At 51.3% G+C, this 235453-nt stretch overlaps 5 protein-coding genes, 1 long non-coding RNA gene and 1 other non-coding gene across 11 annotated transcripts; 6 read left to right on the top strand and 1 right to left on the bottom strand.

Annotated features, from left to right (window-relative positions):
* The first annotated feature begins 34151 nt into the window (after positions 1 to 34151).
* LOC128560959 (uncharacterized protein C10orf95-like) lies at positions 34152 to 37854 on the top strand. The gene is made up of 3 exons (XM_053554651.1): positions 34152 to 36308; positions 36683 to 36791; positions 37028 to 37854. The coding sequence occupies exons 1-3, from the start codon at positions 36231 to 36233 to the stop codon at positions 37270 to 37272; spliced, it is 432 nt and encodes a 143-aa protein (XP_053410626.1). The 5' UTR covers positions 34152 to 36230; the 3' UTR covers positions 37273 to 37854.
* A 10505-nt stretch (positions 37855 to 48359) lies between these two features.
* On the top strand, positions 48360 to 48466 carry LOC128580014 (U6 spliceosomal RNA). The gene has a single exon (XR_008378377.1). It is a non-coding gene; the product is annotated as a U6 spliceosomal RNA (small nuclear RNA).
* A 5640-nt stretch (positions 48467 to 54106) lies between these two features.
* ZCCHC14 (zinc finger CCHC-type containing 14) lies at positions 54107 to 133667 on the top strand. Of its 2 annotated transcripts, none has more exons than XM_053554394.1 (13): positions 54107 to 54700; positions 83152 to 83275; positions 106714 to 106787; positions 115689 to 115760; positions 119100 to 119209; positions 120136 to 120230; positions 120316 to 120370; positions 121594 to 121876; positions 124066 to 124157; positions 124426 to 124553; positions 125292 to 125432; positions 125503 to 126945; positions 129493 to 133667. In XM_053554394.1, exons 1-13 carry the CDS (start codon positions 54131 to 54133, stop codon positions 129546 to 129548), a joined length of 3243 nt encoding a protein of 1080 aa, XP_053410369.1. In that variant the 5' UTR covers positions 54107 to 54130; the 3' UTR covers positions 129549 to 133667. The 2 variants fall into 2 exon arrangements, with proteins under 2 accessions (XP_053410369.1, XP_053410362.1); XM_053554387.1 differs by having other exon boundaries at positions 124426 to 124571.
* A 1664-nt stretch (positions 133668 to 135331) lies between these two features.
* MAP1LC3B (microtubule associated protein 1 light chain 3 beta) lies at positions 135332 to 148563 on the bottom strand. Of its 2 annotated transcripts, XM_053554407.1 has the most exons (6): positions 148351 to 148563; positions 142505 to 142560; positions 138836 to 138942; positions 137261 to 137431; positions 136635 to 136754; positions 135332 to 135956 (listed from the first exon to the last, which is right to left on the bottom strand). In XM_053554407.1, exons 1-6 carry the CDS (start codon positions 148388 to 148390, stop codon positions 135914 to 135916), a joined length of 537 nt encoding a protein of 178 aa, XP_053410382.1. In that variant the 5' UTR covers positions 148391 to 148563; the 3' UTR covers positions 135332 to 135913. The 2 variants fall into 2 exon arrangements, with proteins under 2 accessions (XP_053410382.1, XP_053410393.1); XM_053554418.1 differs by having other exon boundaries at positions 135332 to 136754.
* Positions 148564 to 148668: 105 nt separating this feature from the next.
* LOC128560862 (uncharacterized) lies at positions 148669 to 149183 on the top strand. The gene is made up of 2 exons (XR_008373166.1): positions 148669 to 148820; positions 148915 to 149183. It is a non-coding gene; the product is annotated as an uncharacterized LOC128560862 (long non-coding RNA).
* Positions 149184 to 155658: 6475 nt separating this feature from the next.
* On the top strand, positions 155659 to 204021 carry FBXO31 (F-box protein 31). 3 transcript variants are annotated; one of them, XM_053554355.1, is made up of 10 exons: positions 155659 to 156492; positions 177742 to 177813; positions 179554 to 179640; positions 187032 to 187108; positions 192694 to 192861; positions 193443 to 193517; positions 197973 to 198082; positions 198417 to 198570; positions 199349 to 199722; positions 202461 to 204021. In XM_053554355.1, exons 1-10 carry the CDS (start codon positions 156141 to 156143, stop codon positions 202681 to 202683), a joined length of 1692 nt encoding a protein of 563 aa, XP_053410330.1. In that variant the 5' UTR covers positions 155659 to 156140; the 3' UTR covers positions 202684 to 204021. The 3 variants fall into 3 exon arrangements, with proteins under 3 accessions (XP_053410330.1, XP_053410339.1, XP_053410350.1); XM_053554364.1 differs by lacking the exon at positions 179554 to 179640 and having other exon boundaries at positions 155662 to 156492; XM_053554375.1 differs by lacking the exons at positions 155659 to 156492; positions 179554 to 179640; positions 187032 to 187108 and adding an exon at positions 159248 to 159313.
* Positions 204022 to 216810: 12789 nt separating this feature from the next.
* On the top strand, positions 216811 to 226432 carry C2H16orf95 (chromosome 2 C16orf95 homolog). The gene is made up of 7 exons (XM_053554329.1): positions 216811 to 216944; positions 218425 to 218476; positions 219196 to 219336; positions 221108 to 221254; positions 222430 to 222466; positions 224744 to 224954; positions 226181 to 226432. Exons 1-7 carry the CDS (start codon positions 216853 to 216855, stop codon positions 226197 to 226199), a joined length of 699 nt encoding a protein of 232 aa, XP_053410304.1. The 5' UTR covers positions 216811 to 216852; the 3' UTR covers positions 226200 to 226432.
* Positions 226433 to 235453: the final 9021 nt, after the last annotated feature.

Below are 235453 nucleotides of genomic sequence, written 5' to 3'. Positions count from 1 at the left end.
GAGGCTGAGGCAAGAGAATCGCGTAAGCCCAAGAGTTAGAGGTTGCTGTGAGCCGTGTGACGCCACGGCACTCTACCCAAGGGCGGTACAGGGAGACTCTGTCTCTACAAAAAAAAAAAATAAGAAAAAAAAGCAAATACTTTCATTTTCCATCTATGTGTTCTGGAATGTCTCTGACTGAGGGACAAGAAGAACCGTGCTTCTCGGGTCTCCCCATTCCTCTCCAGGGTGCCAGGCCAGTATCAGTGTCTTTCCTCTGAACTTGGTCAGCACCCTGCCATGTAACCATCCTTTAATTCATGGTTTCATTCACTCAAACGGGCAGAGGAGTAGTGCCAGGTAGGACCCTGTCAGATTCCTCTTCTCCCCCTGAGCACTCGATACGGTGTCTGGCACACAGCAGAGCTGCAATCATTGTATTTTGAGTAAATGGCAAACGGATTAACACATACATGAATGAGGAGTCATCCTTCCCTAAACATTTGTTGAATCAAAATTTGTCACATACAGGGTGGCACCTGTGGCTCAAAGGGGTAGGGTGCCCCACCACCAGCAGCCCACAAAGAGGGTTGTGGCAGCTCATGGGGAGGCTCAGAGGCTTTGCTCAAAGCCATAAAGCTCCCGACTCCCAGGCCTGTGCCCACCTGGTCCAACTGCCTTCTGCCTTCCCATATTCTGTTCCCTCTGCCTGGTGTGTTTGTTTAGGCCCCATATGCCAGAGGTGGCGGATTCAAACCCAACCCTGGCCAAAAACTACAAAAAAAAAAAAAAAAATTGTCACATACAGTGAAGGGTGCAGCCCAAAGGTGCTTTTGAGACACTTCCTTGGCCGTGGCTATTCTTAACCTTGTTTGACACCAGCTGATACCATCAACGTGGCACCTGGGGACCCAGCCTGTGGCTGTGGAGAGTTTCTGAGGTCTCTCTCACCCCTTCCCACTCAGCAGATGGCGTGTCACACACACAGAAGCGTCCAGAGAAACACTTCCCGGTTGGATTGCTTTTATTTATTCCTCCTCCTTGTGTGCCTCCCAGGGCTAATAAGCACGATTAGACCTCATTAGAACAAGGCAGCTAGTGGATTCCTCGTCCTTTTTCTTATCTACTGTGCATCCGGTTCATCCATGCCCATGGAAGATTACTGAACAGTGTGAGCAGAAGGAAGAGGCTCGTGAATCTTCTGCTTCCTCAAAAGAGGTGATGAAACTTGTTGAGTCCTCGGGAAGGGGCTTGAGCTGCGCCAGGCTGGTGGGTGTTTTCAAGGGTCAAAGCCAACGTGGAAAGGCTCAGAAGTTGAAAGATGAATCCAGAAGTCACGGTAGTGAACCGGAGCACTGGCCAGTCTAGACCAGTTTCATCCAGCGTGCAGGGTGCAGGCCAGGCAAGTTCACACCTGTCTCATCAACGAAGGTTTCCACCAGCACTCACTGGCCCCAGGATGAGGTCCAGCCTTCTTACGGCAGGTCACTTGACCTGGGGTTTGCTGAGCTCCTGTCTCCTCCCTCTAAACCTCCCACAGTCCCCGTAGCCCACCCTTCTGCTTACCATATTCTGTTCCCTCTGCCTAGTGTGTTTGTTTAGGCCTCAGCTTGTTAACCCCTCTTCCTGAACAGGTGCTGCTGCCCTTTGCTCCCACAGCCCCTGAGGCCATAAGAGTCACAGTGTTTGGCACACCCTATGGGCCAGGTGTGAGTGCAGGGTCCGGGTCTGCCGTGGTGATGTTCTTCCACACAATCAGCAGTGCTCGATAAATCTGTTTGGGTGACCAAGTGGATGAATAGGGGTGAAACACTGTCTGTCACAGGACCACAGGGCACCTGAGAGGTAATGAGGGGCGTGGCAGAGCTCAGTTTCTTCCCGACATATCCCCGGCCCTGCCTTCTGCCTGGACAGGCCAGGAAGGCGGCCCCCACCCAGGGCCTGCCTCCTGGGCCAGCTCACACCTGCAGTGGGCTCCAGCTGCCCACCACCCTTCCTCCTTCACTCAGGCAGGAGCCTTCCCATTGCTCCCCTGTCCTCAGCCTGTGTGTTTGATGACTTCAGCCACCTGCTGACAGCCTGTGTCAGACCCTGAATCTTGCAGTACCTGAAGCCAGACAACCCCCTGCAGTTACCCACTTACCAAAGCATAGACTCCAATGAATTCTCTTTTTGCCTAAATCACTTTGAGCTGGTTTTTCTGGCGTGTGAAAAGAATCTTTGTGGGAAAATAAAACCCTGACTTTTATATAATATAATTCATATACCATACAGTTCACCCATTTAAAGAATACAATTAAATGATTTTAGTAATTCATAATATTGCAAACCACTGCTACAATGTAACTTTATCTTTTCATCACCCCAGGAAGAAACTCCCCACCCATCAGCGGTTGTCCCCCACTTCCTGCCCTAGCCCTGGGCAATCATTCATGTATTTTCTGTTTCTGTGGATTTGCCAGTTCTGGACATTTATTTATTTATTTGTTTATTTTTGAGACAAAGTCTCACTCTGTTGTTCCGGCTAGAGTGCTGTGGTGTCACAGTTCACAGCAACCTCAGACTCCTGGGCTCAGATGCTTCTCTTGCCTCGGCCTCCCAAGTTGCTGGGACTACAGGTATGTGCTGCATCACTCTGCTAATTTTTCTATTTTTAGTAGAGATAGGGTTTCACTCTTGTTCAAGCTGGTCTCAAACTCCTGAGCTCAAGGGATCTTCTCACCTGGCCTCCCAGAGTGCTGGGGTTACAGTAGGCATAAATACATCCCTCCCGTTTATGGATAGCTGCGTGCTAGGGCAAAGCATCACCCCACTGAACCCGCATACCCCCAGGAAAGGTTACAGGGTCCCCAGGAGGTTTTAGGGGAAGAGAAAGGTGGCCTCTAGTTCCTCCCCTGACTCCTTCACCCTCCATGGGGTGCAGTTCTGGGGAGGCAAAAGTCCCCCCTACCTCCGAAAAGGGCTGGGAGCCCTTGGGTTACAGCATCCTGGTTTGCAGAGCTTTTTAAAATGTTCTTGGTCCGGGCTGTGCCTGTGGTTCAGTGAGCAGGGCGATGGCCCCATATACTGATGGTGGTGGGTTCAAACCCAGCCCCAGCCAAACTGCAACAAAAAAAATAGCTGGGTGTTGTGGCGGGCGCCTGTAGTCTTAGCTACTCGGGAGGCTGAGGCAAGAGAATCGCCTAAGCCCAGGAGTTGGAGGTTGCTGTGGGCTGTAATGCCACAGCACTCTACTGAGGGTGATAAAGTGAGACTCTGTCTCTAAAAAAAAAAAAGAAAGAAAAAAATGTTCTTGGTTGTTTTTATAGTGATTATGGTTATTGTAGAAATTTTACAAAATACAGAAAATGACAAAAAGTGAAAAATCACCATCCCACTATTCAGCAGTTGCAACAGTTAACAGTTGATTTATTTCCCTGCAGAGTTAACACAGATACATTTGACAAGATGCAGGTCATACTGAAAAAGGGTGTTTGGTGTTTACTTTTTTTTTCCCACAGTACGTCTGGGCCTTTCCCATTTCACCAACTCATCTTCTACGGCCTGGCTTGGTGGCTGCTGTATCCTTCTGTGACGGTTAGAAGTGGTGGTGTTTGCTGATCTGTGCTGGTGGTACGGTGCCGAAGAGCTTTGTAATGTTTATGTAGTGCTTATTTTTAACTCGATCCTACAATAGCTGTGTCAAATGAGTGTATGATTATGACTGTTTTATAGGGAGGAAGTGAAGCCGAGGAACAGAAAGGCAAAGCCATTTGCCCAGGGTCACGCCACTGTTAAGTGGCAATTGTAACCCAGGCAGCCTGGCTCCAGCATCCACACTGCCTCTGAAGCACCCACACTGTGGGCAGAAACCGGGCAGGGACGGCACTAGGGCACTAGGAGACCAGCGTGTAAGTGACATTAGGCCACGTGTGCCCCCAGCTGTGCATTTCTGGACTTGCAGGGGGAGGGAGCTGTGCCTGCCTGTGTAGACACTGGAGCCCGCCAGAAGCACTGGGAATCCACAGGACATGGCGTCCCATAGCTGCAGTTACAGTGACGTGGGAGCCAGAGCAGTCTTCTGCCCTCCACCCTTCCCTCTGGCCCCAAGCACCAAGCTCTGGAAGAACTGCCCTGGGTTGCCTGTGGCAGTGCCAGCCTGTGTCACTTGGACAGGAACTCCTCCACTGCCCAACAGAAGCCAGGACACCTGCAGTGAAGGCTGGGTTCCGGGCCTCAGCCTCAGCCTGCAGAATCGGCAGCTCCCTCTCCCTGCAGAGCCCCCGAGCACCCAGGGTCTGGGCCTGTCCACAGGGTAAGGGGAAAGGTCATTCCAGGGAGGGAGACGCAGACCCCAGGCCTGAGTGGAGAGTCCTGCTGGCATTGGTATCACAGCCCAGGTTAGAGAGCAGGAAGCCCAGTAATAGTGACAGGCCACATTCTGCGTGGTCTGCCACGGTGCTGGGACCGTGACCATTCCCACTCCCTCACTGTCGTAAATAGTACCATGGGGAGCATGCTCCCACGGAGGCCATGGGCACAGATGGTTGGGCCAGGTGGGGGCTGACTGCCTGAAGGAAACTGGGAATTCTACCATGTCCCGGTGGGGACCCAAGGCCTTAACTCCCCTGAGCCTCAGCTCTTTTATCAGGGCGGCAGCCTCGCTTTCCGGGGTTGCTGGGAAGATGACAGAGGGACATCAATGCCCTGCACCATGACACCCACAGCACGCGCTGAGTCCCTGTGCCAAGTGCCTCCAGAGTGCACCTCTGGTTGCTCCCTTAAATTAAATCCCAAAAGGTGGGCCAGCAAGGTCAAAGGGCGTGTGCAGTCTGCAAACCTGCAGTCTGACAGGCTACCTGTTGCAGGCTGCTCCCTCCTGCTCCCCCACACACACACACACCAGCCAAGTGCTTGAGAATCACCCAGGCTGGTGTTCAAGTGCAAATTCTGGGCCAGCAGGTCTGAGAGGGGCCACAGGGCATTTCCAAGCCAAGCTAGTCCCTCTGGTCTGGGACCACACTTTAAGCAGGGTCCTCCAGCCTGCACAAGCCCTCCAGCTCCCTCCTTTTACAAGAAGCCTGTGCAGACGACAGCCCAGGGCAATGTGTTCCTGGCCAGGCTGGACATGTGGTCGTCAGAGCTGGACAAGGCCCATTCTTGGGACGCTGCCTATGTCTGGGCATGGCTCCTGCCTTCCCCATGGCACCTGAATCTCTGCCATTAGCTGCCAGTGCGGCCGGGCTGTTTATGTGGCCAATCCCGAGAGCCTGATCCAAGTGGATGCAGGAAGCTCGGAGGCTAGGCAGTGCAAGGGCCGGCCCAGGAGCTTGGAGAAGGGCTGCAGACTCGTGCAGAGGGGACCGCTTCCCTGCAGTCATTACAGCCTGCGGGCCTCGGTCCAGGAGAGTGTGATGGACCGAGGGAGACCCCGTCTGGACAGCAGCGAGCATGCAGCATGGCAGTCTTGCTCAGTCCCTGGAAAATCCCTGCTGTGGGAACTCCACAGCTGCTGGTTCCAGTGCCCCCAAGAGGCTGCACGTGTTTGTGTGTCCCTCGATCTGGCGAGAAAACCCTCCTCTCCACCCAGGTGAGAGTTGAGGGAGGGTGCAAGATATTCAGTTTGTTTCATTTCCATGTGAACCACAGGGAATCATCCGCTTGGCTGTTGCACGCTGCCAAAAGGGTGATTTCCTATGGTTCAATGATAATCCTCCAACAAACTTCCAGGGGAGCTTTTCTAAGTGCCCCCCTCACAGGACACAGACACTGGTGTGTCTGCACAGCCACACAGCTCACACGTATCACTGAAGACCCCTGCCACTCATACTCGGCGGAACCTGAGATGCCGCCAGCGTGCAGGCTCTGAGCTCCTCAGTCCTGCTGGCAGCCCAGGTGCTGCTCTGACAATGATCCAGAGGATGTAGTGGGATTTTCTCTGCCCAGAGTCCTGGGGCTGCTGTGTGTGACCCTAACACAGGGGAAGGAGCCCCACGGCACGGCGTCTCTCCCGTGGGCATGAGCGGCCATCACTTTCTCTTCTCTCCTAACAGACTTCCCAGGTTCAGTCCCAGGAGAATCCAGGGTGTGGAGAGGAAGGCAGACAGAGATGGGCCCAAGAGGAGGTCAGCCCAGGGCCAGGGCCAGACAAAGACGCCCAGAGACGGACACCTGATTCCCTGCCTGACCTCCTAGAATTAGAAGGCGAGAGCTTCGCAGTGTGGATGGGCTGTGGCCACACTAAGAAAACAGGACGGACTCCAACCCGGAGTCGGGTTCAGATGTGGACAGTGATGGTTCTGTACACACAGAGGGCAGGGACAAGGATCATGGTCGCCTAGAGGCTTTCCATGGAGAATGGGGCAGGCGTCCCAAGATGCCCCCCAAATGGTGTGAGGGAGCCAGACAGAATAGCTGGGGGTTTCACTGTGGTCAGGATGTGGGTCGGGATGAGGTCTTCCGCATGGGGAAAGGAGCTTGGCTGGTCTGACTCTGGGTCTGGCAGCACAGCGGGAGGCCCTGGGCCTTCTCATGGGCTTGTGGGGACTGAGGCAGAGGGGGCTTCACAGAGTCAGCACAGAGCAGAAATGGAGTCAAGACTCTGACACGCCCACAAGCCCACTCCTGGTTCCAGATCAAAATGTTGGATGGTCACGTGTCTGCTGAGATGCTGGATGGCATGCTTGCCATGGGACGTGTCCCCGCGGCACGCGTCATTGGGAGAGCCTCCACCGTGAGCATCTGTGGGTGTGTCCAACCAAGACAACACCCCCAGCATCCTCCCAGCAGTCATATAGTCAAAACCACTCAAGGCTTTGGCTGATGAATAGTTCAGCGTGTACCAGACACGCACGTCCACCTCCCAGACTTAACACATGTTCATCTTTCACGTTTGCTTTGGAGTTTCTGAAGGAGATGGAAGTTAGAGAGAATTGAAGTTCCACACCCGCCCAGCCCACAGAGACAGCTTCATACTGACGTTCTTGTGCGCCATTCCTAGGCGTGAGGTTCCGTGTGTGTAAGTCCCCTGTGTGGGAGCCCACGTGTGTGCTTCCCATGTGTGTGCAGTTCCCATGTATGTGTGGTTCCATGTGTGTGGATCCCACGTGTGCCGTTCCTGTGTGTACAGTTCCTGTGTCTGTGGAGCCCATATGTGTGGTTCCCGTTCCCCCGGAATACCTAGCTCCCCCAGAATACCTGCTTCCCCAGAGTACCCAGTCCCTCAGAGTGGAGGACCCAGTCCCTCAGAGCAGAGTACCCAGTCCCTCAGAGTAGAGTACCCAGTCCCACAGAGTAGAGTACCCAGTCCCATAGAATAGAGTACCCAGTCCCACAGAGTAGAGTACCCAGTCCCTCAGAGTAGAGTACCCAGTCCCATAGAATAGAGTACCCAGTCCCTCAGAGTAGAGTACCCAGTCCCTCAGAGTGGAGGACCCAGTCCCTCAGAGTAGAGTACCCAGTCCCACAGAGTAGAGTACCCAGTCCCATAGAATAGAGTACCCAGTCCCTCAGAGTAGAGTACCCAGTCCCTCAGAGTAGAGTACCCAGTCCCATAGAATAGAGTACCCAGTCCCTCAGAGTAGAGTACCCAGTCCCTCAGAGTGGAGGACCCAGTCCCTCAGAGTAGAGTACCCAGTCCCACAGAGTAGAGTACCCAGTCCCATAGAATAGAGTACCCAGTCCCACAGAGTAGAGTACCCAGTCCCTCAGAGTAGAGTACCCAGTCCCATAGAATAGAGTACCCAGTCCCTCAGAGTTGTGTACCCAGTCCCTCAGAGTAGAGTACCCAGTCCCATAGAGTAGAGTACCCAGTCCCACAGAGTAGAGTACCCAGTCCCTCAGAGTAGAGTACCCAGTCCCATAGAATAGAGTACCCAGTCCCTCAGAGTAGAGTACCCAGTCCCTCAGAGTGGAGGACCCAGTCCCTCAGAGTAGAGTACCCAGTCCCACAGAGTAGAGTACCCAGTCCCATAGAATAGAGTACCCAGTCCCACAGAGTAGAGTACCCAGTCCCTCAGAGTAGAGTACCCAGTCCCATAGAATAGAGTACCCAGTCCCTCAGAGTAGAGTACCCAGTCCCACAGAGTAGAGTACCCAGTCCCTCAGAGTAGAGTACCCAGTCCCATAGAATAGAGTATCCAGTCCCTCAGAGTAGAGTACCCAGTCCCACAAAGTAGAGTACCCAGTCCCATAGAATAGAGTACCCAGTCCCTCAGAGTAGAGTACCCAGTCCCTCAGAGTAGAGTACCCAGTCCCACAGAGTAGAGTACTCAGTCCCTCAGAGTAGAGTACCCAGTCCCATAGAATAGAGTACCCAGTCCCTCAGAGTAGTGTACCCAGTCCCTCAGAGTACCCAGTCCCACAGAGTAGAGTACCCAGTCCCTCAGAGTAGAGTACCCAATCCCATAGAATAGAGTACCCAGTCCCTCAGAGTAGTGTACCCAGTCTCCCAGAGTAGAGTACCCAGTCCCATAGAATAGAGTACCCAGTCCCTCAGAGTAGTGTACCCAGTCCCTCAGAGTAGAGTACCCAGTCCCATAGAATAGAGTACCCAATCCCATAGAATAGAGTACCCAGTCCCTCAGAGTAGTGTACCCAGTCTCCCAGAGTAGAGTACCCAGTCCCATAGAATAGAGTACCCAGTCCCTCAGAGTAGAGTACCCAGTCCCACAGAGTAGAGTACCCAGTCCCTCAGAGTAGAGTACCCAATCTCATAGAATAGAGTACCCAGTCCCTCAGAGTAGTGTACCCAGTCTCCCAGAGTAGAGTACCCAGTCCCATAGAATAGAGTACCCAGTCCCTCAGAGTAGAGTACCCAGTCCCATAGAATAGAGTACCCAGTCCCTCAGAGTAGTGTACCCAGTCCCTCAGAGTAGAGTACCCAGTCCCGTAGAATAGAGTGCCCAGTCCCTCAGAGTAGTGTACCCAGTCTCCCAGAGGAGCCCTTTCTGTTTGTGTTAAAGTGCTGGAGGTCTGATTCCAAACAGCGCTGTCAATGTGCCTTCTCCAGTGGCCCTGGGGGCCTGCTCTTTGGTCTGGGGGAGCCCTGTCCTAGGCCACTCTCCCAAGTCCCCCTGCCACCCCAGGCCCTTGGCCAGTCTCTTCCGGAGGGCAGTTGCCTTTGTTTTCTGTTGCTGCAGCTTTGATGGGACAGAAAAAAGGAAGACTACAGGCTGGAAGCTGCCCCTAGAACGTACATTTAGCCTAAGATGGAGCCAGGCTGCCTCCTGCCTGGCTTTGGGCTCCATCCACCCACAGGTCAGATCCTGGAACCCACAGAGGAGCCGCCTGTGGTGACACTGCGGACAGACAGGCTGGCTCTGGCCAAAAATGATAGGTTTTGAAGCTCTTCTTCTAAACCTGGGATGGCACTTTTTTTTTTTTATTGTTTGAATTCTTGAAATCAACTTGCTTTTTAAAACTTCGTTTCTGTACATAAGTAATATATATTCAACTTTGAAAAATGAGAAAATTAAACAAGCATAGAGAAGACTTAAAATCATCCCTACTCCGGAGGGCAGGACATGTGGAAACCAGACACGATGGCCCCCTGCATGTTGTGCAGACTCCAGAACAGGAAGGACATGTTGCTCCCCTGTGGGAGGAGCTGGGTGGGGAGGACCAGAGTACTTGATCGCTAACTCAGGTGCCGTTTTCACTTGTGAAGTTACACTGAGCTCCGTGTTTATGGTTCATGCACTTTTCCATATGTATGCTGGATAAAATATTTACGATTTTACTAAAAGCTTCCCCATTCTATTCCCAAGAGATTGCCATTATTAACACTAGGAATGTTTCCTTCTAGACATTTTCCACGCATTGCCACGTACTTTTTTGTTCATGGAAAAATACAATTATACTCTATCTCCAGTGTTTTCACAGGAGGCCATCAATTCTGCAGACTGCGGGGGTCCTGCCCTGAACCCTCCAACCCAATGTCCCAGCCCCTGAGTTGCTGAGCACTCAGGAACTGTGAACTCTTACTCTTTAAGTTGCTTTTTCCACTTAGTCTAACGCAAACATCTTTCCAAATCAAAAAATTACACTTGTATCTACATGTTAGGGAACCCCCAATATAGGATAGCACCCAGCTGGATCCCCCAAAATGTTTTCTATCCATCTTAAATGTATAAATGTTTTGGATGTCAATGACAATGTCACAAGAATGCTTATAAAATTTAATTCATTAATTAAAATGCATTTTTGAAACCATAAGTGAGATAAAATAGTTTCTCATCCATAGCCAGGCGTTGTGGCAGGCGCTGGTAGTCCCAGCTGCTCTGGAGGCTGAGTCAATAGAATCGCCTAAGCCCAAGAGCTGGAGGTTGCTATGAGTTGTGAGGCCACGGCACTCTGCCGAGGGTGATAAAGTGAGACTCTATCTCTACAAAAAAGAAAAAATAAATAAATAAAAATAGTTTCTCATCCAAGCGTTTCTGTATTCATTTATTTATTTATTGAGACAGAGTATCTCTCCATCACCCTGGGTAGAGCACCATGGTGTCATCACAGCTGATGGCAACCTCAAACTCTTGGGTTGAAGCGATCTTCTTGCCTCAGCCTCCCAGTATCTGAGACTACAGGCACCCACCACAACGCCCAGCTAGTTTTTCTATTTTTATTTTTTTTGAGAGTCTTACTTTGTTACCCTCAGTACAGTGCACAGCTCACAGCAACCTCAAACTCATAGGTTTAAATGATTCTCTTACCTCAACCTCAGGCCACAATGCCTGGCTATGTATTTTTTTTTTTTCTTGTGGTTTTTGGCCGAGGCTGGGTTTGAACCCACCACTCCAGCATATGGGACTGGCACCCTATCCCTTTGAGCCACAGGCGCTGCCCGGCTATGTAGTTTTTTAGAGATGGGGTCTCACTCTTGCTCAGGCTGGTCTCTAACTCCTGAACTCAAGGTATCCTCCTGCCTCAGCCTCCCAGAGTGCTGAAATTATAGACAGGAGCCATTTCGCCTGGCCTGGAATTTGGTTTAAAATTTTTTTAGGGAAAAAAGGAGTTACACGTTGTTGAAACAAGATTGGCAAAATGACATGACTGCTGCTGAAGCCGTGGTGGCCCACGGGGGTGATATGCTCTCCCCCTGCCTTGATGTACTTTTGAAGTGTGCTATGATGGAAAGTTAAAAGCTACTTTTAAAAAATAATACCATTGGCTCGGCACTCATAGTGCAGTGGTTATGGCGCCAGCCACCTACACTGAGGCTGGCAGGTTCCATACCGGCCTGGGCCCGCTAAAACAACAATGACCATTGCAACAAAAAATAGCCGTGTCTTGTGGCAGGTGCCTGTAGTCCCAGCAACTTGGGAGGCTCAGGCAAAAGAATCACTTAAGCCCAAGAGTTGAAGGTTGCTGTGAGCTGTGATGCCACAGCACTTTACCAAGGGTGACATAGTGAGACCCAGTGTCAAATAAATAGATAGATAGATAAAATAAAATTAAAACAATATCATTGGACAATAAGTTCTGGAGACATAGTGTGTGGCGTGGTGCCTCTGGCTGATAGCACTGTCCAGTCAGTTAAAACTTTGAGGGCAGGTCCTACATCATGTGGTGAGTATCTTATCATGATGAAAGGGGGACAGGACCTGAGGGATGGCCAGTCACCTTGAGGGTGGCAATGGCACCACCGGTGTGTACCTCTGTCCAAACTCATCAAGTTATTCCCATTAAATATGTACAGTTCTTTTTATATCATTATACCTCAACGAAACTATTTTTTTTTTAAAAAGCCAGTGGCAGAGTTAGAAAGTTTTTTTTTAATTAAATCATAGCTGTGTACATTAATGCGATCACGGGGCACCATACACTAGTTTTATGCACAGTTTGACGCATTTTCATCACACTGGTTGACAAAGCCTTCCTGGCATTTTCTTAGTTATTGTGTTAAGACGTTTATATTCGGGCAGCGCCTGTGGCTCAAAGGGCTAGGGCGCTGGTCCCATATGCCAGAGGTGGTGGGTTCAAACCTAGCCCTGGCCAAAAACCACAAAAAAAAAAAAGATGTTTATATTCTACATTTACTAAGTTTCACATGTACCCTTGTAAGATGCACTGCAGGTGTAATCCCACCAATCACCCTCCCTCCACCCATCCTCCCCCTGTCCCCCCCTCTCCCCCTTCCCCATATTCTTAGGTTATAACTGGGTTATAGCTTTCATGTGAAAGCGATAAATTAGTTTCATAGTAGAGCTGAGTACATTGGATACTTTTTCTTCCATTCTTGAGATACTTTATTAAGAAGAATAGGGCAGCGCCTGTGGCTCAGTGAGTAGGGCGCCGGCCCCATATGCCGAGGGTGGCGGGTTCGAGCCCAGCCCCGGCCAAACTGCAACCAAAAATAGCTGGGCGTTGTGGCGGGCGCCTGTAGTCCCAGCTGCTTGGGAGGCTGAGGCAAGAGAATCGTGTAAGCCCAAGAGTTAGAGGTTGCTGTGAGCTGTGTCACACCACGGCACTCTACCGAGGGCGGTACAGTGAAACTCTGTCTCTACAAAAAAAAAAAAAAAAAAGAAGAATATGTTCCAGCTCCATCCATGTAAACACGAAAGAGGTAAAGTCTCCATCTTTCTTTAAGGCTGCATAATATTCCATGATGTACATGTACCACAATTTATTAATCCATTCATGGATCAATGGGCACTTGGGCTTTTTCCATGACTTAGCAATTATGAATTGGGCTGCAATAAACATTCTGGTACAAATATCTTTGTTATGATGTGATTTTTGGTCTTCTGGGTGCATACCTAGTAGAGGAATTATAGGATTGAATGGCAGATCTATTTTTAGATCTCTAAGTGTTCTCCAAACATCTTAAGCATTTGACCAACCTCAAGGGTGCGTCTGCTCAGCCAACAGTGCCAACGTCCTTCCTCACAGCAAATGACGTCACGCCCCACCACTATCCTGCAGCAAAACACACAGAAACCTACACAGACAATCTCTGCAGCTCCACATGATGCCTCCACTGCAACATGCAGCTGATGGAGAAGGAATGGACATCAGTGGGAAAGAGCAGGTTTTCGGAGCCTGCTGGGAGGAGAGGGCAGAGCAGTTTGCCCCTTGCTGTGGTGAGGGCAGCCCAGAGGGCAACAGATGGTGGAGTCCAGGTGTGGTGAGCAGGGAGCTACCCCCCCCACTTGGCTTTGCTGCTGCTAACCTGATTTTCCAAAGTGATGAAAACTTCTTGGTGAAGTTCCGAACACCAGACAACATGGTCTCCCCTCTATTTGCAAAATCTTTGCATGCCCGGCTGACAGGGTGGAGTGAAGCTGTGCACAGACAGGCTTCCCCCTTGGTCCTGGTCACGTGTAGCTGTACCCCTAGGAATGTCCTCTAGGATGTCCTAAAACCAAGTGGAATGCCCAGGATCCCTGCCTTGCAACCTCTAAGTGTGATCAGGGAGACAAACCATCTCCTTCCAGAACCTTCTGATGTAGACCCTTGTGTTGTACAATCCCTGGGGACTATAGGGGTGCTGGCAGGGTGCACCCATCCAAGCAGCATAGATCTGTGCCTTTTCCCAGAGAGGGGTGGGGGAGCGACAGAGGTTAGAGACAGCAGCAGGTGCCCAAGGACTGCAGAGAACCAGGTAACCTGGCCTCTCCGGGCTTCTTTCTGGGAGAGAGGCAGGTTGCAGCCGGAAGTGGCAGGTGGACCACACAGCCCAGGCAGGCAGGGCAAAGCGTCTTATCCCCTACCCACAGCAAGGGTGGATGGATCTCTGGAATGGGACTGCGGGTTCAAGGCCTGGCTTTCCCACCAGCACCTCTTCCAGCCTGTTTCTTCATCAGGAAAGTAAGACTCCCGAGAATTCTACCTGCAATCCTACCTCCCTGGGAAGCTTGAATGGGTGCCACACAGACAATGGAAGCTTCGATGGCTGGGAGGTGGGTGGACCAGGAGGCCCTGTGAGCTGGGTAGGAAACTGCTGGAGGGGAAGTTTCAGGGTGCAAGTGGGAGGAGTATGGAACCCAAGGAGTTCATATGGCTTTCAGGAGTCTCAGTGCATGGATTCAGCCTTCCCGGGAGGTTGCTGGCCCCAGCTCATCCGTCTTCTATCCTGTGTACCCTCCACTTCCTTTCCCCAGTGCTGGCTATCCCTGCCAGAGTCCACGGAGCAGCTCGAAGCTCCCTTAATAACCGATTGCAACTGAGGAGGAAACTTGGAAGAGAAATGAGACTGGAAGGGACGGGGCAGAGGATGGGAAGACCAGCCCTCACCCAGCCCTGCCTCCTGAGGGAGGAGGTGGGAGCCCCCTGCCTGGCCTGGCCCTGCCTCTGCCAGGTGCCCCTAGCATTTCTGTGATTCAGCAGGTGGAAGGCAAGTCGGAGGCAGGAGGGAGGAGGCAGGCGGCTTTTCTCTAATGGCTCCGGCTGTGAAATAGCTCAGGAAAGGTGCCCTGATGGGAGGAGGGGAGCCCGAACAGGAGGCGGGGGCCATGGGGTCCCCAGCATCACCCTCCTCAACTACCCTTGTCTCTATTGCCCATTCAGTGAGCAGAAAGGCAGGCTGCTGTGCCCACTTCACAGACAAAGCTCTGGAAGTCCTGGGGATGATGAGAAGTTCTAGAGGTCAATGTAACAGCTGCAACAACTCTGTGAGCAAACTAAATGACACTAAATCACACAGGTTAAAAATAGTAGGGCGGCACCTGTGGCTCAAGGAGTAGGACGCCAGTCCCATATGCCGGAGGTGGCAGGTTCAAACCTAGCCCCGGCCAAAAAACAAACAAACAAAAAAAATAGTAAAAATGGCATCTCAGTGCCTGTAGCTCAGTGGTTGGAGAGCCGGCCACATACACCTTGAGCTGGTGGGCTCAATCCCGGCCCGGGCCTGCTAAACAACAACTGCAACCAAAAAATAGCCGTGCATTGTGGCGGGCGCCTATAGTCCCAGCTGCTTGGGAGGCTGAGGCAAGAGAATCGCTTAAGCTGTGACGCCAAGGCACTTTACTGACAAAGTAAGACTCTGTCTCAAACAAAAAAAATGTAAAAATGGCTAATTTTATGTTTTTTTAAAAAGTGAGTGCAAATGTCGCAAGGGTGCCAGATATGAGAAGGGCTGGGCAGGCTCGTGCCCGGGGCCTGTCCTCGTCATGCCTCAATGTGCAATTTTGAGCGCTGACTCTGTGTCACCCCCAGGATGGGCCCTATCCCTGCAGTCTTAGTCTGTCTTCTGTCGACTATAACTGAATACCTGAAGGTGGGTGACTTATAAAGAAAAGGAATTTATGGACAGCACAGTGGCTCATGCCTGTAATCCCAGCACTCTGGTAGGCTGAGGAGGGTGGATTGCCAGAGTTCACAGTTTGAGACCAGCCTGAGCAAGAGTGAGATCCCGCCTGCAAAAAATAGCCGGGCATTGTGGTGGGCACCTGTAGTCCCAGCTACTTGGGAGACTAAGGCAAGGGAATTGCTTAAGCCCAAGAGTATGAGGTTGCTGTGAGCTGTGACGCCACAGCACTCTACTGAGGGTGACAAAGTGAGACTGTTTCTTTTTTTTTTTTTTGTGGGTTTTGGCCGGGGCTGGGTATGAACCTGCCACCTTTGGCATATGGGACCGGCGCCCTACCACTTTGAGCCACAGGCGCCGCCCAGTGAGACCGTTTCAAAAAAAAAAAAGAAAAGGAATTTATTTCTTGTGTAAGAAGACCAAGAAGTCGCAGGTGCCTCTGGAAGGTTTTCTTGTTGGTGGGGACCCTCTGCGGCAGACCATGGCAAGAGGGCTGAGTGTGCCCACACTGTCACCACCTCACTCCCAGGATAACATGTTAATCCATCAACCTGTTAACCCGTTAACCCACAAATGGACTAATTCATGAGGCAGAGCCCTCATGACCCTGCCACTTGAGGATGAAGTTTCCCCAGGACTTTCAGAGGGGACACTCAAACCACAGCTCCACCGCCTCTCACTCTGTTCTCAGCCTTATCTTGGGAGGCACCTGCTGTGCCCACCCCACCTGCAGAGAAGGAGTCAGAGGCCCAAGAGGCCGGGCTTCCCGTCCAGTCAGACGGGGCAGTTCTGTCCACGGCCACACTCGCAGCCAGGCTGCCACCTGCCCTGGTCTACGCAGATGACCTGTGGGACTGAGGGCTGAGGGTCCTTACCATGGTCTGCCTGGAGTGGCTGCAGGCACATGACCCGGGCAGACCACTCCCTTCCCAGCACCTCCCAGAGGGAGGCCTGCAGCAAGTCCAGGCAGCACTTCACCACAGCAAGTGGACTCCATGACAGGGTGATGACGCTGACGGTGGGCCGGCTGGTGTTCAGTTTAGGACATCCTCCCATGCACGTCCCCATGCCAGACGATTCATGGGTGCCCTTACTGAGTCTCACGACCTGGCACTAGGTCCCGTTGTAGGCCCAGCTCCACTCCACTCTCCAGGAGGCTGAGGCTGGCACGCGACACTCAGGCCTGCTCAACACCTGTGACAGGAGCCTGGGCCCTGAATATCTCCCTGTGACAGCAAAGTTGATTCACTGTGGCAAACATTTGGAACCCTTCCCCAGGTGGCAGGTTACATAAGAAGAGAGAGAAGCCAAGCTGCAGCCTCAAGGTCAATGTCCAAAACCAAAGAGCCTCATAATTCCCCAGGAGGTGATAGTAGGTGTTCAGAGGCAACAGAAGCTGGCAGGTTTCCTGGAGAGGCCACCACCATCCCGGCCAGAACTGGAGACACAGCCTGCAGGGCTGGGCACACCTGCTGTGGGAGGGCAGGTGGCCAAGTTGGCATAAGCCTACACCCATCTCCTTCCAGGACGGGGTCAGATAAGACCCCAAGGCTGAGGACGCTATAAGAGCAGGCCATAGGGGCTGCTGGCCTGGGCCACACAGAGCATCTTCATGTCTGTGCAGATGCCCATTTACAAGAATCTGCACTGACTTGCTGGTCTCAAGAGGGTTCATTTAGTCATTCAACAACTATATATTGGGCACTATGTTTAATTTTATATGTTAAACGAGCCATGGTACCTCCATATTGTCAAATATTATTCTGGATGTTTCTGTGATGGTGTTTTGGGATGAGATTAGCATTTTAGTCGGTGGACTTTGAAGAAGGCTGATGACCTCCATGTTGTGGTGGGCCTCGTTCAAGCCATTGATGGCATAATTAGAATACTGACTTCCCAAGGAAAAGAGAGCTCTGCCAGCCAACAGCCTTCCACCTCGAGCTCTGGCATTGATTCTTCTCTGTGGCTCCAGCCTATCAGCCCATCCAAAGCAGACTTTGGTCATAATAATGAGCCAATCCTTCAAAATAAATCTCTCTCCAAACACACACACGCACACGCACACACACAATTTTTTTTTTTTTTTTTTGTAGAGATAGAGTCTCACTGTACCGCCCTCGGGTAGAGTGCTGTGGCGTCACATGGCTCACAGCAACCTCTAACTCTCGGGCTTATGTGATTCTCTTGCCTCAGCCTCCCAAGCAGCTGGGACTACAGGCCCCCGCCACAACGCCCATTTTTTTTGTTGTTGCAGTTTGGCCGGGGCTGGGTTTGAACCCGCCACCCTCGGCATATGGGGCTGGGCGCCCTACTCACTGAGCCACAGGCGCCACCCATCACACACACAATTTTTGGTTCTGTGTCTCTGGGGGACCCTGACTGTTGCAGACACCTACTGTCTGAGGGGCTGGAACTCAGAGTGGTCACATGATCTGTCAAGGGAGTAAGAGTCTAGACCTTTGGGAATGTTGCAAGGCTGAAAAGACAAGCCAGATGCAAGGCTTCATCAGGCCACAGCCAGGGCTGCCTATCAGGGTGGCAGGCTCCTCCTGAATGGCTGTGTGACCCACACCAAGGGGCTTTACCTCTCTGGGCTTGAATTTCCTTGTCTGTCAAGTGGGGTACTGACAGTGGTACCCCGTGGGTAGTGATCCTAGAATCGTCCCAGCCCCCAGAAGCACTCAACAAACCACACTAGGTATGAATCTACAGTTGAGCCAGGGACTTCCTGTATCGCGATTGCCTGGGGCCTTGGTCAGAAAGGCAGCTGAGCTCCTTGACACCCAGGATCTGCACTGGAAACCCATCTCCAGGCTCCTGGAGGTGCAGGCAGGTTTGAAGGGGTCTTGGGGATGCTTTGCTTGCATGCAGATGGGAGTGGGGGGCTTCTCTGCTTAGGTGGCAGCAGGCCCTGAGCTGGGCTGAGTCCTCAGCCACAAGCACTGTTAGATCCGAGGGAGTGGAATAGAGAAATGTCAGCACACTGAGTCCAAATTAAACAAGAGTCCTTTATTGATCAGCCTGGCTGAGAGCAGACTCATGCCTCAAAGTCTCTGGACCCCCAGAAGCAGAGGTGGAAACCTTTTTATAAGGAGGTTTTGGTAGGGGAGGGGAAGTCCTTTACAAGAGCCAACACCTGGTAAGGGGAATGTTTACAAGATGGAGCTGGGGTTTCCCAAGTTTTTGCTAAACTCTGCAGCTGTCACCTGAGCTTCCTGATGCTGAAAGCCCTTAGCAAAGTCCTTAGCAAAATGGAATAAGTCTGGCTCTGTGAACAAAGTAGTTAGGGCATTACAACACAAATTGTCTGATAAGGAGCTACCTCATTACTTCTCAGACTGACACTCCCCTGGGCCACCATCTGTGGATTCCCGTTCCTGGCACACCCCTATCCTCCCACCAGAAGTGGCCACCCCCAACCCCAAACATCCACCCTGCAGGGTATGCTCCCATGGGGTCTCCGTGCCAGGCCCAGGCCATCGGACAGAGGGTTGAGGGGACAGCAGCCAGCTGTGCTGGGCACCTTCTCTAGCTATGGCTCCTGGGCTGGGTGGTGAGGCTGTTTGATTGTATCAGACGGATAGCTGAGTACAAAGCTCAAAAGGCGCCCAAGGGGCCAGCTCTGGCTCCAGGCTTCCCTTCTTCCAGGAAGGCTTCAGTTGTGACCAGCACACACCCACAGCTGGTCCTCAGCCCACAGAGCTGTGCGACCCAGCACTGCCAGTGAGGCCTGGAGTGGGCAAAAAGCCCCCACCCCAGCCACATTTGCACTGTACTTTGCGCTCCTTCCGGCGACCTTGCAGCCACTGGGCCCTGGATGCCAACGTGGAGCTGCTGCCCCAGCCAGGACTGCCTTCGTCTGAACGTCCCTGTGTCCTAACACTCTGTGTACCGGAGTCTGGTTCTGCTGGCCATGCAGCACCAGGGATAAGTGAAAATAAAGTGAGAAGTCTCCTCCGTCCTCAGCTCTGACCCGGCCCTGGTGCCCAGACGGAAGCAGTATGACTAATTTCTTGAGGTCTTTCCAGAAATTCTGGGTGCATCAATACCCATGTATGATCACATGTTGTTTTTATTTGGTGCCCAAATGGTCGTGCAGGGCTCACAGAGCACGGTCTGTCTTTGCGTTTCCTGCCCAGCTGCACACTCAGACTTTCTCCCAAACGGGGGCAGCGGTGGGACTCTCCTGCCTATGGCTATTTACAGTCCTTACAAACAAATGTTTTGCGAGGATGTTTAAAGGTACTGTTTGGCCAAATGGTTAAGGCTACTATGGAAGAACAGAGGTAGACCTGTGAATCAGGTTGTGAGACTCAGCAAGAAGGCCCAGACTTAGACCCTCACCAAGGGACTGGTTCACCCTCTGGTCCTGGCCCCGCCCCCAGAAATCTGACCCCGCCCCCGGAGGCCTGGCCCCGCCTCTAGAAATCTGACCCCGCCCCCGGAGGCCTGGCCGCGCTCCCGCCCCAGCTCTTTCTCGGTTACTCCTGCTCTGCTCAGTATCAGTCATTCGGGCCTGTGCCCAGCTCCTCCCCCTGGTACTCTCTGGGTCCGGCCTCACCCGCAAGCTGACAACAGCTCCCTGATGACGCTTCTGGGCTACAAACGCCCTGCTTCAAGCCCCGGCCCTCCCCTGCGCACGCGCTGCAGCTTGGAGCAACCCCAGGACCGGGACGCTCCGCTCGGCGCCCAGCAGGTGCGCGCCGGGTCTGCGCGCAGCCCCCTCCTCTGCCGCCTGGCTGTGCGCACGTTTTGCACAAGGCTTCCCCGCGTCCTGGCGCGGTCCTCAGTTTGAGGAGGTCAGACATGTCCTTGAGGGCTGCACCAGTGTCCCCTGGTTCCGGGCACCGGGTTTTGTCGGCTGAACGAAGGTATAAATAAGGTGGGCAAAGGACAAAAAAAGAGGCAGAGGAAATACCCAGTTTCCATGGCAACTGGAAAGATGCGGCACTATGAGCCCCGGTGACTCGAGGGGGGCACCCTGGCGCAGGGAACTTCTAGGTGGAAGGAACCTTGACCTCCTCCAGTTCAGAAGTCCCCCCCAGGGGATATTTCATAATTGGCTGGAGGCATCTGGGGTTGTCATTTTGGTCAAGTGGGGGATGCTACTCACAATTAGTGGGTTGAGACGAGAGACTTGCACGCCCCCCTGCAGTGCACAGGCCAGCCCCCACGACAGCGTGCTCCAGCTACCTTTGTGCCATGGGTCTTCTCAGCATTCCAGGGAATCCAAGCTTCTCTTCTCAGAGTATGTTTTAAATGCACAATACAATGCATGGGGCATAACCAGAACCATCTGTATCTATACGCGGGTTAGATTGAAATTTAGATTTAGTGACAGGTATTTCTTCATTAGCTCATTAAATAACCAGCTCTGACGCTCCTATCTCTCCCACTGGCGGTGGCCCTCGGGGGTGGTCAGCAGCTGCAGGGTCGTGTGTCTGGCTTAGTGCTTCAGCCCTGGACCAGACTGACGTGGGCTTGAATCCCAGATCCTTTGTCCATGAGCCAGGGGACCTTGGTTTTCTCACCTGTAAAGTGGGGGTGGTCACAGCACCTACCTGAAAGGCTGGAAGTGTTACTGTGTCACACCTGGCTGGACCCTGGTCCCCGTCTGAGAGTCTCTATGAGTGGCAAGGTCACAGCCAGCTCATTCCACAGAAGCTGGGGCCGTGTGCATTAGGTAAGGGTTGATGAAAACAGGATGTAGTTTTTTTCTTGCTAAGTTCACAGATCCCTGTGTCTATCCATGAACCTCATGGGATCCCTGCTCCTTTGGGACCTGACATCCACCTACTGTACTGGTGGGAACTCTTGGCCTGTCTTCATCATCCTTCGAGCAGTGGGAACTTTTAAACCCAAGAGGCTAGGAGAATGTTCAGGTTGTTGGAGGAACCTCCCTGCCCCCACAGGCTACAGGCCAGACATGGGGGGGACTGTGAACTCTGGAGGAAGGCCTGTTCTGTTTGGCTCACTATGGCAACCAGGCACTGAGAGTCCCAGAAACATGTGGGCTGCATGAATGAATTCCCTGGTGTGCAAGGGGAAGGAGAACTCCAGCCTCAGTTCCCCCACCTGGACAGAGGAGGTTGGTAGGGGGCCCCTGACATCCCCGTGCAAAGTGTCCTGGCTGCGCCACCTGCTGGACAGTGGCAGTAGCACACCAGAACATTCTGGAAAAAGCCGCCAGGGAGCACATCACTCACACCTGGCAAGGGGGGGGAAGACCCAGGCTTAGTATGTCCCTCAGAGGGGCGGGGCAAAAGGGGCTGGAACCTACTTACTCCCATGTCCACCCACACCTAGTTGGGATGGCACCAGAGGCCATAGGATCATAGTGGCCCAGAGAGGTCACATGCAACTGGGGAGCTGGTCAACGGGGCAAACAAGGACCCTGAAACCTGTCCTCAGTGCACACATGGTCAGACCCATTGTCACACACACCTCACACACTCACACACAATGTCACACTACATACAGTCACGTACTCCACACACCCTCACTCACGCTCACACATGTACACCCAGATGTGTTCCACATGCACATGTATGCACACGTGCTCACACCCACACGTGCACACACATGCTCCACACACACATGCACACACATGCTCCACACACACATGCACACACATGCTCACACCCACACGTGCACACACATGCTCCGCACACACATGCACACACATGCTCCACACACATGCACACACATGCATGCTCAAACACATGCACGCCGCACACACACACACACACACACCCATGTGTGCAGTGGCTCCTTCTTGCTGAGCAGGGGTGAGGAGGAAGGAGGAGGCACTTGCAGGCTCCTGTGGTAGCTCCTGGTAGCTCAAGGCACCTCTCAAGCCTCCCAAACTTCTGCACGCAGGGCTCCAGCTTTCTTGACTGGACATGTTTTGAAGACATATCAAGGAAGCTTTGGCTCATTCACCTCAATGGCTTCACTGTACAAATTTGCCATAATTTGTTTGTTCTGCTGATGGACATCCCAGGCTGCCTGCTACCATGGGCAGTGCTGCCGTGAAGGTGGGGAGTGCAGGGAGGGAAAGTGCACGCCTCCTGCTCCTCCTCCTCCTCGAGGTCACCAGGAGTGGCTAGGGTTCTACATGTTGCCAGTCGGCTGGGTATGGAAAGGTGCCAAACAACCGATTTGTGTATTCCTTTTCTCACTCTCTCTTTTTTTTTTTTTTTTGCAGTTTTTGGCTGGGGCCGGGTTTGAACCCTCCGCCTCCAGTATATGGAGCTGGCGCCCTACTCCTTGAGCCACAGACGCCACCCCGTGTATTCCTCTTGACCGGCAAAGGCGCGCATTTTTCATGCACCTGGCAATGGTCAAGACTTCTCTTCTCTGGCTTCCATTTGCTTACAGATCTCCAGAGCTTCACTACGTGCCCTACATGCTCATCTCTCCTGCAGCCGCTCCGCTCCCAGCCTCCGGCCCTCCCCCATACTCCCATCTGCTGTGGGAGAGCAGAACAACCCCACTTCCTCCAGAACCCTCTCCAGCAGCATGGGCAGCATGGGCAGCAGTGGCTAGACAGGGCCTCAGGCTTCGGGCTCCAGGTTCCAGCCAGGAAAAGATAGCTGTGGCTTCAGGTCAGAACCCAGCCCACCTGCTGGAGGGGGCCATGGCCTCCTCATGGGGTGATGTTGGCCACCAGTACCCGCCTGAGTGTGAAGCAGTGCACACTGCAAACGCCCTGCCCTGATACCTACCTGGAGCACAGGTGACCACTGCACAGCGTCCTGCCTGTCTCCTCCACTTCCCTCCCCATCCACATCTCCTGCCACCCTGCTCTCTACCCATAGCACTGACCCGTGCTTACTACGAAGACAGATACCACTGCCCTCTGCCCTCCCCCACCCCCCATGGGGCCCTGGCATGAGATCACATGAAGGAGCAGAGTGAGGGCCGGTGTTTACCTCCCTGGATCCCTTCCCACATCCCACGAGGTTGCCTCACCTGAAGGTCACAGCCTCCCAGCTGTGAGCTCCACATACCCTTCCATCCCAGCATTGTCCCTTTGTTGTCCCTGATCCCTGCCCGCCCACACCTGTAGCTCCCACTTCTGTAATAACCCCTTGGGGTGCCCAAAGTGAGTGCCAGAAGTTCCTGCCTGATGGGCTGAGGCCCCCCTTCCTCCCGATCCCCATCAACATGGCCAGAAATGCCCTGGGGAAAGTGAGGAAGGCCCAGTGAGCTGGCCTGGCATCCTGCAGTGGCTGTGGCTGTGTGTCTTGGCTGGGTCCTTGTTCTACTCAAGACAGTCTGGGGGTGCAGTGGAGGGGAGCCCCCTCGTCTTCCCTGAGTGAGGATGACAGTGGGGAGGGCGCAAGAGACGAGGGGTCCAGGGGTGTGTGGCATGTGAAGGTCCCTCTGCTCAAGGTCTTCCCAAATACTTCCTCAAGGTCAAAGGGGGCAACCTCCCCTGCCACACCCCGGCCTGCTGGAAAGTCACCTTCCATTAGGGAGTGGAGACTGTTGCTAGTAAGAGACAGAGGCATGGCCAGAAGTGCGGGTGCTGGGAGGTCTGACCCTCCCGGGCTGTGCCCCGGCCTTGCTGTCCTCTGCTTGGGTGTCTTGGGCAGGTCCCTCCACTCTCTGAGCTGGGCTGCTTGGTTCGTCATACGAGGATGATCCCACCCTTGCAGAATTGTTTAGAGAATCACATGCAGGCGTGTGTGAACATCGGGCTGGTGGCAACTTCCGGGTTGCAGCTGGGACTCAAAGCAAGGCATATTCTTTGAACACAGGAGAAAGTGTGTCTATTTCAGTGTCAAAACTACTGACCAGCGACCTCTACTGCTTTGCTGTGCACAGCAAGGTCCAGAGAAGGCTGGTGGCTTGCTCCTGGTCACCTGGTGGTAGCAGCACCAGGCCAGGAGCACAGACCTCCTGAATCTGCCATCACATGGGGTGTGGCAGACACATGCTAGGGTCCCCTTTGGGGAGGGCGCGTGGGGGCCTGGGACTGGGGGCCTGGGACTGGCTTCCTGCTCTGCAAGAGTCCTCACCAGTAAGAAGGCTTCTCTGCCAGGTGCAGCAGCTCACGCCCATAATCCCAGCACTCTGGGAGGCCCAGGCAGTTGAATCACCTGAGATCAGAAGTTCAAGACCAGCCTGAGCTACAGCGAGACCTGTTTCCACTAAAAATGGAAAAATCAGCCAGATGTGGTAGCAGGCACATATAATCCCAGCTACTCAGGAGGCTGAGGCAGGAGGCTCGCTTGAGCCCAAGAGTTTGTGGTTGCTGTGAGCTGTGATGACACCGTGACACTCTATCCAGGGTAACAGAGTAAGACTGTGTCTCATAAAAAAAAAAAAAAAAGAAGGCCTCAGATAACGGGACTTCTGCCTGTATTGTCAAGGATGCTGCTTATTTGAAAGACCTTAAACTTTGTAAATCAAATGTTGGGAACATATCACAAAGCTATTACAAATAAGCACATCTTATGCTGAATACATAAACAGTAAATGAAACTCATGGGCAGAGTGGTATCTGCAGAGGTTCTCTCTGCACATTGAGCCTGGGAGAGGGAAGAGGAGAGGATGTGTTATTTCTAAGGGATCCATATGTAGGGCCTGCGGGGAGGGAGCCTGCAGGAACAGCTGGGCCTGAGGGGAGGGCAGCCGGAAGGAAGAGCTGAGTGGGGCCACCTGGGCCCCTGCTGAGGCCTAGCAGGGCCTTGCTCCTGGAGGCCAGTGAATAGGTGGTAAGGTGGATTGTCTGCCCCTTAGCTGGGGCCAGCTGCCTTTGACAACTTGAGTCCCAGCTACTGGCTCCCTGTCAGATCTCCTGGCTTCCCTCTTGCTACTTTTGTGTACCCCAAAGCTTCAGAACACAGCTATCTGTTTAGAGGATTGCCCTTGGGTTCTCAGAAGCCACTTTGCCTTCACAAGTGGAAATGCCTGGGTATTTATTTATGACCCTCTAGGCAACTCTCAACCAAAGACAGGTGAGTTCAGGGTGAGAGGACGAGAGCTCCAGCTCACCGGCTCTGGCCACAGCTTACTCTCCTAGGTCTGTTGGGCTGCAGATGATCTTTGTCTGAAGGGTCCTTCCCCTTCCCTCAGGCCTCCCCCCACCTGTATCCAGGGTGACTCCCTACAAATCACTTGAAAACTCTTCTTCATATCATGGTCTGTCCGGGCAACTTCTGCTAGAAAAAAGATCTGAAGGCCAAGAGCGGTGGCTCGCATCGATAATCCCACCACTCTGGGAGGCCAAGGTGGGTAGATTGCTCGAGTCCAGCCTGAGCAAGAGCAAGATGCCATCTCTAAAAAATAGCTGGGCACTGTGGCAGGTGCCTATAGTTCCAGGTACTCGGCAGGCTGAGGCAAGGTGATAGCTTGACCCCAAGAGTCTGAGGTTGCTGTGAGCTGTGACACCAGGGCACTCTCCTGAGGGCAATAAAGTGAGCCTCTGTCTAAAAAAAAAAAGTCTGGTTAAGCAGCAGAGTCCTTGGCACCCCCCCCCCATACACACACAAGGGTGTCCAGAACTATGCAACTATAAAGAAGAAGCTACTAACTGAGAAGAGCTTTGAATATGGAGGTGAGTGAGAAAAGTAAGGTACAGAAGACTGGGCAGTGTCCACTTTTTGAAAAGGAGGAAGATAACAATGTCCGGTGTGTTGTACTTGCTGGCACCTCTATAGGGAAAACAAGAAGGGAATACAGCAGATGCTCAGGGTGCCGGGGTGAGGTGAGAGCTTCCAGCCTCTTGGTATGTTTGGATTATGGAGCATTGTGAATTTGTGGCAACTCAAAACTAAAACATAGATTCCCAGGCCCTGATGCCCCAGGAGTTTGATGTAGCTGGGCTGCAGAGAGGAGCTGGAATCCTTATTCCTAAGAGATTCCTCCTGTGACGGGGGCATAGCCAAGCTTGGGGACACTGTTCTAGAACCTGGATGATTTCATGGGGAGACTCTGGGCAGTGGTGCCGCTGTTCTCCAGGGCCGAGCCAGCCCTCTGGAAGCACAATGAAAAGCTAGTTTCCATTTCAGGCAGCCTCTGATGGCAAGGGCGAGTCAGGGGCCCCCTTACTGTCCTGGCCGGCCTCCATAGGCCCCCCACAGCCCGGCAGGCGCTCCACATTCCCCATTGCCATGGCAACAGCAGACACAATGGTTTCTGTGGAGTTCAGGTCTATAAATAATTTCTAGATCAGTCGTGGCAAGGTGAACGGGGTGGGCTCCGCAGGGCGGTTCATGGTGGCCAGCCTAGGGCAGGGAGTCTGACACTGCCCTGGCTGGCAGGGCTGGGGCGGCTCCAAGCTCTGCAGCAGTTTCTGCCCCAGAGAACGTAACCTGGGACAGTACCATCTCTCCTGTGAATTTCAGAGTCATGTGGACCTGAGTTGAGTACCCTCAGCTGGGGTGGCTGGGTGCAGAGGTACCATCCACACCACTCTGTTTATTACAGCAAAGACTAAGAACAGCATAGTGTCTGTCGGTTGGGAGGAGCAGACCACCTGTACCCACGTGCCAAGAATCATATGCAGTCAGCAAAACGGAGCAGTGGCTATCTGTGCTGATGGCAGGCAGCCGCCAAGGGAAACAGGACGGGAAGCATCAGCCGATGGACCACTGCCGTCTGCAGGAGGAACTGTGTGATGGATCACCCACACACACACGTATGTGCACTCAGGCACACGTGTACACACGTATGTGCACTCAGGTACACATGCATACATACAGCCAGTTAAGACATGGACTGGAAGGAAACTAACTTTTCATGACTTCCTTTTCTGTATTATTTGGTTGCTTTTTTTTGTTCATTTGTTTTGCCATTTGTATACATTCTTTTTTTAAATTAAAAATAAACAAGCCAGGTATGGTGGCTCATACTTATAATCCCAGCTAATTGGGAGGCTGAGATAAGAGGATCCCTTGGACTCAGGAGTTTGAGACCAGCCTGGGCAACATAGTGAGACCCCATCTCTAAAAAGTTTTAAAAAATGGGGGCAGCGCCTGTGGCTCAGTGAGTGGGGCGCCGGCCCCATATGCCGAGGGCGGAGGGTTCAAACCCAGCCCCGGCCAAACTGCAACAAAAAAAAAAAAAAAAAAAAAAAAGTTTTAAAAAATGGATGAACAGGCTTGGCGTCTACAGCTCAGTGGTTAGGGCACCAGGCAGATACACCGGGATAGTGGGATCAAACCCAGCCTGGGCCAGCTAAACAATGACAACTGCAAGAAAAAATAGCCGGGCATTGTGGTGGGCACCTGTAGTCCCAGCTACTTGGGAGGCTGAGGCAAGAGAATCACTTGGGCCCAGGAGTTTGAAGTTGCTGTGAGCTGTGACACCACAACACTCTACCAAGGGTGACATAAAGAGACTCTGTCTCAAAAAAAAAAAAAAAAAGGATGAACAGAAACTTGGAGAAAAAAGGAAAGAAAGGAGGAAGGAGGGAGATAGGGATGTCCCACACAGAGGAGGCAGCCGGTGCTCACCTGAGCCCACCTCACCATTTTGTAGCTACACTGCTGTGGGCAGGGCGCTTGGCCTCCCTGAGATGCCACTTTCCCGTCTGCCAAAAGGACTCAGTAATAAATGGATCTCAGGATCAAATAAATCACCAGCGAGAAGCCTTTGGGACTCTGCAGCAGGCATTCTCCCTTGAAAACAGCCTCTAGCTCATGCTTACCACCTGAGCAAAGCCGCAAAGCCAACAGCTTGGATAATGATTTTCCTTTATTTTAATCCTAAAGCTGCCCGGTGTTCAGGGCTTCGTGGCTGGAAGATCAGAGCACGCGTGGTTTAAATCAGGCCCAGCAAAGGCTAATAAAGCGCAGACCAAATATTCCTAGGGCTTCCCCTGGGAGTGTTTTTCTCTGATTCTGGGTCGGCTCTTTGGGAGCTAGAACATGTCTCCTAGGCCAGAGGGCAAGCGGCAAATGTGTGTTCCCCCGCTGGGCACAGGGCTGGGACATGGGGCTGTGACTATGGGTTACCTAAAAAGCAGCTGTCAGGGTACCGCCCTTGTACTCTGGGCCAGGCTGGAGCCCACCTCACTGGAGATGGAGGAAAGCGACTGGGAGATGTGCCCTTTGCATTGATGACATGGACACAGATCTGTCTCTGCCTTGGCAGGGCATGGCCGTGTTAACCCTGGAGGAGGTGAATTCACACCAGGGCTGAAGGTCAGCGTCAATATCAGAAGCCAAGGGCAGGGAAAGCATCACTCTTCAGATGGACGCACTGGCCGGGGCAGGATTCTCCCATCTCAACTTGCATCTTGCAGAAAGACAGCAGAAGCCTCAGCGCCAAGGCTGTAGGATTACCACTGCCATGCTTTGAGCACTGACTTCCCGACACTGCCCTTGTTGGTGTGAGGTTGTGGTGTTCATCAGCTGGAGACCCAGGCCAGTAGCTCCGACTTAGGAGTGTTCATGGCCAGGGGGTCTGAGTGAGTCTCAGGGTTTTTCTTGCAGTTGATAAAAACAGAATTTCTTGGAATTTTTTTTTTTTTTTTTTTTGCAGACATTGGGGCCGGGAACAGTGGCTCATGCCTATAATTCCAGCACTCTGGGAGGCCAAGGCGGGTGGATTGCTTGAACTCAGGAGTTGGAGACCAGCTTGAGCAAGAGTGAGACCCCATCTCTACTAAAAATAGAAAAACTAGCTAAGCGTGATGGTGGGTGCCTGTAGTCCCAGCTACTGAGGCAAGAAGATCACTTAAACCCAAGAGTTTGAGGTTGCTGTGAGCTGTGATGCCACTCTACCCAGGGCAACAAAGTGAGACTATCTCAAAAAAAAAATAATAAAATAAATACAGACATTGGGCTCCACCAGCAGAAGGGCTGACTTAACTGGTCTGGGGAAGGGCACAGAAGCTGCGTTTCCAGAGTGACATGAGGGCCTGGGGTGACACTGAACCACCCCCAGGCTAGAGCAGTGGGGCCCCCACACCCCAGTAGGGACACAAGATGATTCGCTGGAAGTGGGGGAAGAAACTATTGTCACTTCAATTTATCTGATTCTTTAAATTTTTCTCTTTTCATGTTTTATGGTGTGCTTGGAACGGCATCGGCAGAGTACCCACATACATTTTATAAATGACAATACCAATCCTGATACTCCTACGTACCACAGCGCTGGCCTAAGCTGTTAGAGATATTTACTCATTTACTTCTTTCAACTCTGTGAACATGGTGACCCCCTGCTGTGGACTCAGCTGTGTGCCCCTAAATTTCATATGTTAAAGCCGTCATCCCAGTGGGCAGCTTTTGGAGTAAGGAAGTAATTAAGGTTAGCTGAGGTCATGAGGGTAGGGGTTCTGAGGGGATTAGTATCCTCTTAGCAGGAGACACCAGAGCTGGCTCTCTCTTGCTCCACAGGATGTGAGGACATAATGAGAAGGCCGGCGTCTCGCAGCCAGGTAAGAAACCCACACCAGAACCTGACTGAGCCAGCAACTAACCTGGGACTTCAGGTCTCCAGGACTGTACTTTAAAGCTTAGACTGTACTTTAAACTACCCTGTCTATTATACTTACGGTAGCAGGATCTGATCAAGCCATCCCCTATAGAATCAACAAGGAAATGGAGGTTCAGAGAGGTTAAGCAGACCAGCCGAGGCAGCACAGCAGAGAAGTGTGGGGAATTGGGGTTTGAGTGAGGTAGATGGGCTGCAAAGGTCATGGCTAGCTGGGCTTGCTCCTCTTTTTAATGTTTTTTAACTCCTAAAGGAATATGCTTGAAAAATTCTGGAAACTTCTGAATTGGAAGAAAGAGTATGAGAAACATTGCAGGTGCCTTTGTAGGAGGGTGGGAGAAGCCAGAGAGGAGGAAGTTGCTGCTGAGGGGACCCCGAGCCACGGGCAGCTGGCACCTCCAGAAGCACCTCCCACAGGAAGCAGTCCTCTGGACACATGGTAGACTTCTGAGCCCCAGAACTTTAAGATAACAAATGTGTTGTGTTAAGCCACTCATCTGTGGTGATTTATTACAGCAGCCACAGGCAATTGTACAGAGAAAAAAACTGCAGATTGTTGGAGGTGGATTGCCTGGGGGTGATATGGGTGGGGGACAGTGATTCTGAGGCCACAGCCAGCTACATGCACTTCGGCCTGGGTGACAGGGAGAAACCCTGTCTCTATAAAACAAAACAAAACAAAAATTATTATCATTATTATTTATTTATTTCATTTTTTTTTGTAGAGACAGTCTCATTTTATCGCCCTGAGTAGAGTGCTGTGGTGTCACAACTCACAGCAACCTCCAACTCCTGGGCTTAGATGATTCTTTTGCCTCAGCCTCCTGAGTAGCTGGGACTACTCGGTGCCTGCCAATACTCGGCTATTTTTTTTTGTTGTTGCAGTTTGGCCAGGGTTTGAATCTGCCACCCTCAGTATATGGGGCTAGCGCCCTACCCACTAGGCCACAGGTGCCGCCCCAAAAAAATTATTTTTAAAATGGTGGCACCTGTAGCTCAGTGGATAGGGCATTGGCCACCTATACCCAGGCTGGAGGGTTCAAACCCAGCCCGGGCCAGCTAAACAACAATGACAACTGCAACAACAACAACAGGCAGGCGCCTGTAGTCCCCGCTACTTGGGAGGCTGAGGCAAGAGAATCACTTAAGTTTGAGGTTGCTGTGAGCTGTGACACCACAGCACTCTAGTGAGGGTGACATAATGAGACAATGTCTCCAAAAAAAAAATTGTTTAAAAATCTGGAAGGGATCTGCAGAAGTCACATAGCTCAATGCTTCCCAGAACCATATCAGCCTTAACTTCTTTTAAAAAAACAACAAATACTTTGTAATACTCCTTTTACTATTCCGAAATGAAATTCACAGAAAACATAACCCACCTTCACACCACTTGCAAAAAAATTAGTATAATGCCCTAACTATAACATAAAAAGTAAAAAAGTTAAGTCATTTATAATAAAATAATATGCATGTCAATAGGTAAACATTTGGGTCAACCATATTAGCTGACACAAAGTGTCCAGTGAATGTGATGCCTACAGGTGCAGGCAGACACAGGCGTGTTCTGTGAAGAGGTCACAGAGGTATCACTATTGCCAGTGTGACTTTCCAAAATGCTGACCAAAGCTTAGTGAAGTTCCAAACAAAAGACAGAACAATCTTTTTTTTTTTTCAAAAGACAGAACAATCTTAATCACAGGGTGACTGGATTCCTATAACCACGGAGGTGTATGACAGCCACCCAAACACACAGGCACATAGCAGAGTCAGATTCTAGACCCATCGTTTACAAGAGGATTTTTCATTTACAGGACAGTCTGGCAGGTGCCTTGAAAGCAGAGGGATGGAGGGGCGATTCCCTTCTGGGGACCATCTCCCTTCCAGTTCCCGGGAATGTTTCCAGAACATCCCACAGGACTGCCCCTGTGTAAGACTACTGGTCTCTGCTGTTTGGCCACTTTTGTTGTTTTTTGAGAATGTCTTGCTCTGCCTCCAGACTGGAGTGCAGGGGGTTTTGTTTTGTTTGTTTGTTTTACTGAAAGGAAAATAAAAAATAAGAATGAACAGAGCTCCAAGGAAGCGCTTGGTCATAAACTTTCGTGGGTTGAGTGAGTTCACGCCACGTGACACTCCATTCTATTAATTATTTCTCCTGGGCGCATCTTCCCCGCAATCCTCCTCCGACGGGTGATGTTCTAGCTGCAGCCGCGGGACATTCTGGTTGGGTGCTGCCTTTTCCATCTGTGCAAGAACAGACTGTTCACAATGGCTGGTGTTGAGGATGCCTTGCAACACTGAGAGATGTGCCAGGGAGGGAAGAAAACCAAAAAATGAGAGGAAGTGGGGGGCACAGTCAACCAAAGCCAGGCAGGAAGCGCAGCAGCTCAGTGGCCTTTGGCCTCGAGAAGTATCCCCCAAAATGCATGCCCTCCCCAAAGGCCAGAATGTGACCTCACTTAGAAAAAGAGTTCATACTTTTCTGGGGAGCAAAAAACCCCCAACCCAGAGCGTATGCAGATGTAATTAGTTACAGTGAGGTCACGCTGAGGTAGGATGGGTCCTGAACACAGTGAGAGTGTCTTTGCAAGAAGAGGAGACAGAAACCCAGAGGGGAAGGCGTGTGACACGGAGGCAGAGCCGAGGGCTCCCTGGAGCCATGGAACCTGGAAGAGGCAAAGGACTCTTGCCTGGAGTCTTCCGAGGGAGTGAGGCCCCACGGACACCCTGGCCTCACCTTCAGTGGCCTCTCCAGTGCTGTGAGAGAATAGTATTTTGTTTCAGCCCACTTAGGTCATGGTCATTTGTTTTAACAGCCACAGAAATTCATCTGAGGGTCCTGGGGCTAAACCTGGAAAGTAAGTGAGCCGGTCTCCATCCACCCCTCTGCTCCCCAGCCTTCCATCAGGCCGGCAGTTGCTACTTGCTTTTTAAAATCTGGACTGTGTGTGGCATGAGGGGAGGCCCTGCCTGTCTTTGTCTCTTGCTGTGAGGTAGGTGCCTTACAGATGGACTGAACCCTGGGTTTTCCCTTAACCCAGCTAAATGAGCCACCTCCTTCTCCCCACCAGGGCCCACGGTGATAGTGACAATAGCTGATGTTTGCTGAGTTCTCACTGTGATCCTGGAACTAGTTGAATGAATATATATGGATATGAACATTCTGCCTATTAGTAATAGGCTGATAATTAATGATGATTATTAATAATATAATAATTCATTAATAGAATATGTACCTTGCAATAATGATGTTACCAAAATAGCAGTCATATTTCATTGAATATTTGATACAACTAGTTGCAAGCTACACCACTGTCATGTACTATTGAGCATGATAAAACTATCAATTAAACATGTCATTACTTATAAACACATCCCAATTTTAGAAATGTTGAAATTTAAATCTTAGAATCAATAAAATATGGCATTATCATCATCCCTATTTTATGGATCAGGAAATTGAGACTCACACAGCTATTCAAGGCCAGAGCCAAGATTAAAGCCCTGACTCTAGGGCCTAGGCTCTTAACTCCTGCCTCTGTCACGGTGGTGTACTGCCAACCCTCCAACTGGGTGCCTTAGGCAGTGTCTACCAAGACTCATCCAACATCTCTTCTCCTAATCTTCAGCATTAGAAGCCTTGAGTTTCAGTGGGGCACATGATGGCTGCCAAACTGCACTTCCAGGCTCCCTTGCAGCCAGTCGTGGTCATGTGATGAAGTTCACACCAGTGGGATGTAAGCAGAAGAGAGAAATAAAACTTACAGGGAAGAGGGGACACCTACCCTGCAGTTCCTATACCTCCGTGGCCTGGCTGGAATATAGACCCACTGGCAGGACTTGGGGCCACCTTCTTAAATCTTAGATGGAAACCACATACGAGGGTGGGCAGACCAACAAGATAAATAAAAAAGAGCACCTAGTGTTGCTGTGCTCTATCTTGGGTGACAGCATGAGAAAGAAATAAACTATCTCGTTTAAGGTGCTGTTAATTTGGCCTCTGTTTTAGCAGCCAAAATGCAACCCTGATTAATACACACCTTTACGTGCCCTGGAGGCTGGAACCTTGCCCTGCAGGCTCAGTAGGTGGAATGTATATAAAACGCCCCATGCAACTCAGAGCATCAGGCAGGCTCTGGGGACAAACACGGGTAACCGTGGCATTCGTTGCTTGGAATTTTCACGTTCTGTAGCTTTCTCCAAAGCACAACTGTTATCTGATGTTCCCCTTCCAAGTCCCCTCCGCCTATGCCTGAACAATTCACGTTTTCCTAAAAGCCGGAGCAGTTCACAGGAAGCGGCTGCCTCCACATGCTGGACGCTGACCGTCGTCCTCTCCCCTCCATCTGATAGGCGCACCCCACATCTCCTCGAAGACTTCCCCGAGGCTCTCAGAGTCCCTACCCTTCCTCAGGCCCATGGAGGCTCGATTACCCAGCCTACCAGCTGGACCCCTCCTTCCCTCTGGCCATAGCAACTGGGATGTGACCCACACTTGGGTAATGGATGCTGACCGTCGTCCTCTCCCCTCCATCTGATAGGCGCACCCCACATCTCCTCGAAGACTTCCCCGAGGCTCTCAGAGTCCCTACCCTTCCTCAGGCCCATGGAGGCTCGATTACCTAGCCTACCAGCTGGACCCCTCCTTCCCTCTGGCCATAGCAACTGGGATGCGACCCACACCTGAGCTGGATCGATCTAATTCTTCAAGACTTGGTAAGTGGCTATTGGGAGAGTGACGGTCTCGTATTTCTCAGCTGCGACCTTGAGCTGTAAGGACCACAAAAGCTGCTGCAGTTAATGTGGCCGCATAGCAAATCACCCCAAAACTTAGTGGCATAAGACAAACATTGACCAAAGTCCGGCACGGTGGCTCATGTCTGTAAATCCCTCCTTCTGGGAGGCCAAGGTGGGTGGATCACTTCAGCTCAGGACCAGCCTGAGCAAGAGCAAGACCCTGTCTCTACTGAATAGAAAAACACCTGTAGTCCCACCTACTTGGGTGGCTGAAGCAGGAGGATGAGTTGAGCCCAGGAGTTTGAGGCTGCTGTGAGCTATGATGAGGCCACAGCATTTAGCCCAGGGTGACCAGGCAAGACACAGCATGGCTGTGGTTTCTAGGGACTAGCATCTCCAAAGAGGGTCACCAAGGTGGGGCTGTGTTGCCTTTCAACACCCAGCCTCAGAAGTCCAATAGAGACACTCTCACCATGTTCTGTTGGTTGGGACGATTACGAAGGATATTCAACGTCAAGAGGAGGGAACCTAAGTCTGCCTCTTGATGGAAGTTTGTCAGCATAAATTTTAGAGGGGCACGTGGGATGGGATACATGTTGGTGTGGCCAAATTTAGAATATATAACTTGCCAAGGAACCTCGAGCCACTGTCATCCTTCCTCAAATGGATGAGGCTATGTACAAAGTGACACCAACACACAGAAGAAAGCAGAGCAGGGAGAATGACAGACACTGTGTGAGTTCCTGGATCCAGTTGTACCTGAAGGTGGATCATCTGTAGCTTTTTTTTTTTTTTTTTAGTTAATTTTGTGGTCAGACAAGGTGACTCACACCTGTAATCTCCAGCTACTCAGGAGGCTAAGGTAGCAGGATCCCTTGAGCTCAGGAGTTTGAGACCAGTGTGAGCAACAGTGAGACCCCACTGCTACTAAAAATGGAAAAACTAGCTGGGCGTTGTGGCAAATGCCTGTAGTACCAGCTACTCTGGAGGCTGAAGCAGGATCTCTTGAGACCAAGAGTTTGATGTTGCTGTGAGCTATTACGTCACTGCACTCTACCCAGGGTGACAGAGTCAGACTCTGTCTCAAAAACTAAAAATAAAAAATAAACAAGTTTCCTCTGCTCTTGGCAGCTGGAATTGGCAGGCCAAGCGCCCCCAATATGAAATTTCCCTCTCCTTTTGGAAGGCAAGAATTGATGACAATCGGGTTTTGGTTTGGTTTGAAGTAGCCAGAACTTCCCCTTCCTGCCATGAAGGCACCACAGCGTCTATTTTTTACAGTGACAGGGAGGTGCTGTGATAAAGGCCTGGATCAAGATGCTGCTGGGACCAGGGAGAGAACCTAGGGGCCTGGAACATTGTCCCAGCTGGGCCTGGCGTTGTGGCTCTTGGAAGGACCAGCCGCCTCAGCTGCCACGATGACGCAGCGTGCACTGGCGTTTGCACCCCTGGCTCTTGAGCTTCGCTGCAACCCTTGCAGGGAAGTCTTATCCCTGTTACAAAGAAGGAAACTGAGGCACAGAGAAGCGAGGCCAACTCGCCTGAGATCCACGGCCAGGAAGTTTGGGCGCCAGACGTGTGGTTTAATGAGCGCGGAGCCGATTCTTTCCTGCCCAGCTGGGGAGTTGGGAAGAACCGGGGGCTGGAGAGCCCGGCATGGCCGCAGCACGCAGAGGACCGACGGGCAGCGAGTGGAAGTGTGGGCGGTGTGCTGGTGGTCACAGAAGTGAGGTCTGGCGTCGCCCCAGGCCCAGCCTTCAGTGGCCTCCCGCTGCTGGTTAGTGGTGGGGATGCCCTCCGGGCCGTCCTCTGCGTTTGGCGGCGCTGAGCTGGGCAGACAGGAATGAGTCACCCTGCCCAGTCTGCCCCAGCGCCCCTCCTTCCTTGCCTGGGGGGGCAGGCCGCCCACGTGAGCTGTAAAGTATGTCCCGAGGGGCTGAGGCGGGGGAGGCACGGGGCGCTCCTGTTGTGAAGACCTTGTCCCCCTCCAGGGAGGTCCCTTGTGGCTTTGGACTGGTCAGAAGTCTGAGTTCCAAGGCGGACCCCCACTGACTTTCAGTTTCTCCCTCTGTAACACGCGCCAAAAGGGGGACGCTCGTTAGACCCCCCCAACCTCAGCACTGCTTACTGTCACCCCTTGCAGGAGACCCCTCCTGCAGCCCGTACGGACCAGCTGGAGTGCGCGCCTGGGGCTTACACCCCAAAACTCTGGCGGGAGACCTCGCCCCGCCTAACTCCCCGTATCCCGAGGGGGCTGGGAGGGGCGGTGCCTGTTCCTAATCCCACCCCCTTCAGCCAGCGCCAGGAAGAAGGTGGCCATGTCCAGGGCGCAGATCCAGCGGGGGTGAGGGGTGTCGCCCGTACTGCGCAGCGGAGTCTGAACGCGGAGCTTTCCAGAAGCGAGGTGTGGCCACATGTGTCAGAGCTGCCGGGGCGCCGGGCAGGATGTGATTAATGTCGGCAGGGGGTGTGACAGCCAGCCAGCCCGCGGCTTCATTGTTCCAGCGGCCCCTTTCCGCTCCCGCCCGGCTCCTGCCCGCGGCCGCCCAACCCCGCTGTGTGGCCCGTCCCCTCTCCCTACTCGAGCGCACAGATTCACGGTGCCAGTCGCTTAAAAATAGCATCCTGCTTGAATCACAGGCATGAAACGGAACTCCGGGAGCGGAGACGCAGCTCTCGTGCGTCCTGGGCACGCAGATCCCGAGCAGCCCAGCAGCCGGTCCCCGCGCGGCGCGGGCCAGGAGGCCTCTCCCGGTGCCTTCTGCTCCGCCCGGGGACGGGCGCCCGCGTGTGAGTCCCCGGCGTCTCGGGCCCCCGGGGCCGGTGCACTGGGCGCCGCGTTCGCCCACCCAGGGCCTCTCCGACCCTGCCCGGGACTGACCTGAGAACTGTGTCCCTCTTCCTAACACTCTCGGGCTGGAGGGAGGCGGAGCGGAAGACATAGGCACCCCACATCTTCCTCCCTAAAGGTCACCACAGGCCGGCTGTGACCTTCCCCCAAGTCTCGGGTCCCTCTGTCCCCACATCTGGCAAGCGTCAGGGGGGTCCGGTGCCCTGGGTGATAGCGTTTCCTGCCAGACTCTTTCACGGCGTAACTGATAACTGAAAAACTGCAAGGGGCTGAAATGTCCAAAAATAGCCTTCGATGAAGTTGATCATGACAGCGGCACCAAAGCGTGATCCTGTGGGGTCTATAAGAGGTGGGGTCTGAGACGCCATCGTTTGTTGCTTGTGTTACCGATTCATAGCCCCCATTTTAGGGGAGAAAAGAGAAGAAATAGTTGGCACGTTTCTTTTGACATTGATTCTAAAACACATCTTTACTTCAGAGACATTAAAATGTGAAAAAATATGCAATATGGCCAAATGTAATGATTTGGAGAAAAATGTTCTCAATACATTTTTGAGCTTTAAAAAAGTAGGTTAAGAAATATCATGCCTGGTATGCAGAGAAACTTAATATGTACCTGACAGGAAGGGAGGGAGGGAGGATGGAAGGAAGGAGGGAGGGGGGATGGAGGGAGGGAGGCAGGCTAACCTGTATACACGTATGCAAACTCTACTCACACAGATACACACACAGGGGCACTTAATAAAAGGCTAGCAGGCCTACCTCCAGGTCGCAGAGTTGTGAGTACTTTTGATTTTCTTTGCATTTTTCTCTTTCACATTTTTTTAAATTTTAATTTTCTTTTTTAGAGAGAGGGTCTTGCCCTGTTGCTCAGGCTGGAGTGCAGGGGAATCATCACAGCTCACTGCAGCCTTGAACTCCTGGGCTCAAGCAATCCTCCTGCCTCAGCCTCCTGAGTAGCTGGGACTGCAGATGCCACCACTGGGCCCAGACAACTAAAACAACAACAGCTCCCACTTCTTATCTCCTTTTTAACCTCTGCTGAGCCCTTGTAAGGATGATCCCAGTCAAGGCTCACAATAACTTTTTGGGGTAGACATGCCCGTTTCTGCTATTTTACAGGTTGGAAAATGGAGACTCGGGAAGACTGAGTAACTTTCCCAAGGCCACGTGGTAGTGAGCAGAGGAGTGGGAACTCAAACCCTGGTCATTCGGAATCTACAGTGGAGGCCCTTAACTGTTATGTTACAGACATAAACATTACAAAGAGGGCTGTGTCTTTAAGACCATAGAAAAATTTAACTCGAGGGTGCAAGAGGGCACTGAGGAAAAGGTCACCTCTTTGCCAGTCAGGAAGGGACACTTGACCACAGAGAGTTTGCGTCACCTGCCAAAAGAAAGGGTCAGAGCTGGAACTCAGGATGTCCAGGTCTCTTTGTTCCTGAAGAACCAACATGTTTAGGGACATAAAAAGATGTCAGGGCTGAGATTGCCAATGAGTCCCTGGTACTCCAGCCCAGCTGACAGCTCTGAACCTCTCTCGGAGGTGGTGGAGGCACAGGCAGGAGAAAAGGATGTGGATATTCCCACAGCACCATGCTAGGATGCTCAGACCAGGCCCCTGCACCCCTTTTGTGGTTAGTTCTTGTTTTGCTGAAAGGAGCTCTCCAGCTTATTCAGAGATAAACATTCCTAACATCATTTCTTCTAAGTTGGGCAGCCAAGGAAACAGCTGGGAGCCCTCCAAGCACAGGGAGAGTGTGTTCATTTTCTGGAACTCAGCTCTGAATTTTTTTCTCTAGGAGACCCAAAGAAACCATTCCAAATAAATAAAAAGAGGCTGCTGAGGAAGCTGATAGCCAGGAGTTCAGGGAGGCTGGCACGGCCCTAGAGAAGGAAGAAGCTGCTGCTTCCAGGGTTGCTGGTGCCAGGCACTGTGCACCCACTGTATAGATGAGGAGAGCCGAGGCCTGGATGGCTAGAATCCAGCCTGAACACAGGATTAGACTTTTTTTTTAAACTCTGAGGCGTGAGACTTCTCTGGGAATCTGGTGAAAGTTACAAATTCTCCGCTTTAAAATTTTTTTAAAAATTGCAGGAATTTATGTGTACATAAAATGCTGTACATAAATTCACAGCAAGCCCTGCTGTCCCGGGAGGAGTAGCAGGAGATGCTTCTCTGCCTGGAGGGGATGGAATTTTTCTCTGTAGCTCTGTCCTATGCTTATCCCAGAATTCTATGTGTGGGTTGGAGGAGCCAGGGCTGCCCCCCAACATTTCTGACTATTGGAAGCTCTAGAAGCCTCTCTACAAAGCCTCACCCCCCAATTATGCCTCATACGTGCTGAGAAATGGGAAAACATAAAGAACAAAAGGGATTCCTTCTCCAGTTGTAATACATCTGCGAAAAAAAAAAAAGTGAGCAAGGGCGGCGCCTGTGGCTCAGTGGGTAAGGTGCCGGCCCCGTATACTGAGGGTGGTGGATTCAAACCCAGCCCCGGCCAAATTGCAACAAAAAAATGGCCGGGCGTCATGGCAGGCACCTGTAGTCCCAGCTACTCGGGAGGCTGAGGCAAGAATCGCCTAAGCCCAAGGATTTGGAGGTTGCTGTGAGCTGTGACACCACAGCACTCTACCCAGGGTTAATAAGTGAGACTCCGTCTCAAAAAAAAAAAAAAGAGCAAAACTCTATTCAACACCTTCTCTACCAACAGCCTTTCCCTACCCTTGGACGCTTGTCAGTATTTCCTAAGCTGTGAGCAACCTGCCTCCCCCCTTTCCTTCCTTCCTGTCTCCCTACCTTCTTTCTTTTTTTGACAGAGTCTCACTTTACCACCCTTTAGAGTGCTCTGGGGGCACAGCTCCCAACAGTGAGCCATTGTACCTAGTACTTTCTGAATTACACAAAACACGCATAGTCGTCATTTGATTTGGGGTTTTTCACAGCCAGTAGACATGAATTCTCCAGGATAGAAGTCTCTGAAGTTTTTTGATCATAAATCATAGCAGGCAAAAAAAGTCCCAGGATGTACCTGTAATGCCCTGTGTGTACACTTTGAAATTTACAAAGGCGGCTCATGCCTGTAATCCCTAAGGTGGGTGGATTGCTTGAGCTCACGTGTTTGAGACCAGCTCTGAGCAAGCGTGAGACCTCATTTCTAAAAAATGGCTGGGTGTTGTGGCGGGCGCCTGTAGTCCCAGTTCCTCGGGAGGCTGAGGCGAGAGAATTGCTTGAGCCCAAAAGTTTGAGGTTGCTGTGAGCTGTGACACCAAGGTACTCTACCTGGAACAAGAAAGTAGGATTCTGTCTCAAAAAAAAAAAACAAAAAAGAGAAATTTATCAACTATACAGAGGTGTCACTGTTCTCACAGATAACATTCTTTGTAATGTCTTTCTAATGGTGATGGTCGTTTCCATAGTATCTCAAAGCAAAGTATGCATTTGAGGTGAGGATTATTGTTAACGATGCTGGATTGTCTAGTCTGCATTTCAAGTAGGGTTTGTGAGCATTTGGGGTTTGTTTCTCCTTTTTGCAGTTCCGACTGGATGGCTGTCTTTGTCTTTCCCTTGGATGTGTCTGCTGGAGAACATGGGCCAGGAATGAAATGGCAGGTTCTGCTGTTTTCTGGCTTTTCACTTGGCTTATTGATATTTTCTTCATCCCAATTTCTTTGCAGGACTCTTTTAAGGCACATGTGTGGTTAGTTTAGTGAGGACCAGATGAGCAGGCGCTGCAGCCTGCAGACCCATTTTACTGAGCCAGTATGTGAAGGATAAGAGCTCTCAAACTGGCCAACAGGGCTTGGCTGGGAAACTCACACTCTTCCTGCAGGCTGCCCTGCGTGACAGGTGAGCATGGCCATCTGAGGGTGATAGCTGCCCCTCGTGTTACCGTGGACCCTCTTTATGCCCTCTGTCCCCCAACCAATACCCTCTATTAAATTCTCTCTGCTAAAATAACTGGTATGTTTCTATCTTTCTGGCTACACTTCCCTGGATACAGAGAGCCAGTGTCAATATCCATAAAGCCGGAGCCCTCTCATGTTCTCCTCCTGGTCCTCAGGAGGTCAGCTCACTGCTGCCCCGGCACGGGGGACACGTTGGACACTGACAGCAACCTCATCGCCTTCACCACAGGCTTGCTTTATGCCACCATGACTGACGGAACAACAGCCCTCAAAAGGTGTCCATATCCTAATCCCCCAGAAGCTGTGGATGTGACATTGTGCAGTAAAAGGGACTTTGTAGACACAGGGTCCTTGAAAAAGGGAAGGAAGAAGATCAGAGACAGAAAGAGTGACCATGTAGGCAGGGGAGAGAGGGACACACCTCCAAGAGGGAGGGAGGAGACGCCCTCCAGGTGGAGTGTGGTGTGTGTGATCTGTGCATGCGGTGTGTACGCGTGTGTGGTGTGTAAGCGTGCCTCGTGTGCACATGTGTTGGTGATCTCTCTGTGTGATGTGTACCGATCTGTGTGTATTTGCTGTGCATGTGATCTGTGTATTTTATGACACAAATGCTCCCATCTGATTGTGGCCTGAGCGAGTCCGCCAGGGATCAGTTATGCCAACATGCCATCATGGCTGCTCACTGTACCGTGTGGCCTCTGGGTAGTGCAGCCTAAGCCCCGCTGCCTGGGCAGCCTTGCTTGCGACGACAGCCAGCCTGAGAGGGACAGAAGAAGGACTCAGGCCAGCATCCTCTCTGTGCCTCTCGCTCGGCCTAGCCAGGCTCAGGTTTTTGGCACCAAAAGCAGGAAGGGCAGAAATGCCAGGGGACAAAGCACTTTCATGCCTCATTTAACCCTTGTGACATGCTTTGAAATCAATAGATCATTATCCTCACCTGGCCAGGAGGTTAGGCCTGAGGCAAACAGACGCTGGCAGAGAGAGGACCAGGACCAAAGTCTCCTGACCCTTGGGTCCATGGCTCTGTCCTCTCCAGAGTGGCTGCAGATCAAAGCTGGGTCAGCCAGGCCCCTCTGAGGACAAGGGGGGTCGCTATGCAGCTGGTCTCAAGTCCTGCGGGTGAGTCTGGGGGCTGGAAAGCAGGCACTCATGGAGACTGCTAGAAGCTGGGGCTTCCATGGCGTTCCACTTGGGCCTCCCAGCTATCCTGTGAGTAGATTATTTTACAGGTAAAGAAACGGAGGTTCCGAGAAGCCACTTGCCCAGTGTAGACAGCCAAGAAGGACAGATCCAGGTCTATTGGGTTATGAGATCTGTGTCCTCATCCCTGTATGATTAGGGTTTCTGAGCACATGGAGGGCTTTGCCTTACATGCTGGTGAAAGCAACTCTGATCAGTGTGTGTGTTACATGTGTCTGCAGCATAAGACTGTGGGATGTTCTTGGGGCTGTTTTATTTTTTATTGAGACAGAGTCTGACTGTTGCCCTGGGTACAGTGCCGTGGCATCATCATAGCTCACAGCAAACTAAAACTCCTGGGCTCACAACAAACTCAATCCTCCTGCCTCAGCCTCCCTAGGAGCTGGGACTACAGGCACCCACCCCCACACCTGGCTACTTTTTCTATTTTTAGTAGAGACAGGGTCTTGCTCTTGCTCAGCTGGTCTCAAACTCTTGAGCTCAAGCCATCCACCTCCCTTGACCTCCCAGAGTGATGGGATTATAGGTGTGAGCCACTGCGCCCGGCCCTTGGGGGCTGACTGTTTTTAAACCATTGGTCCACACGTCATACCTATGGGTCTTCGCCCGCATTGAAGTCTAGGTATTCCTACTTACTTTCTCTTTCATAGGAATGGCTTTGCTTTAGGACACCTGCAGGGGATACGTTGAAGCTGGCTGGGGTGCTCCCGGAGAAAGCCAGCAGCTTAATTAAAGCCTTACCTCCTCAGGAGCAGCGGCCAGGCCTGATATGTTCTGTCACTTTGGATCTCCAGCTCCAGAGGGCTGTGTGTCTGCCAGCGGTGCTTATTGAACACTCGCCAGTGTTCATTCTGACTTCATACATAAGGTTTTGCAATACTTCTCCCAAACAGAAATATTTTCTTCTGTAAAGATTACGGTACTAGGTTAATTTCTCCAAATAGTGGGCTATCTCATCTATCAATTATGATTCGTCGTGTATAACTATGGTTTTACCCAAATGCTTGTAAAATGGAATTTTCCCAAAATATTAATTTTTCTTGTACCCTGGCATGCATCCCAGAAGGGGAAGACTTTAGCTGGAGGAGACTGCAACAGTCATCTGGATTAACTCCCTAATTAGCACAGGAGGAAAGTCAAGTTCAAAGAGGTAGAGGAAATGGCCAGGGTCACCCAGGTAATCCATTTATTAACTCATATTTGGGAGCTGGTTTCTGGTGCAGAAAATAATTGATTTGATTCACAACATCTGTGTATTTTTTAAAAATCATTCATCAGTCTTCAGATTTTTGATGAATTATACATTTGGCTAATTTTTTTTTTTTTTTTAGACAGTTTCATTTTGACGCCCTCGGTAGAGTGCTGAGGCATCATAGCTCACAGCAACCTCAGACTCTCTGGCTCAAGTAATCCTCCTGCCTCAGCCTCCTGAGTAGCTGAGACTACAGGCGCCTGCCACAATACCTGGCTATTTTTACGGACGAGGTCTTACTCTGGCTCAGGCTGGTCTTGAACCCCTGAGCTCAGGCAATCCACCTGCCTTGGCCTCCCTAAGTGCTGGGATTATAGGTGTGAGCCACTGTGCCTGGTCCCCAGTTGTTTTATGTTGCAGGTGTAAGAACGTTTTCGAGCAGTGTGTTCTGACTTTATCCATGTGGCCGGCTAACTGGAAGCTCTCAGCGGGTGGAGGCTGGATCCCTTTGCTCTCCATGACCTGCTCATGTATCAGGTCATCACGAATACTTGTTGAATAAGTGATTGATGCAACTTGAACTGAAGTGCAGTCCGTATTTTCTCACAGTCCACTTAGCATGGAAGTTCTGTTTTAGTGCTTCTCTGGAGTTTAGTGGGAAGTGTCTTTCTTTGGCTGCAATTAATGACATAAACATGTGATGGTTCATATGATGAGAAATCCAAAGATGGGCAGTTGTTGACTTTGCTCCAGCAACAATGCTCAGTTATGTCCAGGACAGCATCTGTGATTCCATGGCCTTTTCTTATGGTAGCAATAATGCTGCCATATCTCTGATCATCACATCCAGCATTCCATATAGGGAAAGGGAAGGAAGGAATGAAACCAGCAGATGCAGAAAAACAAATGCTTATTTTCATCCCCTGAGAAACTTTCTAATACAATTCTGCTTAAGTCTCATTTGCTAACATTACATCAGTGGCCACCCATAGCTGCAAAGAAGATGAGGGAAGAAAGGCTGGATGTGACCAAGGAGTTTTGACAGGGCTAGTTCTCCTGTGTCGTGTGACTCCTTTAGGGCCACCTTCGGATCATGCAGGTGCTCCGTCACCCTCCCTTTCACAGCTGGGAAGGTGCATTGTGGCCCCAGGTCATCACGTGGGCTCACTTGGGCCTTGGTGTCTGCAGGCCAAGTCTGCCAGATTGATCAGCACCCTGAGGCTGTAGACACACTTTCTTCCTTCCTTCTCCCTCCCTCTGAGGCTGTTTCTCCAGGGTGAGGAACACACCAGGAGGAAGGAAGGAGGCTATTGAATCTTCATCACTCCTTCATATCTCTGGGGAAGTGAGACCCAGAGGCTTTAGGAGGCCATCCAGCCACGGCTGGCCTGCGATCAGGGTACCTGCAGACCTGGCACCATCCTCACCTTCGCTTGGCACTGGTGTTTTATCATCACCAGCATCAGAGGCGCCTCTGCCCTGCCCTGGGAAGACAGTGTGGGACACTCTGTTCTGACCGGGTTATCCACAGGTGGCAGCTGCTAATAGTGAGAGCGCTGGAATGGGCTGGGGCTCTGGAAACCTGGCTTCTGTGTTTCCTCTCCGATTCTCTGAGCTTCAGTGCTCTCACCTGGGAAACAGGTGCGGGTCACAACACCGCGACCATGGTATACCATGCGCTGCAGACACCGAGATCCTGATCGCCAGGTTTGGCCAATAAAATGGGGACGGAGCCAAGGCTGCCAAGTTTGCTTACGGGGCATGGAGTGTGGCCCGAGCTGGACTCGAAGTGAACTGGATCTCCCAGCAGCCACAGGCACCCCAGCCCTGAAGGGAGATACTATGTTTTCCTGTGAGGACAGGTTTCAAAGTCCTGTGAGCGTCCTTGCTTTGTCCAGGGAACTGGGGAAGAAAACCAGAAGAGAGTGAAGTTTCCTCTGGGTGGTGGATTAGTTTATGGTGGTACCTATAACACGGGACCACAAACTTAGCTGCAAACTGCCAGCTGAGGCTGAGGGGAATCTGGACACAGACACGCAGGGAGATGTGTGAACACGGAGGCAGAGATCAGAGCGAGGGGTCTGCCAGCCGAGGGGCACCTGCCAGCTGCTGGGGGAGGCCCAGCACCTCAGAAGGAACGGACCTGTTGACACCCTGACTTCCAGCCTCTGATCTCCAGAACTGTAGGAGAATAAATTTGTTGTCCTAAGCCACCCAGTTTGTGACCATTTGTTTACAGGACCTTTAGGAAACTGTGTGTGTGTGTTTTTTTTTTAATTAAAAGTTTTGGGGTTTTTTGTTTGTTTTGTTTTTGAGACAGAGTCTCACTTTGTTGCCCTCCGTAGAGTGCTGTGGCCTCACAGCTCACAGCAACCTCAAACTCTCAGGCTCAAGTGATTCCCTTGCCTTGGTCTCCCATGTAGCTGAGACTATAGGCCACAATTCCCGGCCTTCTTCATAGATGGGGGTCTCGCTTTGGCTCAGGCTGGTCTTGAGCTCCTAAACTCAGGTGATCTACCTGCTTTGGCCTCCTGGAGTGCTGGGAATATAGACGTGAGCCACCTTGCCCAACCTAATTAAAAAAGTTTTAACCTTTGATGACCGCAGGCCTCGCTGCTCCTGTTTTGTCAGACCATCCAGTGCTACGTCTGGCTCTCTCACGAATTTTAATTGACAACTTTTGGTCTAATTAACACAGTTAATTAAAATGCATTTCAAAAGCAAATACTTCATACTACATATAGGAATAAACTTCAAATGGACCAGGAATCTAAATGTAAAAAAATGAAATCATACAAATAATAGGAGAAATTATGGGTTAATTTCTTTACAACCTGGGTGTAGGGAAAGATTTTCTAACTTTCTGATGCAGAATTCAGATTCAAGGACAAGGTCAATAAATTTAACAGACTGGGCACAGTGGCTCACGCCCAGGTGGGAGGTGCACTTGAAGCCAGGAGTTTAAGACCAGCCTGGGTGACAGAGCAAGAACCCTTCTCTAAAAATAAATAAATTTAACAACATAAAGACAAAAGAAACTTTTTCACTGTAAAAACACCATGAATGACATTAGACGGCAATTGATTACCTGGGAGAGAATATTTTCAACATAAATCTCAGATAAAAGGCTAATATCCCTAATATTTGAGGAATTCTAAAACATTGAGTTAAATAAAGCCCCACAAACCTGATCTAAAAATGGGCAAAAAATGTGAACAGGCATCTTATAGAAAAAAGATACAAAAATGGTATCCCCACCTGGTTCCCTGATCCTGCTAGAGACTCTGAGATCCTGTTAATATTTAATACATCTGTTTCTGCTCAAACTAGACACAGTTGTCTGCAATTTATTTGGTGGGCACAGGCTATTTCCAGATATCAGTCCCTGATGAACCTTGAAGACTTTCCCAGCCTAGAGTACACACAAATGTTATTCGTACCAGATTCTGAGACAGCTTTAAAAGAGGAATTCACAGATTTATTTTAAAGCAATTTCAATTTCATCACAAAACGTGTAGTGCCTTCTGGAACGACTACTTTGAAGGAGGGAGTTTGTGGGTTGGGTGAGCTCTGGTATGTTTGTTTAAAAAGAAACCTTTGAGAGTTACACCTCATCACCCAAACAATATGTGATCTGCCTTTGGAATGTTTTGGGTCTGGGTGTGTCACATGTTTTGAGACTTCTTTTCAACCAAGATGGTGGGGGCAGCAGGAAGCCTCCAATCAGAGGTGGGGTGAGCTATGTGACTCCTGCACCTTCCCTGTGCTCCTCCAAAACTCCATACTTCTCTGAACCTGCGCAGGGTCAAGTGGAGGCGGACTGGGTTTCAGCCTGGTGCAAAGTCCAGGGTAAGCACAACTGCCTTCAGAAACTCTCGTTATAGAAACAACCTGAATGCCCAACAAGGGGTTTGTTTAATAAACCATGGTTCACCCAAATAATGAGGTTCTAAACTGTGATTAGAATAGTCAGTGACATGGAGAGACATTTGGGATATATAATTGAGTGAAAAGACAGATTGCAGAATACAGAGTATAACCTCATCCTGGTGTAGTGTGCCATTTTTGTAAAAGTATGTGTACATAAATATATATGAATATAAAAGTGTCTAGGAGAATGTATTTTAGAATTGGTCATGACTGAGAAGGAAGATTATCTGTGATTTTTTTTTTTTAGACAGTCTCACTTTGTTGCCCTTGGTAAAGTGCCATGGCATCACAGCTCACAGCAACCTCAAACTCTTGTGCTTAAGCCATTCTCTTGCCTCAGCCTCCCAAGTAGCTGGGACTACAAGTGTCCGCCACAATGCCCGACCATGTTTTTAGAGACAGGGTCTTGCTCTTGCTCAGGCTGGTCTTGAACCTGTGAGCTCAGGCAGACCACCCTCCTCAGCCTCCCACGTGCTGGGATTATAGGCATGAGGCACCAGGCCGAGCCTATTGGTAATGTTTTATATTATTTTTTAGTGAAGTATGATCACTTTGTAAGGAACACATATTACCTCATAATCACACAAAACAACACCATAATTTATGTTTTTAAGTCCTTAGTTTATTATGTTTTAAGTCCTCAGTTCTCCAGAAAGAAAAGAGTGGAGAGAGAAATAGATGAACTGCAAAATGTCATCTCTGCTGAAGCCACACCCAGGAGAGGTGTGAGGAATCAGCATCCTGTTCTCTTGACTTGTGGGTATGTTTGAAAATTTCCATAATAAAAAGTAAAAAACAAGCAAACAAAACCTACAAAACCAAGAGCAGCAACGAATTAATCACTAGCCTTCAGAGGATTCATTATTTTAGTATAAGAAACTTAGACCTAAGTGCTCGCTTCGGCAGCACAAATACTAAAATTGGAACGATACAGAGAAGATTGGCATGGCCCCTATGCAAGGATGACACGCAAATTTGTGAAGTGTTCCATATTTTAGGTCAAAAACATAAAATGTTTTGGAGAAAAAAACTTACAAAAGTGAGAAATAAATAAATAGACAACAGAAATAAGGCTTTGGAATAGAAATAAGGCCTCGGAACAGAAATAACACTGTTAAACCCAGGAACCACCCAGCCGTGTGACCTCAGGTCAGTAATTTATCCTTGTTAAGCCTCAGTTTCCTCACTTGTAGGATAGGATGAATCCATGCTGAATGGCATGCGGGATATTCACAGAAAACTCTAATCACTACCCCAGGTGCTGTTGTTCAATTCAGGGATGTACCGTAGAAGCCCAAAAGCAACAACCCCGCATCCCAACAGTCATTTTTAAGCTTTGGTGCTAGCAAAAATGCAGACTCCAAGGCAATGCCCCCAGGACTCAGTATCTGGGGATCTTAAGCCTCTCTAGTTTAAATAAGAGCCCAGGTAATTCCTACTGGGGAAATACCACATCTCATGCCACCAGAAGACACCCTGGTGAGCAGATCTGCCGTGGGCAAAAAGGGGTCACTGTACAGAAACTAGGGCAGGGCATCGTTTGGGGCTGATTGCCCATTTATGACTCCAGGTGGACTTTGTCCGCAGTCACAGCTAGGAAAAGCTGGCATGCAAGAAAGGCCTTTGCAAAAACAGGGAATAAACGATATGTCACATCTGTGGGTTTTTCCTGGGAGGGGCAGAGTCTGTGGGCAATTGGCTTTAGGTCAAGAATCCAATTCCAATATGAAACAACTACCATCATAGGCCGAAGCCCCGACCATTCCCCTTCTGCCAAACTGGAATTCTGACAGAGGTATCAGAACCAGCCCTGCTGGGGTATGGTGATCGCAGAATGCTTCCAGGAACAAGGCACAGAGCAAGGACCAACAGTAAGTTTAGGGATCCTTTTGATTCATGGCCTCCTCAGTAGGGGTGTTGGGTCCAGGAACCTTCTTGGACACAAAATGACCGAGCTTAGACCAAAGAAAAGAGGAAACTCAGTAGGTGTGTCCTAACTGCAGACCACTCAGCCATCTAACATGCCCCCAGGGAAAAATATGCAGTGAATCACCTCTGTGCACTCCCAGGCCCGACTGCCTGGGGAACTGCCTCCTGATCGGAGTTCCTTCTAATCAGAATTCCATGACTTCCTCCTCAGCCACTGGTCCCCAGACTCTTCCTTTGGGACAGAAAGAGGAGAACAGGAAGGAAGAACAAGATGGCCATGGTGGGGTGGGGACGAGGGTATATTTGGGGACTGGGGGCCTATTTCGAGGCCCGGCCTGGCACCTGCTGTGGTCCTCTGTGTCACCAGTTCAAACACGAGAAATAATACCAGGCATGCTATATCTTCAATGCAAAACTGAGGAATTTGTGGTGAACCTCCAGTCTTTGTCTGAAAAATAAAACTATTGGCTGGGTGCAGTGGCTCGTGCCTGTAATCCCAGCACTCTGGGAGGCTGAGGCAAGTGGATTGCCTGAGGTCAGGAGTTGAAGATCAGCCTGACCAAGAGTGACACCCCCAACTCTACTAAAAATAGAGAAACTAGCTGGGCACGGTGGCAGGCACCTGCAGTCCCAGCTACTTGAGAAGCTGAGGCAAGAGGATCACTTAGGCTTGGGAGTCTGAGGTTGCTGTGAGCTATGATGATGCCTTGGCACTGCAACCAGGGTGACAGAGTGAGACTCTGTCTCAAAAAACAAAAACGAAAACAAAAAAAAACCCCAAACACCCAATGATTAAAGTGATTTATTCCTGATTCCAGCCCTAAGGAAGGGACAGTCCCTGCTTCTCCCTGATCTTGCACCCAAAGGTAATCAATTTGGCATAAATAAAAATGCAGATAGATCTATCTTGGGACCCTGGATTGTGAGCTCCTGTGGGCCATCTCCCCTGCCCCAGGGTGGTGAGGCTTGGGCAGCTCTGGCCCGAATGATGAATGAGCTTGGCCCGCTCAGTGCAGTGTCTACACACATGGCCCCACTCCCCTCTTCCGTGGCCTGTGTTATGTAGCATTCACCTAGAGGCAGGCCCACCCTCTGATCCAGTGCCTCTCTCTGTCTCCTCCCTGAGACCCTCCACTCCCTCCAGGATTCCACAGAGGTCTGGGGCTTTCTTGAGGATGAACAGGTAGCAGCTGTCAAGGCAGAGGTGGAGAGAGACCTGCTTCCTGCCAGGTGTCACCCTGTGCCTCTGTCAAGATGGAGAAGGGGGAAGGAGAGCAGGTCCCTGGGGTGGAGAACCCAGATCCTCAGGGCCAGGTCCCAGAGAGCGTTGGTGGGATGACAGGTCAGCATCCACCCTCTCCCCAGCGTCCACCCTCTCCTCTCCTCAGATGGGCGACCTGCCACCTTCAGAGTGGGGAGTCTAGACTGTCAGCTTCTTCTTTATTTATTTATTTAAGACAGTATCTGACTCTGTTGTCTTGGGTAGAGTGCCATGGTATCATCACAGCATCCTCAAACTCCTGGGCTCAAGTGACCCTCCTGCCTCAGCCTCCCCAGTAGCTGGGACTACAAGTGCCCACCACATGCCTGGCTAGTTTTTCCTATTTTTATTAGGAACAGGGGGTCTCACTCTTGGCCAGGCTGATCTCTAACTCCTGAGCTAGAGAGGGATCCTCCTGCCTCGGCTTCCCAGAGTGCTGGGATTACAGGTGTGAGCCACCGTGCCCAGCCACCTGTTAGCCCCCACGTCTCATTCCCCGAGACCCTGCCTGAGGTCTGGCTTCATGGGGTAGGTTTTTACTATCTGTCCAAATTGAATTGTCCGGTCACATTAACGTTTAGTAGGAAATGACATTGAACTGGTTTCCTGAGGCTGCTATGACAAATAACCACAAAATGGGGGACTTAAAAACAATAGAAATTTATCCTCTCACAGTTCTGGGGGGTAGGAGTCCAAAGCAGGTGTCAGCAGGGCTGTGCTCCCTTTGAATGAATGCTCTGTGGGGAGAAGTCTCCCTGCCTCTTCCAGCTCCTGCGGTCCCTGGGGTGGGTGGCTCTGGTCTCTGCTTCTGTCTTCACGGGGCCTTTCCTCCCAGGTCTCAGGGTGTCCAGTCTCCTTGGATTTGGGGCCCACCCTTACTCAGTATGACTTCATCTTGTTACCTTAATCACATTTGAAAAGACCCACTTTTCACCTAAGGCCACATTCTGAGGTTCTGGATGAACATGGACTTTTAGGGGTCACAGAAAGGCATTAAATAACACAGCAAGAAGTACAATGAAGGAAGTTGGAGGCTGCAGGACTGAGATTCTGTGACTTCAGAGCTTAAGCTGCCCTTGTGCCTGCTAGTAAGAACTGTTAGCATCACTGGCTTCCACTGCCAGCAGGAAGGTGAGGTTCCTGGCTCCCTTTTATAGAGGAGAAGGCTAAGGCTCAGAGGGGCAAGTGAATGGCCAAGGTCATGAGGCTGCCAGAGCTAGGCCTGGAATCTGTTCAGGCTGGCTTGGGGGAGCCCCAGCGCTGATAAGGTTCCAAGATTTTTCCGTGACCTTTCTCTGAGAAATGTGCTTTATCAATAGGAAGCAAAGGTCTTGAATTGCCCTGCTCTTCAAATCCTTCACCTCCTCAGACCCTGGGTTTGGGAATGTGCCCCCTTGCCCACGTGAAAACGGTGATGTGCAAGCCGGCAAGGACTGACATAATTATTGATAGAAATTAGTCCGTGAAGGATCCACCTAGACCCAGCCTCATCCCATGCCTAGGCGGGAAGTCACCCTTTCACTCCCATTCCTGCTTCTTCTCACAGATTGAGAACACTGAGGTGGTTCCCCAAATGCGCTCAAGGGGTAGAGGGGATAGTGGGAGTAGGGAGCAGTCTTTTGGTTGTGACTCTCTGCAATGCCTGTTCACCCATGGAAGCCTCGAGTGTGGAGAATGTTTTGTTAGGAAGTTTTCAGCACCTTGGACCATATCCTGAAGGAATTCACTTATTTATTCAACAATCTCTACAGTGTGTCCTGCTCTCCGCTTCGTCGCTCCATCGGCGGGGAGGGCACTGCTGGCCTTAGGACACCGCTGGGCTGCATTGGCCAACCAGTGAACCTACAGACCCCAGTTCTGGACCCAAGACACCAAAGGAAGCCTCCTAGTATAAGAGCAGGGGAGGAGGAAAGCGTCTAGCCCCCAGGCCTCACTTCCCTCCCTGTCGATGGGATCGTGCAGTCGCAGGATTTCAGGGCGCTTGGGTGCGTCAGCTCCCTCCCCACAACCCAGTGCCAACGCAACGCCAGGTGTGCCCTCTGGCCCTGGCTCGTGTGTTCGCATTTTCTCGGCTCCACGAGTCTAGGCCAGAGCCCACTGAAGGAGGGCGGAATTAAAGGAGCCATTTGGTCAAGGGCTTTAGGAGAAACTTGCTCCTCCCATCACATCCCCACGTTAGGCCAGCCGCCTCAAAAATGCAGGCGCCCGCCCTCTGTGAGCTCACCACCTTCTCACAAGCCCACCGGGGCGGTTATTATTACCCTCGTTTTTCCAGGGCGGAGCCCAGGGCTCAGAGAGGCCAAGCGACTGGCCCAAGGTCACACAGCCGATCAGTGACAGGTCGGAGGGCTGGAACGGGTCTCCGGAGCCCCGCCCCAGCAGCTTTTCGGAACAGCCGCCACCTCCCTATTAAAACGCTCAGGAGTATAGCAGGAAGGCCGAGCGCCTCGCTTTCACTTAAAAACAATGCTCCACGCAAATTTGCGGGAACAAAAGCGAACAGAAATCCACCCCGGGTTTTCTGCCCCTCCGGTCTCGGCGGACCAATGGAGTCGCGCCGGCCGCCGAGGGGCAGGAGGAGGCGGTGCCAGCGTGATCGACAGCCGCTGCGGAGGAGGGGCCGCGGCGCGGGCGAATCGGATTGGGGACCTGGAACAATCACGGGCCGAGAACGGGCCTCCAGAGCCAATCAGCGCGCGGGGGCGGGCCCCGCCGGCCCGGGCTGTCGCGAGAGGCAGCCACCCCGCCCACTTCTGCTGGTCTGGCCGCCCGTCAGCGCCAGGCGCGATCCCTCCGCTGCTCGGACGCTTGTCGGCCGCGCTCGGGCCCAGATCCGTCCGCTGCGCGTCCCGCCGGATCCCTCCGCGCCCGCCGCGTGTCCCTCCCGCGCGAGGCGCCCGTTCTGCCGCGGCCTCAGGCGCTCCAGAGGCGGCGACGCCGCACCCGCGGCCCGGGGAAACGGCCGGCCTGGGCGGCGGCGCGGGCGGCGGCGGCGGCATGGCCGGGGCGGCTCCGTCGGGGGGCGGCCCGCAGTGACAGACCCTGCGGCGCGGGGGGAGATGGGGGCGGCCGCCTCCCGGGCGACGACGACGACGACGAGGAGCAGCCGCCGCCGCCGCCGCCGCGCACCGGCCGCCGCTGGGGACGGGCGCGGGGAAGGAGCCTCCCCGTGAGCGGGGGGCCCGAGGCCGCTCGCCGCCCCCGGACGCCCCGGCCGCCCCGGGCCCCCCCGGCGCCCCGCGCGCGCCCGCCCGCCGGCCCCTGGCGGGGGCGCTGCCCGGCCCGCGCGCGCCCGGCCCCGGCCCGCGCCCCCGCCCCCGCCCCGGCCCCGGCCCGGGCCCCGGCGCCCGCCCGCCCTCGCCCGGCCCCGGCCCGCGCGCCCCCGGCCCCGGCGCGCCCCGGCCCCCCGCGCCGCCCGGCCGCCCCCGCGCGGCCCCCGGCCCCGGGTCGCGGCGCGGCGCGGGCGGCAGCATGGTGGAGAAGCGCTGCCCGCTGCAGAGGGACGGCGTGTACCGCTGGTTCTCGGAGCTGCCGTCGCCGCAGCGCGTGGAGTTCCTGTGCGGCCTGCTGGACCTGTGCATCCCGCTCGAGCTGCGCTTCCTCGGCTCGTGCCTCGAGGACCTGGCCCGCAAGGACTACCACTCGCTGCGCGACTCGGAGATCAAGGCCAACAACCCGGCCGACCTGGGCAGCCTCACCAACCTGACGGACGAGGTGGTGCGCAGCAAGCTGCTGGTGTCGCTGGCGCTGCTGGGCTCGGAGCAGCGCGAGGCGGCGGGCGTGCTCTACCGCACGCTCACGCACATCGACTCCATCATCCACAACTACGGGCTGCAGCTCAACGAGGGCCGCACGGGCGATGAGTTCCTGCTGCTCTTCACCATGGCCTCCAACCACCCGGCCTTCAGCTTCCACCAGAAGCAGGTGCTGCGCCAGGAGCTCACGCAGATCCAGAGCAGCCTGAGCGGCGGCGGGGGCCCTGGGGGCAAGAGCGCGCCCGGGTCCGGCGGCGCGCTGCCCACCTGCCCGGCCTGCCATAAGGTGTGTGCGCGCGCCCCGAGTCCCCACACCCCGGGTCTGCCCTCCAGGCGTCCCATACCCAATTTGCCACCTAAGCCCCCACTGCTCGACCCTAATCCCCATCCCAAGACTGGACGCTGTGTCCCAATTTTATGTCTCGTGGCTTCACTGTCCTCCTCCCCAGTCTCCATTCCACGCCCCAGGCGATTATCCCTCACCCCAGGTCTGCAACCAAGCCCCGAGTGTATGCGTAGAGCCCCAATCCTCTGTCTTGAGTCTCCACCCCACACCTGAAATCCACTCGCCGCGCCCAAGCCTCCAGACCCCCACTCCAAGGCTGCTTGGCCTCCCCGGGCGCCCGGCCCGAGGCGGCATCAGCGGTCAGAGTTCGCGCCCCCTTGGTGCTCACTTTCCTCCACACTGGGCTGGAGAACGCGATAAGGGTTCTTGAGTGACAGCAGTTAAACATTGTGTCGCCTTGGTTTCTCCAAATCGCGTTTATTACCACAAAAGGAGAGAGCGGGGGGCCAGTGGCAGGAGTCGCTCGCGGGGTAGGGGTTGGACGGCGCGTGGGGCCGCCGCTCCGCACAGGTGTCTTGAGTCCCCGCGGGCGGGGGCGGCGCCGCGGACGTCTGTACACGTTAGTCTGTGTGTCTGGATGTGTGTGGACGTGGTGTGCTCAATTGATTATAAGACCCAGGCCGCTGTGACAGAGAAAGACTTGGAGAGCCTTGAATGCCCACTGACTGTGATGTGTCGGTGGCTGCCTTGGGTTCCAGGTCGGCAAGGAGTTAAGAGATCTCCGCAGTTCTTAGACAGTTCACACGTGTAAGTGGAGACCAGGAGGGGCGTCCTGGTCTCCACTTAGACATGTGAACTATCCTGAATGTTTCATCATCACAGCAGTGTCCTAACCGACCCCCTCCCCCCCCAAACCAGTGCCAACATTTTGCTCTAAGAGAAAAGATTTCTCTTTGACCTAGTGTGGTGTGTATTTGATTACAGACCATTTCTGTTTGGGAAGAGGAGGTTACAGCCAGGACCTGTCATGCTAACTGCTTCTTTGCAGTGTCTTTAGCTCCTGGAGTTAAAACTTTGCTGTGACTTTGCTGTCCTGAGCAGCTGAGAGGACCGCCTGGCTTGCTTGTGTTTTTTTTGAAAGCTGTCTTTCAGGCCTGGATGTGGCTTCTTTTTTTAATGTCTTCCTCTAAGAAGTGGTTATGGTACTTGCTTTGGTTTTTTATTGATGTGTTAATGTTTTTCAGTGACACTTATCTCTGAGACTGTGCTTTTCTTTTTATGAAGTTGGGTTCCCAGCCTGAATCACATATAATGTGCTAGGCAGGAAAGTTCTCCTCAAGGCCAGGTCCCAGGAAGGTGGGGTTGTTGTAGTAAGCGCTGTGTAAGCTTTGGGACTCCTGGAGCTGCTGCCTGTTCCTGGAATGTCAGTCCTTCCTGGTCAGTTTCGTGGGCTGTTGGTCCTGTCCCCCAGGCATTGATGGTGTCTGGCTGGGCTGCAGCTCCATCAGCTCTGCAGGGAGATTCTGGAGTGTGCCCATGAGCTGCTTATGTGGGAAGTGGTGGTTATTATTTTGGTGGGGCATTGAGCTAAATCTGAAATAAAAGTATCTCTTGTAAGAGAGCCTTTCTATCAAGCAAAAGTCTCTTTGATGACATGAAGGGGATCTGTCCCTTCCCACATCCCCACCACCTCTGAGGCCACCAGCTCTGAATCTCCCAGCCCAGTGACCCTGGCCAGAATCCTGTACCTCTGGAAGTTTCCTGTTGCAGATGGAGGGGATGTCACCACCACAGGACCTTGTTTTTAGGGTTATACGTAGGTAAAGTGTCCAGCAGGGGCACAGTAAATGCTGCTTTCTCCTTGTGGCCACTCTGGCGTTTTATCATTTTTATGGAGGTGTGCTAATTTAAAGCAAGGCACATTTTGTGGAATGAAATATTTTTACATCTTGGCCACGAGTGTTCATGTTTTTTTTATTTTTTGAGACAGAGTCTTACTATGTCACCCTTGGTAGAGTGCCGTGGCATCACAGCTCACACCAACCTTAAAGTCTTGGGCTTAAGTGATTCTCTTCCTTCAGCCTCCCGAGTACAGGCACCCGCCACAACACCCGGCTGTATTTTGGTTGTAGTTGTCATTGTTGTTTGGCAGGCCTAGGCTGGATTCAAATCCACCAGGTCCCGTGTATGTGGCTGGTGCCCTAGCTGCTGAGCTATAGGCACCAAAACTCATGTTTGATTTTTGAGTAGTTAATTGAAGCTTGCAATGAAAAAAAATTTTTTTTGGAAAAATCAGATAATTCTATGTGACCCTTCATGAGGATTACTCATTAAGGAGTAATTTTGGGGCCATTGTTTACATATTTGAAAACAAGTATGGTTTCTAGTTTTTCCAACATCCCATGTCGCTGCTCAGCTGGTTTCGGTCACATTTCTTTAACTTTCTGTCCCTTTGCTGCTTCAGAGCGAAGTCCTGATGTTAATAAGCCGTTTCTTGCCTGGTGTAGGCAGCTCAGGTGAAGTGCAGCCTTCACACGTTTTGACCTCTGGTTTTCCCACTTTCCCCAAATCTAATGTTTGATGTAAGCCTGGAAAGCCTTCCTTTTAAAGCTCCAGCTTACGTTTTTTTTTTTTGATAATGTTGTATTTTGTTTTGAGCTCTTTGAGCTTAGAGACTTTGTATTTTTCTTTGTTTTTTTTTTTTTTTTTTGGTAGAGACAGAGTCTCACTTTATGGCCTTAGGTAGAGTACTATGGCATCACACAGCTCACAGCAACCTCCAACTCCTGGGCTTAAGCAATTCTCTTGCCTCAGCTTCCCAAGTAGCTGGGACTACAGGCGCCCGCCACAACGCCCAGCTATTTTTTGGTTGCAGTTCAGCCGGGGCCGGGTTTGAACCCGCCACCCTCGGTATATGGGGCCGGCGCCTTACCGACTGAGCCACAGGCGCCGCCCTGTATTTTTCTTTTAAAGATGTTGATTGCTTTTTAAATTCTGTATCCTATTTAATTTTTTTTCTTACAACCGTATTTTCTTTTTTCCTTGCAACCACTTTATTGTTTAAATTTGTACAAATTTATGGGGTACATGGGACATTTTGTACATGGTATATAATATGTAGTGTGTACCTTTTAACCCACTTCTGTCCATCTTCCCTCTTCCACCTGATTCGCCCTTCCGTCCTGTTACCTATTTTTCCATTCTCTGTACCTCCCTGCTCGCATTTTTTTAGCTTCCATGTATAAGGGAGAAGAAGCAATATGTGTCTTTCTGTGCCTCGGTTATTTCCCTTAAGGTAATGCTCTCCAGTTTCATCACCTACTTTTTGATCTTTTCAAAAAACCAGCTTTTGGATTTATTGATCTGTTACATAATTCTTTTGTTTTCAATTTCATTTAATTCTTCTCTGATTTTGGTTGTTTTCTTCTGCTGCGTTTGGGGTTGAAGTGTTCTTCTTTCTCCAGTTGCTTGAGATGTTCCATTAATCTTATAACCGTATTTTCTGAAATATTCATTATTTATGATTGCATCTCCAAGCCCTCACTGTGTTTTTACTTTAAAATTTTGATTGTTTTGAGGACTTCTAGAAGTTTAAGTGTGGGGAGTGTAGGTAGAACAGATACACTTGTATTTTACTTTCACAAAGGAAAACATTCATGGTAGTCAAACCGATGGTAGCTGGAAGAAGTTGTACTCTGCTGAGGACTGAGCTGCTCAATGCTGTCAGCTCTCCTGTCCCTTAAAGACAGGCCATCCCCGACGTTGCCGTTGCTGAGGACTGGGTTTAGACTCACCACAGCCTGTCTTTTCATTCGTTTAAATTTGAAGCCATACTTTTGGAAACAAAAACAATCCTCTGCAGTTTCTTTGCGGCAGTGCTTATTCTTTCTTAATAACAGCCTCCTCGAGATGCAACTGACATGCGCACGGTTCACCTTCTGAAGTGTCTGAGTCAGAGGTTTTCAGTATAGTCACAGAGTTGTGCAACCAATATACCACTAATTTCAGAACTTTGTCATCATCCAGGAAAGAAATCTGGTACCGATTAGCAGTCTCTTCCCCCTGCTCCCAGCCCGACCGTCATCTGTGGATGACTTTTCTGGACGTGTCGTGAGTGGATCGTACACCGTGTGGCCTTTTGTGGCTGATTCCTAGACTTAGCATCACGCTGTCAAGGTCTGTCTCTGTTGTGTGAGCGTCAGCAGTTTGTTCTTTTTACAGCTAAATAATATTCCATCTATGGATCAGATCACTTTTGTTTATTCAGTCCTCCGGTAGATATTTGGGTGGTTTCATGTGCTTGTTTTTAGACAACTTTTTCTTCATGGATAATAGGCTATTTGTCTTAATGTCCCTGTATTGGACCTGCCACTAACTGTGGTCTTTGCGAAGTGTCAGCCCATGACTGTCCTGAGGAACCTCATTCTTGTGGTCACGTGCCGGCTGGCGAGGCCTTGTTCACGGAGCTGGGCATGTGTGCCCATTGCCTGTCTCAGGGGCTGCGCTGAAGCAGAGGCCACCACTGTATGTGCAGAGGTGCAAGCCTTGCAGGGGTTTCGTCGGTGAAGTTGTTCCTGGGGAGGGCGTGTGGAGCAGGGGCCACACCTGAGTGCCAACTGGCTGGCAGGTGGGCCTGAGAGCCCCCACCTCTGTGTTTCAGTGTCCTTGTGGCACAGAACTACGTGTTTGGTACTTTAAAGGGGGTGCTAAAATGGTGTTCTTAAAGTGCCTGGTGCAGGGGTGGTGGAGTGGAGGGGGAAGAGTGGTCTTCCTTTGGGTGCATGTGCCTGGGAACAGGCCTGGAGTGCCCAAGGGTGAAGTCCGTGCGCTGGTTCAGACTGCCACATCTCCTGCCCTCGGTAAGCTGTAACCTCACTTCACTGCTTCCCAGAGCTGCTAGGAATCCCTGCCGTGCAGAGGTGAAGTGCTGGTGGTCTGACCTGTGCTCGTCACGTGAGACATGGCTTCTTTGGGCTTCGCCGGTGCAGCTGGAGGCAGCCTCATACCCCGAGGAAGGCCTTTGTCTTTAGCAGCTGCTGTTGCTGACGGGTTAAGGGATAACAGTGACCCAAAGGCACTGTTTTGAATCCAGCTGTAACACTTGTTCTCTGGGCAGCAGCTGCCCAGTCTGTGAACTTGAGTCTGGATGAGTCTGGCTCTCTTGTTGTTACTTTATCACCCTTCAGGAGGAGCTGATGTCCTAGGGCGTGCTGGGTGTTTGGGGTTGGTTTTTGTGCCTTGTCTGTGCAGTGAAGCACAGCGTGAGGTGCAGGAGGGAGACCTGCAGACACAAGCCGCTTAACGGGGGGCTGGTCCTGGAGTGTGGGCCACAGAACTGCTCACCGGGACCTGTGCATTGGTGGCTGCAGTCTGCAGGGCGTGGCTTCTGGGCACTTGCCTGTGGTATTCAGTAGGTAATCGTAAGCACTTGGGCGTCAAAGCATACCTAAACATAGAAGAGGTACGGCAAGAGTACCATATGATCTTACAGGGCCGCCAGGTGGATGTGCTGGCGTTGTTGGTACTGAGTGCGGCCTGGAGGGCTTTCCTGGTGGGGTCACTGGCATCGCAGTGGTGCTCCACCCACTGCCCTGGCTGGGCTGGGTGGCATCTCAGTCACTGGCCTTTGCCCTTTCGTTAAATGAAGGCCGTTTTTTCACACAAGCCAGTTCACTTTTGATTTATTTGTGGGACTTTAAGTTTTATGTCCTCGTTGGGTGTGGTGTGTGTGATAGGACAGTGTGGTTCCTGGGAATTGGAGAACAGTCACAGCTGAACTTGAGTCTTGCTGTGGCTTTGAAACTCTTGTTTCTCAGGCTGTAGTCTGTCCATTTCTCAATAGTTCTGCATATTCACCTTCCTTTTGGATTGAGGACATTTTTGGATAACTATACGTTTTTCCAACAAATTCACATTTGAGTCTTACAGCTCAGCGGCCAGCAGAATGTCCTTGTGCTGGTTCTGTTCACCTCCCTTAGAGAATGTGAATTGGTCAAAAGACATTTTGGTTAAGCCTAGAAAAACTAATTCTCCCCACCCTCATCTTAGAGGTTTTAGTGGCTTTTTGTTTTTTTGTTTTGAGACAGAGTCTCACTCTGTCACCTCCCCTGGAGTGCAGGGGCAGCATCACAGCTCACAGCAACTTCAAACTCCTGGGCTTGAGTGATCCTCCTGCCTCAGCCTCCTGAGTAGCTGGGACTATAGGTGCCCACCACAGTATCCAACTAGTTTTTCTATTTTTAGTAGAGACGGTGTCTTACTTTTGGCTCAGGCTGGTCCTGAACTCCTGAGCTCAAAGAGTCCTCCCAGAGCACTAGGATTTTACAGGAGTGAGCCACTGTATCCAACTTGGTTTTGTTTCTTTTTGTTGTGGTGGTGGTTGTTTTAAGAGACAGGTTCTCACTCTGTTGCTCAGGCTGGAGTGCAGAGGTGGGATCACAGCTCACTATAGCCCCAGATTCCTGGGCTCCTAGGTAATTGGAACTATAGGCACCCACCACCAATTTTTATTTTTGTAAAAATGGGGTCTTACTATCTTGCCCAAGCTGGTATTAAACTCCTGGCTACAGGGACCCTCCAGCCTCCTTGTGACTTACATTGTAGATGTGTAGATAAGAGCCACTGCACAGCCCGCTTTCTGTGAGAAGCTCCCAGCTGGAGCAGTAGTTACCTTGTTAGTTAAGTAAGAGCTGTTAGTTTACATCATGTGAGGGTTTCTCATTTGCACCTCAGCTTTGATACGTACATGCAGCGTAGACATTATTTAAGCAAGGTGGTTTTCTGCAGTGATGTGTGGATGTTTTGATTGTGAAGAGACCGGACTACCTGTGGATGTGTTTCCTATCAAGAGTTAAAAGAGAGGGGCGGTGCCTGTGGCTCAGTGGGTAGGACGCCGGCCCCATATACTGAGAGTGGCAGGTTCAAACCTGGCCCCAGCCGAGCTGCAACAAAAAAAGCTGAGTGTTGTGGCGGCTCAGCTACTCAGGAGGCTGAGGCAAGAGAATTGTCTAAGCCCAGGACTTGGCGGTTGCTGTGAGCTGTGAGGCCACGAAACTCTACTGAGGGTGACAAGGTGAGGCTCTGCCTCTATAAAAAACAAAACAAAACAAAACATAATAATAAATAAAAATAAAAAAGAGTAAAAAGATAATCAGGGACTAATAAAATAGGTTAATTCTTAGCAATTTCTCTTCTGGCTTTTAAGGCCTGAAGTTATTTAAAGTGAAAAGAAGACAAATGCAAGAAAGTATCTTTCAAGTAATTGTTACTCTAACAGCACTTGAGTCTGCCAAGTCGGGGGGCAGGTGCCCGGGGTCCACCGCAGGCACCACGCACCACGCACCGCTGAGAGCCGGCCTGCCTTTGAGGGGGGAGCCCCGGGAAGGTCTTGCCTCGGCCCAGCAGCCTGGGTTCCTCCCCTCCTGCAGCTTTGGGCACATCTTTGCTTCCTCAGGACGTGGTTAGGTCAGTCGTCTGAACTTTGGCATTTCCTGTCCCGCCCCCGACTGTGACCTCCAGTGTTTTCCCACTTAGCTCCTAAACATGCTGGAGTCTCTGGTTTGACTGTAAACAAAGCCCAGCCCTTCCACATCTGCCTCTCTCACCCCTCTTCTCTCCATCCCTTGGTGGCCATGTCCCGTCCATGCCTGCTCCGGAGCTGGCCCATCCCTGACATTTCACCACCTCTCGTGTTCTCCACGCCTCGGTTACCTCTTTGTAAACTTCTGTAATTTTGAATATTGTGAATATTGTGCAAATAAAGGTATTTTTAGCTACAGTTTCTCTTCTTCCCTATGTATGGTGACTTTAAGGGCAACTTTTGGGATGCCCTGTGGATAACATGTCAGAGGTAAAAGTTGAAGAGGTGCAGAGGGTGTTGGGTGGAAGATTTCCCTGTCCCACGGCGGTCAGGGAGGGGCATCAGAACGTTTTAGGGTCAAACAGTGTTCAGTTCCTTTATCCACCTGAGAACTTTATTTGACATTTAAAGAATGAATTCATTACCTTCTTCTTAGCCATCTAATTCCCCTCATAGCAGGTGACACTGCTCCTCGTGGAACCTTCCAGAGAGACTGTGTATTTGCAGTGAGATAACTGGTGTCCTCCACACTCTGGTGTGTCCCGGATTCCCCTCTGGGCGTTCTTGCCCCACAAGCTGACTGGCTTTGCCCAGTGTGTGTGCTTTGCTGCCTGTTGACACTCTGTTACCATCTCACTGTATCCTACATGCTATGAACAGATGTGACCTTTCACACTTAGGTAAGTGTATCCGTAGAATAAGAATCTGGACCTGGGCGGCGCCTGTGGCTCAGTGAGTAGGGCGCCGGCCCCATATGCCGAGGGTGGCGAGTTCAGGCCCAGCCCCGGCCAAACTGCAACAAAAAAATAGCCGGGCGTTGTGGTTGCCTGTAGTCCCAGCTGCTCGGGAGGCTGAGACAAGAGAATCGTGTAAGCCCAAGAGTTAGAGGTTGCTGTGAGCCGTGTGACACCACGGCACTCTACCCGAGGGCGGTACAGTGAGACTCTGTCTCTACAAAAAAAAAAAAGAATCTGGACCTGGAGTGGCTCAGATGCCCTGGACTTTCCTTATTATTTTATGTGTTGCCCTGTTCTCCCTTTTAAAATTCCTGCAGCTGATCCAAGCGCCCATTTCCTGTATGTTTAAGGAGTGTGGTGGTGAGTCAGCGCACCTGCCGCTCCGCAGGATGAGACTTGTACCTCAGTGCACTGTGGCTCCATCCTGCAGTCCTCTTAGCAGGGAAGTGGGGCAGTTTCTCTAGTAAGCCGTTTTATTCCAGGCGAGTCATCCATTTATTTTCCCTGCACATCTCTGTTGGATTGTTGCTCTTTCCTTCAGTTCTTAGAAGCTCTTTAAGTTTCAAGGAAATTGTCTTTAGTAGGAGTCACAAGTATTTTTTTTCTTATTTTTTAACTTTGCCACACAGTTTTTTTTTTTTTTTTTTTGTGGTTTTTTTTTTGGCTGGGGCTGGATTTGAACCCGTCACCTCCGGCATATGGGACCGGCGCCCTACTCCTTGAGCCACAGGCGCCGCCCCACAGTTTTTTTTTTAATTGTCATGTTCATCAGTCTTTTTCGTGTGGTTCCTGGTTTCACACTGCACAGGGTGCTCACACAGCCCACGCTGCGTGTCCACGACAGGCCTCACTGCGGAGACTCCCCTGTGGTGGCGTCTGGGACGGACCTTGTGTGATTTCTCTCTGTGTATCAGACTGACCCGTCTGTAACTTACTTGTTGTGAGGTATGAGCTAGTCTTCTGTTGCTCAGCTGATGGCCTGTTGGTCCCGTGCCATCTGTTGGGAGGTCTCCCTTCCCCCCCCCAAATCTGGAACGTCTTCTGTGGCACACTCCATATCTGTGCAGGCTCACTGCTGCCCCTCGGTCCTGTTTCCTTGATGCTGTCATCTGGCTGACCTTCTATTGGCCAAATTCTTTGACAGCTTCTTAATCCTTACATTTCTTCCTTTTTCCTTCTGTGGGTTTTACACACATTTTGGTTTTAAACAAATATGGCTGTAGAGGTGCCAGCCCCGGTGTATGGCTGAGTGCAGCCTGGGGACTGGGCTGAGGGCCTGCTGCCCTGTGAGCCCCAGCGCTGTTGGGTCCCTCCTCTGCGTTCTTAGCTTCTCACTTGCTTCACCACGTTTAAATCATGGTGTTACTCAGGCTTCTTTTCTTTCCTTCTCTTCTTTCGCTTAATAATCTGTGATATTTTCAGCTGTGGTTTTTCTAGTGTCACTGATGAATCCAAAACTCTGTATGACTGACTGGACCTTGAGGTCCCATCGAAGTTTCCAGGAGCACAGTCTGTACAAAAGCAGGTTCTGTTCCCACCTGCCATGATTTGATTGTGTTCCTCAGAGTTGGTGTGTTGGGACCTTAATACCAGTGCAGTGGTGTTGGGAGGTGGGACCCAGTGAGAGGCAGCTAGGCCACCGCCTTCCAGAGGTGTCAGTGCTGCTACTGCCCTGAGTGTGGTTGTTGACAGAGCAAGTCTGCCCCTCCTTGGTCTCCTGCCCTCATGCCCCCAAGGCCATCACCAGGTGCAGCCCTTGACCTTGGACTTCCCAGACTCCTGGGTCAGAGCCCACCCTGCTGGACAGGGGCCTTTGACCCCTTCCGGCTGGCTGGGTTCCGAGCCCTGATGACTTTGCAGGCTTAACGTCTGGTGACGTGGTCACAGCTCCAGTGCCATGTGAATCAGGGGCGCCCTTCCCCCTTTGTCCTCCTCCATCCACACTTGCCATGGTGCTCACACACACGGCCACGTGCCATGGAGCCATGACAATAAATCAGAAAGTGCTCACACACACGGCCATGTGCCATGGAGTCATGACATCCATCAGAAAGTGCTCACACACACGGCCATGTGCCATGGAGCCACGACATCCATCAGAAAGTGCTCACACACACGGCCATGTGCCATGGAGCCACGACATCCATCAGAAAGTGCTCACACACACGGCCACGTGCCATGGAGCCACGACATCCATCAGAAAGTGCTCACACACATGGCCACGTGCCATGGAGCCACGACATCCATCGGAAAGTGCTCACACACACGGCCATGTGCCATGGAGCCACGACATCCATCGGAAAGTGCTCACACGGCCATGTGCCATGGAGCCACGACATCCATCAGAAAGTGCTCACACACACGGCCATGTGCCATGGAGCCATGACATCCATCGGAAATGAGACACAGGCAGGACCCTGGCCTAGCACGGTTGCACTTTCCCTCTGGTTCAGACCCACATGCTGGAATTTGGGGACTGTGTTCTCTTTATTATAGATCAAGCTGCTGTCCTATTTAAAGTCTACAAGAAGCACTCTCTAGCTGTTCTGTTTTATTTTTTGATTAGGTAGTTCAGAAGCATTGATCTTTAACTCTTCTTAGAAGTAACAGTGCCAGACCCAACTAGTGGACTTGGCCTGGGTCTCCTGACCCTATGTGTGCAGCCCTTCCTGCTCCGCACTCCCTGACCTGGGTCTCCTGACCCTGTCTGTCCCCTCCTGCTCCGAGCTCCCTGGCCCGGGTCTCCTGACCCTGTCTGTCCCCTCCTGCTCCGAGCTCCCTGGCCCGGGTCTCCTGACCCTGTCTGTCCCCTCCTGCTCCGAGCTCCCTGGCCTGGGTCTCCTGACCCTGTGTGTCCCTTCCTCTGCACTCCCTGGCCTGGGTCTCCTGACACTGCGCGTCCCTTCCTCTGCGCTCCCTGGCCTGGGTCTCCTGACACTGCGCGTCCCTTCCTCTGCGCTCCCTGGCCTGGGTCTCCTGACCCTGTGCGTCTCTTCCTCTGCGCTCCCTGGCCTGGGTCTCCTGACACTGCGCGTCCCTTCCTCTGCGCTCCCTGGCCTGGGTCTCCTGACACTGCGCGTCCCTTCCTCTGTGCTCCCTGGCCTGGGTCTCCTGAACCTGAGCGTCCCCTCCTGCTCCGAGCTCCCTGACCTGGGTCTCCTGACCCTGTGTGGGCAGCCCCTCCTGCTCCGCACTCCCTGGCTCCCCTGAGCCCTGTGGGTGCTCTTCTTACACAGGACCCTTGGCCCCTGCCATGCCTGTGTGCCTGGCTGCCAGACGCCACCCTTCTGTTGCTGCGTCCTTACCCTGGACCTTACATATTGTGTTGTTCTCAGTCTTCATTTTCTTTCGTGAGCCTTGCCTTGTGGGCGGGTAGAGACTGTGTCTATGATATTGGTTGGTGGAGCCCAGTGGTTCTGCCACTTGGCAGGGCTTGTCTGGGATTGTCTTTTAAGCAGGGCCTTGTGGGTGTGGGTGGACAGCCTTTGTCCTGGGGTGCTGCTTTTCCCTGGATGTAGAAGTGACTTGTGTTACCGACTAATGCTCCTTATCTTTTTATCTTTTGTCTTTGTCCATTGACTGTTTCTCTTAACATACTATGTAACTATAGATTCTAGTGAATTTTAGCTTCAATTTTACTGTCTGTATTCTATTTTCTTAGTTTTAACTTAAATGTATTTTTCAAAAGCTGGCATGCAAAAGCTTTCTTTTGGAGGAGTTGACATGATTGTTTGGCTTTTGTCACCTGGATTGTGAATACGTAGGTCACGAGCAGGTCAGCCACAAGTTAGGGAGCGAGGCCGTGGTGCTGAGGTGTGGGGCTCGTCCACACGGAGTTGTGCCTGTGGCGAGGTCCTTTCCCTGGAGGCATGTTTCAGTTCTAAAGGGAAATTCAGTGGTATAACATAGAAAAGGGTCCTTTAGTATAAAAGGATTATTTTCCTTTAAAGTTTAAAACTTAAGATCCTGGGAAGCCTCCATGTCCTGTTGGCTGCAGGGTGCCAAGTGCTGCCCTGCTGAGCAGCCCGGCTGAATCCCGGGTCACGTCCCTCTCATGCTCTCTGCGGTGAGGTCACATCAGCCTTGTAGAGTTCTGTCCTGATTATTCACGACTTTTATCTAAAAGCATCAGTGGAATTATTAGAAAGAAGTTGTTAGTATAGCCTCAGGTTTCTGCCTCATTCCAGTAAACCTAACTAAAACGTGTATGTGTAGGAATTAGTTCTAGAAACATAGTCTAGACTTGAGAAATTGTTTGAAATAGGAAGAGATTTAATTTCTAGAGTAGAGAAACCCCACCCCTAATCTCTTCTGGGCATTTTAACAGAATTTAAAAGTTTGGGAATAATGCTAACCTAGGAATAATAGTAAAATGAATAAGATACCTTGGAAGGACCAAGTCAGAGTGATGTGGGATGGCTGTGGCACCTGTCGTCCTCCTGGACGCAGTGAAACGTGGGAAGACGTCCACAAAGCCCTTTGCACCACCTGTGGGAAGCTCACATGGAGAGAAGGCTCGGTGTTTCTGAGAATATGTAGATGTGTGGATCTTTTGACTTTATTTTAGTGAACAGGCATGAGGCCTGTGAACCAGCGCACCGGGAATGTGCGGTTAGGGAGGATGCTGCGGCCGCGGTATCTCTGCCCGTGCTGCAGCCCTGCTCCAAATGCGTCCAAGAGTCCATTCAGTCCTCATAACAACGCCGTGAGGCAGGTTCTATTTTTGTTCCCGTTTTAGCTGTGAGAAAACAGACACAGAGGTTAAGTCCTATGTAATTTGCCAATGGTGAGATTAGTAAGTGGCTATTTTTATAATGTGAAGTCAAAACTGTTTTTTACTTCATCATTAAATGTGAGCGGAAAGACCTGAGGAACGTGAGCTGGAGTCAGCGGCCCAGCCAAGTCAGTGCAGCAGCAGGAGCTGCCACCTGCCCGGCCTGCTGCGACCGTGGTCTCCTTGGGCTCGCCCGACACAGGTCTGCAGCTGGGCCTTGATTCTGTATCCCGACATTTTGTTGGATTTTATTTCCTTTTCTTTCTTTTTTTTTTTTTTTTTGTGGTTTTTGGCCGGGGGTGGGTTTGAACCCACCACCTCCGGCATATGGGACCGGCGCCCTACTCCTTGAGCCACAGGTGCCGCCCCTATTTCCTTTTCATTGAAAGGCAAAACTCAATTTAGTGATATGCACAAATTTTAAGTGTGTCATTAGAGCGTTTTTACTTGTAGAGCTTTGATAGATGTGCAAGCCTGGACAGGGATTCCATCTCTGTCACCCCAGAAAACTCCCCCTGTGCCATTTCCACCCTCACCCTGCCCTGGACCAAACCTTGGGCCTGTTTTCTACCCTTTACTCACTGTTCCGCTTCCTTCCCACCATCGCATGGTTGGGCTGTTGTGAAGCTTCGCTTAAGCAGAATTGTGGTGTGTTCCTTCCATCTCAGTCTGCAGGCGTGCTTTGCCGTGATTCTCAGCGGCTGGTGTGGGGAAGATAGAGTCTGAGCCTTGTGCTTTGCAGAGAGTGAGACATGTGCTGTGTGCCGCAACCCCGCACTGCTCTGTCGCCACTGTGGTCAGTGTACTGGTGGCACCTGCTGTCGCAGACAGGAAGGACCCTTGTGTGCTTCAGCATGGACATGTTCTGTGTTAATCGGGAGGAAGGTGCTGGCTTTTCCATTTGTACACATCTGCCGTTTTGATCTTTTCTCTCCTGATGGAGGGTCCAGCCTGTTGACAGGTCCTTCCAGTCTGAAAAACTTTCTTCAGCATTTTTGGAGTGTGGGTATGCTGGCAGGAAATTCACTTAGTTTTCTTTTGTCGGAGAATATCTTGCTTTTACATGTTATTGAAGGATATTTTCACTGGATGTAGGATTCTTTGTTGAGAGTTTTTAACTTTAGCACTTGGAAAAACTCGGGGGGCCGTCCTCTGGCCTCTGCTGCCCGCTGGCTCTGTCCCTGCCCCCCGGGGTGCTCTGCTCTGGCCGGTTTCACGGTGGTGTCTATGTCTTTGGTATCTGAGCAGCTTGAGCATAATGTGTTCAAGTGAATTTATCTTATTTGGTGTCTGAATGTGACTACATTTGTACACTTACACCTTCCACTAAATGTGGGAATTTTTCTTCCTTGTTTTTTTTCTCAGTCTCTCTCCTGGAGCTCTGCTGGCAGGTGTCCGGCTGCTGACACTGCCTGGTCTCTGCGAGCCTTGCTCATTTGTGTTTTCACGTCTCTCTCTCTTCTTGGGTTGGGCACCATCTGTGGCTCCATCTTCAGGTCACTGAGCCTTCTGTGTCCTCAGCCTGCTGCTCAAGACCATCCACTGTATTTTTTTTTAAGTTTAGAAGTAGCATTATTTTAGTTCTGGAATTTCCGTTAAGAACTTTTTTTCTCTCTTGAGAGCTGTTTCCTTTCTGTTCTTGTTCATTGTGACGACGGCCACTGGACAGTCCAGCCTTCTGGTCCTGCATGCTGCTCCCCTCTCCACCTCTCGCCTTCCCCATTGTGTGGACTGAGTTTCTTTGCACGCCTGGTGGTCATGGATTGCTTCTGGGAATTTGTGAACAGCTCTCTGTAGAAACTCTGGGTTTTGTTCTGTGCTCCTGAAGAGTGTGATCCTGTCATTCTGCCTGTCAGCAGGCAGTGGATTTGGTGGATTGCCCCCGAGACTGTGCTCTTGTGCCTCCACAGCTGGGGTCTCTGTTCCTTGGCCTTTGCCTTCCTTGTGTCTTGGAGCCTGCCCATCACGTGTATTTCAGGGCGCACACAGATGTGGGCAGAGTTTATGTGCAGAATTTGGTGTCCCCTTCCAAGGCTGTGAGCCCCCTGGAATTTCTCCCTCATGCTTCCAGGTGGGTCGGGCCAGAAGGTGCTCCTGTCTCTAGGCACAGACCCCTCCCGCTCCAGGTCCCGCTCAGCTCAGACTGGCAGGCGCTCCTGTCTCTAGGCACAGACCCCTTCTGCTCCAGGTCCTGCTCAGCTCAGACTGGCAGGCGCTCCTGTCTCTAGGCACAGACCCCTTCTGCTCCAGGTCCTGCTCAGCTCAGACTGGCAGGAGCTCCTGTCTCTAGGCACAGACCCCTTCTGCTCCAGGTCCTGCTCAGCTCAGACTGGCAGGAGCTCCTGTCTCTAGACACAGACCCCTTCTGCTCCAGGTCCTGCTCAGCTCAGACTGGCAGGCGCTCCTGTCTCTAGGCACAGACCCCTTCTGCTCCAGGTCCTGCTCAGCTCAGACTGGCAGGCGCTCCTGTCTCTAGACACAGACCCTTCCTGCTCCAGGTCCTGCTCAGCTCAGACTGGCAGGAGCTCCTGTCTCTAGACACAGACCCCTCCTGCTCCAGGGCCAGCTCAGCTCAGACTGGCAGGCGCTCCTGTCTCTAGACACAGACCCCTTCTGCTCCAGGTCCTGCTCAGCTCAGACTGGCAGGCGCTCCTGTCTCTAGACACAGACCCCTCCTGCTCCAGGTCCTGCTCAGCTCAGACTGGCAGGCGCTCCTGTCTCTAGACACAGACCCCTTCTGCTCCAGGTCCTGCTCAGCTCAGACTGGCAGGCGCTCCTGTCTCTAGACACAGACCCCTCCTGCTCCAGGTCCTGCTCAGCTCAGACTGGCAGGCGCTCCTGTCTCTAGACACAGACCCCTTCTGCTCCAGGTCCTGCTCAGCTCAGACTGGCAGGCGCTCCTGTCTCTAGACACAGACCCCTCCTGCTCCAGGTCCTGCTCAGCTCAGACTGGCAGGCGCTCCTGTCTCTAGACACAGACCCCTCCTGCTCCAGGTCCTGCTCAGCTCAGACTGGCAGGCGCTCCTGTCTCTAGACACAGACCCCTCCTGCTCCAGGTCCTGCTCAGCTCAGACTGGCAGGCGCTCCTGTCTCTAGACACAGACCCCTCCTGCTCCAGGTCCTGCTCAGCTCAGACTGGCAGGCGCTCCTGTCTCTAGACACAGACCCCTCCTGCTCCAGGTCCTGCTCAGCTCAGACTGGCAGGCGCTCCTGTCTCTAGACACAGACCCCTTCTGCTCCAGGTCCTGCTCAGCTCAGACTGGCAGGCGCTCCTGTCTCTAGACACAGACCCCTCCTGCTCCAGGGCCAGCTCAGCTCAGACTGGCAGGCGCTCCTGTCTCTAGACACAGACCCCTCCTGCTCCAGGGCCAGCTCAGCTCAGACTGGCAGGCGCTCCTGTCTCTAGACACAGACCCCTCCTGCTCCAGGGCCAGCTCAGCTCAGACTGGCAGGCGCTCCTGTCTCTAGACACAGACCCCTTCTGCTCCAGGTCCTGCTCAGCTCAGACTGGCAGGCGCTCCTGTCTCTAGACACAGACCCCTCCTGCTCCAGGGCCAGCTCAGCTCAGACTGGCAGGCGCTCCTGTCTCTAGACACAGACCCCTCCTGCTCCAGGGCCAGCTCAGCTCAGACTGGCAGGCGCTCCTGTCTCTAGACACAGACCCCTCCTGCTCCAGGGCCAGCTCAGCTCAGACTGGCAGGCGCTCCTGTCTCTAGACACAGACCCCTTCCACTCCAGGTCCCGCTCAGCTTGGTTTTTACGCTTGGTCCAGAGTTGATAGTAGAAGAGGATTGGTCCAGCTACTCAGTCTTGTGGGAAGTAGAACCACCTTCTTTTCATGGGCAAGAGTTGTGGCAGATGCAAAGTGCACGTCCTGGGAGGGCTGGCCGTCCTTGAGGAAGGGCAGCTACCGTGGGTGTGTATTCCCGGAACACTTGCCGAGAGGAAGGATGAGGTCTGTGTGGAGAAGCAGCTGGACGGCCTCTGCCTCAAAACCCAAGGAGCCTTTGGGGAACGTCAGTGCAGTGGTTCTGACTGATGGGAAGGAGAGTGAGGCGTGTGGCGGGGCCAGGCTGGTTCTGGGTTTCACCGTAGCACAGAGTCATCTTGGCAGGTACCACATGCCTGTGGTGAGGGTCTGATTGCAGCTTCTGTCAAGAGTTAAAGCTTGTATTTCTTTTTTTCAGAGAAAAAAAATTTAAACTTTTGGGTTCAAGCGATCCTCCTGCCTCAGCCTCCTAAGTAGCTGGGACTATAGGGCACCCACCACCATGCCCAGCTAGTTTTTCTATTTTTAGTAGGGATAGGGTCTCACTGTTGTTCAGGTTGGTCTGGAATTCCTGAACTCAAGAGGTCCTCTACCCTTGAGGTGTGCTGGGATTACAGGCGTGAGCCGCCCTGCTCAGCTCGTCTTGAATCTCTTGACCTGACGGTCTCTGGTCCCGTCTTTCCCTGTGTGGCTGACTGTGAGAGACTTGGCTTCTGAGTCTCGGAAGCAGCTTTGCCTTGTTCTCAATAGGTCCTGAGAAGACTCCTGGAGGGAACCTGTGGCTCCCCTAGAAACCCACTGTTCTTCAGGGACTGACACTTTCTGGACTTCACATGTGCATTCATCCGCTTGGGTTCCTGTACGTTCTGGTCATGTCAAGTGACTGTTCTTCCCATCCCAGATGCTGATTGCTCTCACACTGAGCCTACATTCTGGCCAGTACCCCCAGCTGTCTTAAGGTATTAACTGCTGTGAAGGGTCCATCTCAGGCAGTTGAAAATTATACTGGGAACCCAAATGGTCATTATAGCATTTTTTATTTACTATGATTGGACGTGAGCCAGTTTTTCAAAGAAAACTCCAGTATTTAAACACACTTCTGGCCAAAATATTCATAATAGTACTATTTTGTGTAGGATTACTTAATGTTAAAAGTTCTGAAGATAAAGAGACCTACAGTGAAAGCTTTATTTGCACCCCACCCCACCCCCGTGGATGTGAGGCCCATGGCCTTAGACTCAGCTGAGATTGCAGTATGGAGGAAGGACCACAGTCCCTGTGTCTGAAGTTGTCTGTCTATTCTTGATGTTACAGGGGACACACAATCTGAGTTTTTCTGGGTGGGGGAGTGACCATGAAGACGAATGTGTTTTTCATGTCACAGTTGTCTCCAGCTTGCTGGGTTGTGGGTGGTTCCCACAGGGCGTGGCTTCTGTGCCCCTGTCACCTGTGCCTTCCTCAAGCAGCTGGCAGTGTTTTGACCCCTGCTCTGCCCCCACCCAAATGTGTCTGTGTTGTCGGGTTGGGTTGAGCACCAGTCTCCATGTGGGGTTGGTGGGCGGCTGCCGGAGAGCCCTTGAAGCTTCTGTCCTTGCTGTGTTACCGACCTGGGTCTTTGTGGGACAGGCTCCGTCCGTAAGAGCCACAGGCCAGAATGCACTGCTTCCACCGAGCAGCAGCCAGGGGAGCTGACCGCCTCACTGTTCTTGCTTTGTGGTTGAGGACATGGGTTTGGGGAGGTCAGATTGCTTTCTGAGTCTCATAGCTTGAGAATGGATGGCGGGTTCCCCCCTGAGGCTCTGACTCAGGCCAGCCCCTGGCATGCCTGTAGGAGGTCCACACTTTCCACTGTTACGTTCTCTCAGTTGTGTAAATTTCCTCCCCAGTTTTACAGGCACTTGGGCCTGTCTATGGGAGCATTTTATCCCCATTGCATAAGGGCGAGTTTTATCAATGGAGGGTGGTTGCACAGACTGTGGGGCACAGTGGTCAGGCTCCGGTTGGTAGTGAAGGTCAGTGTCATGTCCTTCAGACCACAGAGGGTGAGTGGGCAGCTGGGGCAGGAAGGGAGAGGAAAGGGCCAGGATAGTAGGAACAAAGGAGCTGTTACGTGGACGAAGGGGATGCTTGGTGTCAGCCACATTGCATAGGTTTCCAAGACTAGGGATCAGTCAGGGTACTGCACTTTTTGTATACTGGAGCGTCCAGAGCAGGATTCCAGGTGCATTCAAAGCTTCTGTACCTGTGCCCCTGCCCCCGGGGGTCTGTTGCCTTGGTCTGTGGTGGGCTGACCTGGTCTGAAAGCCTTGGGTGTGGGGTGGGGTTGCCCTGCCCCAAAGCTGCTTTGGGGAGAAGTCTCCGAGGCAGTGGCTTTGCAGGGGCTTATCTAGTTAAGTGCTGGATACCCTTTGCTGAGATTTTGAGCAGTGATTTTTCTCTTTTTAATGAATAGAGTTCTAGGGTAAGGAATATTAAAAAGAACGTTTGACGTGGAAAATGGGTTTCTGGTCAGTGTTGGCTTTCTCTTGGCCTAAGTCAGCAAATAGCTTTCACTATTAAACTATTCTTTTTTTCTGTTTTTTAGGGACACATAATGACTATTTTAGTAAAATGCTTACGAGTCACTTTTCTTTGTATGTTTTATGTTTTTTTTTTTTTTTAATTGACTTAAAAGCACTTAACAGATGTTACCTCTTCCTGTGTAGATGTGGGTTACTTGGAAAACAGGTTGAAAATACATGACTGTTTGTTTTCTGTAGACTTAGTTTGGGTGGTAGCTGCTTTGGACTTCCCACACGGCCCCTGCCCAGCCCCTGCCCACCCCTCCATGCCCACTCAGCCACAGCTGGGAGGGCCTCTGTCCAGCTGCCGCAGCCCCAGCCCCAGGGCTCCATGCTGGCTGGTCCCTCACCTCTGGCCCTCCCTGCCGTCCTCTGGGTGTCACACTGCGCCCACCTGATACTTGGTTTGAAGTTGTGTTATGCGTGTGCGTGTTTGCTCCCTTTGTGAGAACGGGGCTTCTCACGTCTCGTTCCGGGCTGTCTCCAGCGCCAGGAACAGCTCCTTGAGCAGCGCCAGCCCTGGAGGGTGGTGTGTGGTCTTAGGAGTTTATCTGTCATCCATGCCTTGTAGGAGGGTATTATATTTAGACTTAATATCTGTAACTTTGTTCTAATTATAGAAGTAGTCACTGTTCCTTGTAGAAAAATACAAAAATCACCCAGAGATAAATAGTACTCTGTTATGTTTTCTGTTGTCTTTTTTCAGTGTGTGTGTGTGTGTGTGTAGACATACGTAATCGACATACATGTTTTTCACGTATCCAAAAAAGGCATCCCTCATGCTTTTTATTTACTGAATTATTTAATCGTGTGGGTACAAATGTGTTTGAGTACGTCAGTGTTGCTCTGTTGCTACCTGTGTTGCTTGCTTTTGCTCTTTTAAGGTGACTCCTTGCTCACAGACCTTTGACTGCTTTGCTGACGATTCTGTTAGACTAAGTCCTCCTAGTGGGGTCAGGGGGCCAGAGGCACAGATGTCATAAAAGTTGATCATACCCTGTCCTGTTACTCTCCAGACAGCTGCCCCGTTCACACTTGCTAGCTGAGGATGACTGGCCAGCATCGACTCTTAAGAGCATTTTGTTTAGCTGTAGTTCAGATAATTCAATAATTTCAGTAATTTTTCAAGCTTTCATGCATTGGTTTTAGAAAAGGTGATTGTGGCCGTGTGCAGTGTCTCACTCCTGTGATCCCAGCACTCTGAGAGGCCGATGTGGGAGGAGTCCTTGAGCTCAGGAGTTCAAGACCAGCCTGAGCAAGAGTGAGACCCTGTCTTACAATTTTACTAAGGACAGGCAGACTAGCTGGGCATGGTGGCAGGAGCCTGTAGGCAGCAGGATCGCTTGAGCTCAGGAGCTTGAGGTTGCTGTGAACTATGACGACACCACTGTGCTCAGGGTAACAGAGTGAGACTCTCAAAGGCAAAAAAAAAAATAGGTGATCACTTGTCACGGTAGAGTCCAGTTTTTTAAAAAAATTGTTATGTACATACATACATGTATATATGTAGTGTGGTGGTGAAATCCAGGCTAGCGTACCCATCACCTGAATAGCTGAAAAGTTAGCCAGTCCCTCACCCCTCCTGCCTTTTGGTATCTCCAGGGCCTACCAGGGCCCAGGGCTCTGTGGTAGGGTCTGCATTTAGTGGTGTCTCCGTGGAAGGAGAGCCCGGCCCCAGACTGCAGTGAGGAGTGCACACGGGCGGGAGCCGCTGGGGGTGGATCTTGCCTGGCCTGCCTGTGCTGCCTGTGTGGGCCTTCCGTGGGCTTCTCTCTGCCACAGAACTTCACCTAATGAAATTGTCTTCCTAGCCACTCTGCACGTGCCACGGACACTCCATCCATCCATCCCTCCCTCCATCCCTCCATCCATCCATCCATTCCTCCCTCCATCCATCCATCCATCCCTCCCTCCATCCATCCATCCATCCATCCATCCATTCCTCCATCCATCCATCCACCCATCCACACACACATTCATCTACACACCCACCCACCCATCCACCCACCCATCCATCATCCATCCATCCACCCACCCATCCATACACACATACATCCATCTACACCTCCCTCCCATCCATCCACCCATCCACCTGCCCATCCATCTACACACACACATCCATCCATCCATCCATTCCTCCATCCATCCCTCCATCCATCCAACTCTCCATCCGTCCATCCCTCCCTCCCTCCATCCCTCCATCCATCCAACCCTCCATCTGTCCATCCCTCCCTCCATCCCTCCCTCCATCCATCTCCATCCATCCGTCCATCCCTCCCTCCCTCCATCCATCCATTCCTCCCTCCATCCATCTCTCCATCCATCCATCCATCCATCCCTCCATCCCTCCATCCCTCCATCATCCCTCCATCCCTCCCTCCCTCCCTCCATCCATCCCTCCATCCCTCCCTCCCTCCCTCCCTCCCTCCATCTATCCCTCCCTCCCTCCCTCCCTCCCTCCATCTATCCCTCCCTCCCTCCCTCCATCTATCCCTCCCTCCATCCATCCATCCCTCCCTCCATCCCTCCCTCCCTTCATCCATCCATCCATCCACCCATCCATCCATCCATCCACCCATCCCTCCCTCCCTCCCTCTCTCCCTCCCTCCCTCTCTCCCTCCCTCCATCCATCCCTCCATCCCTCCCTCCCTTCCTTCATCCCTCCATCCCTCCCTCCCTTCCTCCATCCCTCCCTCCCTCCCTTCCTCCATCCCTCCCTCCCTCCCTTCCTCCATCCCTCCATTCATCCATCCCTCCATCCCTCCCTCCATCCATCCCTCCCTCCATCCATCCCTCCATCCCTCCCTCCCTTCCTCCATCCCTCCCTCCATCCATCCATCATCCATCCATCCATCGATAGATATATCCATAGACTCTACCATGACAAGTGATCATCTATTTTTCTTTTTGCTTTTTATTGAGAGTCTCACTCTGTCACCCTGGGTAGAGTGCCATGGTGTCATCGTAGGTCACAGCAACTTCAAACTCCTGGACTCAAGTGATCCTTCTGTTTACAGGCTCCTGCTACCATGCCCAGCTACTAACAACAAGGGCGGCTGACATTTATTTTATCCCCTACTTGAGTTTTTGCAGTTCTTGGTACTGTAAATGCATTTTACTTAATTCTCACTGAGCCCTATGTGGCAGGTCCCATTGTCTCCACCTTGCCATGGAGCACCCTGAGTGGGTGAGGCCTCCGGTCAGCAGTGCACTGTGGACACAGGCTGCCTGGCTCTGGCGCTCTGTGTCCTGGGTCTCACCTGCCCAGACCCCTGAGGACCCAGCAGCTGCGGCCACTTCTGCTTCCTGTGGGCCTGGCAGCCCAGAAAAAGCATTTAGGAGCTGATGCTCAGCTTTTCTTGTTTTTAATGTGGATTATAACAGTTCCTGCATAGATGACGTGGTTGTGTAGTGTGGGCAGGCACAGATCAGTGTGCCACGTGCGCCTGTGAGTCCAGCGTTTTCCTTATTCTGTTCCCACAGCCCCTCACAGGTACCTTGGCATTCGGTTTGCACTTGGGTTTTTAAGCTCATTAAATCTTTTTTTTTTTTTTTTTTTGGCTAGGGCTGGGTTTGAACCCGCCACCTCCGGCATATGGGACCGGCGCCTTACTTCTTGAGCCACAGGCGCCGCCCAAGCTCATTAAATCTTAATCTTTTCATGCCAAACCCAGCATTCAGCCCCCTTTCAGTTTTCATGGCTCCCGGAGTCCAGCTGGGGTGAGCACTGGTGATGTCCAGCCTTTCCCCGTTGCACCTAGGGCTGGGCTGGTGACATCTTGAACATGTGTGGGAAGGCTGGCCACCACCTCTCTGTAGGCGTCGCCAAGGGGTTCCTGTAGTGGTCGTCTTGCTGGTGGCCGTGCCTGTCCGTGGCCGGCTGCACCGTCCTGTGCCTTGTTCTTCTGACAGGTGATTCCGTGGAGGCTTTGTTTTTTCCAGATAGTAGCCGCTGCTTTGACAGGTTTTTCTTAAGCCTCTTCCCTTCACTTGGGAGTTTATACCTGTGTGCCCACTGCCTGCCACCCCTTTCCAGGGGTTTGGGAGAGGTGACGTGCTCGGTCCGGGTCTGAGAGCTGTGGCTGTGTGGACGGGCTGTACGGTCTTAGGTGGGTTGAGCACCCCACTGAGGTGTGTGGGGCTGAGCTTCCTATAGACCAATGTTTCTCAACTGTGGGTCACGACCCACAGGAACTGTATTAAAGGGCTGCGGCATTAGGAAAGTTGAGAACCACTGCTGTAGACGCTCTTGGATTTGTGCTGGCTCTGGGGGCTGGAGTTAAAAGAGCTTACCCTGGCCCTACACTTCATGAGGTTTATACTGGGGCGGCAAGGTGGATGGGGGTGGGGCTTCTAAGCCTCAGCACTAATGTTTGGGGGTGCCCTGTGAACTGTAGGATGTTTGATAGCATCCCTGTGGCAAGGTGGGGAGAGGGGAGAATTGCTCCCAATTGAGAGCCCCTGGGTAAGGGAATAATAGAAAATAAGACTTTGTAAATAAAATTAGGATAAAAATGTGGAAGAGCTGTAGGAGTTAGAGAAAGGGATTTGAACCTGAGGCAGCAGGGCAGAAGGAGCTGTCAGTGCCCAGACAGATTTCCACCAGAACACCTGAACTCAGGCGTGTCCCTGGCAGGCTTGTTTTGTATGACAATGCCTGTGCTGATGCGTCCAGGACTTCAATGTTTGTGGAGAAGCAACAGACCTAGAAGGGCAGGGTGAGCGGCTGCCAGGCAGCCCTGTCCTGGTCCCTCAGCTCCGGCTGCAGCAGACGTGACTGTCCCCAAGAAGGGACTTGTAGCCGTGGAGGGTGGTGACCCCTCATAGCTTTATTTTCTCCACCCTCCCACTGGATGGAAACCTAGCACTTCCTGCCACTGGGAAGGTAGGTGGACAGCGTGGAGCGTTGTGCACCCCGTGACCTTTTCTCTGCCGGCCTCATCGCAGCACACGAAGTGCCTTCACACCCCTCCCTCCGTGCTCAACTGCCTCCAACCCACTGACTGTGTTTGAGAAACTCGTTTCTCTTTTAATACTTTGATGACTGGCATTGTTTGCAATCCTGTGTATTTTATACATTTGAAATATATTTCTGGGAAGGGCCCAGAAGCTGTCATCAAACTGCTGTAGAGGTTGCTGGCACCCAGCAAATTAACTGCAGGCTTGGGGAGCTCGTTGCAGTCTCCCAAGCAGTGTCCTGGTCTGTGGGGCGAGCACTGGAGCCCCATTTGGGCAGCTCCTCTGCTGCAGTTGGAATTTGGGGGTTTGGCCTGACTGCTTGTCAGCACATCCTCTTCAGAGGACATTAGATGATCTTTTATGAAATAATCTTAAAGATTAAATATCTTCTGAAAGTTGTCATATGGTCCATGAACATTAAAGTGAGTTTTACACACAAAGAAATGGTGTGTGATGTTAGATGTTTTCCCATCAGATGTCATGAACTGGAGAAAATCCCCCATAAGGGACAGTGGGGGGGTGTGAATTTAGCAGATCCCCTCCCCCACTCACCCTGCCAGTGCTGGGATTCCTGGCCCCTGTGCCACCTGAAGGAGACAGTGGGGTGCTGTGTGTGTGGGTCTCAGCAGCTGCTGTGTCTTGAACTCCTCTTGCAACACGGGTGTCACCTGGGAGCTAGTTAGAAACACAGTCTCAGGCCCACCCAGATCTTCAGGGTCAAAACCTGCCTTTTAACAAGATCTGGAAGCATTTTGCACATTATAGTTTGGAAGCAGTGGCCTCATCTCTAAATGGCTGTAATAGCTGGAAGGTCACCTGTCTTGAGAGCCAGGTGTGAGCTGCTGGAGCCCAGGTGCCTGCACTTGAGAGCTTCCTGTGGGTTGTGCCGTGAGTGAGGAATCAGAGCTGGCTTGTGCCCGTGACAGCCTGTCTTGGGTTGCAGCTTTGTTAGCCCTGGCTTGTGTCTGCGTTAGGGCTCTGGTGATGGTCTGCTGCATAGTTTAGATTGCGGAAGTTTTTCCTTGCATCTTTTAATTTTGAATTTTATTGTAATGTGGTGATACATATTTTATAGACACTCTTTAAGTGCCTACTTCCTGTTAGCAGCGAACAAAACAAACCAAATAAATCCCTGCCTTACTGAGCACTAAGAAGTCTTGTCTCTGGGATCTTTGAGTACAGGTGGGAAGAGAGGTGGGGGCAACCAGGCCAGTGAGTGGGTCGGTGGTGGGGGGTCTGCTTGCACGGCCGGGCTCGAAGTGGCTGACAGTGCAGGGTAAAGAGCTGAGAGCCGGGACAGGGGTGCTCTGGACTGCTCATTTGGGAAAAAGCAAGGTGCTTGTTCAGAAAGTGTTTTGATTGAACCAATGGGAGTAATCTGCAGGGCGAGTGGGCCTTTGTCTACAGAGAACTGGCCGCCTTCCTGGCAGAGCGGAAGGCACATGGCAGCTGGGCAGCTCTCTGCTCTCGCGCCCTGCCGGTGACACCCACGAATGAGCCTGAGTCAGAGCGTGAGTGGAGCCGGCGGTCACGTGGAGCAGGCTCACTTAACCAAAAATAGCCCCAAAACAGCATTTCTGGGAAACGCGAGTGAAGACAGCTCTCAGCGTAAACAGAGGAGCACAGAGTGAAGATAAAAGCTTGGTGGGAAAAAGTGAACATTTGGGAGACAAACTAAGAAGAAATGCTTTGGGAAAAAATACTGCGAACACGCATTTCTTTTCCAGGAGTTAGAATTTCAACATGTTTTCTTTCATGTGTTTGTCACATGTCACACACGTGTTCTGTGGGGCCGTCCTGTGTTTTCCCTTCCAGTGTAGCTTTTCCTGGTCACGTGCAGAGGGGACTTGTTTGCCTGGTCTCCTCTCTGTCTTTACTGGGAACTGACCACTGGATGGGCACAGGCGTTGGGGCCATGGCTTTCTCAGCTTGGCTGCAAATTAGAATCACCAGGGAGCTTCTTGCACAAAACAAAAGACAAAAAGCCCCACTTCCAGAAATTTTGATTTAATTGGGTGTGTGGACTATTTTCTCTGTCCTCTGATGGGCAGTGGGGGCCAAGCTCTGAGTCAGCACAACACCCTCCTCCCTTGAGGCCTCCTCCCTGCCTCCCCCGAAGGCTGAGTGTCTAAGGTCGGCTGGCCTGGTGGCTCCCTGGAGTGTTTTAGGGTGGATGGGTGGTTTCCTGATCACACACGTTTCTGTTTGGGCAGCAGGCTTGCCACTGGCCGCAGTCGGAAGCTCATGTCCGGCTGTCAGAGTAGCTCACTGTCTCCTTGGGACCAGGGCTTAGACTGTGTCCCGAAGTAGCCCAGACTGTGTGGTGGGTCATGCGTCAGGCCACACAGGACAGCATCTGCTGTGTCATGTTTGTTACGGAGTGAAAACATGTTAACCTCAGTTGTTTCCCAAAGTCATATTTACTATTTGGAACTCAGGATCTTCTTTTTTTTATAAATGTTATATCTTGTATCAGTTCTATTATTAAGAAACTTTGCTAAATCTAAGAGAAATCACAAAACAAACCAAGGTCCACTTCCAGAAATCCTGGTTTAATTTGGTGTGGGCCACTGCTCTGACCCCTCAGGGCCTTGGAAGTTCTGGTGGGACTTACAAATAATTCAGAAATACAACTTTCTTGATAATGTTCTGGTAATGTAATCCAAACAGTTGACTTTCTGGAGGAATACTGGGTGGCCAGGATTTATTTTCTTGTGTTACATAAATTTGCAAATTCACCAGCATTGTGTCTCTTTTCTTAGAAGGCATTTGTTGAGTCTTACGGTCTGTTTGTCCTCTACAGGACAGAGCAAGGATTTCGGGGAGTTCTTCCGCAGCTTGCTGTCTGATGAGATGCGGTGGTGCCCTCCCACCTCCATCTCTGCATCCAGGCCCTGCCTCCATGGGCCAGCCACTAGTTGTGGGATCTGTACTTGGGAGTGAACTTGTGGAACACCTGCTGTCAAGGTCACAGAGTGGGAGGACAAATGCAGACCAGAGAGGTCATCCCTGTCTCGAGGCGGAGGCTGTGTTTTCTGTAGTTGCACATGCAGCAGATTACTCAGAAACCCGAGCCTCTTTTGATAAACTTTTAAAAGTCTTATCATTTGAAATTTTGAAATATGTTAAAAGGAGACAGTATACAAGTTAAAGCATTGGTAAATTTCATTCTTCTGAATCCTGTGCAAGTTATATTTTGGTTGTAAAATGTTCAAATATTGATGAGAGAAAAATGAAAGAAAGTCACTGTTGCCCTCCCCACCATGCTCAAGCGAGCTCCCTGGTCTCCAGACGGTTGCTCATGAGGGCACAGACTCACTTCTCTGAGCTTGTGGAAGGGGCCGATCTGGCGGCCCTCACCACACGGTGTTGTGTCTCTGGACTTGTCCTGTGTTGGAGGTTCCCATAGTGGCAGAGACTGCCCCACGCACTGGGGTGTCACCATCCCTGGGGGGTGTCCTGTGATGCGCTCAGCCAGGTCTCTCGTGAAGCTGTTCTCAGGCTTTTATTCCTATAAACAACCTGCACTTGGATGTATACCCCTTCATCTCTTTCACTTGTAAGTATGTTGTATAATAACGAATTTCCAGAAATGGAGTGATAATCGTAGAATAATCTTTTCAGATTGTGCCCCAAGTGTATTCTGGTTGTATTCTGTTCTTTACTGTTGTTTTTAGAGCATTTTATTCTTTAAGAGTTATAGGAAGACAGCATGAAATCCTGCCATGTAATTAGTTTTATGGAGAATGATTTGATGTGAAGAAATACAAAAATAAAGTGTTGACTCAAGTAAAAGTATATAATTTGTGCCAAGTTGGCTCACATAGTTTACATCCCAGCGTGGACACAGAAGTGCCCATGCTTGGTTCGTTATCTGGGCTCTTTTCAGAGTTTAGTGGAGTAGTAGGTAGGTGGAATTTTAACCCTTTTTTAGGAAATGCTGCTTATTATACTAATAAACATGTTTTATAGAAAAATTTGAAAGCAAGGTAAATGTGACTTGCAAATAACAGCATCGTTCTTGGTTAATTCAGTGGGAGAAAATACAATGATTATGTTTTTGTTCCCTCAGATCCCTCCTAGAACTGAGACCCCCATTGGCAGTGTCAGTAACAGTCTGGAGAATGCACTGCACACACCAGCACATTCCACGGAGGAGCCGCTGTCCAAGAGGCCTCTAGGGAAACACAGTAAAGGTGAGTGTGCCGATGGGTTAGAGGAGGTCAGCAGGTCATCCTGGAAGGTGATGCCCGGGCGTGGGCTGAGACCTCGCCACGCTTTGTTAGGTGCACTCCGACCTTCCTCATCAGTAAGCTGTGTTGTTTTTCTAATTCTACCATTAGGCCAGGCACAGTGGCTCACACCTGTAATCCCAGCACTCTGGGAGGCTGACATGGGAGGATCCCTTGAGCTCAGGAGTTCAAGACCAGCCTGAGCAAGAGGAGACCCCGTCTCTACAAAAAAGCAGAAAAACTAGCTGTGTGTCATGGCAGGCGCCTGTGGTCCCAGCTACTTGGGAGGCTGAGACAAGAGGATCGCTTGAGCCCAAGAGTTTGAGGTTGCTGTGAGCTGTGATGATGCCAGGGTGACAAGAGTGAGACTCTGTCTCAAAAGAAAAAAGTTAATTCTGCCATAAGTGCATGAAAACTTTTTAGCTGTAAAAATCTTAAATACTGCTATTAAGGGGGAAAACAATGAAAGTCACCGTACCCTCCTTGCCATCCCACAGCAGAGTAAGCCCTGGTTGTCCCTGGAGCGTCTGTGGTGGTGGTGGCTGTGATGCTTCTGTAGACTCGAGTGCTGCTGGCCACACATGCCTTCCAGGTCCTTGAAAGATGGCCAGTGCAACTGAGGAACTGAGTGTCTTTTCTTAATTGAAGTGCAGGCAGTGGCTGCCACACAGGACAGGGAGGCTCTGGAGGGAGCTGTGACCACAGGGCTGGGAGTGGGGGGTGGTTCTGCAGCCTTGAGATGGTCTGGGGCTCACCTGAGAGCTGAGCAGCTGTCAGCTGGTGTAGCTGCTCAGGAGGCACACGGTGGTGACTCGTAGGGCTGGAGGGAGGCCGTGGTCATGGGGTCATGTGTCTCTCTCCTGTTCACAGATGTGTCCCTCTTCTGAACTGGAGCAGTGTGAGGTCGGCACCTGCCCGGTGTCTGCCCTCCTGTTTTCCTCTGTCTTGGGCATGGTGGTTTATACCCTACGGGTGCTTCACAACAACTTTGTTTTTAAAGTGACTTCCCCTTCTGAGAATATGACCCAGAGCTACCTGTCTGGGATCATTTCCTTCGCGGCAGCCTGTGTATGTGTGGAAATAGTGACAGTGAGAAATTAGCGGGTCCTGCGACAGCCCTGGGAGGGTCACTGTCCCCATTAACCCTCGTAACTGTCCTGGGAGGTCACAGTGATCTTTGTGTACCCCTGTCTTAATCTCGGTCAGCCATGAAGAGCGGTAGTGCTCTGACCCCACGTGGACGGTGGGCGTCTGGACTGCAGGTGCTGTGTGCTCCGAGGGCGGCATCTCCCTTCCTCCTCGGACAGTACAGCCCAGGACCAGGTCCTGCCCATCCGCCTGCCCCCACACTAGACTTGTTCACCACAGTTTTCCTCAAGACACAATTACTAAGATCCCTGTTCATTTTTTATCTCTGCCTGTCATGTTCTTGTCTGTACACTTTTGGGCCCTGAGCGCCACTTCTCAGTGACCTGTGGTGAAACTCCAGCAGAAGGCAAAAGTGAGGCGGTGGCTGTCTGGTCTCAGACCCCCACAGGGCCCCACAGGGCCCAGTGAGTAGAGGCTGTGTGCCCCGCGAGTGCTCTCCACTCACTGCCCTTAGAGTTGGTGCCTTCTGTCTGGACACTGGCGAGCGGGTTGACCTGGTTTTATCAGTTGCATGTCTTGTCCTTGAGTGTCCCGTGGGGCCTGGTCACGGAACGTCCCAGGTCACTCTGGGCTGTGTGGCTGCATCACTGCAGAGTCCTAGTCCGTCGTTTCTGGCCGCATGCTGTTGTGGTTTTCCTCCGCTTCCTTAGAAGTCTTACAGCCATGCAGTTTCACTCACACCGTGGTCAGACTTTCTGGTTTCTTGGGGAACAGTTAGGACGACGGTCTCTGTGCTTCTCTGGTCAGACACTGACCTACCGCATCATAACCCCGTGAGAGTTCGGCCCTGTTGAGTTGTAACGGTGACCGTGGGAGGAGGTTCTTACCCCATGGCACAGAAGGGGAGCCTGAGTTGCAGAGAAGTAACGTTCCTGAGGTGTGCCGGGCTTCCAGCCCAGAGGTGATGCTCTGACCCTCTGTTGACGGCTGAGAACACCTAAGGGAGGTGAAGGTGGCGGGCAGCGCGCACAGTGCAAGGACTGGGGCAAGATGGGTAGTGTGCCCGGGGCCTGGGAGGGGTTGGGGCAGCGCGCACGGGGTGCAGGAGGGGCGGGAGCACAGCTGCCTCTCGGGCGGTTTGTTCTGTGGGAGTTGAGTGGCGAGCGGGAGTGACCCGGCCATCCTTGTGGCTTTCAGGTCCTGTGTTATCTGTACGTGTAGCCAAGGACTGGTGTAGACTCACGGGGCTCAGTGTTTTCCCAAATCCACCCGTTTGTGAGGAAAACAGTTACAGTGATGCACAAATTGGTGGAAATTACTTTTAGTGACACTCCCAAAGAAGTGCTGTAGCTTTGTTCTTTGGACTTTGAGTGATTATAATTTTTTTAAGTTATCTTTTTGTGAGATGGTAAAAGAGGGTTTGATACGGTTTATTTACCATCAGTTCTGAAACTTTGTGGTCTCAGGATCCCTTTGCACTCTTAAAATTGTAGGTTCAAAAGAGTTCACATTTGTGTACATTATATTTGTACATATTTATCATGCTATAAATTAAAAGTTTTTATTTTATTTAATAAACGTTTTCTATTGTATACAACTGGGGTTTGTATGTTTGTTACACAGCATTACTAGGGTTGGAAGACCAAACCCCATTGTCTTATGCTTTTGATAAAACAAAATCCAACCCAACAAATTAGAACATGAATTCTAGGGCCCAGTGCGGTGGCTCAGGCCTGTAATCCTAACACTCTGGGAGGTCGAGGCAGGTGAATCACCTGAGCTCAGGAGTTCCAGACCAGCCTGAAGAACAGCGGGACCCCGTCTTTAAAAATAGCTGGGCGTTGTTTCAGGTGCTACTTGGGAGGCTGAGGTGAGATGATCTCTTGAGCCCAAGAGTTTGAGGTTGCTGTGAGCTGTGATGCCAGGGAACCCTACTGAGACTCAGTCCTCCCCACCTCCCCCCAATTTTTTTTTTTTTTTGATAAGACAAGAATTACAATAAAATCTAAAATTTCAAATACCATTAGTATATTATGTTTCCTGAGTGGTGCTGGGATTCAGTGTGGGGCTGGAATTGAGGAGCCTTTGGTAATTTTGCCTTCCCTACTGGGTCTTTATTCAGCATTCTGTTATAAGGACTTTCAAACATACATTAAAGTTTGAAGAATTTTAGAGTGGGTACCTGCCACATAGATGCCACACTTTTATTATACGGATGCTTTTTGACAATGGGGTTATGTTTTGATAAACCTATTGTGAGTTGAGAATACCATTAAGAAAATGTATATAATACACGTGGCCTGTGAAGCATTATAAAACATCTTCAGCACACTTAGTTAGCCTGCAGTTGGGCAAAATCATCTAACACAAAGCATATTTTATAGTAAAGTGAATATTTCATATGATTTATTGAGTACTGTACTGAAAAGTGAAAACAGAATGATTGTGTGGGTATGTGAGATGCAGTTTATACCAAGTCACTTTTTTTTTTTTTTTATTGTTGGGGATTCATTGAGGGTACAATAAGCCAGGTTACACTGATTGCAATTGTTAGGTAAAGTCCCTCTTGCAATCACCAAGTCACTTTTGTATCATTGCAAAGTCAAAACAAATCTTAAGCGTAACCGTGTCAAATGGCAGAGCTTGAGTGCTTGTTTCGAACTGATGGTTTGCAGCCTCCCAACTAGGCCTTCTCATTTAAACTGCAGGATACAGGGAGTGGTGTGAAAGACCAGTGAAGCTGCTGTCCCAGGACCACAGGCTTCCTTCTCCCTGGGCGCCCCGGGCTGCAGGGCCACCTCACAGTCCTCACTCTGGGGCTCCACTCAGAGCTGGACCATCTCCTGTGAGGGCGGGATCCTGCAGCCCACTTTCACTGCCTCCTGAGCATTATTTTTGCTGCCTGATGTGGCCTTTGGTAGGATGGTCAGCGTAGTGGGGAAGTTGGCAGGTGCTGCAGGTCGGGGGCTCCCTCCCCTGCGGGGGTTAGGCCCTTAACTACAGGCTTCAGCTGTATATACTTGTCCACTCTGTTGGGGTTGCATTTATATTTTATATAAGTTTAAGGGATGATAGTGTTTCATATTATTTATATTTTTCTATTTCCACTGCTCTTAACTCTTTCCTGAAAATTTGAGCTTCCCCTGTCTCATTTCCCTAAAGAACTAGCTTTCTCATTTCCTTTAGTCCAGTTCTGCTGAGCGTGGATTTTCTTAGTTTTCATTCATCTGAAGGCACCTGTGCTTCACCTTCTCTCTTGCCGGCTGGTCGTGGCGCTCAGGGTCTGTTCAGCTCAGTGGTGCCATCTCACGGCCTCTGGTGAGAGTCTGTGCCGTGTCTGCTGGGCGCTGCTCCCCTGGCCACCCGGAGACGCCCTGTCCTTGGTCTGGAGTGGTCTGTCTGTGATGCGCTTTTCTAGTATTTTGCTGCTGCTTTGCTGAGCTGCTGCTGTTTTTTAAAAAACTTTTCTTTGATTTGTACCAAATATGGGGATTTTCTCAGCCATTATTAAAATACTGTTTCTTCCTCCTCCCTTCTGCGCGTCTGAGACCACAGTTTGTATGTGTGATAAACATTAGGTCTCAGCCCACAGATAACCAAGCTCTGGTAATTCTTTTCATCTTTTTCCTTTCTTCAGATTGGACACTTTCTTTCCATCTGTCCTCAAGATTGTTCATTCTCTCTCATGTCCAGTTCCCTGTGCAGCCTGCCCAGTGGGCGTTTTGTGCGTTATACTGTATTTTTAAGTTTTAGGATTCCTATTTGACTCCTGTTTATAGTTTCTCTGCTGAGATGCTATCACTCGTTTATTATGAGCACGATTTTTATATCCACGAATACAGACACAGCAATGGCTTTCAAATCTGGTGTGTGAATTCCAACATGTGGGTCATTTAGGGCTGGTGTCTTGTTTCTCTTGAGTATTCCTCAGGTTTTCCTGTTTCTATGAATGTCTGATTTTAAACGGTGTCGTACCTGATGAACATGCGGTTTCATTTTTTTTTTTTTTTTTTTGTGGCATGTAGTATTGCCTGGGCAGAGTCACAGCGCCTGCTCCTGTGTGGTCCGCTGAGTGCAGTCGACGCCCTGAGTCTGCCCAAGCACATGCAGCTCTGGGCTCAGCCAAGCGTGTGGCACAGTTTGCATGCAGAGTCTGAGGGTCTGTGCGTAGCTGCTGTGGGCTGCTGAGCCCAGCCCTGCCCCAGAGCACCCAGCGCTCCTCCCAGTTCTCCTGCTCCCTTATTCTCTGTGTAATTTAGATGGGTATTTGTTTTGTAAATGTTTTTTTCCAGATTTTTTCTTTGTTGTTTGTGGAAGGGTGGGACCAGTGTGAGCTGCTATAATGCTGGGCACAGCTGTACTGGGTCATTTTGATGGCTACTGCCCCCTTCCCTCTGACAGGTGGCTTTGCTCAGGCTGTCTCAGACCAGCGATCCTCCCAGCTCAGTCCTTTTCACTCTTCCTTCTAGCTTCGGGGAAGACTGTAGCCGCTCTCCTCCCCAGGGAGATTGGTCTTGCTGTCACCCTCGCAGCCTCCTTCCCTTCCCCAGGGGCCGCCGGAGGCGCCTCCTCATGTCTGCAGGTGCAGAGGTGTCCTGTGGTCCTGAGCCTCTGTCCCTGGCTGGCGTGCTGCTTCCCCACCCTGGCAGGCCCCCCTGTATCCTGACTGCAGGACCCACTCCTCTGAATCTGCTCTCGCGGATGCTGACGGGGGACCCCGAGGCTGACAGACTGGGGTGGGCTGGTGCGTCTCAGGGTTCACTGACGGGGGACCCTGAGGCTGACAGACTGGGGTGGGCTGGTGCGTCTCAGGGTTCACTGACGGGAGACCCCGAGGCTGACAGACTGGGGTGGGCTGGTGCGTCTCAGGGTTCACTGACGGGGGACCCCGAGGCTGACAGACTGGGGTGGGGTGGTGCGTCTCAGGGTTCACTGACGGGGGACCCCGAGGCTGACAGACTGGGGTGGGGTGGTGCGTCTCAGGGTTCACTGACGGGGGACCCCGAGGCTGACAGACGGGGGTGGGATGGTGCCTCTCAGGGCTCACTGACGGGGGACCCCGAGGCTGACAGACTGGGGTGAGGTGGTGCGTCTCAGGGTTCACTGACGGGGGACCCCGAGGCTGACAGACTGGGGTGGGCTGGTGCGTCTCAGGGTTCTCTGTCATTCGTGATCACCCACTCCCCACTCTCCCTCCCTTGTTTCTTTCATTTTCTTTAAGTACAGGGTCCAGTTAAGGCCCTTGCTGGGTTTTCCTCTTGCCTCTCTGCTTCCTTGGGACACCCCCATCCTGTCTGCCCCTCAGGTATCAGTGGCCCGAAAGCTCTCCCATCCCCCACTCAACACTTCTCTGGTGCTCTGCTGATGTTCGAGTCTGCAAGTCCAGTTGGGATTTGCTCACCTGCTGGTGACCAGTGGTCAGCAGGCCTGGCTAGAAGCTTGCCTGGTCACTGCCTGGGAAGGTGCCTCCAGCGTTTGTGATGGGTCCCAATCCTGCACTCGGCTCTGCAGACCCTGGGAATCTCAGAGTCTGGCCCTGCAGGGTGCTCGCTCTTGCTACCGCCTCTCTGATCTCTATCCTGCCCAAGGCCTCTGTGGTCTTGTTCCTCTCTGGCTGGTCCTCAGGCAGGGACCAGTCCAGTGTATGTGAACCACCACAGTCCCCTCCCCCCAAAAGCTTTTCAGCCCTGACTGAGGAGAAGAATGAGGTCACACAGCACTTCCTGTCCCCCTGCACTGTCCATTCAGTGGGAACCATGGTTCTGTTCCTTTTGTTCAGGTGAGGACCTGAGGCTTAGAAGGATTGAGTGATTTTGCTCACGATCACAAGCTCGAAGGGCCACATTTCAAACCCAGATGTTTGGACACACAACCCCTGGTTCACTGGCACCTGCAGGAGACACCTGGCTGCCTTCCGGCATGACCTTTCCCTGGTCTTGTCTCCGACAGCTCCTGGACCTGACCGCGGAGCCCTCCAGGTCCAGCACCATGTCACTTTGAGCCTTTTTGAATCCCATTGGATCCCACTGCACCTTGTACCCGGGTTGCTGAGGAAACATTTGTCTTCACACACAGAGAACATCACACAGGCTGCTAAGAGTTTTCTCTTTATTTTTTCTTCTCTTTATCTTGATCCCATCTTCTGTAGGAGGCCCCTAAATTTAAGTCCATTGTCACTAATCATTCAAGGTGGAAAATGTGTTCATTTCCTGCTTTTGCTACTTCAAAGATATCTTTTATCAACTTTGTTTTTCAGATCATGTTACTTTTGTTTCTCTTTCTGGAGAACAAATCAAATTAATATAATGTAGTTAGATCATAAGAAATCAAAGAGGGCGGCACCTGTGGCTCAGTGAGTAGGGAGCTGGCCCCATATGCTGAGGGTGGTGGGTTTGAACCTGGCCCCGGCCAAACTGCAACAACAACAAAATAGCCCGCCATTGTGTTAGGCACCTATAGTCCCAGCTACTTGGGAGGCTGAGGCAAGAGAATGGCCTAAGCCTAAGAGCTGGAGGTTGCTGTGAGCTGTGGTGCCATGGTACTCTACTGAGGGCAACAAAGTGAAACTCTGTCTCTTAAAAAAAAAAAAATTTATATATATATATATATATATAAAAGAAAGATAAATTACAGCATTCTTAAGTATAATGTGGTAGCATGTCCTGAAAAGATGTGGACAGTGTAGTGGGATGTCCCCTGGGGCAGGCTGGGCAGAAGCAGCTAAAATAGTCAGGAGAGTGAGAGGATTGTTGATATTTTAGGGATATTATTATTTTTTTTTTTTTTTGCGTGTGTGTGTGTGTGTGTGTGTGTGGTTTTTGGCCAAGGCTGGGTTTGAACCCACCACCTCCAGCATATGGGACTGGCACCCTATCCCTTTGAGCCACAGGCGCTGCCCAGGGATATTATTATTTAATTGGTACTTTTAAGAACATGGTTGTTCATTTTTTTTTTTTCCAAGTCTTTGTGTGGGGATGAACATTTTTTTTTTTTTTTTTATTTTTGGCCAGGGCTGGGCTTGAACCCGCCACCTCCGGCATATGGGACCGGCGCCCTACCCGTTGAGCCACAGGCGCCGCCCATGGGATGAACATTTTTGTTGGAGTTGAGTTCCACCTTTATTGCCTTGTGGTCTGAGAAGATAAAAGAAGATAAAAGCTATAATTTCTAATCTTTTAATTTTGCTGAGGTTTGATTTGTATCCTGGGATGTGGTCGATTTTGGAGTACGTACCATGGGCTGACAAGAAAAATGTATATTCCTTAGCTTTGGGAGGTGTGTCCTGTATATATGTCTGTTAATCCCATTTGTTCTAGGATCATGTTTAAGTCCTTTGTATCTTTGTTTAGTTTCTGTTTAGAGGACCTGTCCAGTTCTGTCAGAGGGGTGTTAAAGTTCCTGACTATTATGGTGTTACAGGGTATCATATTGCTCAGACTCATCAGGTCTGTTTCATGTATCTAGGAGCATTTAAGTTAAGTGCACAAATATTTAAAATTGAAATGTCTTCTTCTTGTACTATTCCTTTGACCAGTCTAAAGTGTCCATCTTTGTCCTTAACTAAAGTTGTTTTGAATCTGGTTGTATCTGAGAATAAGATTGCAATTCCTCCTTTCTTCTGATTTTCATTTGCTTGAAGTACTGTTTTCCATCCCATAACCCTGAGTCTTGATTTGTCCTTCTAGGCTAGGTGTGTCCTTGGAGACGGCATATGGGTTGTTTGTGCTTTTTTATCCAGGGAGCCAGCCTGTGCCTCTTCAATGGTGAATTCAGTCCATTGACTTTTATTGAGAAAATTGATAAGTGGTGGAATTCTATTCATCTTATCTTGTGAAAGTCTGTTGTGTAGTTTTATCTTTTGCACCACTGTGGAAGCTAAGTTTTGACGTTTAGCTTCTGGGTGTTTATTTTGTTGATGGTCCATTGTGGTGGTGGTCAGTGTTGCAAATAGGTCTAAGTATTTCCTGTAGAGCTGGTCTTGTTGTGAATGTTCCTCAGTGCTTGTATATCTGCAAAAGATTTGATTTCTCCATCAGTTTTGAAGCTTAGTTTAGCAGGACGCAGAATTCTGGACTGAAAAGTGTTTATAAGAGTGTCGAAGGTGGGCTTGGTGCCTGTAGCACAGTGGTTATGGCAGCAGCTACATACACCTAGGGTGGCAGGTTTGAATTCTGCCTGGGCCAGCTAAACCACAATGGCAGCTATAACAAAAAAAAAAATAGCCAGGTGTTGTGGCCAGTGCCTGTAGTCCCAGCTACTTGGGAGGCTGAGGCAAGAGAATCGCTTAAGCCCAAGAGTTTGAGGTTGCTGTGAGCTGTGAGACCACTGCACTCTACTGAGGGTGACATAGTGAGACTCTGTCTCCAAAAAAAAAAAAAAAGAATGTCGGGCGGCGCCTGTGGCTCAGTGAGTAGGGCGCCAGCCCCATATGCCGAGGGTGGCGGGTTCAAACCCAGCCCCGGCCAAACTGCAACCAAAAAATAGCCGGGTGTTGTGGCAGGCACCTGTAGTCCCAGCTGCTTGGGAGGCTGAGGCAAGAGAATCGCGTAAGCCCAAGAGTTAAGAGGTTGCTGTGAGCTGTGTGACGCCGTGGCACTCTACCCGAGGGCGGTACAGTGAGACTCTGTCTCTACAAAAAAAAAAAAAAAGAATGTCAAAGGTGGATCACTATGCTCTTTTGGCTTGGAATGTTTCAGTTGAAAAGTCTGCGGTCATCCTAATGGCTCTGCATCTGTAGGTCAGTTGGCACTTACTCCTGGCTGCTTGCAGAATTTTTTCTTTCATCTTGACTTTGGACAGGTTCATTACAATGTGTCTTGGAGAGGCTCTGTTAGAGTTGAGATGACCTGGGGTTCAGTATCCATCTGAAAGGAGTGTGTCAGGATCATTAATAAAATTTGGGACATTTTCATTTACGATGGTCTCCAGTAGGGCTTCCATTCCTTTAGGACAGTCTTCTTCCCCTCCAGGAATCCCTATTATTCATATGTTTGAACACTTCATGGATTCTTGTGGTTTTCTAAGCACCTGCTTTACTTTCTCTCTCTTCTTTTGTGCCTCTTTAACAACCTGGGTGAACTTGAAAACTTGATCCTCTGGCTCTGAGGCTCTTTCTTCTCCGTGGTCTGACCTGTTGTGACACTTCCCACTGCATCTTCACATTCCTGATTGTCTCCTTCATTTCCTTCAGCTCCTCCACATCCTTTCTATACTCTGCGTATCTCCCATCTGACTGTTGGTTCTGTCTCTCCATTTTCTCATCCATTCCTTTTATTGTCTTATCCATATTTTAAATACCCTTTCTGTTAAGTCCATTAATTCTTTATAGGTGGAGTCTTCTGCAGTAGCTGCCTCATGGTCCCCTGGGAGAGTTGCTCTGTTTTGGTTTTTCTGTTGCTTCCTCCTCATTTGCTCTTTCTTCTTGTTCACCTCCTTGTCCTTTTTCCTTCTCACTAATTTCTTTGTTTTAAACAGAAGTCTTTGCTCTTGAGGACAGTATGTTACAATATGTCACCAGGACACCAGGTGGCGCTGTGGTTTTTTTAGGAGACAGCACAGCCAGCCTGCAACCTCAGTGGTCCTTACTCCAAACTCAGTTGCCTTTGGTGATGGCCTGATTGTTTCCTCAGCATTCAGACCCTGCCGGTGTCTGTCTTAAAGCTCACAAGAATCCTGCAGGGGCAGGTCTCACCGTGCCCTCTGACTCCAGTTCCCAGGGGTATGGGAGTCCTTCACCTGTCCCAAGACTGAAGTTCTGATCCCAGCAGGCGGAATTACAATGGCTGTGCTTTACGACCCTGCTGAGACCTTCTCACGACCTTCCCACAGTGGCAGCCCCCTGGCTGCGGAGACCTTCTCAGTATGGCTGCCTCACCAAACCTATGGCAAGTCCACACCAACTGGCCTTTGAATCTGGTTGCTGTATTCTGTTCAAGTCTGCCCACTCTTCCAAGCTTTCCACTAAACACACAGCTTCTCCCAACTACTGAAAACTAGCGGAAGGTTTCTTCCCATCTGGACCTCCATAGGCCGATCCCAGCTGGTCACAGTCACTTGCCTGATTCATCAGATTTCCACCTCTCGTGCTCATACTCTGTATCCAGCTCTCCACATCCTCGCCGTGCTCCCTGAGCTATGACTTTGGGTAAGGTCTCCGTGCCAGGGATGGCTGGGTTCTCTGTTTTTCTCCAGTCGTTCTAGGAAAGCTCAGCTGAATGATGCCTGTGGTCCGCCACCTTGATCCATCTCCCAGTTTTTCCATGATGCTGGTTTTGGGTAATGAAACTTGAAAGCAGAAAGACCTGAAATGTGATTCGGATCCAATTTCTGCATCCCAGTGTGAAGACTGAGGTGCACTGCATGGTGTTCGTGGGAAAAGAGGAGCGTCTGCTGGGCAGTATGCTTTTTCTCTTTAATCCGTTCACTTTTCTGTCATAAGTACCCTGTTTCCTCGAAAATAAGACATCCTCCGAAAATAAGACCTACTTACAGGAAAGATAAGATGTCCCCTGAAAATAAGACCTAGCACATCTTTGGGAGCACACCTTAAAATAAGACACTGTCTTATTTTCGGGGAAACAGGGTATTATCCCCTTTACTGTGATTCTTTAGTATACTTCTGTAATTATTAAATTGGTTTTTGTTATTCGGCATGTGTCTTAATAGATATACATGGAAAATGAGTAAAACGTGGCCAGTGTGGTGGCTCATTGCCTATAATCCCAGCACTCTGAGAGGCTGAGACAGGAGGATCCCTTGAACTCAGGAGTTTGAGACCAGCCTGAGTCAAGAGTGAGATCCTGTCACTACTAAAAACAGAAAAATTAGCTGAGTGTTGTGGTGGGCATCTGTAGTCCCAGCTACTTGGGAGGCTGAGGCAAGAGGATTGTTTGAGCCCAGAACTTTGAGGTTGCTGTGAGCTGTGACACTGCAGCACTGTACCCAAGAAGACAAAGTGAGACTATGTCTCCAAAACAAAAAAAAAAAAGAAAGAAAGAGAAACAGGACACAACTCCAAGAGGGACTCTACCTAACAAATGCAAACATTGTAACCTAGTTGTCTGTACACTCTTATTAACCTGAAATAACAAGAAAAGAAAATGAGTGAAACATGCATTTTGGCAAAAAAGTACAAACTCCTCAGTTTTTTTTTTGAGGAGGCTTTGGGTTAGAAAGGGGAAACGTTTCAGGAAAGGGACATGTTCTGGATCATGTTGAAGCCATTATCTGGAGACCGTATTCTGTAAGTACTGGCGTGTGAGTACCCTGAACTCACTGCAGGCGCCCGGCAGTGCAGAGCACTGAGGCGGGAGCAGTCTTCATGGGGCCCCTGGCCAGCGGGGGCTCCGGGCTTGGGCCCTCGGACGCCTACCTGGGCTGGGTAGATCCTTCTGGGTTTGCTTGGCTGCTTCATCAGCCCCGTCCCACGTAATCTTTCTGGGCCCACCGTGCTGCCTTGCTGGGGGCTTATGCGTGCGGACAATGCCACCTCTATGTACCATGGGGCGTGAGAAACTGGCGAGACATTGAAGAAGGGGCTCTGGCCCTGTCAGCCCTGGGTTGGTCTGCCCCCAGACTCCAGGCCAAGTGGGGTGGGGAGCTTTCACATCTCTGCTGTCCTGGGCAGAGAGTGTGCTTCTTCCTAGAGGTGGGACTCGGGTAGCCGAGACCTGTCGTGACACCCTGCCCCCCCACCCCGCTGGGCTCTGCGGGTGGTGTGACTGTGCATGTGAGTGGCACAGGAGTGTGGGCAGCTCTCACTCCTCCCACCACTCCCTCCCTTTCCCTTCTTCAGAGTCTGGGAGAAATGAAAATTAATATGTGTTCAAGTATTTTTATGGAGTTTTAATCCAGAGGATGCATTTATGGTATCTTGTAGGAAACAGCCTACACAGTTCAGAGGACTGTCGGTCAGCTCCTGCCCTGTAGTGAGCAGCCACACGGCTCAGCAGCAGGCAAGACAGACCGTTTTTGTTACAGGTCCCTGGGTTGGCTGGGGCTTGGCTGGTGTGGTCTAGGCTCTGCTGGGTGGATGCTTCAGGCTCTGACTTACGTGGCCCATGTCCTCCTCAAACCAATGACAGCGGTCACAGGAACCAAGGGGACCTTTTAAGGCTGGCTCTGAAGTAGCACAGTCCTGCCTAGGATAGCTGAGCTGGCTGCCCTGTGGGTTCCAGTGATGGTAGGGTAAAAAACTGATTCAGGGGTGGCGCCTGTAGCTCAAAGGGGTAGGGCGCCGGCCCCATATGCCGGAGATGATGGGTTCAGACCCAGCCCCAGCCAGAAACTGCAAAAAAAAAAAAAAGAACTGTTTCAGGGAGCGGAGGGAGGTTGAATTTTTTTTTTTGACAAATGTCTCACTTAGTGAAACTCCAGCCAGCAGACTCTGGGAGATCAAGGAGCTACTACGCTACCAGAGAAAAGCTGGAATGTGGCACGGAAAGGAACCAAGAGAACAAGAAGTGTGACCAGAGTGCTAGAGCACACAGCCTTAGGTGGTGGTGAAGGCTCCCAGTCTTCTAGGTCAAGGGAATGGGGCAGAGAAGAGGTGGGAAGTTTAGGGCTCAGCAGGTTCAACATCTTTAAATATAAACTAGTTTTTTTTGGCCGGGTCTGGGTTTGAACCCACCACATCTGGCATATGGGGCCGGCGCCCTACTCCTTTGAGCCACAGGCGCCCCTCTATAATAAATAAATCTGGGAGGCCAAGGCTGGAGGATCTAGGAGTTCAAGACCAGCCTGAGCAAGAGCAAGACCGCATCTTTAAAAACTAGCTGGGCACTGTGGTGGGCACCTGTAGTCTCAGCTACTTGGGAGGTTGAGGGAAGATAATCGCTTAAGCCCGAGTATGAGATTGCTTTGAGCTGTGATGCCACAGTACTCTACTGAGAGCAACGTAGTGAGACTCTATCTCAAAAAAAAAAAAAAAAAATAATGTTTTTCTGCCAAAAAGTGTGCGGTTAACTCCATACAACACACTCAACACACACATACCCAGAACTCTACATGAGAGTCACTTTCACTTGTGAAACAAAGTGAAGTACTATGATTTTGAAGAAATGTCACTTATTAGGGAAATACATGTTAAAGCCATGATGTAGTATCATATGGCCACCAAAGTGACTTAAGATTAAAAGAGCAGCATAGCACATGTCAGGGTCAAAAGCAGCTGGAACCTCCATCCAGAGCTGATGGTGGGCGGCACACACCTGTGATCTGATCCCAGCACTCTGGGAGGCTGGCGAGGGATGATGGCTTGAGCCCGGGAGTTAAAAGACCAGCCTGAACAAAGCAGAAAAAGCCAGCGGGATGTGGTAGGTGCCTGTAGGCCCACGGGCAGGAGGATCCTTGCTCCCAGGAGTCTGGGGCTGTAGGGAGCTGTGATAACACCCCTGCTTGTCACAGAGTGAGACACTGTCTCTAACAACAACAACAAAAGATGGTGTAACCACCTAGAGACAAGCTGACACTTTCTTATAAAGTTATAAATGCCTGTTTGTTCGTGCAATTCCAGTTTCAGGGAATCTATCTCAAATATGTGAAAGCGAGCGTCCACAACAGTTCTTTCAGGTAAGGCTTATAGCGTCTGTATTCACAGAGCTCCGGACTGGAAGCCTCAGCTGTCCAGTGGAGCAGAACAGCAGTGTTTAAAACTGCTCATCTCAGAAATATGACGTGACGAGAGAAACCGAGTCCAGAAGAAGACAACGCTGTGTGCTCTGTGTTCGTGAAGCTCAGGACTTTTTAGAGTGACTGAAACACAACCGTCTTTTGTCAGAGATCAGTAGCTTCATGGGCGTGTAAATTTAACTAAATGCGTTGAATTTCACACTTTAGATTTATGGGTTTTGTTCTATGTAAATTTTGCCCAGAGTTAAAAATAGGACAGAGGCTGAATGAATGGTTCACCATTTCACACAAGGCCCTTTGCGACCCAGCCGGTCTCCGACTTTGTTCTTTGCCCCAGAATAGGTGTGGGTGGAGGGCGTGGCGTCTGTTTTTCTCCCAGTTTAAGAATATGTAGGTGTTTAAAAAAAAAATCTGTAGATGTCTTTCAAGGCTCTGCTCTAAAGACTCTTTTTGTAACGTCTTTTTCTGGTCTCTTGGCAAAATTGTTTCTTGCTCTTGAGTTTATGCTGTTGCGTATGTTGTGAACATGAAAATTTTCAGGCGGTGTTTGTTGTTCGGTTCTCTTCCCAGGTAGAGTGTTAGTTTGCCGACCTCAGGTGTAACCCAAGGAAAGCAAAATTACTTTGTCAACATCTCCTTTCCTCAAAAGGTAGAATTTTTTTTCCTAACATGGCTGTGGATACTGTGATTCAGAAGTTGGCAAACTTTCTGTAAAGGACTGGGCAGTAAATGTTCTGGGCTCTGTGGATTACATATGGTCCCTGTCACATGTTTTTTTTTAATAACCCTTTAAGAATGTAAAGATCATTCTTAACTCTCAGACAGTACAAAAACAAGCCAGTTTGGTCGGGGTCTGCCAACCCCTGTTATCTAAAACATTTGAATTATAAGCAAAATAATGTAGATTGTTGATGTTTGGAGTGAACAGTACCAAAAAGTATTTTTAAAATAGATTGATTTCCAAATGGCATCAGTAACTAGATGTAACTTTCTATTTAAATGATTTTTTTCCTCCCTCTAACAGTCACTGTAGTTTGCTGTATTTTGAGGTACAGAGGCAGCACCACTCACAGTCCCACCACTGGTGTGTCTAAGGTGCCGGGCCTTGCTCTGGTCTTCTGCTTGGCCAGATGGTCAGCACCAGTGTCCTTGGGCCAAGTGAGATGACACAGTGGCAGCTGCTGAGCCTGGGGTGTGTTCTCGAAGGACTGTCCAGTAGTAGAATATCAAAGAAAACTTCAAAGAAACGTCTGATCCCGTGGCAGCCTACTAAAACCTACAGTGGGTAGTTCCTAAAGATTTGAAGGAATGATTGTGATCTTTCGGAGTAAAAACAAAATAGAGGAAGACGATACAGGAGTCATAGTTAAACAGACTCACATAAACTAAAAATAAGATACACGAAACACTGGCAGATGCCACCTTTGTGATGATGTCACTGACGGAATATATCTGTATCCTTTAAAAAGAGATTATTTTGAAAAACCCATAGATTTCTTTTTTTTTTTTTGCAGTTTTTTTGGCCGGGGCTGAGTTTGAACCCGCCACCTTCAGCATATGGGGCCGGTGCCCTACCCCTTTGAGCCACAGGTGCCGCCCAAAGGCAGATCATTTCTTTTTTTTTTGCAGTTTTTGGCCAGGGCTAGGCTTGAACCCACCCCTCTGGCATATGGAGCCTACACCCTACTCCTTTGAGCCACAGACGCCACTCATCCCACAGATTTCTGAAAAGGTTGCAAGTACAGTAAATAACTTTTCTGAATCATTTCGGAGTGAATAGTGGACCTGTTGCCCCATCAGCCCCAAATTTTGATCATATCCGTGTGTGTGTGTATAAATGTTTGTTTATTTACGTAGGTGTCTTTCAAGGCTCTGCTCTAAAAGACACTTTTTGTAATGTCTTTTCCTGGTCTGTTAGCAAAATTGTTTCTTGCTCTCGAGTTTATGTCGTTGTGTATACAACTTTTGGAGACAGGATCTTGCTGTGTTTTGCCTTGCCTGGAATGCAGTGGAGTCAACACAGCTCACTGCAGCCTCCAAATTCTGGGATCAAGTGGCCTCAGCCTCTTTTTATTTTTTGTAGAGATGGGGTTTTGCTGTGATGCCAGGCTGGTCTTGAATTCCTGGGTTCAAGCAGCCTTCCCACCTCTGCAGCCTGATGGTAATTTTCTACAAACAGTGACTCTCTTAGGTCATTCTGGTGCAGCCACTGAGATGAGGTGAGCAGGACAACGTGACGTCTCTGCTCTCAGCCTCATTGGTGCTTCAACTGCTGTCGCAGTGACACCTCCCACCCCCAGGGGAGCAGGGTCCTACTCCAGGGGCACTCACTCATCACGTTTCCTTTACCGGTAGCTGAAGTGACGTTGCTGGTGATGAGGCTCTGGCCACACTCGCCTTCTGTGTGCAGGGGGCAACTAACACTTTCTGGTCCTCTTCTGGGGATCCTTAGCCCATTTCCATGCTGATGCCAGGATTCTTCTGTAACAACTGCTTTTTAACTAGAGAAAGAGCCTATTCTTACTAGACTTTGAACTACAGCATTCATTCCTGTCTTGTGGGATCAGGGCTCCTGCTCCCTCAGTGGGTTTTGTCCCATCACTGTCATTCATTCCCGTCTTACGGGATCAGGGCTCCTGCTCCCTCAGTGGGTTTCGTCCCATCGCTGTCATTCATTCCCGTCTTACGGGATCAGGGCTCCTGCTCCCTCAGTGGGTTTCGTCCCATCGCTGTCATTCATTCCCGTCTTACGGGATCAGGGCTCCTGCTCCCTCAGTGGGTTTCGTCCCATCGCTGTCATTCATTCCCGTCTTACGGGGTCAGGGCTCCTGCTCCCTCAGTGGGTTTCGTCCCATCGCTGTCATTCATTCCCGTCTTACGGGATCAGGGCTCCTGCTCCCTCAGTGGGTTTCGTCCCATCGCTGTCATTCATTCCCGTCTTACGGTATCAGGGCTCCTGCTCCCTTAGTGGGTTTCGTCCCATCGCTGTCATTCATTCCCGTCTTACGGGATCAGGGCTCCTGCTCCCTCAGTGGGTTTCGTCCCATCGCTGTCATTCATTCCCGTCTTGTGGGGTCAGGGCTCCTGCTCCCTCAGTGGGTTTCGTCCCATCGCTGTCATTCATTCCCGTCTTACGGGGTCAGGGCTCCTGCTCCCTCAGTGGGTTTCATCCCATCGCTGTCATTCATTCCCGTCTTACGGGGTCAGGGCTCCTGCTCCCTCAGTGGGTTTCGTCCCATCACTGTCATTCATTCCCGTCTTGTGGGGTCAGGGCTCCTGCTCCCTCAGTGGGTTTCGTCCCATCGCTGTCATTCATTCCCGTCTTGTGGGATCAGGGCTCCTGCTCCCTCAGTGGGTTTCGTCCCATCGCTGTCATTCATTCCCGTCTTGTGGGGTCAGGGCTCCTGCTCCCTCAGTGGGTTTCGTCCCATCGCTGTCATTCATTCCCGTCTTGTGGGATCAGGGCTCCTGCTCCCTCAGTGGGTTTCGTCCCATCGCTGTCATTCATTCCCGTCTTGTGGGATCAGGGCTCCTGCTCCCTCAGTGGGTTTCGTCCCACCGCTGTCATTCATTCCCGTCTTATGTCCCTCAGGCTCCAGATCTGTGCTGCCCAGAGCCATCTGCTGTTCTCCTTGGCCCCAGGCTGTCAGTGCGTGTGAGTCAGGTGAGAGGGCGGGTTGAGGGGATGCAGCAGGTTCTTTAGTGGCTGAGGATTCGAGTTCAGGTCTTTGGAGGGGCATCTAATTATTTCTCCACCTGTCTAAACCACCCCACTTCACTAACTGTGGGACTGATGTTGTGAGATGTTACGTCCTCTCAATGGTAAAAGCATTGCCAGTCACGCTGCTTTCTGTTGCTTCCAATTTTATTGAAAGAACCCTTTGAAAACATGGTCTAGTACATGTATAGAAAGGAAAATATCCGTATTAATTGATAGGCTGGCGTGTTGGCTCATGCCTGTAGACCTAGCACTTTGGGAGGCTGGGGCAGGAGGATTGCTTTGAGCCCAGGAGGTTTTTTTTTTTTTTTTGAGACAGAGTCTCAAGCTGTCACCTTGGATAAGAGTGCCGTGGCATCACAGATCACAGCAACCTCAAACTCTTGGGCTCAAGTTATCCTCTTGTCTCAGCCTCCCAAGTAGCTGGAACTACAGGTGCCACCACTCAAAACTATTTTTAGGGACGGGGTCTTGCTCTTGCCCAAGACAGTCTTGAACTCATGAGCTCAGGCAGTCTACCTGCCTCGGCCTCCCAAAATGCTAGGATTACAGATGTGAGTCACCGCATTCAGCCCTTAGAGCCCAGGAGTTTGTGATGCTAGACTGAACAGCATAGCAGGAAAGTAGAAAAATTAGGCAAGAGTGATGGCGGGTGCCTGTAGTACTAGCTATTCAAGAGGCTGAGGCAGGAGGATTGTTCGCGCCTGGGAGTTGGAGGCTGCAGTGAGCTATAGTGACACCACTGCATCCTACCGAGGGTGAGAGAGCAAGTCCTGTCTCAAAAAAAAAAAAAGGAAAGCTGGAAAAAAAACAGGTAAGATGCTCTATGTGTCTTCATAGACACGTGCGCCTCTCCTGAGTCCTGGGTGTCTGGCTTCCCACTCAGGGCCATCCATCCTCCCTGCTGTCCAGTGCACATTGGGGTGGGGGCACCCCTGATGCACACTGTCGCGGCCAGTGTTTCTGCTGAGCTGCTGGGCCCTGTCGTGCAGCTGTGTTGCTGGCTTGCTCCTCATCTTACTGGGAGGTGGCAGGACCTGGCCATCAGCAGGTGTGAGACGCCTTCAGCATTATGACTTTAGAGGTATTGAAATGTAAAAGGCCAAGGCTGGAAATGGCATCTTGTGATTAGAACACTGTGGTGACCCGTGGCACTGACCACAGGCAGGGCCTGACTTGATGTCACCATTCCTATTCCAGCATGTTCCCTCCTTTTTCTAGTTACATTAATGTACTGGTTTTATTGGGTATTGATTCAGTTACCAAAATGGTGGTTTAATGTGGTTATGTATGAGGATATGAGATATAACGAGTAAGATTTGAGAAAAACTTGGAATGCGCACCTAGAGAAGAGAACGTGCCCAGACGAGGGCCTGACCCAGCCCTGTCCCCTGCAGTCCTGCCCACGTCCCTGCGCAGGCGAAGTCTGGCCCAGTGCAGGCGTACACTTGGTCTAGTTGATGTGGTTCCTGCCATCCCGGTCCTGCTGGCACTGTCTTCTCCCGTCAGGTGGGGGGTGATACTTTGCCCTCCAGTGTGCTTGCCTGCTGCCCTCCCCAGGGCCAGGCCACACCTGACTGCCGGGACATAGAAGCAGATGGGGCCTATGTGGCCCTGCCCCAGCCCTGGTGCAGGAAGAGATCACCAAATAGAAAAACCAGCCGGGTGTGGCCTCTCCCAGGGGAGGAGGAGCTGCTCTGTCAGAGCAGACTGAGCAGGTCGAGAAGAAATCACCTTAAAATGATGAAACCATGATACAGAAATTCTGGGGGACATCACCTGTAATTGCAGCAGCACATGTCATCATCTCTAGCGTTTTCAGTCACTTCCTGTAAGTGCTTTTCATTTATTTACATCTTTAAACTATAATCATATTGCATATATCATTTGTAATTTTCTGGTTGATGTTACAAGCCTTTTGTCCTGTTTTATAACGATGGCCTTTCATGACGCCCAGGGCGAGAGTGTGCTGATAGCCCTCCTGCCTCGGTCTCAGGGCTATCGGGGCGTGGGGCCGGGCGCACGGGCAGTTCTGCAGGCTCCAAAGCCCGTGGGGCCTAGAGTTTGAAATGCCTGTTTCATCTGAAAACCACTGAGTAACATTCATCTGTGTCTCACATTTTCCTGTCCAGATGTGAGTCACTTCCTACTCTTAAGTCCAGAAAAGGGTTTTTTCTTTCTAATATTATTCAGGCCTGGAACACTGAGGTTCACACGGGTGGTCTTGGAAGGGAGACTGCTGACAGTGTGTCCTGCACTCATCAGGAGCTGCGTCTTCTGTTGTTAGAAAAGTACATGATACGGGGTAGAGTGATGTCATTGTGGCAGGATTTTAAAATACTGGTTTGGAAAAACATAGGATGTTTGCTGACAGTCTGGCTGAGGAAGCCAGTCCAGGGCAGAGAGCTGCTGCTGCTGAGTGAGACCAGGGAGGGGCTGACTACGTCAGAAGGGAAACAAACATGCTTATTTTTCAGAATTCCTTCCTGTAGGGTGCTATTTTAACCTTATAATACTCTAATCCAGATGGACTCCAGTGCTCCAAGAGGCACATCATCCCTGAGGCGTGAGTGGTCTGAGCAGGGCAGGCTGGGGAGGCTCTTCCTGCACCAGGCCCGGTGCAGGGCCACATAAGCCCCATCTGCTTCTATGTCCTGGTGGCCGGTGTGGTGTGGTGTAGCCTGGCACTAGCAGGCTCTTGTAGGGTATGTTGGTGAATGAATGATGATGGCTGTTCAGAGCAGAGTTGGCAAACATACCCTGCAAAGGTGTTGATAGTAAATATTTTTGGCTTTGGGAGCTGTGCAGCACCTGGTGTGCCTCGGCTATGCTGTGGGGTGCAGGGCCGCAAGTGACTGTGGACAAGGGGGTGGCCGTGGCCTAACGGGCCACTCACAGACAGGTGGGCAGCCCGGTGAGACTGCCTGGGGAGTGCACCTGATGACTGGACTGCCCGTGTCTGTGCCATCTAGTGTAGCCACCCCAGCAGGTGTGGCTGCCGGATGCCTAAAATACGGTTATTTAGTGCAACTGCAGGACTGAATGTTTAGTTTGATTTGAATTTAAAGTATTCACATGTGGTCAGTGGCTCCCATACTGGGCTGTGTAGGCTTAGAGCCCTCTGCAGAGTGGACTGTGCAGAGAGTCATCTCAGCAGGGGTCCTCAAACTTTTTAAACAGGGGGCCAGTTCACTGTCCCTCAGACCGTTGGAGAGTCGGACTATAGTTTAAAAAAAACGACTATGAACAAATTCCTATGCACACTGCACATATTTTGAAGTATAAAAACAAAATGGGAACAAATATAATCACATTGCTGCACGTGGCCTGTGGACCATAGTTTGAGGACCCTTGCTAAGGTAAGAAAGCTCAGTGGCCAAAAGAATTAGGGAATCACTGTTAAAAATAATTTTAAAAAGAAAGTTATTTACTAAAGGACTTCTCAGAGCCTTTCGTGTGCTAATGCACATTAACAGTATATGAAACGCTGGCACTGTGGCTCGCACCTGTGATCCCAGCACTCTGGGAGGAAGGCAGGAGGATCCCTGGAGCTCTGAAGTTCAGGACCAGGCTGTGTAAGAGTGAGACCCCATCTCTATTACAAATAGAAAAACCAGCCGGGTGTCATGGCGGGCACCCATAGTCCCAGCTACTTGGGAGGCTGAGGAAAGAGAGTCACTTAAGCCCAAGAGTTTGAGGTTGCTGTGAGCTATGACGCCATAGCACTCTACTGAGGGCGACATAGTGAGACTCTGTCTCAAAAAAAAAGAAAAAAGAAAAGGGGGCTCTGAGATTGTTTTTTTCCCAAAGCTTTCTGACAATGTATTTTTCTGAGGGGCAGCCACATGTGTTCCTTGGAGATGACTTTGGAAAACATTGGTCGTATTGAGTGTCTCCCATTGGACAAAGTGAGGTTTAACAGAAGTGCAGACATCCCCCTAGTCTGGGTAGTAGGTGGGGCCTGTCATATACTGATGCTGGCGTGTCGGGGCCTTCCTGGCTGGCCACACGGGTGGAGTGTGCTACTGTCTGTGGCTGTGGAGAGAGAAACTTGGAGTGGCAGTTGTGTGAGGTGTGGTGAGATGGGCCAGCACGTGGCCTGGCAGCCGGAGGTGCACACCCCGCTGTGGGTGGGGCGGGAGCCACAGACTGTCTGATGAGTGAATATCTGAGTTCATTGCCCAGATGCAGTGGCTTATGCCTATCATCCCTCTGGTTTGGGAGGCCGAGGATGGAGGATCACTTGAGCCTAGGAGTTGAAGGATGCAGTGAGTTATGGTGACGCCGCTACACTCCAGCCTGGGTGACAGTAGGAGAACCCGTGTGACCTTATTTTTGAGATGGGAAAAGTGTACCAGTGTATGTGGAGAAGGAGGAATGAGGGAGTTGATGGCTCCAAGCACTCTGGCTACCTCTTCGCACTCTCGGGCCATGTGCTCCATCTCTGTGACTCCTTAGCTGCTGTTCTGGCCTCCACCCTCCCTGGCCTGAGAGGGGAAGGAGGAGAGGTCACAGAGGAGGGCCCTCTGGTGGCTGTGTGCTTGGAGAAGGATCATCTGGAACAGTCACAGATGAAAATACGAGCATTAGTTTTTCAGAAATTAGAGCAGACTGGTCACTGCTGTGAGGGTCAGCAGAGGCCGCACGCCCTGGTCCCAGGTATGGCTCATGCTGTCCTGCAGCGCCGTCCCTGCTCCTCCTTTCCTGGGACTTGGTTTTGTTTTTTGTTTTTTGTACTTTCTGTTTTGCTTCTGAATTTCCCCTCCGTGTGTGCTGGCTTCTTACTTTCCTCTGAAATCTCTGGGTCCAAGTGGGGCCCCACAGAAGTGGCCGGACAGCCTGGTGTTGAGAATCTTGTTTTGACAATTGCCAAAATATCAAATGCAAAATAATCATGTGTATACTTAAAGCTCTTATTTCATTTTTATAATTTTGTTTTTTTGTTTTTTTTGTTTTACTTTTACAGTGAGTGTTGAAAAGATAGACCTGAAGGGATTATCACACACAAAAAATGACAGGAATGTTGAATGTTCCTTTGAGGTAAGATGCTAAGTTTTTTCCCTCTCCTCTCTAACGGCTAGGAAGAAGGCATTTGCCAGGAGTAGAGTCTTTCTTTCTCTGAGTAGAACCTGTGCCTTGTTGTGAAGCTGTGTGCGAGGGCCGTGTGAGGTAGGACGCCGGCAGTACCCTGGGGGGGGTTGTCCCCAGGATGGGGGCTGTGGGCTGCCCTTCTGGAGCCTGTGTGGGGCCTCTGCCAGGGAAGCGCAGGTCTGTCTCTGCTAGTGTAGGAGGATGTTAGTAGCACTCACCTTGGGGTTCCGGGACAGCGAGCCCCGCAAGTTTTCAACACAGGGCCTGGAGTGTTGATTGCTGCAGAGATGAGCTGTTCTCTGTCTCTTTACTCGTTGATGAAAGCTCCGTGGTCCACACAGCGGAACTTCTCTGAACTGACATGCCCAGATGCTGGTTGGTCACCAAGGAAGTGAAGGATGATGAAAAGTGAACTGTACTGTATGTTAGTTAGAGCCTGGCGTTCTCAGCAGTGGGTTAGCCTCACAGAAGTTTGTTTCTGTGGCTCCAGAGCACACAGAAGGCTCCTCTAGACAGCAGCCATGCCCTGTCAGAGCCTCGGGGCTGCAGGCCTTCCTGGTTTCTGCCCTCAGTCTCCCGGGCTGCAGTCCTCACATGCTCATTCTGGGTAGCAGGATGCTAGGTGAAGATGAGGAGAAAGGTTACTTCTGTCTTTCTTTTAAGGGACATTCCTGAAAGCAACTTCACTTGTGTTGGCCAAAATTCAGTTTCTTGGTCCTATTTAGCTTAGAGAGAGGCTGGGAAATGTCCCCTCTTGTGTTAGGCTATCCATGACCAAGCGCATGTTGAATCCTGCCTGATCATCAAAGGCTGCTCCCAGCATCATTGCAGAGACATCTTGGGAGTAGAGACTTCTGGTTAACACCTAGTATGTACGTTGTGCAGCTTACTGATTTATGAAACAGGGTAGCCACATCAAAATACTTTAAACCCTTTTACTGCTAACAGGATAGCATCACCAAGGATAATGATGTGAGGCTTAGGGAGACGCTGAGCTGTGAAGGCAGTCATCCTGCTGCAGTGTGCCTTCCAGAGTGTGAGGACAATGCTGAGCTCTGGAGGCTGGTGCGGCCTGTGAGGGCCGCCTGAGGTCCTGTGTGGCCTGCGAGGGCCGCCTGAGGTCCTGTGCGGCCTGCGAGGGCAGTCTGAAGTCCTGGTGTGGCGGAGGCCATGCTGTACACGGGCTTCCCAGGGGCTAAGCAGAAGCCACAGTGGCTCCCAGAATACTCTGCAGCCCAGTGGTGACCCCAGAAATGCTGGGCGCTCTGCCGTCTCCCTCCGTCCATGCTTTGCGTTGCAACTCTGTGGATCCCCTTGGGAGCATCCTTGGCTCCAGCAGGGCATGGACTGCTGAGGGGGCTGTGCAGGAGGCTATTGGGAGGAGCCCCTCGTCGTCATGGGCCCTGATTTGTTCCCAGTCCTCGTCCAGTTATTTGCTGTGAGGACTTCAAGGCCTTGCAGTGGGGTGTGGGGCCTCAGACTAGGTGGGGCTGCCTGTGGCTTCTCGATGAAGAAACGAGCTTTGGCAAAATGGATACTTGGTCTCTATGGCCTCTGCCTGGAAAGAAGACCTCTGATGGGCCAGGGAGGGAGCCACCTGCTGCAGGCTAGACACTGTGCCCTGAATGTTCTGGAAGCACAAGGAACAACCCTAGGGTAGCCTGGAGCCACGCCCGAGACTGCTGCTTGTGTGCAGGATGCCCCTCATCTGACTGTGGACCCTCAGCTTATGATGTTCTCCATTCCAGATGGTTCAGCTGAGGTGTTTCAGGACTCAAAAGAACGTCACTTTTCGGGAAAGGTACTTTCTTAATGTGATAACTGACAGTGTCTTGTTTGGGGGACCGAGGATCCCTCACTGCCCAGCAGACCAGCTGATTAGAGTTCTCACTTTCTGTACCCTCAGGAATTCACAGCCCAAGTGTTGGATGGATAGTGATTCTCCATCCAAGGCACAGAGTAATTATTGACATTCTTTAAATCTGCCCTTTTAGTTACCACTTGGTTCATGTGCACAGCTTCAACTGTGGACTCATTTTGGTCATGGCTGGTGAGCTGCAGCCCAGGTAATGGTGGTGCTACTCGGGGAACTTGAGCTCAGGTCCCTGTCATGTGGGAAAGTGGGACCCTCTTGGCTGAGCTGCTCTGGGCATTTCCCCACTGTGTTTCACAGCCAACAGCCGGCAGAGACCAGCTCTGGGGGTCAGCGAACCACGTGAGCAGCAGAAGATGGGTCTTTAACCCCCACCCTCCAAAAAGAAGCCTAGTGGGAATTTTCTATTTTAGAAATCAATAAGTTGATTCAGAAAATTATATGGAAAGAACTAGAGTAATTAAAATAACTCTGAAAAGGGGCAGCACCTATGGCTCAAGGAGTAGGGTGCCAGCCCCATATGCATATGCTGGAGGTGGCGGGTTCAAACCTGGCCCTGGCCAAAAACTGCAAAAAAAAAAATAATAATAATAATAAAAATAAAATAAAATAACTCTCAAAAGAAGGGAAAAGTTGGAGGACTTGCAAGCTTGATTTCAAGGCTTGATGAGCACAGGTGGGCAACCCTGCGTTGCTGGCACAGATTCTGGGACAGAAGAGAGACTTGCTGCAAATAGTTAATGGACTTTTGACACAGGTATGGAGGCAGTTGGACAGTTGAGTGGAGGAAGGATGGGTTTTTCAACAAGTCTGGAACCAACATCCATGTACACAAAAATAAACTGAAAATTGATTACAGACCTAAATGTAAAACTAAAATGCACATAACTTTCAGGAGAAGGTGGGCAGCGCCTGTGACTCAGTGAGTAGGGCACTGGCCCCATATACCAAGGGTGGTGGGTTCAAGTCCAGCCCCGGCCAAACTGCAACAAAAAAATAGCCGGGCATTGTGGCAGGCGCCTGTAGTCCCAGCTACTTGGGAGGCTGAGGCAAGAGAATCCCAAGCCCAGGAGTTGGAAGTTGCTTTGAGCTGTGATGCTACAGCACTCTACCGAGGGTGATAAAGTGAAACTCTATCTCTAAAAAAAAACAACAACAAAAAAAAAACAACTCACAAGTCCTTTCAGGAGAAGGTGTAGGAGAAAACTTTGTGATTTAAACTAGGTAATGATCTCTAAGATACAGTGCCCCCAAAATGACAAAGTTGATAAATTAGATTTCATCAAAATGTCAAACTTGGGCTCGGCACCCATAGCACTGAGGCTGGAGGGTTTGAACCCTCTTGGACCTGCTAAAACAATAATGCCAGGCTTGGTGCCTATAGCTCAGCGGATAGGGCACCAGCCATATACACTGGAGCTGGTGGATTTGAACCCAGCCCTTGCTTGCCAAACAACAGTGACAGCTGCAACCAAAAAGTAGCCGGGCATTGTGGCGGGCGCCTATAGTCCCGGCTACTTGGGAGGCTGAGGCAAGAGAATCACTTAAGCCCAAGAGTTTGAGGTTGCTGTGAGGTGCCACTCCATGGCACTCTACTGGGAGTGACATAGTGAGACTTTGTCTCAAAAAAAAAAAAAAAATTGTCAAACTTGCTCTTTGAGAGGTATTGTGAAGAGAATGAAAGACAAGCCATGGATTAGGAGAAAATAGTAACAAATCACATGTCTGGTGAAGGCTCTTCAGACTTCATGGTAAGCAAACAACTTAGTAAAACATGGATGAAAGATCAGAACAGTTCGCCAAGGAAGGTGTGTGGTGTGAGCAGATGTGAAGGGATGTCCAGGACTGTCAGCACTGCTGTCAGGACAGCTCAAGTGGAGAACACCCTGCACTGCCTGCCGGCGGCACCGCAGAGTAGCCGGTATCGCGTTCATTACTGGGAATGAGAAATGCCGCAGTGTCTCTGGAAAACAGTGGCCGTTTCTTAAAAAGTCAGCCCTACAGTGTGACCCGTCAGCTCCAGGCCTCTGTCTTACCCAGGGAGATCACGAATGTTGGAGAGACGCACGTGTGAATGTTCAGAGCAGCTTGTGTGTGGACGCCGTGGGACTGTCACCCATACAAATGCCCCTTCACTGGAGGGTGGGTGGGCACACTGGGGTTGCGTCCGGCTCCAGAAGTGACTGCGGATGTGTTCAGCAGTGTAGACGGAAGGACTCCGCACTGTGTACATACACCACGAGTCTTCACACGGCATCCTGGGAAAGGCCCACACACACGTAGCAACAGAAAGCCGGTGCTTTCCTGAGAGCTGGAGGAAGCTTCCGGGGTGTTCACAAACGTTGAAACATCAAATTATATACTATATGTGCTTTGCTGTTGTTTAAAATTTATTAAACCTCTTTTTTAAAAAAATTGAGGATTCAAATTTTATTTTTGTCCAAAGAACCGTAATGAAAATTAAATTGTCCTTAAAGAAGTTGTCTTTTGTAAATATGGAAATAAATAGCTATTTTACTGTGCCATACTTTGGTGAAGGATGATAGTTTGTTGCTAACAGTATGTGAAGATTCAAAGAAACTTTTTTTTCTGCAGGGTTTCACTTCTTCGGGGAGAAATAAATAACTTTTCCCTAATTGTCTCTGCCTTGTTTCTCTCTAGTTTAAACCTGTGGGTGCCCTTGTTGCCCAGGGTACAAGTGAGAGGTCACAGCTGCGTAGGAGGGAGGCGGCTTCTGGCAAGTTACTCAAGTCTACTACACATAGGAGTTGAGTTTCCGGCTCTTTTCCATGGAGTTGGTTTTGATTTTTCTGAAATTGTAATTACTGGCTGCTGTTACTGAGGAAATCAAATCAGCATGCAGGAAGCAATAGCAGCATCTTTGGAATATAAAATTAGTCTGTAACTATGTACGTGTGAAATGTCTACATTTACTAGCTTTTCCAAATTTACTGTAAAGAAATTGAAATAACTAGAACGTTTAAGTTTTCTTATGATGATGAATCCGGAGGAAAAAACATTGAAAGATTCAGCAACCTTGAAATACCTGTGACCATGGTAGAGTTGTATTGACTTAAAAAGAATTACGAAACAGTAACAATAAAAAGCAACTCTTTTAACATCATTCGTCCTTAAAATCACCCAGATATTTTATTTTAGTGTCATAGGATGAGTCCTGGCAACTTTTTTTTTTTTTTTTTGAGACAGAGTCACAGTTTGTTGCCCTCGGTAGAGTGCCATGGCGTCACCGCTCACAGCTCCCTCAAACTCCTGGGCTCAAGTGATCCTCTTGCCTCAGCCTTCCAAGTAGCTGGGACTACAGGTGCCTGCCACAACACCTGGCTATTTTTTGTTTTGTTTGTTTGTTTAATAGGCCCAGGTGGGGTTCGAACCCACCAGTCCCAGAGCATGTGGCTGGCACCCTAACCACTGACCTATGTGTGCCTCCTTGGCAACTTTTTTTTTTTTTTTATGGTAGAGACACAGCCTCACTCTATTGCCCTCGGTAGAGTGCCCTGGCATCACATTGCTCACAGCAACCTCCAACTCCTGGGCTTAGGCAATTCTCCTGCCTCAGCCTCCTGAGCAGCTGGGACTACAGGCGACTGTCATAACGCCCGGCTATTTTTTGTTGCGGTTTGGCTGGGGCCGGGTTTGAACCCGCCACTCTTGGTATATGGGGCCAGTGCCCTATCCACTGAGCCACAGGCGCCGCCCACCCTTGGCAACTTTTAAAAATTGAATTAGGTTTTTCTTTGTTTTCGAGACCAGCTGGTAAGAAATCAAGTTTTTGTTTTCATCAGATGTGTGTGCATAGTTCAGAGTCCAGCGAGTCTTGCGGACTTGTCTGGCCCTTGCCTCTGGGTTCGGGTGATGGTGCCTGTGGCCCTTGGTGGGGGTGGTGGAGCCCTGTACCCTGGGCACTCTCCTTTTTTGCCCAGCACTGTATTTTCCCAGGTTGCTTTTCTGTTGCCCCTTACTGACGAGGACTTTGCCCTCTGGTTGTCCAGAATGCCCCTTGTGTTCAGATATGTTGGTGACCTCCCGGTCCTTCTGCTCCTTAGTAAGAGTCTTTCATCCCATCACTGAGTTCTCACTGCTGCTCTCTTGGTTTTTACTGCACAGAACTCTTATGCTCGCATGGTTCTTTTTTCATAGCAGCCTGTTCTTGGATGTACCACCTTCTCTCTCTCTCTTTTTTTTTTTTAAGAGACAGAGTCTCACTTTGTCACCCTCGGTAGAGTGCTGTTATATCACAGTTCACAGCAACTTCCAGCTCCTGGGCTTAGGTGATTCTCTTGCCTCAGCCTCCCAAGTAGCTGGGACTACAGGCGCCCGCCACAACGCCAGGCTGTTTTTTGTAGCAGTTTGGCTGGGGCTGGGTTTGAACCCACCATCCTTGGTATATGGGGCCGGCGCCCTGGCTTCCCCAGGGACATTTAGCTTTTGTGCAGAATGAGGCTTGTTCTGCCCCGGGGATGCTGTGTAAAAAAATGCAGGCCTTGAGAGCAGACTCAGAAGATCCACAGCACTCAGTGTCTGTGCGGGAAGGTGCCTGGGAGCATGTGTGAGCTGTGCATGTTTTATGTTTGGGATGTGATTGGGTTGTTAAAATGTGTCCAAAGAAGGCTACAGAAGTCTAACGGTGACGGGAAAATGCTGCGCCATGATCTGATAAGCAACGATTCTCCCTGGTGACGTGTAGGATAAGGAAGCAGCTGACAGCCGGTGCTCCCTTGGTGTGGTTGGACACGAGTCTCTGTAGCCTGGTCAGGCTGCTGTGGTGTGAGACCTCCGGGGACTTGTTGCTCGTCGGGTGGTGTGGCCTCCTGTGGTCTGGCTCCCAGGCTTCACGGTGGCCCGTGTGCTCACTTTCTTTATGGCTGCCTCCCGCCTCAAAAAACGCCAGCTCCGTCTGTGTGTGAATTGGAGCTGGCAGATGAGGACGGCTGTGCATACCCAAAACACATAATTGGTGAAGAGGAGGTCAGGAGGTCGTCTCTGAGGCCACTTTGCTGTGCTGAATCCCCTGCTCTGCTGGGTGAGGACGCGTCCGTGAAGGAAGGAAGAGGAGAATCCACCCTAGAAACAAGCCTGCAATTTGGAAGGACGTTTCCTATGACATGTTTTAGTTCAAAAAATGCAAGTTGGTAACGGTGCCCCTGCCTGGTATGTTACATGGGTGTCAGACTCAGAGCCCTCCAGGGTTCTTCCTGGTGCTGTGTGGCTTCAGTATTTCAGAGCAGGAAGCAGCTCGGATGTTCTCCCTTCAGGAGTGGAAAGACTTTGGACGGCAGGGCCCGGTGGCAACACGAGGCTGGAGAATGCTGGTGAGTTCCGCAGGCGCCGGGAACTCAGAGTGAAGAAGAGGCCCTGTCCCTCGGTTACCTTAGTTCTGTGAGGGTCTGAGGAGCAGCCCCATCTGGAACTGCTCCATGCTGTGACAGCCATGAAGCAGAGAGACTAGGTTGGAGGGTGGGATGGGTGGGAGTAGAGGCAGCTTTAACATCTCCAGGCTCTGTTTGGTCCAAATCAGTGTAAACTTAATATTTTCTTTTTGTGTAATAAAGTACATTGGATCATCTTGAAATCCTCCAGTGACTTCTAGATTTGTGCACACAGAGTGTGTTAGGTGTGATCCCTTCCTGCTCTGGCTCCATCTCCAAGTCCTTGCCACGCCCCCTGCACGCACAGGTGCGGCTCCCTCCCTCGCTGGGTGGAGTCAAGTCCACGGCTTTGAGGACAGAAGAAACCACAAGGACAAGCCCCTTCCCCCAGCAGCCGAGTCCACATGGGGAGACAGACTCAGTGGAGGCAGCAGTAAGGCCACCCTTGTGCTGCCTGCCGGCTGGGACACAGCAGGTGTCTTGGACTGCCCTGGGCTTCTCTTGAACTTTTCCTGGGCTCTTCCTACCTGACCCCTCCTCCCAGGGGAGACAGTCTCTCCCTTCTGTTGCCCACTGCCCCGTCCTGCTGTTGTGGATTTACTCATGTGCTGCCCCCATGGTTCCGCCATGTCCTGAGAGTTAGACTGGGCCATGTTGTCCTCAGGTCTGCAGTACCTACAGATGTGCACTCACTCTTGGATGAAGGGTTGTTTCCAGGAACGTCTCGATTTTTCATCTGAAGTCATGTAGGCTCACCTAAGAAGAGGTTCCCTTGAAGATGATGAATGCTAGCATTCACAAGCAATTTTTTTTTTAATTTGTAAAGAAAAGGCTTGGCGCTTGTAGCTCAGTGGTTAGGGCACTGACCACATACATTGGGGCTGGTGGGTTCGAACCTGGCCTGGGCCTAAACAACAATGACAACTAGAACAAAAAAACAGCCGGGCGTTGTGGCAGGGCCTATACTCCCAGCTACTTGGGAGGCGGAGGCAAGGGGATCATGTGAGCCCAAGAGTTTGAGGTTGCTGTGTGCTATGATGTCACAGCACTCTACCGAGGACGACATACTGAGACTCTGTTTCAGAAAAAAAAAAAAAAAAATTATAGGGCGGCACCTGTGGCTCAAAGGATTAGACCCCATACCGGAGGTGGTGGGTTCAAACCCAGCCCCAGCCAAAAACTGCAAAAAAAAAAAAAAAAAAAAATTATAAAGAAAAATTCATCTCTTAAAATTACAGAAGCTTTTAAGGCCATTGTTGAAGGGCCACATCTAGTGAGAGTCTTCTTGCTGGGCCCCTCAGGCCGTCAGTTGCCTAAAGAACTGGGAATGGCCAACAATTCGTAATTGTCAGAGATTTTTCAAAACTTAGAAGATTAAGCTTTAGATCCCATACGTTGGTGATGTTTGATTCGAATTGCATGAAACGAGGAGCGAGACTTCACTGGCCTTGCGTTACAGGGCTGTTCTCTGTGACAAGGCGTGTGCACGGGGACACAGGGCTCAGCGTGCTCGCTGCACCTGTACCAGCGATGGTGCCAGGACACATGTGCTATTTGTTCTGAAGGTTTGTTTGTTTGTTTGTTTTTAAGGTCTTGTGGTCTGATTCTTCAGTAACATCCATAACCAAATCTTCTTCTGAAGTGACTGAATTTATTTCCAAGGTAAGGTGATTAAGGCCTCATATAAAATTAAAAGACCCGCATCCCCAGTGTGGGTCACACTGCTCCTTCACGGCACAGCCAGTGCAGCCCCAGGCCCCTTCTGAGATAGCACGTGGCCATGCACGTGTGACCCTCGGTGCCAGGGCGCAGCCTGCTCCAGTGGGTTAGCCTGAGATGAAGCAGACAGACAGATGCGCCAGCCACAAGTGACCGGTGCCCCTTCTGTTTATTTTGTCGCTCTTCAGCCCCTCCCCCAGGTTTCCTTGGCAAGGCTGAGAGAGGGGTACCCTTGAGTGGCTGAATGGGCAGAGATTTCGCCTCATTCCGCCATCATCTGTTTCACACATCGGTCCAACAGATCCCGTTTGAACTAAAAAGTTGCGTAGTTCTCTACATACATGTGACTGTGTACGCTCATATCTCTACACGTGGCAATGTATACACACATTTTTATACACCCTTACTTGTGGCCATGTACAGACTCCTACATGTGGCTGTGTATACGCACATCTTTATACACCCTTACTTGTGGCCATGTACGCACTCCTACACGTGGCTGTGTATACGCACATTTTTATACACCCTTACTTGTGGCCATGTACAGACTCCTACACGTGGCTGTGTATACGCACATCTTTATACACCCTTACTTGTGGCCATGTACGCACTCCTACACGTGGCTGTGTATACGCACATCTTTATACACCCTTACTTGTGGCCATGTACAGACTCCTACACATGGCCATGTACACATCCCTATGCGTGACCTTGTACATGCACACTTGTACACATGGCCATGTACACATGCATCTCTACACATGGCCATGTACACATCCCTACGCGTGACCTTGTACATGCACACTTGTACACATGGCCATGTACACACGCATCTCTACACATGGCCATGTACACATCCCTACGCGTGACCTTGTACATGCACACTTGTACACATGGCCATGTACACACGCATCTCTATACATGGCCATGTACACATCCCTACGCGTGACCTTGTACATGCACACTCCTACACATGGCCATGTACACATCCCTACATGTGACCTTGTACATGCACACTCGTACACGTGGCCATGTACACATCCCTACGCGTGACCTTGTACATGCACACTCCTACATGTGGCCATGTACACACGCATCTCTACACATGGCCATGTACACATCCCTATGCGTGACCTTGTATATGCACACTCCTACACATGGCCATGTACACATCCCTATGTGTGACCTTGTACACGCACACTCGTACACATGGCCATGTACACATCCCTATGCATGACCTTGTACATGCACACTTGTACACGTGGCCATGTACAAATCCCTACATGTGTGCTTACCTGTTTTCAAGCTTGCTGGCCTATGGTACAGCAGTGAGCCACCGCCTAAGCCACAGTCACACACCTGAATTGTCGCCTTGGTTGATATGTTTAAGTGGCCTCAGAGCAAGTCTCACATTCTGCTTTTGAAATCAAGGACAGACTCCTGTAGGGAACGTGCAGGGGGCAGGCCCTGTCTTTACAGCTTGGACAGATGTTTGAAGATGCTAACTGTTCTGGCCTGCTAGATCTTGGGAACACCTTGTACGTGCTGTGGGTTACTACTGCCCCCCCGGGAATTTACTGTTTTCTCCATAAATGTTTAGACCACTCAACTTCCTCTCTTCTGTGCTGAGTCTCATTCTGTGTGAGACTCTAGCCCAGCCAGCTAGAGCTTTGACCTTGCTGGGTGACCCTACCACTAATGCTGACACTGCTTGGGGTTCTGTGACCTTCTTCAGTGCCTGGTTTTGTTGTCTTGCTTTAATTCTGGAAAATTCTTGTCTGTTATCTCTTCGTGTGTTTTTTCTGCCCACTTTCTTTCGAGACTCTGGTTTGTATGTCTTAGGCCTCTGGTGCCATCTACAGCTCTTGGGTGCCTTTTTGTTTTTCTCTTTTTACTCTACGTTTTTATACTCTAGATTTTTCAATGCTGATGATTTCTGTTGCCCTGCCCTCACGTTGGCTAATGCTTTTCCCCTCAGCGCTGCCCGGCTGCCACGAGCCTGTAGGCTGTGCTGAATTCCTCATCTCTGGCACCAGGATTTTACCGACTGACTCTTCCCCAGTTTCCCGCTGGCCGCATCTCCCAGTAGCGTTTCCTTGTCTCGGTGCATGTTGTCATCTTTCTAACTCTGTCCTTTAATGTATTCATCACTGTTAGTTTTAAAAGCGGCTGTCTGCTAGTTCTAGCATCTAGGCTGTTTCTGAGTCTGGTTCTAATGATCGCTTTATCTCCGGACAGTAGTGTTTCCCCCTTTAATTTTTTGTGTGTCCTGCAGATTCTGTTTTTTAATTTATTTTATAGTATGTTTTTATGTCCTGCAGATTTTGATTGAATGTTAGACGTCATATCTGGAAGACTGTAGCCCTCCGGTGCTTGTGCCTGGAAAGGGTGTGCCTCTTCCACAGGCCCTTAGTCTGGGCAGCTGAGCTGCCGTTACCCTGGTTCCCCCGAGGCACCTCCAGGGAAGGGGGCTGCTGGCTGAGTGGTCTTGCTGGCTCCAAGCTTTCAGCAGTCCTGTGTGCCTGTGGCACAGAAGGGTCTCTCTACTCTCTCTACCCTTTCCCAGTTGGACTTGTGACAGAAGCAGGGGGTTTGTCCTCCACTCTGCCAGCCCAGCCTCTACCTGGGCAGGACCTTTGAGCCTAGGCCTTCCCCTGAGGTGGGGAAGTACTGCCTCTGTTTTACTCCCCAGAAACTGGAGACTCTTGCATAGGCTCTAGGACCAGAAGCAGTTCTTATGCATTGCATTCAGAGAGGTGTCCAGGAAAACGCACAGGGCTTTGCACCTGGCCCTCAGCGGCCATCGTGTGGGCTCTCTCTGCACTCCTCTTGGGGAAGAGGGTGCCTCCCCCTGTCCAGGGCTCCTGGCCAGTGGTCCTGCTGGCCTCATGGCCTTTAGCAATGTGGCTTACTCAAGCCCACCTCTGGCCTGCCAGTGTGGTGACCACCTCGTCTTCATGCCACCAGCAAGACTGTTGACAGGTCCTGTCTCCTTAGAGGGTTGGAAGTGCAGTTTGTGTGGTGGCCTGGCTACACTCTGGCGGCTCTGAGGGGTTAAGAGCAGATTATTGAACTGTTCCTGACGGCGCAATAGGCGCAGCGCTCTTGTGTGGCTTCCACATCCTCAGTGCGCGTAGGCTCTGGAATAGCCACCAGAATGGTATAAATTACATCAGAGCCACAGTTGCCACTGTCAGCACCTCCCCAAGGGTTTCTAAAGAGATGAATTCTGCTTACATAAAGTGGCTTTGACGTGTGTTTTCACTATTTCTTCTCTTTCAGTTGTCTCAGCTCCACCCTGAAGAGAATTTGGAGAAGCTCATTCCTTGCTTAGTGGGCCCAGATTCGTTTTATGTGGAGCGAAACCACATGGGTCTGGAATCGGGCCTGAGGTGAGGCTCCTCTCTGGTTTGGGGGGCTGCGCACTGCAGGCCACCTGTGGTGCAGGCAGGGGTGGCAGGTCCCATAGTTGACTGTCCTGGTTCCCTGGGCGGACTGTAGCCGACATGGTTTGGGTCTCTGCTTTGTGTTCAGGGATTTTCATCAGTTACAGAGAATTTGAAAGATTTTGATAACCTAAGGATGGTTTTAAAGGTAATGGGAAAGGAATTTCAGAGTATATGGCATCATTTAGTGTAATTTTGAAAGTCTTTCATGATAATACTGAATTGAGGCTGTTCCAGGATAAGACTAGTGTCTGATGAACGTCTCCTGAGAACCTTCAGTGTGGCGTCTTGGCGCGTGGTGCCCACAGCAACATGGCACACTGGGTCTGCAAATAAAGGGCAGGGACAGGGCACTGTGGAAGCCAGATGAACCATAAAAGGAGTTAGAATTAGGCCGAGCAGGTGGCCTGTAACCCTAGCAAGCAGTCTGGGAGGCCGAGGCAGAAGGATTGTTTGAGGTCAGGGATTTAAAGCCAGCCTGGGCAAAAACAAAATCCCATCTCTTCTAAAAATAGAAAAACTAGCTGGTGTGGTGGCAGCCATCTGTAGGCCTAGCTACTTGGGAGGCTGAAGCAGGGGGATCCCTTGAGCCCAGGAGTTTGAGGTTGCTGTGAGCTGGGGTGCCACATTGTACACTAGCTTAGACAACAGAGCAAAACTCTGTCTCGAAAAGAAACCCAAAAGGAATTGAGTTAAAGCAAAGCAGGGAAAATGTTAAGCTGTCGCACTTGTAATTTCTTTTATTTCTGATGCACACTTCTCTTTTTTTTTTTTATTTTGCACACTTCTCTTGATTGACAGTTGTATTTTCTCCCCAGTGGCTTCGGCTAATGCCGTCTTAATGCCAACAAAAGTGTCCACTTGCTTTTCAGGTATTTGGCTTCATTACCTTCTCATGTATTAAAAAACGACCATGTTAAGAAGTTTTTCAGCACTTCATCTCCTACCCAACAGCTTCAAAGTCCAAGTGAGTTTATAAAATAGGATTAAATGAAAATAAAATTATCTTTATTGTCTTGAAATGCTTATTATATTTATTTTCAAATTTATAGGTCCTGGCAACCCTTCCCTTTCTAAAGTAGGTACCGTGATGGGTGTGCCTGGAAGGTAAGACATCTTCTATACAGCCAGCACACTCCAGATAGGCATTTTATAAGGCTTTATTTTTAGTTATGAAGAAATTATGTTCCTAGAGTGAAGTCATTTTCAAGTCTAGCCTTGGGTAATACAGAGAGAGAGGAATTGGGTAGAGATAAGCCAATTTACAATTTCCCTAAAAGGGCTTTCTGAGTCCTGGGACTGGAATTCCCAGGGACACTCACTGCAAATGCCCCAGACGTAGAAAACCAGAATTTCTGAAAAGCCTCACTTTCACAAGCCCCGGGTCTTCACATGCTCAGGACTGTGCTCCTGGGTGGTGGGATGCTCTGCCAGTGCTCAGCCCTGCAGGACTATGGTAGCACTCCAGTGCGAAACAGGTTTCCGGTCTAGACAGCTGACATTAAAATGGGCTGTCCTGTGACCACAGAGGTCTGCAAGGAAAGACTGCTGCTGCCATCACAGCGCAGAAAGTTGTGTGTGGAGTGCTGGTCAGATGGCGAGGTCTTGGCAGGTGCCCCCGCGCCTGCTATGTGGTTAGCTCCCAGTCAGTGTGTTGGGTTTGCCCTCGAGGTGGAGGGACTCTGCCGGTGCTCTCTGGGCTCAGTCTTCTAAAAGTAATTTGAATATTAGAGATTTAGTAGTTGGTTTTTATTTCTGATATATAATATCATCCGTGATTGGGTGGTGCCTGTGGCTCAGTGAGTGGGGCGCTGGCCCCATATGCCAAGGGTGGTGGGTTCGAGCCTGGTTCTGGCCAAACTGCAACGAAAAAATAGCCGGATGTCGTGGTGGGCGCCTGCAATCCCAGCTACTCGGGAGGCTGAGGCATTAAGATCTCTTGAGCTCAGGACTCCCAGGTTGCTGTGAGCTAGGCTGAGGCCACAGTGATCTAACCTGGGTGACAGAGCAAGATTCCAAAAAAAAAAAAATGTAACAGGAGAAACTAAGCAGCTTACCAGAGTCCTGGTGGTGACAGATATGTACACACATGGTGCACACATTATGCCTGTAGGTGTGCATATCACACATGCACAGCTGTGCACAGGCACTTGCAGAGATCACAGCTGGAGGAAGGAGGCTGTGATTGGGGGAGTGGGAGGGCAGAGCCCTGTGTGTCTGGAGCTCAGAGCGGCTGTGCTGTAGGCCTGCAGGCCTCTTGACAGGGCTGTTGTGGAGCCTGTGGTTTTGAAAACCACAGTCTTTCTGTTCCGCCTGCCCCTGTCCCACAGGCCTGTGTGTGGCGTGGCCGGCATCCCATCCTCACAGAGCGGAGCCCAGCACCACGTGCAGCACCCTGCTGGCTCGGCCCCCACCTTGCCCCACTGCTCCCACGCGGGCAGCACGGGCTCGGCGCTGGCCTACCGGAACCCGATGGACGCCTCGCCTGCCATCCTAATGCCTTCCAGTCTGCAGGCCCCTCAGACCCAGGAACAGAATGGAATCTTAGATTGGCTGAGGAAACTGCGTTTGCACAAGTACTACCCTGTCTTTAAGCAGCTTACTATGGAGAAGGTATGTTGGTTTCTTAACAAGCCGTACAGAATTTGGCAGTTTTCTCAAGTCAGATTTCTTCTGACCTCATTCGCAGAGGAACTGAGTTAGGTTTCCAAAACACAGAAAGTCAGGGTGGACAGGGCATGTGGCCTGGTCATACAGGGGATTGTGGACTTTGTGAAGGCACTGTGGCTGCAGCCAACATGGGAACAGGACTGTAAACACACAGCTTCCCTGGACCAGACTACTCAAGTCCTCATGGGTGGGGTGCTCTGTTCTATGAGGGACTCGGAGCCTGGCTGGAGATAGGAACAGTGTGCTTCGGGCCACACTCCCTTCCTAAACGGCCTTTGCTATAGCCTGTGTGTGTCCTGAGGCTCAGCAAGGCCAGTTGTACATGGACCCACAAACACTGGCCCACTCAAGTGGTGCTGATGGTCTGGCTGGATTAAGGGTCGTGTTTAGAGGAATAGGTGGATCTCATATCTCAAGCTGTCCTACTTAAAAATCATTTTTTTTTTTATAATAGAGAATTTTGATGAGAAACATTCTTTTCATTGTTAAAAAAAAGTCTAAAATTTAAGTCTTATTGTCACCAATAAAACTAATTGAAACTGCAGGAGGCATTTGAATTCTGAGCCCCAGCTGATCAAAATGACTTAGTCGTTATTATCTATGTGAAAATTTAGTTTGTAAAAAATCTGCAACTGGTGGTGCCCGTGGCTCAAGGAGTAGGGCGCCGGTCCCATATGCTGGAGGTGGCAGGTTCAAACCTAGCCCCGGCCAAAAAAAAAAAGAAAAAAATTTGCAACTGAACCTAGAAATCAAGCTTTTACTACATTCTTCTGTTTAGGATTTATCTTAAAAAGAGATTTTTATGGGGCAGCGCCTGTGGCTCAAAGGAGTAGGACGCCAGCCCCATATGCCGAAGGTGGTGGATTCAAACCCTGCCCTGGCCAAAAACTGCCAAAAAAAAAAGAGAGAGAGAGAGAGATTTTATGGCTGGGTGCAACGGCTCATGTAATCCCAGCACTTTGGGAGCCCAAGGCCAGAGGATAACTTGAATCCTCTTGGATAACACTTGGGAGTTCAAGACTAGCCTGGACAGCATAGCAAGACCCCCCCATGTCTGTGAAACATAAAAGATTAGCTGTGCATGGTATGCACCTATATTCCTAGCTAGTCAGGAGGCTGAGGCAAGAGGATCACTCTAGCCTAGGAGTTCGAGGCTAGAGTGAGCTGTGATGACACTGTTGCATTCCAGCCTCAGCAACAGAGTGAGGCCCTGTCTAGGAAAAAAAAAGGGGGCTTGTCACCCGTAGCTCAGTGAGTAGGGCGCTGGTCACATGCACTGAGGCTGGAGGGTTCGAACCCGCCCAATCCTACTAAACAACAATGACAACTGCGACTAAAAATAGCCGGGCGTTGTGGTGGGTGCCTGTAGTCCCAGCTATTTGGGAGGCTCAGGCAAGAGAATTACTTAACCCCAAGAGTTTGAGGTTGTTATAAGCTGTGACACCCCGGCACTCTACCAAGGGTGACATAGTGAGACTCTGTCACAAAAAAGGATTTTATTAATCTTGATTATAATCAGTTAAATTTTTTTTATTCTAATGTATGAGTTGAAATAACTAAATACAGGATGATTTGAAAACTCGCCTATCATCCGTTTACTCATACCCAGGCCTGCCTGTGGGTCAGTAGCCGTTCAGTTTGGACAGCGTCTACTTTTCTGGATCACCAGCTACCTGATAAAGTCGCTGTTATCCCCCAAATAATGGTAATTTTGTGAAAAAAGAGCCGTCATAAGGAGATTATCCCATTTGCAGGGGATGCAGGTTCTGAAAGGATGGCCTTCTGAAGGGATGTCCAGGGGTGCGCTCATAAATTGCATCTCTGTAGTGGGTAGTGGTTGAAAAAGTCACCTGCCCACATAGCATGTCCCTGCTTGGGACTGGTACAGAGTGGAGGGCAGGTGGGTTCCCTGGGTGAGCCAGTGGGGCAGCAGGCCTGCAGCGCCCCCAGGAGGGATCTGAGTCTCACAGTTTGAACGGTTGACACTGAATCATTTAGTATTCCCAAGTGTCTTATACCTAGTTCAGTTCATACATTCCAGCACAGAATAAATGTCTTACATTCAAGGTCTGGTCATTTTCAGAGTCCTAATTACTTCTTAGTAACTGAGTAATCTGTTTCTCCCATGAAAGTTTTTGAGCCTTACTGAAGAAGATCTAAATAAATTTGAGTCCCTCACCATGGGAGCAAAGAAGAAACTCAAGACTCAGCTGGAGCTGGAAAAGTAAGTATTGAGTGGTCTTTGGAGCCTGTATCTCTTGCAGTTTCTGGGTGCAGCACTAAGTGCTGAGTGTCAGTGACTGCATGACTTCTTGTCCCTTACCCGATCCTTAATTGTGCTTGTGACAAGATTTAGCCACGTTGGACTCTTAAGGCCCTTTGTAGTGAATTTGACAAATTAGAATTATTTGTCACCCTTAGATTATTTTGATGGGACTCCCTTTGGGTGATTTAAACAACTTGTGACGCAGTGCGTGCTGCTCTCTTTACAGGGAGAAGTCGGAGAGACGGTGCCTGAACCCCTCAGCCCCGTCCCTGGTCAGCAGCAGCGGTGTGGCTCGTGTGCCCCCCACCAGCCACGTGGGCCCGGTGCAGGCCGGCCGGGGCAGCCACGTGGCAGGTGGGGGCTGCTGTGCAGGTGCGGGCTTCCACAGGGTGCAGTGTGCTCTTTGTGATAATTCGACCTCAAATCATACGGATTTGCCATTTACATTTTTTAGTCCTTATACTTATTTTCCTTTAACTATTGTAGTTTCTGCTGTAGAAAAATAGATGGGATGGTGCATTAGAAGCTGGAGATGGGTCACTAGTCTGAAGTTGTTTGGGCAAAAGCTTTAGGTCTGGAAGCCACTGTGGAGAGGGAGCAGGAGGTGAGCAGAAGTGAGATGAGGCTCCTTCTTCCCAGGGGTTGGCGTTCAGGGGCCCTGTGTAGGGCAGTGCTGCCCACAGAGGCCACTGGTTCCGTCACCCCCCTGTTCCCAGGGGCTCCAGGCCCCACAGTGCGCCCTTCTACCACGCTTCTTTCTTCCTCTCCTCTGAGCAGTGAGGGGACATGGTGATAGGCTCTGTCCTCTCACCAGGCGGGCTGGGTCTTTCCTTAGATAATGGGGAAGAGAGCCTGCTGGTGTGCGGTGGTCCGTGCTGTGCTGCGGGGCGCGGCGCAGTGTTCTGGAAGGGTTTGTGTGCTCCTGACCGCTGGGGTTGGGTGGCGCCCTGTCGAAGAGTCACAGCGCCCATTTGATTCTATTTCCTAACTCACTGTCTGCCCCAGGCGGGGCGTCTCGTGGGGCCGGGTGGGGGTCGGCTGAGCACGGGGTGGGGGCGCCACCAACGGCCCCTGCCCGCCCCTTCTCCGCAGAGCTGCGGGTGGAAGTCGAGCCGGCCGCGCACCAGCTGCCCCGGGAAGGCAGCTCCTCTGAGTACTCGAGCTCCTCGTCCAGCCCGATGGGCGTGCAGGCCCGCGAGGAGAGCTCCGACAGCGCGGAGGAGAGCGACAGACGTAAGGGCGCGGGCGGGGCGGGGCGGGGCGGGGCGGCGCGACGCGAGCTCAGCTCTGTCTCCGTCTCCAGGTGTGGAGATTCACTTGGAGGGTACCGACAAGGAGAAGCCGGTGATGCTGCTCAGTCACTTCACTTCGAGTTCTGCAAGACCCACGGCCCAGGTCCTCCCAGTGCAGAACGAGGCCGGCTCGGCGCCGTCGGGCCACCACCCTATGCCCCCGCAGATGATGGGCGCAGCCCCGCATGTGGCGCCCATGCGCATGCTGAGCTCTGTGCACAAGTCAGAGAGAGGCGGCTCGGACATGAAGCTGCTCCCGTCCTCCATGCACTCGCTCTTGTCTTTAGAGGAGAGGAGCAAAGGACCTGGACCCAGGAGCAGCGTGAAGGTGGACAAGAGCTTTGGCGGCACCATGGTGGACGCACTGCCTCCACCCGCGCCCCATCAGCCCGTGCAGGTCCTGTCGGGGCTCTCGGAGAGCAGTTCCATGTCACCCGCGGTCTCCTTTGGTCCCCGGGCCAAAGTCGTGCACGCGTCCACGTTGGACAGGGTGCTGAAGACATCGCAGCAGCCAGCCCTGGTGGTGGAGACCAGCACGGCCGCCCCGGGGACGCCGAGCTCCGTCCTGCACGCGGCCCGGCCGCCCATCAAACTGCTGCTGTCGCCTTCCGTTCCTACAGACTCTGCCATTTCTGGGCAAACGTCCTGTCCCAACAACGTGCAGATCAGCGTGCCCCCTGCAATAATTAACCCCCGGACAGCTCTGTACACAGCCAACACCAAAGTTGCCTTCTCTGCGGTAAGCAGCATGCCCGTGGGCCCGCTGCAGGGCGGCTTCTGCGCCAGCAGCAGCACCGCCTCCCCCAGCAGCCTCCCCGCCACGTCCTTCGCGAACATGGCCACGCTGCCCAGCTGCCCGGCCCCCAGCTCCAGTCCTGCGCTGTCCTCCGTCCCGGAAAGCAGTTTCTACAGCAGCAGTGGCAGCGGCGCCTCCACAGGAAACATTCCCGCCTCGAACCCGAGCCACCACCACCACCACCACCACCCGCAGCCCGCGCCGCCGCCGCCGCCGGGCTGCGTCGTGTGCTCGTCGTGCGGCTGCAGCGGCAGCTGTGGCTCTGGCGGCCTGACGGTCAGCTATGCCAGCTACTTCCAGCACCCGTTCTCGGGGCCGTCCGTGTTCCCCTTCCCGTTCCTGCCCTTCAGCCCGGTGTGCGGCAGCGGCTACGTGGGCGCGCAGCAGTACGGCGGCGGGTCCTCCTTCCCTGTGGTGCACGCGCCCTACGGCGGCGGGACCCCCGAGCCTGTGCTGGGCGGGCAGTCGGCCTTCCCCGTGCCGCCCATGCAGAACTTCCTGGCGGGGACCGCGGGGGTCTACCAGGCCCAAGGGCTGGTGGGGAGTAGCAATGGTTCCAGCCACAAAAAGAGTGGGAATCTGTCTTGTTACAACTGCGGGGCCACCGGGCACCGCGCTCAGGACTGCAAGCAGCCGTCCATGGACTTCAACCGGCAAGGTAATGGCGCGCCCGGCCGCACGGGCTCCGCGCCCGGCTAGGCTCCCGCGGGAGAAACGCGCAAATGCTTGGTTTTTATGAAAATAATAGTAAATTACTTTCTTTTTCAAGCAATTAATAATTTTTCGAATGCTCTTTGAAACAGCATGGGAATTGGGTGGCGCCCGTGTCTCAAAGGAGTAGGACGCTGGCCCCATATGCTGGAGGTGGCGGGTTCAAACCCAGACCCGGCCAAAAACTGCAAAAAAAAAAACCAGCATGGGAATCTTAAAGATAAGCTGTGAAGTCCCCAAAAGGGTGACCGTGGTTGTAAGACTGTGATTTGAGACGACTCCTCATTCTAGAGGGTGACTAACCAGTGTGGGCAGAGCCCAGAGAGGCTTGTGCCCACAGGAGCAGGTATGAGGGGTTTGGAGCCAGCCCGCGCCCCAGGTGAGAGCGCAGGCTGCGGGGTCAGTCCAGGGCCTGGGGTGGCACCCTGGACCCTGCGCCCCCAGCCTCCCCGCGGTGCCCACCGGCGTGCGCACACTGCTGCTTCCTGTTCTCTTCCTTCCTGTCCCTCTTTTTTGTTCTGTACTGGCCATACTCAAGTGTGTATCTGCTTTACTTGACTACAGTTATGATAGGTTTATTCTTGCTGTTGGTTGTGGTCATCCCGACTCTGACTATTCCCTGTGCAGCCTTGAAAAGTTGCTCAGATCCTTGTAGAATTCCTGTAACTTCTGAGGGCCGAGGCAGATGTGTGCTGCCCAGGCCTGCCTGTGCACAGTCACCCTGGGACTCAGCAGGTCTCACTGCGGGTGGGGATGGTGAACCTTCAGAGAAGGGGGGTGGCAGCCAGGCCTGCCTGTGCACAGTCACCCTGGGACTCAGCAGGTCTCACTGTGGGTGGGGATGGTGAACCTTCAGAGAAGGGGGTGGCAGCCAGGCCTGCCTGTGCACGGTCACCCTGGGACTCAGCAGGTCTCACTGCGGGTGGGGGTGGTGAACCTTCAGAGAAGGGGGTGGCAGCCAGGCCTGCCTGTGCACAGTCACCCTGGGACTCAGCAGGTCTCACTGTGGGTGGGGATGGTGAACCTTCAGAGAAGGGGGTGGCAGCCAGGCCTGCCTGTGCACAGTCACCCTGGGACTCAGCAGGTCTCACTGCAGGTGGGGGTGGTGAACCTTCAGAGAAGGGGGTGGCAGCCAGGCCTGCCTGTGCACGGTCACCCTGGGACTCAGCAGGTCTCACTGCGGGTGGGGGTGGTGAACCTTCAGAGAAGGGGGTGGCAGCCAGGCCTGCCTGTGCACGGTCACCCTGGGACTCAGCAGGTCTCACTGCGGGTGGGGGTGGTGAACCTTCAGAGAAGGGGGTGGCAGCCAGGCCTGCCTGTGCACGGTCACCCTGGGACTCAGCAGGTCTCACTGCGGGTGGGGGTGGTGAACCTTCAGAGAAGGGGGTGGCAGCCAGGCCTGCCTGTGCACGGTCACCCTGGGACTCAGCAGGTCTCACTGCGGGTGGGGATGGTGAACCTTCAGAGAAGGGGGTGGCAGCCAGGCCTGCCTGTGCACGGTCACCCTGGGACTCAGCAGGTCTCACTGCGGGTGGGGGTGGTGAACCTTCAGAGAAGGGGGTGGCAGCCAGGCCTGCCTGTGCACGGTCACCCTGGGACTCAGCAGGTCTCACTGCGGGTGGGGATGGTGAACCTTCAGAGAAGGGGGTGGCAGCCAGGCCTGCCTGTGCACGGTCACCCTGGGACTCAGCAGGTCTCACTGCGGGTGGGGGTGGTGAACCTTCAGAGAAGGGGGTGGCAGCCAGGCCTGCCTGTGCACGGTCACCCTGGGACTCAGCAGGTCTCACTGCGGGTGGGGGTGGTGAACCTTCAGAGAAGGGGGTGGCAGCCAGGCCTGCCTGTGCACGGTCACCCTGGGACTCAGCAGGTCTCACTGCGGGTGGGGGTGGTGAACCTTCAGAGAAGGGGGTGGCAGCCAGGCCTGCCTGTGCACGGTCACCCTGGGACTCAGCAGGTCTCACTGCGGGTGGGGATGGTGAACCTTCAGAGAAGGGGGTGGCAGCCAGGCCTGCCTGTGCACGGTCACCCTGGGACTCAGCAGGTCTCACTGCGGGTGGGGGTGGTGAACCTTCAGAGAAGGGGGTGGCAGCCAGGCCTGCCTGTGCACAGTCACCCTGGGACTCAGCAGGTCTCACTGCGGGTGGGGGTGGTGAACCTTCCAAGAGGGGGTGGCAGCCTGAGGCACAGGTGCCGGCCACGCCTGCCCGCCCTCCCTCAGTGGGCATGTGTCAGACCAGACTCCCAGAGAAGAGCTCCTAAAGAATAAAGAAGTGGGTTGGTGATTTTTCTATTGAGACATTTCATTCCAGGTCTGATTTTATAAACTTATTTAATATCCAGTGGATGGCGGGAGGTTGGAATGGTCAGACCAGATGGTCTAGTTTCCAGTATCAGAGTCTTGACCAGTGACTCTGGAAAAGATGGGACAGATTGGTGGTTTTGTGGTGATTCTCCAGTGATTCAAATTTGACCTCTTCTTCCCTCCTTTCTCTAGGTACTTTTAGGCTGAAATATGCCCCTCCAGCAGAAAGTCTGGACTCCACAGATTGATATTTTTCTCTGGCAACAGAACATTATTAAGCCATGGAGACATAAGGAAAATTAAACACAAAACTGAGAAGTCTAGTTGCTGTTGAGCTTAACATTTTTAATCCAAAGGTGCTTTACTTTACTAGACTGGATAGGAAATCTAGCATAGATGTACATCAAACTCGATTTTATTGCCAAAATCCTAGATTGGAGCTTGATGTCAGGACTTGCCTAGTGGGTATCTCCATGGTGGTGGAGTTGGCCATCTGCACTTTCGGTTGCAATGCAGAGAGACCTCCCGTCTCCTGAAGAGCATTGCCATCGCTGGTCCTTCTAGGCTCACATGTAATTCCAGGGCAGCTACGCTTGATCTGAATCGAGAACTGGAGGTTGGAGTTCTCCAAGTGGAGTTCACCCGTCGGACTCTTGACACCCCTGGGTTAGGGATATCGTCAACTTTGTTTTGTTTTGTTTTGTTTTTTTCCTAAAGTGGTTAGGCACTAATCTCTGGGATTTTTAAGGATTGCACTACAGAAGAATGTAACCTGATGCAAATCTCTGCAGTTCTGGGAGACAAACTCCTCTGAGACCAGTCAGTGCAAGAGACTCAGATAACCACAGAGAGTCAGCACCAGCAGGCTCCTCGACTTAATACACAACAAAGATTTTAGTATTTCTTTTCCTCCTGCAAACACTTAACAGCAGTTCCAGGTTTTTAATTTTTTTCTGCAAATAAATTAAAACTACATTATTAAATAGAAATAGTTTACTCGCAACAACTTAATTTCCGAGGGTCCAAGTCCCAGAGAATCCATAGTCATCAAAGCTTTGAGAATACCTTCCTTCCCAGCCGTCCAGTGTCTTGGAGCCCTGATACCTTCCACTGAGAGTGAACTCTGGCAGGGACAGGGTGACAGCGCGGCTGTGCGACTTGGCTGTGAGGGATGCTGCACATCCTTGGCAGAGTTTGCAAGTTGTTTTTTATCACATGAGCTCCCCAGGAACCCCCAGCCCCAAGGCTTACTGCTAATGGATTCATACCTGAGACAGACATTTCAGCAGTGACACGGTCCTATCATTTATGAGCAAAAGATGGGGAATTTTCTCCTGTCAACTTCTTTTGTATTAAGCTGTGTATTGATAGTTAATTCCGTTAAAAATTACCTGGAAATCTTCAATAGAAGTGGTAGGACTCTGGAAGAGGCCACACACAGGAGACAGAGCCACGAGATCTGTACAAGTCTGGGTTTGTAAGGTAGGAAACAAGTCTTCACTGTCTCTCTAAATTTCAGCCTACTGAAACAAAAGCATTTTCATCTGAAATTTAGGAACTTAAATCTTCAAGGTGAAAGGGAATTCTCCACAAAAGTAATACTTAAAATGCTAAAGCCTTCAATATTAAAATATCAATTGGTAAGGTCTTGCCAGGAACTTTCCAGTTAAATATTTACTTTAAAAATAATTAACAATATTCATACCATTCTTAAAATGGGACAATCAGTTTCATGGGACATTGGTATCAATCAAAAGAATACCCTAGAACAGCGGTTCTCAACCCGTGGGTCGCGACCCACAGGAACTGTATTAAAGGGCCGCGGCATTAGGAAGGTTGAGAACCGCTGTCCTAGAATGTGAGGCATCCTGACAGGAGGCTTCAGACTTGGAGGTCCGGTTCCTGACTTAATGGAAACGAAATTGGAAAGTTAACCTTTTATTATGGAAGGCTTTTTAGTAGAGTTTTAGTTTTGTTTCAGTTAAGTTTTATTTCTATGCAATGCAGAATTGACAGACCTCTGTGTTCTCTCTATTCCTGGTACCCAGTGTTACAGCTTTGAGGGAATGGTGATGCACACCACAGCAGCCGTTTGGGGAATGTTGCATTGATCTCTTAAATTATAAACACTACTAAATGTCAAAATACTGAGAACTGACACAACTTTGCCTTAAAGAGAACTAGACTGGACCTTGTCATATTGTGTTGAAGGAAGACTTAAAGAGTGTTCATTGATGTTTACGGTTTTAATATTTCTGACGGCCGTGATGGTGGCCTGTATACGTGCTGAAAGCCAAACTTTTAAGCTTTTTGGTTTTTTTAAACAAAGAAATATTTTAAATAAATCCTAGTTCAACACACTGAAATTGTTGAAAACTGTCTCACAACAAGAAGAAAATCATTTAAACTTTTTGTTGTAGTGGTCAGTACAGGGGACTGAAAGTATGTGTTGTTATCCTTATAACTATTTTGATTAATATTTGAGGTTAACATTAAATACAACAAAAAGTTAAAATAGAAATTTCAGTTTGAAGTATGACAGAGTTGAGGTAAATACGTTCTGACATTGGGTGGCTATGCTCTGGCCATCAGAGGTCGTTGGGAGATTTCCAGTTGTCTTTGAAGTGTGTAGAGCGTGACACATCCCGGAAGGCCATTCAGAGTCAAGACTTGTGAGACATAAATGAGTTACACGGTACAGAAAACTCAGCCACCAGGCCACGAGACCTCTTCCTAAGGGAGCCACACACTTGGACTTGACGATTGCTAAGCACTTCTTTTCTCTGATGAATTCCTCTCCAAAAGCAACCAAGGTCAATGAGCCTGAAGAGCATTTTGCATTTTGTCAGAAGACTTTCTCATCAGTTAGAAAACACAGAACACGCTGACCCTTTCAAGTACTTAAGTCATTTTCCTGAACTTGTGGTCTCAGTTTCCAACACTTTAGCAACCAGCTGGCTGTGGCGCCCACCACACCTTTGCTCTTTGCAATCTATCAGGTAGTAAAGTTTCTAACACCATTTTTTTAATCCCCAAGAATGGGGAAAGTGGAACTCAGAGATGGAGGGAGGATACAGTGTTGGGATAAAAAGCAACTATTTAATTTTTCATTTTATTTTTTAAACAAAACAGTCAATTTTGTACCCTCTTTTCTATTTTCTTTCATAGTAATATTTACAGTTGGTAAGTGTTTACCATTAGAACTCCTGATTGCTCAAGAGCACTGAGGAGACGGGAGCGAGCACTTAAAATAAAAATAAAGACATTGTCTTGAACACACACATATGTGATTGGGTAATAAAAATAACCAGCATCATCTTCTCCAGAAAGATTCAGGAGTCAGCTTGTTAATAAGTAGTTAGTAGGTTTCGTACTTGAGTTCAGTATTTAGAATCCTAGGTCGTCTGTCACAGAAACCAGTAGTTAGTTTATGTTGCACACTGGCGGTGGGGGTGACTGTGCCTGAACATCACCCAGCTGGCCTGTGGCTCTCACCTGAGCACAGGCTGGACCAGACTCCACGTGCCCACTCTCCAGTGCTGCTTGTGGTCACTTGGTGGACGGGAACTGGACAGCTGCCTTGACCCCTGTTGTTCCCCGTCCTCCCTCCTGCTTCCCAGTATTGTTTTACGCCTCGCCTGCTTTCCATCCTGGTAACTGAGGTCTTCAAGGCTGTGAGGTGAGGGACACCATCTCCCTGCTCAACTCGACCCTCTGCCTCAGACAAGGGTCCTGTGCAACCTGAGGGGGTCTGCTGTCCTTCCCAAAGTGCAGGTGACTCCCAGAGAACGAGTCAGGAGACATTTAAAGCCATGGGTTCTGAAGAGGGGGTCTGAATGGAAGTGAGCATCTTTAATCAATACTCGCAATACTCTAGAAAACCATATACTGTGCTGGTTGAGGCCAAAGGTCAGCACTGCTGCACTGTTCACCAAGGGAGGGGAGCAGTGACCTTCAGTCCCGCTGCAGCCACACGTGTGTCGTGACAGCCCTCACACACGTGTGAGTTCTCATGTGCACAAAAAGATAAGGCTTTGGTACCGAATCTGAACCTGTGTACTCAAGAGTCTTCATAGCTTCTATTGGACATGTTTTCTTTTTAGGAATGAAGGAAAATTTTCCCATTTTTGAGCCATTCTTTTGTCAATTCTACAAAATTGCATGTAACTTTATAAATATTTTTAAAAGATATAGTTTTGTAAATATTTAATATTCTGCTAATTTGATTTTGAATTGTAAATGTCAAGTATTCTGTTTTTGGGGTTTTTATGTTTTATTATACTTTGTTAAAAAGGAAAAATTGTACATTTTTAGAATGTTTTTATGAGTAAATTTAATGTACTGAAAATAAAAATTAAAAAAAAGGCTCACTGATTTTATTAGGTCTTTGTTTCAGAACACAAAGTACACGTCTTCTCAATTACAATCTCGCCCCCAAACTGGGGGTTCAGCTCTTCTACCTACTTCCCAGGTTTACAGAAGGAATAGCTGGTCTTAAATCCATCCATTTTCGTTTTGGGGGGGGGCAGGGAGTCAGAGCCTCAAGCTGTCGCCCTCACTAGAATGCCGTGGCATCACAGCTCACAGCAACCTCAAACTCTTGGGCTTAAGCGATTCTCTTGCCTCAGCCTCCCAAGTAGCTGGGACTACAGGCGCCCACCATAGCACCTGGCTATTTTTTTGTTGCAGTTGTTTAGCTGGCCTGGACTGGGCTCAAACCTGCCACCTTCCCTAGGTGTATGTGGCCCCAGTGCCCTTGCCTCAGATTTTCTATTTTTAGTAGTGGAGTCTCTTGCTCAGGCTGGTCTCAAACTTGTGAGCTCAAGCAGTCCACCCACCTCTGCTTCCCAGAGTGCTGGATTAAAGGCATGAGCCACTGCACCCAGCCAAATCCATCCATTTTCTATCCAGTTCCTACTTGCCTGGGCTGGGTTTGAACCCCCCACCTCCGGCATATGGGACCGGCGCCTACTCCTTGAGCCACAGGTGCCGCCCCAGTTCCTACTTTTTTAAAAAAACATCCTTGTTAAGGACAAAGACTAAATTCTTGATTTTATTTATTTATTTTAGACAGTGCCTCAAGCTGTCGCCCTGGGTAGAGTGCTGTAGCATCACAGCTCACAGCCACCTCCAACTCCTGGGCTCCAGTGATTCTCCTGCCTCTGCCTCCCAAGTAGCTGGGACTACAGGCACAAAATTCTTGATTTGGGGTTAAAGGTGTTTTGCTTATGTTTGCATAAAATTCAAAGTGGCACTATGAGATTGCAGGCACCTTGGGGACGTGGCGCTGCCCTGAAACAGTGACCCGATCCACCCCCCCACCCTGAGTGGGAGCAGGCCTGCTGCAGAGGGGTGACACGGCTGCTGCCCTGGAGTCACCCGGTAACTGTGTGGTTAGGAGCACACACTCAGGTCTTTCTGGATTTAGGGCAGTGATGACGTGAGTGTGCTCTGGCAATGCCAGGCAAGTGTTGTGGGGAGACAGCACTGCTGGCGACCCTCCAACAGTTCCTCAGATTGTCTTGAGGGAGCTCTGGAGATGGGGGAACACGTGAGCTGCTCTTAAGCACTGACTTGGCAGCACAGCATTTCCTCTGCTCACGCCCTTATGCATTTGTAGTTCTACAAATGCGTAAGTGACGACTGAAGTTTGGGTTTGTCTGGTCCCCTGGGTGGAGCACTGACACGGACTCGTGCTGCCGTCTTCACCTGCTGCTGGTGGCTCATGTCCGTGGCACCTGCAGCCCTCCCAGTACTCCGTGGGTGTTCCACTCTGGTGGTGGCTGGTTTAGGGAAACACCTGGGTCCTACATGGATCCTCCCTTTGTAGCATGTCCGTAATTTCTAAAGACAATTTATAGTTTGCAAAGGCAAGGCCAGGCAGTGGGGCCTTGACAGGCTGAGGTCCTCAAAGCTAGGTGAGCCTGGAGGCCCCTTGTTGGGAAGATAACAAGCTGCTTGACTTTGGAGAAACCCAACAGCATGTGGGATCTGCAGTGGCAAACTGAGCTCATTAAATTAAGCTTTCATGACAGTTTTTAATTGTGCCTTTATTCACCTCAGTACATTAAAATGTACTTGTTTTAAAGATCCTATAAAGTGACCACCCGCTGAAGTGGAATATAGGTCACACACAGCCTCCCCAATGTGGCATTTTTTCTTTTTTATAGGAATCTTACTGATCACACAATAGTTACAAGAATGTAAGATATAATGTATACAATCCAAAGACAAGCCTGCTGAGAACTCACAGGATATAAAATACACATACTGGAAGTGAGCCAAAGGGACACATGCACATGGGGGACGCAGTTGACAGGAACCCCTTTAACAATCAGTTGAAGGTCCAGGCGAGGACTCTGGCTTTTCCCCCCATTACAGTGAGTTAACAGACACAGGTACTGCACACACGGGTGAGCTGTGGCCTGCTACACGTCTCGGTGGCATCACCGTGATCTTCCCGTGCTACTCCCAGGAAAGCAGTGAACAGCGAAGCCCATGCAGGTACAGGAAGCACTGGCCACCCAGGCTGGACCTGGACGATGGCTGCATCATGTAGATGTCTTTAAGGAGCACGCATCTCTTCGCTGTTTTCTCCACAGCCGACATGCACTTACAGTGGGAGAATTCTGATGGTAGTTTGACCTAAATGGTAACTGAAACTACTCTTAAAGATATGAAAACCTTTTAATAACATCATAGTTACACATTCAACATAAAAAATATGGATCACCTATAGCTTTAAAGCCAAAAGGTAGGAGTGCCTCTGAGTTTTAATGCTTTCAATTTCCTTACTCTGTGGTTTTTGCCACTGCCCTAAACGATGACGCTGGCACAACCACTTGTTTATTTACAAACCCAGGCACGAGTTTGAGCTCTTAAGAGAAAATCCAAAAGAAGGGCGGCACCTGTGGCTCAGTGAGTAGGGCGCTGGCCCCATATGCCGAGGGTGGTGGATTCAAACCCAGCCCCGGCCAAACTGCAACCAAAAAATAGCCGGGCAAGGGCGGCGCCTGTGGCTCAGTGAGTAGGGCGCCAGCCCCATATGCCGAGGGTGGCGGGTTCAAGCCCAGCCCCGGCCAAACTGCAACAAAAAAAAAAATAGCCGGGCGTTGTGGCGGGCGCCTGTAGTCCCAGCTGCTCGGGAGGCTGAGGCAGGAGAATCGCGTAAGCCCAAGAGTTAAAGGTTGCTGTGAGCCGTGTGACGCCACAGCACTCTACCTGAGGGCAGTACAGTGAGACTCTGTCTCTCCAAAAAAAAAAAATCCAAAAGAAATACCGCTCTTTGGGGCCTCCTAAGAAACTAGACCAAAATTATAAATTATTCCGCTTACTATTGAGCGGTTTTCTGCACCTGTCCAGAGAGTGTGGACTTGTGGTACGCTTCTGCTAAGGAATCAGGAACGTTGAGCAGGTGTTTTCTTGCCATCCCACTTAAACTGTTCTGGTGCCATCTATTATGGTAAATACATTGGGGGGGGGGGGAACTATGCTTGACAAATTAGGCCTAAAGATTCTCTAGGAAGATTTCGAGAGTTGAGTAGAAACCTTTCTATAAAAAAAGTGGCAGGTTCTGGGATTCTCAAGGGAAAACTCAGTGTCTCTGAACACCTTTAAATTATTGCTCAATTTGAAAGTTCCCTATGGAGGGAAGAGGGAGGAGCATTAAAATAACTTGCAGGTTTATTTGCTGGCAATTTAGAATGCAAAGTATTTTATTTTTAAACTTAATAAGATTTGAAAACAAGATAGACTAGGTTAAGTGACAGTTTTCTGAAGATGAATATGCTCATTTGGAGCTCAGTTTTACAAAAACAACTTCCTAAAGCTCTAGGAGGTGGGGACACTATTTTAATGATCTGTGATTAGGTGAACTGATCAATTTCAGTTGGTAACATCCCTTTTTTTCCTTGGTAAGGGTATAAAAAGTTCTAGAATCGATTTATTTTTCTGGTCTTACACTGCCAGTGTCATCCCGAACGTCTCCTGGGAGGCGTACACCATGTACAGGAACCCGTCTTCATCCTTCTCACTCTCGTACACCTCGGAGATGGGCGTGGAGACGCTCACCATGCTGTGTCCATTCACCAGCAGGAAGAAGGCTTGGTTAGCGCTGAGCTGTAAGCGCCTTCTGTTGAAAGAAAACATGAAGGAACACCGCATGTCAGCACAGTGAGTACGGAGCAGGTGCACCTTATCACCCACTCTGGTTGATAAACACTGCTTTTTTTTTTTGGAGACAAAGTCTCACATTTTGTCAGCCTGGGTAGAGTGCCATGGCATCATAGCTCACAGCAACCTCTGACTCTTGGACTCAAGTGATTCTCTTGCCTCAGCTTCCCAACTAGCTGGGACTATAGGCACCCTCCACAATGCCTGGCTATTTTTTTTTTGTAGAGACAGAGTCTCACTTTTTTTTTTTTGGCCCTCAGTAGAGTGCCGTTGCGTCACACAGCTCACAGCAACCTTCAACTCCTGGGCTTAAGCGATTCTCTTGCCTCAGCCTCCAGAGTAGCTGGGACTACAGGCGCCCGCCACAACACCCGGCTATTTTTTTGTTGCAGTTCGGCCAGGGCCGGGTTTGAACCTGCCACCCTCGGTATATGGGGCCGGTGCCTTACCAACTGAGCCACAGGCGCCGCTCAATGCCTGGCTATTTTTAGAGATGAGGCCTGGCTCTGGCTCAGGCTGGTCTTGAAACTGTAAGCTCAGGCAATCCACCTGCCTCAGCCTCCCAGAATGCTGAGATTACAGGTGTGGGCCACAGCACCCGACCAAAATACTGCTATTTTGTAAACACCAAATCTAGTACTTCTCATAAAGACATTTTCTATGAACTGATGTTTGATATTAGCTATAATCACTGAAAGATTCTCACTGTATTCCTGAGACTAGTTTTAAACTAGTACACTATCTGAATAGCCAGGGTTTAATGTGAGAAAAATAGTTCAAACTATAATTTACAAACTATCCTAAGACAAGTGCCTGTGCAAAAGAGAACCATCACACTGAGTCTGTGTCCTCTTTTACTACTTGTGCTGTACAAAACTTCAATAAATTGTGTCATTTCTTTTTTTTTTTGTAGAGACAGAGTCTCACTTTATGGCCCTCGGTAGAGTGCCGTGGCCTCACACAGCTCACAGCAACCTCCAACTCCTGGGCTTAAGCGATTCTCTTGCCTCAGCCTCCCGAGTAGCTGGGACTACAGGTGCCCACCACAACACCCGGCTATTTTTTGGTTGCAGTTTGGCCGGGGCCGGGTTTGAACCCGCCACCCTCGGTATATGGGGCCGGCGCCCTACTCACTGAGCCACAGGCGCCGCCCTGTGTCATTTCTTTTAAAGAAGAAACATTTACATTAGATATTATGAAAGAACCAGAAGGGACTGAGGTCCAGATAAGAAGTATAAAACCAGAGAAATGAAACACTGTATAATTTTATTAAGCTGACACAGATTTTAATCAGAACTAAAGATTATCAGTCTGATAACGGGAAGTAACTCAAAGGAAGCACAAAGCAAAGGTGATTACATACCTAATTATCTTGATAAGTTCACTCATGTTGACGTGATCAGGTACAAGAAACTTGGTTTTATCCAGGACAGGAAGCTGCTTCTCACCCTTGTATCGTTCTATTATCACCTAGGAAAGAAGCAAGAAGAGATTTGTTAATAAAAAGTCATCAGCAGCGAAAAGCAGAGACAGTGCGTCCTGTGTTGTGATTAGCCAAACAGCACATTCATTAGTTTCTTTGTAACTCTCCTATGAAGAGTGATCATTTATTATCTCAGCCTCACTCCCTTATAAAATATACTCAAGAGAGGACATGGTCACCACCAGGGAGCAGAGTGGGCAGGGATTCTCTGCTGTGTATCTTTCATTCTGCTTGAGTTTAGAACCAGGAAAAATAAACTACTTAGTCAGAAAAAGATCCCAAGCCTTCCAGGTGTAGAAGTGTTCAGGCAGGTACGATGGCCCAGCATTTTGGGAGGCCAAGGCAAGAGGATTGCTGGAGACCAGGAGTTTCAGGTTGCCAGAAGCTACAATGGAGCCACTACACTCTATCTACCTTGATCCCAGGCAACAGAGACAGGCACTGTCTCAAAAAAAAAAAAAAAAAAATACATCACTAGTTGTTAATTATGGTAATATGCTCAATGTTTTCCATACTGTTTGTCTACTTGAGATAAAAATAGTCCTAAGTAAATATTCAACAAGCCAAACAGAGACTATTATTAGTGGGTTGTGAGACAAAGTTGGTGCAGAAGGACTCAGTCCTTTCATTTTGATAAAGTGTTCTTTGTATTTCTTTAATGAGGTTAAAGTTGAATTAAGTACTAGAACTACATAGGGAATAAAAATAGTTCCACATTGTAAACCAAAAAAAAAAAAAAAATCCTTGCCATTATTAGCTTCTTGCCATAATCCCTTCCCAGGGAGGAACGAGAAGTATGTTTTTTTAGGTTTACAGCTCTAAAACCTGACCCCAGACAGGCTCTGAGCCTCCTCCTCGTTTGTGTTTTCTGAGTTCCATCCTTTTCACATGATGGAACTATCCTCCCACGTCAGCACAGCAAGTGGTTGACAGGTGGGTATGGGAAGTCTTCGTGTGTGTCTTTGTTCCACTGTGTGAGACCTCCGTGAGGTTCTGTGTAAGGCCCAGCTGAGCTGTCATCACCTTTGTCGGTAAGACCCAGAGCTTTATCTAATGGGCATATTCAGAAGCACAATGTCCTGGGCTTCCAGGACAGAGAAAACCAGAGGCAGAGCAGAAATCTTGGCTCCTGGGCCAGAACTCAGAAAAGACTATAGAATAAGAAAAAAATCAAGACCTTATAATCTATCTACTAAAGGAACAAGAATGTGGGAAAATGCTAAAAGATTATCTTTGGGGCACTTTCCATTCCTGTTTGCCCTGGGTCTGGTCTGCTGTGAGAGGTGGCATTCTAGCAGGTCCCAACTCCCATTTGTTAATCACCACGAAAACACAAACTATGTAAATGACTGGTTTACTATTCAGTTCTTGTTTTTTCTTTTGCTCTTCTAATTTGGGAGAGAAGGTATTTCTTCCAAATTAGATATCTTGTGATAAGACATATGGCTGGGGGCAGTGTCTGTGGCTCAGTGGGTAGGGCGCCAGCCCCAAATACTGAGGGTGGTGGGTTCAAACCCGGCCCTGGCCAAACTGCCACAAAAAAATAGCAGGGCATTATGGCAGGCACCTGTAGTCCCAGCTATTCGGGAGGCTGAGTCAAGAGAATCGCCTCAGCCCAGGAGTTGGAGGTTGCTGTGAGCTGTGTGATGCCATGGCACTCTACCAAGGGCCATAAAGTGAGACTCTGTCTCTATTAAAAAAAAAAAGACATATGGCTGAATCTAAACAGTATCTTATGGAATGTTTCTCTTAGAAGATAGGAGCACAGAGGGAAAAGCCTCCCTCAGAAATTCTCAGAGGAGGGTCGGTGAGCCAAGGTACTGTGGCTTCTCTGGCCATCCCTATTCTCAGCAAGTGAGTCCCTGTGAGGGTCTGGTTCTCAAACTTGTTCAGGTGTCACAAGCAGGTGAAGTACAGATATGCTGCAAAGATAGCTGTCCATCTACACAGAGATTCGCATTTCAAAAGGAGGCTGTGACAAAATCCTGGCCGGCTGTTTGCTTTCACCTGCAATCATGTGCTACCAGGTAGATGTAGCAGGCACTCAAAAGCACAGAAAAACCTACCAGGTAGATGTAGCAGGCACTCAAAAGCACAGAAAAACCTAAGGAAATTCTACTTAGTCTAAGAGGGCCCTCCCCGGAGGCTTACCCCAATAGTCATTTGTTAATACCAAGGATGAGACAAACACCGAAGTTTCTATCTAGTCTGGGGAAAACGGAGAGTACTGAGGCCTTTACTGAAGCCCCCACAATTGTGAAGTGCTGAGCAGACCCATCTCCTCCTTTATGTCCAGCTTAGAGCCCTCAGTATGGCTAACAAGGCCTCTCCAACCCCAGCCAGCTTTTACTTACTTTCTCAATTTGGTATGAACTGACCAGCCAGGAAAGCCAAACATGAAAGCTTATACTAAGTAGTGAAGTTCCTTTCTCAGTGGTCTACAGAATTAGCAGAAGGCAACATTAGCCAATATTATGTGACTGCCACTGGCCTAGAATTATGCAAATCTTTGCAATAAACCCCTGAGATTCTCTTTCCAATTTATAGATGAGGGTGCTAGAATTCCTCTTAGAAATTTAGTAATTAGTCCAAGGATCACTCAGTAACTCTGAATGAACCGAGGTCGGTTCCTAGACCAAATACCTCAGAAGGCCTGTTGAAGGTCCCCCACCAAAGGACTTAGAGCAGAAGATGCTGATGGCTGACAAAGCCGAAGTGTCTGAGGCCCCTGCACACCACAGGAAAGAACAGGGTCTTTCCTCCATTGCAAATCCGCCAAACAGAAGAGAGTTCTCTGGGGCATCCTTGAATTTGCAGTTACTTTTAAATCCTGAGAGGTTTTGAATTTCCCATAGCAGTAGTATTTGTTGGTTTCCTTTAAGAGACAGGTAACAGGGCTCATGTTTGGAACCCCAGCACTCTGGGAAGCTGAGGCAGGAAGGTCCCTTGAGCCCAGGAATTGGAGGTTGCAGTGAGCTATGATGACACCATTGCACTCTAGCTGGGGCAACAAAGCAAGGCACTGCCTCAAAAAAAAAAAAAAAAAAAGTAATACTTCTTTCCATAATAAAACACAAACAGCTTTAGCCCTCCTGTCTTTTTCTGGCCCCCCAAATAATTACTTTTGTGAAATATGTAACACTAAGGTAGCAAACTCAGACTGAGGAAGAAAAACAATGTGATTAGACAATGAAGCTGTCAGTATCTCAATTCTAAGTGGGGCACCTGTAGTCCCAGCTACCTGGGAGGCTGAGGCAGAGCACTCCTTGAGCCCAGGAGTTTGAGAAGACTGTGGTGAGCTGTGTGATCCCACCTGCGTCTAGTGATTGCACTCCAGTCTAAGCAATACAGCCAAGACCCCATCACTTACAAAAAAAAATTAAAAGGTCACTTCTAGGCTATGAAATTGATGCTCAGGTTTGAATGTCTGCAGATTCTTATAGAAATCCCGTCAGTGGGGATGCTTAAGCAGTAGTGCTCTGCAGAGGTCCCTTCCATGGCATTCCTGCCTGTATACTCTGCCTGCAGCAGAGCCCTGGGACCACCTACCGGGATTTTGGTAGGGTGCTGCTCTCGGATGAGCCGGACGTCTTCTACTCTCTGCTCTGGAATGAGAGGAGGAGACAGGAGAGTTATTTACGGGCCAGACAGCTGCTTCCTGGCATCTCTACTGGTTCCACGTCTGAATTCAGCCGTTCTTAGCTGTGGCTACATAGCAGGCAGTGAAGACATGTTCCCTAGAACTTAAGGAGACCAAATATTAATACTTCCTATCTTACAAAGGCTGGTATCTAAACACAAAGGCAAAGTACAAGACAACCAAGAGGCACTTACAGGACTGTGTCAGGGGCACAACAGAAAGCCAGAAGGACAGAACCCCTGGTTTCAGCAGATTAGAGCCCTAAGTCTGCAGTCAGGTATACTAAGCAGATGAACTACACAGGCACCAATCTCTTACCTCCAAGGAGTCTCACCACCCATGATATGTACATTGATTTCTGTTAATTTTCCATAATTTGTCAGGTTGATATAGGAATCCATTATAAACCACAGACTATTTGATACAATTTTCTAATCACTTCCAGCTTTTTACTGATATGGTGCTTAAGAGAAAAACTGCTCAAGAGAAAGGAATATAGAAAGAAAATAATATCCTATTTTGAGTTTTAAATAGTTTTGCTCAGTGCCCAAAAGAAATCAAAGTTTAAAGCACAAAGTCTACCATTAAATACTCTTGTGAGAACATCTATTCTCCCTTTTAATATAATCGTGTCTTTATAATTCCAACAACTGCACCAAGCTCTCTGGACAATGCAGGAGAAACAACCGGGTTGAGTTCTAACAACCTGACAAGAGTTGGAGAGATTGGGCGGCGCCTGTGCTCAGTGGGTAGGGCGCCGGCCCCATACACCGAAGGTGGCAGGTTCGAACCCGGCCCCAGCCAGCTAAAACAGCAGTGGCAACTGGAACAAAAAAAACAGCCGGGCATTGTGGCGGGTGCCTATAGTCCCAGCTACTCGGGAGGCTGAGGCAAGAGAATCACTTAAGCCCAAGAGTTGGGAGGTTGCTGCGAGCTGTGACACCATGGCACTCTACCGAGGGTGACAGAGTGAGACTTTGTCTCAAAAAAAAAAAAAAAGAAAAAAGTTGGAGAGACAGGTTATTACAAAGCAGTGTGTGGGGCAGTGCCTGTGGCTCAGTGAGTAGGGTGCCAGCCCCATATATGGAGGGTCAGGGGTTTGAACCTGGCCTAGCCAAACTACAACAAAAAAATAGCGGGGCGTTGTGGTGGGCGCCTGTAGTCCCAGCTACTCAGGAGGCTGAGGCAAGAGAAGAGAATTGCCTGAGCCCAAGGAGCTGGAGGTTGCTATAAGCTGTGACACCATAGCACTCTACAGAGGGCAACAAAGTGAGACTCTGTCTCAATAAAACAAACAAACAAAAAAAGCAGTGTGTGGACATGATGACTGAGGTGGTATTAAAGCTTTCAACCAAAAACCAAATAAAACGGCCTTAACTTAACTATGATATGATTCATTCTCATAGTATTTGGAAATCCATATACTGTTCTATTTTCCCATTCAACATCTTTTTTGGTGTTCAATACAAAATTATTAAATACATACACTCTCCAGTTGGAACATGACTTTGGACCACCCAACATTTTAAAGTCAGCTTCTAAATACAAATATAAACTAAATAAAACATCTTTGCTATAGACAAAGACTGAAAATTCAGATTTTTGTATTTTCCTGTATTTCTATACAGTTCATTGAGTAAGTATGAGAATAAGGATAAACTCAGCTTGTAGTAAAGAACCTAGTGGCTCTTACACTTTGAGCTCTTGGCAGTCCCAGCCAGGGTCTCCTTACCTCTCCCTATCCCTCTCCTTTCTCTCGAGACCTCTCCCTGTGCCTGTCCTCCCTGAGAAGGGAAGGCTCTGTCCAGACGCAGCTTCCAGCCTCTCCAGTGACATCCCCATCTGTCAGTGCAGATCACTGCAGTTTGCAGGGAAAGCTTACAATTTAGTTAACTCACTCCAACAAATATAGGATAACTGTTTAATATATCCTGGAATATGTTTCAATCTAAAAGCTTATCCTAATACATCTAAAAGTAAAAATATTCAGGCAGTGAGGAAAGGTTTACTTTTTCTTTCCGGGCAGTGGCTCACGCCTATAATCTCAGCACTCTGGGAAGTTGAGGCAGGTGGATTGCCTGAGCTCACGAGTTCAAGACCAGCCTAAACAAAAGCGAGACCCCATCTGTACTAAAAATAGAAAATCTGAGGCAAGAGGATCACTCGAGCCCAAGAGTTGGAGGTTGCTGGGAGCTTTGATGCCACAGCACTCTGCTCAGGGCAAAAGCTTGAGACTTGTCTCAAAAAAAAAAAAAAATAATAATAATAATAGGTTTAGGTTGGGAATGGCAGCTCACACCTGTAATCCTCCGGGAGACTGAGGAAGGATCACTTGAGCCCATGAGTTTGTATTTTTTTTTTTTTAAGATAGTCTCACTTTCTCACCGCTTGGTAGAATGCCCTGGCGTCACAGCTCACAGCAACCTCAGACTCTTGGGCTCAAGCAAGTCTCTTGCCTGAGCCTCCCAAATAGCTGGGACTACAGGTGCCTGCCACAACGCCCAGCTATTTTTAGAGATGTGGTGGTGTTCTGGCTCAGGCTGGTCTCAAACTTCTGAGCTCAGGCAATCCGCCCGTCTCAACTTCCTAGAGTGCTGAGATTACAGGCCATGAGCCACCACGCCAGGTCAAGCCCAGGAGTTTTGAATTTGCTGTGAGATAAGAAGACCACAACACTCTAGCCTGAGCAACAGAGTAAGACTCTGTCTCAAAAAACAAACAAACAAACAAACAAAAAAGAACCAAAAAGGCTGGGCAGGAGGATTGCTTGGGCTCAGGAGTTCTAGACCAGCCTGAGCAAGAATGAGACCCCATCTCTAAAAAACAGCTGGGACTCAGTGCCTGTGGTTCAAGAGGCTAAGGTGCCAGCCACATACACCTGAACTGGTGGGTTCGAATCCAGCCTGGGCCTGCCAAACAACAATGACAGCTGCAACCAAAAAATAGCTGGGCATTGTGTTTTCGCGGTGCCTGTGGGAGGCGGAGGCAGGAGAATCACTTGAGCCCAGGAGCTGGAGGTTGCTGTGAGCTGTAATGCCATGGCACTCTACCCAGAGTGACAGCTTGAGGCTCTATCTCAAAAAAAAAAAAAAATAAATAAATAAATAAAAACAGCTGAGTACTGTGGCTGGCACCTTGGGAGGCTGAGACAGGATTGCTTGAGCCCAAGAGTTTGAAGTTGCTGTGAGCTATGACAGAGTGAGACACTGTCTCAGAAAAAAAAAAAAAGAAGTAACATTGGGCAGCGCCTGTGGCTCAGGGCCGGGTGGTGGTGGGCAGTGGGTTCAAACCCAGCCTTGGCCAAACTGTAGCTACTCAGGAGGTTGAGGCAAGAGAATGCCCTAAGCCCAAGAACTGGAGGTTGCTGTAAGTTGTGATGCCATGGCACGCTACCACAGTTGCAACATTTTATTTAGTTGTTTTTGAGAAGAGTCTCACTATGTCACCCTTGGTAGAGAGCCCAGCCTCACAACTCACAGCAAAGCAACCTCAAACTCTTGGGCTTAAGTGATTCTCTTGTCAGCTGCCACAATGCCTGGCTACTTTTTTGTTGCAGTTGTCATTGTTGTTTTTTAGCTGGACTGGGCCGGTTTTGAACCCTCTAGCCTCAGTGTATGTGGCTGGCGCCATAACCACTGTGCTTCAGGAGCTGAGTCTAAAAGTAACATTTTCGTTACACACATTTTCCAGGATTCAATTTACTGAGTGGAAGGGTAATAAATATTCTCCCCCAGTCTCTGGAGATAAGCCTTAAGGTGACATCCCACTCACCAGTGAGTGCCACCAGGCTTTGACATAAACCTCACTCTCCAGTCCCATTAGTTTGAGCTGTTTTCTCTAGACCAAACCATAGAGCTCCCCAGAGACAAAGGCTTTTGTGGGACCAGCTTAAGATCTAGTTTACTGTCCTTGATAAAATTTCAGAACAGATCTGGGAAGCAAATCTGTTAACACAGTTAACACTGCCACACTAGAAATAAAATGTTTTTCCTTAAAGCCACCGTGTTTTACTAGGTCAAGATAGATCAAGAACATGTGAGTAATATACGCTTCAGAAGGCCCTGGCCTCAAAACTAGCATAAGTTAAACACAACTCACAAGGCAGCTAATGGATTAAACAAACTGGGGCCCCCAGGAGAAAATGGAGTGAGATTATCACATTTGAGAAAACCAGGTATGTGCTCAACTTTAATTTTTAAAGTGGTTTAAATATTTCAAAAACATCTATGTGCAAGGACACGCTGTCTCTTGGTTCCCAATCCTGGTCCCTCCTCAAAGTGGGAATGATGGCTACCTACCCAAGAGAGCAATTCAGGCCAGAAGGTCATGGGTACCAGTCCAGACTCCACCACTAGGTGGACCATGATCTTCCCCTTCAGGCTCCACCCCGTTTGTGGAGCTACAAAAGGGGTTTGTTTTGTTTGAGCCCTAAAGTCCATGTTAATTTTAGGATCCCTCAATCCCAGTAGAAAGTACCAGCTGAGCTATGTTCAGCCTGAAATGAACCTTAACCTTGCTCACTTGAAAGGGAAAGAATCAAGTGAACTGGGGCTGATCATAGGTTCTATAAAGAGGTTCTGTCCAAAGAATTCATTTACTGTGCTGCAAATCCCCCAGAATTGTCAGTGGGGAAGTCAACATTACCAGAATCAGAAGCAAGGAGAGACAAGAACTGTTAAATGATATTTGACACTTTTCCTACAAGATGACAAGGAAAGAGATCTTTAAGGGCAGTGGGGAAAATTAAGGTGAGCTAAGGCAAACGCCTAGAAAATATAGTGTTTGTAAATATTTTCATGTATTTTACCCCCTGTATACACTACTGGGGGTAAAAAAGGCCATTCTTGGTGGTTTACCCAGGGGACAAGTCAGGTTTCAGGCTGACTCCTAGTTCTGATGTGCTCATCTTTTGTCTCCTACCCCTCCTAAAAGCACTATAAGCAAAACTACAGTTTGCACTATGAAAGAAAGGCCATCTCCCTACACAAATGTCCCCAGTTAAGCCCCAGAGGCCAGACCTGGTGAAAACAGAAACCAGATAAAACAGCAAATCTACCTCAAATGCTCTCAATGCTAAGGTTGACTAAGGTCACTAAAGAAAAGGAAGGTTTTCTAAGGAAACTGGGCAGGTCCGGGTCCAGGAGAGTGCGCGGCGGCGACCGCTGAAACCCCCAGGGCATCAGCTCAAGCGCGAGAACTCGCACCGTAGTCGGTACCGAAAGGGATGCTCAGCTCCTTCCCGATGGCGGGACAGCAGCAGGAGCGGACACACAGCGTCCGCGTGAAGGTCCAAGAAGACGGGCACCGCCTTCCCAGCGCCGCGTCCGGGGCCGTCACAGCAAGTCCCGCACAAGCCGGCTACGCCGCCTCCATCCCGACCCAGCCCGCGCTCCCCGCGGCCTCGCGCGCCTCCCCCGCGACCCTGCAGGCCCAGGAGCGCGGCTCCCGCCGCACCCGACAACCTCGGAGCCGCCCCCCGGACGCGCGGCCTCCCCGGGGGCCTCCTGGACCCCCAGCCGCACCGCTTCAGGCGGACCCGCCCCGGCTGCCACCCAGGGCCCGGTCTACCCAGAAGCCGGCCGTCCCCAGCGGCCGGGCGGCGGGGACCACCGCACCGAGCGGCCTCGCCACGCTCAGGAGCCCCAGGGACGCCGGGGCTCAGCCCAGACGTCTGCCCGGCCCGGCTCGGGCCTCGGGCCCTCGCCAGCGCGGCCCCTCCCCAGCCCGGGCCCGGGCCCGCCGACGCGACCCCCACCGAAGGTGCGGCGCTGCTTGAAGGTCTTCTCCGACGGCATGGCGCGGGGAGTGGTCGACGGCGCGGAGGGTCCCGGAGATTCCCGGCACGACGGCAGCGGAGAACCCGACTTGGGCGACAGCCACTTCCCTTGTGTATCCTCAGCCGGCAGCCAGGTCAGGTGACCCACGCCGCGTCACCGGAAGGCGGGGCCAGGGCGGGCCGAGGACGCCGCCATGGTCGGAGTGGCGGAAGCGCGGGCCGCGCGCAGCGCGTGGGGGCGGGGCCGAAAGTGCGCGTGCGTGGTAGGGGCGGGCCGGCGCGCCCCGGAGCCCCCCCTCCCCCAGGGGCGGGGCCAGCGCGGGCGGCACCGGCCTAGCGGGGATCCCCGGGAAGTCGGTCTGTGTCTGAAGCCTTCCTGCCCCGCCAGCTCCTCCCCTGACGAGATGCTTCAGCTGTCGGGTGGCTTCGGATGTCCCTAGAGGTTCACGGTTGGTTCTGTCACATGGGCCATTGCCCGTGACCCGCGCGGCGAGAAGGAAGATTTTTCTAGTCTCTCCAGTAACGAATCTGACTCGTTTTCAGGCTCTCAGTCTCTCAACCCCTAAGTCACCTGAGCCACCGTGAGCAAGAGCGAATTGTGTCAGTCCTAGACTCCGGTGTCCTGGACCCGCAGGTGTTTTGTGCCTCCGCTGGTCTCGCGCAGGACGAGCATCTCCGTGAACAGCGCTGGAGTCTTGTCTGTTTTTCTTCTTTAATGTTCTGAAAGATTTCCATCATTCCAGGCTTCCCCCCTGGACTTTGTAAAAACCTTTCTTAAATGCGTGTTTGATAAAGTAATTGGATTAGTCTGATGTGCTCTCGGTTATGAACTCGGAACATACAAAGACATGTTTCTCAAAGTGGTTTTATGCAGTCGAGATTTCTTTTCCTTGCAGAGAAGCCGGACAGAGTAGTAGACTCCTCGGATAGCCCAGTATTCCCACCGGTGGAATAGCAGTGCGTTTGTGCACGCGCCACCTTCTGTCTCTTTTTCTCTTCTGTCGTAGTTCTTTACCTAAAAAATCTCTGCTATAGCGATGTAATTAATAAGGAATAGTACTTAAACATTCTACCTGCTCCCCGAAGTTCTAAAGGAAGCACGTTCGAGCTCCATCTAATCTAGGACAGCCTTCTTTTTGGAAGATGTCCGTGGCTTGGCTCTTTTCTACTCTGTAAAAATTGAAAAAGGAGATCCAGCAAGCGCCTGTTGTGTATCTTCTTTCTGCCAAACACAGACTTGCCAGTTTTGAAGTTTTAAAAGAGAGTGGACTCTGCTTTTTTAATTCTTATGGTATTGAGTATTGATTGGTGACTGTTGTCTCAGCTTAGCAGCTGCTTTGGAAAAAATGAGCTTGCTTTCTCTTTAGGGACAACTGTTCCAAATGCAAGATGAGGCAAGAAAAATCGATATTTGGCATATGGAGATAGGGGTGGGGAAGGAGAGTCTCATATTTTCCAACCCTCAGGCCTCCATAAGGCTTTGCCAAAGCTTTGAGTTCCTTACCAGAGAATTATTAATAACCTCAAGGGTTGTGGTAGTGATGGGCCAGGGTCACTCTTCGTGTCTTTTAAATACAATACTGAAATCCGTATTTGCAAAGCTATTATAGTTCTACCTTGAACTTCTAAATCTAACTTGAATCTAAAACCTTATATCCATATGTGTTTCTCAGGAAATCGTCCAAAGGAGTTGGAGGTAAAGATGTTGCATAAGCATCAGTCCATGTGACAATAGCACATTTAGACACATGAGATATAAATTATATTTATTCTTATATAAATAAAAATAAATTAAGAAGCAACTTCAAGTAACTTTTGAAAAAAGTGTGCTTGAGTACGTGTGAAATATTTCCTGTGACCCAAAAGATTGTGGTTTAATAGATGTTTAACGTAGTGCACAATATTCAGCGGTAAAGTAATATCAATCATGAATTAGTCTGAGCTAGTTAATGTGAGCATGGTACTGATGCAGGGTTCTCCCCATTCAAGGCTGGATAGGGGACCCCAGTTTTCCTAGGCTTAGGCAAGTTCGTGAAGGGAACACCCTGATCTTTTGCCCTGAGCTGGAGGGACAGCATTCATTCCTTTGTTTATAACACTCATTAACAATGAAAACGTGTCTCTATTTGCCAAGTCCTGGCCAAGTGTAAATTCTCAAGACCTAATACTCCTAGATAAAAAGCCTATGTAGAGACTCCTTAGTTCTTTCCCCCTGCCAGAAGCTCTGGTGCCTTTTTCTTCTTCTGTATTCCTTTCTAATTTGTAAATAAAATCCTGTCTGGCCACTGATCTGTGATCCGTGGGTTCATTCCTCGCATCCCCAAGACCAAGAACCTACTGAAGAACAAAATTCCAGTAACAGTACCAATTACTTTAATATTTTATTTTTATTTTTTGAGACAGAGTCTTACTTTGTCCCCCTGGGTACAGTGTCCTGGTATCATAGCTCACAACAACCTCAAACCCTTGGGCACCAGCGATCATGTTGCCTCAGCCTCCCATGTAGCTGGAATTACCAGTGCCCGCCACAATACCCAGCTAGTTTTTAGAGACAGCATCTGGCTCTTTCTCAGGCTGGTCTTGACCTCCTGAGCTCAAGCGATCCACCTGCCTCAGCCTCCCATAGTGCTGGGATGACAAGTGTGTGCCACTGTGCCTAGCCAAAAAAAAATGTACATTTACTTTAATGAATAATACAAACATTAGAGTTCCCTGAAATAACCTACATAAAGTGGAAGAGCAAGAATACATCTTTTGGGCGGCACCTCTGGCTCAGTGAGTAGGGCGCTGGCCCCATACACGGAGGGTGGCGGGTTCGAACTCGGCTCTGGCCAAACTGCAACGAAAAAATAGCTGGGTGTTGTGCCACAGTCCCAGCTACGTGGGAGGCTAAAGGCAAGAGAATCACCTAAGCCCAGGAGTTGGAGGTTGCTGTGAGCTGTGATGCCACCGAACTCTTACCAGGGTGACAAAGTGAGACTCTGTCTCAAAAAAAAAAAAAACATGCATTTTTTGTTTTAATTTATTCAATGTTTTCTGTAGGAATTTCATGGTGCTTTCAAACTATAAAATAACTATTCATTTTAGACAGCTCAGCAGTAGCAGTTTTATTTTTACTTTTAAGTTTTTAAAATTTCAAGGCTAGTGAAGCTGAGGACATGGATAAGGAACTAAGAAATGTGCGACTGGTGGTGGTCAATTAGTTGTAAACACCACTGTGCTGGGACCAGTCTGCAGTAGCGGGATTTTTTTGTTTGTTTTTGTTTTGGTGGCAGTTTGAAATGCCTCTCACCCTGTTCCTTTTTTTTCGTATTATACAATGACCATACCCATGGGGGAAATGATGTAACTGCTAAAAGTTGAACGCGATCTTCCAGCATGAGTGATGTAAGTGGCTGTAAATCACGCGGTCTGGCTGCGTCTGAGAGGCTGTCACACCAGGCAGGACACAGCGTGCGGACTGCCCTGGCCACACTCAACATGGAGGCAAGTCCTGCGGGCAGCTCGCTGCGCTCTCCAGGCCAGCAGGGCGCGGCCCGCCTCCCCGCTTTCTGATTGGCCCTCGTCCTAGCTGTCCAGGCTAGCATAGGCCAGCTGTCCTGTCAATCGCTGTGTCATCGCTCTGCTCTTTAGAACAAGTAAACAAACAAGTATTGCGCAAGCCGAGCGCCGGGAGCTATTCTCAGGGAGCTTTACAAGTTGACCCGGAGTAGGTTGCCGGCGTGGGGAGTGTCTCGGGGCGGGCTCAGGGTCCGGGGAGCCGCGGAGCGGGCGAGGCGCGTAGGTCTCCAGCCTCCACCGAAGGCTCTCGCGAGCCTGTCCTGGCAGGGTGATAAATCCTACGCAGCCTGGAGTTATTTCTCCAGAGTGTGTAACAACTGGTGGAACTGAGGCCCTACTTTGCTTGTTTAATGCTAAAAGGATCTCTGTGGGATTGCTGTGTTCACATCCTGCATGCAATTCATGTGAGTGCCGTGCTGCACACTGAAGCCTGAGCTGGCGTCCCAAAGCACCAGTTTGATCACTATGTCATTCGCCATTCCCAGATTCATGCGTGTTTAACTTGGTATTTCAGGAGGTCAAATTCTGGCCCCATCTTATAATTATATGGTTATTTATGTTTTCATGTGTATATCTTTGCTCCTTTAAATTTTTTTTTATTCTTTTTTTCCCCATTGCAACAAAGATAAATTTTATTTAGGAAGAACGAAGAGAAAGTCTAGAGCAATTCCAAAGGCAGTTGGAAGTGGATCCTTCACATGAAGGAGCAGAGGTGAGGGAGACCTTTTATTCTTAATTATACAAAGAATACATGACTACTTCCTCACTGTTAAGGTACAGAAGTTACTGTTGATCACCATGCAGTCCCTCACACCCTCAGACGTAACCACTGTTAATAGTTTCGAATATTTCCTTGCTGAGCACAGGCATCCATGTTCACTTATGTACAGAAATACATGTGTGTGTATATATATGTAAAAAATATATAAAAATATTTTTTACATAAATATACATAAATATATATATATTATTTTTTTCTGAGACAGAGCCTCAAGCTGTCACCCTAGATAGAATACCATGGCATCACAGCTCACAGCAACTTCTAACTCCTGGGCTCAAGCGATTCTCCTGCCTTGGCCTCCCAAGTAGCTGGGACTACAGGCGCCCACCACAACGCCTGGCTGTTTTTTGGTTGCAGCCTTCACTGTTGCTTGGCGGGCCTGGGCTGGATTCGAACCCACCAGCTCAGGTGTATGTGGCTGGCGCCTTAGCCGCTTGAGCCACAGGCGCCGACCCAGCAGAGCTATTTTTTTAATAACAGAGCTATTTTTATTATTTTATTTTATTTTTATTTTTGTAGAGGCAGAGTCTCACTTTGTCACCCTCGGTAGAGTGCTGTGGCATCACACAGCTCACAGCAACCTCCAACTCCTGGTCTTAAGGTGATTCTGTTGCCTTAGCTTCCTGAGCAGCTGGGACTCAGATGCCCGCTGCAACACCTGGCTATTTCTTTGTTGCAGTTTGGCCAGGTCTGGGTTTTGAACCTCGGTATATGGGGTTGGTGCCCTACTAACCTCCAACTCCCGGGCTCAAGCAATTCTCCTGCCTCTGCCCTTTTTTTTTTAAGAGACAGAGTCTCACTTTGCTGCCCTTGGTAGAGTGCCATGGCATCACAGCTCACAGCAACCTCCAGCTCTTGGGCTTAGGCGATCTCTGTCGCTAAAAAAATAAAAATTAAAAAAATACATGCAGGCTAGGCACAGTGCCTCATGCCTGTTATCCTAGCACTTTGGAACACTGATGTGGGAGGATAGCTTGAGCCCAGCTGGCAATGTAGAGACCCAGCCTCTACAAAAAAATGTAAAAATTAGCTAGACATGCGGGCTCATACCTGTAGTCCCAGCTCAGAAGGGTGAGGCGGGAGGATTCCTGAACCCAAGAGTTTGAAGCTGCAGTGAGCTATGATGACACTAGAGTAGTCTAGCTGGGGTGACAGAGCAAGAAACTGTCTCAAAAGATAAATAAATAAAAAAGAAAAAGATAATAAACTGAAATGCAGCACTGGTGAGGATTGTACTTTAGAATCTACGGCTGCACACATAACACAGCACAAAGGCATTCTGTAAATATTTATTAAATTCGTTGACGCATTCCTGCTTGCCTAGCTTGGACGTCTATGACTGACCCACTGGTCTGTTCACTTCCACTTCCTCGTTTTTTCACCCTTGTAGCCGGTTTATTTGTGCGTACTTCTTTTTCATTTAACAAACACGTAGTCAGCGAGTACTCATGATTATACGAGGTTTGTGACCGCAGCACGTGTCAGGGGATCTATCTGGAGAAGCAAGCCCAAAAGGAAACGTGTCATACTGAAGCAACAGGGCGGCGCTGTAAGAAAGGGACCCATCTCTCCAAGAAAAGGAGGCAGGGCCAGGGCTGTGAGAGGCACCGACTGGGTGGGGGTGGGCGGAGGATGGGCGGCTCCAGTGGGGAGGTGTGTGGGGACCGCTGAGTAATCAGTAAACACTTGTAAGCACGTGACTCACGGCATGACTTTGCTTTTTGTTTATTTATTATTGCTATTTGAAGGAAGAGCGTTCTGACAACAGTGGGTAATGGATTGGGAAGCAAAGGCCTGAGTGCAGGGAGACCTCTTAGCTGTGTGGACCCGCGGTGCCTAAGCGGGTCTGCAGGGCTATTTTTGCTAGAGGATGCGCTGCACGGTGTCCTGGGCTCTGCGAACCACGGTGCACAACCCTTCCTATGTCTCGGACCTCCTCCGGTGGTGCCCAGCCGCGAGGCGCCTCTGGACTCCCCCGTGATCAGCCAGACCCGGCCCGCGGGGAGCACGGGCGGCCAGTGCGGCCTCGGCCTCCCCTGGGCTCTGAGAATCCCCCGGCGCTTGAGCGCTGGAGTCGGATCCCTGCAATCTGTCCGCCATCCCCTGGATTTTAACCCCGTGATAAGAAAGGCAGTCCTTACACTGAGCAAAGTCTGAAGGCTATGCCACTAAGCCTTCGTTGCTGTTTTGAGACAGAGTGCCGCCGTGTCACAGCTCACAGCAACCTTAAACTCTTGGGCTCAAGCGATTCTCTCTCTTGCCTCAGCCTTCCGAGTAGCTGGGACTACAGGTGCCCGCCACAACGCCCGGCTACTTTTTCTATTTTTACAGACGGGCTCTCGCTCTTGCTCAGGCTGGTTTGGAACTTCTGAGCTCAAGTCATTCACCTGCCTCAGCCTCCCAGGGTGCTGTGATTTGAGCCCCTGCACCCGCCACCCTCCTCTCCCCTCGGTTTTGAGACAGTTTCCCTCTGTTCCCCTGGCTAGGGTGGCACGGCATCAGCCTAGCTCATCACAAACCCAAACTCCTGGACTCACGCAATCCTCCGGACTAGGCCTTCCCACACGCTGGGACTACAGGCGACAACCACCGCGCAGACTTAATTTTTAAAGTAGATCTTATATTCACGTGGAACCAGAATGTCACAGGGATGTTGGCGGCACCCCAGAGTCGCTCCCTAGGGGTCTTGTGTGCGTCTCCCCACGTAAACCCCGCCTGCCGCCAGGGGCGCAGGTGTACCGGTGCAGGTGGCGGCCTGGGTGCGTGTGGTGGGCAGGGCGCAGGGGGACCTGTGGGACGTAGGTGGGCGGGCTCAGGGTCGTGTGACGTTACCTGTGGGGTGGGCGGGGCGCAGGGACTTGGGCTGTGCAGGTGGGCGGGCGAAGGTGGGGCCACGCAGAGCTCCGGGGGTGCGGGCCGCGGGCCTTTACCTTAAAATCTTGGAAATGATGAAATGTCCTTGTTTACGTAAACAAAAGGGTTATGTGTGCAGGTTAGGGTTGTAGTGGTTTCACTGCATTTGGAGAGCTGTGAAAATGTGCACTTCCTCACTAGCTAATCCACTGTCGGAGTTCGGGTCTTTGCAGGGGTCACCGAGCCGGGCTGGCGCGGTAGGTGGTGCTTCGGGTTTGTAGACTAATGGTGGGGACTTCGGTCCTCACTTGGGTCATCACGACTATTTTGCTCCTTGCTACTACAATATTTGACTGTTTCTTTGGGTCACGGGCCCAGACCTCAGGAGGAAGAGGCGGGACCAGGCCTGGTTCGGACATTCTGGGTGTCCGGGGGTCGCAGAGGAGTGTATTGGCCCCGGGCGGTGTTTCCTGCAGGGGCGAGGCCAGGTGCCACTCTGCCCCGTCTGGGGCGGAGCCGCGCCTGCGCGTGCGCAGAGCGCGGCGCGCGGCGTCCGGCGGTCAGTCGGCCGGGCATGGCGGTGTGCGCTCGCCTCTGTGGCGTGGGCCCGTCGCGCGGATGCCGGCGCCGCCAGCAGCGCCGGGATCCGGCCGAGACGGCGCCAGCCGACAGCGAGCCGGACACGGACCCCGAAGAGGAGCGCATCGAGGCGGCCGAGGCGACGCAGGCCGGGGCGGGGGGCGGCCCGTGCGCGGGCCCCTCGCCGTCGCCCCCGCGCTGCTCGCTGCTGGAGCTGCCGCCCGAGCTGCTGGTGGAGATCTTCGCTTCGCTGCCCGGCACCGACCTGCCCAGCCTGGCCCAGGTCTGCACCAAGTTCCGGCGCATCCTCCACACCGACACCATCTGGAGGAGGCGCTGCCGGGAGGGTGAGTAGGGCCTGGGCAGGGGGCGAGGGCCGACCGGGCTGGCGGGGTATCTCGGGCCCTGGCATGGCGGGTGACTCGGCGGGCGCAGGGCCTCTGGGAGGTGGCGAGGGCCGACCGGGCCGGGGTCTTGGGCCCTGGAGAGGCAGGGGTCCTAGGAGGGGGCGGGGTCTTTCTGGTCCGGAGGGTTCTGGCCTGGTGGGTGCTTCGGGCTGGGTGAGGGCGGGAGCGGACCCAGCGCTGGAGAAACCCAGGGCGCGGGCCCGAGACTGGATGTTCCGGCGTGGGGGTAGGAAGTGGCCGCGGTGTTGCCCACGTTGGGGGTCCTGGGCGGGGTTTAGGGGCGCCCCGGAAGCCGGGCCCAGGAGGGAGGTGTCAGGCTGACCCCTGAAGGTCTGGGCGGGGCACAAGTTGGCGTCTCCAAGTTCCTCTGCCCCTGCTGGGGTACGGCCTGGGATTCCCCACCGGAGAGAAGGGGTGAACTTGAGTAGGTTGCAGGGCACAGGTATCGCGCTGTGGAGGCAGGCTGGATCTGTGGAGAGGTGGGGGGCCCAGTTTCTGCCTTTTGCCCGGTTGGGTTTATTCTGTCTCGAGAGTTGTGTGTACGCGGGACGGGATTAGTTTTGTATGGAATCATAGGAAGAAGAAAGGCTTATTTATTTAATCTAGAGTTCAAGGCTCTGCATGTAAATGTTGGCAGATCAATGGTGTTTAGTCAGCTCTCATATTTTGGTAAGAAAACATTCAAACAAAGCAGAACAGCAAGGAAGAAAGTAAAACGCATCAGAAACTCCGGCAATCAAAGATAAATCGCCCTAAAATTTTTAGACTTCTCTCCGTATATATACGTAGAGTCGTGTACATATTTTTACCTAAATAATACCACACCATGTACGTTCTCCTAGAGACCATACGAAATGGTCTCAGTATCCCCCTGCCTGCATGCAGTGCAGACGCATCTCTGACTGATAAACTTCGAAGTTTTCAATTTTTCCTTGTTATAAACTGAGCTTCAAGGACTACTTTGTGCATTTGATAGAAATGTAGGAGATTTATATGTTATCTTCTAGAACTTACGAGATTACCTTGTTAGAGGCAGCACTTCCAAAAGTGAGATTGTGAGGTAGCAGGATTTCTCAGTGATAAAACCTTTGCTACCCATTGTAAACCCCAGGAAGTCTGCATGAGAAGGACCCTCCGCGAGATCCTCCCCAACAGTAGGGATGGTCATCTTCCACAGCTAATGGTCAGGGCCCCAGGTTTGGGGTCAGTCACTTTAGTTTCTAGCCCAGGCTTTGATTTACCTGCTGTAGATGCCAGAGAAGTTGCTTGGCCTTCCCAATCTTTTTTTTTTTTTTTTTGAGACAGCGTCTTACTTTGTTGTTCGGTAGAGTGCTGTGGCATCAAAGCTCACGGCAACATCCAGCTCTTGGGCTTAGGTGCTTCTCTTGTCTCAGCTCCCGAGTAGCTGGGACTACAGGCACCTGCCACAACGCCCGGCTATTTTTTTGTTGCAGTTTGGCTGGGGCTGGGTTTGAACCCGCCACCCTTGGTATATGGGGCCTGTGCCCTCCTCACTAAGCCACAGGTGCTACCCATTCCAAGTCTTAGTAGGGCTTAGTGGGAACTGCTGCTCCCAGACAGTCACCTGAGGGCTAAGGGGTTGAGTGTGTAGTCCTCACCCCGAGTGGCAGCTATTTGCTTATGATGCTCCTTGGCCATTAGTGTGGCTCCTTTTGTGAATTTCCTATGTGTGTTTTCTTGTCTCTTTTTCTCTTAAAAATTTGTAAGAACTCTGGATATTAGTCATACAAATCTTTTGTAAAATGTGTACCAAGAAAGGTTTTTTTATATTTTAAAATTGAGGAAAGTTCTACTTTCTCTTTCCCTATGAGCTCTACCTTTTCACTTTGTTTTGCCTTTTTTTTGAGACAGAGTCTCACTATGTCACCCTGGGTCAAGTGCCATGATGTCACAGCTCACAGCAACCTCAAACTCTTGCCTCAGCCTCCCAAGTGCTGGGACTACAGGCACCTGCTACAATGCCCGGCTATTTTTTGGTTGCAGTTGTCATTGTTGTTTGGCAGGCCGGGGCTGGGTTCGAACCTTCCAGCACCAGTGTATGTGGCTGGCGCCCTAGCCACTGAGCTACAGACACAGAGCCATTTGTTTACACCTGTAAGACTCAGATTCATCACATTTCATTGTGCTTTGAACTTTCTCCATCTGTTAGCCAAACCTGGGTAGTGATCTCCGGGGGTAGGGGTCGGGGGTGAGGCGGGGAGATTTTTATCTTTGGGGAAATATAAGGTATATATGGCTCAACTCTAGGATCAGAGAGTAACAGAAGATGTTTTGGTTAATGAAAAAAAAATCAGGCCTGGTGGTTTAGGCCTGTAATCCCAGCATGTAGGGAGGCCAAGGCATGAGGATTGCTTGAGATTGGCCTGAGCATGTTAAGGAGACTCTGTCTCTACAAGAAATACAAAAAAATTAGATAAATGTGTGGCACATGCCTGTAGTCCCAGCTACTCGGGAGTCTGAGGCAGGAGAATGCCTTGAGTCCAAGGCTACAGTGAACTATAATGGTACCACTGCATTCCAGCTGGGGTGACAGTGAGACCTTGTCTCAAAAAAAAAGATCAAAGATATGCCACAGAATAAAAATTAACTGGAGTTTGGAATTGCAGCTCAGGATAAGTTCCCAACAGAAATGTGCAAAGTCCAGATGGAGACGCAGGAAGAAGTGGGGAGCAGACACAGGCCTGACAGTCACAGTCAGGGTGTGTCATCACAAGGCATTGCGGTTTGTGGCCAAGGAACTGTAAGTTTTCTCATTTAATCCAGTATCTGCCGAGTTCTCTCTACTTCTGTAATTTTTATTTCTAGCATTTTTGTCTGTTTGTTTGGAGATAGGGTCTTGCCTTGTTGCCCATCCTAGAGTGCAATGGCATCATCATATCTTACTGCAACGTCAAGTCCTGGGTTAAAGTGATCCCTCTGTGTTAGCCTCCCAAAGTATTAGGATTATAGGAGTGAGCCACCTCCCCCAACCTCTCCACTTTCAATATTCCCTCTTTAGGAATCGATGCCAATGCAAGAATGGAGAAGCAAGAATCCAATGTACTCTATTCTAATATGAAGGCAGCAGATGAGCTAATACAAGGGGTGGGCCAGGGCAATGAGCAAGTGGAGAGAGGGGAGGAGGGGGCTGGGAGGTCAAGGTGTACGCGTACCTCTTGGGGGTGGGACATAATTATGAGAGGGACTTTATATAACAAATGCAATCACTGTTACCTAATTCATTGTACCCTCTATGAATCCCCAAACAATAAAAAAAATTAAAAAAAAAAAAAAAGCAATGCCAATTTGGGTGAAAACCAGCATGTCATTTTATTTTACATTTGCTTGATAATTAGTGAGAATACTTTTTTTTTTTTTTATTGAGACAGAGTCTCTGTCTCCCTAGGTAGAGTGCTGAAGTGTCATAGTTCACAGCAGCCTCAAACTCCAGAGCTCAAGTGATCCTCCTGCCTCAGCCTCCTAAGGAGCTGGGACTATAGGCAAGCACCACAATGCCTGGCTAACTTTCTTTTTTATATTTTTAGTAGAGATGAGATCTTGCTCTTGCTCAGGCTGGTCTTGAACTCCTGAGCTCAAGGGATCCTTCTCCCTTGGCCCTCCTAGAGTGCTAGGATTACAGGTGTGAGCCACCATGTCAGGCCTTGAATGAGTCTTAAAAAAGAAAGAAACAAAAATAGGCCTCAGCTCACGCCTTTAATACAACTTGAGCAACATAGCAAGATCCCATCTCTACAAAAAATTTAAAAACTAGCTGGATGTGGTTGCAGGACCTATGGTTCCAGCTACTTGGGAGACTGAGTCAGGAGAATTGCTTGAGCCAGAAGTTTGAGGCTATAGTGAACACTCTAGCCTGAGTGACAGACTAAAAAAAAAAACAAAACCCCTTATATATGTGTTTTTTGATGAACAATATGTATATTTTTATTGAAATAGGACAAGGTGGCTTCTCCCTGTGATCCCAGTGCTTTGGAAGTCTGAGGCAGGATTACTTGAGGCCAGGAGTTTGAGACCAGCCTGGGCAACGCAGTGAGACTTTTCTGTAGAAAAATTTTATTGGCTATTCAGATTTCTCTTATTTGCACTTTTTTCTCTATTTCTTCTTCTTCTTTTTTTTTTTAGAGACAGAATCTTGCTTTGTCACCCTCGGTAGAGTGCTGTGGCGTCATAGTTCACAGCAACCTCCAGCTCTTAGGCTTAGGCAATTCTCTTGCCTCAGCCTCCCGAGCAGCTGGGACTACAGGCCCCGCCACAACACCTGGCTGTTTTTTGTTGCAGTTTTGGCCGGGGCCGGGTTTGAACCCGCCACCCTCGGTATATGGGGCCGGCGCCCTGCTCACTGAGCCACAGGTACCGCCATATTTGCACTTTTTTCATCTTTGCCTTTTTTCTTATTTTTCTTTGATTTGTAGGTTTTACTTATACAGTCCGGATAGATTCCAGTTTATTATAGTACAAAACATTTTCTTATTTACACTCATTTGGATTTTTTTTTTTTTTTTTTTTTGAGATAGTCTCACTATGTCACCCTGAGTAGAGAGCCGTGGCGTCACAGCTCACAGCAGCCTCTCTCTGGCTTAAGTGATCCTCCTGCCTCAGCCTCCCAAGTAGCTGGGACTACAGGCGCCCACCACAACGCTGGCTATTTTGTTGTTGTTGTTGCATTTGTCATTGTTGTTTAGCTGGCCCGCAGGTCCAACCTGCCAGCCTCAGTGTATGTGGGCTGTCACTTGGATTTTAATTTCATTTATCATGACTTACGTGAAATTTCCAACTTTAATCCAAGTTACAGATTTTGAAATTTGTTCTCATGTGATGTTTTGTCAGCGCAAGGGCATGGTTGACAGAGTGGTCCTCAGCTCCCTGGGTCACTCTGGCAGCTCCCTCCACTCCCCCACAGTGGGTTACATGTCACTTTTTGTTAGGCTAATTTTGTTTGGAATTAGGTTTACAGATACTCCTGTGTGAAAGCTTATCTTATTTCTGGGAGCCCCAAAGCTCATCTTTCCTGAACTAAACATGTTTGTGGTGGATGCTAATAAGGCTGAGGGCAAGTCAGTTTAAGTAAAAATAGGGCTGGTCCTGGGAGGTGGATCATCCCAGCCTGTTTCCTGCCAGGGCATAACACTGATTCTGATGTTTAGTGTCTTGGGAGGGTGAGTGAGGCTTACGGTTCACACTCACCATTGACATGTTTGCGCCCTGTATTTTTTTTATTTTTATTTTTATTTTTGTAGAGACAAGAGTCTCACTTTATGGCCCTCGGTAGAGTGCTGTGGCCTCACACAGCTCACAGCAACCTCCAACTCCTGGGCTTAAGCGATTCTCTTGCCTCAGCCTCCCGAGTAGCTAGGACTACAGGCGCCCGCCACAACGCCCAGCTATTTTTTTGGTTGCAGTTTGGCCAGGGCCGGGTTTGAACCCACCACCCTCAGTATATGGGGCCGGCGCCTTACCGACTGAGCCCCAGGTGCCGGCGCCGCCCTGCGCCCTGTATTTTAATGACTGGATTTCCTAAAAACAAGCCACAGAAATGGGAGTGGTGGAGAAGGAACTCCTGCCTGTGTTAATTTATTGTTTCAGAGAATCTTTGCCCTTGATTATCGCTCGGGGTGTGGGCCCGGTGTGCAGTTCGAGAGCTATTTCTAAAGTCACTTGGGGCAGGGAAAGTAGCTATTCCCAGGGGCATGTCAAGTGAGGGCTCATCTATCCTGCGTCCTGTTAGCAGTCCCTTGTTTTTACCCCACTTTGGCCTTACTCACTTTTGGAAATGGAGTGACTCAGGCTGACACTGGTGTCGGGGCATCTTGGAGCTGGTGAGTTAAGTATTTTCCAGTAGTGTTTCTCTGGGCAGGTGAAGGAAAGTTCCTACTGAAGCCAAATGGTGCTCCTGATACTGGGTCAAGCACATAGCAAACAGGTTTCCCTGTGCTTGGGAACCAAAATCAACCCACCCCAGCCTCAAGGCCTGGCCGGGCAGTGAGGCGCCTGGCCCTTGGTTGCAGACCGCCTGCAGGCCCTGCCTGGGGACTGTAAACTAGCCTTTTCCCAGAGTGCTGGGGGCAGAAGCCAGCTGCTCCTGCTGCTTTTGCCCAGCTGGGCTTTCCTGGTTAATGCTTCACCCTTCAGTGGGTGAGTCTGTGTGAGTTTTAAAATGCTGGCCCATGGGCGGCGCCTGTGGCTCAGTCAGTGGGGCGCCGGCCCCATATACCGAGGGTGGCGGGTTCAAGCCCGGCCCCGGCCAAACTGCAACCAAAAAATAGCCGGGCGTTGTGGCGGGCGCCTGTAATCCCAGCTACTCGGGAGGCTGAGGCAAGAGAATCACTTAAGCCCAGGAGTTGGAGGTTGCTGTGAGCTGTGTGAGGCCACGGCACTCTACCGAGGGCCATAAAGTGAGACTCTGTCTCTACAAAAAAAAAAAAAAAAAAAAATGCTGGCCCATTTCGACACTGTTAATTTGTGAAATACTTCATGAAGTCTGCCTAAGGCTGATGAATTTCAAAATTTCAAACCATAATTCTAAATCAAAATATTCAAGTAATAACAAAAGAGAGGATTTTTTGTTATTGTTGAGACAGAATCTCATTCTGTTGCCCTGGGTTGAGTGTGGTGGCATCATTAGCTCACAGTGACCTCAGACTCCTGGGTTCAGGTGACCCTCCTGCCTCAGCCTCCGGAATAACTGGAACTACAGGTGCCTGCCATGATGCCGTGCTAGTTTTTCCACTTTTGGTAGAAACATGGTCTTGCTCTCAAATTCCTGAGCTCAAGTGATCCTCCTGCCTGGGCCTCCCAGAGGGCTGGGATTATAGTCATGAACTACCATGCCTGGCCACAAAAGAGAGATTTTTAAAAAAGAGGAAATGTTTATTTTCCCCTCCACACTGATCTCCAGGTAGTGAGACGGGGGGATTGAGTATTACATAGCTTTATACCTGCCAGTGTTGGGTTTTGAGTTTATCATTTATAACGTGTCCGTTTCTTCCCTTGATGGTAAGTGGAATAATACTTGTGTAATACTTTGATTGGTTTAGGGTCTAACCTGAGTTTAAATTTCATCAAAACTAGAAATACCCTTTCTCTGTACAGGTGATTGAACTTAGGTTCTCCAGCTTTATGCTGGTGTGGAGGCAGTGCACATTTGGTAGACACTGTACTTCAGGTTAGTTTATCGTTTTCAGTGGATTACTCAATAAATTACATTAGAAATGTAACGTTTTATTACCAAATGGGCTTGGTATTAGATGATTCTGCCCAGTGGTAGGCTGATGGAATTGTTCTGAACATGTTTACAGCAGGCAAGGCTAAGCTGTGATGTTGAACAGGCTAGGTATGTTCAGTACAGTTTCTTTCTTCTTCTTCTTCTTTTTTTTTCTTTATTTTTTGTGATTTTAGAGACAAGGTCTTGCTGGGTTGGAGTGCAGTAGTGCTGTCACAGCTCACTATAACCTCAAACTTGTGGGCTGAAGGTATCCTGCCTCAGCCTCCTGAGTAGCAAAGCGTCCAGGGATACGCCACCATGTCTGGCTAAGTTTTATATTTTTTGTAGAGATGGTGTTTTGCTGTGTTGCCCAGCCTGGTCTCAAACTCCTGAGCTGAAGCAGTCCTCCTGCCCCCTGGTTCCCAAAGTTTTGGGATTACAGGTGGGAGTTGCCACACCCAGCCACAATGCATTTTCTTTTTTTTTGAGACACAGTTTCACTGTGTTGCCCTCAGTAGAGTGCTGCGGCATCACAGCTCACAGCAACCTCAAACTCTTGGGCTTAAGCAATTCTCTTGTCTCAGCCTCCCAAGTACCTGGGACTACAGGTACAACACCCAGCTATTTTTTATTGAAGTTGTTATTGTTTAGCAGGCCCGGGCTGGGCTCGAACCCACCAGCTCCAGTGTGTCTGGCTGGCCCCCTGCCCACTCAGCTGTGGGCGCCGCCTGTGTGTTTTCTTTTTTTTTCTTTCTTTCTTTTTTTTTTTTTAAGAGACAGAGTCTCGCTTTATCACCCCTGGTAGAGTGCTGTGACATCACAGCTCACAGCAACCTCCAACTCCTGGGTTTAGGCAATTCACTTGCCTCAGCCTCCCAAGTAGCTGGGACTACAGGCGCCCGCCACAACGCCCAGCTATTTTTTTTTTTTTTTTTTTTGTGGTTTTGGGCCGGGGCTGGGTTTGAACCCGCCACCTCCAGCATATGGGACCAGCGCCCTACTCCTTGAGCCACAGGTGCCGCCCTATTTTTTTGTTGTTGTTGTTGCAGTTTGGCTGGGGCTGGGTTTGAAGCCGCCACCCTTTGTATATGGGGCTGGCGCCCTGTTCACTGAGCCACAGGCGCCGCCCCGCCTGTGCATTTTCAGTGTGTCATGTTCTCTACTTCTGTATTTCTTGGGATGTAACCCCATCTCAATTCAAAGAGCATCTGTAGTGTCTGATCTTTATTTACAATAAAAATGGGCAATTAAAGACTTTTTTTGCATGCAGGAGAAAATGCTGTTTCTGTTCTTTTTGATTTGCTGATGCAAAATCTGAAAAATGTGTCTTTTATTAAAATTGGCTGAAATTGGAGGAGTCATCTCAGAAAGAGGTGAAGTGAGCCAGTTGTTGGTTTTAAAATTGGCTTTAGACTTGGGAGGGAGAGTCACTTGGTCTTAGGGGTTTGAGTCCAGCTTAAGAATATGTGTGGCTGCTCTTAAGTGGACACTTGCTGAGCCTGCCAGTCATGATGGAAGGGGCGGTGAGCTGGCATCTGGATAAACAGTGTCCAGGTTGTAGAAACCCAGTGACTGAGCCTGGAGAGGAGGGTGGGCCCTTGTTAGGGGTGTGGCAGGGTCTAGGAGCAATTGGGAAAGCCCTTTGTTTTTTTTTTTTTTTTTTTGTAGAGACAGAGTCTCACTCTATGGCCCTCTGTAGAGTGCCGTGGCCTCACACAGCTCACAGCAACCTCCAACTCCTGGGCTTAAGGCGATTCTCTTGCCTCAGCCTCCCGAGTAGCTGGGACTACAGGCACCCGCCACAATGCCCGGCTATTTTTTGGTTGCAGTTTGGCCGGGGCCGGGTTTGAATCCACCACCCTCCGTATATGGGGCCGGCGCCTTACTGACTGAGCCATAGGGGCCGCCCGGAAAGCCCTTGTTTCGCCACTTGGAAGGGAGGACAGTTCTGTATTTTGCGAGTCAAATGTTGTACACTGCTTTATAGAGCATAGAAGAAGGGTACCAGGAAGTGATGCTTCTAATGGGACGTTGTTTTTATCCCTGCCTCCTTGGTCTGGTGCTCAGAGAGCATTGACTCAAGGATTCCATCCCCCTATATAAGTGGACAGACCCTGGGGACTTGCCAAGGGGAATTCATTACTTGCCAGCAGTCCGGGCATTGCCATTCCTACCGTTTCTCAGCATCTGGGTTTGTCCCTCCCACTGGAAAGGGCTTGTAAACGCAGGGAGGGCTTCTGGGAGTTTGGAGAAGAACAAGTGTCTTTTTGAAAAACAAGTCCGTTCCAGCCTCCCTCTCCTTTCTGGAGTGGCCAGGGTTTTGGAACTCATGAGTCAGCATCCTTGGACAGAGATGCCTTCCCTGGTCACCCTGGGGAGATAGAACAGAGTGTCTGTTAGGACGCACCAGGCTACTTGGTGTTAGTAGGGGAGAGGAGGTGCCTGAAACCTCAGGGAAGGTCCAGGGCAAAGGGGTTCCAGGGTCACTCACAGGTGAGTGAGCAGCTTCACAGAGTGGGCGTCTGTGCTGTTTAGGAAGACTGTCTGGGGGTGACGGACAGGCCTTAGTGGGAGGGCGGCTCCTTTGGCCAGTCAGTGGGAGCTGGACAGGGCTGGAGGTCACCCAACTTCAAAAGTGGCTTCTCCAGGTTCCTGTCTCAGACCGGCTGAGATGTAAGTTTCACTGACTCCAGAGGCAGTCTCAGCTGTCCTGTTCAGCGTCCCACATGCTTGTATTTGATGGGAGACACCCAGGGATTGCGCCCAGGTTTTAGTTTTTACTTCCTGTCCTGGGGTGAGCTGGCTGCAGGGGTGCCAGTGTTTTTCCAGATTTGTGCAGGCTCAGGCACATGTTGGGGACGCACAGCGTGGGGTTGAGGCCCCTGCTCATGCTCTGCACCTTAGCTTCCTTGTAACCGCAGAGGCAAGAGTTTTCGCTGCATTTCCTGAGGGTTCTCACTGTCCCTTGTTTAGTGTGGACACAAATGCAGTCTCCCCAGTCAGTAGTGCCTTTCAGTTTTATTTGGAAGACGCTGAGTTCATAGCCGGTAGGACACCCACCAGCAGGTTCCTCCAGTCCGTATCCTTGACCCCTCCTGCTCGAGAGCTGCAGTCCCGGCCAGCTTCGGCACGTTCCCTGTGGCACCATGGCTGCCTCTGTCCCCTTAGGTGGGTTGCGCACCCTCTCGCTGGATTCCACCTCCTGCACACCCAGCGCCACCTCTACTGGCTCCAGTCCCTGTGCTGACCCCAGACTCCAGTCTGGCGTCTTCACATGCTGCCTTTCTCTTTTGAGAGTGTGACGCGCACACACAGGGTGCAGAATCATGACCTGTGTTTCGTGTCACCTCCTGTCCTCTGCCTCTCCTCTAGGGAGGACCTCAGGAGGCAGCTGGGTCCTCCTGGGCTGCCAGGAGGAGAGGGAGGAGGGAGAGAGGGGGAGACAACAGAGAGCCTCTCCAGACCCTGTGTTGGAGGGGACTGGGTTGCAGGCTACAGGTTTGTCTCTGTAACCGTGTGCCCAGCACTGAGCCCTAGACAGTGTCCAGAGATTGGTGGCCCCTGGCAAGTGAGTCACCAGAGGGCACAGCTTCAGTGGTACCTGGATTCAGGCCAGATTGTTGGAGTGTTTTGTTTCTCTGGGCAACTTTCTGGTTGGAATATTTGAAGTGGCAATTTAATTTAGCCCCTTACCCATTTTTTGAGGGGACAGTTCAGGGTGTTAAGTACATTCACATTGGTGTGCAGCCATCCATCCCCAGAAGGGCCTGTACCAGTGAATAGCAGATCCCTGCTCCCTGCCGCCCACCAGCCCTGGCACCCACCAGTCTCCTCTCTGTCTCCGCCTTTGACTCCTGCCGGAGCTGCGTGTAAGCGGAATCAGACACTTGTGCTTTTGTGACTCGCTTATTTCATTTAGCAGAGTGTCCTCTGGGTCAGCTCTTGCCAGGAGCTCCTTCCTTTTTAAGATTGAATAATACTCCATTTTGTGGCAAGCCCTTATCGGTGTGGAGTATCTGTTTGGATCTCTGCCTCTCATCTTTAGGGTATGTACCCAGAGGTAGACTTGCTTTGACATGTAGTAATTCTAAGTCCAGTTTACCCAATTTTTTCCTTGTTCCAGCTTTTGTTACTGTTTTACCATCTCTGCAGTGCACTTTCCAAAAAGTTTCATAAGTCATTTTAATCTAGTAAAAGGAAATAGACTAGCAGGGAAACTTTTTGCAGTGACAGGTGGCAACACCAAACGCATTACTGAAAAGGTGGCTGGTCTTGGGTAAGACCTGGGCAGAAGGAAGGAGTCAGCACTTGTTAGTTTTTCTGGAAGGAAGGGTGTATAGTTGCCTGTAAGTGCACTGGCTTAAAGCCATTTAAAGACTTAGGAGGAGGTTTATAGACTAGTAAGAGGATGCGGAATTGTTCTGAACCACTATTTAAAAAAAATACTTGTCCATCATGTGGAAAATACCGCACATTTCTTACAGGAGTAGTTGGGTCAGAGTGACATTCCACTCTGATGTGCTCATTGTGACCTTTTGGGGACAATAAGAAAAATTCACTAACGATTGCAGTAGTTATTAGCACTAAATCACAATTTTGCTTTTCTTGTGGTTTTTGTTTTATTTTATTATTATTATTATTTTTTTTTTTTTGAGACAGAGTCTCAAGCTGTGGCCCTGGGTCTAGTACAGTGGCTTCACAGCTCACAGCAACTTCCAACTCTTGGGCTCAAGCGATTCTCTTGCCCTAGCCTCCTCAGCTGGGACTACAGGCGCTCGCCACAACGCCCAGCTATTTTTGTTGTTGTCATTGTTGCAGTTGCCATTGTTGTTTTAGCTGGCCCAGGCGGTGCTTGAACCCGCCAGCCTCAGTGTATGTGGCCAGTGCCCTACCCACTGAGCTATGGGCACTGCCCCTTCTTGTGTTTTTTTTTTTTTTTTTTTTGTAGAGACAGAGTCTCACTTTACTGCCCTCGGTAGAGTGCTGTGGCGTCACACGGCTCACAGCAACCTCCAGCTCTTGGGCTTATGTGATTCTCTTGCCTCAGCCTCCCGAGCAGCTGGGACTACAGGCGCCCGCCACAACGCCCGGCTATTTTTTTGTTGCAGTTCGGCCGGGGCTGGGTTTGAACCCACCACCCTCGGTATATGGGGCCGGCGCCCTACTCACTGAGCCATAGGCACTGCCCCCTTCTTGTGGTTTTTAATGGCAATTTTGTGAGTGCTTTGTTGAGTCATCACGCTCATCTCTGTGTTACCAGCACCAGTGTTGCGCAGTATAGAGATTTATGTTGGTGGCTCTGTTAATGTCATCCCTGGTGGAAGTCATGGCGTTGTTCAGAAGTCTGAGGGTGTTGAAAGGCATGTGTCGGACTCAGTGAAAACTCATAAAGTCCAGTCTCCCAGCTCAGCATTGTGAGCAGAGAGGTGGCCCGGATGCCTTGCCAAGGGCAAGGTTTTGACTTGGGGCACTGTAAACAGAGCACAGGGCTGTGTTTTCTGGTGTGTGACCCTGGGTACCGTGGAGCAGAGCATCTCACCGGCAGCATTAATACATAGGACAAAAAGGTGCGTGTGGGAGGAGGACCAGCTGGCGGTCAGCGGGTCCTCAGTGATGCCAAACCGCACCAGTAGTCTGCTGGGACCCAGCAAAGGAGCAGGCCTTTTAAACCCACACAAGACCAGCGGAAGCACCAAGCTTGTTGTGCAGTGACAGTTTCAAATCGCATCCTTGGTTTAAGAGAAGGACAAGGTGTGCTCATGGCGAGTCAGGCAGAGCAGTGACAGCCAACTGGCTGGGTTGAGGAGGAGCTGCTGAGCTGCATTCAGCAGCACCCTGCTCTCCCCCAGACCTGAGAGGGGCCTGCAGAGGGCAGAGCTGCTCAGCCAGGGTACACTCTGCTGGACACCGGGGGAGGCAGGGTGCCTTGCAGGAATCTGGGTGCGCTGCAGGTGCTCAGTACTATTTTGTCCCTGTGCCACTGGCATCCACAGCAGCCATCTCATTTCCCGTGGGTCCTTGCGTGTTCTCATGACTTGTGTGCTCTACAGTACCTGCACATCTGTCTGGCAGAAGAGTGAGCAGGTGGTTCTGTCTGGTAGTTGGTGAGACCTCAGCTCTAGGTCGTGAGGCTCTCACATCACACATGTCCACACGCATTTCTTCACATTAGCGGGGAGGTACATTGGATGCCCTCTGTCTGACCTTCAGATCTCTGTCCACTGTGCTCACTGGGGTGGCCGCCCTCCTCCCCAGCCCGCACCTCCTGGGTCAGCTCAGAGACTCTGGCAGGAGCAGGGGCAGAGGGTGGACAGGCTGCGCTGGGCCCTCTTCCAGCTCTAGCCTGTGCCTTCCGTGGCCCTGGCTCCTGTTGGGGCTCCCCAGTCCAGCTCTCATAGCCCCTCCTTTTGCCTCGACTGATGGCACCTGTGTCCCTCTCTTGGTATAGCCGACATCTGGGGAAACAGTCCCCTCTGCGCGCTCTCCTCAGGTGCCCCATGCAACCCACCTGCGTCCTGACACAGCCCACCAGACTCCTATTGGGGCCCAACTGCTGTCTGGTTTCTAGGCTTTTTTGTTGTTTATTTGTTTTTTCTCCACATAGATGTTTCTGAGGGCTCCAGAGAACAGCCATCTGTGTCTGGAAGTGTGTCCCCTCTCTCTGCAGCAGAGTCAGTCGTCCCTGGGCAGCCGGCCCATCTGCCCTCCTGTCCCCTCGCTGCAGGTGACATCACATGATGGATGACCCTGTGTGCTGGGCTCAGTCTTCCAGTTTTCCTGCCACCTTCTGTGGTGTGTGGCCATCTCCGCTGCTTGTCCTGGCAGCATCTCTGCACTGGGGGAGGGCCTGGTGCCCGCTTCCTCTCCTGGAGGCCGGCCAGCTGCTTCCAGGTGACCATCCACCTGCTGCCCTGCCCAAGCACCCTCCCTCCCAGCTCTGGCGCACCCTGCAGTTCTCCAGTCCCTCCCGCTCTGGTTGTCAGGCATCCCTTACCACCACTATGGCATCTCTTCTAGGGAGGGTATACAGTAAGGAGTCTGGGTTTTTCCCTAAACAAACCATATTTTTAAGGATTTAGAGAAAAAAAAAAGATTGGCCCCCTGTGAGACATAGTTTCACTATGTTGCCCTCAGTAGAGTGCTGTGGGGTCACAGCTCACAGTAACCTCAAACTCTTGGGCTTAAGCGATTCTCTTGTCTCAGCCTCCCAAGTAGCTGTGACAGGTGCCTGCCACAATGCCCTGCTATTTTTTTGTGTTTGTGGGGGGCAGGGGGGACAGAGACTCACTACGGGGCTTAAGCAATTCTCTTGTCTCAGCCTCCCAAGTAGCTGGAGTTACAGATGCCTGCCACAATGCATGGCTAGTTTTTTGTTATAGTTGTCGTTGTTTAGCTGGCCCCAGCTGGATTCACACTGGTCAGCCTCAGTGTACGTGGCTAGTGCCTACCCACTGAGCTATGGGTGCCGCCAACACCTGGCTATTTTTTTAGAGACCAGGTCTCGCTCTTGCTCAGACTGGTCTCCAACCTGGGAGCTCAGGCAGTCTACCCACCTTGGCCTCCCTAGTGATGGGATTACTGCACCTGGCCAACACGGGGCCATTCTTATCTGTCACAGTGATTGGGAGGTGCCACTGACACTTAGCAGGCAGAAGCCAGGAGCACTGGACTCTGTGAAGTGTCCCAAAGATTCCGTTTAGTGCATACTATGTCCCACACAGTCTTCTCTGTGACTCATGAGGTGACAGCCTTGGGCCAGCCCCACTTTGCACCATGTTTCTGTACGCCATGTTTTGTATACCAAATGGTAACTGCCACCTGGGGGGAACTATCACGCTCAGGACTACTAGAAATTGAAGATTCGCATGGCCGTGGCAATGCTGTGCCTGGAGGGTGCAGAGGTACCGGAGGTGGGCGTGGCACTCTCAGCTTTGCCAGCACTCTGTTCCTGGGAGGGACCTGGGCAGGTGCTGGAGAGTGGGGTGGCCTCCCGGCAGGCTGCACTTCTCACTCACAGCACTTGTGGCCATACAACCTTGGATTTCTTCTCCTGCCTTTCTTCTTCATCTTATAGTTAGAGCAAAATTATGTATGTAGATTAGTTTTCTTGCTTTCACTTGAGGACTGTGTCAGGCATTGGTAATACTTGTTTTGAGATGTGAGCGTAGGTCCAATGGAGGTGAGAACCTTTGTAGCCTCCGGTGCTGTGCAGGTGCAGCTCCCCTCCCTGCAGCCCACCCCGCCTCGCCCCTTCTTTTTTTTTTTTTTTTTTTTCTGAGACAGAGTCTCACTTTGTTGCCCTTGGTAGAGCGCCTACCTACCGTGGCATCATAGCTCACAGCAACCTCGAACTCTAGGGCTTAAGCGATTCTCTTGCCTCAGCCTCCCCAGTAGCTGGGACTACAGGTGCCGGCCACAGTGCCCAACCAGCCACCCCGCCCCTTTGATTTTCCTTCTGGCTTCCCCATCTGAGTCTCCCCTTCTAGACAAAACGGTTCTGGCCTCTCCCCTGCCCTTCACTTTGAGTCTTTACTTTCACAGATGAGGAAAAGCAGTTACAGTTAGCAAGAACAGCTTTTACTGAGTTAAAGAACATTTTCGTCACCTTATTTGTAAGCTTACTCTTTTTGGAAGCAATGAAAGTTCGTTTAAAAGCTGAAACAATTTTTCCAGTCCTTGGGGTGTCCTGAATCCCTGGCTTAGTGGCCAGATATGCATCTTAACATTGTTTTTATGGGGGATGAAAGAGGTAATTCTATAATTACTACAAATATTTTTATATCCTCACAGAAAATATTATAATTATTGGGTAATCTGTTTGATAATTCCTCTTTTGTTTTGGTTGCAGCTGTCATTGTTGTTTGGCGGGCCTGGGCTGGATTCGAACCCACCCGCTCAGGTGTATGTGGCTGGCGCCTTAGCCACTTGAGCCACAGGTGCTGAGCTGTGTGATAATTTCTATGTTTATCTGTAGAGTTAAACTAACTGATCATATGAGGCTCAGTGCCCATAGCTCAGTGGGTAGGGTACTGGCCACATACACTGAGGCAGGCTGGTTCGTGCCAGCCTGGTCCTGCTAAACAACGAGGACAACTGCAACAAAAGAACAGCCGGGCGTTGTGGCAAGTATCTGTAGTCTCAGCTACTCGGGAGGCTGAGGCAAGAGAATCGCTTAAGCCCAAGAGTTGGAGGTTGCTGTGAGCCGTGATGCTACCACACTCTACCGAGGGCGACATAGTGAGACTCCTGTCTCGTATCAAAAAAAGATGAGTGGCTAGACGTCCTCTGAAGTCAGCTGTAGTCTGTATGTCATATCTAATTGTTAGCCCTTCATTACAAAGGCAGGTGGTCTTGGGTGACACTTCCCGTGGTTACCAGTGGACAGTCAGATGTCCCCCAGGCTCCTGGGTAGTTGGTTGGCCTTGGTGTTCAGCGTCGGAACATTCCAACTCGCCCCGGCGATTTCACGGTGACAGGTTTTCCTGGACTCTGGAATCCAGTGGGATGAGCTTGAACTGGTCCCCATTTAGCTGCACACAGCCCCACTCTCCAACTGTCTGTCATCCACGTCTGGAGAGCTTTCTGACTCTGTGTGGCAGGGAGGGGACAGCCTACTTCTTAGCTTCTGTGCAGCTAAGCGGGCCCCTTGTGCAGCACTGGCAGCTGCCCGGACCACGCCTTTGAGCACCCACCTCCAGCACTACGCAGGGAGCCCGCCTGCCCTGTGCTCCTGGCAGACTTCTTCCCACGTCCTCTTAACCAGCTGTGAATGTTTGCTGATGAAGACTTTTTCTCCAGTTAGAACTGGAGAATGAGAGTTTGGAAGAGGGATTTAGAGGTGATTAGTGTAATCCCTGGAATTGTGAAGACGATACTGAGCTGAGCATTTCATCCTGGCTCCCCTTCTTGGAGAGTCCTAGTGGGGTCTCGCCATCCCATGGACTTCTGAGGGTCTTTGACCTTGGACACCTGACAGCTGTTTCCATTAAAACCTGCTCGTTCCCATAACCAGACATGCCTCGGGGATTGGAGAGCTCTCCTAAACCCACAGACAAGACTCTCCGGAGGAAATTGTGTAGTTTTCCTCACTGGTATTCCATCATTGACAAATTTTTACTCAAGAGATTCTGCCCAGTGCTTGCTTCTACCTGGCAGGCAAACGTCACATCCTGAGACACCTGCGTGCACAGCCAGGCATACGGGAGGTGGACTAGTGCTGTCCTCTCCGTTTTTTTTTTTTTTTTTTTTTTTTGTAGAGACAGAGTCTCACTTTATGGCCCTCGGTAGAGTGCCGTGGCGTCACACAGCTCACAGCAACCTCCAACTCCTGGGCTTAAGCGATTCTCTTGCCTCAGCCTCCCGAGTAGCTGGGACTACAGGCGCCCGCCACAACGCCTGGCTATTTGTCCTTTCCGTTTTTACAAGCAGCCTCTGGACTTTGTTAAAACACTTGCTTTTGGGTCATATCCCTGGCCCTGACCACAGGGAGGACAAGGACCCTGTACCCTGGGCTGTTGGCCATAATGGTAAAGTTATTGATAGATAAAGGTTTTAGTAGATTCCAATTTTAACTCTCCCAGGTCCATGTGATAACAGTTAATTTTGTTTTTTAGTCTTTGTTTTTATTTTATTTATTTATTATTATTATTATTATTTTTTTTTTTTTTGTAGAGACAGAGTCTCACTTTACTGCCCCCGGTAGAGTGCCATGATGTCACAGGACTCACAGCAACCTCCAGCTCTTGGGCTTAGGTGATTCTCTTGCCTTAGCCTCCCGAGCAGCTGGGACTACAGGTGCCCACCACAACACCCAGCTATTTTTTGTTGCAGTTTGGCCGGGGCTGGGTTTGAACCCGCCACCCTCGGTATATGGGGCCAGCGCCCTACTCACTGAGCCACAGGCACCACCCTAGTCTTTGTTTTTAGAGACAGGGTCTCACTCTGTTGCCCAGGCTGGAGTGTAGCATGTGATCATAGCTCACTGCAGCCTCAAATTCCAAGGGATCTTCCTGCCTCAGCCTCTCCAGTGGAGGGGATTACTGACATTGCTACCATGCCCAGGCAATTAAACCTTTTTTTTTTTCTTTTAGAGACAGGGTCTTGCTGTGTTGTCCAGGCTGGCCTTGAGTGATTCTCCTGCCTCAGCCTCTCGAGCACAGGTTACTTTTTAGATTTTAATTTCTCATTTATAGTTAGCATACCTAGTCTTCCAAAACAAAAATTGTCCCTTTCTCATATTTAAGAAACCTGAAAACTTATTATTATTATTTTTTTTTTTTTTGTAGAGATAGAGTCTCACTTTATTGCCCTCGATAGAGTGCCGTGATGTCACACAGCTCACAGCAACCTCCAACTTCTGGGCTTAGGAGATTCTCTTGCCTTAGCCTCCTGAGTAGCTGGGACTACAGGCACTCGCCACAACACCCAGTTATTTTAGTTTATACTTTTTTTTTTTTGTAAGACAGAGTCTCACTTTACCGCCCTTGGGTAGAGTGCCGTGGCGTCACACGGCTCACAGCAACCTCTAACTCTTGGGCTTACGCGATTCTCTTGCCTCAGCCTCCCAAGCAGCTGGGACTACGGGAACCCGCCACAATGCCCGGCTATTTTTTTGTTGCAGTTTGGCCGGTGCTGGGTTTGAACCCGCCACCTTCGGTATGTGGGGCTGGCACCCTACTCACTGAGCCACAGTGCCACCCTGAAAACTTATTTTTATTCAGAGTTATAATTCTTCCTTTTTTGGAGGTGGTTGCATGTTTTTGTTGTTGTTGTTTGTCTCACTTTATCACCCTGGGTAGAGTTCTGTGGCATCGTAGCTCAAGCTCCAGGGTTCAAGTGATGCTTCTGCCTCAGCCTCCCGAGTAGCTGAGACTACAGGTGCCGGCCACAATGCCTGGCATTTTTTTTTTTTGCAGTTTTTGGCCAGGGCTGGGTTTGAACCCGCCACCTCTGGCATATGGGGCTGGCACCCTATTCTTTTGAGCCACAGGCGCCGCACCCCACCCGGCTATTTTTTAGAGACAGGATCTCACTCTTGCTCAGGCTGGTCTTGAACTCAAGCAGTCCACCTGCGTTGGCCTCCCAGGGTGTTGGGATTATAGGCGTGAGCCCCTGAGCCTGCCTCAAGGTGGTTGCTTTTTGTTTGTTTGTTTTTTTGTTTTTGGTTTTGGTTTTGGTTTTTCCACTCAGTCTTACCCTCTAAGGTGAAGGTGGTTGCTTTTAAAGCTTATCATTTTACTAATGGCTTGAGCTAGCGTGCTTCGAGGATGATTCTGGATCAGCTGGGCACATGCTGGAGGCCTCCTCTCTGTAGCCGCCCGCAGCCTCTTCTGGGAGCCTGGCTCTGTGTGTCCCATACCGGTGAGGTTCCCAGCCTCTTGCCTGCCTCAGTGGGCACCAGTTCTCTCCACCAAATGTGTGTGAGCCTCTTGTACAAGGTTTCATTAATGAATGAGTTTCAGATCCAAAAATCACAAAATACTTTTTCTAGAATACCAGAACTCTAAGGAAAACCCCTCAGTTTCCCCAGAGCCGTCCTTCTATACTAGAGAGCTCTTAGTAGTCACTCAGCAGGCTGGTAGGTACAGAAAACAACAGCAGGTTGGGCAGACATCACGTGAAGGACCTGTGATAGACGATTTTTATAATGTAGGGCATATTAATCTATGGATTATTCTATGACATTTTGCTTCTTATCTCCTATTTATCTTAGGAGTGCAGAGAATGACTAGGTAGTGTTTGTTACATTTTAGAAGATTGATGTTTAACATTTGAGAGTTCTTTACGTTTAAAAAGGAAAATGTGCACAGAACAGATTGTGAATTACATGATCACTGGCCTCACTGGGCCTCGGCTTCCTTCTGCGTGGGGCCAGAGTCCTGACCTTAGAGGTAGTTGTGAGGACTTGCTAAGGTCCTCCAGAGAAGCCCTGGCTTGACGCCTGTGACCCAGTAAGTGCAAGCTGTGGTGGGATCGTGCAGACCCCAGACCCTTCCTGGTTAGCACTCAGTGAGCACCAGCTGTCTGTTCTCTACTGACCATCTTCCCTGGCAGACCCAAAACTCTAGTTCCTTTGGGAAGTCACTTCCCCTCACTCTGCCTATTTCCCCAGTATTCAAATGGAGATGACGTGGTGCCTCTGATGGGCGTGCTGGCCAGTCCAGCTCAGCCATGCTGGGCAAGGCTTATCCTGGTGCCCATGTCAGATGCCTGAGTAGGCTGATAGGAGTGATGGGCAGCTCTATGGGAGAGATTAGCTCCGTAGATGATTTCTTTCAGAGACTGTTGAGGCCTGAACCAGAGGAGCTGACAGGGTTGGGTGGGGACATGTCAGGTGGTGACTGTGGATAGTGGAGCTGGGCTGTGAGTGGGGACAGGGAGCAGGAGCAGGAAGGTGCTGGCAGCCAGGGTGAGGGCATGAGGAACGCAGTGGGGAGATGCCAGGGACCTTCACTGACCGCTGGCCCAGGGCAGCCAGTCAGAGGGGACAGACGTCCACCTCCTCCCTCTGTCTTGCATGGTTTCTGACAAAGGCTGACCACCTGGCTGAGTTGCATAGCATTGGTGGTGAGGTGCGGCGCATGGAGTTGAGCAGTAGCCCCTCGTGGCCATCTGGACCCTGATGTCCTTGGGAACATGGCACTGTGTCCCGACAGCTGAATGTTTGCCACACCTTATTCATAAACTAGGGATCATCCAGTTTGATGTGGTTAGGTTTCTAGAACTCATTACAACAGATAGTGCAGATTATTATTTCAGTGAGGGTGACGTTGGCAAAAATAGAATAATGGCTTCTTTGGTGACTGACTGTGGCGAGGTCCCGGGAGGTCTCCAGATGAAAGACAGGCACACTTGGGAGACAGCCCAGCTGCGTGTGTCTTCCCTGTCCTGGCTCCGCCGTCCACGGGCTATCATTTCTGTTGCTTTGTCATTTCTCAGTTTTAAATTTCAGCAAATGTTTCTTGTTACAGAGTACGGTGTTTGTGAAAACTTACGGAAACTGGAGATCACAGGCGTGTCTTGCCGGGACGTCTATGCGAAGCGTGAGTAATCTACTCCCCACCATTCGCTGCAGCCCCCCCCCCCCCGCCCCCCGCAGTGCACATCAGCCACAAACAGTGACAGTGCTGGCCTCGCTTCTGTCTTCTCAGACACTAACTTAACTTAATCTGCATCGTCAGAGCGCTGGTGGTGACAGCTCCAGCATGGGGGCTCTGTTCTCCCATCGTGGGCCTGTCACCGATTTCCCAGTGCATCGTGGGGACAGGTCTCTTGCTGGGCACCTGGACCTTTGGATCTGGGAGGTGTGGGCTACACAGGGATAGCTTTGTGCCTCTGGAATTTCCCGATTCTCTGGTCCTGGGACTCCAGCTCCGTGGGATGTGGACAGATGATGGTGACCAGGGAATAAAGCTTTAGCTTCTCGGTTCAACCCTCAGTCACAGTGAGGCCACCCCATCCCTGGAACCCTCAGCTTCCCTGAGCAGGGCGAGCCTCCAGCCCCGGTTCCTTGGGGTTTTTTTTTTTTCTCTTGTATTTTTACCTCTGTTCACCTGTTTCTTTTTTTGGTTTCTGGAGTCATAAAAGACACTAACCAAGTGTCTTTGCCCCTGCACTGCCTCCCCAAGGCCTTCCTTCAGTGCCAGGAAGGTCCCCATTGCTGCCCTTTGGCAAAGCTGCAGGAGGCTTCTCGGGTGGTCCAGTGGTTTCATCTTCCTACTGCTCTCTGGGTTTGTTAACCCATTTGACCCAGGTTGTCTCAAAGCAGCATTAAGACAGATTTCTCTCCCAGAGTTGTAAGTACCAGAAGTGACATCCTGGTGTGTGTGCCTGCCCAGCTTTCAGGGACAGTGCATATGTGGGGCCCGTCTTAGCCAGGGGCAGAGAGGGTGCCAGAGAGGGGATGGGCCCATGGACATCGGGAAATGACAGCGTTTCTCTGTGGCCCAGGCTGGAGTGCGGTAGTGCAGTCACAGCTCACTGTAGCTTCAGATTCCTGAGCTCAAACCACCCTCTCCCGAGCTCTGGGGCTGCAGGGATGGCCACTGCACCTGGGTGGAGATTGTTCACTGCTGATTCTTGATGCCTTGAAAATTTACGCAACATGTAGAGCGAACACTCACATTACCTGTACCGGCCAAGGTGAAGTTCAATTGTCATGTTCACAATATAGAAACTATGATTTTATGGATTTGCACTGAAGGCCATATCCAGGGCAAAATTCTTATTTAACTTTGGAACTGGTTGAAGAAGCTGAACTTCAGTCTTTGGAATAGGCCTCCGAGGTGGCCAGCCTTGGTGTTGCAGTGATGGGATCTGCCTTGGAGTTAGCAGGCTGGGGACGTGACCTTTATGGGAAAGCAGAACAAACGCAAACAGCAAAGGTGAAGGAAGATGGGTTGGGTGCAGGGAGCGCCTCCCGGGCCAGGGCTCCTGTGTGGCCACCCCAGATACCCACTGGTCACAACATCTGCCCTCACCCTTCTGAGCCCTGGTGAGCCATGGCGGCATAGTAGTAAAGACCCCATCTCTAAAAAACTTCAAAAAATAAATTAGCTGGATGTGGTGGTACGTGCCTGTAGTCTCAGCTACTGGGGAGGTTGAGGCAGGAGGATCACTTGAGCCCAGAAGTTTGAGGCTACTGTGAGCTTCTGTGACACCACTGCACTCTGCCCAAGGCAACAGAGCAAGACCCTGTTTCCAAAAAAAACCTAAGAACAGAAAAAAATATAGTCATGAATAAAGGAGCCGTCCTCAGCCCTTTCCCTGCTGTGTCTGTCCAGGTATAAACCCTCGCGTGAAGTCGGGACGTTTTGTGAGACTCCTCCCTGACTATGAGCACATGGAGTACAGAGATGTGTACACCTGCCGTACGTACCTCCCGCTGGCCTGGCTTTGCGGCAGTGCACACGGGCTGGAGCCTGCATGAGGAGGCCTCTCTCCACAGAACACGCAGTTGGCTCCCTAGAGCAGGCTGAGCTCTGGGCCCGTGGCTGTGGTGCTGCTGTGTGGTTTGGGCGTGTAAGGGTCACAGTGGAGCAGCAGGCCCTGGGGGCACCCTGTGTGGGTTGGGTTCTCCAGCAGCTTTTGGATGTGGGGTAGCAGTGACCGTGATGGCTCTGTTGGTGGACATGTGAGCATTTGTTGTTGAGGGAGGGGCTCCTGCAGATGCCCTGCAGAGAAGACAGCAGAAGCTTTAAACTTCTCTAAAATGAAATGTAAATAGGTGAGCTTTATTAGTTAATAGCATTTTAATGTGATTTTTTAAAAAAGCATGCGTGCACCCATAGTGAACAAACGCGGGTAATACCAATTCCTTAGAATCAAATTCCCCTTTCAGGGCCGGTGTAGGTGCTTTGTGACCAGCCTGAGCAAGAACGAAACCCCATTTCTGTTAAAGATGGAAAAATTAGCCAGGCGCAGTGGTGGTGCCTGTGGTTCCAGCTCCGCAGAAGGCTGAGGCAGGAGGAGCTTGAGGTTGCTGTGAGTTGTGGTGCTGCGGTCCTATGGCCTGGACTACAGAGTGAGACTGTCTCTGTCCCTCCTGTCAGACTCTGGGTAGAGAGCTGTGGTTTGGTAGCTGGGTCCCTTTTTCTTTAGGGAATGGCTGTGAAGTTGGTGCAGAGGTGCTGAATCGGCTTAGCCTCGGGCTGTGTTTGAGCACTGCCAGGCTGCTGACAGACCTGCCCGTGGGCACAGTCAGGGTGGAGATGACCCTTGCGGCTCTAGGAGCTGCAAGGCTGAGCCTGCAGCAGAGGGTGGGCAGGGTTTGTAGGCGTCAGTGATGTCCTTTCCCAGAGCTTCTTGGAAGAAGCCTCTCTAGAACATTTTGTCACAGACCAACCAATTCTTCCTGCTTAGCAGTCGATGAAGGCTCCTTCTCCAGCCCTGGGGAGACAACAGCTGACTGAGCGGGAATTGACAGGGAATTAACCGAACAATCGATCCCTGCGGTGCTGCCTGGAAGCACCTGGTGGGGCTCTCTCCATGTTCATGACGTCATACCTGTGTCCAGCAGCTCCTCCAAACTCAACCTGCAGAGCTAGGGCGAACCTGGGTCGGGAGGACGCAGCCACTGGGACCCAGGGAGTCCCCAGAGGTTGGGGGGCTGGCTTTTGTCCCAGGCAGATGCTCAGAAGTTTTCCGCAGCTTCCCGCTTGCCCTGGGGTGACTTCCCAGCGTCTAGACTCCCCAGCTGTTCACTAGTGGCCTTACCAGACATACTCTGATTGGGCACTGTCCCCTCTGAGGTTTGAATGTAGTTGTAAAAATACAATTCATCATTGTAGGGAACTTGGGAAATCCAGAAAATATAAGGAAAAGCATCAGTTGCAACATTGGTCTCCTCTCTCTGGGAAAGCATTAAAATGGTGGCTGGTCTGTATCAGGAGGACAGTTCATGTGCGTGAGGAAAGAAACCACCTTCCACAGCTGCAGTGTGGAGGCTGCTCTGTGGGTCCGTGTGGGGTGCAGAGAGCGTCTCACTCTCTGCCTGCACATGGCTTTAACCTCCTGGAAAAGTCTGCTGTGACCATGGCCTTATGAGTACCGTGGGACCTCACACTGTCTGCGCTTCCCTCGCCCGTGAGCTCTGAGGGGGTTCCCTGCCCTGTGTCAGGCCGTCCATCCCTCGCCCGTGAGCTCTGAGGGGGGTTCCCTGCCCTGTGTCAGGCCGTCCATCCCTCGCCCGTGAGCTCTGAGGGGGGTTCCCTGCCCTGTGTCAGGCCGTCCATCCCTCGCCCGTGAGCTCTGAGGGGGTTCCCTGCCCTGTGTCGGGCCGTCCATCCCTCGCCCGTGAGCTCTGAGGGGGGTTCCCTGCCCTGTGTCGGGCCGTCCATCCCTCGCCCGTGAGCTCTGAGGGGGGTTCCCTGCCCTGTGTCGGGCCGTCCATCCCTCGCCCGTGAGCTCTGAGGGGGTTCCCTGCCCTGTGTCGGGCCGTCCATCCCTCGCCCGTGAGCTCTGAGGGGGGTTCCCTGCCCTGTGTCGGGCCGTCCATCCCTCGCCCGTGAGCTCTGAGGGGGTTCCCTGCCCTGTGGCGGGCCGTCCATTCAGCCCTTTGTCCCCAGTGTGCCAGAGTTTCACACTGTTTATTCCATGTCCCTTCCTGAAGCCGGGTGGGAATACTTGGAAGGGCTGCGATGAGTGAGTGTTCCTGTTGGTGCTTTTAAAGCCTGGAATTGCAGGACTGTGTCTGCCCCAAGAGCACCTCTCTGGCATTTTCCAGGCTCTGCTCTTGGGTCGATTCTGCCGTCCTCAAAGTGTGGTCCCAGGCCAGTGGCATCAGTGTCTCCTGGGACTTGCTAGGAATGCAGGCTGTGTGTTAACAGGCCCTCAGCTGGGTTCACGTGTCCCAGGTCCCAGCATCTGCTAAGCTAGTACTAGGTTTTAAAACAGCATTTAATAAGAAGTAGCATTTTTCTTATTTACCTTCTCATTTTTTAAATCATTTGTGTAGTTTTGGTACTAAAAAACTGCAAAAGCTGTGTGCAGTGTCTCATGCCTAGCACTTTGGGAGGCTGAGATGGGGTGGGGGTAGGGAGGGAAGATCATTTGAGACCAGGAGTTACAGACCAGCCTGGGCAACAAAATGAGGCCCCATCTCTATAAAAAGTTTTTTGTCTGGATATAGTGGCTCATGCCTATAATCCCAGAACTCTGGAAGGGTGAGGCAAGAAGATGGCTGAAGGCCGGGAGTTCAAGACCAGCCTGAGCATGAGTGAGACCCTGTCTCTACTAAAAATAGAACAATTAACCAGGCGTGGTGGTGGGTGCCTGTAGTCGGAGCTACTTGGGAGGCTGAAGCAGGAGGATCCCTTGAGCCCAGGAGATTGAGGTTACTGTGGGCTGTGATTATATCACTGTGCTCTAGGCGGGGCTACAGAGTGAGACCTTATTTTAAAAATAAAACTAAACAAACCTACTAATGTTCAAAGCTTTGAGCCAGTGTCCTGGTTCCTAGGTTCCTGCCCCCCTGAAGCAGGTGGCAGGAGAGGAAAGTGGAATGTGGAAGCAGGGGAGGGGAAAGGAGAGGTCCTGCCTTCCTGGCAGAAGGGCCAGGACACCTGCCCGCTGGAGTTAGCAGGAGCATTAAACAGGACAAGGGCCCTGAGGACTTCGTGCCCCTGCCAGGAGTCAAGTGCTAAGTAAGTGGTAGCCAAAACCAAACAAACAGAAATAAAGTTGTTTTATTTTCCTGTGTAGTTGGTTAACCTTGTAGGTTGTCAGGGAAGCATTTATTGTTAACTGACAAATAATAGTTGTACATTTTATTTATGGGGCATACTGGATGTTTTGACGTGTGTTTACACTGTGGGTGATTAACTTGCGCTGTGCCTCCTACCCTGGCTGCGCCTGGCAGCCACTGCAGGGCTTCTCAGAAACTCTGCGGGGCTGTCCCCCAAGGCTGTGATGTCCAGCCAGGATTGAGAAACCCGCTGTGTGAAGGAAGTCAGACGGCGATATCCGCTTCTTAAGGTGAAGCGGATATCGGTGCATTTTTCTTTTAAGCCTTTCTTAGTTTAGGTTCACAGAAAAATTAAGTGGAAGTACTGGTGCTCCTCACACCTCCCCCCTCCCCAGGCAGGTGCGTCCCAGAGCAGCCCGTCCCTTATACTTGATGGACCAGCACAGACACACATTAGGGTTTGCCCTTGGGGTTGCACATTCTGTGGGTTTAGGCAGGTGTCATTACACGTCCTCAGACTAGTGTCACGGCCTTAGACGTCACCTGTGCTGGCTCTAGGCATCTCCGTCCCAAGCCTGGCAGCCCTCATCTTTTTATTGTCTCTATAGTTTTGCTTTTTCCAGAATGTCATATAATTGGAATTGTACAGTATACAGACTTTTTCAATTAGCTTTTTTTTTTTTTTTTTAGACGGAGTCTCACTTTGTCGCCCTCAGTAGAGTGCTGTGACATAGCTCACAGCAATCTCAAACTTTCAGGCTCAAATGATTCTCCTGCCTCAGCCTCCCGAGTAGCTGGGACTATAGGCGCCCACCACGTCTAGCTATTTTTTAGAGACAAGGTCTGGCTCTTGCTTCGGCTGCTCTCGAACCCGTGAGCTCCCAAGTACTGGAATTCCAGGTGTGAGCCACTGTGCTTGGCCCTTGTTTGTTTGTTAAGAGAAGTTGGAGTGCGGTGGCACGATCACAACTCCTGGCAGCCTCGAACTCCCAGGAAGCAATGTTCCCACCTTAGTCTCCTGAGTAGTGGGACTGTAGACATGCAGCACCATGGCTAATTTAATTTTCTTCCTTCCTTCCTTTCCTTCCTTTCCTTCCTTCCTTTCTTTCTTTCTTGTTCTATGTTTCCCAGGCTGGTCTGGAACTCCTGGCCTAGAGACATCCTCCCACCTCAGCCTCCCAAAGTGCTGAGATTACAGGTGTCAGCCACCATGCCTGGCCGTCTTTGTTTTGGAGATATAGTCTAGAGCATGGTGGCTGTTCACAGGCCCCCGGCACACTACAGCCTCAGACTTCTGGGCTCAACCAATCCTGTTGTGAACCTTAGCCTGGGAGGATCAGGGTTACAGGCATGAGCCACTGCTACCAATCCTGTTGTGAACCTTAGCCTGGGCCACTGCTACCAGCAAAGTCACCTCTTCTGAGGACATACATTTGCTTCTGTGATAGCGGTGATTTAGGAGCACTCATTTCTGCTGTGGTTTAACTTTACAGAGCGTGTGAGACACTGGCTTTGCAATCCCATGAAGGTCAGCACACTGGTGTCTTCTGACTTGGACTTGAGGGGTTGTGTTGGTGGCTGCCCAGGCTGAGCTAGCAGCATCCTGTCTGCAGGGGTCCTGTCTTCCACAGCACAGTGAAGAGGGGTGTGACGGGCTTTTCTAACAAACCTGCAACCCCCTGTGCTGCCCTTCCAGAGACGCCGCGTCTCAGCGGCACAGGGGGCTCTCGTGTAAGTTGCAGGAGCGTGAGGAAAAGTCTTTGAAAAATCTTTCTAGGGGCTTTGAGAATGGGTAGTCTTTGGTGGGGATTTATTGCTTGCAGTAAATTGAGAGTTGAAGGGAGGAGAGAGGGTCATGCTGAGTAGTTTTTTTTTTTTTGTTTGTTTGTTTTTTGAGATAGAGTCTCACTTTGTCACCCTCAGTAGAGTGCCGTGGCAGGACAGCTCATGGTGACCTCAAATTCTTGGGCTCAAGTGATTCTCTTGCCTCAGCCTCTCAAGTAGCTGGGACAACAGGCACCTGCCACAATACCCAGCTATTTTTTGGTTGTAGTTGTCATTGTTGTTTGGCAGGCCGGGGCTGGGTTCGAACACACCAGCTCCGGTGTATGTGGCTGGCACCCTAGCCATTGAGCTACAGGCACTGAGCCCTGAGTAGTGTTTTTTATTTATTTTTCCCAGTTTTCGATTATGAAATTTTGAGTACATACTGGTGTTGAAAGAATTATCCAATGAACACCTGTTCTCATCACCTGTGACGGGTACTTCTGTCACACAGCTGTCCATCTGCCCCTCTAGCCATCTCTGGACTTACTGTGTGTGTTTCTGAGGAAGTTGCAGCCTCCTCAGCTCTGTGCTGCTGAGCTCTGTCTGTTTATGGTTCGGACCCTGCTTGTTAAGGTTTAGTAAACACAAACCTAAGGAGGTGGGACCATAAAGTAATAAGACAGACTTTATTGTGTCTTTAAACAGACTCAGGATTGTTCTCAAAGGGGCTTCTCGTAGTTGGCAGAAACCTCCTGAATGACGGTCTTAGGGAAGTCCCTGGGAAGTCCCCTGAGACTAGTTGCTTGGGGTGATTTCCTCTGTCCTGCACCCCAGACCAAGAAGCCACTGCCCTGTTGCTGTGCCCAAGCCCCCCTCCCCCTGCCCCCTGTAGTCTGGTGTGACCACACCTCTCCCTGCTGAGAGAGGGAGTGGGCTGGCAGTGTCCTGATAGCAGTTTGCTGTTCATCTGCTCACTTGCTCCGTGGCATGAGAGTAGAAGAGGTAGAGGGAGTGATGTGGGCCAGCACAGTGACTGTGGCTGGTGGTCCCTGGGTGGCGGGGTCACAGCTGAACTGTAGGTCCCCCTTTCTCCACAGTGCCGTCAATGAGTATGCAGGTTCTGCTTTTGAAATAAGAGGAGGGAGGATGTCATTTTTTAAAGAAAGAGCTGATGCAGCTGAAATTTTTTTTTTTTTTTTTTTTGTAGAGACAGAGTCTCACTTTATGGCCCTCGGTAGAGTGCCATGGCCTCACACAGCTCACAGCAACCTCCAACTCCTGGGCTTAAGCGATTCTCTTGCCTCAGCCTTCTGAGCAGCTGGGACTACAGGCGCCCCCCACAACGCCCGGCTATTTTTTGGTTGCAGTTTGGCCGGGGCCGGGTTTGAACCCGCTACCCTCGGTATATGGGGCTGGCGCCTTACCGACTGAGCCACAGGCGCCGCCCTGCAGCTGAAATTTTAATCTGTGGTTCTGTGGCACTCGGATTCTGCTCCCACCTGCTGGACCAGGGGTCCTCAAACTGCAGCCCACAGGCCATGTGAGGCGGTGTGATTGTATTTGTTCCCATTTTGTTTTTTTAGTTCAAAATAAGATATGTGCAGTGTGCATAGGAATTTGTTCATAGTTTTTTTTTTTTTTTTTAAACTATAGTCAGGCCCTCCAACTGTCTGAGGGACAGTGAACTGGCCCCGTTTAGAAAGTTTGAGGACACCTATAGCTGGACAGTCTCTGGTTTCCTGGGTTGTGTAAACTGCCACTCGGTCCTCGTGGGGTTTTATTTTATTTCACTAATTGCTCATTATGTTCTTGTTTTGATTAGGATTGGTACTTTTTAATAGGATTGGTCTTTTTCATTTGTTAGTATTGGCTGTTGACACCTGTTCTTGTATATGAATTTTGGGATCAATTTGTCATAAAATCCTTTGGGCTTTAGTTGAAACCACATTACTTATATTCAGCCAGGGGGTTTCTGTCTTTAGCGCTGTCTTTCCACATACGGACCCTGCAAGTCTCGGTCTTTACTGAAGTCGTTTGGCTTAGTTCGCTCACTGCTGCTGAGACAGGGTGTTGTTTCCTTCCCGGTCACGGAGGCTGGGGGTGTGCACTCGTTACCTGCTCGCTGGGATTTCCCGGCAGCTCTCTAGCTTGCCAGGTGCACTGAGGCCGCCCTCCAGGTGCCCAGTGTGCTCCTGCCCACCTCTGTGCTTGCCTGTTGGCCTGGTGGGCGTCCCCGCTGAGCTCAAGCTCCCTTCTTGCAGGACCCAGGCTGGGCCCAGTGTAGATACTTGCCTCTCTCTCTTCCTGTAGTGCTGCACCGGTACAGACATATTCTGGGATTGTGGCAGCCGGACATTGGGCCTTATGGAGGACTGCTGAACGTGGTGGTAAGTGTGAGAGCCCGCCAGGCTCTGCGCATACAGATAGGAGTGACGTGGGCGAGGGTGATGGCTCAGCGTGGGTGAGCTTGAGAGCCTCTTCACCCAGGGCACCAGCCCCGATGCCTGCGTGATGTTAGAGGTGATTAAAAAGAACGTTTTGTCAGGTTGCTTTTCAAGAATTAGATTCTATTGGTGGGGACACGTGAATGACTTGACCTGTGACCTTAAACCAATTAAGTGTGATCCCCCCCCCCCAAAAAAAAGAATTAGATTTTATTTTCCAAATGAGCAAAGATTTCATTTTTGTTGTTGTTGTGTTGTCTTTGAGACAGAGTCTCACTCTGTTGCCCAGGCTAGAGTGCTGCAGTCTCAGCCTTGCTCACAGCAACCTCAGACTCCTGGGTTCAAGCAGTCCTCCAGCCTCGGCCTCCCCAAGTGCTAGGATTATAGGCGTGAGCCACGATGCCTGTCCCAAAGATGAGGTGTTTTGTTTGTTTGTTTTTTGGAGGGGGATTACTATGAGGGTATGTGTGATCAGGATAAGTTGTTTGCATCTCTAAGGTAAGGTAAAGTCTGAGCTGTGGCTGAGTCCTTCACCCAGGGAGGAGCCACACACCCGTGGCTTGTGCTCACGAGGAACTTGCTGAGCTCCTCCCCTCTTCTTCTGTTTAATTGTGTTTTTCTCTCGTGTGGGCCTGTAACTGTTAATCTACTGGTCTTGATTCGATAGTGAGTGAACAGATGCTTGATTTTTCATTCTCATGGTGCTGTACATAGGAGAACATTCTCCAAGTCCTTCCAGGTGGATGTGGGAGATGCAGAGTCTCTGTCTTCGCTGTGGCTGAGCAGTGCTCCCTGGTGTCCACATGCCACAGTCCACGAACCCATTCCTGGGTTGATGGGTACTTGGGTTGCTGCCGCATCTTTTTGATTGTGAGTGGAGCTGCTCTAAATATTAAGAGTGCAAATGTCCCTGTGGTAAAATGACTTTTTTTTTTTTATCTTGGGTAGAAACCTAATTTTAGCTCTTTGAGGACTCTCTATACTTCTCTCCATAAAGGCTGTACTAGTCTGCATTCCCCCTGACAGTGCGTGAGTGCCCCCTCTCTGCACCCCAGACATTCCCCCTGACAGTGCGTGAGTACCCCCTCTCTGCACCCCAGAGATTCCCCCTGACAGTGTGTGAGTATCCCCCTCTCTATATCCTAGAGATTCCCACTTACAGTGCGCGAGTATCCCCCTCTCTGCACCCCAGACATTCCCCCTGACAGTGCATGAGTGCCCCCCTCTCTCTGCTCCCCAGATTCCCACTGACAGTGTGTGAGTACCTCTCTCTGCACCCTGAGATCTGTTCTAAGTAGTGCCTTAGGATTCTACAGTGTTCTTGACCTTGGGTGGAGGAGGGTGGGGCTGTGAGGCCCTTGCTTCCTGACCACTGAGGCCTGTCCTCCTGCTGGTGCAGCCGGCAGGACTGGCTCCTGCAGCTTCTGGAGCCCTCTCTCTGGCTGGTTCCTTCCTTTCTGGGTCTTTGCCTCACACTTTCCAGCAGCCGCCTTGAGCACTGCTGTCTGCTTCCTGACTTTAGAGCACTGCTGGGCTCTGCTCTGGCCCTGCGCCCAGCACTGCGGTCTGGACTGTGCTGGAAGGCTCCATCCAGCCTGGTGTCCAAGGCAATGGCACGGTGGCTTCCAGTGTCCCTTCTTTCGGGTGGCAGTCCTGTGGTGCCTGTTTTGGGGCCGGGAACTAGGTCTGGTGCTCTGTCTCCTGTCTGTTGGGGAGCCCAGCCCTGTCGTTAGTGCCTGTGATGGCCAGAGGTGTGTTGTGTTCTTTTTTTGTTTGTTTGTTTTTTTTTTTCACTTTATTGCCCTCGATAGAGTGCTGTGGTGTCTCACAGCAACCTCCAAGCCCTGGGCTTAGGCGATTCTCTTGCCTCAACCTCCCGAGTAGCTGGGACTACAGGTACCCGCCACAACACCCAGCTATGTTTTTGTTGCAATTTGGCTGGGGCCAGGCTTGAACCTGCCACCCTCAGTATGTGGGGCCAGCCCTCTACCCACTGAGCCACAGGCACCACCTGAGGTATGCATTTTTATATTTTATTTATTATTTTATTATTTATTTATTTATTTTGAGACTGAGTTTCACTATGTCGCTCTCGGTTGAGTGCTGTGATGTCACAGCTCACAGCAACCTCAAACTCTTGAGCTTAAGTGATTCTCTTGGCCTCAACCTCCCAAGTAGCTGGGACTACAGGCGCCCTCCAGAACGCCCATCTAATTTTTTTGTTGTTGTTGCAGTTGTCATTGCTGTTTGGCTGGCCTGGGCCAGGTTCGAACTCGCAAGCCTGGGTGTATGTGGCCAGCACCCAACCCATTGACCTACAGGCACCCGCCCCATTTTTATATTTTAATAAATTCCATTTTTCTGGTCAAGTTTTTCCTTTCATCATCCATTTGCTTGGATACATTAGTCAGTTTCTTTTGAGTGTGTAACCTCCAGGTCAGGTTTTAGGCTCCCTTTTATCTCTTGATCTGTGATGTGGCTGGTTGGTGTGTCAGTTGCTGGTGTCCGCAGGGGACTGCCCCTGGCTTGCAGGTGGAGCGGGCCAGGGTGAGCTGCATTTCAGGAGTGGGGCCATCTCTCTCCCTGGGCATGGCCCTCTCCATGTCAGCCGGCTGCCCTGGCCACATCCTCCCTGGGCCCCGAGTCCACGTCTTCTATCCCAGCTGTCAGTCAGCCTCCCTGGGGAACTCAGCCTAGCAGCAGATGCTTCTGCTGTTTCTCCCTCTGTCGCCCTCACAGGTTAGGGCCCCAGCACTCGCCAGTGTGTCTGCCCAGCCTCTGGATGCAGTGGGGGCAGCTGTGCTCCTGTCCCTTCTTTTCATGATCTCAGGCCCTCATCTCTGGGCTGCCGTAGTTATTCCCTGATGTCTTTAAGTAGCATTGGAAACCTTTCATTTACTCAGCTTTGTGGCTGGTCCTCACAGGAGCGCTGGCATGGTGTTAGCTCCCGGGTGAACGGGAGGCTGCTGTCTCCTATGGTCTCACCTCGCAGCACCTCTCACTCACTGCCAGTGTATCTCAGGAAGCAGCTGCTGGGTTTCAGGCCCATTTCTTGGTGTTGCCACCCCACTGGCCCTGTGGTGCAGATGCTGGCTTGTCCTCTCTCTCTCTCTCTTTTTTTTTTTTTTTTGAGATGGGGTCTCATTTTGTCACCCAGGCTGACATGCAGTGGTACAGTCGTACCTCACTGCAGCCTCGAACTCCTGGTCTTCAGGGCCCTCCCTGCCGTGCCTTCTTTGAGCGCTAGGACCACATGCGTGAGCCACCGCACCTGGCCTGCTCTTGTTCTCTTGAAGGGCACAGGGGCGTGGGTGGTTGGACCTTGTGGCGCTCTGGGCAGGCATGTGGCCCTGACGTGTCACTGTGCTGTAGCTGGTGCCACAAGAAAAATGAAGCGAGTTGTCCTTTGAGAGAGCTGGCATTTAGATTTTGAGCCCCTTCCTTTGTGCACTCAGGGGACCCAGCCTCGCTGAGCCGTGTGGGCTGCTTAGCCACACAGGTGTGTCTGTCCTCGTGGGGCCTCAGGCCGGGCTCTGTGCAGGTTCTTCTGGGTCACTCCGTATTTTACTCACCTGACGGGGCTTTGGGTGGGACAGACATTGCTGCTGCCTCCTTGTGATTCGGTGGGATCCTGCTAAGAGCTTCACTTCTCACCTGAGTGTCAGGTCACCTGGGCGAGCCTTGCTCTTAGGTGTCTTCTCCCAGGGATCAGCCAGGCAGCTCACAGTGGGGTGGGCAGATTCCTTTCTCTTAGTTGGGAGGGTGATAATTGTTTTACTCACTGGCAGTGAGTAATAAAGAAAACCACCCCCCAAAAACCCAAAAAATCAGCCTGTGAAAAGCCAGGGATGATTAAGGAAAATGGAGCCCATGAAGGGCCGTAGCTTGCTCTTGTCTCAGACTCGTTGGCCACAGAAACAGTGACATTCTCTCCTCTGTCACTGAGCTGGTGGCAGTGGGTCCCGGTTGTTCCAGAGTACAGGTGACTCTGGTCAGGGGCCATCCTCCTCCCTGGGAGCTATGCTGGGCCAGTGTTGAGTTGCCCTCTGCCTTCACAGTCTCTCTGTCAACACCCTGACAGGTGTGGTGACAGGCCAGGGGACATGCTGCTGCAGGTGTCATCTCCCAGCTCCTGCTTGCAGTAGGTGCCTCCCTCCTGGGGCCTGTCCCTCCCCGAGCTTTCCTGTTGGAGCATTTTAAAGCCAATCCCAGGCCTGTGGCGTTTGGTCCCTTCCTGTTTGGTGGTCTGAGACATGGGGTATTTACGCACATGGCCACCATGTCACCATCACCAGTCTAGAGCCACACAGACCCCTGTCCCCTGGCACCCACCATGTCACCATCACCGTCTAGAGCTGCACTGACCCCTGTCCTGGCACCCACCATGTCACCATCACCATCTAGAGCTACACAGACCCCTGTCCCCTGGCACCCACCATGTCACCATCACCGTCTAGAGCTGCACCCACCCCTGTCCCCTGGCACCCACCATGTCACCATCACCATCTAGAGCTGCACTGACCCTGTCCTCTGGCACCCACCATGTCACCATCACCGTCTAGAGCTACACAGACCCCTGTTCCCTGGCACCCACCATGTCACCATCACCGTCTAGAGCTGCACTGACCCTGTCCTCTGGCACCCACCATGTCACCATCACCGTCTAGAGCTGCACTGACCCTGTCCCCTGGCACCCACCATGTCACCATCACTGTCTGGAGCTGCACTGACCCCTGTCAGCTGGCACTCACCATGTCACCATCACCGTCTAGAGCTGCACTGACCCTGTTCCCTGGCACTCACCATGTCACCATCACCGTCTAGAGCTGCACTGACCCTGTTCCCTGGCACTCACCATGTCACCATCACCATCTAGAGCTGCACTGACCCTGTCCCCTGGCACTCAACCATGTCACCATCACCGTCTAGAGCTGCACTGACCCTGTCCCCTGGCACTCACCATGTCACCATCACAGCCTAGAGCTACACAGACCCCTGTCCCCTGGCACCCACCATGTCACCATCACCATCTAGAGCTGCACTGACCCTGTCCCCTGGCACCCACCATGTCACCATCATGGACCCCTGTCCCCTGGACCCACCATGCCACCATCACCTGTCTAGGGCAGCACTGACTCCTGTCCCCTGGCACCTGTCTGTGTGAGTCTCCCAGGCTGTCTCACCGCTGCCTGTGGACCTCAGCTTGTGCAGACCAGGCTGAGGTGGCCTCACGTTGAATTTACTTTGTCTGAGCCTCTTTCCTGCTGAAAGAGACCCCTCTACTTACTCTGTCAGGTCAGTGGCCTCTGGGGTGTGTTCGCCTCCTAGTGTGACTCAGCCCCCTCCTCCTGGTTAGACTGGAAGTTAGCGCTGATGTGCTGGGGGGGCAGGGGTTCAGGCCTTGCTATTTGATTGACAAGCCTGACCAGCACCCGGGGGTAGGGGGGTTGCTGCCCACACACTGCGTGACAGCCTGGCACGGGGTGCTGCTATCCCTCTGCCCGCCTGAACCTCAACTCCCCCTGCAGGTGGATGGCCTGTTCATCATCGGCTGGATGTACCTGCCCCCCCACGACCCACACGTGGATGACCCCATGAGATTCAAGCCTCTCTTCAGAATCCACTTGCTGGAGCGGAAGTCTGCCACAGTGGAGTGCATGTATGGCCACAAAGGGCCCCACAACGGCCACATCCAGGTGCGTGAGAGCTGTGCTTCTGTGACCCTGTGCCATCCTGTGTGGTGCCAGCCGGCTGTGTTGCGGACCTGTGCCCATGACGGGTGGGGAGGGGAGGGAGGGTCTGCCAGGCGTTCTCTGGGCCGCCTTGGAGTGATGGAGCTTGTCAGACCCCCTGGGCCTCTGTCCCTTCTGTGTTCACTTAGAGCCGCTGCTCTTCACGCTCCGCTTCTTCTCTGTCTTCTCTTGTCTGTAAGAAGCTCAGCTTGGGATCGAGTGCTCTGCTCCCTGGCAGGGTCGGCTACCCCAGGGAGCACACGTGTCATCCCACACACTATGCGAGACACAGCCCCCTATGCTACCCTTGCGTCCCCCTGAGAAGACCAGATGCCTCTCTGGGACGTGTGGCTGCCCCCCACCCCCCGGCAGGAAGTTTGCACACAGGGTGCTCCTGGGCCCTGCTGGACGGCTCCTTTTTGGTCCCGTCTTGGTTGTCTGTGGACAGAGGTGGCGAGGCCTGATCGTGGCTAGGCTGTGGGCTGGGGTGTGGCTGTGACTAACCACTTGCCTTGTTCTTTTTTCTTCTATTGTGAACATTCAAGATTGTGAAGAAGGACGAGTTCTCCACCAAGTGCAACCAGACGGACCACCACAGGATGTCTGGTGGGAGGCAGGAGGTGAGCAGGGCCTGGGGGAGGCAGGACCTCGTGAAGACAGACATGCCTTCCCCGGTTCACCATGCCGCGCTGACCTGGCCTCCTCCTCTGTGGGCAAAGAGACACTCGGGTCCAAAGGGTTGAAAGGGTCAGTGTGCCTTCTGCAGCATGGCCGGTTCCCAAGGCCCAGCCTGATGTCGTCAGTACAGGAAAGGCCTCCAATGCGCAGTTCGGGGACAGCACCACGTGGGTGTGTGCATGTGGGAGTGTGCAGGTACTCGGGATGAGGCAGACGGGGGTTGGCACTTCTTGGCCCTTTGCCAGGAACGTTTGCTGCAGAGCTTTGTTGGGGCCGCTTCTCTGACGTGAGGTGCAGGGAGGTCAGGGCTTGGAGCAGGCCAGCAGAAGCGTCCAGCCCTGGCAGCGCAGTGGCTGAGCCTGTGTTGGGTTTCCTGGTGTCTGCATGAGTTATGTTCATACTCCCCTGGAGTTGAAGTTTTCTGAGAGTCCAACTCATCCTCCTGTTTCAGAATGTTTTTAAAAAGGATTTGCCTCTGTTAAATAGAGGGTGCTCATTGTAGCTTGTGTTTAGTTGTTGGGTACACCTTCCTAGCCAGTTTCTGATTTTCTGCTGGTTTCTTCATTAGCCAGGACTGCAGGGAGAGCTAAAATGAACAGATGCATGTGCCTCTTGGGGTCCTTTGAAGGGAAACAAGTTACCTGTTTTCCTGAATAGATGACATGTGGAGATGATGAAGAATGGAAATGCTTTTTCATTTGTAACACTGCCCTTTAAAATTTGATTTGCAATGTGGTCATATGTGAAGCTGGACAGTTTAGTTGCAAACTCATCTTGGAAAAGGTGCTCCATGCCTCATTGCCGAATTTTGGTACGGTCACCAGATTGCCAACGGGATAACTTTGAAGGTAGTGATAATGAGGTATGTGGCACTTTCTCTAGGATGGATTCTCCAACTGAACTGTCAGACCTCGCATGCAGTGTGTAAGTGATTGTTGCAGTTTACATTTAAGTGAAAAATGTCGACATATTTTCCAACAATAGAAACTCTTCGGCTGTTGAGACGTGAAAGAAAGGCATGTATTTCCTGATTTTGAAATGGAATAGTATTTTTTCTGATGGTAAGTGGAACAACACACACTCCTTGTGAAAACTAGAAAAACCCAACAGTTACGGTGAGAATAAATGCTTTGTCGTAATCTTGACATTGGTGGTTAATTTATGTTTCTCTCACGCAGAGTGAGGCTCAAAACACTCCTCGTGTTCACGAGCTCCTGTGGGTCCTTTATTGTGAACTGTGAATATTTTTCTTTCTGTGAGGTGTTGGTATGTTTGTAACTGAACTCTAGAATTAGCCTTTTCCTTTACTGGGAAAATGAACCCTTCCAGATAGGAGTTGAAGTTTTGTTTTTTGTTTTTTAACCTTATTTACTGTTTTGAATTCCATGGAACTTTCTAAGTTTTAATTTTTGTATCAGATGTATCATTTCCATTACAGTCTTGGTTTAGGGTTATTTTAGAAATCCCTTCCTGGCCAGGTGTGGTGGCTCATGCCCAGCACTTCGGGAGGCCTGGCCAAGAGGATTGCTTGAGGCCAGGAGCTCAAGACCAGCCTGGTAAGACCCCATCTCTACAAAAAATAACCTTAAAATAAAAAACTAGCCAGGTATTGTGATGGACACCTGCAGTCCCAGCTACTTGGAAGGCTGAGGCAGGAGGATCCTTGAGCCCAGGAGTCTGAGGTTTGCTGTGAGCTTGATGAGGGCACTTCTAGCCTGGGGACAGAGTGAGACTCTATTTAAAAAAAAAAAAAAATCTATTCCCCCAAACTCTGCTGTGTTTACAAATGAGCTCATGTTTTAGTTTCTCACTTTTTTTTTGGCTATTTGGATTAATTCTGGGGTGAAATGTGAGACTTAGCCTTATGCTTCCAAGAGGGTCCTTCTCAGCTGCCCTCACACTGGCTGTGAGTGATCCGCATTCTGTGAGAAATGCCGTCTTTGTTTGGGATCGTCCTGTTTATTTGGTTTGCGTTCAGACGTGATGTCCTGACCCGGATGTTCTGTCCACGTGCAGGCCCCACACAGTCCCGGCATTGCCAGCTCATCAGTCACTGGAGTCACACTGGGGGACGAGGACGCCTGCCTCCTCTTGTGTTTCAGAGTTCTCTGGGCTCATCTGATCTTCTCCCATACGAGTTCCAGAACTGTCAGCTTCCCAGAAGCATCCTCTCGTGTCTCCTATCTCAGTTGGAATCATGTCACACAAGCCGTGTCTGGGGAGCTGACATAGTGTGATTTGGGGGCTCCCATCTGAACCCCTGTGCCCCACCTGCTCAGACCTCGTATTTCCTTAAGGGAGACCCGCCCATCTGTCACAGAGCAGACTCTGGTCTGTTCTTCAGTCGCTGTCACTAGTGGGCTCTTGCCTCTGATTTTATCCCCCACCTGGAGATTTTTTTTTTTTGAGAGACAGAGTCTTACTTTGTCACCCTTGGTAGAGTGCCGTGGCATCACAGCAACCTTCAGCTCTTAGATGATTCTCTTGCCTCAGCCTCCCAAGTAGCTGGGACCACAGGCGCCCGCCACAACACCCAGCTATTTTTATTTATTTTTTTGTTATTGTTGCAGTTGGGCCTGGGCTGAGTTCAAATGTGCCACCCTCAGTATATGGGGCCGGTGCCCTACTCCCTGAGCCACAGGCGCCGCCCCCCACCTGGTGATTTTATATGTGGGAGTGGCTGGGTGCCGATTTTGTACCCACTCATCTCACTGAATTCTCTTTCACCAGGGTAGTAGCAATCTGCAAATAATGGTATTTACGTCTCCCTTTCCAGTTTTTAGCTTCCCTTGTGAACTGTGCGCGTGTGCGCTGGCACCTGCAGAGTCCCGTTCACAGTGGTGGTACGCTTGCCCTGCCCCTCTCCTTGGTGTGTGGGTGTTGGCTGCCAGGCGTCAGAATGGCTTGGAGGCCAGACACACACTTTATCATGTCAGGGACAGCTTTATCCTCTTATGTTATTAAGAAGACTTTGTGTTAGGTTTTGAGAATAGATTCTAAATTCACCGAATTTTTAAAAATCATCTGTGGAAACCATGAGATGATTTTTTTTTTGTCCCCCGGATCTAGTGATGTGATGACTTATATTAATTGATTTCTAACATGGGGCCACTGTGAAGTCTTGGGGAGAAGTCTCATTTATGTGTGGTATGTTAACGCTGTGCTGCTGGATGTGTTTGCTGTTATTTTGGGTCTTTGCATGAATGAATGTGGTCTAGTATTTTTTGTGCTGTCTTTGACTTTAGTAGCAGTATTTTGCTAGCTTAGTCTGAGAACTGGGAAGCTTTTTGTCTTGGTCTGTTTTGTGTTGCTACACCAAAATGCTACAGACCAGGCAATTTATAAAGAATGTAAATTGATTTCCTCACAGTTCTGGTGACTGGGAAATCTAAGATTGAGGGTCAGCATCTGGCAAGGGCCTTCTTGCTGTGTGATCCCATGGCAGAAGGTGGGAGGGCAGGAGCAGGTGATAGAGAGAGACACACACACAGAGGGGGCCCGCCTCGTCCTTTTATAATGAACCCACACATGATAAGGGCATGAATCGGTGAGTGCAGAGCCCTCGTGACCTAGACTCTTCTTAAAGGCCTTCACTCCCAGCACCATTGCACTGGGGCTCAGGTCTTTAACACATGAACTTTGAACAATAGCACCGGAGTAGGGTGAAATTAAGCAGGCAGCATCCCCTGGTAAAGCCTTGGCCTGGTGTGTTTTGAGGGTGAAGCAGGCAGTATCCCCACCAGCATTCCTGCTTCTCTTCTAAGGTCAGTGGCGCCTCCGTCCCTGCTCCTTGAAGGAGGTGTGGCTTGTGGTTACATCTGATAGTGTCACCTCTGGACAGAGCCTTGGGTTGCCTGTGTGATCTAGTAGCACTGTCTGGCTGGACCAGAAGTTGCAAGGAAGAACCTTGTGTTCTGAAGCTCTGAGGTGTGGTGTCTCCCTGCCCTAGCCTGTCCCGCCAGTGCCTTTTGGGCAGCTGTGTCCTGTCCGTCTTGTCAGGGTGGCCTGCATCCCTTTGGCAAGGGGCATGACCGGCAGGGACTCTGGTGCCTGTCCAGCCTCTCTTGCTGCAGCCTCCCTGGTGCAGACGCTGCCAGGCCTTTGCTTTGCGGTGCTGGGCCAGGCTGAGCTTTGGGGATGTGGCATTTGCAGAAGCTCCTGTCCCTGAATACACGGCGTAACTCTGAAAGCACTTTGTACAAAGGCAGATACGCACGGCTCTGCCTCCCGGAGGTGGCCTTGCCCTTCCTTCTCACCCTGGGAAGGCTGGGTCTGGCACCCTGTGCATACACTCTCGGCTCCCCTTTCTCTTGATGGCCTGGCGCCATCAGAGGTGCATCCTGACGCATGTGGACGTGATGGTCGGGTGGTTTCATGACCTGTGTGTTCTCTTGAAGGAATTCCGGACGTGGCTGCGAGAGGAATGGGGGCGCACACTGGAGGACATCTTCCACGAGCACATGCAGGAGCTGATCCTGATGAAGTTCATCTACACCAGCCAGTACGAGTAAGTGCCACCCTGCCCGTCCTGCCTGCCCTGCGCTGCCTCCCGTCCTGGGTCTCCAGGGCCACCCATGTCAAGAGCAGTGCCAGCTTTGGGAGGTCTGGCTCGCTGCCATCCACTGCTGAGCCCTGTGCAGCGCCCCCTGCCTGGGGACGTGCGCTCTTTTCCCTGGAAGCAGATGGTGCACCTGTGCACTGTGCAGCAGGTTGGTGGGGGAGGGGACCCTGAGGCCTGGCCAAGCCACCCCGGCCCACCCTCTGTCCCCTATAGCAGCTCAGCCTGGGGGACCCCCCTCTCCCTATGGCCTCCCATGCTGATGCTACCCCTCCCCCCTTAGCAACTGCCTGACCTACCGCCGCATCTACCTGCCGCCCCCCGGACCTGACGACCTCATCAAGCCTGGCCTCTTCAAGGGTACCTACGGCAGCCACGGTCTGGAGATTGTCATGCTCAGCTTCCACGGCTGGCGTGCCAGGGGCACCAAGATCACAGTGAGTGCCACCTTGTGGGGCTCAGCTGTATGGGAAGCTGAGTTAATTGGGGGGCTGCCAAGTGCCTGGGCAACACTAACATGTGGCCGCCGGGGAACCCTGCCCTGGGTCCAGCAGCACTGAGTCCAGAATGAAGCCCCCTCCTGTGTCTGAACGGGGCTGCTATGAACAGGCGCTCACTGCCCACCACGGGGCCACCGCTCACCCTACCCTGCCCTGTTGTCCTTGTCGTTCTTTTTTTTTTTTTTAATTTGAGACGGAGTCTCACTTTGTCGCCCTCATTAGAGTACCATGGCGTCACTGTTCACAGCAACCTCAAACACTTGGGCTCACACAATTCTCTTTTCTTAGCCTCCCGAGTAGCTGGGACTACAGGCACCTGCCACAACGCCCAGCGATTTTTAAAAACCAGATTTTGCTCTGGCTCCGGCTGGTCTTGAATCTGTGAGCTTAAGCAATCCACCCACCTTGGCCTCTCAGAGTGCTGGGGTTAAGGGTCCTTGCCGTTCTGGTGGGGACTTTCCAGCAGGTGCCACTAACGTGTCCTGCAGGAGCAGAGCTGCCTCCCTGGCCCTCCTGGGACCAGGGCCCCATGTGGTGCAGGGGGTGCCCCCCACCCTGTCAGGCCACCTGCTCCAGGCGCTGCTTCCAGGGCCTTCTGAAATGCAGCTGCTCTGCAGGGGTTGCTGCGGAGGTGAGAGGCAGAGTCTGGGACGGACACTGCGCAGAGGCTGCTGTTCTGGTCCCAGGCCCTGCTGACTGCTGCCTGCCCCCATAGGGGGACCCTAACATCCCCGCTGGGCAGCAGACGGTGGAGATCGACCTGAGGCACCGGATCCAGCTGCCTGAAGCCGAGAGTCTGCGGGACTTCAATGAGCTCTCACGCATCGTCCTGGAGGTCCGCGAGCGGTTGCGCCAGGAACAGCAGGAGGATGGGCGAGAGGCAGGCGGGAGCCGGGGCCAGCAGGGCTCCAGGGAGTTCCAGCCACCCAGCAGGGGGCTGGGTGGGGTACCTGCCGAGGACAGTGGGAAGTCTGCGGACGTGGCAGCTGCCGCTGAGCAACCTGTCCAGTCTGGGCCAGGGCAGCCATTTGTGCTGCCGGCCGGTGTGAGCTCCAGGAATGAGGACTATCCCCGCACCTGCAGGATGTGGTGAGGATTCGGTGGGGGGGGTGGGGGGGGCCACAAGTGGCATGGGTGGTGGGGACTTTGAGATTGGGATGGGTCCACTGATCACTTGGTCCAGGTCCCTGGCCTGAGCCAATGGCTTCACAGCTGGGTCTTGGCATGGAGACTCCTGTCCTTTCCCCTCCTGAGGAGTCACATCCTGGGGACTTCAAAGCTGCGGGGTGCTGGGTGCCTTCCAAGGCCACACACATACCAGTGGTGCCACTGGCCACTGTAGTCAGCCACGTGACAAACGAGAGACTGGCCCATAGCCCCGACCACAGAGAGCAGGGAGTGGAGTCATGTCCTGCCCCTAGGGAGCCCCGGGTAACATCTGCACAGGTGGTACGGGCTCCGAGCAAACATAGCCTCCTCTCTGCCTCCCCTGGAGTTGCGCTGCCCACTCCACCATGCGGGGCCAGCACCTGATGGCCAGCAAGGTGGACGCTGGCCCACGCGGCGTATGGAAGGGGCTGGTGTCGCTAGAACTCTGCTTCCCTCTCAGGTCTAGTCTTGGCCACTGCCTTAGGCCCTGGGAGGCTACCCTGGCTGTACCCTGGTAGGAGATGGAGGTACCTCCATGTTCCATTTCCCTGTCCTTTTAGACTTTGAATTTAAATGAAAAATTCTGGTCCTCAGTCACACTGGCCACGTTTCAGGTGCTGTGGACAAGGCAGCTCTAGAACATTCTGCCGAGCCCATCACAGGAAGTTCTGTGAACAGTTGCCCTGGGGCCGTTCTGAGGGGCCTGTCTGCTGACGTCACACGTTCTGAGGGGTCTGTCTGTCTGCTGACGTCACACGTTCTGAGGGGTCTGTCTGTCTACTGATGTCACACGTTCTGAGGGGACCGCCTGTCTACTGATGTCACATTGCTTCTGCCTTTGTCAAGTGCATGCTGTTTTCCTCTGAGCTCTGGATGACTGACGGGCTGGTTGGCATTTCCCGCTGACCTTGATGTCAGAGAGAGATGAGTGCTGCTGGCCCAGCTTCCTGGGGTCAGGGGTCCTGCTGTGGCTTTCTTCATGTTACACAGTTATGATGCCAGTGACTGGCGTTGGGGCTTACAAGTGGCATTCCAGTGTAACTTCAACTGCTGTAAATTTTTGAGTAGCCATAAAAGAAAAAGTTTTGTTACCCTAAAACTCTCACGTGTCCCGATTCTTCACAGCCAGCTCAGGGCCAGTGTGAAGCTCATGGTACATGCCAGGGCTGGCCAGCTGCTGCAGCTCTGGTCCAGCTCCTGCAGGACAGTGTCCACCCTGTGTTGAATGTCAGGGCCTCCCATAGCCCAGGACAGACCAGCCGTGTCCCTTCCATGTTCATGTGTCTGCAGGGCCTTGCCGTGGCACCTGTTCAGGAGAGCCCAGTTCCGTGGCCTGTTGACTGAGTGCAGTGGCCGTTGCTTCACCTGCCTCTGGGCCCTGGTATTTGTTCTCCTACCAAGAAGCCCTCTGAGGCACAGCTGCTGCTCAGTAGGGCTGCCCGCACTCGCTGGAGCCTGGTGGAGCCTCAGGCTGTGGGTGGCGGGGATCTGGGTGCCAGCCCTTGACTTCTTATTTCTCTCTCCCTTTTGAGGGAGACAAAGTCTTGCTCTCCCGCCCAAGCTAGAGTGCCAAGGCCTCTCAGCCTTGCTCACAGCAACTTCAGACTCCTGGCCTAAGTGAGTCTCCTGCCTCAGCCTTCCGAGTAGCTGGGACTACAGGCACCTGCCACTACACCAGGCTAGTTTTCCTATTTTTAGTAGAGACTAAATCTCACTCTTGCTCAGGCTGGTCTTGAACTCCTGAGCTGAAGCAGTGCTCCTGTCTTGGCCTCCAAGAGTGCTGGGGTTACAGGTGTGAGCTATCACGCCCGGCTTTTTTTTTTTTAAGTTTTTTTGGCCAGTGCTGGGTTTGAACCCACCATCTCTGGCATATGGGGCCAGCACCCTACTCCTTTGAGCCACAAGTGCCACCTTTTTTTTTTTTTTTTTTTGAGAGACATCTCACTCTGTTGCCCAGGCTAGAGTGTTGACGCTTTAGCCTCAGTCTCGTTCACAGCATCCTTAGACTCCTGGGCTCAGGCCATCCTCCCACCTTGGCCTTCCAGAGTGTTGGGTTTATAGGCATGAGCCACTGTGCTTGGCATTAGTCATCTCTTAGAAGTGTTTAGTTGTTTGTAAGAAAGAAAAACAATTGTCTTCCATGCTCATGTTGGTCTCAAGCTGTAAGAAGTGTGTGGGCCTGACCTCTGCCCTGGTGCAGGATGGGCTGCGTGTCACTGGGTCTGAATTGTTCGTGTGGTGACAGGACACCTGGAGTTCAGGGTTTTGCCATGTTGGGCCTGCTTCATGAACATGTGTGCTTTGGGACAGAATTCTTTGGTTGACCTGAGGATGCCTCTTGGTTTCGTCTGGTGAGTTGGTTGAGTGTGGTCAGCGAGTGGGCTGAGCACCTGACAGCGTCTCAGTCCCCTGCCTAGAGCATCGGCACTCATCTCCCTGGTGGCCCAGAGCCCTGGCCCTCTGCATCCAGAGGGCTTTGCTTGCCACCGGGAGCTCTGCCTGTGGCGTCCCAGCTGCCCCTACAGTAGGTTCTCTCCGGGTGCCGCAGCCCACTGGCTCCTCGCTGGGGGCGTGAGTAGGAGGAGTGGCTCTCGCGGCCTGAAGGGTGCTGGGAACACCCAGGCCGCACTTCTGCTTTCTTGGCCTCTCCTCATACTCTCCCTCTTGTCTCTCTGCAGCTTCTATGGCACCGGCCTCATCGCTGGCCACGGCTTCACCAGTCCCGAGCGCACCCCCGGGGTCTTCATCCTCTTTGATGAGGACCGCTTCGGCTTCCTCTGGCTGGAGCTAAAATCCTTCAGCCTGTACAGTCGGGTCCAGGTGACCTTCCGGAACGCGGACGCACCCTCCCCCCAGGCCTTTGATGAGATGCTCAAGAACCTTCAGGCCCTCACCTCCTGACCCACCCTGTGCGGCTTTGGGCTCTGACCTGTGAATGAAGCAGCATGCACTTCCCGAGTCCCGCTTCTCAGCAGGACGCACGCCTTCTCCCGGGGCCCACCCCAGCCACCCGGACACTTTACACAGAGCGCGTGACAGAGACATTTTTGTCAGAACCGCGATGGGAAAGCTGAGCATGTCTTACTAAAACAAACAAACAGAAAAAAAACAAAGATGAGCCAGAATAACAGGGATCCAGAGGGACAGCTGCAGGCACTGACGGCTGAGGTGTCCTCAGCTCTCCAGCGGTTTCCAGGGAAAAACATGATCTTCCTTCAAAGAGCCCTTTTCCTGACAATGGCTAAAGTGAGTTGTGTGGGCACGTGTTGCCCCGCCCTGTCCCCTTTGGATGGAGCCAGCAGAAGTGACCCTTCTGGTCAGGACAAGGGTGGTCAGGACAAGGGTGAATGGTTCAGCCTGGGGAGGTGGCCTGGGACAGTGCTGAGCAGGGGATCCCAGAAGATGGTGGAGGAGCAGGCTGGGGTTGGGCCCCAAGATTGAACTCCACTTCTCTGCTGACCCGCTTCCATCTGGGCAAAAGCATTTCACCCTAACCCCAGTTTCCCTGTCAGTGAGATGGAGTTGGCGACATGGGTCACTAGCGTCTGTCACTGCACAGGCAGACCTGTGTGCCTGCCCCATCAGGCTCTCTGCTTAAAACCAAGCAGGGAGTGGCCACTTGACGGCCCCTAGTGGCCTGTTCCATATAGGACATTTGCCTTGTCCTTTCTTTCTTCCTGACACAGGCTGCAGTGTCAGGACACAAGTCTGCTGGGGCGCGGGTCTGCAGGGTCCCTGCATCTGTGTTATCTGAGTGCATCACAGGTGCAATTCTTGGAAGCGTTAATGTGCCAGAAATGGCCACACCAGATGTGGAAGCCCCTTTGCAGGCGAGAGGGCAGCTTTCTTGAAGAGCCGTGCCTGCATGGGGGACACACATTGGAAGCTGGGCCTGTTGGGACCCTCCAGCTCAGATACCCTGGGTGCTCCTGCTGCTGACACCTGCCCCTTGTAACACCTGCATTTGGGGACCCTGCCAGGGATTTTAGTGATGCCAGTGTCAGCTGAAGAGCAGTGACCAGGGGGTGTGGAGCTGGCTGCAACCCCATGTGGACTCCTGGGCGTGCTTCCCTCTGCCGCTCCTCCTGGGCTGGGTGCCCTGGACTCGAGGGATCCCCCAGAAGTGACAGTCTCGTGGTGCCTTTGTACAGAAACCGGCCTAAGGATGTCCCATGAAGTGTTTTCCTGATTAATCTCTCCCTGACTGGCCTTTTAAAATAAAAGTTCCCATTGCCCTAGCTTCAGTCCATCTGACCCCTCACTTTGCGTCTCAGAGAAACAAGCAGGAGCCTGGGACGTTGGAGACCAGTGCTCCCCTACGGGGGACCGAGGGCAGGGTCCACCTGGCCTCTCACAGGTTAGCCAGATGCCCTCTTTGGTTGTGCCTGTTTTTTCTGGGCCAACAGAGGCCATCCTGAGTGATGGTGACTGTGGCCACCAGGCCTCGGGCCCCGGGCGCGTGCAGCCTGTGCTTGAGTCACCATTGCTCACACTGAGTCAGGAGAATGGGTTTTGTACGGAGAGCTGGAGGCTTAATCTAAGGGGCCCTGTCTGTCGTGAAGAACACAACACGGAAGATGAGCACTTCTGATTAGAAAAGAACCTCAGCTGTACTCTGTCAACCTGCTTCTGGGTTCCCACTAATGACTAAAACAACCCTGGGCCATGCCTGGGTCAGTCCACACAGCTCCTGCTCTGGTGCGGCGTTTGGGGTCCAGCAACCTGGCCCCTCACAGCTGCAAGGACATGGTCCTGTAGGCACAGGAGTGTTTTCTCCTCCTGAAGTGTCTTTAGCTGGCCCCTGGTTCCAGTCCAGGAGGGACTTCCTCGCAGCCGGTGCACAGCGCCCAGGGCTTCTGGGAAGTTCCCTTGCAGCAGGTGCGGGCTTAGAAGGGCTGACATCACCAGCGGAGGCCTTCAGGTGACTGGGATCTTAGTAAAACAGCTTCCGAGGAGCAGCCAGAGTAGCCCCGTGCTGCTCGTTTGGGGAAAGTAGCAGGTCACTCTGGGGGCTTTGGGCTTCCCAGACTCCAGCACCGCTGGCGGCCAGTGGCCTTGGGGCCTTGCTCGTGCTGGCTGTCACCTGGTGGGATGGCCCTGGGTGCAGCTTTGCACGCCTGAGCCTGCTCTTTTGTGTCCCTTGGTAGAAAGGAGGCAATCTAGGTTTTCAGACATGTCACTGGAGACTTTCTGTGCTTGGGCTGGGTTAGGGTCCGGCTGTGTGATGCGGGCTGCTGGTGTCAGGGTATGTGGTCCCATCTGGGCCCTGACTCCGCGCCTGCTGCTGAGTGAGTAGGTTGTGGGGGAGGGTCTTGGTGGGACAGTTTCAGACTCCTGGCTGAGACCACCCTTCCTGGCCAACTGGTGGCCCAGGTCTGCCCAAATAGGCCACAAGCAGCAAAGGGGAAGCAGCTGCTGGGTGCCTGGATAGCCTCAGTTGGCACCACGTGGATGTTTCTCTTTGTGGGTTTTTGTTTCTGTTTTGAGACAGTCTTCCTCTGTCCCCCAGGCTAGAGTGCCATGGTATCACTGTAGCTCACAGGAACCTCAAACTCTTGGGCTCAAGCAGTCCTGCTTCAGCTTTCCCCAAGCTAGGACTAAAGCTAGGACAACACCCAGCTATTTTTAGAGAGAAAGTCTCACCCTTGCTCAGGCTGGTCTCCAACTCCTGAGCTCAGGCCATCCACCCGCCTTGGTCTCCCAGAGTGCTGGGATTACAGCTATGAGCCCCTGCTCATGGCCTCTCCTTACAGTTTAAAGTAAATCTGTTTCCAAACCTTTGCTGTGTCTTTTTTTTGGTGATAGAGTCTCACTGTCGCCCTGGGTAGAGTGCTGTGGCATCACAGCTCACAGCAACCTCAAACACTTGGGCTTAAGCAATTCTCTTGCCTCAGCCTCCCAGTAACTGGGACTACAGGCAGCTGACACAATGCCTGGCTTTTTCTTTCTTTTTTTTTTTTTTTGTAGTTGTTATTATTTAGCAGGCCCAGGTTGGGTTCGAATCCACCAGCCTGGGTGTATGTATGTGGCTGGCGCCCTAATAACTGACCTGCAGGTGCCGAGCCCTTGCTGTGTCATTATGGTGTATTTCTCTAGGGATGTGAATCAGATGGAGGCTTGACCCCAGCAGCCAGGCTGGGAGGGCAGCCTGGGAGCTTCTTGGCAGTTTCAATTTCCCTACCGATGGGATGGAGCATAGTGGTGACTCCTTGGAGCCTGGACAAGAGCTGGTCACTGTGTCCTTCCCTTTGACCTTGGTGTGTCCCACCCCCTACCGGTGACCCTGAGGGAGTGGGAGCCTCAGTGGACTTTTTCTGACTGACTCCACGGTGAGTGCCTTTTATGAGACCAGGATTGGAACAGGACAGACTCCTGCAGGGGCTGTGCTTCTGGCCTGGCCAGCGGGCTGAGCTCTCACTGATGCTGTTCATGAAAGCAAGACATTCTCATAAAAGATTAAAGTCTTTTAATACGGTGAAAGTCCCCCATGTTCCCATCCCAGCCTCCCCAGGAGTTGTTAATTAATACTGTTAGCCTGGATTTTTAGAGGAAGGATTTTTTTTCTGGAAATGCACTCAAACTATGTCATCAGTTGGCAGAAATTGGCAAGTGAGATATTGCTGAGTGTTGGCAGTGATGTGGGGGACGGAAGTGCAGACTGGGCAGCCCATTTTGGGGACAGTTGGTTCCAGCTTGAGGGCTGAGGACACAGACTCCAGGAGCCAGCAGCCCTGTCCTGCCCTGCTTACCCTGGGGAAACTGAGGCCCAGGCAGGATGTCACTGCCACAATGCAACGTTGCAGCATCGAAGGAAGAGAAGTGCCCACCGGAGATACCCCCTCCTCTGTGCCCAGGGGTCGTGACACTGGCCTGCCCACACTGCCCCCAGCCTTTTCCGACTGGCCTCAGGGTGCTGCGTGACTGGCAGCTGCTGCGTCCACCTTCCTGGGCCAAAGCAGAGGCCCGCAGGTATCCCCAGGGTGGATGCTTCTGTCCTCAGGAGGCTGATGTCTGCAGGCCTTTCCGTAGGGCTGAGCTCCGGAGTCATCTCAAACCAGCTGTGTCGTACTCACGATGTTCCAGTTCCTTGAAGTGACACCAGCCAGAATAGCTCTGAGCAGTACCATGGTGACTCCTGCCTGTGTGAGACCCTGTCTGTCACTGGAGAAGCACCCAGAGTCCCATGGTCACATGGTGGGGTGTGCACGGCTGATGATGGACTGAACGTGGCATCTCCCATGCATTTCCCTCAGATATATCTTAAAATAAGAGAGGCTGGCCCACACATTGCTTTGTGCCTGTAAGTCCCAGTGTTTTGGGAGGCTGAGGCTTGAGGTTCACCTGAGCTCAGGAGTTCCAGGCCAGCCTGGGTAACACAGTGAAGCCCTGTCTCTACTAAAAATAGAAAAACTAGCCCAACATTGTGACAGATGCCTTTAGTTCCAATGACTCAGGAGGCTGAGACAGGAGGATTGCTTGAGCCCAGGAGTTGGAGGCTGCTGTAAGCTATGACGCCACAACACTCTAGCCTGGGTGACAGCCATACCCTGTTTCTAAAAGTAATAATCATAAAATGACAGAAGTCACCAGGTCTCTGGCAGTGAGCAGGGCACCCTGTTTGCTGCTGTTTATCTTGAAGACCCTTCCACCCACCAGCTGGTGGGTGCCACTTGGTCCAGGTGTGGGCACGTAGCCTCATGAAAATTTGAGGGCTTTTGTTCTCCAGGGTCCGTCTGGCACCAGCGTCCCTGCCAGGTCTCTGACCTTGGGCTGCGGGGACAGTGACAGGCAGTGAAGGAAGGGGGGCCCTTCCCCCTCCCCCCTCCGTGGGCTGAGACTCTTTGGGTGGTGCCAGGCAGAAAGCCGTGATGGGATTTCACCTGGACCACCTGCCCCGAGGGCCCAAATGGCTCCGCTGCCCTTGGAGGCACTGCTCGCTGGCTCCCACAGACCGGCGGCCTCTCTCCTGGTCTCCCTGGTCTTCCCTGGTCTCCGCTCCCTCCTAGTGTGACCTCTAGTGGGAACTTCGGGCCACTGCATGCGGCTGATCCCTCGGCAGCAATAGGGAAAGAACAAAGAAAAAGCCACTTGGATAAAGTTTTCAAACCTTTGCCTCCAAAACCCACAGGTGACAGGAGGCAGCGGCTTGTGCCCTTTCTAAGGAGCTGCTGTGCTAAGCGCGTTCCTCTCTGCACCCTCTTCCTGGGAGGCCATCCTGTACCTTCTTCATCCTTGCCCCTGGGCCAGGGCCTGAAGGTTGCAGCCGCCCAGTGCTGGCTCCTGTGACCAGCAGCCTGAGGTCCCAGAGAGCTGCCCTGAGGCATGACAAGGTGGGCACAGGTGTCACAGTTGGGGAGGGGTCACAGCCCGGAGGCAGGAAGCTGGTTGGGGGGGTTTCCAGCGCCTTCTTCCTGGGACCTTCCCCTGGGTGCAGTGTTGGCTCAGAATCAGACCAACAAGGAGACCTGTGGCCAGCCCTGGCTGAAGCTGGGCTCCTGTGACCTTGGACTGCAAACCTGGACTTGGGCTCAGCCAGAGAATGTGTTGCTTGTGAAACTGACTTTCCCCTTCTTCTTTGAGGGCATCTAAGACCTTTCATGGTTCTCATGTTTGAAAATGAGGACTGCTGTTATACAGACAGGTATAGGGGGCAAGCTGACCGCTGAGATCATACCATGTGGTCACCAGAATGGGGATAGTACTAGGCCTTTGGGACTCACCATTCAAGCCCCAGAGCTTTCTAAGGCCCCCCACCCCCACCACACAGCCCCACACCCCTGTGAATATAGGTGGGCCCTTCCTGCCCAGGCCTAAGACCTGGCTCTCTGGCTGCTCTCTGGCCCCTTCCCAGGACACTCACAGAGACAGCGTGACCCAGAGGACACAGCTCTGCTTGTGGGGGGAGGACAGGCACCTAATGCCCCTCACACCCCCTGGCCTTGGGTCTGGGCTGTCTCAAGCTCTCCCTGCTAGTCCGTGGTTTCCTGGGTGCAGGATCAGAGTGGACAGGGGCAGATGGCGTGACACTGGCCATGTGGGTACAGCATGGAGGGAATGGAACAGACACCTCCGGGCCACCGCTGCAGGAAGGTGGCAAGTGCCATGGGTCCACCGTCGAGGGTCCTGGGCGCACTACCATGCCCTGTGTGCCCAGCCAAGCTGCAAATCCTAGATCTTTCCATGAAATCCCAAAGCGCTGCTGTCTCCAGAGAAGAAAAGAACCTGGCTCTGGGAGCTGGGTCTAGGCAGAGCCAGGCTGCCCCTGCTGGCCAGGAGACCTCTGGAGTGTCCTCTCTCCTGAGCTGCTCCTGCTTCATTTGGAGCAGACTCCTCCCTGCACTTTCTATGTTTGGGGACAGGTGACTGTGTGCTGAGGGCCGTCCTGTGCATCTGGGATGTGGGGCAGCCTCGCCGCCTCATCTTCTGTCAACCAAGATACCCCCAGACATGGCCACACACTCCTGCAGGGCAAGTCTGAGAACCACCGGGTCAGTGCCCGCACCTCCCGTGTGCCAAGCAGGCTGCTGAGCACAGGAACACAGCAGGGACAGACTGCAGGGTCTCTGTTCCCCATCAGGGCACAGCATGCGACGTCCTCTCCCAACCACAGACACACCAGGGAGCAGTGTTGGTTCTATCCCTGGGTTCAGTGAGGGGCCAGGCTGAGAAGGAAGTGGGCCCAGGTGGACGTGTGCTGCTTGGCCCAGCGCCTGCAGGGTCAGGACAGGTGAGGCCGTGTCCTGTGAGAAGCATCACACCCAGAGCTTTAGCAGAGCCAGAGCCAGGCCCCACACCACTCAGGAAGCGACTCAGCTCATGGACAGGTTTCTGGGATGCTGGGATCAGCCTGGGACACATTTCCCCTGGTTCCTGTGCAGAGTGCGAGTAAGGTCACATGTCTGCCACACAGGCTGGTCAGATGACTCCCCATGGGTTGGGTGTGAGCTCAGTGTCACCAGGGAACTTTGTGTTGGGGGAGGACAGCCACCCTCACTACAGTATGCTGAGTTGTGATCTCTGGGGAGAAGGTTGAAGGCCTTTGGAGGTCCCCCAAAGACTGTGACAGAAGAGGATTCCAGAGAATATACTTCAAGGAAACTATTTATTTATTTATTATTTATTTTGAGACAGTCTCACTCCGTTGCCCTGGGTAGAGTCCAGTGGCATCATCGTAGCTCATGGCAACCTCCAACTCCCGGGGTCAAGCACCCTTCCTGTGGCAGCCTCATGTAGCTGGGACTACAGGTGCCCACCACCACTCCTGGCTAGTTTTTCTATTTTTACTAGAAAAACTCTCTGTTGCTCAGGCTGATCTTGAACTCCTGAGCTCAAGCAATCCAGCCACCTCTGCCTCCCAGAGTGCCAGCATTACAGGTGTGAGCCACTGCACTCTGCCAGAAATGTCTGATTTTTAAATGACTAGCAAGAAGTCCTTTGCTGAACTGAGGTATCTTTTATGTACAGTAAAATGTTCCGGTGAGTGAGTTGAGAAACAAACACCACAATCAGGACATAGAACGTTCTATCAGCCCTCAAAATCCCTCCTGCTCACCCTTGTTGGTCAACCCCTCCCTGACCTTGGCAACTGCTGATCTGTTCCCATAGTTTTGCCTTTTCCAGAACGTCCAGTGAACGGGCCCAGTGACTGGGAGCGTCTCAGTCTGGCAGCTTCTGCTCTGCATGGCCTTTCTAGCCTGTTTTCCTTACCCTCCCTCCAAGGAACCTTTTTAAACTTTTGCCTAATTTCCCCCTGACATTTTGACAGCAGAGACATTCTACTGATCTCTGTACGTACATCTGTTTTATATTTTAAAACGGTAAGATTTTATGCCTGGTGTGGGGGTGCACACATGTTGTCCCAGCTCCGTGGGAGGCTGAGGCAGGAGGATCACACGAGCCAAGGGCTTGAGACTGCAGTAAGCTGTGATGACACCACCGTGCTCTGGCCTGGGTGACACAGCGAGACCTCGTCTCTAAACATGAAAAACAGTTTGTGCTCCTTCCCCTCCCCTGAAGAACAAACTTTTGCCCGTTCAGAACATGTGACTTAGCCCAATGCACTGGGATTCATCTGAGCCCTTGCATGGGTGACAGCTGGTGCCTTCTGCTAGGGAGCACTCCGTGGTGGGGGCACCAGCCCGTTTGCCTATTGCCTCCTAAGGTATATTTGGATAGTTTCCAGATGGACATTTTATGAATAAAATTACTATAAACCCATGTGACTTTTATGTGGGCAGAGTTTTCATCCCTTTGGAGTAAACACCTAGTGTGGGGCTGCTGGGTCACTTGGCGGGTACATGTTTCATTATACAAGAAGTTGCCAGACTTTTCCAGAGTGGCTGCACCATTTTGCTTCCCCACAGGCAGGGCTGAGCAGCCCACTGTCCCCGTCCCACATCGTGACTAAGCATTCTTTAGCTCAGGATGCTGGTAGGTATGTAGCGCAAACTCACCACGGGTGTGGTTTGCACTTTCCTGATGACTAAAGAAGCTGGGACTCTTCGTGGCTCAGTTGCCATCGTCCCTGGTGGTGTCATCCATCCCTGGTGGTGTGGCTGCTCTAAGCTCCTGCACAGTCTTGACAGAGGGTGGGGAGGAAAAGAGGAAGGTTGAGCAGGAGGACACAGGGCAGGTGGGTGAAGGGAAGAGTGCAGAGGTGGGATGGAGGACTGGGGGGTGGGGCTGGACCCAGAGGACACGCAGCATAGCGCTGGCTGAGCTGGGAAACCATCTTGCGATTCTGCAGAATACAGAAGCTTTGCCGGAAATTCTCAAGGGCCCAGTAAATACTTCTTGCCTCTCAAATGTCCTAAGGAGCACAGTCTGGGTATGAGAGAAGAGTCCGTCAGGGAGTCTCACTTGCCCAACCTAGGAAAGTCTCAGTTCTCTCACTGTGAGATGTGACAGTAATAGTAGCTATCCTATGAGTTACTGTGAGGAGTAAATGAGTTAAATACAGAAAGCATACAGCCTAGTACCTGCACATGAGAAGCTTTTTCCATATTAGCTATCACCACCATCACCTTCACCATCATCACCACTGTCATCATTTTCAGCATCACCATCATCGTCATCACCATCACCATCATCTTCACCACCACCATTTGAAAACTCTAAATCTGCTTTTGGGACACATGGATGGATCTTAAATAGGGAGCTCCGTCAAGGCCTCCTTGAGAAGGGGACATTGAATAAAGACGGAGGTATGAGGCAGCCCTAAGATACTTGGGCAGCAATGAGGAGGGATAGAGTGGGAAAGAGGCCAGAGCAGGAGCCTGGACAGAGGTGCATCTGTCCAGGCTGTGAGTGTGCAAGCACGCGTGCATGAGTGTGTGGACATGCATGCATGCTTGTATTAAGTAGGCACAGACCTCTGGGTGCCCCGGGGGCGATAGTGAGGACTGTGGCTCTCAGCCCCATGGGAGCCCCTGGAGGCTTCTGAGCAGGGACTGTGGGATGGGGTGGGTGAGAAGAGCTGTGTGAGAGACCCAATTAGCCTTCACGGATGCTCTGATTCAGGTTGCACTGGCAAGTGGCTCAACCCTGGAACCCACCTCATGGAGCCACTGACTCAGGGCCACTGTCCTCCCCTGAGCACCAGGCAGCAGAGGGAAGTGTCTTTGCCCTGAGCCCTGAAATGGCTGCCTAGCCAGGCCTTCTGAAGATAATCGCTCAGAAAGCTGCTACTGAGCACAACCGTGGCCCGGGGACATTCCCACTGCACAATTACATCTAATTTCTGCCTCTTTCCAGGCTCCTGGTGTCCTCACTTCCCTTCAGGACCCAGGAAGGGGGCAGAGGCTGGACAGCCCTCATCGCCACGGAGCTTCTCTCCCCTCTGTCCCACAGTTCTATTAGAAGGTAGGCTTCCACAGGGTGCCATGGCGTGGGAGACACAGAGGGCAGGAACCCTCCTCTAGAGAACGTTCCGGTGACTCCAGAGAAAGCACGAGTGGGTCTTCAGTGCTAAGTGTATGGGGTGGGGGGTGAGGCGGTGACAGGTATTGGAAATCAGCACACTCTTAGAGCCTGGTTGTCCTTTTCACTACGCTCTGATGAGAGTGAGAAGAAGATGACAAGGACGCCATGTCCCCCAGGACACGGAAGGAAGTGAGGGAAGACTGAGCCCATCATGTTCTACAGACCCTCAGGAGACAGAACTGTAAATGTCACCTTTAGAGAGGCAGGGAGAATGAAGGCCAGTGATGAAGCCAGGGGGCCCACGAGGACAAGGTAAGGGCTTAAGCCAGCAGAGCAGCTCAGTGATTTCCAGCACGGGGACAGGTCACACGCCGCAGGGCGCCAGAGTGCGGGTGGAAGAGTGAGAGTCCGGTGTGAGGGGCCCTTGACACAAGACTAAAGCCGACACCAGTCGGAGGCACCTGGGAAGGGATTGCACAGCTTCAGGGAGACCCAAAATGTGCCCCCAATGAGAGACTGAGATTTAAAAAATTATAGTTCTTCTTTATGTATTATTTTAAAAACCACATTTTTATTTACCACCACCCCCCCGGGATTTGAATTTGTAGAACTCCTTCTCTATGCTTGTCCCTGGTAAAATTGGGCAAGGTTATTCTGGAATAACAAGGCAACCTCAAAACAAAATCATGCATTTTTGGTTCTTGTCTGGTTTTAGTAGCACTGTGCGCTCCTATATAGCAATGTTTTCAAGGCCACAGAGAAATCTGTCCACGCGTGGGAGCAGCAGTCTCTGCCTAGCCTCCCCGGGGGAGCACAGTGCTTGTCCCCAGCCCTGCCCTGAATGTCCAGCGCCTGCACGGAGGACATGTATCTTCCCTGCTCCTCGTCTGCCCACAGGGCCTTCGGGGCTGGCTGTGATGCTGCCTTGGTGTCTCGTCTGCGGTTGGCAGTGAGGTGTCCCTACTCTGACCCCACTCCTGGCCTCTGCAAAGGTTTGCAGAGGGTCAATGACAGTTCCTGCCTGTGGGGTTAAGTCCTCATTTTCAAGGGAAGACAGGTCCTTTTCCCTCTCCATGGGAACTTCAGATCTTTGGGAAGTCTCAAGTCTGAAAAAAGGAGTCTAGAAAGGAATGTTCCATCTCCGCTCCTTCCAGGCACTTTGGAAATCTCAGATTCGAGTCTTACCAGCCGTGAAGGCTGCTGCTGCTGCCCTGGTTTTTTTCCCTAAAGGTTTTGTTCCCACTTGTTCAGTTTCATGCTGCGGCAGCCTTCCGCATGTGGCAGTGGCCGGTGGAGTCCCCCTCTGTCCACCAGGTTTCTGAGGGTCATTGCTCTCATCTGTGAGCCAGCCCTGGTTCTGGCCCGCATTGCTGGTTTGTGCACAAAGGGAGGTGGCCCGAGGTTTGTAACCACTGGAGAGTTCTTCATCCAGCAGGAAGGGTGTGAGAAGGGGCTGTCTCCTGTGCATGTGTTTTATCGAGCAGATGGTTGGGGAACACAGGCAAGCAGTGTGAGGTGGGATGGGGAAGGCAGGGGCTGCACCAGTGTCTCACCTCTCGTGCGGTCCTGCCAGACACGCTGGGGGCTGGTGCAGAAGGGAGAAGCTGGAATATTTACCCACCTTCCCCGTTATTGCTGAGGGTTGCCCCCAGACCTAGGTCAGGCTACTTTCTGACTGGAAGGAGCCACCGAGCAGAATGATGGATGGTGGCACCAGTCAGTGTGTGGACAGGAATTCTGGGCCCGGGATGGGGGTAGACACTGCTGTGTCTGCCTCAGTGGCCCAGTGCTTCTCTGTCTTCCCAGGTTGATGGTCCCCTCTGGTGGGGGGGGCTCCTGCTTTTCAGGCTTTGGACCAGTGTGTTTCTGTGCAAACTCACACATGGTGGCTTCTCCAAGCATCCCAGGTCAAGGTGTGTGATCTAACACACCAGCTGCACTCATGCTGTCGGCCAGGGACCCTTGGTGGGTGGACAAATTGCATGACTGTGTCGGCTTCTCCCTGGTCATAGGCTGCCTGGGAGGTATGTCCTGGGAGGCACCTGCAGCCATCTCTTTCTGGGATTGAGAAGCTTCTACAGGTTTCACTTTGTCCCCCATAACTCTGAGACTCACAGAGCTGTGCCTCTTTGTCACCTGGAAACAAAAGCCTGGAATAGAAACACTTGGTAACCAAGGGCTTCTCTGCTCCCACCTCCCGCTCCTGAGGCAGTAAGCTAACCTCCTGCCAGAAGCAGGAAGGGAAAGGGGACATTCAGGACAAAGTGCCGGTGGGCCACACTCACAGAATTCACCAACACCTGGGGAGCGCTGGGTCTGTGCGGCTCTCTTCTAAGCACTTTTCATGCTCTATCTTATCTGATCATCTCAAGCTCCTTGGGACTGATTCTACGATGAGCAGTATTTTACAGATGAGACTGAGGCTCAGAAAAGTTAAGCAACTTGTCAGGTATCTGTCTCTGATAACCTGCTGCTCTGAACACTCAGTGGCTGGGCAGGCAGTTTCCGTTGAAGGGTCAACCTGTGTTGTGAGGGATTTGCTCTCCTTGTTTGAAGCATCACACACGTGGAACCGTGTGCACGTTTGGGGGTCCTGGCTTCTTTGTAAGCTTTATCCATGTTGTGGGTTGTGGTTGTGCATTCTTTCCATCACAGTGTGAACATGTCAGAGTTTCTAAAGTCTTCCCTCCTGTGGATGGACATTGGGGGTCAGTTCTTTTGGACATAAGCTCTCATTTCTCTTAGGTGAGGAGAATTAGAATCACGGTATTCATGTGTGTGGGTTTTATGAATACTGCAAGTTTGTCAGTACAGTATATCCATTTCATGAGCAATGTATGAGGGTTCCAGTTGCCATGTCCTCACCAAACTTGGTACTGTCAATCCTTTTCATTTCAACCACCTGTGGCTGGGTGGTGGTGGTGATGACCTATTTTTTTTTGCAGTTTTTGGCCAGGGCTGGGCTTGAACCTGCCACCTCCGGCATATGGGGCCAGCACCCTACTCCTTTGAGCCACAGGCGCCACCCTGGTGATGAGCTATTTTTGACATGAAACAAGACAGTGTCGCAGAGGTGAGGGTCAGCGCTTCCAGGGGCATGAGCCAGTCTTCTATGCCTAGCCTGATGTTTCAGTGGGTTCAGAAGGAAAACGGAGACAGCAGAGAAGCCCAGAATGCTTCAAAGTGGGCATAAGAGAGTTAGACCTAAGTAAAATGCTAGGCTAATGGTGAGATTCTTGGAAAATTTTGTCATTAGCTAGGAGACCAGTGATGATGTCATTAACATAAACACACCACGAGATGACGTTTGCAGTATCTAACAGCTAATATGGTAGGGACACTGCCCCGTCACTGGTGCAGGCCAGGAGCGCATGCACCTGTACTAGCTGGAGGCTCAGCCCTGTTCACAGGTCATGATTTTAGTGGTTAAATAACGAAGCCAAGAAACCCGAGCAGAGCTGGCTGGAACGCAGTACACTAAAGCATCGCCCATAGGGGTACTGTTTCTCCCGATGGCGTTTGGGCAAATACTAATTCCGAGTTATTACAGTCAGCATGAATACTAAAAAGTGGGACAAACTCCAGGTAAGGAACACAGTGAGATACGGTATTATGCACGGGGTCTCGCTAACGTGGGAGCTCAGGTGTCCGAGGGAGGCGCGCGGGTGGAGGCCTAGGGACCGGGCTCTCGGGGTGGCAGCGGGTTTGGCCCCGGTAGTTCGGGGAGGACACATTTCTCCGAAGTCACAGTTTGCACCCACGGCAGGACTGCCAGGTCTAGCACCCCATTCCTTCTCTCCTGGCCGGGGACGGAGCCCCCAGCTGGGGCGCCCCGCGGCCCCACCGGCCGGTCAGCCAAAGTCGGTAGCAGCTTCCCGGGGCCGGGCCTGGAAAGCGGGGATGGGGGCCGACCCACACTGGTATCCCGGGAGACCGACCAATCATCCGCCAGCTAAGTGCACGTCCCTGTAAGGCCGCGTCTGATTGGTTGGGCGCGGGCCAATCGGCTCACCGGGCGCGCGCGGGCGGGGCTGTTGGACGGGCGGCCAGTGGGGCTCCGGGTCCGGCTCCGGGTCGGGGTCAGGGTCAGGGTCCAGGGTCGGGGCGGACGGCCAGGCTCGGGCAGCGAGCCTGCGGACAATGGTGTGAATGTGCGTGCCAGCTATCAAGAGCGACCCTCGTGTGAGCCAGTCTCCGCTTTTATCGGCGGGGTGGTCGTCGTCCTCGCCACCGCCATCAAGGTGCTTTTTGAGTGGCCTCGGGCCCTTGTGCCGGTCGTCGGGTCCGGGCCGGGCCCGTAGGCATGCACGCAGTCCCAGAGCGCATTAGGACAGGCAAGTGCGCCCAGACCCCGACCAGCCTCCCTTCCATTGGCTTAAGCACAAAGAGGCAACTGATGGTTTCACAAAACAAATCGTTAGGAGCAGGCCTCCAGGCAGGGCGAACACAGTGCGCAGGGATGGTGGTCCTGGACCGTTCCTCCTCGTCTCCGGGGTTCCTTTCCTTTGTGGGGCTTCCCATGTGCAGACAAGGTGATCACCAAGACCTCCTGAGCTTTACATCTTACCAGATTATCAACCCAGTGAGTTCAGCCACCGGAACCACATAGACTGAGATGGGTCTGGCCTCCGCAGTAAAACAGCAGTGCTGTCACTGCCAGATGGGGGCTGGTATGCTGTGCAGGGCAGTGCCCTTCATCCCTGTCCTCAGGCATCAGCTGAGGGAGTTGATGTTTGACTCTATTACTCTAATGAAATAGCCATATGAATAATTATTATGATAATAACGAAATACACAAACTCTTGTATCACTCATAGTTTCCAGGTTACAAAGCACTTTGACACACCACTGTCAAGGGAATGGGGCTTTGCTTTATGTTTGATTTATACCTGCTGAAAACTGCCCTTGGCCAACACTGTGCTGGGGAGAGGGAAAGAGTAACACAGAGTCTCTGTAACCCCAAATAAAAACCCCACCTGAGTTTTTATGCTGGAAGGAGTTTCTTTGCAGTTTTGACAGTGTTTTCCTTCACTATTTCAGTAAGCTGGGGGTTTCTGACAGTCATAAGTGGTGTGATTGGCAGCTTCAGGTCTTGGAAAACTCTCACCAGGTTGGATCGCTCCTGTCTTTCCTAATGGTCCAAGCACAAGTTTAGCTGGAGTATACTTGAAGCTAGTTGGCTTGGGAATGCAGGGTTCTATGACAGCTGGCATCTGGAACCCTCCAGACATTACTTGACTACACACCTGCCTCTGCTGTCACCCCTTGGCCTAAGAAGGACAACCCCTCCCACCCATGAGATTTTATTAAAAAGAGTCTGTTCCTAGAAGGCTGCCCCAGGCCCCTACCTTAGTACCCTGGCCCTTCAGTTTTGCAAACCCTGGAACTTTCTAAGCCTTCCTTTTTATTTGTTTTAAGACAGAGTCTTACTCTGTCACCCTGGGTCAAGTGCCATGGTGTCATAGCTCACAGCAACCTCAAACTCTTGGGCTCAAGCAGTCCTCTTGCCTCAGCCTCCGGAGTAGCTGGGACTACAGGCACCCACTGTGATACTCAGCTAGTTTTTCTATTTTAGGTAGAGAAGGGTTCTTGCTCTTGCGAAGGCTGGTCTTAAACTCCTGAGCTCAGGCAATCCACCCGCCTTGGCCTTCCAGAGTGCTGGGATTGCAGACGTGAGCTACCACTACACCCGGCCTAGTTTTCCTTTTATTTTTTTTCTAGGCAGAGTACGTTTCAAACCTTTGGGGAAGATCTGCGCCTCACAGATCATTCGGTAAGGAATTCAAACCATCAGCCACTTTGCCCCAACCTCCCACACCTTGTGGGGCTGGAAGGGCAGAGAATGGGGTCCAAAAGCTCCATCTTATGGGAGGATGCACCAGTTGTGAGAGCCTGTGGTAGCAGCAGCCACCCCTGAGCCCTCAAATCACTGTGCAGGGGCACCCACTGCCCCCTTTCACACACTTAGTGCTTATGATGCCTCACTGAGTTTAGGAGCCCTGGGAGAACTGACAGGCCACCTAATATACCTGGTTTGGGCTTCTCCATCTGCCCCTAGAGGTGATGACTGCCCTTCCCCCTCCCATGGGCCTTTCGAGGGTCCCTTGGGATGGATGCGGAAGTCCTTGCAACCATGGATCACACTGTGAAGATGACACAGATGGCCTAGAGGCAGCACTCACCTCCCCGGAGGCTTCTAGAGCTGGTTGTGCTCTGTCCTTTTCAGAGGGGTCATGAGACTGGTTCAGTAACGGGCAGTAACTACCTGAGAAGCCCAGCATAGCTGCTGTACAGAGCCCCCTCCAAATGACCTTGGAGGGCCTCAGGGTGAGGCCTGGGCACCTGCCTGTTTCTGAGCTGCTGCAAGAGCTGGGGGGCCTGCCCCTGCCCCCCACACTCTCACTCAGAGCATTGACCGGCTCGGCCAGAGTCCCCTGGCCCCCTGCGAGTTCAGTGTCATGTTCAATTCTGTCTTCCCTGGATCCCGCTCAGATGTACCCTGGCCCCTGCACTGTTCTCCGAGAGCCCATCTGCTGTGCGTGCCAGACCAAGTTTGGGGGCCATCTGCCCGTGCCTAGGGCTGAGGCGGCACTGCCTTACTGGGTCCCTCTGTCCCTGAGACCCCGAAAGCAGGTAGGTGACTTAAACCAGGGGGTCTCCACCTAGGGCCGAGGGTGCACGTCAGGGCATCAGCCACCTCAGAATTACAAGTACTTTTTTGTTGTTATTTCAGTTAATATATACTATAACCTGTTAATTCAGGTTAATGTGAGGGTACAAACAACTAGGTTGCAATGTTTGCATTTGTTGGGTAGAGTCCTTCTTGTAGTTGAGTCCCATACCCAAAAGGTGTGCCCTATGCTTGTACATTGTGCCCATTAAGTGGGAGCACACCCATCCCCTCCCTTCCTCCCCTCTCCCCCCATCCCCCCTAAAACACATTTTAAAATTATTTTTATTTATTTATTTGGAGACGGAGTATCACTCTGTCACCCTAAGTAAAGTGCCATGGTGTCATCATGGCTCATGGCAACGTCAAACTCTTGGGCTCAAGTGATCCTTCCTCCTCCCCTGAGCTGTACCTGTCCCCCACACCTTGCCCCATGTGCCCCCTCACCTGGCTGTTCCTCTGTATTCTTGGCCACAAGTCCTTTATAATAAATGGGTAAACCTGAGTAAAGTGTTTCCCTGGGTTCTGTGAACCATTCTAGCAAGTGAACTGAACCGAAGGTGGGGTTTGTGGGGAACCCCAATTTATAGCTGTCTTTTGACTGGTGTTCAAAGTGGGGGGAGCCTTGTGGGACTGAGCCCTCACCCTGGGGATCAGGTAGATGGGTCAGAGTTGAATTGATCATGGGCACCCTGCTGGTGTCTGCTGGCGACTGGGCCTGTGTGGGTAACCCGCTCCCCGCACCTGGAATCAGAAGGGTTATGTTAATTGGTTTTGTTTTTTTTTTTTTTGTATTTCTAAGGGTTGGTTTTGGTGAAGTGGGATTTGTTAGATTGGCCTTGGCTGAGGGAAACGTGGTTTGGAAAGAGGAGGAGGAAAGGGTTTGGGGATGAGGCACCTTTGATTTCTGGGTGGCTGTGTGTCCCCCATGGTGGAGCTGCACTGTGCTGTGCTTGCTTTAACTCTGGATATCACCTGTGGGGTGGAAGGTGGGTCCTGCTTCCAGGAGCTGGTTCACTGATGCTCAAGGAGATGAAGCTAATAAGAAAAAAGCAAATATTCAACCCCTAAATGAAATTAAATGAAATTTAAACAAAGAATGTGGGTCCAACCTTGCCACTAGTGAGTCTGAGCTTCAGCCCCAGGCCCCAGGGCCCCCGTGCTCTTTTCTCCCACAAGTGGCCAGTGCCCTCTTGTCTGACGTCCGTCAGTCGCCGTCCCTTTCTGAGGGGGTATTCCAGCTGTCCGTCACTGCTGATGTGGTGCAAGGAACATTCTTGTGCCCACAGCACTTAACATGCACAAGCATCCTCAGAGGGGACATTCCTGGGGTCCCAGTGTGTCTGCCATCCTGTAGACCTCGTCTCAATGCCAGCAGAGCCCTGTTCAGCTGAGAATGCCAAGGCCAGGGGTGCTGAGTGTTTTGCTCAAGGGCAATTGCTGGAGACCTCTAGGCTCAGGACAGGGCCAGGTCTTCTGACACCATCCCACATGTTCTTCCTGGGTATCATGCAGATATCCCACTGCACAGGGCAGATGGTGGGTGATGAGGGCAGGCAGGCCACGGGGCCCTGTGTCCCCCACCCCGGGAATGTTCTGAAGGGGAGACTGTGTTCCCATGGTGGGTCTGGGCTTGTGGTGGGAGGGACGCAGGAGGAGCTCTTTGGGCCCAGCTGGGCTATCCGTGCGAGGCTCCAGCTGCTTATGAACCCGTGGCTCCTTCCTCTTTGCTAGATCCCAAAGACGGTCCGGTTTCATATCCCCCAAACTACCAAGATGTGCTCCTGCTCATGCCACAGCTTTGGGGGCCGCCTCCCAGTGCCGAGGGACCAGGCAGTGATGCCCTACTGGGTGCCTCAGGTCCTGAGGTCCCAGAAGCAGGTGAGGAGGGCCAGCCTGCAGTGTGAAGGGGAGCACAGGGTGCCTGGAGGCCCCCGACAGAGACCTCTGCCGCTGCCTAGAGAGGGTCCCTTGACAGCTGCCCTGGGCTGTGGAACACAGAAGGTGCTGGGCTGTTGGGAGGACCGGCAGGTCTCCCAGGTTTCTGGGCAGGCAGTGCTGGGCAGGGCCGGACCACCCGGTTCTCTGCAAAGGGTTTTCCCCCGTCTCCTCTGTCCCCTTCTTGCCTCCTCCCTGACCTGGCCTGGCTCTCTTCCATCTTTCTCCTCACTGTCTGGCATCCTGTGGTTGGAAGCCCTGGCCCTGACACAGCACAGGGGGTGCTGGGAAGGACCATCGCAATTTCCTGTCCTTTTTTTTTTTTTGTAGAGATAGAGTCTCATTTTATCACCCTCGGTAGAGTGCTGTGGCATCACAGCTCACAGCAACCTTCAGCTCTTGGGCTTAGGCGATTCTCTTGCCTTAGCCTCCCGAGTAGCTGGGATTACAGGTGCCTGCCACAACACCCGGCTATTTTTTGTTGCAGTCTGGCCAGGGCTGGGTCTGGACCCGGCACCTTTGGTATATGGGGCCGGCACTCTACCCACTGAGCCACAGGCGCCGCCCATCCTGTCCTTTCTCTGATCTGTCTAGCCACCACCACATCTCCTGCCACAGGGGCACCTTCCTCCCCTGCCCCAGTCTCTGGGAGGGAGGGACGGGCTGCTGCTGCTTTTTTTTTTTTTTTGAGACAGAGTCTCACTATGTAGCCCTGGGTAGAGTGCTGTGGCATCATAGCTCACAGCAGACTCAAACTCTTGGGCTTAAGAGATTCTCTGGTCTCAGCCACCCAACTAGCTGGGACTACAGGTGCCCGCCACAATGTCCAGCTATTTTTTTGTTGCAGTTGTTTAGCTGGTCTGGGCTGGGTTCAACCCCCACTCGGCGTATGTGGCTGGTGCTGTAAGCACCACGGGCTTCTTTCCTTCCTTCACCCAGACCCCCTTTGTTTTCCATTAGTGAGTAGTGAACTGTCCCGGGGTGAAGGCCTTGTGGCAAGGAGACCATGGCTGGCATTCTGAGCTGGCCTCTGCCCCTGCCCAGAAGGTCCAGTCCAGATCCCCTGCCCTCCCCTGTGGCAGTGGCTGGGCTGACCGCACCCGCTCCTTGTATTCTAGGTGGTGATGCAGCAGCAGAGCAGCAGAAGTTTCCAAGGTAACATCGAGAATCTCCTCTCATCCCCACCCTGAGTGTCACGGGGGATGGTGGGGAGGTGGGGAGACTCCTCCTGTCCCCAGACCCCTGTGAAACAAAGAGGACCACAGTGGTGCCAGGCCTGCGAGTCCCCTGTCCTGCTTTCCCAAGGCACTGGTTGTGCCGTCTTTCCCCAGGGAATGGGAGAAGCCTCCACTGCCCAGCTCACCCTGCCCCTCAGCTGGTGTCAGCTGGGGATGGAGCAAGTGTCCAGCACGCCTAGGCGATGTCTAATCTTCTACAATTCCAGACACAGGAGGGGCACGTGTGCGTCTATCCCCGACACAGCACATGTCCCTGTATACAGCCCGTTATCTGGTCCCGTTCCTGTACTCACAGCATGTCATATATTCAAAGCACAACATGGACCTGTTCACGACACAGTGTGTCATAACTCACGAGTCAGGAGCTAGCACCTGAGCCTTCTCATATTCATCATCACTTCGTTGTACCCACACTCCTGTCGTGTGTAGGAAGCTACATCTTCCACTCGAGTGTCTGAGACAGGGACGCCTGAGCGTTCATGCTCTCTTCATAGTATCCTGGGGACGCGCAGCTCCACCCACCACCACGTTCTTTGTCTCTATACCAAGTGGGTCGGACTTGCCCAGCACTGTGCCTCCTGGAGCCGAGGGCTGACGGGTCTGTGTTTTCTGGGCTGGCATCGTACCCTCCCCTGTGGGCCTGGATGGCATCTGTGAGTGGGTGTGTCTGCGAATGGAAGTGGGCTCCTGGGAAGGGAGTGTTTTCCTGGACCTGCGGGGGGCTGGGGGAAGTGAATAGTTGTCAGCCGATGCACTTATCTCTTACTGGTGCAAAAATAAGCACTTTTTCTTTTTCTGAGACAGAGTCTCACTTTGTCGCCTTCGGTAGAGTGCTGTGCCATTACAGCTCCCTCCACAGCAACCTCCAACTCTTGGGCTCAAGTGATCCTCTTGCCCCCAAGTAGCTGGGACTAGAGGTGCCCACCACAATGCCCTGCTATTTGCAGAGACGGATCTCACTCTTGCTCAGGCTGGTCTTGAACTCCTGAGCTCAGGCAATCCACCCGCCTCGGCCTCCCAGACTGCTAGAATAAGTCGTTTTTCTTAATTAAAAAGTAGCATGCTTAGTAGCAGTGTGATCTGTCACAGCCCTGGCAGGGGTCAGGATGGAGGGAGCTATCCACATTGTAACGCCTGGGCAACTTTTCGTCCATGGCCCTGTGGAGACCCCCACCCGCACTGGCGTCTGCGGCAGGAATTTCCAGAGCAGACATATTGGAGCCACTTGAATGCCTCTTGTAGGACATGAGTGGAGGGTATTTGAAATGTGGCACTCACCATCTGGGTACGCAGCGGGAAAGACAGCGAACGGGACTCATGTGAATAACTTGGGAAGGTCCCCAAGAGTTATTGCTAAAGCAAGCCGTCGGCCAGGCCTCTGTTGGTGTAAACCTGTAGGCCAGGGCTCCGTCTGGGCACAGATGGAGGTCTGGGAGGTGTGTGTCACAGGTCACCCATGTGGGCCCAGCGGGAAGGGCTTGGAAAAGACCCTGCAAAGAGGGAACAAAGCCGGAAGTGGTACGATGGCGCAAGTGGCAGGCACAAGAGCCAGAAGTCGCCTTCGCAACGAAAGTCTGCGGCAGTCGGAAGCGACTATGGGAGAAGCTGCCCTTGGAACTGTATATTCACACACTTGAGGGTTTATTTTTATTTTTTTTGTAGAGAAAGAGTCTCACTGTACCACCCTCAGGTAGAGTGCCGTGGCATCACACGGCTCACAGCAACCTCCAGCTCTTGGGCTTACGCGATTCTCTTGCCTCAGCCTCCCGAGCAGCTGGGACTACAGGCGCCCGCCACAACGCCCGGCTATTTTTTTGTTGCAGTTTGGCCGGGGCTGGGTTTGAACCCGCCACCCTTGGCATATGGGGCCGGCGCCCTCCTCACTGAGCCACAGGCGCCACCCGAGGGTTTATTTTTATTGATTATTTTTGGCTTTGAATACTTTGGATTTTAGGAACAGTGAAAAGCTTACTTACTTTTGAATCATATACATCACTGGCATGTTTCTAAAAACTAGCATTCATTTTTCTCTGAGCTTTGTTTTGTAGTTCAGGAAATTTAGACCCCGAGTCTGTTGTTTCCCTGGGCTGTTGTCACCAAGAAATCACCAGCCAGGAATACCTTCTGCATCCCCCTGACTCGACCTAGCCTCCCCATCCCGGAAGCCCCTCACACCTGCCCTTTCTCCACCCAGAGCCCCCCTTGACTCCCTTTTTCCGCCACAACCGCTGGCGCGTCTGCTGTGACCAGCGTCCCATGATGCAGTGGCAGCAACTCCAGGCCCCTCACCAGGACAGGGCCCCGGTGCCTCGGTGGGAAGCCAGCACCCCGGCTCCGCTGCTGCCCACGGGCCTTGGGCTCCTCGCACTCCTCCACGTCATCCTGAGGGTCATCGTGGCCATTCGGTGAGCAGATAGACCATGCTTCTCCCCCCCCCTCCCCCGCTCGGAGATGCCTGGCAGGGCTGAGGTGTGGTGCCCAAAAGGGAGGATTCCACCGGACGCTAGAGTGGCCATCATGCTGTGCAGGCCCCACTTCTCCCCCTTTCCAAGCGAGGTGTTAGCCATGCACAGCCATATGGAGCAGAGGGCCAGAGCGGCCAGGTGACGGGGCTCTTGGGGGATCAAGCCCCTTTCCTGCTCCCGGGAGACCACCAGAACGGCCGGGTGGCGGGGGCTCTTAGGGGCTCAAGCCCCCTTCCTGCTCCCGGGAGACCACCCGTTGATTTCTGTCATCTCATGGTGGGTCTTGGTGCCGTGCCAGTGTCTGGGGTCTGACCCCTCTCAGGGAGGGGACCTGCTCCCTGTCCTATCTTCAGCCAGGGCCACCAGGCTCTGGGTGGGGAGCCCGTCCCCTGGAGTCCAGTCCCCACCCTCCTCCACAAGTGTTGCCCTGGAACGCTCATGGCTCACAGCTCAGGACCAGAATACCTCCAGGGCACCCCTTGGTCCAGGGGTCAGAAAAGCCCCTCCCCTCCCTTTTCTTCCTTTTCCCTTCTCCCCCTCTAGACACTCATGGTACGTTGTTCCAGGTGGGGGTGGCATATGCTTTTGTTCTGAAGTTCCCCCAAAGTGTGGTTGAGCTGAGGCTCAACCTGCATGTTTGTACGGCTTCCTGTTTCCCAACCCCTGGACTTGGTATCCTGAGCCCCCCTCTTTCATCCTCGTCAACATTTATCTCAGGGGCCCCGGAAACCCCTCACTCTGCAGTGTTGGCTCTGAGCTGAGCTTGTAAGGCACCAGCCAGCCATGTGGGACATCGCGTGTTGTGTGCCTGGGATGTGCGGGCGCCCAGTGAGCTCCCCGACTCCGCACTCGGGGCTATCTTGGGAGGAGCTGTGGCTGTCTGGAGGGGAGAGGGTGAGCTCAGAACTCTCACCCGGGAGCCCTCCTGGTCAGGGCAGACCTGCTTTAGCCTCGTTTCCTGTGCCGTCTGCACGGTCCTCTCCATGGAGCAAGTGGGCTCTCTGAGGGGACTGCTCCCCTAGCCGGGTCCCTCCCTGGCCGTGAGCGATGTGGGGACCCTGGAGGTGGGGCACCCAGCCGCACCCACGGAGGCTGGCCACCAGGGGCACTGCAGTCTGGGCCATGCTGGACGATGCCTGGTTACTGCCTCTCTCTTTGCCTTCCAGCCAGATGTTCTGGTTCTGAAGTTGGAACCTTCAGCAGCTGTCAAGAACATCAGCAAAAACGTTAGTTACAATCAGGATCTTCAACGAGAGTCCTCCGAAAGGGGGGAGTGTATGATATCCAGTATTTTAGTATAATTCAAACCAAGATTCAATCCAAATTATTTACCATCCGGTGATTCTTAGTTGCAGCAGAGCTGGTATGAAAGTGGGTGAAATTTTGTTATGCATGCAGCCAATAAATGTTATTTGCAAAACTCGGAGCTGGCCACTTGAGTGATCGCTTCTGGTCTCCCTTCATCAGGGAGGGGCTTGTTCCCCATTTCTGTGCCCTGGGGAGAGGGGCCAGCCTGAGTGTCTCCTCCCTCTGCCAGGGCAGAGCAGGGAACAGACCCACTGGATAAGGGCTTGACACCTGTTTCAGGTGGGTCTCACTTTAAGTAGCTTAACTTTGCTGATGAATTGCATTTTAAAATTTGACATAACACACATTGTTAACATTCACTTTTTAAAAAGTATAAAATTCAATGGTTTCTAATATATTTACAGTGTTGTGCAACCATCGGCACCACTTCCAGAACGCTTTCATCACTGTAAAAGGAAACCCCACATCCGTTAAGCCATCATTCCTCCTCCCCCGGGAGGCCCCGGTGCTTGGAAACCAGGAACCTGCCTCCTGTCTCTCTGGATTTGCCTGTTCTGGGCTTTTCATATAAATGGCATCACACAACATGCAGGATTTTTGTGACTGGCTTCTCTCACTCGGCTGTTTTTATTTTATTTTATTTTTTAATTTTAAGTAAATTTACTTGAGGAGGTGCCCATAGCTCAGTGGGTAGAGCACCAGCCACATACACCCAGGCTGGCGGGTTCAAGCCCATCCTGGGCCAGCTAAACAACAATGACAACTGCAACCAAAAAATAGCCAGGCGCTCTGGCAGGTGCCTGTAGTCCCAGCTACTTGTGAGGCTGAAGCAAGAGAATCGTTGAGCCCAAGAGTTTGAGGTTGCTGTGAGCTATGATGATGACATAGCACTCTACCGAGGACGACCAAGTAAGACTCTGTCTTGAAAACAAACAAACAAACAAACAAACACAAGTGACTAAACTGTTGGTATTTATCACGGGTGTGGACCACTGGGTCTGCGTGTTCTCAGACTGTCCTGGACCCGAGTGTCATTGTCCGTGTCACATGTGGCCTGGGGGGAGGTGAAGGTGGAATCCCGGACAGGGCCCTGTTGATGGAGCTGAGACTCTGACGCTGTTGATCTGGTTTATATGTTTTACGAGGTGCCTACTAGGTACTCGGGGACGTCCCCGTCCCTCGTGTGCTGCTGACAACCAGCGTGAGGTCTTCTAATTGGCTTCGCACGTAGCTGCACCCTCCCTCAGCCCTGTAACGGTCTGGAGTAATGAGCTCTCCCCATCTCAGTGTTTGTGTAATGCTTTATTCATGGTCATGAAACGGTGGCAGCATTAATTTCAGGGGAACATTTAATGATGTATGTGTTTGGTGAAGGTCCCAGCTCCTGACCCGTAGGTGCCAGATCTGTTTGGGGCCATGCGAGATGTTTTGCAAGAGAGAAAAAAAGAGGTGCTGTTTTTTTTCAGGAAAAGAAGAGGCGTTTCACAGCTGAACCTTGTTCTTCTGGGGAATATTTGTCAAAGTCGACAGAAAGAAAACGTGGAAATTTCCAGTAGTTCTCCTTTAAGGAGAGGGACCTCTTACAACCCGAAGTATAATTGTATTCCTCCATTTGCTTACAGGCATTGGATTGTCCATCAGTCCATTCGTCCACCCATCCACCCACTCACTCCCATTCATCACTCATCCTCCTGTCCACTCCACTCACCTACCTCTCACTCCGTTCATTCACCCACTTGCCCCCCATCTACGCACCCATGCACACAACCATCCATTCATCTATCCACCCCCTCACGCTCCCATCTAAACTTCAGCCACCCGCCCACCCCCACTTCCATAAAACTAGTCATCTATTCATTTTTCCTTCATCCACCTGCCTCCATATTCCCCCATCCACCCACCAATTTGCCATCCACCATCTCTTATCCATCCATATTCATGCACCTGTTCAGCACCCATCCATCCACCCATCCAAAAATCCATCCATTCCTCCATTCAAACACCCATTCACCACCCATCCATCCACCATCTAAACATCCATCCATCCATCCATCCATTCAAACACCCATTCACCACCCATCCATCCGCCATCTAAACATCCATCCATCCATCCATCCATTCAAACACCCATTCACCACCCATCCATCTACCATCTAAACATCCATCCATCCATCCACCCACCCATCCATCCACAAAGCTATTTACCACCATCCATCCACATATTTATTTAGTTGCCCACTATGTGGTCCATGCTATGGGAGATATAAGGAAGAGAGGAAGAATTTCTCCCCTAAGGAGTTCACAGTTTAGCAGAGCTCCTAGGACACAAACTCGGGTAGTTCCTGCACCAGGCACTTGGAAGTGATGATTGGATAGGACACCACTGCGTGCTGCTAAAGTGCATGGTCTTCAAACCATGCCACCTGGTTCGCACCCGAGCTCTGCCATTCCCTCAGGGTGAGGCCTCAGGTAAATTGTTTAACCCTCTGACACTTGATTCCTCTTTTGTAAAGTGGAGCTAATAACAGTATCAGCCTCGTGGGGTGAGTCTCCAGACTTAGGTCCTAGGTGTGTGTGTTTGATAAAACCCCTAGTCTGGTACAGACGAGACACGTTACACAAGTGGGAGGCACGTGCTGGTCTTTGAACACCGCCGTGTGCAAACATGTTCTCTCACTGTGGATAAGTGGCTGAGGGTCATGCAGCAAAGGCCGCTGGCAGTGGGTCCACAAGGCTGGCCAGAGGCTGTGATTTTCCGGTAGCTGTGCTTGATTATCTCTTCAGGTCACTGCTGAGGTCAGCAGCGTCCAAAACTTCCTCACTGGCCACCTGCCCCCATCTCTACCCCCTACAGATCATCATTACATCTGTGGCAGAGTGAAAGCTGAAGTCCCCACCGTGGGTCGCCAGCCCCGCAGCCCCCTGCTTCTCGGTGGGGCCTCACCCCTAGATACACCCTGCTGGGGGTGTGGACGCCTGACGGCTGAGCAGGTGTGGGGTGCGGTGCGTACAGGAAGACCCCAGTGTTGGGGTTCGCACTGGGGATTGTGCTGCTGCTCAGCGTGTCAGAGTCGCACCGCATATCGCTAGTCTGGGAAAAGATCAAAACTCAAAATCTGAAGTGCGGTTTCCACTTAATGCACATCACTTTTGCACCCCTGATAAAGTCAAAAACCCATAAGCCGAGGCACCGCAAGCGGGGCCATCTGTGTGTCTTTTAGTGTATGCTTTGCGCCCTGTGTGTCTCCCCGCATCAGGGGTGAGCTCCCGGGCCTCAGGCCCCCAGCTGATCATCCTGTTTCTCTGGAGGTGGCCATGGTACCAGGAAGCGGCTGGTGGATAGACACATGGACTTTCTTGTTCACAGGAACCGAGTGGGACGTGGCCTCTGGCAGCTGTGGTGTCCCCAGTTTTGCCATTGGCTGAGTGTCTGGAAGAGGGTGCGAGCTCTCTCTGATTGCCTGCAGCTCTGAGGACAGTCTCCCTGACGCCCAGAGTCCCTGTCCAGACTCTGCTGTGCCCTGCCCTTCAGTGCTCTGTGGCTTCTGTGTGTTGTGAGGAGAAGCACTGAGCCCTGGGTCCTGCTGGTCATTTATCAGGTCTGGTCTGCCTGGGTTGGGTGGGGCAGGATGGGCCAGTGGGGGCACAGCAGGATACAGCTGGGGCTAGTTCCCGGCGGGGACATGGCTGGTCCTGGGGTGAAGGGTGCTGTGGGACCCCAGATTCAGTCTCGTGTACCTGACACACAGCTGCAGACAACATGGTGGCGTGGGACATGAGGTCCTCCACTCTGTCTTGTCACAGAGATGAGGCCTCCAGCTCTCATGCGGGGTGTGGGGGGTAAGGTGTGGGCGTCTCTATCACTTTTGGTCTCAGGCAACTCCTGGAGCCATTGGGCTCCTGGGCGTGAGCACTGACTGCAGATTCCTCCCAAAGGACAGACTGGACAGGCCAGTGCAGTGCAGTGGCCCTGGAGCTGCCCCCTGTTCTACGAAACAGCTGTGCCCACAGTTAGAAACTGCTGCGAGGACCAGGTGGGCAAGAGACAGCTCCGGCCTAGTCCCTTTTCCCATCAGGGCAGGAGGCAGTGTCGTGGAGGGGGCAGTGAGGAGGGTCCTGGGCCTGGTCCTGGTCCTGTCTCTGGGCCTGTGGAGGCCCTGCCTGTCCTGCTCCCTCTGCCTGGAACTCCCGTGTCCCATTCCACCTCCCTCATTAGGCCCAGTGCCAGAGTCATGGCCTTTTAGCAATTGGATCCAACTCCTCTCAGATCCATTTTGTCAATACCATCATAGTGATGCAAAGAATTCATTCCAGAAACAAAGCTGGGCAGGTGGGGGAGGGGCGGCCATGCAGCCCCATTCAGGACACAGTCAGTCTGAGGGACTCTGAGCCCGAAGTGTGCTGCTGATTTGCTGGCTGGGTGGACAGTGACGTTGGGCCATCATACTTGGTGGTTAACAGCCAGGGGTCAGTTTGTGAGTGGAGCCCACTGGCCAGGTCAGTGATTTCACTTTCCTGAACTTCCTTTTCTCCTTTGCTGAATGAGATGTCGCTGGTGACACGCTCAGGCTGATGCCTGTCTCAGAGCAAGCGGTGTGTATTAAACACTTCACCGATGATAAGTCATGCTCTGAAACAGGGTCTGTGACCAGCCCCAGTTCACAGACATCAGATTCAAGAGATGCTCCGGCAGAAACGTGACCTGCCTGTCAGTTTTCCGGTGCTTCGCAGCCAACCGTGGACTCAGCAGCCTCAAACAAGCCTTAATTATCTTACATGGGTTTTGAAAATCAGGAACCCAGGAGCAGTTTACTTGGGTGGCTGTGACTCCGGGTCCAAGTGGATGGCCAGGGCTGCCACCAGACGAAGGCTCATCTGGGGCGAAGCGGCTACCAAGCTCACTCTCCTGGCTGTGGTTGCCAAGGCTCCCTTCCCTTACCCTGTGCCCCTGACAGGCCTGCTGGTCACTGGCAGCAGCTGGCTTCCCCAGAGAGGGGTCCAAAAGGCAGGAGAGGGAGAAGAGGAGGGAGGGAGAAAGGGAGGGGAAGAGAAGTGGAGGGAAGTAGAAAGGAGAGGAAGAGAGAAAAGGAGGAAGAAGACAGAGACGAGAGAGCCCAGGATGGAGGCCACGGAGTCTCATGTGCCCTGACCCTGGAAGTGCCTCACTGCAGATTCTATGGGCCATGCAGACCAACCTGGTCCATGGGGGAGGGGCTGTGCAAGGGCACGGATTCCAGGGACCCCCCCCCCCCCGGGACGTCCTGTCTGAGATGGGTTCCCAGGGACATGTGGCACGGTGAGCACAGCTGGAGCACCTGCACTCTGCTCTGGTGCGTCTTCACTCACTGCGGCGGCGGCAACTGCTGCAACAGAGGGGAAGATGGGACTGGCAGTCCCCGGGGAGGTTGGCCCGACATTAACACCACCACCACCACCCATGTCAAAGGCTGTCACTTCAGCATTCGCTGGCTGGGCTGACCATTGGTTTCAGATGGTCTGAAATTAGACTCACAAAGGAAGCATGTGGGGTTGTACACACAGGTGCTTTCTGGCCAGGACCTCAGCAGCTTCTCTCTCACCTCGAAGGACAGAAACGGGAGGGAAGCTTGGAAGCCCCAAGAAAGGTATGTGTGGGCTGGTTTGAGGGGACTGGGAATTAACTATTGTAATTTTTTTTAAAAGATGAAATGATACAGTTTTTGTTTTTAATCTTTCCACTGTTTCCAGAGGTAGAAAATCATGGCCTCTGGCTTTCTCCCAAGCGAGCTCTTGGAGCCAGGGCCATAGAGGAGGCTGCAGGGACTTCTTACTCTTGGTGTTACTAATATTTAATAGATCTAAACTTTTTTTGTTTTTTTCCTGTGGTGGAAGAGGGGAAGGAACTGGACTGATGTTTTTGAGCACCAACAATGACAGTTTCTGTTTCCTCTGCGAGGTGCTCCACCAGTATCATCTTAACCTACCTTCACACCGAGGCTCAGGGAGGTGCAGTCGGTGACTTGCCCACAGCCACACAGCCAGGCCTTTCCCAGCCCTGTATTCCAGCAGATGGGTCCATTTGTGGCTTTTACTTCCAGCCTCCTGTCTTGGTCCTGCTGACAGGAGGGCTGTCCCTGTCCTGTGTCTACCTGCAGAGGTTCCTCTTCTCACAGAACCTGCTTGGCTCTGTCCACTGCCTCAGGACCAGCAGCCTCTGGATGGCAGGGTCAGAGCGCTCAGCCCTGTGCTGGGGTAGAGGCTGTGCTCGGGGAAGAACGGCCACACCTCAGTGCCTCTTGAAAAATGTGCAGGTCTCTGGCTGACAGGACTCTTAACACCTTCCAGCAGTTTCCTCAGAATTGCGGGAGCTCTGCAGGCAGGATTTGTGGCCGTGGTAATAATAACAATATCCTGCCGTACCAGGCTCCTGCTGCCTGGAGAACTGAGCACCATCCCCGGGGCGGTGGTGTAGCCCCTCATACTGGGGAGGTTATGAGTGCGTAAGTTACCTACCAGGGCCCTAGTGCTGTCAGGTACTGGAGCTGATGCCCAAACCCAGCTGCGCCCAGAGCACTGTCCAACCTTGAAGGACTCTTAGAGTCCAAGTGGGTGGCACGGAGCCCAGGGCTGGGGGGCTGGGGAAAATGCTACTATAAAAACAAAATAAAAATCAGCTACCTAAAGCTTTGTAGAAGTCTTTAAAATCTATTAAAACCCTCCTATCCAGTATAAATCTCTATATGCACTATAAAGAACTAAAGTAAACACTTTTTGTAAACTGTTAAATTGGATAAATTCTGCAAGTTGGTCCTCCAGCAAGACAATCTTTTGGGGGCAGTGGTATGAGACGAGAGGGCCCACGCCACGGCTGGTGAGGACCCCGTTGGGATCTTTCTCAGGATGTGTGTGGATTGCACGGGAAACTGTCCCCTGCGGACAGAAGAGGCAAGGGATTGTCCAGGGGCTCTTGCCTCCCGGTGGTGAAGGGCTGTCCTACCCATGGGGTGAGGCATCATTGTCACCTCTGAGGCTGGATAGGCTTCTGCAGCTCCCCATGGGACGGTGGCAGAGAAGCGGAGCTAAGAGCAGTATGTACGCGGTGCAGGGAGGCAAGGTGTGGGCTGCAACCGGCACAGCTGCTTGGTGTGGAAGTTGCTGAAGCAAAATTGTGGGCCGTGAGGACAGCATCAGGGCACGGGCTGCCCCACACCCCAGCCTCGAGTGTCCACAGGCTCCTCCCCAACCTGCCCTGGCTTCCTCCCATGCCTACTCTGCTCAAGCAGCTCCCCTTTCTACCCTAAGGTGGGTCATATTTCTCCTGCGTAAAATGGAAATAAGTAATTCTGTTGACTCACATCCCGTTGAAACATCTTTCCGTGGACCGTGCTGGCTGCCCCTAGCCCAGGATTAGGGTGGGAGGCCACAGAGATCCGTAGCCATGTCTGCGCTGCAGCCAGGTTGGGGAGCATTTGTTGGCTGTCTCACGGCGGACTCTGTGTGTGGTTTCCACATTCATCTTTAAACCAGCCAGATGTCTTCGGGTCTCCCCAAGGTCAGACACAGAAGTGCAAATACTCATCGCAGGATAAATGTGCGTCACAGATGTAGAGGAGATTAAAACGTTCCGTTTCTCAACATAAGCTGCTTGTGGTTCCCCCTGTCTTTTTCTGTAGGTGAGTTTATTTTTCCTGACTGCCATTACTAACCAAAGTCCGTCTGCCTCACTTACAAGCTCCTGGTAGGTGGACGGAGTCTCGGGCGGTGAAATTGATGATAGATTATTTCCCAGACACAGAGTGCTGGCTACTAACCGATTTCCCTGTGAGCCACACAGGGACACTTCCTGGGAGTCTCTGCTTTGTCTGATGACGCTGAGCAAGTCACTTGTTCAACAGGTATTTACCCAGGACTTACTGCGTGTCAGGCGCTGGGTTTGATACTGCACGTGTGTGATCTCATTCAGGGCTCTTCCTAATCCTGTGAGGGTGACACACTCCACACTTACAGATGTGCTGGTTTGGTTAAACTGATGTGGGTGGAAGTTTTTCCTGCCCTCACTTTTGTATGACTTTCCTCATGCATCTCAGGTCTATGTGTGTGTTATAAAGCCCACGATACATTGCCATTATATTAGTGTAAAATAACAATTAAGGATATTTGGCCTAAGGTTTATCATGCATATGTCCCTTTTTAGTTTTTCACTGTCTACCTACAATGTACCGCGTCATGTATAAGTGATAAGAACTTTATCGTCCCCACGTTCTATGCTATTGTCATCAGACATGCACAATCCTTTGCTTCTATTTTTGCTTTAGATATTAAATACCTTTGTGTAATTAGAAAGTTCTCTCATACTTGCCTTCATTTTAACAATTTCCAGAGTTCTTCATTTGCCCACGTAGAGCCAAGTTTCTGTCTGGTTTCACTGCACAGTCTCCTGATAATTAATGACCTCACATGTAATTTTACCGAAATTAAACAAATTGCCTGTATTTATGAGTGCTATTTCTTCCTGAGGGAGGAATTCTGTGTTGACAGTTATTTTTTCTCTCAGCACTTTGGCGATGATGCTTCATCACCCTCCGCATTATGTAGTTTCTTTTCTTTTCTTTTTGGAGACAGAGTCCCACTAGGTTGCCCTCCGTAGAGTGCTTTGGCGTCACAGCTCACAGCAACCTCCAACTCTTGGGCTTAGGCGATTCTCTTGCCTCGGCCTCCCCAGTAGCTGGGACTACAGGTGCCCGCCACAACGCCCGGCTATTTTTTGTTGCAATTCCCATTGCTGTTTTTTAGCTGGCCACGGCCAAGTTCGAACCTGCCACCCTCGGTATATGGGGCTGGCGCCCTACCACGGAGCCACAGGCACCGTCCCATTATGTAGTTTCTTTTTTTTTATTTTTTAATTTTTTTCCATTATGTAGTTTCTGATGAGAAATCCACCATCACTCTTATCTTAGCTCTTTCATTTATCCCACTGCCTTTAAGACTTTCTCTGTCTCTTCATTCTGCAGGATTTGAATCTATGTCTTTAAAAAGCCAAACTGCAACAAAAAAATAGCCGGGCGCTGTGGCGGGCGCCTGTAGTCCCAGCTGCTCGGGAGGCTGAGGCAAGAGAATTGCTTAAGCCCAAGAGTTGGAGGTTGCTGTGAGCT

The sequence above is a fragment of the Nycticebus coucang genome, chromosome 2, assembly GCF_027406575.1.
Source record: "Nycticebus coucang isolate mNycCou1 chromosome 2, mNycCou1.pri, whole genome shotgun sequence".
Taxonomy (NCBI): domain Eukaryota; kingdom Metazoa; phylum Chordata; class Mammalia; order Primates; family Lorisidae; genus Nycticebus; species Nycticebus coucang.
Note: the sequence above shows the minus strand (reverse complement) of the source record. Positions and strands in the feature narration are given on the sequence as shown.

What these genes read in the sequence shown, in the direction of transcription:
- ZCCHC14 (XM_053554387.1), top strand. Translation starts at nt 54,131, where the DNA reads ATGGTGGAGAAGCGCTGCCCGCTGCAGAGGGACGGCGTGTACCGCTGG. An exon ending in ATGTTGAATGTTCCTTTGAG is followed by an intron (nt 106,788 to 115,688) that starts GTAAGATGCTAA and finishes TTTGTTTTTAAG; the next exon opens with GTCTTGTGGTCTGATTCTTC. An exon ending in CGCGGAGGAGAGCGACAGAC is followed by an intron (nt 125,433 to 125,502) that starts GTAAGGGCGCGG and finishes CTCCGTCTCCAG; the next exon opens with GTGTGGAGATTCACTTGGAG.
- MAP1LC3B (XM_053554407.1), bottom strand. Translation starts at nt 148,390, where the DNA reads ATGCCGTCGGAGAAGACCTTCAAGCAGCGCCGCACCTTCG. An exon ending in CAAGCAGCGCCGCACCTTCG is followed by an intron (nt 142,561 to 148,350) that starts GTGGGGGTCGCG and finishes CTCTCATTCCAG; the next exon opens with AGCAGAGAGTAGAAGACGTC. An exon ending in TTCGGGATGACACTGGCAGT is followed by an intron (nt 136,755 to 137,260) that starts GTAAGACCAGAA and finishes TTACCATAATAG; the next exon opens with ATGGCACCAGAACAGTTTAA.
- FBXO31 (XM_053554355.1), top strand. Translation starts at nt 156,141, where the DNA reads ATGGCGGTGTGCGCTCGCCTCTGTGGCGTGGGCCCGTCGCGCGGATGC. An exon ending in ATCTACACCAGCCAGTACGA is followed by an intron (nt 198,083 to 198,416) that starts GTAAGTGCCACC and finishes CTCCCCCCTTAG; the next exon opens with CAACTGCCTGACCTACCGCC. An exon ending in CCAGGGGCACCAAGATCACA is followed by an intron (nt 198,571 to 199,348) that starts GTGAGTGCCACC and finishes CTGCCCCCATAG; the next exon opens with GGGGACCCTAACATCCCCGC.
- LOC128560959 (XM_053554651.1), top strand. Translation starts at nt 36,231, where the DNA reads ATGAGTCACCCTGCCCAGTCTGCCCCAGCGCCCCTCCTTCCTTGCCTG. An exon ending in CCGCCCACGTGAGCTGTAAA is followed by an intron (nt 36,309 to 36,682) that starts GTATGTCCCGAG and finishes CACCCCCTTCAG; the next exon opens with CCAGCGCCAGGAAGAAGGTG. An exon ending in CGGAGCTTTCCAGAAGCGAG is followed by an intron (nt 36,792 to 37,027) that starts GTGTGGCCACAT and finishes CTTGAATCACAG; the next exon opens with GCATGAAACGGAACTCCGGG.
- C2H16orf95 (XM_053554329.1), top strand. Translation starts at nt 216,853, where the DNA reads ATGTGCGTGCCAGCTATCAAGAGCGACCCTCGTGTGAGCCAGTCTCCG. An exon ending in TGCGCCTCACAGATCATTCG is followed by an intron (nt 218,477 to 219,195) that starts GTAAGGAATTCA and finishes GATCCCGCTCAG; the next exon opens with ATGTACCCTGGCCCCTGCAC. An exon ending in GAGCAGCAGAAGTTTCCAAG is followed by an intron (nt 222,467 to 224,743) that starts GTAACATCGAGA and finishes TTCTCCACCCAG; the next exon opens with AGCCCCCCTTGACTCCCTTT.